Genomic DNA, 288,358 nt, shown 5'->3' with positions numbered 1-288,358 from the left:
TTTGGTGGAAAAGCCGAGTTAAGATCGAGTAACAGCTTTTGCTGATACTCCTGCATACGTGCGTCCCTTTCTATGGCTGGAATTATGTCACAAAATTTGGACTTGTACCGGGGATCTAATAGTGTGGAAAGCCAGTACTCATCATCACTTCTAATTTTGACAATACGAGGGTCATGTTGGAGGTAGTGCAGCAAGAAGGCGCTCATGTGTCTGGCGCAGCCATGCGGACCAAGTCCACGCTGTGTTTGTGGCATTGAGGTGTTAACCATTCTTTCTTCCTCTGACATCCCCCCCCAACCTCTTTCAACTGAAATTTGACCAAGGTCTCCCTCATCCGCTGAGTCTTCCACGTCCATGGACAGTTCGTCCTCCATTTCTTCATGTTCTCCTGCACCTTCCTCAACATTTCGCCTGCTACCATGCGCCCTTGTTGATCCCTGTCCCCCATGGTCCCATGCCTGCCGCCTTGGTGATGATGAACGTCTGGACCTTAGTGATGTTGTTGTCTCTTGCGCATATGAATCCTCCTGTAGTTCCTTCCCTTCCTGTTGTCCCACCCCCTGAGTCCGAATAGTGTTTAGCGTGTGCTCCAGCATGTAAATGACTGGAATTGTCATGCTGATAATGGCATTGTCAGCGCTAAACATATTCGTCGCCATGTCGAAACTGTGCAGAAGGATTCATAGGTCCTTGATCTGAGACCACTCCATCAGGGAGATCTGCCCCACCTCTGCATCTCGTTGGCCCAGGCTATACGTCATGACATATTGCACCAGGGCTCGGCGGTGCTGGCACATTTGCTGTAACATGTGGAGAGTCGAATTCCAGCGTGTCGGCACATCACATTTCAGGCGATGAACAAGCAGGCCGAAAGACTTCTGGAGCGATGCAAGTCGCTCAGCTGCGGCGGTTGAACGACGGAAGTGAGCAGACAGTTTTCGTGCCCTGTTCAGAAGGCCATCTAGGCCGGGATAGTGTGTTAAAAATTGCTGGACAACAAGGTTCAACACGTGAGCCATACAAGGCATGTGTGTCACCTTGCCCAGGCGAAGGGCCGCACCCAGGTTTGCAGCATTGTCGCACACGGCCTTACTAGGCTGCAGGTTGATTGGAGACAACCATTTACCAAACTCAGTCTCCAGAGCTGCCCACAACTCAGCCGCTGTGTGACTCTTATTTCCAAGACATTTCAAGACAAAGACCGCCTGATGCCGTTGCGCTCTGCTGCCAGCATAGTAATGAGGGGTGCGTGATTCCTTATGCGCAGTTACAACGCTGGTGGCCTGACCAGGCAGGCTTGGGGCGGAGGTGGAGGACCCAGACGAGGTTGAGGAGGCAGAAGCAGTGGAGGAACTTGGACAGACAGAGGATTGACACACAAGTCATGGGGACGGCAAGACTTGTGCAGCAGACCCTTCACCATCTATCACCATAGTTACCCAGTGCCCAGTTAGCGACATGTAACGTCCCTGTCCATGCTTACTGGTCGGTGGTGAAATCCACCCGTTCACACACAGAGTTTCTCAAGGAAGCGGTAATGTTGTGTTCGATATGCTGGTGTAGCGTAGGCACACCTTTCTTAGAGATGTGGTGGCGACTGGGCATCTGGTAATGGGGCACAGCGACAGACATAAGGTCTCTAAAATCCTGTGTGTCCACCAGGCGGATAGGCAGCATTTCGGTAGCCAAGAGCTTGCAGAGGGATAAAGTCAATCTCTTAGCTTTGTCATGGGTCGCAGGAAATGGCATTTTATTTGTCCACATCTGAGGGACAGAGATCTGGCTGCTGTGTGTAGATGGTGGTGAGTAGGGTGTCCCTGGAAAAATGCAGGTTTGTGAGGAAAGTGCAGGCATAGACATGATGTTGCCTTCATCCAACGTTGGTGCTATCGATGTCTGAGAGAGCTGTACACACGCACTTGTTTCCCCTTCCAAACCAACTGACGACCTACCAAGCAAACTGCCTGTTGCGGTTGCAGTGGTGGAAGTTGTGCGTGGAAAACCAGGTGTGACAGCTGTCTTCACAGTCCTAGAAGATGAAGAGCGAGCGAATGCACTGGAAGGGGTAGGCGGTGGATGGTCCGCTCTGCTAGGCCGCATTGCAGCACGGTGAGCTTCCCACTGGGACATATGATATTTATTCATGTGACGATTCATGGAAGAAGTTGTCAAACTGCTGAGGTTTTGCGCTCTACTAACAGAATCACGACAAATTTTACATATCACATGATTTAGGCGATCTTTTGCTATGTCAAAAAAGGACCAGGCTAGGCAAGGCTTAGAGGGCATGCGACCTGCTGAGCCACCCCGACTAGTGCACAGAGGCAGAGTGGTGGCTGAGGATGCAGTTGTAGACGTGCTACCAGTACTCCTCCTCTGTCCAGGAAGGCGCAAGGTAACTTCGTCGTCAGTAGCATCCTCCTACACCGCCTCTGTTGACCTCCTCGAGTGCCTGATTGTGGGTTGACAGTAGGTGGGATCTATCTAGAAGTTCCTCATCAAGCGTTGTGTTTGCACTCCCCTCCCCCTCAGACCGCGCCACTTCCTGCCCTGAACGAATATTTAAGTTGTCATCCCAATCTCGTATCTGCGTCTCATCGTCATCACAAAGAAGAGGGGAGCCAGCACTGCTCATGAATGGCATGCAACAATGAAAAATATTTCTTCATTGTTGCATGCCATTCATAAGCAGTGCTGGCTCCCCTCCTTTTCTCATCGTCATCGGTATGTTCCTCATTGTCTATTAAAACAGGTGTTTCAGTTTGTGAATAAGGGTCAATATTATGCTCAGAAACATGGTCATCACGGCCTGAATCTGAGTCACAAAGGTTTTGGGCATCACTGCAGATGATTTCCTGATCTGTACTCACTGTAGCTTGGGAGCAGACTTCTGATTCCCAGGCTATAGTGTGACTGAACAGCTCTGCAGACTCAGCCATCTCTGTTCCACCATACTGTGCAGGGCGGATGGAGACTTGAGAGCTGGGAGAAAGCAAGTGTGATTGGGATGACAACTCAGAGGACTGGTGTTTTTTGGATGTGGTAGTTGAGGTGGCGGAGAGGGCACTTGTTGGACCACTTGAGATCCATTCAAGCATTTTCTTTTTTTGGGCAACATCTACCTTTGTTCCAGTTGTTCGTGTTCGTAAAAAAGGGAGCACATCCGATTGTCCACAGAAAGTAGTAGACATCTTACTTTTGCTGGAAGATGGCCTATCTTCAGCAGATGTTAATGGAGCTTTGCCACCTTCCCCACGGACATAAACTTTTTTTTCCTTTTCCAACACGCCTGTTCCCCTTTCCACCAGCATCTGTCATTTTGCCACTCATTTTGCTAGCGACAAGATTGTTCACTTAAAATGTGGTAGTAAAAATTGAGAGGTGGTGTAGATTGCAGCGGTGGTCTACCTTTATTGACAGCAAAATACACAACAATCACTATCCCGGACAATGAAACTATGGCCCATAAATTGGCAGCACAGTTTCCTTGTATAATAGCTAAGTAAAAATTAGTTTGTGCAATGCAGAGGTGCTGCAAATATCTTTGCACTAGTGGGATAATAATGAAGTCCAACAGCCACTTTTAGGATGCCACTAAGTTTCCTCAGTGTTTGGTATTATAATGGCTTTGTAACAATGAGCTTGAGTGTGCAATGCAGAGGTGCTGCAAATATGTTTGCACTAGTGGGACACTAATGAAGTCCAACAGCCACTTTTAGGATGCCACTAAGTTTCCTCAGTGTTTGCTAGTATAATGGCTTAGTAACAATGAGCCTGAGTGTGCAAAGGGCAGGAGGGTACAGTGGCCGGGTTGTGGGTCAGTGTGGAGGAAAGGAAGCCTCACTTTCTATCCCTCCTAATGGTGAAATGCAGCAAGGAACTCCCTGACCTTAGCTACACAGACGCTCCACTGACCTGACTGTCACCTATGGCTCTGAGTCTGCTGTAATTAGCCCTTACAAGGGCTGAAAGAAACTTCTATCCCTATTCTTTATAGCGCTGTGTGTAGAGCGTACACAGGAGTATCGGTGACAGGAGCTGCGTGACAGGTGATTGACACCCAGACGCAGAAGGCAGATAATGCCATGCTGGAACAAAATGTCCGTTTTTATAATGCAGGGACATGTGACATGGACACCCTATCACACATGCCGTTGCTTCTCTGGCTAAAAGTCCACTTAGCTGTGTGTGTGTCTGGGATTGGCTGACATGCTGGCCCGCCCCACTACTCGCACGCTTAGGGAGGGAAGGAAGAACAGAAAAAAAAAATGGTGATCGCCATTATCCCAGCAGCAGTGATCTGAACGCGCTGTTCCTGCACACTATACGCTGAAATTTCATAATAGAGGGAGTCACAGAGTGACTTACACTATTACAGCGGAAAGCCATCTAGTAATTAGCTTGGCTTTTTGCTGCTAGAACCGTTCTCGAACGTAACTAGAACTATCGAGCTTTTAGCAAAAAGCTCGAGTTCTAGTTCGATCTAGAACAGCCCCCAAAATCACTCGAACTATGAACCGCGCTCAACTCTACTCATTAGGCTGGGTTCACACAAGTGTATTTTCGGCTGAGTGCTGTATGGGATAAAGCAGACCTCACACTGACAGCACACGGAGCAATGTTGTTCAGTGGGTTCCTGCAGAGGAGCATTTTTGTTCTTCACTGACCAAATCTGCATGTAAAAAAAATCCCAGCATGCACTTGTTTCTTCTGTGTGTGAGGTCAGACTCGCCCATTGAAGTCGAAGGCCGGGGTCAGAGGGGCATAGAGCATGGGATGCGATACCCTGATGACACTCGGCTCCGGCTCTGCCGACGACACTCGGCTCCGGCTCTGCCGACGACACTCGGCTCCGGCTCTGCCAATGACACTCGGCTCCGACTCTGCCGATGACAGTCGGCTCCGGCTCTGCTGCCATTATTTTCCTCAGTCAGTTTAGTGCTGAAGAAAATCTTGCAGATCAGAGCTGCAATATGGATTTGATTTTCTCATTGCTTTTGTCGGGGGAGGAGGCCAATCTCCCCGTCGCGGGAGATGCTCGGGGAGATCGCGCTCGGATCCGGTGCCTTCTCCTTAGTGGCTCGAGTGGGCCGGACCCGTGGCTCGAGCAGCGCTCCTCGCCCATGAGTGAAAAGAGGGGGAATTTGGACTTTTTGGGATATATAGAGTTCGTGACGCCACCCACGGGTTGTGGTGATGGTAAGCACCACCGCTGCTAGTGACAAAGTTGCCAGGAGCGATGGCGGGGAGCAGCTAGGTGTTGACCCCTCCGTGGGTAGGGGCTGTTGTCCCGTGGCCCAGTAGGAGGGAGGGTTCCGTAGGATCAGTTTTGGCAGGGTGCAGGGTTGCGGTGCAGGTGTACTCACTCAGACACAGATGGACAGAGTCTCTGGTAAACCAAACGGCTGGATGAACGGGGCTCGCAGCTGGCTGCGGTGTTCTCCCTGGATGGGTTGATGGTGGCTGTTGTTTCCCTACACCTGTGTTTTGTATCTTGACTCCAATGCCTGGGCACCGGTAGTCTGCTCCCCGGCGTATGCGTGCCGAAGGAGCCCGTTTGCCCGCAGACGCTGGCCCTGTGGATCTCTGGCCCTTGGCAGTGGCGCTTATCCAGAACGGTTGGGCTGTTGCCTTCAATCGGGACTTGGGTGGGAATGAACCCCTGAGGTCAAGATCGAAATCAGTAAATTTGACTAAAGGTCAGCTTCAAGCCTAGTCGGGGTCTGAGTACCCTGCCTGGTGCTTGGCTCCAATCGGCTCCCCAGTTCGGTACCGGCGGGCCATCGCCCGACCCCAGTTCTATGGTTCCGCTGACCGTCACCAACTCCTGCAGACGGCCACCACTGTCTGCCTACCTTGCTGGAAGTGCCTGGACTCCCTCCCAGACACCAACAGTTCCACTCGTCACTCTCTACTGCCCACAACTGGACTGACTACTGTGTTTTCCCACCTCCAGACCTGTGAACTCCTCGATGGGCGGGGTCAGCCACCTGGCCCCGCCCCACCTGGTGTGGACATCAACCCTGGAGGGTGGCAACAAGGAATTAATGTGTGACTGGTGTGACCTGTCCAGGGAAGGGGGGGTGTATGATGTTGTGCCTGTGACTACCTGGCTAGGCCAGGGCGTCACATTCCCCCTTGGCTTAATGCAGACCGTCCATGGGCTGCCCATCCACCACCGGTTTTATTTTTCTGTAAAGATATAAAAACAACGGGAAACAAAACATTAAAACATTAAGCATTTTTTCATTTCTTCCCTTACGGGAGGCACATTCTTAAACCGTTACAAACGGAAACCTTTTTATTAATACCAGGGAATGGGTCCATGTCCTTCCGATTTCCCACCCAAGCAACCTAGACCTTGATGCTGCCCCTAAGAAATGGGCAGCACCCCTTTTCCCCAGTCCAGAAACAGGAACCTAGCCCAGGCTACCCAAGCGGGAACGGGTACGGTGTTTCGCACCCGGCAGTCACTCAAGGGCCCCACGTCCAAGGGGACCCCTGACCCGGAGGATGGTCACCTGTTCTGGTGGTGACCGGACCCCAGCCTGCTCTGCTGTGGGTCCTTCATCCAACCAGCCACTCCGGAGACTGGCAGTGGCGGGAAGGGCAATTGAGGCAGAATATTTACAAACCCAATAGTTTTTGGGAGGCCTGCAAGTTCTCGGCCTTGTTCTTTGGAAGTGGGGGCAACAGGGACAACATCAGTCCCAACGGGGACGGGCGCTTCAACAGCCTTTAGCTGCCATAAACAACTGTGGGTCCCAATGGGGACAGTGCTTTAGCAACTGGAATCCGCTGCCTTATTTCAGATCACCCTCTTCGTATTCCTCCTCCAGCTCCACATCTGGGCTGCACGGTGGGGGAGGGGTCCGGGAGCGCTGCGGACCTACTTGCCGTTCCCTTCTCTGTACATTCAGGGCAAACCAGCCCCTCTCTCCACAGTGGCGGGTGTAGGTGACCAACTCACCGGTGATCAGGTCACGGTCCAGATGGCCCAAAGGTAGGTGGGGGTACACGTCCCGACGGGCCACAAATACTTCCTTCTCCAGGCCGGGCTCATACAAGAATCCCCACCACCTGTCGGGGTCAAAGCGCCGGACCTGGCCCTCGTACCTCGGGCCCCACACAAGGAAGGTTGCACACCTCAGATTGTCTTTCTCCTTAATCTTGCGGGCCAGGACCTCGGCCCTCCTCTTTTCCCGGGCCTCGATTTCTCGACCCAGCTGGCTCTGCTGCCACTCCCAATAAGGGATGTCTACCTGCCCCTCGGGCGTGCGGGTTGGGCCCAGCTGGAGTTCCCCCGTGCCAACCACAATCGGCACCTTATTTTGGGAACCCCGCTGTGTCGTGGCCTGAGACGCTGCCCTGCAGCAACAACCCTGCGCCACCTCAGCCGAGGCCTGGGTTTGGGTAGTGGCCAGCTTTGCCCGCCGGGCGGGCCTCTGGGTACCGGGCACCTCCGTCTTGGCCGGGCGAACTGCCGGGGCCTGGACTTCTTTGGGCGTGGTCGCTTCCGGGAGCAGGGGGGCCTCCTTGGGAGCGGGCTTCTTCCGGGAACTCTCCTTCCACGGAAGCGTAATGGGAGCGGGCCCTGCATGTGGTCGCCCGCGGGCTGCTTCCCAGGCGGGTCCTTCAGGGCATCTGGGGCGGACTCCGCCGCCGGTGTTGGGGGTGGCGGACCAAGCGGGAGAGTAACCGGGGCCGACACGGGGAGCGGAGGGGGTGACAGGAGAATCGGGAGCAGACCGGGTCCCTCAGCCGCAGCGGCCGGTCCCTCCTGGACACAGGGGCGTGGGTCGCTCGCTCTCTCCTCCAAAACCATTCCCGTCTCGCGCGCCCGCATGGCCGCGGCGATCTCCCCCATCTCGGCCTTCCATTGCTCCATTAGGTACCTCACCTGGACCTGCAGCCGGCAGCACATGAGGGTTGTCTGGGCTTCCACCCACGCCGATGTTCCAGGCGCAGGCTTCGGGAATTCGGGCCTTCCGGACGGGGCAGACATGTTGCACGCACGGGTTCCAGGAACAAGACGGGTGCAGAGTCCAGGCGTCCCTGCTTCTTATCCCCAGGATCACATGGGGCCAAATCTTCGCCCGCCCCCCCTTGGTCTTTTCACAGCACTTCACCTTTTCGGGGGCAGGGCTTCATTTTTCACGCCTTCACTGCTCGGGAAGACGACTCGTGCGGGAAATCTTCGCGCCCAAAATGGCGGATCTTCAGATTTTTCAGCGGGACGCCGCTGACAGGTATCACAAGGCTCACTTCTACTGGTAAGTAGACTGGTTCAATCCTGTTCGTGACGCCAAGCTGTCGGGGCGGGGGCCAGTCTCCCCGTCATGGGGGCTGCTCGGGGAGATCGCGCTCGGATCCGGTGGCTTCACCTCGGTGACTCGAGTGGACTGGACCCGGGGCTCGAGCAGCGCTCCTTGCCCACGAGTAAAAAGGGGGAAATTTGGACTTTTTGGGATATATAGAGTTCGTAACGCCACCCACGGGTTGTGGTGATGGTGGGCACCACCACTACTGGTGACGGGGTTCCCGGGAGCAATGGCAGGGAGCAGCTAGGTGTTGACCCCTCCGTGGGTAGTGGCTGTTGGTCCCGGGGCCCGGTAGGAGGGAGGGTTCTGTAGGATGGGTTTTGGCAGGGTGCAGGGTTGCGGTGTAGCGCGGTGCAGGGCGGTGCCGGATGGCACAGCTGTACTCACTCAGAGACAGATGGATAGAGTCTCTGGTAAACCAAACGGCTGGATGGACAGGGCCCGCAGCCGGCTGCGGTGTTCTCCCTGGATGGGTTGATGGTGGCTGTCGTTTCCCTGCATCTGTGTTTTGTATCTTGACTCCAATGTCTGGGCACCGGTAGTCCGCTCCCCGGCATATACGTGCCGGAGGAGCCCGTTTGCCCGCAGACGCTGGCCCTGTGGATCACTGGCCCTTGGCAGTGGCGCTTATCCGGAACGGTTGGGCTGTTGCCTTCAATCGGGACTTGGGTGGGAATGAACCCCTGAGGTCCAGACCGCAATCAGTAAATTTGACTAAAGGTCGGCTTCAAGCCTAGTTGGGGTCTGAGTACCCTGCCTGGTGCTTGGTAGAGTTGAGCGCGGTTCACGGTTCGAGGTTCTCCAGTTCGAGGCTCAAGTGATTTTGGGGGCTGCTCTAGATCGAACTAGAACTCGAGCTTTTTGCTAAAGCTCGATAGTTCTAGATACGTTCGAGAACGGTTCTAGCAGCAAAAAGACCAGCTAATTCCTAGCTGGCTTTCCGCTGTAATAGTGTAAGTCACTCTGTGACTCACACTATTATGAAATTTCAGCGTATAGTGTGCGGGAACAGCGCATTCAGATCATTGCTGTATGTATAATGGCGATCGCCATTTTTTTTTTTTTCCTTGTCTTCCTTCCCTAAGCGCGCGCGTGTAGTGAGGCGGGCCAGCATGTCAGCCAATCCCAGACACACACACAGCTAAGTGGACTTTTAGCCAGAGAAGCAACGGCATGTGTGATAGGATGTCCATGTCACATGTCCCTGCATTATAAAAATGGACATTTTCCTCCAGCACGCAATTATCTGCCTTCTGCGTCCTTGGTGTCAGTCATCACTGGCGCAGCTCCTATCTCCGATACTGCTGGGTACGCTCCATACACAGCGCTGTACAGAATAGGGATAGAGGTTTCTATCAGTCCTTTTAAGGGCTAATACCGGCAGGGTCAGAGCCATAGGTGACAGGTCCGTGAAAACAGAGTTTAACAGCTACACAAGATGACAGCGTCTGTGTAGCTAAGGTCAGGGATTTCCTCGCTGCATTTCCCCATTAGGAGGGATAGAAAGGCAGGCTTCCTTTCCTCTACCCAGAGACCCACAACCCTGGCACTGTACCCTCCTGCCCTTTGCACACTCAAACTCATTGTTACTAAGCCATTATACTAGCAAACACTGAGTGAACTTAGTGGCATCCTAAACGTGGCTGTTGGACTTCTGTATTGTCCCACTAGTGCAAAGATATTTGCAGCACGTCTGCCTGCATTGCACACTCAAACTCATTGTTACTAAGCCATTATACTAGCAAACACTGAGTGAACTTAGTGGCATCCTAAACGTGGCTGTTGGACTTTTTGTATTGTCCCACTAGTGCAAAGATATTTGCAGCACGTCTGCCTGCATTGCACACTCAAACTCATTGTTACTAAGCCATTATACTAGCAAACACTGAGTGAGCTTAGTGGCATCCTAAACGTGGCTGTTGGACTTTTTGTATTGTCCCACTACTGCAAAGATATTTGCAGCACGTCTGCCTGCATTGCACACTCAAACTCATTATAACTAAGCCATTATACTAGCAATTTATGCTGCCAGTTTAAGGGAAGTAGTTGCATTGTCAGGGATATTTATTCTTTATTATTCTGCTGTTAATAAATCTAGACCACCGCTGCAATCTACACCACCTCTCAATTTTTACCTAACATTTTCAGTGCACAATCTTGTTGCAATCAACATGAGTGGCAAAATGACAGATGCTGGTGGAAAGGGGAAGAGGCGTGTTGGAAAAGGAAAAAAAGGGTTTGTCCGTGGGGAAGGTGGCAAAGCTCCATTAACATCTGCTGAAGATAGACTATCTACCAGCAAAAGTAAGATGTCTACTACTTACCGTGGACAATCCGATGTGCTCCCTTTTTTACGGACACGAACAACTGGAACAAAGGTAGATGATGGCCAAAAAAGGAAAATGCTTGAATGGATCTCAAGTGGTCCAACAAGTGCCCTCTCAGCCACCTCAACTACCGCATCCAAAAAACACCAGTCCTCTGAGTTGTCATCCCAATCAAACTTGCTTTCTCCCAGCTCTGAAGTCTCCATCCGCCCTGCACAGTATGGTGGAACTGAGATGGCTGAGTCTGCAGAGCTGTTCAGTCACACTATAGCCTGGGAATCAGAGGTCTGCTCCCAAGCCACAGTGAGTACAGACCAGGAAATGCTCTGCAGTGATGCCCAGAACCTTTGTGACTCTGATTCAGGCCGTGAGGACCAAGTTTCTGAGCATAATGTTGACCCTTTGTCATAAACTGTAACACCTGTGGTTATAGACAATGAGAAAAACCGAGTGAACTTAGTGGCATCCTAAAAGTGTCTGATGGACTTCAGTATTGTCCCACTAGTGCAAAGATATTTGCAGCACGTCTGCCTGCATTGCACACTGAAACTCATTGTTACTAAGCCATTATACTAGCAAACACTGAGTGAACTTAGTGGCATCCTAAACATGGCTGTTGGACTTCTGTATTGTCCCACTAGTGCAAAGATATTTGCAGCACGTCTGCCTGCACTGCACACTCAAACTCATTGTTGCTAAGCCATTATACTAGCAAACACTGAGTGAACTTAGTGGCATCCTAAACGTGGCTGTTGGACTTCTGTATTGTCCCACTAGTGCAAAGATATTTGCAGCACGTCTGCCTGCATTGCACACTCAAACTCATTGTTACTAAGCCATTATACTAGCAAACACTGAGTGAACTTAGTGGCATCCTAAACGTGGCTGTTGGACTTCTGTATTGTCCCACTACTGCAAAGATATTTGCAGCACGTCTCCCTGCATTGCACACTCAAACTCATTGTTACTAAGCCATTATACTAGCAAACACTGAGTGAACTTAGTGGCATCCTAAAAGTGGCTGTTGGACTTTTTGTATTGTCCCACTAGTGCAAAGATATTTGCAGCACGTCTGCCTGCATTGCACACTCAAACTCATTGTTACTAAGCCATTATACTAGCAAACACTGAGTGAGCTTAGTGGAATCATAAAAGTGGCTGTTGGACTTCTGTATTGTCCCACTAGTGCAAAGATATTTGAAGCACGTCTGCCTGCATTGCACACTCAAACTCATTGTTACTAAGCCATTATACTAGCAAACACTGAGTGAACTTAGTGGCATCCTAAACGTGGCTGTTGGACTTCTGTATTGTCCCACTAGTGCAAAGATATTTGCAGCACGTCTGCCTGCATTGCACACTCAAACTCATTGTTACTAAGCCATTATACTAGCAAACACTGAGTGAACTTAGTGGCATCCTAAACGTGGCTGTTGGACTTCTGTATTGTCCCACTAGTGCAAAGATATTTGCAGCACGTCTGCCTTGAACACCCAAGCTCATTGGTACAAAGCTATTATACTAGCAATTTATGCTGCCAGTTTAAGGGCCGTAGTTGCATTGTCAGGGATAATTATTGTTGTTTATTCTTCTGTTAATAAAGCTAGACCACCGCTGCAATCTACACCACCTCTGAATTTTTACTACCACATTTTAAGTGCACAATCTTGTCGCAATCAACATGAGTGGCAAAATGACAGATGCTGGTGGAAAGGGGAAGAGGCGTGTTGGAAAAGGAAAAAAAGGGTTTGTCCGTGGGGAAGGTGGCAAAGCTCCATTAACATCTGCTGAAGATAGACTATCTACCAGCAAAAGTAAGATGTCTACTACTTACCGTGGACAATCCGATGTGCTCCCTTTTTTACGGACACGAACAACTGGAACAAAGGTAGATGATGGCCAAAAAGGAAAATGCTTGAATGGATCTCAAGTGGTCCAACAAGTGCCCTCTCAACCACCTCAACTACCGCATCCAAAAAACACCAGTCCTCTGAGTTGTCCTCCCAATCAAACTTGCTTTCTCCCAGCTCTGAAGTCTCCATCCGCCCTGCACAGTATGGTGGAACTGAGATGGCTGAGTCTGCAGAGCTGTTCAGTCACACTATAGCCTGGGAATCAGAGGTCTGCTCCCAAGCCACAGTGAGTACAGACCAGGAAATGGTCTGCAGTGATGCCCAGAACCTTTGTGACTCTGATTCAGGCCGTGAGGACCAAGTTTCTGAGCATAATGTTGACCCTTTGTCACAAACTGTAACACCTGTGGTTATAGACAATGAAGAACATACTGATGACGATGAGACACAGATACCAGATTGGGATGACAACTTAAATATTCTGTCAGGGCAAGAAGAGGCTCGGTCTGAGGGTGAGGGGAGTGCAAACACAACAATTGATGAGGAAGTTCTAGATCCCACCTACTGTCAACCCACAGTCAGGCACTCGAGGAGATCAACAGAGGCGGTGGAGGATGATGCAACCGACGACGAAGTTACCTTGCGCCTTCCTGGACAGAGTCGGAGCACTGGTAGCACGTCTACAACTGCATCATCAGCCACCACTCTGCCTCTGAGCACTAGTCGGGGGGGCTCAGCAGGTTGCATGCCCTCTAAGCCTTGCCTAGCCTGGTCCTTTTTTGACATAGAAAAAGATCGCCCAAATTATGTGATCTGTAAAATTTGTCGTGATTCTGTTAGTAGAGGGCAAAACCTCAGCAGTTTGACAACTTCTTCCATGAATCGTCACATGAATAAATATCATATGTCCCAGTGGGAAGCTCACCGTGCTACAATGCGGCCTAGCGGAGCGAACCATCCACCGCCTGCCCCTTCTAGTGCATCCGCGCGCTCTTCATCTTCTAGGACTGTGGGGACAGCTGTCACACCTAATTTTCCACGCACAACTTCCACCACTGTAACCGCAACAGGCAGTTTGCTTGGTAGGTCGTCAGTTGGTTTGGAAGGGGAAACAAGTGCGTGTGTACAGCTCTCTCAGACATCGATAGCACCAACGTTGGATGAAGGCAACATCATGTCTACACCTGCACTTTCCTCACAAACCTGCATTTTTCCAGGGACACCCTACTCAACACCGTCTACACACAGCAGCCAGATCTCTGTCCCTCAGATGTGGACAAATAAAAGGCCATTTCCTGCGACCCATGACAAAGCTAAGAGGTTGACTTTATCTCTCTGTAAGCTCTTGGCTACCGAAATGCTGCCTTTCCGCCTGGTGGACACACAGGATTTTAGAGACCTTATGTCTGTCGCTGTGCCCCAGTACCAGATGCCCAGTCGCCACTACTTCTCTAAGAATGGTGTGCCCGCGCTACACCAGCATGTCACTCACAACATCACCGCTTCCTTGAGAAACTCTGTGTGTGAACGGGTGCATTTCACCACCGATACTTGGACCAGTAAGCATGGACAGGGACATTACATGTCGCTGACTGGGCACTGGGTAACTATGGTGATAGATGGTGAAGGGTCTGCTGCACAAGTCTTGCCGTCCCCACGACTTGTGTGTCAATCCTCTGTCTGTCCAAGTTCCGCCACTGCTTCTGCCTCCTCCACCTCATCTGTGTCCTCCACCTCCGCCCCAAGCCTGCCTGGTCAGGACACCAGCGTTTTCACTGCGCAGAAGGACTCACGCACCCCTCATTACTATGCTGGCAGCAGAGCGCAACGGCATCAGGCGGTCTTTAGCTTGACATGTCTTGGGAATAAGAGTCACACAGCTGAGGAGTTGTGGTCAGCTCTGCGGTCCGAGTTTAATAAATGGTTGTCTCCACTCAACCTGCAGCCTGGTAAGGCCGTGTGCGACAATGCTGCAAACCTGGGTGCGGCCCTTCGCCTGGGCAAGGTGACACACGTGCCTTGTATGGCTCACGTGTTGAACCTTGTTGTCCAGCAATTTTTAACACACTATCCCGGCCTAGATGGCCTTCTGACCAGGGCACGAAAACTGTCTGCTCACTTCCGCCGTTCAACCGCCGCAGCTGAGCGACTTGCATCGCTCCAGAAGTCTTTCAGCCTGCCGGTTCATCGCCTGAAATGCGATGTGGCGACACGCTGGAATTCGACTCTCCACATGTTACAGCGACTGGCAGCACCGCCGAGCCCTGGTGCAATACGTCATGATGTACAGCCTGGGCCAACGAGATGCAGAGGTGGGGCAGATCACCCTGATGGAGTGGTCTCAGATCAAGGACCTATGCACCCTTCTGCACAGTTTCGACATGGCGACGAATATGTTTATCGCTTACAATGCCATTATCAGCATGACAATTACAGTCATTTACATGCTGGAGCACACGCTAAACACTATTTGGAGTCAGGGGGTGGGACAACAGGAAGGGAAGGAACTACAGGAGGATTCATATGCGCAAGGGACAACAACATCACCAAGGTCCAGACGTTCATCATCACCAACGCGGCAGGCATGGGACCATGGGGGACAGGGATCAAAAAAGGCCGCATGGTAGCAGGCGAAATGTTGAGGAAGGTGCAGGAGAACATGAAGAAATGGAGGACGAACTGTCCATGGACATGGAAGACTCAGCGGATGAGGGAGACCTTGGTCAAATTTCAGTTGAAAGAGGTTGGGGGGAGATGTCAGAGGAAGAAAGAACGGTTAGCACCTCTATGCCACAAACACAGCGTAGACTTGGTCCGCATGGCTGCGCAAGACACATGAGTGCTTTCTTGCTGCACTACCTCCAACATGACCCTCGTATTGTCAAAATTAGAAGTGATGATGACTACTGGCTTGCCACACTATTAGATCCCCGGTACAAGTCCAAATTTTGTGACATAATTCCAGCCATAGAAAGGGACACACGTATGCAGGAGTATCAGCAGAAGCTGTTACTCGATCTTAGCTCGGCTTTTTCCACCAAACAACCGTTCAGGTGCAGGGAGTGAATCTCCCAGTTGTAACTTGACAAACATGGGACGGTCTCGTCATCTTCAACAGTCTACCCGTACCAGTAGCACCGTATCTGGTGCTGGTAACAGCAATTTTATTGAATCTTTTCATAATTTTTTTAGACCCTCCTTTGCAAGGCCAACAGAGACAACAAGTCTGACACATAGTCAACGGCTGGAGAGGATGATACAGGAGTATCTCCAAATGAACATCGATGCCATGACTTTGCAAATGGAGCCTTGCTCATTTTGGGCTTCAAATCTTGAAAAATGGCCAGAGCTCTCCACTTACGCCTTGGAGATTTTGTCGTGTCCAGCTGCCAGCGTTGTCTCTGAACGTGTCTTCAGTGCTGCTGGGTGTGTGCTGACAGATAAGCGCACGCGTCTGTCCAGTGACAATGTGGACAGACTAACGTTCATCAAAATGAACAAGTCATGGATCTACAAGGAATTTACTACCCCTGTGTCATCCTGGGGTGAGTAAATGCTTGTGGATTTGGAATGTGCTTGATGCAAATCAAAACACCCTGTTTGCAACTAGGGCACAAGTGCTGCCACTGATGGGGTGTCTGTGTGGCCCAATTTTTGGAAAAAAGGGAGACTCCGCTTGGAGTAACCCTTGCTTACATTGTTTTTAAAAATGATCCAAGATGCACAGCGCTGGGATCAGGAAAGACTTTGCTACCTACCCCGGTGTCATGCTGGGGACGGTTAATTATGGCGTATATTTGAATGTGCTTGATGCAAATCAAAACATCCTGTTTGCAACTAGGGCACAAGTGCTGCCACTGATGGGGTGTCTGTGGGGCCCAATTTTTGGAAAAAAGGGAGACTCTGCTTGGAGTAACCCTTGCTTGCTGTGTTTTTTAAAAGGAGCCAAGATGAACAAGTCATGGTTCAGCAAAGACTTTGCTACCTACCCCGGTGTCATCCTGGGGACGGTTAAGAATGGTGTATTTTTGAATGTGCTTGATGCAAATCTAGCTGTGAAGTGTACAACTGGGGCACAACTGCTGCCACTGAAGGGGTGTGTGTGGGGCCCAATTTTTGGAAAAAAAGGGAGACTCCGCTTGGAGTAATCCTTGCTTGATGTGTTTTTTAAAAGGAGTCAAGATGAACAAGTCATGGTTCAGCAAAGACTTTGCTACCTACCCCGGTGTCATCCTGGGGACGGTTAAGAATGGCGTATTTTTGAATGTGCTTGATGCAAATCTAGCTGTGAAGTGTACAAATGGGGCACAACTGCTGCCACTGAAGGGGTGGGTGTGTGCGGGGCTCAATTTTTGGAAAAAAGGGAGACTCCGCTTGGAGTAACCCTTGCTTGCTGTGTTTTTTAAAAGGAGCCAAGATGAACAAGTCATGGTTCAGCAAAGACTTTGCTACCTATCCCGGTGTCATCCTGGGGACGGTTAAGAATGGCGTATTTTTGAATGTGCTTGATGCAAATCTAGCTGTGAAGTGTACAACTGGGGCACAACTGCTGCCACTGAAGGGGTGTGTGTGGGGCCCAATTTTTGGAAAAAAAGGGAGACTCCGCTTGGAGTAATCCTTGCTTGATGTGTTTTTTAAAAGGAGCCAAGATGAACAAGTCATGGTTCAGCAAAGACTTTGCTACCTACCCCGGTGTCATCCTGGGGACGGTTAAGAATGGCGTATTTTTGAATGTGCTTGATGCAAATCTAGCTGTGAAGTGTACAAATGGGGCACAACTGCTGCCACTGAAGGGGTGTGTGTGGGGCCCAATTTTTGGAAAAAAAGGGAGACTCCGCTTGGAGTAATCCTTGCTTGATGTGTTTTTTAAAAGGAGCCAAGATGAACAAGTCATGGTTCAGCAAAGACTTTGCTACCTACCCCGGTGTCATCCTGGGGACGGTTAAGAATGGCATATTTTTGAATGTGCTTGATGCAAATCTAGCTGTGAAGTGTACAAATGGGGCACAACTGCTGCCACTGAAGGGGTGGGTGTGTGCGGGGCTCAATTTTTGGAAAAAAGGGAGACTCCGCTTGGAGTAACCCTTGCTTGCTGTGTTTTTTAAAAGGAGCCAAGATGAACAAGTCATGGTTCAGCAAAGACTTTGCTACCTATCCCGGTGTCATCCTGGGGACGGTTAAGAATGGCGTATTTTTGAATGTGCTTGATGCAAATCTAGCTGTGAAGTGTACAACTGGGGCACAACTGCTGCCACTGAAGGGGTGGGTGTGTGTGTGGCCCAATTTTTGGAAAAAAAGGAGATTCCGCTTGGAGTCACCTTGCGGTGTTTAACATGATTTTAGAAGGGCGTGCCATGCCTATATCTGTGTCTCCTCCTCTTTTTCCTTGTCCAGCTCTTTTGTTTTCGCATGAGTATATGTCCTTGTCACTTTCCCATGTGTTTGTGTTGTGTTGGGAGTTGTTTGTCACCTTTTGGACACCTTTGAGTGTGTTTTCTAGGTGTTTTTATGTGTTTGTGAATGCCTGCCATTGTTTCCTATGTGGTTCGAGTTCGGTTCGTCGAACGTTCGACGAACCGAACTCGAACGGGACCTCCGTTTGGCGAACCGAACTCGAGCAGAACCATGACCGGTTCGCTCATCTCTAGTGCTTGGCTCCAATCGGCTCCCCGGTTAGGTACCGGCGGTCCACCGCCCGACCCCGGTCCTACGATTCTGCTGACCGTCACCAACTCCTGCAGATGGCCACCACTGTCTGCCTACCTTGCTGGAAGTGCCTGGGCTCCAACCCAGACACCAACAGTTTCACTCCTCACTCTCTACTGCCCACAACTGGACTGACTATTGTGTTTTCCCGCCTCCTGACCTGTGAACTCCTCAGTGGGTGGGGTCAATCACCTGGCCCCGCCCCAAATGGTGTGGACATCAACCCTGGAGGGTGGCAACAAGGATTTAATGTGTGACTGGTGTGACCTGTCCAGGGAAGGGGGGGTGTTTGATGTTGTTCCTGTGACTACCTGGCTAGGCCAGGGCGTCACATTTTCATCCAGTTTACACTCTAATGTAAGTGAGCCCTAAGGCTCTGTAGAAAAAGTGGATCCTGTACAGAACATACTTATAGCATGTGGTTTTTTACAGATTCACTGCAACTCTTTAAATGGCCTTGTAAATTATTATATCAGTGTTGGTCTTTGTGTAGAGATTTATTGTCAATAACAGCACAGATATCTGCTGAGGGTCCCTATACCCATAATTAGGGTGCGGCACCGTAGTTGTAATCAGGATTACTAGTTGGGGGCCCCCCCCTGATCTGAACCCCTAGCTACGCCTCTGGATGAGAGATACGTTTTCAACCAAAAATAAGCAAATGAAGTGCTGAGCAATGAGACTGGGAATCATCTAAAAAAATCTAAAATGGTATGGATCATCATGAACCGAAGTAATGTATTAGAAAAACACTCCAAAGAGCACAACGTAATTGTGTGTGGGGATAATGTAGTAAAAATCCCCACAATTGGCACAAACTCAATAGCATGGTAGATAAGCAAGAGGACCAAGAGTTGTTAAGTGCAAAAATAGACAAATTTTATTAGGTACAGCAGGTGATTAATCATTAAAATCACATAAAATCCAAATGTTTATAGGACCAAAGGCTGAGGTCCATACCATATCAGGGCTAAGTTTTAGACAATAATTATATAGTAATGCACCCATTCCGGTGCATGTATTAAATGCATTTGAGCAATGTCAACCTGTCAAAAACATTAACCCCTCAAGATCCCCACCAAATCGCAACATATGCCATAATATCTCTGGTATATCTACCAATTGATGGTGGGGTGGTATGGCCCAGCCTGGTCACAGGAGCAACCTCAGGAAAAACGGCGTACGTTTCGAAAACGGTATAGTAAAATCTTCATCAGGGTAGAGGTGTTCTGACCATCAACCCCAAAGCTCCGGTTTTAAATAATCGCGCTGATCAAATGAGTCCGGAAGTTCACAGACGGCGCATGTGCCGGCTCACAGGCAAGTCCCGCGAGACCGCCGCCGTCACGTCATGATCGCGCATGCACGGGAGCGTGGATGCGTCTCCATAGCTTCTGCACAGGCGCGAGACGGCCAGACGGCAGCGATCAGGCAGGAACGAGCATGTAAGCCGGTGCACGCGCACAGGGACCACCGGAACTCACTAGAATCATAACAGAATATAAAGGCGTTATATTACAGGTACATAAAATCCACAGTTGCAGAGAGTGACAGGCATCATGACAATATTTATGTTATATTCCACAGGAAACATCCTTTTCATCTTTATTCCTCCATATGGATATCCTGTCACACTTCCACCAATGATAGTTTTTACCACATTAACCTGCAATCACAAAAAGTATGAATGAGTCTTTCTGGTACTTGGGATAGATGGACAGAGAGGAGTGCAAGTTAAAAAGATTAAAAATGATAAGATTATAGGTGGTTAGGAAGAAAAAGGTGGTATCACAATCAAAGAGTGAGACAGAGGAGATATATGCAAATTATCTATCCCTGCAGGATTCATCCACAGGGCTGCATATGCCCTTATATGTGTATAAACGTATATACTCATGTATGTTTCCTAGATGGTGTTACAAGAAGGGTGAATAACTAATGGCCTCATTGAGACCTCTAGGGACCAGAGTGTCCAAGGTAACGATCCATTTCGTCTCACATTGTGCTTCGCGCTTTCTGAGGTCACCACCCCTAATTCCTCCCACTATGGCATCAATGCCTCTGATTTTAAGTTTGGAGGGGTCACAGGAGTGGTGAGATCTGAAATGTCTAGGGAGTGTTTTCAGGATACTTGGATCAACCTCTGATTTGGTCGCAGCAATGTCCCTGACATGCTCCCTGACCCTAATGCGGAGCTCACGGGAAGTGAGCCCCACATAGGTCAGGGGGTATGTACACGTAGCAAAATATATCACGTGTGTGGTACCACACGTGATATATTGTTTGATGTGTAAGTTCTTTGATCCATGTAATGAATGGAAAGTTGAGCTATGAAGGACATTGCTGCAGGCCAAACAGTGCCCACAAGGGAAACATCCCTGTATCAACCCGCGTGATCCAAATGGATTAGCCCTAGGCGGGACATATTGGCTCTGTACCAGAATGTCCTTCAGACTTCTGGCCCTCCTCGAGGTTATCATTGGATTCTGGGTCAGTACCTCCGCAAGTACCGGGTCAGTGAAAAGTACCGGCCAATGTCTCTTCATAATATGGCGCATAGTCTCCCATTCCTGGTTGTAGGTCCCAATGAACCTCACTGTGCCATCCTGTTGTTTTGGTTTTTTTGGGGTATTAATCAGCAATTGTGCTCTAGAAGTTTTTTTCGCACGGTTGTAGCCAGATTTTATGCTCCTCATGCTGTACCCCCTATCACGAAAGCGATCTCTGAGGTCCACAGACTGTGCCTCAAACATGGTGTCAGATGAGTATATCCGTCTCATCCTCAGGTACTGCCCGGTCGGGATGGCGCGAATTGTGGATGGATTATGGGCTGAGGACGCATGCAGCAGTGCATTTACAGACGTCTCCTTGCGGAAGACGTCCGTTTGGATCGATCCTCTATCGTCAACCGTTATTAATATGTCTAGGAAATTGATCCTGCATCTGCTGCTCTTATAGATCAATTTGATATTAAATTTGTTGATGTTCAGCTGTCCCATAAACTGATTGAGCTGCTCCGGACTACCCTGCCACACAAAAAAGATGTCATCTATGCATCACAGCCAACACTGCACATGGGTGCAAAGCTCGGGGCCTTCGTCACCAAAAACCAGCCTCTCCCAGTACCCCAGGAAAAGGCCGGCGTACGAAGGCGCACAAGCCGCGCCCATGGCAGTGCCATGCTGCTGCAGGTAAAAAATGTCCTTAAATACAAAGAAATTGTGTGACAGGGCAAACCGGAGCAGTTCGATAATCAGTTCGCCCATATCGTCATCCCGACCTGACATCCCGAGGAAGAACCGGACCGCTCTGAGACCGTCTTCATGAGAAATGCAAATATAGAGGCTTTTGATGTCGGCGGTAACCAAAATCATGTCATCTTCCACAAAGACACCGTCAATGCGACGCAGGACGTCCGTAGTGTCACGTACATAAGAGGGCAGTGCTTCCACCAAAGGTTTCAGATGATGGTCTATAAATTTACAAATAGGGTCACACAAGCCCTCTATGCCGGACACTATCGGGCACCCAGGTGGGTTGACGGCGTCTTTGTGGATTTTAGGAAGGATAAAAAATGTGGGTATCCTCGGATGCTTGTTGCAGAGTCCCTCAAACATTTTCTTGGTAATCAAGCCTTTCTCGAAAGCCTCATTCAGGATGGCAGTAAGCTCACTGGAAGATGCAACCAACGGACTGGAGGGGAGTTTCCTATATGTCTCCCTATTTCGTAACTGCCTCAGTACCTCCCGTTCATACTTTTCTATTGGTAACACAACAACATTCCCCCCCTTGTCTGCTGATTTTATTATTATATTATGATATCCCTGTAGTTCAACCAGTGCTGACCTTTGTGCCCGTGTCAAATTGTCACGTCTGCATCTGGTTGATATTTGTCTGAAGTCATCACAAACCATCTTGGTAAAGATGTCTACAGCGGGGCTCAGAGACAGGGGGGGGGGAATTTTGTAGACCTTGGTAGCAAAGCATGTGGGAACGTACCTGTAGATGGTGCCTCCTGTTCCTGGAGTAGATCCTCTAGATTCTGGATGGCATCCCTTTCCACCTGACTGTCAGACACCGTGTTCCGCTTGTGAAAAAGTTTTTTTAAAATTAGTTTACGAGAGAATAGGTTGAGGTCCTTCAAGGCTGTAAATAAATGGAAGGGATTAGCGGGGGAGAATGTGAGACCCCGTGATAAGACCTCCAACTGAGCACCAGTGAGCACCCGTGTTGATAGATTAATTACCTGCAGCCTGTTACCCTGCCGCTTGTTCCTTCCTTGGGCAGCAGGTGGACGGGCCCGTTGCTTAACGCGCGCTTCAACTGTTTCGGCCGCGGTTGGGGAGCTCACCGATGCCTCGGAGGAGGAGTCACTACAAGAGGTCTCCGACACCAGTGATGAGGATCGGGGTTTCTGATTCTTGGAGGAATAATCTCCCTGTGTCCATTCTCCATTTATAAGCCCTTCTTGTTGAATAGTCAACAATATCCATGTTTAATTTTTTAAGTTTAAATGCCTTGATCTCCCGTTCCCATCTCTCCAGCTCCTGATTCATTTCGGAGTTAAATTGGGTCATGACTTCAGGTGTACAGGTGTCATTCAGATTTTTTTCTATGGCTTCTAATTCTGTCTCCATTAAGGTCAGGGCGGATGAATTATGGTCCCATAATAGGCCCAAAAAGCAGCGGGAACACGTCTGAGCGAATTCCTCCCTTTTTGTCTTAAACCCTTCATCTTCTAGAGTGCCTGATCGCTGCCGTCTGGCCGTCTCGCACCTGCGCGGGAGCTATGGCGACGCGTCCACGCTCCCGTGCATGCGCGATCATGACGTGACGGCAGCGGTCTCGCGGGACTTGCCTGTGAGTCGGCGCATGTGCCGTCTGTGAACTTCCGGACTCATTTGATCAGTGCGATTATTTAAAACCAGAGCTTTGGGGTTGATGGTCAGAACACCTCTACCCTGATGAAGATTTTAAAATACCGTTTTAAAAACGTACGTCGTTTTTCCTGAGGTTGTTCCTGTGACCAGGCTGGGCCATACCACCTCACCATCAATTGGTAGATATACCAGAGATATTATGGCATATGTTGCGATTTGGTGGGGATCTTGAGGGGTTAATGTTTTTGACAGGCTGACATTGCTCAAATGCATTTAATACATGCACCGGAATGGGTGCATTACTATATAATTATTGTCTAAAACTTAGCCCTGATATGGTATGGACCTCAGCCTTTAGTCCAGTAAACATTTGGATTTTATGTGATTTTAATGATTAATCACCTGCGGTACCTAATAAAATTTGTCTATTTTTGCACTTAACAACTCTTGGTCCTCTTGCTTATGTACCATGAACCGAAGTAAGTACAAGTAACGTTCTGTATGTGGAATTGGAAAACTACCAGATATTGGCTGGGAACCAGAAGCACTGGACACCTGATCAGTGTGTCACTCAAAATGCTGTGTCAAAGAAAGTGCTAATAATGCTGATAAATTAGTATTTAAAGCATATTTCATTGCATATTTTAACAGCTTTAGCACTGTTTGCCATATTTATCAACTGTCATTTCAGATCACTATATCCTATATATCACTTATCACCAGCGATGTCTGCCGCCTATGCACTGTGATGCTGAAGAATGACGTCAGCAGTGTAATCAGCTGACCTGATCATAGTACAGACATCGCTCTGAACTGGAAGTGCTGGCGGTCACCGCTCCAATTGTCCACGCGTTTGAAAGATACGGGGAACTGCACGCGGCACTTCCTGAGTCTCGGCTGTCAGCTTGACAGCCGGGACTCAGAATAGCTGGCTCCCACTACAGGGGTGACAAGCCGCCGATGAGACTCAGACAGCCGCATCAGGTGAGCTGATAGTGCCCCCCTGACAGCTGCGTCCGGGGCACATGCCCCCCCCCAACCCACCCTAGATATGCTTCTGTGCTACAAAAAGGGTCACGCCCAGTAACAAATATTTGGCAAACAAGGCAATATGGCTGTGGGATATCTAGAGTAAATAATTAAAACAGGAATTCCAAACATAAAGAGACCTTTTATATTAAAGTTGAAGCAAAATAAAGACCAAATGCCTCTGTGAAACAGGCTGAAATTAGGAAATTTTGGTAGAATTGTGTCCTAATAGCAAGCTCGTTTAACTGCAAGCAATATTATTGTGACGCCTACGACTGTTAAATTCGACTAGTCATACAGTTTCAGAACCTTCATTTCTATTGTTATTTTTTTGTGGGGCTTTATCTTATTTATTTTTAAAAATAATGGCATTCAACCAAGATGAAAAATTAATGAAACATAATATGTTAGGTTATGAAGTTGTTACACATAGGTTCACGACTGGTAAAAAATATGTGGCAACAACGGCAGTATGGCCGTGGTGTGTACAGTATAATAAGTAATAATATTAACTTTATTCATTTATATAGTGCTATTAATTCCACAGCGCTTTACATACATTGGCAATACTGTCCCCATTGGTGCTCACAATCTAGAGTCCCTGTCTGTATGTCTTTCAAGTGTGGGAGGAAACCGGAGTACTCGGAGGAAACCCCACAACACAGGGAGAACATACAAACGCCTTTCAGATGGTGTCCTTGGTGGGATTTGAACCCAGGACCCCAGCACTGCAAGATTGTAGTGCTAACCACTGAGCCACCGTGCCGCCCACATCTAGAGTAGACAATAAACAACAGGTGTTCCAAAAATAAAAAGACCTCTGATATTAAAGTTGAAGAAAAACAAAAATATGTGCTTTTATCAAATAGTGTGGGACCAGGAGATCTAGGTCGAATCATGTCCCAATAGCAAGCACATGCAATTTACCACTGTATTCAGTGGTGGTGTATGTCAGGATTTAGGAGATTTACCTTTAAAATAAAAAAAGGATTTCAAAAGCCAGGGATCACTCATTTATTTAAAAACACCAGCAACCCCTGAATTTAGATTTAGTTTTCAAAATTTGCAATGTGTCGTTTAATACTACCCTTGTTTGCTGGAGCTGTGTGAATAAAGCAGCTATCAAGGTCCTGTTGCACCTTGTATTACAGATGTACTAATTCACCGTCCCACTGTGAGTAGTGATGATGAGTCTACTACAACAGTTCACTGTATATCATCTGATTCTTGGATTTCTATTCACAGAATGAAGCGCAAAACGCCATTATTACAGTCACTGAGTGTGCGGCATGTGTGATATGGTGATGGGTATTTTTTTTCTTAACTGCAAACCACAAATCTTATCACTGGTTTTTCAAATTCACATGAAACAGTAGATTTCAAGAAATTTGACTCAATCATGATACTCTGAGGATCAATCCACTCATCTCCAATTACAGCATGAAACCTTATACCATTAATAAAACATGATAGTGAGCGCTGGGACAGAATGACTTACTAATAAAGATGGGCAGGAGCCCATTTCATCCGCCAGGTAGGTAGTCTCTGGCCAATAGATAGGAGGCTCAAGAATCTCTTACATTCCAGGATCCTCCCTTTAATTTATTAACATATAATGATATACTCCTATTCAGTGGAATAAATAGAGTCTTATGGGCCCCTGTGCAAAATTTGGACCTGTGCCTCCAGATGTATTGGCCCCTCTAATAATCCCCTCTATCCTGGTCAATAATCTGTAATAAGATCCTCTATTCTGCAACAATGTCACCATTTTGTCATGTCTCCAGTCCTCTAATAATTCCCCTGTCCTTTAACAATATCTCTTATCCTGTCATAATGTCACCTAACCTGGCCCCATCCTTTAAAAATATCCTGTATCCTATGTCCCCCATTCTTTCTCCCATCCTGTAATATTATCTCCTGTCCTATAAAATGTCTACCATTCTGTATTACTTTACCCCATCCTGGCCCCTTCCTGTAATAAAGACCTCCAGCGTGGGGCATATCCTGAAATAATGTCCCTCAGCCAGTAATACTGTCCTTCATCCTATAATAATGTCCTCCATCTTTCTGAACAACTCGTTAAAAAAAAATAAAAATAAACTGCCAATGCTCCCTTATCACACATACTCCAAAGCTTGCGAATAAGGCCAGGCAGCACATGGTAGTGACATCACGCACTGCCTGTGAATGGCACGCCAATGTCTTCTGCCAGCCTCTAATTGACCGGCCAGGAAAAATGAAGCACAGTCTAATGGAGCGCTATGGAGGCTACAGGCTACAGGGATGTAAAAGTTCAATGTTTTTTATTAATTTACATAAACCACGGTGGTTTATGTGAATTAATAAAAACCATTGAACTTTTACATCCCTGTAGCCTCCATAGTGCTCCATTAGACTGTGCTTCCTTTTTCCTGGCAATTTTCTTCCCCTTTGGGGACTCACGGCAGGAGCTGCTTGGATGGAGGCTTTACTCGCAACCAGAAATACTGACACCCAGTGACTCCTCCGGACCAGCCGCACGGGTGGCTTTCCTCTTGGAAGGCTCTTTTGGAGAAATTCCACGGCTGTAGAAGACCTCGTCCCTGCCTGACACGGCAGCATAAGTGGCTTATCTCTTTGAAGGATCTCCTGGATTCAGTCTCCAACAGCGCAAGTATAATAACACTCACGTCTTTTACCGGGGTTTTGCGAGGACTGCACAACCTTATCAGGTGAGCAAATATTAACTATTTGTTCTCACCACTTACATTGCGAACCCACACATGCCCTCCTTGTTTTCATTCTTATCTAATTGACCGGCGTCCTCTACAGCAATGGTGTGGTATCCTAGTAGTCATTCTACTGCTGCTGAATTAAACAGTTGTTATGTGGCAGTAGATGTGTTCCAGTCTGTACACTGTGATTTAGGATGTAATGCATTGTGTTATGCTGTGCGTACACTGAGAATTGTTACATATACTTTGCTGTCATCTACTGGTTAATATATGCATATGCAAGTTAAATGTTCATTTTCCTCACAGCATGCTGCCATAGAAATGGCTGGGATGAGCCTCACCCCTCAGTGCTGATACATCCAGTAAATTGGAGCAGTCCGATCTAGTCAGGAAAGAGAGAAGAATCTTCCGGAATCTTTATCCCAGTCATGCTGAGGGGACATCTTTTGCTTCATATAGTCACCTCCACAAAGGAGTGAAGCCTCCTACAGCCAGGAGAGATAAGGTTCAATATCTGCTCTCCTGCATACTGGATTTCTATGTGCTTTAAGCCAGAACCAGTGCAATGTGACTTCTATGCCACAAAGTCTGTCTGCCCTACCCCCTGCAATAGGGAACAGTAGTGCCAAATTCGTGAGTAGCTATACCACTAAATGCCACAAGTGTGTCACCATGGGGAGGTGACCCGTGAAGCAAAGCATTACCTGGACTTGGCCGAATATTACCTCTAACAGCAAGTGAGGAGAACTGTACTCCAGCCTCCCTGAGAGGCCCGAACTTGCTTGTTGCATAAGGAGAAAACACTTTTTTTTTATACCAAAGTACTAAGCGCAGTGTCGGACTGGCTACTGGAGAAACCGCCAGTAATACCAGGCCTGCTACAGTTATCTGCATTGAACTCCGGAGCTCTCACCTGAGCTCCTGAGTGCAGCCTGGACTGAACTCATGGTTTGCAGGACTGAACCGCGAGCGTCAACTGATTCCCCGGCGATTGAGGTTCAGTTCATGAGACCTGCAGACAGACCGGGCTGCACTCCGGAGCTCAGGTGAGAGCTCAAGTGAGAGCTTCGGAGTTCAGCCCGGCCTGTCCGCAGCTGTCATGAACTGAACCGCAATCACCGGGGAATCAGTCGGCGCTCATGGTTCAGTCCTGCAAACCCTGAGTTCAGTCGAGGCAGGTAATGTTCAGTTCAATGCAGGTAACCGCAGCCAGGCCTGGTATTACTGGTAGTTTCTCCGGTAGCCAATCTGACACTGACTAAGGCTATGTGCGCACTTTGCGTTGAGTTTCTTGCAGTTCTAAACGCATCCTGTGGCAGAAATTGTCTTTGTCAAATTTGGTTTTGACCACAAAAACGCTAAAAATACGCTTGCGTTTTTACTGCGTTTTAGCTGCATTTTTACCGCGATTTACATGCTTTTTCATTGCTTAAAGTCAGATGCGTTTTGAATACAAATACACTACTAAATAGAGTTTAAACATTCAAACACTATGAACAAAAACAGGAAAAAATGATAACAAATATCATGATTAAAATCATGCACAAAATAGCTAATTTTAATAAAATTATAACATTTTTATAATATTTATGCATAAAATAGCGTTAAATTATGTTTTTTCAGTAATTTAATTGTCAGACTATGTGTGTGTGTAAAGGGACATATCATGCCCATATAAAGTCAAAAAGGCATGCGTTTATTTTGTCAAAAAAGCATGTTTTCTGCAACAAAAAAAGCATGTTAAACACTGGGATTTTGATTTAGGTTGCGTTCACATTGACTCTAATGTTAGCAAAAAGGCTGCCAAAATGGCAAAAACAATTGACATGTTGCTTCTTTAAATGCTGAGTTTTTTGACAAATTTTCTGCAACTGAAACACTGCATTTTTAACAGCATTGTGCGCACAAGAAATCACAATTTCCCATAGACTTTGCTTGAAAATCAAAACGCATGCATTTTGGCATTAAAACGCTGAAGTTCAAAACGCTGCGGAAACGCAAAGTGCGCACATAGCCTTAGTGTATCCTATATGCTAAACTACCGCCACTTTACCTTTAAGAGACAGACTGTATCCTATTTTTCCCTTCACTAAAGTGTTATTTTTGCAAGTTCACCAGTGTATAATTACAGTCTCTTATATATGACTATTCCAAATATTTTTTTAAAATTAATAGTAGGAGGCACCATATGAATATTTGAATTCAATATCCCCAGGATAAGAAAAAAAGAGCACAATTGACCCAATATAAAATAATATATTTTATTAATTTAAAATCAATCATAAAATTGGATTTATTTATGACAAACAATGGATCCAGAATAAGCAGCACATTTTACTGCAGGTGTGAATAGTTAATAAATTAATACAGCACTGCAATTAGATAGATCAATATATAGGTTGCAAATTAGCAGTGGAAAAAAAAATATTTTTTTTAATACAATGATAAAAAATAATTACATATTACCAACTTCCCTACAATTTAACTAATTACATTAGGTAAACAAAATAATTATTGAATATTGGATTTATTATAATTAATAATTTATGTACATAATTTTTAATGAACATTCAATAAAGTGCCACCTGCTCCTGTGCAATTAATTCAAGTAATAAATAATCAAATAGCTTTAGTTTTATGTGCATATAATTAAATAGCTCATTTAAATGTCACCAATTCAAGTGCAATAAATATATTAATAAATAAATGTTAAAGTGCTACTAGTTCTGTATATATATATATATATATATATATATATATATATAAAAGAGAGAATATAAATGCTGCTATTCACATTGGACGTGCTCGGTCACAGAAGAAGGTGGAAACGCCATTGGGATGCGGCCCTCAGCACTCCAGGCTTAGTGAATTGCCATTGTTCATGGGTAAGCATTTATTAACTATCAATTGATACATATATATGCAGTAATTAATGTTAGCATAACTGATTTATCCCACAGCATTTACTATTGATGATAGTGTGCTAACCTATGTATTAACCTACCTGTTAAATCCATAGTCTCTCTTATATATACAGAACTAGTAGCACTTTAACGTTTATTTATTAATATATTTATTGCCCTTAAATTAGTGACATTCAAATGAGCTTTTTAACTATGTGCATATAAAACGATAGCTATTTTATTATTTATTACTTGAATTAATTGCACAGAAGCAGGTCGCACTTTATTGAATGTCCATTAAAAATTATGTACATCAATTATTAAATATTATAAATCCAAGGTTCAATAATTATTTATTTACCTAATTATTTAAATTGTAGGGAAGTTGGTAATATGTAATTAATTATTTTTGATCATTTTATTTAAAAAAAAATTGCTGCTAATTTACAACCTGTATATTGATCTATCTAATTGCGATGCTGTATTAATTTATTAACTATTCATACCTGCAGTAAAACAAGGTCCTTATTCTGGATCCCTTGTTTATTGCAAATAATTCCAATTTGATGTTTGGTTTTAAATGAATTAATAAAATATTTTATTTTATATTGAAGCAATCGGGCACTTTTTTCCTTATCCTGTTGATATTAAATTTAAAAGTTCACCCATGTGTCTGGCTGCTTGTAATTGCACAACGTCACGGGCGCTCCAACATCTGCACCCAGACACCACCTCCATAGGAGTTGTGAGGATTATGCTGAGATATATGATGAGAATTATGACATTATTATGTCAGTCAGCTGCGCTGTAGATACACCCAGCTACTACCTCACAGGCAGAAGAAATCCTACCTTGCCCCAGGGCCAAATGTTGGTGGAGGTGAGAATTTTCAATTAAAGTCCAAGGAAGCCCCTGCTCAGTGGAGCCCTCAGCAATATATAGGGGCGGGCAAGTCCTGTGCTTACAAATTGTATAACCTATCTTCAATCAGTCTCCCCCCAGACCCTTTGGTGCCGTTAGAAGAGTTATGATATTGGGGAGTGTGTAGCCCAAACGAATTAGACAGGCATATTTTCATATTCCTGAGGGCCAGACACATGTAACACATATTTCGGAAACATTGTGTGATGTACGTGGCCCTCAATAATTAATAACTGGCCAGAGGAAGCCCGCAGGACTCTCATTTTTCCTATCAAAATGGGGATCAATTCACAACAATAAAAATGATGGTCATATTGTCCATGTAAGATGCTCAGGGCAGAGCTATGAACAAAAACTGAAAATCCCAACTTTCCCTGAATAAGTAGAAGACCTGTCCAGCGAGGTCACCAGATGGGAGAAGACATGGATTGTAGCCAGTTTGATAATCACAGTACAGACTTTTTTTTGGGTGTTCTTCTTCGGGTGGTCTCATGTGGCACACATTGGGAAAGATCCAGGAACCGTGTGGCCACACAGCGCCCCTGTGTCCGCTAGGGAAGAAGGTTATTGATACAAGTGATATCTGCCTGTAATCCATAACTTACCTGTAAATGTATTCTGAATATATATATATATATATATATATATATATATATTCAGAATACATTTACAGGTAAGTTATGGATTACAGGCAGATATATATATATCGGCATGGTGGCTCAGTGGTTAGCACTGCAGTCTTGCAGCACTGGGGTCCTGGGTTCAATTCCCACCAAGGACAACATCTGCAAGGAGTTTGTATGTTCTCCCTGTGTTTGCATGGGTTTCCTCCGGGGTCTCCAGTTTCCTCCCACACTCCAAAAAACATACAGATAGGGACTCTAGATTGTGAGCCCCAATGGGGACAGTATGACCAATGTATGTAAAGTGCTGTGGAATTAATATAATAATTCATATAATTATTCATAATAAATGAATAAATTATTATATATATATATAGATATATTTCTGTAAATTCCATCTTGTATATATAGTAGTTTCTAGTGTGCCCTTGAAACGATTAAAAATATAATTTAAACTTGGGCTGTTTCTTTTATATCAATCAACGACATACCCGTGTGCTCGGCTTAATAGGTTTATATAATAATATATACCTTACTCTCCCCGGGAGCCCTACAATAATCGGCATAGTAGTAGAATAGCGGCCTCATTGGATATCGTCTGGCAATTCCACAATTGGCCTGACTATAAGAGGGGAGCTAGAGAGCGAGTCACGTGCTCAGGTGGAAAGGGGGGTGGTCCTCCCTTTTTCTGACAGGAGTGCTAGGGTGGACACTATAGGAGTCCTTGAGTTGCCTGCTCCTGGCCTAATTGATATGGATCAAGTGCATGCTTGGAAGAATGACACCAGACACAGTCAGATGTAAACCTTTCCTTGATCAGTGAAGGGAGCAGCTCCTACTGCTTTATTTAGAAATGCATCAGTTTATATAGACAGAAAAAGGGAGGCATTGTCAGCTTTCAGCAAGCATGCGTAGATGTGTCCTCTGGTAATTGGTAGTTCCTGGATTTTCTCCTTACATGGTGAGCTTCTTTCACCTGAACATTCCTTGCATACCAGGGTAGGGTGTAGTCAGCAGGATGCAGGTGCCATCTTAGATATGTGTCACGTGCATATATCTGAGCAAGTTTATGTAAGGTAAATAATGCGTTTCATATAAAGTAAATAATGCATTTCATCAGTTATCTCCCACAATCCCCTACATTTCAAGGTTAATCAAGTCTTTCATCAGAAATTATCTATAGCCCCCCCTTCACAGGAGCACCCACGTGGGGTCCTATACCATCTCAGTAAGTGCCACCTCTCACTATTGACAATTCTTGACACAAGAGCAGCGTTTAGGGGACCCACTTCAGCTACCGTGACAGTACCATATGCTGCCAGTGGAACCACATATCCCAGCTGGCCCCTCTGCAAGAACTGGCACCTTCCCCGTGGATCATCGCAATTGCAGTACTGCAATATATTTCAGTTGAATGTTCATCCAAGGATGCACATTTAGCTGAAAAAGGGAGCTGGCGACGTTGTAAACCCTAACTCCAAGGGCCTGGTAACTGTCACATATTTTACTACCCCCTGCAAGTATTTTTGCAGGATTCAACTAAGGTTTTTTTTTCTATTCTAGCAGTGTATAACATAACATTTTCCGGTTTCCAGGTGTCTAGACTGAACTGGGATAGAAAGCAGAGATAATAGTTGCCACTCGGGAATGTATGAGTCACTGTGTAATAAAAACTATACAACTTAGTTGTGCATTAAGGGTGAGAAATGACATAGAAACAAAAACCTCAGCTGAACACATTAGATGGACACACATTGGTTAGGTTGACAGTAAGTGATCTAGTGGCTAGTTTACCAAGAGAAGGGCAGACATTCTTTACTCACTTTGTTTTTACAGCTGAAGGTAAAAAAGCAATTTATCACATAAGTGGTTGAAGTCATAAGGATGAATTTCCTTCCATACTCTCCATAGACCTTCATCCTTAAAGACTTAGTGGAGCAAGAGTCAATCAATATTCACCATGCAGGGAAATAATTTAAATTGATTTTGGTCCATCACTCCCAAGTGTTAGAATGTTAGTGCTTAATCTAGCTTCACATATTGATCTTTACTATAATAAAAAACCAGACTATTAAAATAAAGCTTATTATTTTAACAATTCATATTTTTTTCTTCTAACTAATCGAGATTTGAAAGTTTTCTTTTCACATAACATACAGCATGGAGGTCCAGCTCTCTCTAGAATTAGGGAGATTCTGTTATTTTTCACAATCGATAATTGGATTTGATCCTAGAAAAAAAACAATAGAAAATGTTTTAATTCTTTCTTCTGAGAATGTTTTTTCATTATTCTCTTCTGGGATCTGTTCTCTTTTTTGGCTAGGAAAGTAATACTATAAATCCACGAAGGCTAACTAAACCTGGGCCATTCAAAGTTATAGAGAATTAGAACATCTTCAGAGCTACATTTTTAACTATTTAGGATTGTGATCTTCTGCATTATGAAAATTCATCTGGACTCATGAGGGTGCTTTACACGCTGTGACATCGCTAGCGATTGCTAGCGATGTCGTGCATGATGGCATTCGCCCCCATCGCTCGTGTGACATTTGGTGATCGCTGCTCTAGTGAACGTTATCGCTACGGCAGCGTCACATGCACATGCCTTGTCAGCGACGTCACTGTGACCGCCGAACAATCCCTCCCTCAAGGGGGAGGTGCGTTCGGCGTAATAGCGATGTCACTGTGGCGTCACACAGCGGCCAACCAATAGTAGAGGAGGGGCGGAGATGAGCGGGACGTAACATCCCGCCTACCTCCTTCCTTCCGCATTGCTAGTGGACGCAGGCAAGGAGATGTTCGTCGTTCCTGAGGTGTCACACATAGCGATGTGTGATGCCGCAGGAATGAGGAACAACATCGCTACTCTCTAGACAACGATATTTGGTGTTTGGACGACCTCTTCAACACCAACGATTTGTACCACTTTTGTGATCATTGAAGGTCACTCATACGTGCTACACGCTGCGATGTCGCTAACGACGCCGGATGTGCGTCACAAACACCGTGACCCTGACGATAAATCGTTAGCGATATCGCAGTGTGTAAAGCACCCTTTAGTCTAGCTAAGGTATATTGTTATTTGTGTGCACTTCATTTTCTTCCTATACCACCTAGTTATGTTCAAAAGACATCATTGTCTAGTGGAATAGTCTTGTCATCAGTTTTACATATTGCACTAAGCTGGTATGGATGTGCAATCTATAGGCAGAAAGCTACTTACAGCCTTGCTCAGTGTGGACCTTTTGATTCATCAAGTCTACCACTTCCGACACCACAAAGCATAGATAAGTAGTATCTCACATAGATGCTTCTTTCATTTAGATTATAGATGAAAAATCTCTTTAAAGGATATACAGTATGTTCCTCACATTGTATTCGAGTTTGGAAAATATTTTTAGTATAATAGCAATTTTTATCAGCTAAGCAACTATCATTATTCACAGAGTGTCACAGACTTCTTAGAAATATGAAATATAAAAATACAAAATGCAGGAAGACAAAAGCTCTGGCTATATTACTTCTACTTCCTATCTGTCTCTTACAATTTTTTTCAGATTTTGTTGCAGTACTAGTTATATGGTTATCTGGAAGTGTAAAGCTGAAAAATTAAACCATGTTGCTTTTCTAAGTGTCTTAAAAGGGCTGTCTAAAGGCTAAAGAAACTTCAATCTAAACCCTTATCTATTTATTGCCCCAATCTAAATTAATTTCTAACATGACTGTATTAAAAATGTCCTACCCTTTCCTGACTACATTAACTACTATTGTTTTTTTCTCCACTTCCTGTTATGACGCTTAGTTTCAGATTTCCAGTGCATGCTGGGATACTTAAAGCATCATCAGAGCAGGTCTCAGAGGCTGTGATCACTGTCACAACCTCTGCCTGCTCCCAGAAACAAAGCATCATCAGGGATCTGTACAGTGAAAGTACCTGCTCTGTTGCCGTCTCAGATCAGGGATGACAGTGTGGGGGTGGTGCTGGTCTCTGAAAGCTGCTGGGTACTCTAAGTGCACTAACAGTGTGCGTTGCTCTGTATTGTAAGCTTTACTGATCTGAGCTAGCAATAGAGCGGGCGCTTTCACTGTGCAGACTGCACAATGGCGAACTAGAGCATTTTTACACTAGACCCCTTCCCTCAGGGAGGTCTGGGGGGCCTAGAAATCACTGAAAAGGATGGAAATACTACTGAAATGGAATGGAAGCAGCATAAGCAAGACACTTGGACACATCTGACTCCCAGGTCGCTGCTTGGAACAATGTTGTCAGAGCATTACGCTACTTTTACGGAATTACAAGAGAACATTACAAACCAAAAATAACATGGATTTAACAGGAAAAAAAATGTGAGGAAACAATGACTTGTAAGTTAGGCAAATTTAACTAGAGGAAAAAAAACACCTTTTCCATCTAATTAGGCTGTGTTCACCCATAGCGTTTTTAGTGCGCTTTTTGGCACTCTCATTGCTTTCCATGGAGAAAAAATGCTGCAAAAATGCTGAAAGTATTGACATGGTCCTTTTTTTTTTTTACTAAAATAGAGCATTTTTCCATTTCAGTCAGGAAAAGAAAAGGAATTTTTGCATAAGAGTTCTCAATTTTTTTTCCCATTTGTTAAATGAGGGACTCCTAGACTGGTAAAGCCTATGCAAGTTCAAGTCTTATCAAAAATTGAAATGAGGAATTGCAATACACCCTGGAATACAAGTAGAGGATGGACGGAGAAAACATTTTTTCCCCATTTGGAAGGAGTGGGACTCCTAGACTGGTAAAGCATATGCACTATGTGCAAGCACTGCCAAAAATTCTCAGACACCCTGGAACACACATAGAGTAGTGCCTTAGAAAACATTTACATTTATAAGGAGAGGGACTTTGGCTAACAACAAAGAGTCCCGAAGGCCATTACTCAGAGTACAAGTGGCACAACAAGGATGTTCAGACATCCGACTTGATTTTGCTCCAGATAAGTTGGGCGGCAGTTCCTCCTGTGCCAGCTCAGGGCATAAGGCAGCCCTGAGGCTTCAACTGAATGGAAGCAGGGGCTTCATAACTTTTTTTTATCTCCTTAAAGACCTTTGCCAAAGAAAATACATGAACCATGTGGGGGAACAGCTCCAATCTATTCTGTAGGATAGAACACCACAAGTTCGTTGTTCATTTAATCACACAAGAGGTGCATTTGGGCCTTTCTCCCATAGTATGAATGCATCTTTATTTATTTATCTTTTTACACAGAGTTGAGGCAATTTTGAGGCAGCAGTCACTGCTCCCTCCCTGCTTCCATGGGTTTTTAGTGCCACCATGGGCATAATAGCTAATAGGCGCATCTCCCTGTCAAATGAAATTGCTGACAAGCTGACTGTTCTCAAAATAAACAAGGCCTGGATTGGTCCTGATTTCTCAACCCCAGGGGATGATATTAGTGCAACATAAAGCCAATTCATAATTTTTGAGGGACAGCAACTGGCCCTCACACATAATTTTTAGCGGGCCGGTAGCCGGTAAAATTTTAATGAGCCAGCAGTCCGACTTCACTCATAATTTTTGGAGGGAAAAAAGCAATATACCCTTACTCTATGCCTCTAATCCAAAACTAGCTTTCCTCCAGCAGCTATACCTACACTGAATACATCTAATGGCAGTTTTAATAGAGAAAAGAATATATCTTTTAGGCAGCAGCAGCAGCAAGGTCTGTCAGGCTAGAATTCCTGTCTAGAGGCTTCTAATACACTATGACTCCTCCATCAGCTTGCCCTACACTAAATGTGTTCTAAAAAAGTAAGAAAACATATGGGGCAGGGACCCAAGCATGGATACCAAGTACTTAATCTATTATCGAGCATGTCAAACACCCTCATGCTCGATCAAGTATGGAGCAGTGCCAAGCATTCTTGCCCATCACTATAAGGCCTCATTCAGAAGTCCAGTTTTTTCACGTATGAGAAAAACAAGCAGAATTTTCAGTCATAGTTTCCTCGTATGTTAAAAAAAAAATCTCTATTATTTTTCCAAAGAGCAGTCTGTGAAAATCTTACCACATTTTTATGCATCTGAGTGCTGTTAGATTTTTTCACAGACCTATACACTTGAATTGCCAAACTTGATCCATCAAATATTTTCAATGGCACTGGTTAACAAAAAAATCTTCTCAAGAATATTCTTTCAACGAAAGATCTTTAATGTATGTTTTATCCATCCAGGGGAGACTGCAAACATGCCTGTGCCAGAGGACGGTCCGCAGGGGCCAGTGGGTATTTTAGTTGGATGTGCGTCCGAAGTTGCACTTTCAGCTGATTTGTATTGTGGTGCAGAGACCTACCAGGTCCCCGCACTGCAATACACACCGCTGGCCAATCAGACTGAAGTCATGTGCCAGTGCCACACTCGGAATAGGGGATGTGCAATCACACAGCATGACAGATGTGCATGGACCAACTAATGTCCAGCACATAATGAAATACACAGGGGACACAGAAAGAGGGGAGTTGGGACACCTCCTGCACTCACCAGAGGCTGTACCTTAAACTCTCTAATGTCCCTATACAGGTTCTTTCACCACGTCACTGATCATTTGCCTAGGCACTCGCTTACTCTAAACTTATCCTGACTAATGAGATGGCCGGTGAGAGAACTAGTCCCATCACTACACTAATAATACACGAGGAAAGGAAGACAGACAGGGGAATCAACAAAAAAGATATACACTAACTTAACGACTGCAGCCAGACACCAGGGCTGCGACCAGCACTGCTGTCACTAGAAGGACTACGAGAACTGCAAGGCCCCAGCAGCAGCAAGACTCCAGTGGCTACAAGTGCTTCTTTTCTCCAAAGTGGCTTATATCATAATGAGGATTCTATTATCAGCGTCATGTGATGGTAGATGTGACCATATTAAGGGAATGAGTGTGGTCAGAAATCAGTTGAATAAAGGAGAATAAGCCAGGAGCTGCTATCAGAGATACTGACATTAAACCTGGCTGCATCAAAGGAAAGGAAAACACATTTCAAATCAAGTCTCCCAGGGCCAAGGGACATTGCGGCCCCTAACCTGTCACAAGTCTCCTAATGACTGAAAATGAAATAAACTGTGGGAAAAAAGGCGCAAAATAGGGTCTTATCCGGTATAACAAATGGAATAAGGAATGTGCAATGGAAGCACTCACCTGGTGGGGTTGTGTGAGTCACAACACCCTTAATCGCATAAAACAAACGTGGAAGGCAGCAGTCCTGCAATAGTAGAGTAGTTTCGGATGATAGGAGAAAAGCAGGTTAAATACCGCGCCAAACCACAGGAATCAAGATGAAGAAGTAATTCTCTTTTCTTTATTTTCACAGGTCTACGCGTTTCAAGGACATATCCGTCCTCTTCCTCAGGACAAATGCAGAGAACACCATAGCGAGCAGGAAGGCTGCAGGCTCCCATATATACATTGAAAAAAAGCCACGTATGCAGTGATTACGTCATCAACCTCCTCATGGTTCAAAAGCACGTGGAGGAGTGAATAAAGCTCAGATTGTTGTCAAGAGGGGGGAAAAAAAGAGAAAAAAAGAGAGAGAAAAAAAAGGGGAAAAAAGGAAAAAAAGAAAAAAAGAAAAAAAGGGAGAAAAAAGAGAAGGAAAGGACAGGGGGAATAAAAGCCGAAAAAATCAAAAAGGGGAGAAAAAATGGAGATGTGAATAACCATTGATGTGAATATATAAATTGAATTAAAGTGAATACAAAAAAAGTGTGTGCAGATGTTTTGCTGTTATCCATATGGTTAGTGTCTAAATGTGCATAAAATGTAAATGTATGAGGCAAAATTATATATGAAAAAGTTCATAAAAATGGGGAAGGGCGTGGGAAACTCAAAAGATGGTAAAAATGTGTGTTGCAACAAAAGGAGCATTGAAAAACCAGGGCGGGAGCGGTAACACCCGCTGTGGAGACATAAAGGATTTGACAGCGTGGGAAAATGTGATATGCGCCTGCGCAAGGGGTGAAATGAGGTGAACGCGTGTAAGAAGACTTGACAGCGTGGGAAAATATGATATGCGCCTGCGCGAAGGGTGAAATAATGTGAAAGCGTATAAACCAGAAAAAAAACATTGAGCACTTGCGCAAAGGGGTGACTGCAGGTCAATAAGGGGGATGGGTTTGCACGAAATGGGGAAAAAAAAAAGGGGCCGTATAGTTAATAATCTGCAGGAATGTGTGTTCGCAAAGAAAAAAAGGGTTACATTAAAAAAGGGGGGGCAAAACTAACGATCGGGGAAAAGGATGTATGTATTAGCCTAGTGGTGTATCTTACAACAATATATGTATTTATGAAAAAAATATTAGTTTGGGGTGGCAACTAAGAGGCCGGAAACACGTAGAAAATTAGAATGATATAAAAAAGAAAATGAATGCACATACATATATGCGCACAAATATATCTACACAAACACATAATGCTATATTTATTACAAAAACGTATTTAAAAAGGAATTAATATAAAAGTGATTAGTATAAAAATAAGGTTTGTTGGGAAAAAGGATAATGAAAAAGTATAATGATTGGTAGAAAAAGGAGTGTATATGAGTGCATGGAATGAAGTTGCAAGAAGTGTTCAACATGGTCACAAATGGACCATGGGGAATTCCCGAGCAGGGGTAAAAGTATAGGCAAGATGATTACCAAAGAAAAAAAAGGGATAAATTAATGGTTGTAGGGAAATAAAAACGGGGATATAAAAAAATGGATATATATATAAAAATATATATATATATGAAATATATAAAATATATAAAAAATATGTAAAAAATGTATATATAAAATGTGTGGGTGTAAGGAACCACGCAAAAATCAGTGTATATATATAGATAAGCTGATAAAAGAGTGGACAGATATAGAAAAAGAAAAATAAGTGCATGAAATAGTACAAAATACTTGAACCAATAAAATCCACATAAAAGATATTAAATATATATATATAAAAAATTACTTAGCGTAAAAGAATAAAAGTAAAATCACATGGTAAAAAAAGAGGTGTGTATGATTATATAAAAACTAAAATGACAAGTCCGTAATCAGATTCAGGCCCATTGGCTTCAAGGTGCCCAGTTTGTGTATCCAGAAGGATTCTTTTTTGCTCAGAACATCCATTCTATTGGGGTTATTAGAGGGGATTTGTTCAATGGGCGTAATGGAAAAGGCAAGAGTCTTGTTATGGGACAAAGTGCAGTGTCTGGAAAGTCCATGAAGCATGTAACCGATCCTGATGTTATATCTGTGTGAATTCAGGCGATTGTGGAGAGCTTGACAAGTCCTACCTATGTATTGTTTGCCACAATTACAATCAATGAGGTATACCACGAAATTGGATTGGCAGGTAAGATGGGCTTTGATGGGGAACTCTTCTGTGCCATTAGAAGATTTGAAGCTTGTACGCTTGTGACAAATTGTTTTGCAACAGAGGCAATTCTTTAAACCGCATCGGTAAGACCCTGAGGGAACAATGGGGTTAATCACTCTCGGAAAGGAAGTTCTGAGGCGGCTGGGGGCTAAAACATTCTTTATACTAGGGGCTCTTCTGAATGTAATACCAGGGATGGGGGGAAGGATGGTTTTTAGGAAAGGATCATTCAATAAAATATTCCAATGCTTGGAGAAAATATTCCTGATTTTAAGGTTATCACTGCTATAAGTGGTCAAAAAATTGAGGTGGAAAGAACCCTCATTATTACCAGAAACAGGGGTGATGGAGGTTTTAGGGGTGATCAAGTCCTTTTGCTCCAAAGTGGCGGCATTGTGGTATGCTCTTTGGATGAGAGTTTTGGGGTATTCTTTTTCCAAAAAACGATCCCTAAGTATTTTTACCTGATGGTTAAAGTCCTCCAGACGGGAACAGTTCTTTCTAATACGTTTATATTGGTTCCCTGGAATGTTTTCAAGCCATTTGGAGTAGTGCTCACTGTTAAAGTGGATGTATCCGTTAGTGTCCACTTGTTTAAAAAATGTTTTCGTCAATATTTTATTATCAGAATGAAATATGGTGAGATCCAAAAAATTGATTTCAGATTTGTGGTAGGTGGAAGTGAAAGTGAGACCCCAATCATTCCGATCCAGATGCTGCAGAAAAAATTCGATATTGCAGTGCTTATTGTCCCAAATGAAGATCAAATCGTCTATATAGCGTTTATACAGAATTATCTCACCCATAAACATGTCATTCTGGATAAATAATTGTTCAAAAATCCCCATAAAAAGATTAGCGTAAGCGCATGCTGCTCTAGAGCCCATTGCTGTGCCGAGCTTCTGATGATAGAGCTTATCCTCAAATGTGAAGAAATTGTTATCCAGCACAAATTCCATTGCTTCCAAAATAAAATTTTTTTGGGCAAACGGGATATTAATGTCATTCTCAAGAAATATAGACAAACATAGTAGGCCAAGATGATGTGCTATGTTGGAGTATAACGCAGACACATCTATGGTGAGAAATAAGAAGGATTCTTCCCACTCGATGCTACACAAGGAATTGATAAGGTGAGTGGAATCTCTCAGATGGCTATCCAAATTGAGTACATATGGTTGCATAAGTTGATCCAAATAAGCGGCCAGATTGGCACTGAGGGAATTAATGCCAGATATTATCGGTCTCCCGGGAGGATTAGAAAGACTCTTATGGATTTTTGGTAAATGATAAAAGAAGGCCATGCTGGGGTTTTTTATTGAAAGGAATTTTTCTTCTTGGGAATTAAAAATTTTTTGTGCTATTCCTTTCTGGATCAAGGCATGATAGGCTTGAACCGCGGTATCATATTTGCTGCTAGTGACCACCTCATAATAAATGGGATCTGATAAAATTCTATGTGCTTCTGCCAAATAGTCAGTTCTATCTTGAATGACAATACCCCCTCCCTTGTCAGCTGCTCGGATGATGATATCTCGGTTATCTCTGAGATTGGCTAGAGCTGATTTTTCATCACCGGTAAGATTATTTTGTGAATGTCTTTTGGCACTCATAGCTGTTTTTAGGTCCGTTAAAACTAGATCGCTGAAAGTTTTAATGTGGTGACCTTTATTTTCAAAGGGATAGAATTTAGATTTGGCTTTGCAGGTAGTATGGAGAAAAGGACTCGGTTCGGCAGTGGGCTGGAAATCATTACCCTTTATTAGAAAATGCCTCTTAAGTGTCAGCTTGCGAATGTAGCTCTGGACATCTAGAAAAACGTCAAACTCATTTGATCTTTTCGAGGGGCAGAAGGAAAGACCTTTGTTTAATAAGCTTATTTCATTTTTTAGGAGCGGGTAGCTGGAAAGGTTAAATATATTATTAGTGGGGGTTAGGCCCGAAGGGGTTAAATTAGCACTTTTTCTTTTTTGCTTGTGTTTGTTTCCTGCTCTGGTCCCTCTGTGAGGTTTTTTCTTTTTCTTACTGTAGAGTTTGGTGTCAGAAAATTTGTAATGAGATTGCGGTTTTTGGCTGGGGGCAAAAAAGGAACCAAGGGAGTGACAATATTGGAATTGTCCAAAGTGATAATCTCTCCAGCAGAAGGAAGGACTGAAGGGATGACTGAATTGGAGCAACTTGGTTGGGGGTCATCATGGATAGAGAGATCCATCAAATCTAAGATATCGTTATTGTGAGTACCTGAATCATTAATATGGAGGGTAGCTTCAGGAGCTGCATCTAACAGTGCTCTTTTCTTTTTGATCTCCTCGATCTGGGATCTGATAGAAGCTAGTTGCTGGCGGGTACTTACAGCACTGGTTGGGCAGGGGGAGGTGTTGGAATTCGTGTTCAGGGAGACAGCTGGATTGGGTGGTTGATGTGAAATAGTTTCTTTAGTTTTGGAAACAGTTACTGTCTGGGCCTGAGAAAAAACTTCATCAGCCAGAAGATCGATTTTGTCGGGTATACGATCAAGTGGACATGAAGCCCCTGCATTAAGGGGCCTGACAGGAGGTATGGGGGGTGGATAATTTTCTTTGTCATTGGTGGGTACAAGGGTTTTGTCAAGATTGTTTCTGTTGTTCCGATATTTACTATTGGAGAAATATCTATAGGAAGTGGAGCTAGAATTCCTATTGCCCCTGGTTGGGGCAGTTGACAAGTTACTGGTAAGAACGACATTTGGTTTGTGGAGTTTGTCAAGTCTATCTCTTTGCAGCTTCTTGGATTTCCTGATGATAGTGTCGTGTTCAAGTTGAGCAAGACGTGTGCTGATGCTAGAGTTCAGATTCCTATATTCTGGGTGCCATTTGAAACGAGAAAGCTCCTCATAAAGGTCATTAATAAGACGGGTTGAAACATCTGAAATGTGTGTCCTTTTCGTGTGCAAACATTTGAGCATACCTTGCATGCAGGTGGAGAATAGTCCATCCCATTCTGCGGAGAAAGAGGTATCCTGGGGGTAGGGAGAAATACGGTGGATGTTGAGTCCTCTGGGGCACAAGTTTTCATCCATGTAAATGGACAGAAACCTGGCATCCAGATTGAAATGTAGTTCCTCTTTTAGTGCATCCTCCAGACGGTGGAAAAACTTCCTCATGGATGAGGAATCCTCTTCGGAAAAGGTGAGCGGTGTAACGGAATCCGATCCAGGGTCACGGCTTTCCAGGGACCCGACAGTCTGCTGTATCAATCTTTCTCTGGAGGAAAGCCGATTCTCGAAGTAATCCATGGTAATGTGCTTGGATGTGCTTAGTGCTGGGTGCGGAGCCCTCTGTTGCCCAAGACCCACAAGGAGATAGGTGTGGAGATCCAATCCCGAGATCCAGAAAATGAAATAAACTGTGGGAAAAAAGGCGCAAAATAGGGTCTTATCCGGTATAACAAATGGAATAAGGAATGTGCAATGGAAGCACTCACCTGGTGGGGTTGTGTGAGTCACAACACCCTTAATCGCATAAAACAAACGTGGAAGGCAGCAGTCCTGCAATAGTAGAGTAGTTTCGGATGATAGGAGAAAAGCAGGTTAAATACCGCGCCAAACCACAGGAATCAAGATGAAGAAGTAATTCTCTTTTCTTTATTTTCACAGGTCTACGCGTTTCAAGGACATATCCGTCCTCTTCCTCAGGACAAATGCAGAGAACACCATAGCGAGCAGGAAGGCTGCAGGCTCCCATATATACATTGAAAAAAAGCCACGTATGCAGTGATTACGTCATCAACCTCCTCATGGTTCAAAAGCACGTGGAGGAGTGAATAAAGCTCAGATTGTTGTCAAGAGGGGGGAAAAAAAGAGAAAAAAAGAGAGAGAAAAAAAAGGGGAAAAAAGGAAAAAAAGAAAAAAAGAAAAAAAGGGAGAAAAAAGAGAAGGAAAGGAAAGGGGGAATAAAAGCCGAAAAAATCAAAAAGGGGAGAAAAAATGGAGATGTGAATAACCATTGATGTGAATATATAAATTGAATTAAAGTGAATACAAAAAAAGTGTGTGCAGATGTTTTGCTGTTATCCATATGGTTAGTGTCTAAATGTGCATAAAATGTAAATGTATGAGGCAAAATTATATATGAAAAAGTTCATAAAAATGGGGAAGGGCGTGGGAAACTCAAAAGATGCATCCCCATCCCCCTTATTGACCTGCAGTCACCCCTTTGCGCAAGTGCTCAATGTTTTTTTTCTGGTTTATACGCTTTCACATTATTTCACCCTTCGCGCAGGCGCATATCATATTTTCCCACGCTGTCAAGTCTTCTTACACGCGTTCACCTCATTTCACCCCTTGCGCAGGCGCATATCACATTTTCCCACGCTGTTAAATCCTTTATGTCTCCACAGCGGGTGTTACCGCTCCCGCCCTGGTTTTTCAATGCTCCTTTTGTTGCAACACACATTTTTACCATCTTTTGAGTTTCCCACGCCCTTCCCCATTTTTATGAACTTTTTCATATATAATTTTGCCTCATACATTTACATTTTATGCACATTTAGACACTAACCATATGGATAACAGCAAAACATCTGCACACACTTTTTTTGTATTCACTTTAATTCAATTTATATATTCACATCAATGGTTATTCACATCTCCATTTTTTCTCCCCTTTTTGATTTTTTCGGCTTTTATTCCCCCTTTCCTTTCCTTATCTTTTTTCTCCCTTTTTTTCTTTTTTTCTTTTTTTCCTTTTTTCCCCTTTTTTTTCTCTCTCTTTTTTTCTCTTTTTTTCCCCCCTCTTGACAACAATCTGAGCTTTATTCACTCCTCCACGTGCTTTTGAACCATGAGGAGGTTGATGACGTAATCACTGCATACGTGGCTTTTTTTCAATGTATATATGGGAGCCTGCAGCCTTCCTGCTCGCTATGGTGTTCTCTGCATTTGTCCTGAGGAAGAGGACGGATATGTCCTTGAAACGCGTAGACCTGTGAAAATAAAGAAAAGAGAATTACTTCTTCATCTTGATTCCTGTGGTTTGGCGCGGTATTTAACCTGCTTTTCTCCTATCATCCGAAACTACTCTACTATTGCAGGACTGCTGCCTTCCACGTTTGTTTTATGCGATTAAGGGTGTTGTGACTCACACAACCCCACCAGGTGAGTGCTTCCATTGCACATTCCTTATTCCATTTGTTATACCGGATAAGACCCTATTTTGCGCCTTTTTTCCCACAGTTTATTTCATTTTCTGGATCTCGGGATTGGATCTCCACACCTATCTCCTTGTGGGTCTTGGGCAGCAGAGGGCTCCGCACCCAGCACTAAGCACATCCAAGCACATTACCATGGATTACTTCGAGAATCGGCTTTCCTCCAGAGAAAGATTGATACAGCAGACTGTCGGGTCCCTGGAAAGCCGTGACCCTGGATCGGATTCCGTTACACCGCTCACCTTTTCCGAAGAGGATTCCTCATCCATGAGGAAGTTTTTCCACCGTCTGGAGGATGCACTAAAAGAGGAACTACATTTCAATCTGGATGCCAGGTTTCTGTCCATTTACATGGATGAAAACTTGTGCCCCAGAGGACTCAACATCCACCGTATTTCTCCCTACCCCCAGGATACCTCTTTCTCCGCAGAATGGGATGGACTATTCTCCACCTGCATGCAAGGTATGCTCAAATGTTTGCACACGAAAAGGACACACATTTCAGATGTTTCAACCCGTCTTATTAATGACCTTTATGAGGAGCTTTCTCGTTTCAAATGGCACCCAGAATATAGGAATCTGAACTCTAGCATCAGCACACGTCTTGCTCAACTTGAACACGACACTATCATCAGGAAATCCAAGAAGCTGCAAAGAGATAGACTTGGCAAACTCCACAAACCAAATGTCGTTCTTACCAGTAACTTGTCAACTGCCCCAACCAGGGGCAATAGGAATTCTAGCTCCACTTCCTATAGATATTTCTCCAATAGTAAATATCGGAACAACAGAAACAATCTTGACAAAACCCTTGTACCCACCAATGACAAAGAAAATTATCCACCCCCCATACCTCCTGTCAGGCCCCTTAATGCAGGGGCTTCATGTCCACTTGATCGTATACCCGACAAAATCGATCTTCTGGCTGATGAAGTTTTTTCTCAGGCCCAGACAGTAACTGTTTCCAAAACTAAAGAAACTATTTCACATCAACCACCCAATCCAGCTGTCTCCCTGAACACGAATTCCAACACCTCCCCCTGCCCAACCAGTGCTGTAAGTACCCGCCAGCAACTAGCTTCTATCAGATCCCAGATCGAGGAGATCAAAAAGAAAAGAGCACTGTTAGATGCAGCTCCTGAAGCTACCCTCCATATTAATGATTCAGGTACTCACAATAACGATATCTTAGATTTGATGGATCTCTCTATCCATGATGACCCCCAACCAAGTTGCTCCAATTCAGTCATCCCTTCAGTCCTTCCTTCTGCTGGAGAGATTATCACTTTGGACAATTCCAATATTGTCACTCCCTTGGTTCCTTTTTTGCCCCCAGCCAAAAACCGCAATCTCATTACAAATTTTCTGACACCAAACTCTACAGTAAGAAAAAGAAAAAACCTCACAGAGGGACCAGAGCAGGAAACAAACACAAGCAAAAAAGAAAAAGTGCTAATTTAACCCCTTCGGGCCTAACCCCCACTAATAATATATTTAACCTTTCCAGCTACCCGCTCCTAAAAAATGAAATAAGCTTATTAAACAAAGGTCTTTCCTTCTGCCCCTCGAAAAGATCAAATGAGTTTGACGTTTTTCTAGATGTCCAGAGCTACATTCGCAAGCTGACACTTAAGAGGCATTTTCTAATAAAGGGTAATGATTTCCAGCCCACTGCCGAACCGAGTCCTTTTCTCCATACTACCTGCAAAGCCAAATCTAAATTCTATCCCTTTGAAAATAAAGGTCACCACATTAAAACTTTCAGCGATCTAGTTTTAACGGACCTAAAAACAGCTATGAGTGCCAAAAGACATTCACAAAATAATCTTACCGGTGATGAAAAATCAGCTCTAGCCAATCTCAGAGATAACCGAGATATCATCATCCGAGCAGCTGACAAGGGAGGGGGTATTGTCATTCAAGATAGAACTGACTATTTGGCAGAAGCACATAGAATTTTATCAGATCCCATTTATTATGAGGTGGTCACTAGCAGCAAATATGATACCGCGGTTCAAGCCTATCATGCCTTGATCCAGAAAGGAATAGCACAAAAAATTTTTAATTCCCAAGAAGAAAAATTCCTTTCAATAAAAAACCCCAGCATGGCCTTCTTTTATCATTTACCAAAAATCCATAAGAGTCTTTCTAATCCTCCCGGGAGACCGATAATATCTGGCATTAATTCCCTCAGTGCCAATCTGGCCGCTTATTTGGATCAACTTATGCAACCATATGTACTCAATTTGGATAGCCATCTGAGAGATTCCACTCACCTTATCAATTCCTTGTGTAGCATCGAGTGGGAAGAATCCTTCTTATTTCTCACCATAGATGTGTCTGCGTTATACTCCAACATAGCACATCATCTTGGCCTACTATGTTTGTCTATATTTCTTGAGAATGACATTAATATCCCGTTTGCCCAAAAAAATTTTATTTTGGAAGCAATGGAATTTGTGCTGGATAACAATTTCTTCACATTTGAGGATAAGCTCTATCATCAGAAGCTCGGCACAGCAATGGGCTCTAGAGCAGCATGCGCTTACGCTAATCTTTTTATGGGGATTTTTGAACAATTATTTATCCAGAATGACATGTTTATGGGTGAGATAATTCTGTATAAACGCTATATAGACGATTTGATCTTCATTTGGGACAATAAGCACTGCAATATCGAATTTTTTCTGCAGCATCTGGATCGGAATGATTGGGGTCTCACTTTCACTTCCACCTACCACAAATCTGAAATCAATTTTTTGGATCTCACCATATTTCATTCTGATAATAAAATATTGACGAAAACATTTTTTAAACAAGTGGACACTAACGGATACATCCACTTTAACAGTGAGCACTACTCCAAATGGCTTGAAAACATTCCAGGGAACCAATATAAACGTATTAGAAAGAACTGTTCCCGTCTGGAGGACTTTAACCATCAGGTAAAAATACTTAGGGATCGTTTTTTGGAAAAAGAATACCCCAAAACTCTCATCCAAAGAGCATACCACAATGCCGCCACTTTGGAGCAAAAGGACTTGATCACCCCTAAAACCTCCATCACCCCTGTTTCTGGTAATAATGAGGGTTCTTTCCACCTCAATTTTTTGACCACTTATAGCAGTGATAACCTTAAAATCAGGAATATTTTCTCCAAGCATTGGAATATTTTATTGAATGATCCTTTCCTAAAAACCATCCTTCCCCCCATCCCTGGTATTACATTCAGAAGAGCCCCTAGTATAAAGAATGTTTTAGCCCCCAGCCGCCTCAGAACTTCCTTTCCGAGAGTGATTAACCCCATTGTTCCCTCAGGGTCTTACCGATGCGGTTTAAAGAATTGCCTCTGTTGCAAAACAATTTGTCACAAGCGTACAAGCTTCAAATCTTCTAATGGCACAGAAGAGTTCCCCATCAAAGCCCATCTTACCTGCCAATCCAATTTCGTGGTATACCTCATTGATTGTAATTGTGGCAAACAATACATAGGTAGGACTTGTCAAGCTCTCCACAATCGCCTGAATTCACACAGATATAACATCAGGATCGGTTACATGCTTCATGGACTTTCCAGACACTGCACTTTGTCCCATAACAAGACTCTTGCCTTTTCCATTACGCCCATTGAACAAATCCCCTCTAATAACCCCAATAGAATGGATGTTCTGAGCAAAAAAGAATCCTTCTGGATACACAAACTGGGCACCTTGAAGCCAATGGGCCTGAATCTGATTACGGACTTGTCATTTTAGTTTTTATATAATCATACACATCTCTTTTTTTACCATGTGATTTTACTTTTATTCTTTTACGCTAAGTAATTTTTTATATATATATATTTAATATCTTTTATGTGGATTTTATTGGTTCAAGTATTTTGTACTATTTCATGCACTTATTTTTCTTTTTCTGTATCTGTCCACTCTTTTATCAGCTTATCTATATATATACACTGATTTTTGCGTGGTTCCTTACACCCACACATTTTATATATACATTTTTTACATATTTTTTATATATTTTATATATTTCATATATATATATATTTTTATATATATCCATTTTTTTATATCCCCGTTTTTATTTCCCTACAACCATTAATTTATCCCTTTTTTTTCTTTGGTAATCATCTTGCCTATACTTTTACCCCTGCTCGGAAAATCCCCATGGTCCATTTGTGACCATGTTGAACACTTCTTGCAACTTCATTCCATGCACTCATATACACTCCTTTTTCTACCAATCATTATACTTTTTCATTATCCTTTTTCCCAACAAACCTTATTTTTATACTAATCACTTTTATATTAATTCCTTTTTAAATACGTTTTTGTAATAAATATAGCATTATGTGTTTGTGTAGATATATTTGTGCGCATATATGTATGTGCATTCATTTTCTTTTTTATATCATTCTAATTTTCTACGTGTTTCCGGCCTCTTAGTTGCCACCCCAAACTAATATTTTTTTCATAAATACATATATTGTTGTAAGATACACCACTAGGCTAATACATACATCCTTTTCCCCGATCGTTAGTTTTGCCCCCCCTTTTTTAATGTAACCCTTTTTTTCTTTGCGAACACACATTCCTGCAGATTATTAACTATACGGCCCCTTTTTTTTTTCCCCATTTCGTGCAAACCCATCCCCCTTATTGACCTGCAGTCACCCCTTTGCGCAAGTGCTCAATGTTTTTTTTCTGGTTTATACGCTTTCACATTATTTCACCCTTCGCGCAGGCGCATATCATATTTTCCCACGCTGTCAAGTCTTCTTACACGCGTTCACCTCATTTCACCCCTTGCGCAGGCGCATATCACATTTTCCCACGCTGTCAAATCCTTTATGTCTCCACAGCGGGTGTTACCGCTCCCGCCCTGGTTTTTCAATGCTCCTTTTGTTGCAACACACATTTTTACCATCTTTTGAGTTTCCCACGCCCTTCCCCATTTTTATGAACTTTTTCATATATAATTTTGCCTCATACATTTACATTTTATGCACATTTAGACACTAACCATATGGATAACAGCAAAACATCTGCACACACTTTTTTTGTATTCACTTTAATTCAATTTATATATTCACATCAATGGTTATTCACATCTCCATTTTTTCTCCCCTTTTTGATTTTTTCGGCTTTTATTCCCCCTTTCCTTTCCTTCTCTTTTTTCTCCCTTTTTTTCTTTTTTTCTTTTTTTCCTTTTTTCCCCTTTTTTTTCTCTCTCTTTTTTTCTCTTTTTTTCCCCCCTCTTGACAACAATCTGAGCTTTATTCACTCCTCCACGTGCTTTTGAACCATGAGGAGGTTGATGACGTAATCACTGCATACGTGGCTTTTTTTCAATGTATATATGGGAGCCTGCAGCCTTCCTGCTCGCTATGGTGTTCTCTGCATTTGTCCTGAGGAAGAGGACGGATATGTCCTTGAAACGCGTAGACCTGTGAAAATAAAGAAAAGAGAATTACTTCTTCATCTTGATTCCTGTGGTTTGGCGCGGTATTTAACCTGCTTTTCTCCTATCATCCGAAACTAAGTCTCCTAATGACGGAATACCATCATGACAGCCAGCTTCTTTGCCAGCTAAACAAGAGGATGCTAACTAGGAGTAGGGGGAGGTGTGAAAAATATGTTTTTTTTAAATTTAGTTTTTTACATTTCTTGGAGAAGCACTGCAGAACAAGGACATTATCACTGAAAGGGGCTAATATTAAAGCAAATTGTGCCAGAATGGGGAACATTATACCAGGATAGGAAGATATTGTACCATTAAAAGGCCCAAGATACAAGACATTATACCAGGGAAGGGAGACATTATAACAGGAAGGGGCCCAGGATGGTGGACTTTATACCAGGGAAGGGAAACATTTTACCAGGAAGGGGCTCAGGATAGAGAACATTATACTAGGATGGTGAACATTGTACCAGGAAAGGGATTCAGTATACTAGGAGGGGCCCAGGATGGAAAACATTATTTCAGAATGGGGCCAGGATAGGGGGATATTATTGCAGGATGAGGGACAATATTACATGGGGGAGGGGGAAACAAATATATCTTCATAGGATCTGGAAAGCTACAAGGGCCATACATCTGATGAACATGCAGGTGGGGACCCAGGTCCAAAATTTGCACCGAGGCACATCGGACACTAGTTATAACACTGTATCCAACCTTCGTCAAGAAAAATCAAACTTGGCAAACTTAATTTCAAACAATGATGGTCTGTGACCAGTTGGCTCAAATGATCATTCATTCTGAAAGGAAACCTGTCAGTAGGAATTTCTACTTAAAACTAAAGTATGGCTGTATTGGCTCTGTGACTGAGTAAATCAATACCTTCCTTATAGAGATCTGACCTGCTATTGTTGAGAAATCTGTTATTGAAATTTTATGCAAATTATCAATCCATTGTCCGTCATCTACTGCTCCTCACCGGAAAGGGGCCGCAAATGACAGAAGCTAAACTAACCAATTAACTTGTAGCTAATTTGCATACAAATTTAAAAGTAAATTTCACGACAATGGCAAGGTTTCAGAAAGGACGAAGAGGAGAGAGAGAGAAGTCAGATATAAAGAATGTCAGCTATGAGTCACTATATATAACAGTAATGTAATCTCTCATGGTGGGCAGAGATTGTATCTATTGCAATAACGTCGTGTGACGGTAATATTGGCCATACAGGGTTTTTTTTTACCTATTATTCTTACCTGACTGCCCTTACAAATATACATTTATTTATTTATTTTTGAACTGATATCACTGTTATGGCCTTCATGCGTGTCATTCATTTTGCGTGAGTCTCCTTGTTTCTGATTACATATTACTTGTATTTTAATATTTAATTTATTTTATATATTTTATACATTTTATTGGGACATTGTAGTATCACTCATTCACTTACTAAGTAAAAAGTAAGTTCTGTTTTTATAAACAAATAATTTATCGCTATTTTTGATAACCTGTGACACCCCTGACTCTATCAGGGTGTCACAGGGAACTACACCCCTGTCTCTTGGTGCAGAACTCACCCTCCATGGTTCTGGGTTCCTACACACTGGTATTGCTTCCATCAGCACTCAAATCCTAACCACACCTCACACCACACCCTGTCAGGCACACCAGTGGGTGGTCTAGCTGGAAAAGGGCCACCCGCCTACGGGTCAGGCAGACTGGTGGGAGGGAGAAAGTCAGTTTAGTAGTAGCCCTCAGAGAGTGAGGAGCTGGGGGAGTTGGAGCTCCCTGTGTGACCTTGGTTGGGTCGCAGATGGTGGTCTGGGACCAGAGGAGTCGGAGACCCGGTCACAGGGTATTGGAAAAGGGTGTACTGACTTAGTTTTGGAGAACGGTCGGCACCAGAAAGTCCAGTGACCAAATTGGTACAGAGAACGGTGGGGTACAGGACCCTAGATCAGGGAGTAGCTTCACGCAACCTGATAATTCACCTGTGGAGGATTGTCTCTTTATGAACTTTCTCCAAGAGCTCAGAGATCGAAGGCATCAACACATCAAGAGGGATAGGGCCTTCAAGCTTATGCAGCCCACTGAAACCCCAAGTGTCAGCCATCGAGAGCACAGCTCCACTATATCACTATAGGGAGCGGGACCGTGACAGCTTCAGGCCGAAGGGCCTCTCAGGAACATCTACACAATTGTGCATGGAGGCAGGCTCCGGACCACTAAGCAATACCAACGGGGATGGACACCCGGACTGGCTCCCCAGAGTGGAAGTGGCACCCAGAGACTTGGTTTACTTCTGTGTCAGAGTCTGCTTATTGGCCGCACTAACAACTGCACCGCCTGAGTGAGTACACTTACCTCCCCGGGTCCTGACCTGCCCAAATCACCTACACCATACCGTTTCACTTCCCTCTGGAGCCCCGGGGCCTTCTCTACCCATGGAGGGAACACCATCTAGCTGCCCCGCTCCATCAGCCCCCGAGTACACCCATCGACAGCGACGGTACTCACTTACCACACACGACGGGTAGCGTCACGAACTGTCCCTTGTAAATGTGCCGCCCTCACGTCAGCAGCCAGGCTGCTTGGATCCAGATCCGCGGTGGCTGGCGGGATCTCCAGACCCAGGGGTCGGGGTCGCGCGGTTACTCGGATAAAAAGGGGGAGTATTTTCAGGAGATGATGTGGAAAGTTCGTGACGCCACCCGTGGTGCGTGGTAAGATGGAGTACCACCGCTGTGATGGAGAGTACCCGGTGGCGATGGTGTGGGCAGCCAGGTGTTTAAACCCTCCATGGGTAGGGGGAATGCCCCGGGACTTGATGAGGGCGACGGGGAGGTGCCGTTGGGACGGTAAGGGTCAGTCGTGTACTCACTCAGTCCAATAATGCTGACACCGACAACTGTGGTAAACCAAAGTTCTGGACACCGCTGCCGCTGAGAGGGAGCACACCTGGATCCCGTGCCCATTGGTGTTGTCTGTTAATCTGTGACCTTTGCCTTGGCACCTAGTTTTCTGGTTGGTCCCTTGAGTATAAAACTGATCGGGTCCCGCTCCCTAGTATGGCTAACTAGGTGAGCTTGCTCTCAGGGTTCACGCTTGGGATTTTCTGGACCGTGTAGTGGGAAAGTCCTATCCCCTTCGTTGCGCTAGTACCCCGATTTTGGAGCGGGTGAGAACGGATCATGAAGGCTCCGTCCTCGTCGGGTTATATTGTCAGGACGGACGCCTGAAGCGCCTTCCTGACCTAGGGTACACGTACCCCGTCGTGACCTGGCCCCTGCCCTGTTATGGCACAAGGCCGCCGGCTGTCCTCCTCGACAGTCCGTGCCCCTTGTCACAATCCCCTGCACCTGGGGTCCAGCTTCTACCAGGCCCAGATCAACGTCTGCCACCTAGTAGTTCACGTAGCCTAGCTCCTGACCTCTCCACTCAACTGACTGTCTCCTAACACTCCTGACCTCCCCTTAACCAACTCCCCAAGTGGGTGACCCTATTCCACTCAGGCCGTCCACTGGTGTGTCTAGTGGGTGTGGTGCAGAGTGTTCCTAGGATTTTGATTAGCTTGTTCTTGGCAACACCAAAGTTCAGGGACCCGTAACCAAGGAGGAGGTGGATATTTTACAGGAAGGCAGATTGCACAATTCCCTGTGACAACCTGACAGGCCAGGGGTTTTTATTCGAGTGCCTTTGAGCCCGGACCCTCGAGCAACAGCAAAACCCCCGGATCCAAGCAGTCTGACTGCTGCAGAGGCGGCACAACCAGCCAAAGTAAAGCAAGTAAAGCAGTCTGCCTTATCTTGGCTGGTTATCAAAAAATGGAGGGACCCAATGTTTTTTTTTAATTATTTTATTTTTAATTTCACAGCAGAAACCTAGAAGTCGTAGATGCCTCCAGGCACCTTCTCCATGTTGTTCCCATTTATTTTGAGTACTGTTTCTGTCCTTTTCAGCTTTCCGGCCCCCCAGACCTCTTAGGGGGGTCTGCTGGAAAAATGCTCAAGTAGACTTCCATTATACTCGTTACTGGAATCAGGTTCGGACCAGCTAGATTCGAGTAACGAGCACTTTATTGCTCGCTCATCACTATTGTCTATCTATCTATCTATCTATCTATCTATCTATCTGTCTGTTTATCTGTCTGTCTATATCTACATGGTGACTCAGCTGATCTGCAGGATTCAGGTCTGGAGAAAGTGCAGGTCACTCCATTTGAGATACCCCAGTCTCCAGCAGCCATTCCCTGATGATGCGACCTTGATGAGCTGAAGCATTGTTGTCCATGAAGATGAAATCAGGCCTGTGTTGTTCGTACAGCAGCACAATGATTGAATTAATAATGTTATTTAAGTAGTAGGGGCTTGTCACTGTACCATTCACAAAGTCTACGCTCTGGAAGAAACTGGAAAAAACACGCGTCGGCATGGAGGGACATTCGGCCTGGGATCCCATTCACTGTGCGTCACCTATTCAGGTAATTTACTTAATCCTAGACTATACTTGGTACTGTAATGGGTGACTAGGAACCTTGATGTGTACGCTGAGCAATCTGTGGTGTGGATATTTATTGGTTAGTTGATGGATACATGCACTCTACCTATTGCAACATATGGTGACTGCAGGTTAACCCTATCTTTTCCCTGGTTCTCCAGGCAGAGCCACCTCATTTGACTCATGGAACGTCGTAGACTATGTTTTGAGGGTAAATTTTAACCCTGCGCTTTACCGTTATTCACTCCAAAAAATGCTTACTTACTGTTTGTATTGTGTGAGTTAATATATTGTCTGTTTTGACCATTAGCCTGGATATTTATCAGGTGGCCTATAGCAACCAATCACAGCTCTGCTTCTATTTTGCTACAGGTCACTAATAGGAGCTCTGATTGGTTGCTATAGGTAACGAAGGACATTCTTAGTATAAGACAACTTATGTGTCAGTTAATATGTTTTCGGTGGAGAGAGAGACAGAGAAAGACAGACAGAGAGAGACAGACAGAGACAGACAGAGAGAAACAGAGAAACAGAGAAAGAGAGACAGAGAGAAAGACAGAGAAACAGAAAGAGAGAAAGAGAGACTGACAGCGACATAGAAAAAGACTGACAGAGACTAAAAGAGACAAACAGAGAGACAGGGAGAGACAGACAGAGAGCGAGACAGGGAGAGAAAGAGAGACAGAAAGAGACAGAAAGACAGAGACAGAAAGACAGAGAGACAGACACAGAGACAAAGAGAGAGACAGACAAAGAGAGACAGAGAGAGACAGACACAGAGACAAAGAGAGTGACAGACAAAGAGAGACAGAGAGAGACAGACACAGAGACAGACAAAGAGAGACAGAGACAGACAAACAGGACAGAGAAAGAGCGACAGAGACAGATAGAGAGAAATCATTCTATATGGAATTGAAGTCTGCAGCCCCGTCTCATACTCAAACTGCTCAAAGTGGGACTCTGGGCCAACAGAAATATTCCATCTAGGCACACTAAACAGTGTCTGCTGAGCAGAGCTGGGCAGATTCCCACTACACCTTGTGATCCAAAAGAAGGTGCTGTCACTCCAGGATCATCTACAAAGCAGTAGTCCCAGCTCCTACCATCACAAAGCCTGGCAACACCAGGAAAACATAGGGGGAGAACAAAGCATTCCATCACAAAGCACCCAAAGTCAGCCTAACCAAGCCACCAACCTACATGGCCTGACAAGAGGGGAAATCCAAAAGATGGCACACAAAGGCAAGGAGGAATATCTCAGCATCTGGAAGAATGACATAAACAGATCACAGAAACTGACACCGACAGAATTTCAAGAGAGCAGATTGTGCCAACAGTGCCCTCAGGAGGCCGTGGAGGATGAGGCCCACTTCTAGCTGAGGTAGCCCAAATACTCTGAAAGTGAGGGACACTCACTTCAGGAGTCTGTCTGATCTCTTCCCAGACTCCAACTCCATGAAGGAGGAAGAGAAACTGCCCATATTACTGGAGAAGAGGAAAGTGCATGAAAGTGCATGATATGTCATGGACTTCCATACCACACCCTGAATGAGCCTTTATTCCCCACTCTGGAGGAGCCTCCTTCCTCCAGAATGGATGAGCCTCTATAACAACCGTGGATGAGCCTCTATACCCCACCCTGGATGGGCCTCTATAGCCCACACTGTATGGGCCTCTATTCCCCACCCTGGATGAGCCTTTATACCCCATCCCACCCTGGATGAGCCCCTATCCCCATCCGCATTTTTACCACTTGCTTTGGCAATGCCAACATGTACTTGGTCCTGTCAATAAAGCGATTTTGAATTAATTTGACAGAAAAGACAGAGAGCAACAGACAGAGAGAGAGAGAAAGAGAGAGACAGAAAGAGAACAGAACAACAAATAGAGAAACAGAGAGAGAATCAGAGAGAGAGACACACAGACATAGAGACACAAACAGAAAGACAGTGAGAGAGACAGACAGAAAGAGAGATGGAGAGAGGGAGAGAATGGGAGTGGAATAGAGATGTGACACCCCAGCACTAGTCAGGGTGTCATAGGGAACTGCACTCCTGTGCTTATAGTACAAAATGTGTGCAACACACAATGGAGTTTATTTAAATATACGGTTTTTATTTAACATAATAAAAGGGACAATACATCACAAACACCATGTCTATCCCAGATGTAACATTAAGTATAGGCATACAAGGAAGTAACCTCACAATGTGGGGATCAGGATTAGAGTAACAATATATGCACTCAATATTGGCAGGAAATACGGTCATTAATATATAAAGGGAAAACTTTCCCACGTTCATACCTGCAGGGTGCAACGCAAAGTTGGAAAAGAGTCCCCAGTATTCTGATACCTCAAGGGCAACCACACTCAGTCATTCAACAAATTCATGAATAATCCTATTGCTGTTAAACAGCGTAAAGGCAGTCAAGTGCGATCATACATACCAATTGGCATTCAGAATAAGGGGGAGTTAGTCCTGGTCCACGCCCGACGCGCGTTTCGGCTGCCTTTCTTAAGGGCCACCACACGTTGTGTGTACCCCGTGGCACATTCCCTTAAATACCCACATGGCCCAAATCATCCATCCGTCAAACCACCCTAATTGCGCTCCCGTACGGCGTGCTCCGGGAGTCAAAAGAGCACACAAACCGGCGGCAGGTAGCGGGATCCCGCGCATGCGTCGGAGAGAATCATCGTGACGTCATTTGCGCATGCGCGGCGCCGCTCAGAAAGCTGCCGGGTGTGTGCACCCAGAAGACACGTTCGCACAGCGCGCATGGCAGGTAATAGGCGGATGGATAAGGTAGACGAGTGAATAGGTTTTATGTCATATGACAGATCATATGTCAATAAGTAGGTGAAAGATACCGCCCGAATAATAGTTGTAACAGACATCCAAAGTACATCTGCATTCATCAAGAAATCTGGCATTTTATATACATATTTCATATTCATAGAAAAATAGACTGACATTCCCAGCGGGTGTATACAATTATACATAAAACCCAGCATAACATGGAGTCTGATGGCCACAAGGTCCATTATCCCATAGTTCAACACCAAATAAAGGGAAAGTACTGTGGTGGTCGCGATCCATTGTACACAGATCCCGTCCTCATGTATACATGCATGAAGGAATTTAACCTTAATAATACATCATAAAAAATATGTGACTGGGGTCCCTCCATCTGGACCACAATACAACCAAACGCCAAGGGTGACCCCTCTTAGTCAGAATAAATTACATAGTAGAGATGAAATTGCTTCCAGATACACAATGGCTAAAGTTGCGCACAAGTGATGTAAATTCAATTCATACCCAGTCTCCTGGGTGGACAAATGAGCATCCTCCCAGTATATAATACGGCAGGGACCTTATATAACAAAAAACCGCCCCCCAGAAAAAGCCATTGTGTATCCGAAGTCGCACCATCATAATGCATCAAAGGCCAGTAGTAAATAATACAGCCAGTGCAAATAAATGCACCGAATTTTCCAATTGGATTGTCTTCTTCCATCCTAAGAACGGCTGACACCGTCAGTCTTCCCACTCATCAAAGGTGTGTGGATCAAGGGCACATCAGGTAGAGGGAATGATACCAACCGGATCTTCAATTACAGTAACGTTACTAAAACACAAACAACATGTAAATTAAAAAGAAGCATAGTGAACAGTACAATGAAAAGCAGACAATAGTATACAAAAGATCTACCCCAGAAAACCAGTAATACACTGTAGATCATCCACTAAGAAAAGGGGCGAAGCTCAACTGTTCGTTTAGACCCATAGGGGATAGCGTCCCAAGGGAAAAGATCCATCTAGATTCCAGCCTTGATAGAGCCGTTTTCAGATTACCCCCTCTTATGCCCCCTTTAATCAGGTCGATCCCCAACACCTTCAGTCCAGAGGGGTCACAATTGTGATGGACTTTAAAATGTCTGGGGATTAGAGATGAGCGAACCGGTCCCGGTTCGGCTCGAGGTCGGTTCGCCGAACGGAGGTCCCGTTCGAGTTCGGCTCGTCGAACGTTCGACGAACCGAACTCGAACTGCATAGGAAACAATGGCAGGCAATCACAAACACAGAAAAACACCTAGAAAACACCCTCAAAGGTGTCCAAAAGGTGACAAACAACTCAAACACATGGGAAAGTGACAAGGACATATACTCATGCGAAAACAAAACAGCTGGACAAGGAAAAAGAGGAGGACACACAGATATATGAGTATATGCAAGGAAACATCGATTCCATTATTGTGCAACTTGAGCCCTGCTCATTTTAGGCTTCCAATCTTGATAAATTGCCTGAGCTCGCCACGTACACCTTGGGGATCTTGTCGTGTCCTGCAGCCAGCGTTCTCTCGGAACCTGTCTTCAGTGCTGCTGGGGGTCTGCTGGCAGATAAGCACATGTGTCTGTCCACTGACAATGTGGACATGGCTCTCAGAGGACTTTTCTTCCCCTGGGTCAGCCAGGGGACGGGAAAGGCACGCGTATTTTTGAGAGTGCTTCATGCAAAGCATCTTTTTCATCTTGAAAATGGGGGTCAACTGATGCCAGTCAAGTGGGGTGTGTGTGGCCCAGTTAGTGGAAACGAGGGAGACTGTGGCTGGAGTCCCCTCGCTGTGTTTCTAAAAGAACCAAGATGAACAAGTCATGGCTCTCAGAGGACTTTTCTTCCCCTGGGTCAGCCAGGGGACTGCAAAGGCACGCGTATTTTTGAGAGTGCTTCATGCAAAGCATCTTTTTCATCTTGAAAATGGGGGTCAACTGATGCCAGTCAAGTGGGGTGTGTGTGGCCCAGTTAGTGGAAACGAGGGAGACTGTGGTTGGAGTCCCCTCGCTGTGTTTCTAAAAGAACCAAGATGAACAAGTCATGGCTCTCAGAGGACTTTTCTTCCCCTGGGTCAGCCAGGGGACGGCAAAGGCACGCGTATTTTTGAGAGTGCTTCATGCAAAGCATCTTTTTCATCTTGAAAATGGGGGTCAACTGATGCCAGTCAAGTGGGGTGTGTGTGGCCCAGTTAGTGGAAACGAGGGAGACTGTGGTTGGAGTCCCCTCGCTGTGTTTCTAAAAGAACCAAGATGAACAAGTCATGGCTCTCAGAGGACTTTTCTTCCCCTGGGTCAGCCAGGGGACGGCAAAGGCACGCGTATTTTTGAGAGTGCTTCATGCAAAGCATCTTTTTATCTTGAAAATGGGGGTCAACTGATGCCAGTCAAGTGGGGTGTGTGTGGCCCAGTTAGTGGAAACGAGGGAGACTGTGGTTGGAGTCCCCTCGCTGTGTTTCTAAAAGAACCAAGATGAACAAGTCATGGCTCTCAGAGGACTTTTCTTCCCCTGGGTCAGCCAGGGGACGGCAAAGGCACGCGTATTTTTGAGAGTGCTTCATGCAAAGCATCTTTTTCATCTTGAAAATGGGGGTCAACTGATGCCAGTCAAGTGGGGTGTGTGTGGCCCAGTTAGTGGAAACGAGGGAGACTGTGGTTGGAGTCCCCTCGCTGTGTTTCTAAAAGAACCAAGATGAACAAGTCATGGCTCTCAGAGGACTTTTCTTCCCCTGGGTCAGCCAGGGGACGGCAAAGGCACGCGTATTTTTGAGAGTGCTTCATGCAAAGCATCTTTTTCATCTTGAAAATGGGGGTCAACTGATGCCAGTCAAGTGGGGTGTGTGTGGCCCAGTTAGTGGAAACGAGGGAGACTGTGGTTGGAGTCCCCTCACTGTGTTTTACATGCTTTTAGAAGGGCATGACATGGCTTGGAGGTTGACTTTCAGCATCTGCAAACTGTTGGCTACCAAAATGCTGCCTTTCCAACACGTGTGGTTATAGACAATGAGGAACATACTGATGAAGATGAGACGCAGATACCCGATTGGGATGACAACTTAAATATTCGGTCAGGGCAAGAAGAGGCTCGGTCTGAGGGGGAGGGGAGTGCAAACACAACAATTGATGATGAAGTTCTAGATCCCACCTACTGTCAACCCACAGTCAGACACTCGAGGAGGTCAACAGAGGCGGTGGAGGAGGATGCAACCGACGACGAAGTTACCTTGCGCCTTCCTGGACAGAGTCGGAGCACTGGTAGCACGTCTACAACTGCATCCTCAGCCACCACTCTGCCTCTGAGCATTATTCGGGGTGGATCAACAGGTCGCATGGCCTCTAAGCCTTGCCTAGCCTGGTCCTTTTTTGACATAGAAAAAGATCGCCCAAATTATGTGATCTGTAAAATTTGTCATGGTTCTCTTAGTAGAGGTCAAAACCTCAGCAGTTTGACAACTTCTTCCATGAATCGTCACATGAATAAATATCATATGGCCCGGTGGGAAGCTCACCGTGCTGCAATGCGGCCTAGCGGAGCGAACCATCCACCGCCTGCCCCTTCCAGTGCATCCGCGCGCTCGTCATCTTCTAGGACTGTGGGGACAGCTGTCACACCTGTTTTTCCACCCACAACTTCCACCACTGTAACCGCAACAGGCAGTTTGCTTGGTAGGTCGTCAGTTGGTTTGGAAGGGGAAACAAGTGAGTGTGTACAGCTCTCTCAGACATCGATAGCACCAACGTTGGATGAAGGCAACATCATGTCTCCGCCTGCACTTTCCTCACAAACCTGCATTTTTCCAGGGACACCCTACTCAACACCGTCTACACACAGCAGCCAGATCTCTGTCCCTCAGATGTGGTCAAATAAAAGGCCACTTCCTGCGACCCATGACAAAGCTAAGAGGTTGACTCTATCCCTCTGTAAGCTGTTGGCTACCAAAATGCTGCCTTTCCGCCTAGTGGACACACAGGATTTTACAGACCTTATGTCTGTCGCTGTGATCCAGTACAAGATGCCCAATCACCACTGCTTCTCCAAGAAAAGCATGCCCGCGCTACACCAGCATGTCGCACACAACATCACCACTTCCTTGAGAAACTCTGTGTGCGACAGGGTGCATTTCAACACAGATACTTGGACCAGTAAGCATAGACAGGGTCATTACATGTCACTGACTGGGCACTGGCAAACTATGGTGAGAGATGGATAAGGGTCTGCTGTACAAGTCTTGCCGTCCCCACGAGTTGTTTCAATCCTTCTTCTGTATGTAGAAGTTAATACACTGCTTCTGCCTCTTCAACCTCGTGTGGGTCCTCCACCTTGGCGCAAACCCTGTGTGGTCAGGCCACCCTTCCTTGTAACTGCGCACAAGGACTACCACACACCTCCTTACTATGCTGGCAGCAGAGCTCAATGCCATCAGGCGGTCAAAGGTTTACTTTGAAATGTATGGGAAATGTGAGTCACACCGCTGAGAAGTTGTGGACGGTTAGCTCTGGAGACCGAGTTTCATCAATGGTTGTCTCCACTCAACCAGCAGCCAGGGAAGGCCGGGTGCGACAATGATGCAAACATGGGTGCGGCCCTTCGCTGTGACAATGTGACACACATGGCTTGTGTGGTTCACGTGTTGAACCTGGTTGTCCAGCAATTTTTAAAGCACTATCCTGGCCCACATGGCCTTCTGCAGAGAGCACGGTGTAACGCCTTCCTTGATCCACACACTCAGATGGGCTGTAAATGATAGGCTAGAGGGAAGCCACTCACCAAGCAGGACCCCTAGAACCCTGAAACCCTTTAACCCCTATACAGGGATTAGGAATTACACAGGGCCCAAGGTGATTAATACCTGTGGAAGGCTGCAGTTCCAGAGAATAGTAGTCAGGCAGGGTCAAAACATTAATTGAGGAACAGGAACAGAATGGGATGGCCAGGACTTAATCAGAAAACAAGCAGAGGTGAAATGCGGATCGGCCAACAAGGTACATAAACAGCAAGCAGGAAAAGTAGTCAGGTAACAAGCACACAAAATCATAAAACTGAACTGGGGGTAAAATTAACCAGAGGTTCATAGCTATGTCTGGCAGTGGTCTGCAGACAGGATGGGCATAAAAAAGGGTGTTGTGTCTTCCCATTGGTTGTAGCTGAATGATGGTATTTCATCTGTGAGATACCCACCAGCTACATTCAGCCAGAGATTCTGCATCTGTCAAGGTAATGCAGCCCAGTGGGTGAGCATAACCTGCGTCCACCTGCGCCGCTGGCATCGACTCCTTTCCCATCATCAGCACTATGCATGAAAGGAACACGTTGTCACCTGGCGACCGGAGTACAAATTGACGGAGCGTACTCCGTTGGTGACTTAACAGCCGTGTGCGGCAATGATGCAAACCTGGCTGCGGGCCATCGTCAGGGCAATGTGACACACGTGCCTTGTATGGCTCACGTGTTGAACCTAATTCTCCAGCAATTTTTAAAACACCATCCCGGCCTACATGGCCTTGTGCAGCGGGCACGCTCGCTATGTGCTCACTTCCATCATGCGCACACAGCAGCTCAACAACTTTCATCACTCCGGAAGTCTTAGAGTCTGGCAGTTAAACGCCGGAAATGCGATGTTCCGACACGCAGGAATTGGAATCTGCACATGTTGCAGCGTGTGTGGCAGCACCGCAGAGCCCTGCTGAAATACGGTATGACATATAGCCTGGGATTACTTGATCCAGAGGTGGTGCAGATCACGCTGCTGGAGTGGTGTCAGATCAAGGACCTATGCACCCTGCTACACAGTTTACAAATGTCGACGAAGATGTTTAGCACTGGCAATGTCATTCTCAGCGTGACAATTCTGGTCATCTACATGATGGAGCGCACTGTAATTATTATTCGGAGTCAGGTGTTGGGACAAGAGGAAGGGGAGGAAGTACAGGAGGAGTCATATGCGGAAGGGATAACAAGATCTACGAGGTCCAGATGGTCAGCGGCACCTATGCGGCAGTCATGGTGAGGGAGAGGGATTAACAAGGGCGCATAGTATCAACAAAAAGTGTTGAGGAAGGTGCAGGAGCCCATGAAGAAATGGAGGACGAACTGGCGATGGGCATGGAAGACTCAGCAGATGAGTGAGAGCTTGCTCACATTTCGGTTGTGCGAGGTTGTGGTGAGAGGGCAGAGGAAGGAGGCACGATTCTCACCTCTCTGCCACCAACACACCAAGGACTTGGTCCTCCTGGATGCACAAGACACATGAGCGGCTTCTTGCTGCACTACCTACAACATGACCCTCGGATTGTACGAATTCAAAGTAATCCAGAATACTGGGTTGCCACACTGTTACATCCCCGGTACAAGACAAAATTTGGCAAAATAATTCCTGCCATAGAAATGGACGCACGTATACAGGAGTATCTGCAGAATGTGGTACGCAATCTTAGATCTACTTTTCCACTAAACACCAGTGCTGCACAGAGTGAATCTCAACGCTTTGTCATGGATATGAGGAAATGGTCTTTTACTTGTCCACATCTGAGGGACTGAGGGCTGGCTGCTGTGCTGAGATGGCATTGAGTACGGTGTCCCTGCAGAGTTGCACTTTTGGTCATATACCAAAATGAGTTGAAAAAGGACAGATGCTGGTGGAAAGGGGAACAGGTGTGTTTGAAAGGGGAAAAAAGTTTTGGTCCGTGGATTTGGTGGTTAAGCAACAGTAACATTTGCTGAAGAAACACCATCTGTTACAGTGGGACTGGCCGATTTGGATAAAGTGGTATATACTATGTTACCGCTATATAACGAAAATTAATAAGAAAAGAAAGAGAAAGGTATATATCCCCATCAGCAGTCAGTGTCCACCGTGCTCCCAGTTGGAAAAGGAGAGGTTGGCAACTGGAAGGTTTGGTGGAGGATACAGAGCTGTGTGGCTATGAAACTAATAGTAGCCTGAACCGAGTTAGACGCCATTCGGATCTGGAGACTGTGAGCCCTGTTAGCGTCACAGGGTCCACATGCCCACCCAGCCCAGGAACTCCCTGTTAACAACACAGGGGCCATTGAGTACGCTGACCGTGTGCGTAGGGGCACACCTGTGGACAGCAGGCGCATCAGCAGCAGCAGGCCTGTTAATGCCACTGGGCTGCACAAGCAGGACTGGTAGGACAGGAGCTGGTCTTAACCATTCTGCGTTACCAACTGTGGTGGTGGCCTGCATCGACACCCTATCCCTGCCTATCTCTGGCCTAAAGCCGCAATGGGTTCAACACATGGAGGTGTGCTCTTTCGGAGCATAATAGAAGACTGCGCACCTCCTTGTTGGCTCCAGCCCCTTTTATAACCTGGGTCCGCCCCAAACCAGGGTGAACCACAATGCACCTCCTGGAGACAAAAGTAGAGGGACACGTCATGAGTGGCATAACTAGCGTCCTATTTGGAACCGCAACTTTAATGATGACCTCATGGCTGCCATGACCCAAACACCTCACCAGTCATCGTCTGACCATCAATAATGCGGTGAAAAGTCATAGGGGTGGGCCTCTGCAAGCCATTTGGGAGGACACCTGATGCCCTGTGGTCTATATGTGCCCCCCCACATCAGGGGCAGGGCCAAAGAGTTCATTACCGGACCTAGTCTCTGATGCAGTAAGTGCCTGAGCATGCTCAGTAGCATGAAATACAGTCTCTGAAAAAAGACTATCAGCTTTAGCATGGTGTCTAGGCACAAAACAGGACTTAGACCCGGCACGGAATGCAAGCACCTGTGCAAAGAGGCTTTTCACACTTAGTGTGGGAGCATGCGCTGTATCCCGAAATGAAGACTTAGCGTCAGGAATAACACAGTCAGGCTGAGCATACTCACTAGGCAAAACACTGTAATTAGGCTGCAGCTGGGGTAAATCGGCACACGCATGCGCACTAGCTGCCTCTCCACACTTAGACGTGGAGGGGAAATTGCTCTTGGAGATGCTGTCTATGAACAGAAGGAAAAGCTAAAGGAAGCCTGACTTTCTATCCCTCCGAATTATCAAATGCAGCAATGAATTCCATGAGTTTGCTATAACATTAGCGTAGCAAAATGTGCATGAGGGTGTCATGTAGAGGTGCTATAAATAGCTTGTCACCAGTGGGGCACTAATGGAATACAACAGCCAGTTCTATGATGCCACTAAATGGCAGTATTTTTTGCTATCATTATAGCTTATTAAAAACAGAGCAGGAGGTTGTCATGCAGAGGTGCTGCACATAGATTTGCACTAGTGTGACTAGACAAAAGTCCAATAGCCACGTTTAGGATGCCACTAGGTACACTGACTGTTTGCTAGTATAATGGCTTAGTTAAAAAGAGTTGGAGTGTGCAATGCAGGCAGACATGCTGCAAATATCTTTACAATAGTGTGAATAGACAAAAGTACAATAGCCACGTTTAGGATGCCACTAGGTACACTGACTGTTTGCTAGTATAATGGCTTAGTTAAAAAGAGTTGGAGTGTGCAATGCAGGCAGACGTGCTGCAAATATCTTTACAATAGTGTGAATAGACAAAAGTACAATAGCCACGTTTAGGATGCCACTAGGTACACTGACTGTTTGCTAGTATAATGGCTTAGTTAAAAAGAGTTGGAGTGTGCAATGCAGGCAGACGCGCTCTGCAAATGTCTTTGCACTAGTGTGACTATAGCAAAGTCCAATAGCCACGTTTAGGATGCCACTAGGTACACTGAGTGTTTGCTAGTATAATGGCTTAGTTATAATGAGTTGGAGTGTGCAGAGGACAGGAGGGTACAGTGCCAGGATTGTGGGGCTCTGGGTAGAGGAATGGAAGCCTGCCTTTCTATTCCCTCCTAATGGTGAAATGCAGCGACGAAATCCCTGACCTTGGCTACACAGACGCTGTCTCTGTTTTCAGGACCTGTCACCTATGGCTCTCTGACCCTGCCGGTTTGAGCCCTTAAAAGGACTGGTAGAAAGTGCTCTCCCTAAGCTGTCTAACGCTGTGTATGGAGCGCATACAGCTGTATCGGCGATAGGACTCAGGAGGACGGAGCTGCGACAGTGATGTCTGACACCAAAGACGCAGAAGAGATAATGGCGTCCTGGAGGAAAATGTCCGGTTTTATAATGCAGGGACATGTGACATGGACATCCTATCACACATGCCGTTGCTTCTCTGGCTAAAAGTCCACTTAGCTGTGTGTGTGTCTGGGATTGGCTGACATGCTGGCCCGCCCCACTACACGCGCGCGCTTTGGGAAGGAAGACAAGGAAAAAAAAAAAAAATGGCGATCGCCATTATAGAAACAGCAGTGATCTGAAGGCGCTGTTCACGCACACTATACACTGAAATGTCATAATAGTGTGATTCACAGAGTGACTTACACTATTACAGCGGAAACCAAGCTAGGAATTAGCTGGTTTTTTGCTGCTAGAACCGTTCTCGAACGTTTCTAGAACTATCGAGCTTTTGCAAAAAGCTCGAGTTCTAGTTCGATCTAGAACAGGCCCCAAAATCACTCGAGCCTAGAACTGGAGAACCTCGAACCACGAACCGCGCTCAACTCTACTGGGGAGGGTCCTGAGAAGCGTGAGGTCCATCACAGATGGGGCCTTTAGAATATCACGAACGTGTTCGCGTATGCGAACCCGTAGTTGTCTCGATGTCAGTCCCACATAGATTAGATCACAGGGACATTTGGCGTAATAAATTACATATACGCTACTGCATGAGATGTAATTTTTAATCTGGAACCGTTGTCTTTTGTCAGCTGAAAAGAATTCTTTGCCTCTCACAATGTTCCCAGACTCACATGTCACACACTCCCCACATGTGAAGCATCCCACTCTAGGGGTATTGTGGGATCGGTAAATGCGTTACTGCATGCATCGTCAGCTCACCAAAGATCCACAATAAGAGCAATTCCCACTGGCCAATTCCTGAGGGCAAGGAGAATCTGTTCTACCACCCAGAGGTTTGAGGACCAGGCTAAGGACCTACGTGCGAGATTCAGAGACAGGGGATACGGCGCCCGCGGGATCAGATATGGCTATAAGAGAGCAAAGCATATCCCTAGAGAACAACTGTTATATGGTCCTCGGGGTATGAAAGGGGACAAAAAGGACAACCAGACCAGGTTCATCTCCACCTTCAGTGGACAATGGGGGCGCGTGAGGGACGCTCTTACGAAACACTGGTCCGTCTTACAGACGGATCCAGTGTTGGTGGGTGATCTACCGGGTGCCCCCCTATTAACATCTAGGAGGGGCAGAAGTTTGCGTGACCTTTTGGTTGATAGCCACTATGTGGCGGGAACATCAGGCGGACTTTTTGGACACAATACCCCTAGAGTGGGATGCTTCACATGTGGGGAGTGTGTGACATGTGAATCTGGGAACATTGTGAGAGGCAAAGAATTCTTCTCAGCTGACAAAAGACAACGGTTCCAGATTAAAAATTACATCTCATGCAGTAGCATATATGTAATTTATTTCGCCAAATGTCCCTGTGATCTAATCTATGTGGGACTGACATCGAGACAACTACGGATTCGCATACGCGAACACGTTCGTGATATTCTAAAGGTCCCATCTGTGATGGACCTCACGCTTCTCAGGACCCTCCCCAGACATTTTAAAGTCCATCACAATTGTGACCCCTCTGGACTGAAGGTGTTGGGGATCGACCTGATTAAAGGGGGCATAAGAGGGGGTAATCTGAAAACAGCTCTATCAAGGCTGGAATCTAGATGGATCTTTTCCCTTGGGACGCTATCCCCTATGGGTCTAAACGAACAGTTGAGCTTCGCCCCTTTCCTTAGTGGATGATCTACAGTGTATTACTGGTTTTCTGGGGTAGATCTTTTGTATACTATTGTCTGCTTTTCATTGTGCTGTTCACTATGCTTCTTTTTAATTTACATGTTGTTTGTGTTTTAGTAACGTTACTGTAATTGAAGATCCGGTTGGTATCATTCCCTCTACCTGATGTGCCCTTGATCCACACACCTTTGATGAGTGGGAAGACTGATGGTGTCAGCCGTTCTTAGGATGGAAGAAGACAATCCAATTGGAAAATTCGGTGCATTTATTTGCACTGGCTGTATTATTTACTACTGGCCTTTGATGCATTATGATGGTGCGACTTCGGATACACAATGGCTTTTTCTGGGGGGGCGTTTTTTTGTTATATGAGGTCCCTGCCATGTTATATACTGGGAGGATGCTCATTTGTCCACCCAGGAGACTGGGTATGAATTGAATTTACAACACTTGTGCGCAACTTTAGCCATTGTGTATCTGGAAGCAATTTCATCTCTACTATGTAACTTATTCTAAGAGGGGTCACCCTTGGCATTTGGTTGTATTGTGGTCCATATGGAGGGACCCCAGTCACATATTTTTTATGATGTATTATTAAGGTTAAATTCCTTCATGCATGTATACATGAGGACGGGATCTGTGTACAATGGATCGCGACTCATGTATACCACAGTACTTTCCCTATTTTTGGTGTTGAACTATGGGATAATGGACCTTGTGGCCATCGGACTCCATGTTATGCTGGGTTTTATGTATAATTGTATACACCCGCTGGGAATGTCAGTCTATTTTTCTATGAATATGAAATATGTATATAAAATGCCAGATTTCTTGATGAATGCAGATGTACTTTGGATGTCTGTTACAACTATTATTCGGGCGGTATCTTTCACCTACTTATTGACATATGATCTGTCATATGACATAAAACCTATTCACTCGTCTACCTTATCCATCCGCCTATTACCTGCCATGCGCGCTGTGCGAACGTGTCTTCCGGGTGCACACACCCGGCAGCTTTCTGAGCGGCGCCGCGCATGCGCAAATGACGTCACGATGATTCTCTCCGACGCATGTGCGGGATCCCGCTACCTGCCGCCGGTTTGTGTGCTCTTTTGACTCCCGGAGCACGCCGTACGGGAGCGCAATTAGGGCGGTTTGACGGATGGATGATTTGGGCCATGTGGGTATTTAAGGGGACCGTATTTCCTGCCAATATTGAGTGCATATATTGTTACTCTAATCCTGATCCCCACATTGTGAGGTTACTTCCTTGTATGCCTATACTTAATGTTACATCTGGGATAGACATGGTGTTTGTGATGTATTGTCCCTTTTATTATGTTAAATAAAAACCGTATATTTAAATAAACTCCATTGTGTGTTGCACACATTTTGTAATATTGATTCAGGAGTTCTACAATGATGGATTTACAGGGGGTCACTATTTATTGATTGTTTTGATTATATATCCCTGTTCTCTATGAAAACTATATCAATCCTGTCCTTATAGTGCAGAGCCCACCCTCCTTGGTTCCAGGTGCCACCTAATGATATTGCTAACATCAGCATGCAAATCCCAGTCACACACACACCAGTGAGTAGGTCTAGTGGAGAAAGGGCCGCCCACCTAAGAGTCAGGCAAACTGGTGGGAGGTGACAGGGCAGTCGACTTCAGGGGAGCAAGGAGAGAGGAAGAAAGTAGTAGCTCTCAGGGGGAGAGAAAGCTGGGGAGTTGGAGCTCCCAGGACAGCGAAGCAGCAGCCCTCATGGTGTGAGGGGCTGAGTTGTAGAAGCTCCCAGAAGGTCAGACTAGACTGGAACACAGCAAAGCAATATCATTGGGAGTGAATACCTGGACAGGCTCCCCTCCTGAGCGGCAGCGGTACTCTAGGACTTTTGGTTTAACTACAGTCTGTGTGTGTAATGGCCTTCCAAAACAGCACCAACCTCATCCAGCACCACGACGACCAACCGTGAGTTCCCTGCTCCCTGCCTTCCAACCTCCCAAACCTACATCCCACACCGAGTCCCGGGGCATTCCCCTCTAGCCGTGGAGGGTCACAACACCTGGCTGCCCCATCATCACCTCAGGTACTCCGCAACGGCAGCGGCGGTATTCACCCCAGTTACTGCGCACCACAAACTCTATAATCCCCTGTAAATGACCCCCTTCATTTGAGTGGCCGCATCACCCACGGGTTCGGAAACCCTTGAGCCACTGAGAACCCGGATCCGAGCAGCTCGGCTGCTGACACGGGGGCGGCACAGAGGGATAGTGGGGGAGAGAGGGGGAGTGAAAGAGTGAGTGGGAGGGAGAGATGGAGAGAGACAGAGAGACACTTAGTTACTATCCTGGCAACACATATACTGTGTGTGTGAGTGCGTGCGTGTGTGCGTGCGTGCGTGTGTGTGTGTGTAGAGATATGTACGTTTGCATGTAGGTAGATACATAGACTAGATAGGTATATGCCAAACATAAAGTCTTATAGAGATAATAAAATTAAAAAAAAACAAAAAATATAATATAGTATACATATATTATGTATATATATATATATATATATATATATATATATATATATATATATATATATATATATATATATATATATATATCCAGTACAGACCAAAAGTGTGGACACACCTTCTCATTCAATGAGTTTTCTTTATTTTCATGACTGAAAATTGTAGATTCCCATTGAAGGCATCAAAATTATGAATTAAAACATGTGTAATGAAATACTTAACAAAAGTGTGAAACAACTGAAAATATGTCTTATATTCTAGGTTCTTCAAAGTAGCCACCTTTTGCTTTCATTACTACTTTGCACACTCTTGGCATTCTCTTGATGAGCTTCAAGAGGTAGTCACCAGAAATTGTTTTCCAACAGTCTTGAAGGAGTTCCCAGAGATGCTTAGCACTTGTTGGCCCTTTTGCCTTCACTCTGTGGTCCAGCTCACCCCAAACCATCTCGAATGAGTTCAGGTCTGGTGACTGTGGAGACCAAGTCATCTGGCGTAGCACCCCATCACTCTCCTTCTTAGTCAAATAGCCCTTACACAGCCTGGAGGTGTGTTTGGGGTCATTGTCCTGTTGAAAAATAAATGGTCCAACTAAATGCAAACCGGATGGACTAGCACACCGCTGCAAGATACTGTGGTAGGCATGCTGGTTCTGTATGCCTTCAATTTTGAATAAATCCCCAACAGTGTCAGCAGCAAAGCCCCCCCATACCATCACACCTCCTCCTCCATGCTTCACAGTGGGAACGAGCCATGTAGAGTCCATCCGTTCACTTTTTTTTACAAAGACACGGTGGTTGGATCCAAAGATCTCAAATTTAGCCTCATAAGACCAAAGCACAGATTTCCACTGGTCTAATGTCCATTCCTTTTGTTCTTTAGCCTCTTCTGCTTGTTGCCTTTCCTTAGCAGTGGTTTCCTAGCAGCTATTTTACCATGAAGGCCTGCTGCACACAGTCTCCTCTTAACAGTTGCTCTAGAGATGAGAAGGTGTGTCCAAACTTTTGGTCTGTACTGTATGTGTATATATATGTATATATATATATATATATATATATATATATATATATATATTAGAGTTATGCACGTGATTTTTCAATATCATTTTTCCTTGAATTTTCGCTCAGGGATAATGTCAGGCTATTGTTTCTTATCTATTGTATAAAACTTGTATATGTGAGGATATATTTCTACAGAGCTGGTGTATTGGGAGTGAAGCTGAAGGCTCAGTGGCGGCCCCTGTTGGCAGGAGACGAGTACAGCAGGGAACAGACATTCTGCCAGAGCTCATCCAGGCACTAAGCAGCCGACAGAAGGAGGGAAGGAGGCTCCAGCATCAGCCCAGCCGGCACTGCCACAAGCATGTGAGCCGGATCGATAGTGCCAGGAGGCGCTCAATGGAGGAACATGATGAACATCCGATTCCAGGAACGTCTCAGGATTTAGTGCCTGTGCTGTCACCGGGCATTCATTCACTGCACAGCAGACTGGTGAGTGCAATAATGGATTTCTCTCTCATCAGCTAAAACAAGCTGTTGTCTCCTTCATCAGCTGCTGCAAAAATCTCTCATTTGCAAAGTCAAAATGTTACTTGCTGAGTAGTGTAAGGAAAACCCACATAGATGGCCAGTAAATGTGCTGCTATTATAGATCACTCTCTGCAGTATTGATCCCAGTGTGTGATTGATGAGAACTGGCATTTTCTACAGATTCTGGTCTATTGAGCCTGATCACAGTGCTTGGAGTTTGCTTTCTATGTAAAATGGATAAAGTAATAGCTAGTGGTGTCATAATCATATATTTATTGCCCTACTTGACCCATTTGTGCCAAGGATGGTCCATATACAGGGCACGAGGGGCTTTTGTTATTGCATTCTGTTTAACGGTGCAGTAAAATAAAGTGTAAGGAGCATAGAAGTGCAAAGCTACTAATATGTATACACCTATGTATATACTGGTTTACCGATATTCTCTGGATGGGAGATAAGGCAGAGATCACGGAAGCAGACATTTTTCTGGACATCTTGTCAATAATCCCATTGGAAATAATATAGTCAGCCTCTCCCCAACCTAAAATGGTTGCTACTGACTAGGTTAGTAGGGGGGTCTATGATTTCAATGTATAGGTAAAATAGATTGCAAGCCTCTGGGGTACACAGTTTGGAGCAACATTATCGATATTGTGGCAAGTTGTGGTTGCCTATAAGATGAGTGACTGACGACAGATGTTCACAAAACCGGTGCGTGACTGATGACACCACAAATCACAGGTTTCCTGACGTATTCCATTTGCTTTTATTAGATTGTAAGCTCTTGCGAGCAGGGCTGCGCTCTTATTCTTAGACTGGTTGATCTGATTTTGTTGCACATGCATACCCTGAATTGGAAGAATGACTCTATATAAATATTATTATTTATTTTGGTTCCTTTTTTGGAGGTCGCTCCACTTTCTTGGGCATATAACCCCCCCCCCACCTTCTGTATGGGGGCATTTCAAGAATGACTTAATATAAATATTATTTATTTTGGTTCTTTTTTTTGTGGGTCGCTCAATTTGGGCATATAACCCCACCTGCAGGGGGGAATTATAAGAGTGACTCTATATAAATATTTTTACATATTTTAGTTCTATTTTTTGTGAGTCGCTCCATTTGGGCATATAACCCCTCCTGCAACGGGACATTATAGGAAAGACTCTATATAACTATTATTACATATTTTAGTTCTTTTTTTTGTGGGTCGCTCCATTTGGGGATATAACCCCCACCTGCACTGGGGCATTGTAAGAACAAGTCTATATAAATATTATTACTTATTTTAATTCTTTTTTGTGGGTCGCTCCATTTGGGCATATAACCCCACCTTCAGGGGGACATTATAAGAATGACTCTATATAAATATTATTACATATTTTAGTTTTGTTTTTGTGAGTCGCTCCATTTCGGCATATAACCCCACTTGCAGGGGGAAATTATAAGAATGACTCTATATAACTATTATTACATATTTTTGGTTCTATTTTTTGTGGGTTGATCCATTTGGACATATAACTTTACCTTCCGGTGGGCATTGTAAGAATGACTCTATATATTGTTATTTTTTTTGGTTCTTTTTTATGTGTCACTCTCCATTTGCAGGGGGGCATTGTATGAATGACTGTATATAAATATTATTACTTATTTTACGTCTTTTTTTTTTTGTGGGTCGATCCATTTGGACATATCACTTCACCTTCCAGTGGGATTGTAAGGGTATGTGCGCACGTTGCTTTTTACCTGCTTTTTACCTGCTTTTTTGCTGCTTTTTCTTCTGCGCTGTTTAATGCCAAAATGGATGTGTTCTTCTATTCAAGCAAAGTCTATGGGAATTTGGGTTTCTTGTTCACACTATGTTGTTCAAAATGCTGCCTTTTTGTGGCAGAACTTTGGTCAAAAACTCAGCTTTTCAAAGAAGCAGCATGTCAATTGTTTTTGCCATTTGGGTTTTGCACTGCAAAGCTGAGTTTTTGACCAAAGTTCTGCCACAAAAAGGCAGCATTTTGAACAACATAGTGTGAACAAGAAACCCAAATTCCCATAGACTTTGCTTGAATAGAAGAACACATCCATTTTGGCATTAAACAGCGCAGAAGAAAAAGCAGCAAAAAAGCAGGTAAAAAGCAACGTGCGCACATACCCTAAGAATGACTCTATATAAATATTGTTATTTTTTGGTTCTTTTTTGTGTGTCGCGCCCCACCTGCAGTTGGGGCATAGTAAGAATGACTGTATATAAATATTATTACTTATTTTAGTTCTTTTTGTGGGTCGCTCCATTTGGGCACTTAACCCCACGTGAAGGAGGTCAGCGAGAGGCTCTACGGAGCGATGTGCTGCAAGTCGTCCTTTTCCTCCATGCATTGTCTCAGTGACATCCGAGTGCTCTCATTGAACCCAGGCTCTCTTGCTGCATGAATACATTTGTGTCTATGTTGAATTTCTATGGCAACGTGTAGACGGGCACACGTGACATATACACAGAGGCTTGCAGCTGGGAGCAGTTCTGCAGGTTCCAGAGTATCTGATGTGCTCCTGCGAGTTTCAAGGACTGGAAGATCATGTCATCAGGGGTGAGTAGGCACAGCTGGCACAGCGGCAGGGTGGGCAGTGCTGCCATCCAGAGAGAACATTGCCTTTTAGCCATAGGTCATTCATCCATGCATTCTTTGGGTTTGCATTGGAGTTTTTATCGTGGCAGAAACATGGAAATGTAATAGTAATCAGATATTATTATTATTATTATTATTTATTATTATAGCGCCATCAATTCCATGGAGCTTTACATGTGAAAGGGGTATACATAATAGGGACAATATAGCGTTCTCCTCTCCTTTTGTTTTGCAGTTGATTTATATTAAAGCACGGGACAGACATACTCATCACAATGACGTATTGGCGTTCACATTCCGCTCGCATTAAGAGTCATGTTTTATAAAGGCGAGAAGTGCTGCGGTAATTGCTCCTATGTAGCTGTTTCCCATAGGCAGTGTCATTGTAATGGGCTTTACTATATAAACACCATTCCTCACCATACTGCTGTATTGTACTAATGTAAGCAGTCAATGCTCTAGTGACTGGCTCCATTGATTATCTCTGGACTTCTGACTGTAATTTTCATTTAACACCGATAATTAAATCCATAAATGCAATAAGGCAAATGTAATAAATAGGCAATATTACGTGTGGAGCAACAGACGTTAGCCTTTAGATTAAATATTGTACACCTATAGAACTGTGGCTGCTTCTAATATCGGAGTGGTCTGTTACATTTGTATCCTTTACTCTACACATGTACTCCAATGTGCACACGAGCATCACGGGGCCCGGGAGTTTCTTTAGTGCTCAATTGGATCTGTAAGTTTTATGCAATAAATGATAGGAGTCATCGTTAAATAAGATATTTGTTAAAGGATTATATGAATTTATGTCATATTTCAATAGATCATTTTTATTATACAATGAGATCTGTTACATATTGGAGATTGGCCTCACTTGGATGAAGAGGTTAAAAAATGGGACATTATACTGACCGACAATATTGTACTTCTTCATATATAGATTTTTTTAATGTCTACATTTATTCGATATTTAGTCCATTTTTTCTTTTTCTTTCCGTTTTTATTTAATTGAGGAAGTTACTTAATAATTATGTAACAGTTCACGCTGTGTATAAAAAAATTGAAAAATCTGAGTATTTAATGGGAATCTGTCACCAGGTTTTTGCCACCTAATCTGAGAGCAGCATAATGTAGGGGCAGAGATCCAGATTCCAGTGATGTGTCACTTACTGGGCTGCTCGGTATAGTTTTGATAAAATCACTGTTTAAGTAGCATGAGATTATCATTAGAGGACTACTTGGCATGCTGCCAGCTAGCCCAGTATATTCATGAGCTCTGTATAACTGCTAGATCAGTAGCAAAGAAAACATTGACTTTATCACAATGACAGCAAACAGCTCAGTAAGTGACACATCGCTGGTATCAGGGTTTCTGTCTATACATTATATTGCTCTCAGATGAGGTAGCAAAATCCTGCTGACAGATAATAATGGACAATTATGATTGTCTAATTCAGCCATGTAACCTGTTTTTATGAAACATGAATGACTGTTTCAATGTAGTTATGAGGTGATTTACTAAAAGAATTAATAGACGGTGCAGCTGTCGTTTTAGGTAGTTTAAAAAATATTGTTTACTTTAGGAATAACTTTATTGTTGGTTGTTATATGACTTGTATTCTGCAGTTTTCATCAGAAGTCCATTTATAGGCTCTGATTCTAATTTACAGTTGTCTCTGAGCTGGTGGGAGGAGACTAGCTGCTGTGATGTCTCCTCTGCAGAATGTATAAGGGGTTCCTGCTTTCCTGTCTCTATGTCAGATACCTGCATAAGCAGCAGCAGCAAAAAGCGCAGCATACAGCTATGCTGAACAATGTATTTGTCAATCTAGCTCTTTGGTGAGATAAAACACTTACTAGAAAGCAGCTCACTCCTCCTCCTTTCCCACACACTTCCCCATAGGCTTCAATAGGCTGCTGTAATCTGTCACCTCATATTTGAGAGTGAAGGATGAGTTCATGGGGTTAAGGGGGAGGAAATGTGCTTATAAGTGGAAGAAGAATGAGATTTATCTTAGGCCTCTTTTACACGTCCGTGAAAATCACGCACGTGTTTCACGGACATGTCAAAAGTGCGTATTGCCCTCGGTGTGCTGTGTGTATGGCCTACGTATGTTCTCCGTGTGTTATCCGTGATAACACACGGAGAACGGAAACTTTCTACTCACCTGTCCCTGGCGTCGCTGTCCGTGGTGCTGATCTTCGGTCTCCGGTCCTGCCGACTCCCCGCTGCTACAGCTTCCGGCTGCAGTGAAGTGAATATTCAATTAGCATATTGAGCGGTGGTCAGAAGCAAGTGACAGCAGCGGCAGAGACAGCAGGGCAGGAGAAGGTGAGTAATGTTTTGGGTTTTTTTCACACAGACACGTCTTTTCTCCGGTGAGTGTCAAACGGAACACATCCGTGTGGTCCGTGTGTTTTACGTGTGACCCGATTGCATTCTGTGTGACACCCGTGATGCCGGAGATAAAACGGACATGTCGGCGTGAGAAACACACGGACACACGTAAGTATGAAACGGACACACGGTCCGTGCGAAAATACGTGTGTCCGACACCATAGGAAGTCATAGGTCTACGTGTGTACGTGTCTCTGGTATGTGAGAAAACTGCCAAACACGTACCGGAGGCACGTACGTGTGAAAGAGGCCTTACATAGTTTATATATATTCACCTGTGCTATTGATTTATGCAAATCTTGTTGAAACAATAGTCACTATTTGATGTACCAGGCTGGATTTTGTCTTATAGCGCATCAAAATAACGTTCCCGGTTACCATGATTGGGAGATTGCTCATTTGTTGTTGATTGAATCATTTATGATGGCCTGAAAACTATCATTTGTCAGTGTTAAATCCCCTGGTGTAACCAAGCATCTGCTCGTCTGTACCGAGTGGAAACAGGATGAAAGGAGCTGAAAAGCATCGAGATTACAGAAAAACACCAAATATCTTTATGATGCTACAACTCGGTTTCGTCATTCACTGCTTATTTTCACCACTGTCTTCACATGTAAACAGCCATTACTGGTGTCCAATGTGTCTGTGTTCCAATTATTACACAGACTAGTAGGAAAACATTTTTCAGTTCCTCGAAAACAGGTGTCTGTGGAGTCGCATGATTCTGGCCTAAGCTGAGGAAATCTCTTCTGTCACTTTGTACACGTCGCAGAGCTACGTCTGACATTTACCTCAAGAATCGTACTGTTTATTTTAAGGAAATACTTCAGTAGGTTTACCTGCTGTTATTATTAAGGCCATAAATCACAAAACGTGAGTCGTACATTAGTGGTGTCATATTTATCTGTTCAGCCCTGTTTTAGCTTTCAGGTATGTCCCCGGTATAGGCCTCTTTCACTGTACTGTAGCTGCTAAATAATGATGGGCACATGGTGCTCACTGCCCCTTTAAACAGTTAACTTGTAGGGGGGCTTATTGAGAACTGTACCACTGATGATTGAAAGAGGTTGTTCACCCGTTTTCATTATTGGCCACATCGATATTATATTGAGAAACAAGGTTTCTCTCAAATACCTTGTGTTGCCATAGTGCCTGTGAGCGGCGCTATTGCGGGCCACTCTTCCCCATCGTGTGACCTTCAAGCTCCATGACCTCTGATGTCCGGTGATGTTATGTCAACTTCTTGTTCACCTAATATCACCACGGCCGGCCCCAGTCTTCATGAGTCACTGGAAGAATAGGCTGTGGAAATCAAGCGCAAATAGGGTCTTACCCCAATATGTGCGGGGTGGGGAGGGGGGTGTAATAATACTCACCAATTGTAGTTGTGAAAGTCACAACTACTATAATCGCATGTACAGATCGATCCACGGCTGCAGCCACCCAAACGGCAGATAACAGAAAGAGATGGAGAGAGGTGTTCAAATGCCGCGCCAAAAGATCACTTGTTCAGACGTTCAGATCAATGTCACTTTATTTTCATACAGGTCTACGCGTTTCAGGAGCACCTGCCCCCTTCCTCAAGACCGTCAGGTATAGATAGGGATTTTGATGTTATTTCTATACCTGACGGTCCTGAGGAAGGGGGCAGGTGCTCCTGAAACGCGTAGACCTGTATGAAAATAAAGTGACATTGATCTGAACGTCTGAACAAGTGATCTTTTGGCGCGGCATTTGAACACCTCTCTCCATCTCTTTCTTTCATGAGTCACTGGGCGGTGGGTGGCATTTCGCCGCTCATCACAGCCCAGCTTGTCTCCTGCTTGCACGCTCTGCAGTGAAGGAGGAGGGAGCAGGAAGGTGCTGGGTTGTGATGCTGGGCTGTCACTCAGGAAGACTGGGGCCGCCTCAGTTGATGTGACATCACCGGATCCCCGAGGTCACAGAGCCCGAGGGTCACGCAAACGGGGTGAGTGGACCGCAATAGCTCCGCTCACAGGCACTATTAGCAACACAAGGTATTTAAGAGAAACATTGTTTCTCAACATAATATCGATGTGGCCAGTAATGAAAAGGGTGAACCACCCCTTTAATATCATAATTTTGGTCAAGTATTACCATGTTTTTTTGGGACAATAGCTAACTTCTCTTTTGATAGAATATACATGTGAGAATGATAGCGGTTTGACTTTCACCAACCCTAAATTGGCTGATTGAATGGTGCTATGTTGCGTGCTGTGATCACTTAATTGTTTACCTGCTTGCAGACAACCCAATGTATTAAATTGGCAATTCAATGACTGTGAGAGGACAGTCCATATATAGCTCTGCAAACACATATTAGAACATCATTGCAAAGCCAGCAGTTGATTGGAGATCATACAGTGACAGGAGCTGGGATCTGGCTGATGGAACATATAGAAGGCAGATAGGGTTTATTACCATTTCTGCCTTCTTAATCATTGTATTCATAGGTGCTCAGCTAGTGATGTCAATATAGTATAAGAAACACTAACAGAGCTTCTTCTTCTGGTCCTAGCGATTATGGGTGCTCGGAGGGAGAAAGAGCTACTCAATCCTATCAGGCTCATATCAACCCCAGCTGATTTTGCCTTTTTGCTCAGGCTAAAATTTCAGCACCAGTTACAAGGAAAACCAACGATATAAGTCATCATTCACATGATCGTGTAAAAATGGTACAGGTGTCTTCAATGTTTTGGATAATTGGGTCATCAGTGTTTTATCCATGTGCCCATTTTTACCATTAGTGTATCATCAGTGTATTAATTTACTCATTTGCCTGCCCAATCACCTTTTAGGTACGGCTTTAAATACTTTCTTTCTGCTGCTATTTGCTGCTGGTGAAATTCTCATTTTGAAGCCCAGCCATATTTTTGCAAGTTTCTGCCAGTTAGTGGAAGACCAGCTATGATACCTCTCTACGTTGAGTGCTGTGACCACAAAATTGCTTACCTGCTTGCAGACAAACCAATGGTTTAAATTGGCAACCCAATGACTGTCAAAGGACAGTCCATATGTAGCTCTGCAAAGACATATTAGAACACCACTGCAGAGCCAGCAGCTGATTGGAGATCATGCAGCAGCAGGAGCTGGGATCCAGCTGATGACAGGTTTCCCAGTATAGAAGGCAGATATGGTTTATTACCATTTCTGCCTTTCTAATCCTTGTATTCATAGGTACTCAGCTATTGCTGTCTATATAGTAAAGGAAACACTAACAGAGCTTCTTCTTCTTCTGGTCCTAGCAATTATGGATGCTGGGAGGAATAAGAAGCTCCTCAGTTCTAACAGGCCCATATTAGCCCAGCTGGTTTTGGCTTTTTGCTGGGACTAAAATGCAAGCACCAGTTACAAGGAAAACCAATGATCTAAGTCATCATTCGCATGTCAATGAAAAATGATACAGGTGTCTTCAATGTTTTGGATCATTATGTCATCAGTGTTTCATCCATGTGCCCATTTTACCATCAGTGTATCAGCAGTGTTTTTCATGGATGGATAAGTAAATAACTTATAAAGCTGCTCCTATACTTTGCAAAGTTGAATACGTACAGCACACAGATGGCACACAGATGCAATGCGTGTACTTTATGTGTTTTTCATGGACTCACAGACTTATAATAGTTCTCTTCATCCATAATACCAGAAAAAACGGGCATGTCTTTGTGACTTTTGTACGTACCCAGTGCTTGCGAAAAACACAAACATAGATTATAATGGGAGCGTGTTGTACTAGTGAAAAAATGGTACAACACATACGTGCAACATGGACATGTAAATTCAAAATTCGTTTAAATCTGTTTTTATACAACATTTTAAAATATCCATGAGCAAATACAGTTTCCAAGGCTAATGCAGTAATAGCAATGCATCTGTAAAAATCGGATGCTACATAGATGATCCATATGAAAACCGATTATATATTTGCTCACCCCTACACTTGTATAGTTGATTCTCATCCGATACGCAGAAAAGAAGAGTGCATGTTGTGATTTTCTTTACATGGTCACTTGGTCTGTCTGGAAAAACTGTCATCTGAATAGCCCTATTGATTTACATTGGTCAGCGTGCTGTCAGATTTTTACTTGGACAGCACACTTGTTTAATGTGTGCCTCCAAATAAGCCCTTAACCCCTTCCTGACCTTTATGTAAATTTACATCATGGTTAAAAAGGGGTTCCTGCAAAATTACGTAAATGAACATCGTGGCAATCGCGTGGCCACAGGGGTGTAAGGGATAGCCAAGCTCCGGCTGTCACAGCCACTGACGGTCCCCGCACCGCCCCTGGCTGTTTAACCCCCAAATGCCGTCATCATGGCGATTGCAGCATTTAGGAGGCTGGGAGAGGGAGTGCCTTTAACAAGTTTATCTAATGAAAAACAAGGGAGCTGCTTAAATATATGTGATCAATAACTGGTGTTGTGTGAAGCAAGCCCAGCGTATAACAGTTATAACCAACTTGTCACCTTTGGGCCAAGAAAACGTTGCAAGATCATAATGCAGATAGCTCATTAAGTGTAAAAAGTGCCAAAGGAAATATTCCTAAGTAAAGCAAAATATTTATACCAGAGTCTCCCCAATAATCAGTCCTAAGAATATATGCAGCCCCAGCCATGAGATTGGTGTGCTAACGTGGTGCACAGATTGGCAACAAGGTTTTAATGTGTGTTTTTTCTATTACAATCAAATTGTGTCCACCATTTTTTGTGGTGTGCTTTTCATCATGGTCAGTCTCCTTTGCTTGTAGGGCTCTGAAAATGCAACATGGTGTCCCCATTGATTCCACAAATGTTTGTGTTCCAAAAGACAAATGGTGCTCCTTCCCTTCCAAGCCATGCCATACTCCCAAATAGTAGTTTTCACCACAATTGGGGTATCAGTGTACTTTTTTCATGTTTTCCTTCCATATTGCTTTAGTTCCTGTGAAGCACCTGAAGGGTTAATAAACTTCTTGGATGTGGTTTTGAGCACTGCGTGGTGCAGTTTTTAGAATGTGTCACTTTTGGGTATTTTGTGTCACCTAGGCATCTCAAAGTCACTTCAAATATGATGTGGTCCCTAAAATTTTTGGGAAATTTTGTTGGAAAAACGAATAGTTGCGATAAACTTTTTATCCTTCTAAATTTCTAACAAAAAAAAATAATGTTTCAAAAAATGGTGCTGATGTAAAGTAGCCATGTGTTAATTGTTTTTTATTACGGTAACTACTTTGTATGACATAACTCTCTGGTTTAAAGGCATACAAATAAAATGTTTCAACATTTTCAAAATTTTCACCAAATTTCTAAAACTTTTATAAATAAATGCAAAACGTATCGTCCTAAGTTTACTACTGCCATGAAGTAGAATATGTCATGAAAAAACAATCTCAGAATCACCGGGATCCATTGAAGCGTTCCAGACTTCTAACCTCATAAAGTGGTCAGAATTGAAAAAATTGGCCTGGTCATGAAGGTGAAAACATGCACGGGAGTGAAGTGGTTAACCCTAGAACGCATACCTGGGGCCTTGCAGGCCTACTAGGTTACTTGTTTTCTATAGTTGATTTCTATGGTTGCACGTTCTAAGGTTAAAGGACATGATTTTGGCAAGTTTCAGTAACACAAGGTTGCTGTTGCTACCATAACATATTTAGAGCTGACACTAGCTGGAGAAGGGGAAAAGTGCAGGGATCACGTGAGCCATTTGTGACTTCCAAACTGCTAGTTGGAGAACATTTTCCTAACCTGGTATAATTTTGGCACAAAAGCTGGTGAAAATAGATGGCTATACACATGACCACTGAGGAAGGATTTTCCGGTCGTGATGGTTACTATCCCCCTAAAACTTAACCTAAAAATAACACACCGACTGCATGCGACTTGGTTAAACAAATTGGCCACAGCAGCCTTTATTACCTATTATTAACATACTACCACAAAAGGGGGCGCCGTCCAACGGGCGACCCCAAACACACAATAATAGGTAACACATAATAATAAACGGTACATGAAACCCTATGTAGGCCCGGTCCAGAAACCCTTTCCTACACCAATATCCCTGGCCGCAACACTCCGACCCAGAGATGAGGTATTAATCACCCCACGGATTAATACCCCCCAAACTTTGCAGAACCCCGTGCCTGCAATTTCCCAGAACCCAGAGACACCATACCAAGACAGTGCCTCTCGGTCCAGCTACCAATCCCTTCCAACCGCTTCTGGACCAGACCTACCCCCACTGCTGCGACAAAACAGACATCCCTTTTATAATAATTCCTTGTTTGTTTGTTTTTTTTTTTTTACTTTCCCTTTTTTTTTTGAACATAGTTAAACAAACTCACAAACACAAAAAGGGAGGGTGGGCGGGAATCTGTCGCCGTCCGGAGTCCAAAAGGGGAGGTAAGACCCTCCCTCATCACTTTTATACTCCCCCCCCTCCCCTACAGGGATCCTTTTCTCCACCAATCCCCTATACCTTCCCATAATGCCCTTCATTATAACTTTATTAACCCCTCATTCCCTCCCTTCCCTCTGGTCATGTCGCCCCTCCCCCCTATGGGGTCCATGGCTTTCTTGACCACTGAGGAAGGATTTTCCGGTCGTGATGGTTACTATCCCCCTAAAACTTAACCTAAAAGTAACACACCGACTGCATGCGACTTGGTTAAACAAATTGGCCACAGCAGCCTTTATTACCTATTATTAACATACTACCACAAAAGGGGGCGCCGTCCAACGGGCGACCCCAAACACACAATAATAGGTAACACATAATAATAAACGGTACATGAAACCCTATGTAGGCCCGGTCCAGAAACCCTTTCCTACACCAATATCCCTGGCCGCAACACTCCGACCCAGAGATGAGGTATTAATCACCCCACGGATTAATACCCCCCAAACTTTGCAGAACCCCGTGCCTGCAATTTCCCGGAACCCAGAGACACCATACCAAGACAGTGCCTCTCGGTCCAGCTACCAATCCCTTCCAACCGCTTCTGGACCAGACCTACCCCCGCCACAGGACAGGACACGTGACACCTTACGTGGCCTGGACCCGCCACACGCCCAAGGCTTGCTCCACACCATCCCGCAAACCCAGGGCCCATAAATCAGAACCAATATCATTAAGATGAACCCCATCACCTCTCCGAAACTGCCACTTTGCCGATTCCAGGTCCACATGCCTCACCACCACGCCGCCGTTTCTCCGCACGAAACGCGCAACCACCCTGTTCACTTGCGCCCGGGCGCGATTAATCTTCTCAACTGACCGAGCCCCCCTCCACCATAATCTGGCCACAATATCCGACCACACCACTATCAGGCCCGGATACCTTGCCCATAACCGCAGTAGGTCGATCTTAATGTCCCGAATCAGATCGCGGGATGCCCGCGAACCCAGGTCATTCCCCCCCACATGCAAAACCAACACGTTCGGGGGTCTGTCCATCCTGCAATAGTATTCAAATTCCGGCACGACCCTGCTCCATTCCATGCCCCGCACTCCAATCCACTTGACCGATGCCAGCGATCTGTCCACACCCAACTGCCGACCATTCGGGTGAGCGTCGGCCCGACGGGCCCCCCAAAAAACGAACGAGTGCCCCAGGATCCAGATCAGACACACTCCTACAATAAAGGAAACAATTTTAACAACAACACCAGCATTACAGATTGCCACAAAGAACAACAAAACCTAACGGCAGAACCAACAAACTCCCCACCAGAGCCCTCAACGAGATAATAACTGCGGGCGCACATAACCACGAAAACGAGAGGACTCCCACCGACCAATCCGTCTCACCATGTCATCTCCAAGACCCCAACGAGAAGCCTCGGTAGCCGCCCCAATCCTGAACGAATGGGACCCGTAATCCTCTGGGCGCTCACCCGCCCAGTGCAGGCAAGTCCTCAGCACTGCCACAAACTGATAACGAGACAACCAAGCCCCGTCCTCGTGACGTAGCAGCGGGCCCGGAAGACCGCCCCGCAGACCACAAAACTTACTCACCACCTGCACCGGGCACAAGCCATCCCCTTGCACCGCATACAACACTACCAACCTGCCCCGACCCATCTGGTCCGTCTTGGACCGCCGAAGCCGACACTCCACTCTCTGTCCCACTACCGACACATCCTCGAATAGCAAGAGAATGTATGTCAGCTCACCCCTCCTCACTCCCGGACTCCACACCGATGCAAGGAACGCCCTGGCCCGGGCGGAAGGCAACATCAAAGAAGGCAGGAATCCAGCATCAAGGAGAATGTAGAAGAGTAAAAAATGTTTTTCTTTTATTGGAATTTTCTTAAAAGTGGATATTCAATCCAGTAAGCACAGAGGCACAAGTATGTTAGCGGATTTACCAACGCGTTTCGACCAGAAGGTCTTACTCATGGCATGTATTTTACCCCAAAGTGATCACATATAAAGGGTGCACATAAACGTCATTGGCGAAGCTGGGTGCTTAATTACAACTAAAAACAGACAGGTGCAAATTCTCATGCAGTAAAGAAATGCATGGGATGGGAATAAAAACATATATATAGGGCGTTCCTTGCATCGGTGTGGAGTCCGGGAGTGAGGAGGGGTGAGCTGACATACATTCTCTTGTTTATTCGGCTGGCTTATTTTGTCGTGCTCCCCCTAACCATTATACAACTATAATATTTACCACATTTCACGTGTGAACTTAAAACCACTCCATATGGATTCCTCAACTAACAGGAGAACTCGATTTAATGCTATATTCAACATCCAGACTGCCCAGTCTACAACTGAATTTACAGAGGGTAATGCACATGCACAAGTAAATGAAGATTTTGAACAACTTCACAGATCTTTGGAAAAATTCAAAATTAAAGAGACAAAGTTGTGGTGGGACTCGACTTCACTACACTCATATGTGGAAAAAAATATGATACCACGCGGTCTCAGACTTTTTAAAAATCCTACTTTTTCAAATCACACAGAGGATTTCATGTGCAAGTGGAATTCTATACTGTCGGACTGCTCTATCAAACTCATGGAGCTTATCATCAAGCATGAAGCTTCTGAATTAGACAGTATCAAAAACTCCATACTAGAGACTGAAAAATCATTAGAGTCTTTCAAAAATCATAAAGATTTCAGCAGTATGCAAAATGGGATGAACAAAAGACTCAATGACTTGGAAAATATTATTGCTGATAGAAAAAAGAAAAAATTTGATAGAGATGTCCAGGACTACAAACTAAACAAAGTCTACACCTGGCGTCTTCCGTCCCATTCCTCCCGCAGACAATTTAAATACCAAAATAAAACACCCCACACTAGCCGCACTAGAAGGGTTAGTTTTGGTGATGTCAGCACTGCATCAGCTTCTACCAACTATACCATGGATGACTCCTCAGATTCTACGAGTGAGCCTGAGACTTATCGTAGGAATATCACCACCAACATTCCTAAAAAAATGTCAAAAAACTACACCGAAGAGGGGGCAGAAAGCACAGGAGGAAACAGGTATCCAGACCGCCGCAAGAAAAGGAAGAGATATTAACATGTCCTATTTGGAATCTTTCCGCTCAAATCCTTTCTTGCGACCAACTATCAGTTTTGTCAAAGGGCTTGAAGTTTTGCCCAACAAAGAAATTTGACATTTTTTCCACCTTGTTGGACATCAATAAATTCGCTAGAAACCTAACACTCAAGTGCCATTTTGCCCCTGCGTCTGATACCAATGTGAATGTGCCCCAAGACTCCTACATCACAGAAGACAATGTGATTCCCTGTTTCAAGGAACTAGCCAGACTCACAGATTTAAGAGCATTGGAATCGGAATCTAGGTCACTCAATCAGCTACCTGAAACAACTTTTAAAACATCCAATCCCTATTTCTACCCCTTACATTCTCGTCCTAGTATTTTGGATGTTTTTCAGGAGAGAATAGAGCATGATCTGGTACTTTTGGATCAGGCTCATAGATTCACTCCCTATAATCTTACATCAGCTGAAAAAACTGCATTGGATTCTCTGAGAGACAATAACACACTGATTTTCAGAGAAGCTGATAAGGGGGGGGGGGTTGTTGTGTTAGACTTATCTCTGTATATCAAACTGAACACTGAGATATTACAAGACACTAATACCTATATCCATCTTAAGGGAGACCCCACTATTTTGTTCAAAAACAAGATTGACAAATTATTAGAGGATGGGTTTACATGTGGGATTTTTTCACAAAAGGTTTTTGAATTTTTAAAGGTGGATTTTCCAGTGATCCCCATCTACCATGCCCTTCCCAAGATCCACAAGGGGGTTCCCCCCCCCCCCCTTCAGACCCATCATTTCGGGCATTGGATCGTTAGGGGAGAAACTTGGTTCCTGGGTTGATCACTTTCTACAACCGCTTGTGAAAGAAATTACCTGGTTTTTTGAGAGACACCAAAGCCCTCCTGTTCAATCTTGACTCACACACCTGGCAGTCTGACTACAATTGGATCACTTGTGACATAGCGAGTCTATACCCTTCGATTCCCCACCATGTGGCACTAGAATGTCTAGAATATTTTCTTTCCAAACATAGCTCTTATCCTTCCAAAATACAGGATTATATTGTAACAGCAGTCAATTTCCTTTTAACACACAACTATTTTTCTTTTAATAAAGAATTTTATCTACAGAAGTGTGGAGTCAGTATGGGGGGGAAATTTTCCCCCTCTTTAGCAAATATAGTTGTGGCAGTTTTTGAGGAAATGTATATCTTTGACTTTTCTCATAATCATTTTTCAGACCAGATTATCTTCTATACTAGATATATAGACGATCTACTGTTAATTTGGAAGGGTGACATTCAAAAAATCCCAGAATTTATTGATTACATTAACAGCAATCCTTTTAATTTGAAATTCACGTATAATACTGATCCACAAAGAATACATTATCTTGATGTCACGTTGGTGGGGAATCGAAGCCGTATTGACGTTATTCCATACTGTAAGGACACTGACTGCAATTCAGTGCTGCTGGCTAAATCTTGCCATCCGGCACATATAATAAAAAACATCCCTGTGGGAGAATTAATCAGAACCAAAAGGAATTGTTCGGTTGCTGATGTCTTCCCACAGGAAAGCAAAATAACTATAAACAAATTAAAAAATCGGGGCTATCCCAATTGGTGTCTCAAAAGAGCCTGTAATATAGTACAAAACATTGATAGAGCTGATTTGTTGAAAAATAAAAAAAACAAAAAAAAAAAAAACAAAAAAAAGCTAGCAAGAAGTGGTGAGTCTGATACAATCACTTTCAGTACCATCTATTCTCCTCAATATAATGATATAATTAAAATCATCAAAAAACATATACCTTTACTCCACCAGGATAAAACTCTTTTTAACATCTTAGAGCAACATAATATCAACTTCGTTGCTAAACGTGCGGCCAGCTTAGCAAATATCCTCTCTCCCAGTGTGGTTATGGGCTCTACGGTGCAACAAAAAAATTGGCTTTCTTGCAAAGGATTTTTTCGCTGCGGCCATAACCAGTGCACCGCCTGCAAACATGCCAAAATCAGCAAAACCTTCATGTCTACACATACAGGTCATTCTTATGATATTAACAATTATATTAATTGTAATACATCTTTTGTAGTTTATCTAATCGAATGTACCCTTTGCAGGATCCAATACATAGGTTGCACAGGGAGCCCATTAAAAGTAAGAATTAGGCGCCATCTCTCGGATACCTTAAATGTTAATGCCTCCAATATTTCTGCGGTCTCACGTCATTTTGTCAATGTCCACGACAGGTGTATGGATTCTCTGACCTTCATGGGTATTGAAAGGGTTACCAAGCCGACCAGAGGAGGTAACCACAGGAGAAAACTCCTTAACAGAGAGTCCTTTTGGATTTTCAGACTTGGTACCAGGGTACCGCATGGTCTGAACACCCGACAGGACTTGATCCTACAATACTCTTAAAATAATGTTTTCCCTCCTATAATTATAATAGCTCTTGAATTTATTCTATATATTTCCAAAAAAATGTTTTTTTATATTGGCTCCTAGTCTTTGTCCTTAATATCACAGCCGTTTTTGGCTCTTCTATAACATACAGGGACCCTTTGACATATATATATATACCTTATATTGGATCATTAAAACGGCTAGAGAAGTAACCAATGGGAACAAAAATAACAACAAGGAAATAAAAAATAATAGAAAAAAGAATCTTTTAATAGTGAGTCCCATTTACAATTATTTTTCTTTAAGATGGGATACTTAGATATTGCAGAGCTGGTATATTTACTGTGACAAGATGTCAATATTATTTGCAAACAACTATATTCCCATTTCATCAATTCAATAGCTATTGTTACACTTGCACATCTCTATAAATATACATTTTTCCAGAATGAATTTATTCCTATATAGTGCTGTATGATCTGTGTGTATATGTATATATTCATACACTTTCTCTCAAATTGCGGTTTCTTTTATATATGTTTTTATTCCCATCCCATGCATTTCTTTACTGCATGAGAATTTGCACCTGTCTGTTTTTAATTGTAATTAAGCACCCAGCTTCGCCAATGACGTTTATGTGCACCCTTTATATGTGATCACTTTGGGGTAAAATACATGCCATGAGTAAGACCTTCTGGTCGAAACGCGTTGGATAATCCGCTAACATACTTGTGCCTCTGTGCTTACTGGATTGAATATCCACTTTTAAGAAAATTCCAATAAAAGAAAAAATTTTTTTACTCTTCTACATTCTCCTTGATGCTGGATTCCTGCCTTCTTTGATCCTCGAATAGCAAACCACCCCCACTCACCCTTGACGGGCTCACCAATTCTCCTATCCAAAAAGCCCCGAAAAAAGCTAACACAAAAGCAGTTTTAAACAACACCGTCTCATACGCTGAGACACAAATGCCCTGCAAACCATCCACCAAACGCCGTAACAAGTCCAACGAAATGGGCCGCCTAGTGTCCCGCACCTTCACCCCTTTACGAAAACCTTTCAATGCTTGCCGTACCCGGAAGTCCCGTGAAACGTCCTGCTCACCCCTAACCTTTAACCAAAAGGCCACGGCCGCCACCCTAATCGCCACTGCCGACGCTGACCTCCCAGCCCTAAAATCCTCACTCACCAATGCCAAGAGCGTCAGTAAATAATCCACTCGCCCGTTACCAAACATCTCACCCAGCACTGACTGCCACTCAACCCACACCTTAGCATAACGGCACCAAGTCACCTCGGTCACCAAATTCCTAATCAAACCCGCAATCACTGCCTCACCAGGCTCCACAATTCCTCTGGGCACACCGCTCCGACCTCGTCCGCCCCCGGCAGTAACTCCCGAAACCTGTGGAACTGAAAACGAGATAAAGCGTCAGCCACCCCGTTATCCACCCCCGACACATGTTTTGCAACCACATGAATATTCCACAGCAAACACTTGAGCACCAAATGCCGCAAATATGCCACTACAGGTCCAGATTTCGCTGACAAGCTGTTTATTGCATGTACAACTGCCTGATTATCGCAATGGAAGCACACCTTACGTCCCGAAAATTGCGACCCCCACAACTCCACCGCCACCACTATTGGAAACAACTCGAGCAGGGCCAGATTTTTTACAAGGCCACCCTGTCGCCAATCCTCGGGCCACCTTCCCACACACCAATGACCCTGAAAAATGGCGCCGAAACCCGCCGACCCGGCCGCATCCGTATACAGTTCCAGAGCATCATTGGGCACCACCTTCTTCAACCACAAAGTGCGGCCGTTAAAATGTCGCAAGAAGATGTCCCAAACCAACAAGTCTGCCTTGATCTCCCGCGTGACCCGCACGAAATGCGCCGATGACCGTACGCCTGCCGTAGCTGTCGCCAACCTCCTGGCGAAAACACGCCCCATCGGCATAATCCTGCATGCAAAATTCAGCTTTCCAAGCAAAGACTGTACCACCTTAAGCCGCACTTTTTTTGCTGCCAGCATTGCAGCAACCGCACTCCGCAAATCCACAATCTTGTCCTCTGGCAACCTACATTCCATGGCCAGCGAGTCGATTTCAATCCCCAGGAACCGCATAACCGGCGCCGGCCCCTCCGTTTTTTCCTGCGCCAAAGGGATCCCGAAACGATCCGCCACTCTCTGCAAGGCGAATAACAAACCAGCACAAACCACGGAACCCGCCGGACCAACACACAGAAAATCATCCAAATAATGAATAATGGATGACAAACCGGACACGTCCCGCACCACCCACTCCACAAAGGAGCTAAAAGCCTCAAAATATGAACAAGAAATCGAACAGCCCATAGGCAAACACCGATCAACATAAAACTTCCCGTTCCACGAGCAACCCAGAAGGTGCTGACTCTCCGGATGCACCGGCAACAAACGAAACGCCGATTCTACATCCGCCTTTGCCATCAATGCACCGCGTCCTGCCGCCCGTACCAAGTCCAGCGCTTTGTCGAACGAGACGTAGTACACCGCCGACAATTCCGTAGCAATGCCGTCATTCACAGACGACCCCTCCGGAAATGAAAGATGATGAATGAGCCGGAATTTATTCGGCTCCTTCTTTGGCACCACCCCCAGCGGGGACACCACCAAATTACTGCACGGAGGGCTCTCAAATGGGCCCCCCATCCTGCCCAGCTCAACCTCTTTACCCAACTTCTTACCCACAACCATAGGGTGGTCCCTTGCCGACCGCAAGTTACGACAAACCGGAGGCAATGCCTCAACCGCCAACGGAATCCGAAAACCGTACAAAAAACCAAACCGCAAGAGCGACGCCGCTGCCCCGTCCGGATACCTACTTAAAAACGGCGCCATCGCCTCTATTTTCACCGGCATCCTCCCTTTTTCCAGACCCGTCCCCAGCCTTGCCTCTCCCTTTCTTAAAGCATTTGGACAAACTATGCCCCCCCCCCGCAGCCTGAGCACTCATGCTTGAACCTACACGCTGCGCCAAATTTGCACTGGCCCTCATTAAATTGCCAGCACAATCCCTTTTTCTGAATCCCAGGGGGCCCGGATCCCGTTCCCCCGGCACCGCCACGAAAGGGCTGGCTCGGGGCCGCCATTAAGCGCATCCATAAGGAAATGTCCTTATGATCCCACCGCATGCCGGGCCACAACGCCTTCCGCTGCCTAAACTGCTCATCATACCGCAGCCATGCCAAACCCCCGTACGTGCGATACGCCTCCCCGATTGCATCCATATAGCCGAATAGAGCCGAGCAGTGCTCCGGCTCCTTTTCCCCTACCACGCCGGCCAAAATTGCGAACGCCTGCAACCAATTGGAAAAGGAACGAGGAATGAGCCTATAACGGCGTTTTTCTTCCTCCTCTCTTTCCTTCTTGGAATCGCTCGGCTTCACCTTGTCTAGGTTAAATTTTTCCAGGGGTAGTAAGGAAAATATCTCCACATACTCCCCTTTCCAAATTTTTTCCCTCACCTCCTTTTTGAGGTGCGCCCCCAGCGGTCCCTCAAAGCACACATACACCTCGCTCTTAGCCCTGTCATCCAGCCGCACCACCTCATCCTCCTTTTCCTTCTCCTTTTCTCCCGCTTTATCGCCTGCAGGCTCCACTACTCCGCTACCTACACCCGCCCCCACCGGCACCGTCTCGCCGCTAGCCGCCGCTGCGCCATCCGCCGCCGACCCCGTCCAGGCCGTCGCCGCCGCCGGCGCTCGCGCTAAACCCTGCAAAAACCCCAGCAACTGGCTAAGCAAAGCTGACCCCTCTGGCGCTGCCGTGCCCGCAGCCACCTCCCCAGCACCAGCACCCCGCGCCGCAAGCAATGCCGAATCCACGGCTAGCTCACCCGACCGTGACGCAGAGATGGAATTCGATTCAGCGATGTCGTCCGCCATCGGCTCCTCAAATTCATCCCCCGACCTGAGGGCTCCTTCTTCCTCTTCACTGTAGCCGTCCTCCACCGTCCCAGCTCCAGAGGACGCAGCCGATGCGTCCCCTCCACCACAGCCACCCTCCTGGGCAGCCGCGTGGGCGCTGGCGGTGGGCGTCCGTTGCTTTCTGAGCGGCGACAGCCCACCAGACCGTCCTGTCCCCTGGGCCGCCGCCGACCGAGTCCTCTTCCTGGAGGAGCCTCTCCCCGAGCTCAGGGGGCTCCCCACCGCCGGTTCCCGCCCTCCCGGGCCTCCGACCGAGACCTCCCGCTGGTTCCTCCCCCCCCCGAGGGAGACCGCGGCCGCCGGGCGCAGAGCTGATGACCTGAGGGACCTGGCGCGCCCTGCGGGGGTCCCACCGTCCCTCCTCTCCTCCGCAGCCGTGCAGGTATCCGGGTGGCGCCTGCCCACACCGGTCCCCCTGCCGGCTGCCTGCGCCCGGCCCCCCCAACGTCCCCGGGGGGTATTGCTGGCCTCCATCACAAGCCGGGCACGCTCCTGGTCAGAAGCAGCCGCCGGGACGTGCCCCACCGCCGGGGACCCGGCGTCCAGAGCAGGCCACAGGCTGGACACGCCCCCCCTCCGTGCCTCCGGTTCATGCTGGGCACGGCCCGGTCCCCGGGCTGCCGCCGGCCTGTTCAATCGAGCCCGAGGCCTGGGACCGGAAGTAGGCCCCAGGCCGGGCCCGCCTCCATCCAGGCCACCGCTGGCCTCAATCCATCGCCGGGCTCGCTCCCGGCTGGGAGACGCCGCTGGGCTCTGCACTCCAGCCCGAGGCCTGAGACCGGAAGAAGGCCCCGGGCTGGCCACGCCCCCTTCTCGGCCGTCGCGGCCGCGTCGGAGATTCCTCCCAGCGGCCGGAGCGGACGCAGGGAGCTGCCGCTGCCCGCCCCGCCGCGGAGGGTCCCGAGGGGGGCTCTCACTTGGCCTCCTTGCTCCCCCCGCGCCCGGAGAGTACCTGACAGGGGGCCTGGAACGCCGCCCACGGCGAGGGGGGGAACAAGGGGCAGGTGCCGACGGGGAAACCCAGGCAGCCCTGAAGTGAGACTGCACTGCCTGGGCCCCGTGCACCGCCATCGCCGCTCGGATCATCCGATCCAGTTCCTGGAGATCCGCCATCAGTCCTGGTCGTGGTCCAATCTGTCGCCGTCCGGAGTCCAAAAGGGGAGGTAAGACCCTCCCTCATCACTTTTATACTCCCCCCCTCCCCTACAGGGATCCTTTTCTCCACCAATCCCCTATACCTTCCCATAATGCCCCTCATTATAACTTTATTAACCCCTCACTCCCTCCCTTCCCTCTGGTCATGTCGCCCCTCCCCCCTATGGGGTCCATGGCTTTCTTATCTGCATATTGCAATAGCTAAACCCTGCTTGTATTGAGGAATACATGTGTTATCACCATGTATTGTGCAGATAACAAATTCAACCCCTGTTTATTTGCAGCCCGCCTGTGAATGCTTTTGACATGTCTTGTCATGGAGATCATTTTCATAGGGTAGAAATGATTGTTTTCTTACCATAGACATCCAGTATAGCAGTTAATGACCTTCATTTTCTATCGGATCATTGCCCATTATCATTGCATTTTTGAGACAAATTATACACAACTGAATCCATTCACTCCTCATTTATTTGCAATTTCAAGCCAATAGAGTTGATATTGTCCCTGATCATATTGTATATTTTTTCCTTTCGCTGATGATCATCTTGAAAGTTCACGTTTACTGTTTACCAGTAACAACAAATGATTTCCAAATACAGCACAGATATAAACTAAGATAATGAAGGCTGACACAAGATATGTGTCATGCTTCTGTATATAAACCCCTCAGTCTGTGCTCTGTGGTTGGCTTTTCTTTCCACTGGACCACAGCAAATACACCTTTTCTCCGTATGTTTAGTTTCTGTTATCCTTGCTTTAGTTCTGTTAGGGTAACAGGTATATTCATTTACTCACTTCCCTGCCCAATCATCTTTTGGGTGTGGCTTTAAATACTTTCCTCCTGCTGGTATTTTCTACTGGTGATATTCTCTTTTTGAAGTCCAGGCATATTGCTGTTAGTTTCTGACAGTGGAAGACCAGCCAGGATACCTCTCTCTGCTGTTTATTTTCTCCACCCTGCACCTATTTAATGTTTGTTGTCAGTAAGTAGGCGGCATATTCTTTAGCCATATATTGGCTGTCTGGTATTTTGTATTTATTGTTTGCCTTACTCCCTCTGGAATCACTTTCTACTTCAGCACACCTCCCCTTCTGTAGGTAATTTGGATTCTACTCTGCCCTCCGTTGCCTTTCTTCTCCAGATGAGGCAGGACAGAAACAAAAATACAACTTACAGAAAGAAAGATTTAAAACTTACTTTGTTCCTCGTTGAAACACTTCGGAAAAATTTACCTTAGGCTCAGAAAATAGTTTTGGGAGAAGTAAAACCTCTGTAGAGGTGGATGACACATGCTGTTGTTGACCCTTAATGTTTGCCACCTCCAGGACAAGTACCATAATCGCATTAAAAGGGCGTTAACAGGATCATGATGGCTGCTCAGCATACAAAAATGGAGTGGGTTGGTGATAATGTTATGTTCATATACATACCTCCCAACTTTTGAAGAAAGCAAAGTGGGACAAACTCTGCGCACCGCGGCAAATTTTGACCACACCCCTAGCTACACCCATTTGGCAGTAACGGTCATTCAGCAGATGCCCCGGACTGTTCATTCATAGTCATAGCAGCCAGAATTTTCTTATATTTATATGTCACTATATGACATATTTATGCCTATACTGTAAAGCCGTGTTCACACTTTGCATAAATTCTGTGTTTTTTTTTGTTTCTGCCACTGTCTGCACCAAACTACACAATCCATTTTTGCTGCATTGTAAAATGCCTTTTCTCCAATATTTAATACATTTTTGGTTCAGATGTGAATCTGTGTTTTTAAGTGTTTTTATTGTACAGAGCTTTTTCCTGCATTTTTTAAGCTCCACATAAAAACCTCTAGAGAAATAAAAGCACCAAAACTGAGTTCAATGGCGTCTTTTCATGGAATCACATCCACTTTGCTTGGACAATTAAACACAGCAGAATATATGCGCAAAAAAACAGCAGAAAAAAATGCAGCATTTACACTACATGTGAACATGGACTAATTGTCCAAACAAAGTGGAGGAGATGTCATGAAATCTCCACCCTCTGTGAGTCTAAAGGTGGTGTCACACATAGCAACAACGACAACGACGTCGCTGCTAAGTCACTATTTTCTGTGACATAGCAGCGACGTCCCGTCGCTGTCGCTGTGTGTGACATTTAGCAACGACTTGGCCCCTGCTGTGAGGTCGCCGGTCGTTGCTGAATGTCCTGCTTCATTTTTTGGACGTTGCTCTCCCGCTGTGAAGCACACATCGCTGTGTGTGACAGCGAGAGAGCGACGAACTGAAGCGAGCAGGGTGCAGGGAGCTGGCGTCTGGCAGCCTGCAGTAAGCTGTAACCACGGTAAACATTGGGTAACCAAGAAGCCCTTTCCTTGGTTACCCGATATTTACCTTAGTTACTAGCGTCCGCCACTCTCACGCTGCCAGTGCCGGCTCCCTGCTCCCTGCATACGTAGCTGGAGTACACATCGGGTAATTATCCCGATGTGTACTCTGGCTAGGAGTGCAGGGAGCCAGCGCTAAGCGGTGTGCTCTCACACTGCCAGTGCCGACTCCCTGCTCCCTGCATACGTAGCTGGAGTACACATCGGGTAGTTAACACGATGTGTATTCTGGCTAGGAGTGCAGGGAACAGGGAGCCGGCACTGGCAGCGTGAGAGAGACGGACGCTATTAACTAAGGTAAATATCGGGTAACCAAGAGAAGTGCTTTCCTTGGTTACCCGATATTTACCTTAGTTACGCTTCCACGCGTCGCTGCTGGCTGGGGGCTGGTCACTGGTTGCTGGTGAGATCTGCCTGTTTGACAGCTCACCAGCGACCATGTAACGACACAGCAGCGATCCTGATAAGGTCAGATCGCTGGTCGTGATCGCTGCTGCGTCGCTATGTGTGACACCACCTTAAAGACGTTGCTGAACTGTGTGGTTTAGGTGTTTTCTTCTTTATAAGCTTCAGGATTCACATTTGCAACAAACGTGTCAAATAAACGGGACAATGTATAAAAAATACCGCAGACACGCAATAATCAGAGAAGAATGTTATTGCGCTCGTGGTGTGGACACCTGCAGAAAAAACAGCATTTACGCTGCGTGTGAACACGGCCTCAACAATACATTTTTATTATATTTTTTATTGGTTTTAATAAACAAAAATAATAAATTGCGCCTTTTTTTACGCCATTTACCGACCTGCATAAATAATCTGATTACTGTGTTGTTCGGGTCATTACGATTACAGGGACACCAAATATGTCCATGTTATTTGCTGATTTGTGATGTTTATTATTTTATAAAAGCGGGTAATAAAATGACATTATTCTATTTATTTTTATTATTTTTAGCAATTTTATTGGAAGAAAAAAAATCTTTTCCTCTCCCTCTAGAACACAGAACATAGAGATGCTTCTTCTGTACAATCGAGCTCTATATCCTGTGTAATCTGCTGTGTAATCAGAGGCTGCATTGTAGGGATAAAATCCTCCCTCTGAGATCACCATTCCTAGTGGCTCAACAGCTAGGAAAGCTGCTTGACATGTGTTTGTAAATTGCTCGTTTGAATCCAAGCCCATGGAAATAAAGAATTTTTTTATATGTATATTGTATTTTTTTCTCATTTCTTTATAGTAGTTTTATGGGAACAAATGAATCTGACTCTTTCCTTCACCAACAAAGAGATGCAGTATCTATCTATCTATCTATCTATCTATCTATCTATATATATATATATATATATATATATATATATATATTTATATATATATATATACGGTATATATATATATATATATCATCTTTCTATCATGTATCTATCTGTATAAAAATAAATATAGCTAATTTGATTTATATATCCCTCTATCTATCTATTATTCTCTTTCATGTAGCTATCTATCCATCTATCTTTGTAGCTGCATAATCTGCTTCTAGTTTCTCTACTGCAATACAGAGGTCAAGATTACCAAATCTTCCTATGTCTTTCAATAGAGGCAGTAACTCAATGGTAGAGCAGCTGCCTATGGACAATGAATTCATGAGTTTGTGTCCCAGTAACCCAGAGCAGATGAGAATTTAATTTATGAACCGAACTGAGTTAATTTATTCACTGCAGTGAAGGGTGGAGCCAGGACAAAAGCTGTGAGCAGCAGGACTGTGGAGACAGCTCTCAAATCGGGACAGTCTCGCAGAATTCGGGATGGTTGGGGGGTATGCCTATAGCAACTTGCAAAGGATAAATGTAACACTCTAAGAAATTGCCATTGACCCTGCTAGTTTCTGTATAGACTAGAGATCCCAACCCTTCCAGTCTCTAGTTGTTCCTGTGGGAGTTGGAATAGCCCTGACCATAGACTAAATTAGAGCAACCCAGGCCTACTCTGCCTGATCAGCTGTTGAGCACTTCACGTTCTTCTTAAGGAACCGTATGGGTATTATTCTGTTGTTGCTCTATGGTGCCCCCTAGGCCGGGGCATTTCCCCTGCCTGAGGATTCTCCCTTTTTTTTCCTCAGTTGATGGCTTTTTCTCTGCTTTGAGGCTCAACTATGATGATTATGATAAAGTTGCAGTCACTGAATCACTGAGTCGCAGATTTATTCAGGGAAATCATAAAGTGGTGTCACATGGAGTTTAACACAAACTTTGCCAACTGTCATTGTGGTGTTGGGCGCTGTTCAGATTGCAGATTCTGACACTCTGCCATATGATTTCTCTGGTGTCAGGGATCAAAACAGGCAGACTCGGACATCGACCTGCTGTGTGCTGGCTAGCAAGAGTTAATCTCTGCTGGTCTGCTTGTTTGGTCATGTTTTGTGGGGAGGCCTACTGTTATGATCCGGAACCATAGAACAGAGGTTCCCAACTCCAGTCCTCAAGGCACACCAACAGTGCATGTTTTCAGGATTTCTTTAGCATTGCATGGGTGTTGGATTCAGCACCTTTGCAGGTGATTAAATTATCACCTGTGCAATACTAAGGAAATCCTGAAAACATGCACTGTTGGTGTGCCTTGAAGACTGGAGTTGGGAGCCTCTGCCATAAAAGACCACCATAAATCATTGGTAAAAGGTGACAAGAGCATTGGCAACTAATCTGGCCGCCATCCCCTTACTAACCATCACAACTAGAAGTAGCCGAGGGGTGAACTAACATCCTGTGCATCGCGAACTCCGCCGGAGAACTAGCTATCCTAAAGGAAGGAAAGATTAATAACTCTCTGCCTCAGAAAATAGATAAAGAATAGCAAGCCCCCCACATTCAAAGACGGCGGTGATATGGGAAAACACAATACACAGATGATAGGATTAGCAAAAGGTGAGGCCCTACTGACTAAATAAGACAGGACAGGAAAGGGACTGATGGTGGCCAGAGAAAAACCCTGCAAAAATCCAACAACCTGATAGTACCAAAAAAAACCCTCAGATCGCTAGATCTGAACTCCGTCCTATACCAGGCACTCTTGTCATACCAATGAACAGAAAGCAGGAACCATTACAAATTCAAGAAGCAACAAACACATGGACTTATAGGAGCAATACTCCAAACATAGCTGCAGGGAGCTTTCCAGCTAAGCAACTGAGAGGGAAGATCCCTGCATGCAAATAAACTGAAAACAACCACAGCAAATGACAAACTCAGATAAGAACAAAAAGAACCAAACAAAAATAAAGAGCTAAGCACTTATCTGGGGTAGATGTTGTCTGGACCAGGATGAAGCAGGCTGGTGAACAAAGAACAACTGACATCCGGCATAGCCTGCTATCAGACCAGGGTGTAAATAAGTAGAGAGTTAGCAATGGAAATGCCCATTGCTCAACACACCTGGTCTCTGTCCAAACCATTCCTGGCCATAAGAGGGAGCCTCACAGCAGCCAAAGCATAACTGACATTCACAACAGCCTACCAAATCTGCTCCCCTCCTATTTATGTTGTTGGAAACCTTCCATCCATGCCAACTATGGTTAATTCTATGTTGGTCTCTGAGGTGTCCCAGACTTACTGGAAAGTTGTGCTCATTGCTTGGTGCGATTGTGGAGTTTATGCCTCCTGTTTTGTAGCTTCATTCCTGATCTTGGTTTTCCTTTTGAACTTCTTATTGTCTTTACTTTTGAGTGTGCAACCCCTCATGGGGCAGTTTAGGTGAATATGACTTGTAATTGTGGTGCCCCTAACCTAGTCAGGCGCCACTGAGTACTGCACCTATTCTGGGGCAGTACTTCCAGGTAATTCCAAAGGCCGGAAAGGGATGTGTACGCACAGACACATAGCAACCAGGTCTTCCACACTTTAGAGGGGACCCTTGGGCAGACCCAAGAGGGGGTTTTCCTCCACATCTCATCTAGGGGTGTAGGGGAGGGGCTGGAAGCTAAGGTGGCAGCGGCTGTAAGGAAAGGAGGAGGAGGAGTTAGTCAGTCTGAGAGCGGGAGGCCAAGAAGGAGGTTGCTGAAGGAGAGATGCGCGCTGACATGCTGGTCAGACCCTGCACATGTAGTAGCCGTTAGTGGGGGAGAACGGTTACCAGCAAGTCGGTCAGAAAGATGCTGAGGAAGTCAGCTGGTCGAGTACGGAGACTCCTGGTGTCTATGCACGCACGGGGAACAGGTCCCTAGAGTAGACGTCCATTTATTGATCTGTTAAACCTGTCGGTGGGGGGAACCACAAGTCCCACACCAACCAACTAGAGTCTGAGCCTCAGCAGCAACGAGGGGGCCCATAAGGGGGATCGAGCCTGGAGCCATCTCCCTTGGTCCACGCTGCCGGCAGACGGTCCAAAAAGGGGAGAAAAGGCAGTAGCGACTTCCCTGGATGAATCCCACGGTACTTCAAGTCAGGGGTTATCCGAAACAAGAAGTGCTAGGAAGGCGAGTTAACGGTTACCCTTATACCGGCCTAAAGGATACCTGGTTCCTCCTGGTTTATCTCAGCATCGCCCGAGTTACTCACAAAAACATCTGAAAGTGAGTAAACAAGTTGAAAGACATCTTGGACTGAGACTGAGTTATTCTGGGACCTGTTGTTCTACACACCCGAGCCCCTGGGGCCAGCCTCACTCACGGGAGGCCACACCACCTGACTGCAGACTCCATCAGCCCCAGACGCTCGTTAAACCTGCAGTGGCAATCACCCATAACCCTGACCGCAAACCGTGAGTGGCGTCACGACTTCCATGAAAATTAACCTGACATACCTGGGACCAGAGATTCCAAGAAGTGGAGACCCTGCGGCGTCCCCGAAGGTGGAGTGGTGGCCCTGGGGTGACCGCTGCGGGTGGGCGACACATAATCACTACCACTGAGTGCTGTTGTGTTCAGGTCAACATATTCTACTTTACTCTCAGGACTGAATGCCATGCTTACCATGCAAGGTTTACAGGGAATGTGTTAGCAGGTTTTTGATATTTAATAAGAGAGCAGAATAGTAAATGGGTAAAGACCCTGATTCCAGTGATGTGCCACTTATTGGTCGGTATGTTGTTTCTATAAAGTCAATAAAAGGAAGAGATTATTATTAGAGGACTAGACATGTTGTGTCAAGTAGTCATCCTGCTTTGTGAAACCCCACCACTGATTGCGAGCTTTCTACTAATTTAAAGTGTACATTGCTGTCAATCAGTGGTGTAGGTGAGGGTTATACAGCGCTCAGCATTCAGGGAACTGCTATATCTACAGCAGAAAAATCTGTGATTTAATTAATACAATAGCATGCAGACTAGTAAATGACATATCGCTGGTATTAGGGTCTGTATCCCTTTTCAAGTGGGTATTAGACTACAAAGCAAAAACCTTTCTTCAGAGTCCTTTTAAATAGACTTTTCTTGTATTTACATAATTTTATCTATAATGGTAGCACCCCCCCTTAAAGTGTAACCATTGTTTTAATTTTTATTTCATAAATCAATAGTACACATAGCAATAAGCAATTTTGTAATATATCTTATCAAACAAATCTGCTTCTTTCTCTGCTAAAATTGATCAGTAATTATTAAAATTCTCAATTCTGTGGTAAAATCTTTGTTCAGTGAAGACTTTCCCATTACTAAGATAGATGACAGCTGTTACTGATTAGATTCTATGAATATGGGAGTAGGGAGGAGCTAGATGCAGAGGAAGGATCTAGGGGAAGAGGGAGGAGTTAGATGCAGAGGAAGCAGCTAGGGGGCAGAGGGAGGAGCTAGGGGCAGAGGGAGGAGCTAGATACAGAGGAAGGAGCTAGGGGAAGAGGGAGGAGCTAGGGGAAGAGGGAAGAACTAGGACAGAGCTCCTTCCCTCTTCTATTTTCATAGAATCTCATCAGTAACAGTTGCCATCTCCTATCTCAGTAATGGGAAAGTCTTCACTGAATACAAATTTTACCTCAGAATTGAGAATTTTGATAATGACTGATCTGTCAGAGAAAGAAGCAGGTTTGACTGATAAGAAATATTAGAGTTGTTTATTTTCATGTGTAGTATTGATTTATGAAATAAAAAAAAATAAAACAATGGTTACGCTTTAAATTACACATAGAGCACCAATATGCTTAAAGAAAACCAATCACCAGGATTTTCGTATATCACCTAAAGTCATGAGGGAGATTTTATATATACCTTTAGTGGTCAGCTTGGATGTTTACTTGCTTGTGTTTCAAAACCGAAAGTTTATAAAATCAGCAGCTTCTTAAGTGACAGCAGCTGAGGATCAGATAATATCTGGGGGGTATTCATAGTTATCCCCTCCCCCTATTAGAATTAGCATAAGTATTATACAATCGACCTAGCAAGACCTGCGTGAGGTCATACCCATGTGACCAGAAGGGGCGAGGCCTCAGCCAACAAAGCTGCTATCAAGAAACAACATTTTTCTGTTGGCTGAGGCCCCGCCCCTTCTGGTCACATGGGTGGATATGACCTCCCCACATGTCCTCCTAGGTCGATTGTATAATACTTATGCTAATTCTAACAGGGGCAGGGGATAACTATTAATTCCCTCCCTGATATTATCTGATCCTCAGCTGGTGTCACTCAAGAAGCTGATGATTTTATAAACTTTACTCTCTTGGATTTCAAAACCTAAACATCCAAGCTGACCACTAAATGTATGTATAGAATCAGCCTGATAGTGCTAGTATAGCCCTGTCTTTAGGTTATATACGAAAATCCTGGTGATTGGTTCCCTTTAGGCCTGAAACACACTTCCGAATAAAAAACATACCGTATATACTGGCGTATAAGACGACTTTTTACCCCCTTAAAATAATGGCTACAGTGGGGGGTCGTCTTATACGCCGGATATACGGGGGGGGGGGGGGCAGCAGCTCTGGAGCACAGGGGAACGCTGCGGCCTGCATCCTTTGATCTCCTGCACCCGCTCATATAATATGCACAGCCGCTGTCCATCTCCAATGGTGCTGAAATCGCACGCAGTGAGGGGCTGGGGCAGCGGTGCATATTATATGAGCCTGCGTCCCAGTGTGATCGCACATGCACCCCCCTGTGTTAGATTTGGCCCCCAGGCTGCTGCTCATTCTAAAATAAAAAAGCTTTACTTACCCCCTCCAGCATGTCTCCCCGTGTTCCTGCTTCCACTGTGATCAGGCAGAGATCTCAGCCTGCTGTGCCGATCACATGACCGCACTGACAACCAGGAAGTGGAAGAACAGAAGCAGGAGCCAGACAGGAGGGAGATAAACGCTGGAGGAGGTAAGGAAAGAGGGTTTTATTTTACTATGGGCAGCAGCCTAGTGGCCATATCTGACACAGGGGGACTTGTGCGATCTATAGGGGCCATGGGCAGCACTATGGGGGCGATATCTGACACAGGGGGACTTGTGCGATCTATATAGGGGCCATGGGCAGCACTATGGGGGCGATATCTGACACAGGGGGACTTGTGCGATCTATATAGGGGCCATGGGCAGCACTATGGGGGAGATATCTAACACAGGGGGACTTGTGCCCATTATGGGCCCCGGTGAGCTGCTTCTAACCCCCCAGATGTATGCCCTGCCAACCCCCCCCCCCGCCGATGCCGCGGGTGCTGTACCCGCCGAGCCGCGGGTGCAGGCCCCACAGAGCAGCAGAGTTGTGTGTATTTGTCTGTATGTAGCAGAGTTGTATGTGTTTGTCTGTATGTAGCAGAGTTGTATGTGTTTGTCTGTATGTAGCAGAGTTGTACGTGTTTGTCTGTATGTAGCAGAGTTTTATGTGTTTGTCTGTATGTAGCAGAGTTGTATGTGTTTGTCTGTATGTAGCAGAGTTGTATGTGTTTGTCTGTATGTAGCAGAGTTGTATGTGTTTGTCTGCATGTAGCAGAGTTGTGTGTGTTTGTCTGTTTGTAGCAGAGTTGTGTGTGTTTGTCTGTTTGTAGCAGAGTTGTGTGTGTTTGTCTGTTTGTAGCAGAGTTGTGTGTGTTTGTCTGTTTGTAGCAGAGTTGTGTGTGTCTGTTTGTAGCAGAGTGTAGTACCATTGTTTCAGTCCAGTTGTGGCTTTATACAGCAGGGAGGAGCATTCCTTGCTGTACTAAGTGAACATTGGAGCGATTGATCTGTCAATGGCCCTTTAAAAACATATTGTACGGCTCTCGCGGAATTAAAATTAACATGTTGCAATCAAAGCAGACTTTTTTTCATTTGGGAGCGGGGTAGTCTTATACAGTGAGTATATCCCAAATTCTATATTTTTAGGGCAGAAGTTGGGGGTCGTCTTATACGCCCAGTCGTCTTATACGCCGGCATATACGGTACGTGTCTCACGTTCCGTTTTTCGGGTCCATGTTCCGTTTTTATGGGCATTTCACCGGTACGTGTGACATCCATCTGATGGCGTATGCTTGCCGTGTGTGCGTGTGGAATGTCCGTGTATGCGTACGTGTAATGTCCGTGTGGTGTCCGTATGTGTTGATCTGTGTGTGTTGTAAATTGTCATTGCTACATACCCGCTGACAGCCAACACAGACAGAGACGAGCGATGAGAATGCACTCGGGTGAACCTCACCCAACTTCATTGTCATACCACGGCTCTGTCTGTGTGTGGTGTCCTGATTAGTAGACATCCGTGATGGAATCACCGGTGACCGCTAATCCCCTGAGTAACTGAAGTTAGTGGCGACATTTGCGCTGCCGTCACTCAGGCTACCCGCGGTTAGCTGGAGTCACCCACATGACACCACAACTCACCTGTGACTTCTTCGCTGATCGCGCAGCTCACTTCAGTCACTCGGGCGACTCGCTATCACAGGTGGAGGATCCAGTGGTGGCCGCAAGTAACCTGACTGACGTCATCAGTGATCGCTCGGCTCACTTCAGTTGCTGCTTGGAGGTGATAGAGAGCAGTCATTGTGTGTGGCCGCTCCTGTCACCTTCATGTAGCAGAGCTGAGAGAGTCGTGGGACATCCATGGATTACGGCAGACCTGGATGGGTTTTTTTGGTTTTATTAAATTGGTGAACGAGGGTGTTTATTTGTTTTAATTATTCTAAATAAAGGATTTTTTGAATGTGTGTGTTTATTTAATTTTATTAACAGGTTAAACATGGAAGTTATCTTGGGGAGACGGCTGCCATGTTTAACCTAGGAGTTAGTGGCAGCTATGGGCTGCTGCCATTAATTCCTTATTACCTCAATTGCCACCGCACCAGGGCAATTCGGGAAGAGTCGGGTAGAGTCCCGGGACTGGCGCATCTAATGGATGCGGCTTTTCTGGGTGGCTGCTGGCTGATATTGTTAGGGTGTTGGGCTCTTCATAACGTGGGGCTCAGCATCCTGAAAATAGCCTTCAGCCGTGTGACCTTACCATGGCTGGTATCAAAATTGGGGGGGACCGCACGCCATTTTTTAAAATTATTTATTTATTTTACTACACAATATAGACCCGCCCACCGGCTGCTGTGATTGCTTGCAGTGAGACAGCTGTCACTCATCGTGGGGGCGTGTCTGACTGCAACCAATCATAGGCGCCTGTGGGCGGGGGAAGCAGTGAATAATAGATTGAATAATGAACGGCCGGCATTTTCAAAATAGTTAAAGCCGCCGTAGCTTTTGCACAGCTGTTCATCGCCGCGCTGGTGATCGGGGATCGGTAAGTATGAGACAGGGGGAGATACAGACCGACCAACAAAGGAATATTCACTGACAACCACAGAAAAAAAGGGATATTGACTGACAGCCACATAAAAAATAGATTGACTGACATCGCTCACAAAAAAACGCACACGGACGGTATGTGTAGCACACAGACATCCTACGTGTGCCATCCGTGCAGGCACAGACCCATTGACTTTAGCGGGTCCGTGCCTGCGTGATGCCGGCAAAAAACGGACATGTCAGGCGTGTTGGAAAACGCACAAACGTACAAACGACACAGACACACGTTCCGTGTGTTTTTACGTGTGTGTGCCTGCTACCATAGGGTAGCATTGGTGTACGTGTCTCCGTGCCGCCGGTACATGCAAAAACATACCAAACACGTATCGGCGGCACGGATGTGTGTCGGAGGCCTTAAGCAGTGTACAACTTCATTAGAGACAGGGTCTGAAATAAATGTATAAATGTATGTACTCCCCTGAAGTAGTACTACCTTACTCTGTCAGATCTGAGAGAAGCATCTCTGCATGTGGAAGAACATATAATCCTGTCTTGGGAGCGTGGATAAAAAGTATTAAGGGGTAAGCTATTTTTCCACTGGCTTGTTCTGACAAAAGAGTTATAAGAAAACACTCAATCAAAGATTTCCCTGTCACTTTCCATAGTTGTTGGCACTTCATACTTGCATACCACTTCTGACTTCAGTTTCTTGGTTGTTTTAAGGTTTGCTTCAGCCATTGGTTAGGCCTCAATCCAACCTGAAAAGAGATCAATATATACAAGGACAAGTAGATATTCATAGAGACCCACCTTTGGTAGATGAATATAGTCCACCTGTCTCTGAAATGGGTAAGAAGGGATTGGAAAATGTCATCATGCCATCCTGGTAGCTTTACTGTTTTCCAGGGTTGTGACTGGCGCACATCATACACCCTCTTATCCAATATATCACACATATTCACCACTTTACATAGATGTTCCTAAACATTAATCATTCACGTCCATGGACAAGATGAGTCATCATAGGTATGGAGCTCTTGGGAAGCACAGTTTACCATTTCTTCAAATGCCATTCACACACTATACCACTTTTTTTTTCCTTTTGGCTTGGAGAACTTGCTTGTGAAAGAGACTCAAATCAGTCAGGGTTTACCCCGTTCACCAGGCGGACTGACGTCTCAATAAATGGCAAGAGGGCTACAGTCTTGGCAATCTCATCTGTCATTTGATTCTACCTTGCCTCTGTGGCGCCCCTGACCTGAAAGCAGTCGCGCGGGCACTCGAGTCAGACCCTGCACGTGAAGTAGCTGTTAGCCGGGGAGAACGGTCACCAGCAAGGCAGTCAGAAAGATTCCTGAAGAGAGGCAGTCGAGTACGGGGACTGCTGGTGGCTAGGCATGCACAGGGAACAGGTCCCTAGAGTAGACGTCCATTTATTGATCTGCTAAACCTGTCGGTGAGGGGACTGGAGGTACCTCGCCAACGATCCAGAGTCTGAGCCTCAGCAGCAACAGGGGGACCCATAAGGAGACAGAGCCAGAAGCCATCTCACCTGGTCCACGCTGCCGGCAAACGGGCCAAAAACGTGAGAAAAGGCAGTAGCGACTTCCCTGGATGAATCCGACAGTACTCCAAGTCAGGGGTTATCCGAAACAAGAAGTGCTAGGAAGGCGAGTTAACTGTTACCCTTAGACCGGCCTAAAGGATACCTGGTTTCTCCTGGTTTAATCTCAGGATCGCCCGGGTACCTCACAAAACATCCAAAAGTGAGTAAACAAGTTAACACTAGAAGTCCCAGGAATTTCGAGCTCCATAGGGTTTCAATGGTAGAAATGTTAAATGACCCCTCTCTGGGACTTCTAGTGTTAAAAGACTTTCCGGACTGAGACTGAGTTATTCTGGGACCTGTTGACACCCGAACCCCTGGGGCCAGCCTCACTCACGGGGGAGCTATACCACCAGACTGCAGACTCCATCAGCCCCAGACGCTCGTTAAACCTGCAGTGGCGGTCACCCATACCCCTGACCGCAAACCGTGAGTGGCGTCACGACTCCTATATAAATAGACCTGACATACCTGTAGCCAGATATACCCAAAGTGAAGACCCTGTGGCATCCCTGGAGGTGGAGTGGTGTCTCCGGGCGACCGCTGCAGGTGGGCGACACACCTCAAGAGTGGTCAACTTAGTACGGTATGTGCTTGGACCTTTATGTTTCCTATCAGAGTTGGCTGTATTAACCCCTTCCCACGGCAGACAATTTTTATTTTTTCACTTGCAATTCTTCCAGAAACCCTATTTTGTTTTCTGTCAATATAGCTATGTGAGGGCTTGTTTTTTTTTTTTTTTCTGGTTGAGTTGTATTATTGAATGACTGGTCATATTACCATGCAATGTGCTTAGGGAAAACAAATTCAAGATTGATGAAATTGCAAAAATAATGTAATTCCACCATTGTTTTTAGAGTTTTGTTTTTAGGGAATTCATTGTGTAAGAATAATATGGCAACATGATTCTTAAAAGGAATCTGTCAGCAGGTGTTTGCTATGTATGCTGAGGACAAGATTCTGCAGGGGTTAAAAAACAAAAAACAACTATGCCTCTTATGTGTGAGAGCTATTGTTTATTTAAACTAATAGCGTTATTACCCTGTGATTAACATTGCTAGATGTAGCTGGCACCTGCACAAGAGTCCAACACACCTCCTGTTGTGATTGATACTTCACTGTAAGGGCTCAGGCGCACGTTGCGTACTGACATGCATTTACGCTGCGTATTGCACTGCAGTGTAAATGCATGCGTCCTGCGTCCCCTGCACAATCTATGTAGATTGTGGATGAGACGTGCGGACGTTGCTTTTTTGAACGCAGCGATTTGGGTGCTAAAATTTTGACGCAAATCTGTGCGTTCATAAAAGTAGTGTCATGTCCCTACTGGAGTCCGCTCCTGTGACTTCTGCTCTGATCGCCAGGCGGTGCAGTGTTCCCACCATGGATAGTGCTGGTGATTGGAGAGGAGTCGGTGCCCATGGCTCTGCGCAGCACAGGCTCCACTCATCCACTAGGCTGGGTTTCCCTAGAACCTGCAGTACCACTGGCTGACTGTAGGTGGCATGTGTCTTCCAGCTGAAGTTGACAACATTCACCTGCAGCCAATGGGAAGACACCACACCCTTCTTGTTCCCCCTCCTGTCATGTGACCACTGCCAGAGATAATTCTATTCCTGGTTCCTGTGTTGTTTGTATTTTGATTCCTGTGCGCTGACCTTTGCTTGTTTTTTGACTACCCTCCTGCCTGTCGTTTTTGTACCTTGCTGCCAGTTCCGGATTTGACCTCTGCTTTGTCTCCTCACTACGCTCTTGCCTGCCTATTCTGTTCCTGTTTAGCATTCCCTGGTTTTTTACCCTGCCTGACTACCACGGACTACAGCCTACCATAGGTAGTGATCTCTGGGGCTCTGTGTAATTCCAAATCCCTGTATAGGGGTTAAAGGGTTGAGGAATTCTCGGAGTCTTGCTTTGTGAGTGGCTTTTCTCTAGACTCCCCTTACAGCCAGTCTGAGTCTGTGGCTCCAGGCAGGCGTTACAAGTAGCATGTCAATTATTCTGTGCGCTATGGATGCAGCTCCCACTCGGTCTATGGTGGGGGCAGCATCCAGAGCACATGAAATCGGCTTTTTTTAACAAAAATACTGCATTCATTATGTAGTGTTTCTGCAGCGATTTGAAGCGCACATGTGCTGTCAAATCGCTGCAGAATATTCAGCAGTTACGTGCGCATGTGCCCTTAATGTATAATCTCTTTTGAGCGTCTGGTGTGGGCAAGACAGTTTCCTGGGCTCAGCTACATGCTTAAAACTCAATTCTCTCATTCTGTGAGAAAGGCTGCACCCAATAATCTATGTGATACACAGTTGGATTCAGAATCTCCTTGCCTACATTATGTTGCTGTCAAATGAGGTAGCTAAAACCTGCTGACGGATCCCCACTAAGGTCAGTACAACTATAGTAATACCAAACATATAAAGATTTTTATTTTATTATCTTATTGATGAAAAATAATTCAGACATTTGTAGAAAAAAATGTTTTGTTTTGGCATTTTCTGCGAGATGTTACTTTTTTATTTTTCTGTCAAAGGGAACCTGTCACCAAATTTGGTGACTAGAAGCTGTGGCCACCACCACCGGGCTCTTAAATACAGCATTCTAGAATACTCTATATAAGTGCCCAGTCGCTGGTCTCCGGCCCGACACCTCCTCTCTGCGGCAATCACCATTCTTCTTCTTCTGAGGCCTGTGTGCATGACGTGTCCTACGTCATCCACACAGACTGGAATTGCGGTCCTGCGCAGGTGCATTTTGATCTGCTCTGCCCAGGGCAGATCAAAGTATTGTAGTGCGCATGTGCAGGCGGTCTTTAACCTTTCCTCGTGCCTGTGCATTACAGTACTTTTATCTGCTCTCAGCAGGGCAGATCAAAGTGCGCAAGACCACAATGTCAGCCTGTGTGAATGACACATCATGTATACTGGGCTGGGTAGAAGGAGGACAAAGATTGCAGCATAGAGGAGGTGCCAATGTGTTGGGGAGCGCAGATGTGTTGGGAGGCACAGGATCAGGATGTGTTGGGGAGGCACAGATGTGTTGGGAGGAGCAGGATCAGGATCAGAGGCGCAGATGTGTTGCACTACGTGAGGCAAATGGTGGTCACACCAGATACTGAATGGTTTACCGACCCCTCCTTTTCCTACAGATACTGTAAAACTGCACATTTTAAAGTGGCCTTTTATTATGGCCAACCTAAGGCACACCTGTGCAATCATCATGCTGTCTAATTAGCATCATGATATGCCACAACTGTGAGGTGGATGGATTATTTCGACAAAGGTGAAATGCTCACTATCACTAATTTTGGCAAATGTGTGAACAATATTTAAGAGAAAAAGTCCTTTTGTGTATATAGACATGTTTTACAGCTTTGAGTTCAGCTCATGAAAAATGTAAGTAAAGACAAAAGTGTTGAGTTTATATTTTTGTTTATTGTATTTGTGAAGTGTAAAGGAAATGATGCATGGTTTTCTAAATATATGTTAACCTTGTAAAGTAGAGTATCTGTGCTGATGGGTTGCACTTACATAATGCTGGGTAACCCACATAATCTAATAGTAAGGGCTTCACTAACAGGTTATAAGCTGTGCACTACATGTGTGTGACCAGCGCCCTATACCAAACCCTGTTTGTGTGCAATTTCAATACTAAGCAATAACCCCTCCATGAATTGGCAGGTTGTGAATGGTTATCTCATCAATATTTTGCACTTGTGTTGCCTCCGCCTTTATCAAAGGGGGCTGCTACATCCACCCAGTGCATTTTTTTACTGTGACCTGGGTAGATAAATTCAGTTGCCCGTTTTTCTGTATTTTATTGAAAACATTTTTTAATTTTAAATCCTTTCTTCCGTGGACTCGGCAGTAATTATGTACAGACACAATGTTCATAATTTAGCCTCTGTACATAAGTACAATACATCTGAAACCCATGAATATTAGATTTAAGTGTAGACTTTCAGCGACTTAGGAATTACAAACATTTTTACATGGGCCCTGCATTACCAAACACTCAATAGTCATTGGAGTTGACTGATAAGCCATTTAATAATCCAGTGTGAGCTGTTACTTCATTACTTCCTGACAAATTAAGGTAATAATGGTTCTTGAATTGACTGCAAGTGTTGAATCTGTATCTGCACTAATGATGTTGGGGGAAAGAAGGATTGTGCAGTTTATATGTAAACTCCGGATCCATTTATTATCTGCGAGATAAGACACCAGAGGAGTCTGACAGCTGCTTTCTCCTCATTTATGTTTATAAGGGAGTGTGGAAAGATAGCTGTTGACCAAAGAATGTTAAGCTGACAGCTTTATAATGTGTATAGTACAGTGTATTGAAAAAGTATTCATACCACGTGAACTTTTCCACATTTTTTCACGTGGCTGTTTTTAATTCTATATATACAGTACTGGTATCTTCTAAGCAGATACCACCTTAGGCTGGTTTCAGACGTCCGTGTTTCAGGTACCTGTGACATTGTTTTTAAAACGCATGTTACACGTACCCATGTTATTGTTTGCTGTTAATCACACGTCCATGTTTTCACACAGACCGTGTGACCTCTCATGACCCCGCACGCACACACGCAGGCATGTCCGTTTTTTCGGCAGCACGGGTGTCACACAGATCGCACACTGATGGGATCCGTGTGACATCAGTGTGACACATACCGGAGAAAACAAGGGTCTTTTTAATCAAAAGATTTTCTATATTTACCACGCTCCAGCGGTGCTGTCTCCGGCTCTGCTGCTTCCGGCTCCTGACCCCCGCTCATTATACTCACTGAATATTCAGTGCCCTTTGGAGCTGGAAGCCGGAGCATCTCGGGGACTTCAGTGCCGGGGACCGCATCGCTGGGTGAGTATACAGCACAGTGTGTGTGTGTGTGTTCAGTGTATACATGTATGTGCACTATGTGTGTGTATGTGCTCGGTGTTTCTGTGACGCCCTGGCCTATCAGGTCGTCATAGGGTATTGTGCAATCTGCCCTTCTGCATGATATCCATCTCCTCCTTGGTTAACTTACAGGTCCCTGACCTTTGGTGTTGCTAAGAAGAAGCTAATCAAAACCCTAGGAACACTCTGCACCACACCCACCAGACCCCCCAGTTGCTGACCTAAAGGGAATAGGGTCGCCCACTTGGGGGGTTGGTTTAGGGGAGGTCAGGAGTGTCAGGAGACAGTCAGTTGAGGAGTGACTCTCAAGAGGAGAGGTCAGGAGCTGGGCTCCTTGCTATACTAGATGACAGACATTGGTCTGGGCCTGGTAGTAGCTGGACCCCGGTCGCAGGGGATCATGACAAGGGGCACAGACTGTCGAGCAGGACAGCCGGCGGCATTGTGCCATCACCGGGCAGGGTCCAGGGCACGACGGGTTACATGGACGCTAGGCTTCACGCATCCTGGTAATTTACCCGACGAGGACGGAGCCTTCAAGATCCGTTCTCCACCCGCTCCAAAATCAGGGTAGTAGCGCAACAAAGGGTATAGGACTTTCCCACTGCATAGTCCAGAAAATCCCAAGCGTGAACCCTGCGAGCAAGTGTGACGCCCTGGACTAGCCAGGTAGTCACAAACACAACATCTCACACACCCCCTCCCCTGGTTAAGCAACAACAGTCAAACAAAATCCTTGTTGCATCCTCCAAGCTTGATGTCCACACCAGGTGGGGCGGAGCCAGGTGGTTGGCCCCGCCCACCGAGAAGTTCACAGGCTTGGAGGCGGGAAAAGTCAGGGAATTGAGTTGAGGAGTTGGAGTTGGAGGTTGAGAGCGACAGGAGAAAACTGTTGGTGTCTGGGTTGGAGCCCAGGCACGTACAGCAAGGTTGGCAGACGGTGGTGGCCGTCTGCAGGAGTTGGCGCAGGTCAGCAGACCCGTAGGACCGGGGACGGGCGGTGGCCCGCTGGTACCGAGCCGGGGAGCAGATCTGTACCAAGCACAAAGGCAGGGCCATCAGACCCCGACCAGGCTAGAAGCCGCCAAAAAGATCAAATCCGATGGTGACCGTGACTCCAGGGGTTCACTCACACCCAAGACCCGACAGAAGGCAACAGTCCACACAGTGAGGATAAAAAGCCACCGCCATAGGCTAGAGATCCAAGGGCCAGCGCCTGTGGGCAAAACGGGCTCCTTCGGTACATACACGCCGGGGAGCGGACTACCAGTGGGAAACCATCGGAGTCAATACATTCACAGCGGTGCAGGGAAAGACAGCCACCATCAACCTGTCTGGGGAGAGCAAAGACACTGCAGCCGGCTGCGGGACCCGTCCATCCAGCCGTTTGCTTTACCAGAGACTCTGTGAATCTGTACCTGAGTGAGTACAACAGTGCCATCCGGCACCGCGCCGCGCTGCCCCGCAACCCTACACCCCGGCCTTCCTGCCTCCCCGTACCACCACCGGGCCCCCGGGATCACCAACCCCTACCCATGGAGGGGGAGCCAACACCTAGCTGCTCCCCACCATCGTTCCCTGGAATCCCGTCACGAGCAGCGGTGGTGCCCACCATCACCACGACCCGTGGGTGGCGTCACGAACTAACTCCCCAAAAACCACGCAACACCCCTTTTCACTCGGGGGCGAGGAGCGCTGCTCAAGTCCCCGGGTCCGGCCCACCGCTCGAGCCACTGAGCAGCAGCAGCCCCGGACCCGAGCGTAGCGAGCGCGGCCCCTCCGCCCACGAAACAAGCTCACTCAGTTAGCCATACTGGTGAGCGGGACCCATTTAGTTCCATGCTAAAAGGGAACAACTACAGAAAAGAGGTGCCAAGGTTAAGGTCACAGGATAACAAGCAACACCAACCGGCATGGGATCCAGGCGTGCTCCCTCCCTGCTGCAGTGCATCAAGAACTTTGGTTTACCACGGTTGTCAGCGTCAGCGTTATTGGACTCAGTGAGTATGCAATTAACCCTTACCGGCCTGACGGCACCTACCCAACGCCATCACTGAGTCCCGAGGCATCCCCCCTAAATGTGGAGGGGTTAAACATCTGGCTGCCCACACTATCGCCACCGGGTACTCCCAATCGCAGCGGTGGTACTCCAATCTTACCATGCACCACGGGTGGCGTCACGAACCTTCCACACCTTCCCCTGTAAATACCCCCCTTTATTCCGGGTGGCCACGCAACCCCGACCCCTTGGGTCCGGAGACCTCCCGAGCCACAGCGGATCCGGATCCGAGCGTCAGCGGCAGGATGCCGGCAAGAGGGTGACACATATCCATGTGTGTCTGCTATGTGTGTATACATATGTGTGTATATGTGCTCAATGTATACGTGTGTGTGTGTGTGTGCAGTGAGAACCTGGAATCCGGAACATCACGGGAACAGCATTGGGGACTCATCACAGTTCCCAATGAACTCTGATGAACCCATGAAGCTGTAGCACGGGTGTCGTGGGGGTCATCAGGATGTCATCAGAGTTCATTGGGAACTCTTGTGCTTGCAGAATACTCACCTGTCCCCGCGATGCTGTCTTTGGCGCTGCTGTATTCCAGCTCTGTCCCCGCGATGCTCCGGCTTCAAGGTCCTGAATGCAGTGAATAATCGATTAATATAATGAGCGGCAGTCAGGAGCGGGAGGCAGCAGAGCCAGAGACAGCAAGTAAATATGGAAAATCTTTTTATTTCACAGACACGTGTTTTCTCCGATACTTGTCACACATATGCAAACACGCATGTCACACGTGTGACACACGTAGGACACATGTGTGACTATAACCATGCGTGTGACTCGTACTTGATTAAACATGGACGTCTGAAACTGGCCTTACGACTGGTAAGGTCACTTCTAGCTTCTCAAGCCTGAAGAAGTTAAAAGATACTCAAAAAGACAAAATATTTGCACAGCAAGTTGTTTTGACATTACTGTGCACATGTTAATTATTTTTATGTTTACTGAGTGTTTTTTTTAGTGTAGGGGCTCTCTTTAATCAATAGATGCTTTCATAAATATAAATCCAGGTGGTTTATGTCAAGATGTTTAAATCATTCATAACATTCAAGAGCAGAAAGGACAAATGAGCGTGTCCAGTTCTGCACCAATGGAGGATAGACAAATGAAACCAGGTTTAAAAAGGTATCAGAATGATATGAAGAGAACAGCATGAAAATTCAAGAAAAGGCTGATGATATAAACCAGTGTATCCCCAACGCCAGTCCTCAGGACTTCCAATAGATCGGGTTTTCAGGATTTCCTTAGCATTGCACAAGTGATGGAATCATTATCAAGATATCAGAGATTGCCACAATTTCTCTCACCTGGGCAATACTAAGTAAATCCTGATAACATAATTTATTGGATGTCCTGAGTGTGATGATGAGCACCCAGGTGTAATGAGATGCTGGATTACTAGGAGTCACTAGATACCCTAGTGGAGGAGATCTGCGGGAAGTCGAACAAGCCAGGGGTCAAGAGCCGGGAGATAAAGTCAGTGACCGAGGGAGAAACAGAAGTCAAAGTCAGTGTGCAAGTAGAGAATCAGTAAACCAGGAAGTCACGTAAAGTACCAGGAAGAGAGCGGAGCTGAGGTCAGAATACAAGTCGAAGTCAGTAGCCAGGAGCACATGTCAGGTACATGGGAGAAAGCGGAGGCGGGGGTCAGAAACAAGCCAAAGGTCTGGGAGGCAGGGAGTCAAGACGGAGTAAGGGAGGAGAGAGGACAGGGATGAGGAACTAGGAAGTGGGATAAGATCAGGTCAGTCACTTATGTCAACCAGAGATGTGCACTGCTAAACAGGATTTATCACTGGCAGCTTTCCGGGTGGACTGACTCCCAGATAATGCAGAGCCATAGCCCGAAACAAGGGTTCAAAGAACAGAGCACTCCGACATCACACAGGACTTAGACCAGGAACAACAAATTCACTGGAGGAAAATATTAGGCCCAGTACAGGCTCTGCAGGAGAGCAGAGCACTACTCATCAGAATCATGACACTGAGGACTGGAGTTGGGGATACACTGATCTAAATCAAACCAATTTGTTAAACATGATGGATTATTGCATTTGCAGTTATGGGTATCATCGAACTGGGTCACTTGTATTAATGATGATTTAACTTTAAATTAATCTGAATTTAGGATAAACCAGCCCACACTCTTCAAGGCTTCTAAGAATCCCCTGGACCGAAAAATGTTTTTTGAAACATTTATTTCAACAGCTAAATAGCACAGGTACATTTGGAAGTATGATAGAATCATCGCACCTGTTTCACAAGTAGCAATTTCTTTATTCATGACCTTAGTCCTTAACTATGACTAAGGGCAATGTTATGACTGTTCACATAGCAAGATGATTTCACACTTTTCCAAATATACCTGGACTATTAGGCTGTTGAAATAAAGTGAATACATTTTTATCTTACATGGCTTGAGATCTACATTTTTGATGTTTACAGACAAAAATAGCAGGATATATTCTGGAGTGTATACCGATATACATTCAGCTTAGATTCAGTCAAATGCTACAAAAGTAAAGGACAGTGCTTTAAAGTAATAGTGAATGCTGACTAGTGATGGGCGACCACTAAAAGGCTCACTACTCAAATCAAGCAAATTGCACTGTTCAGGTGCTCGTCTCAAGTAATGAGCATAATGGAAGTCAATGGTAAACTTGAGCATTTTTCTAGTAGACCCTAATAAGAGATCTGGGAGGGCATGAAAATCACTGAAATGGATGATAACACCAGTGAAAGGGAATGGAAACAGCGAGGGGAAGACGTCTGGACTAGTGATGAGCGAGCATGCTTGTTACTACTCGGTACTCGCACGAGTATCAATGTACTCGGGCTACTCGGCGTGGACCGAGTAATCTCGCGATACTCGTGCTGTACTCGTGGTCTTCATGTTGGCGCTCTTTTTACAGCCATCCCTTATGCAGGGATTGGCTGGCAGACCACTGCAATGCCACAGCCCTGTTGTGGAATTGCAGTGATTGGCCAGCCCGCACAGCGTGACCGTGCCTTTAGCCCGACACTTCCCCGCTCGGCTACGGCCCCTCCCGCACTGCACTCCGCGTGTATATATATATGCACGCTTACACACACACGCACGTTTTTTTTTTTAATTTACAGTTTTATGGTTTCTACATGCTGCCGGGGGTCATTTCAGAATAATACTCGGGTCGGGTCTCCCATAGGATAACATTGGGCTCGGTGCTCGGGCCGAGTACACGAGTATTTTGAGATGCTCGGCCCGAGCCTCGAGCTCCCGAGCATTTTAGTACTAGTCTGGACACATCTCTTACTCCCAGGTCACTGCTAAAAACAGAGTATTAGGCTGTGTTGACACACACTGCGTTTTTTACCTGCATTTTTAGTGCGTTTTTGCTGCAGAAATTTCTTGAGAAATTCTTGTAACCTTTCTGCAGACATTCCAAAGCCAAACCTATGGCAAAAAAAATTAGCTGTGCGCACACTGCGTTTTTTTCTTAAGAAAATTCTTTCTGTAGATTTTCTTAAGAAAAAGAATGAGCATGTCACTTCTTTTCTGCAGCTAACTGCGTTAGTTACCATAGATAATGGCACAATAACACAGGGAGCAACTAGCGGTAAAAACGCACCAAAAACGCACCAAAACCGCACCAAGTCGCGGTAAAACCGCAGGTGCGTTTTTGGTGCGTTTTTTAACGCAGGTGCGCTAATCCTTCACTCTCAAGACATTTTCTTAAGAAATTTCTTAAGAAAAATCCTTTTTCTAGTGTGCACATAGCCTTACACTACTTATACAAAGTGACAATAAGACATACAAAGTGGAAGCTTAAATGGATTTTACTGGAAAAATATGTTACAAAACATTCTTTCCTGGATAATGACTTGTATATAAGGCAAAAAGAAAAAAACAAAAACACCTCCTCCACTCACACGTAGTGTTTTTGCTGCTTTCTCATTGCTTTCAATGTTGAAATAAATGTGGCAAAATGGTGAGAGAGTTGACATGCTGCTTATTTTAAAAACACAGCAGTTTTCCATACCAGTCATGAAAAAAAACCAATTGTGTGCATTAAATTTATGAAATCTCATTACGTTTACTGTTAAGCTGGTGTCACACTAAGCGACAGCGACAACGACGTCGCTGTTACGTCACCATTTTCGGTGACGTAACAGCGACCTTGTAAGTCGCTGTTATGATCGCTGCTTAGCTGTCAAACACAGCAGAAGCAGCGATCATAACGTCGCTACATGTTCAGAGAGCAGGGAGCCGTGCTTAGCGCTGGCTCCTTGCTCTCCTAGGTACAGTACACATCGGGTTAATTAACCCGATGTGTGCTGCAGCTACATGTCACAGTGCAGAGAGCAGGGAGCCGCGCGCACTGCTTAGCGCTGGCTCCTTGCTCTCCTTGCTACAGTATACATCGGGTTAATTACCCGATGCATACTGCAGCCACATGTCACAGTGCAGGAGCCGGCACTGGCAGCAAGAGCGGAGGCTGGTAACCAGCGTAAACATCGGGTAACCAGGGAGAGGTCTTCCCTTGGTTACCCGATGTTTACGCTGTTTACAGCTTACCGCAGCTGCCAGTGCCGGCTCCTGATCGCTTCATTTCGTCGCTCTCTCGCTGTCACACACAGCGATGTGTGTGTCACAGCGGGAGAGTGACGACCAAAAAATGAAGCTGGACATTCAGCAACGACCGGCGACCTCACAGCAGGGGCCAGGTCGTTGCTGGATGTCACACACAGCGACAGCGACGGGACGTCGCTGCAACGTCACAGAAAATGGTGACGTAGCAGCGACGTCGTTGTCGTCGTCGTTATGTGTGACACCAGCTTTACTATAAAATCAGCTTTTAATTTGCGTAAAACTCATTAAAAATGCTGCAGAAAAAAAGCAGTAGACATGCAAGTGTGAACATAGCTTTAATAGCCAGGCCATCTCTCACTGTATTTCCCTATCACCTATGACTACAGTAGAGTACATAGTTTAGGTTTAAATAAAACTGCACCCACATTTAGTCACCGGAAAATGTAACTTTAACATTTTCTCACCTTATCAGGGCATGTGGTGTGTGTGACACAGTACGCCGCAGAGGTTGGTTTCCCTCCACTCTATCACCAGTTACACTCTCTACCTCCGTCAGTTCCCTAGAGGGAGAGCCAGTCTGAGCAGGCGGGTAATCAGTCCAGGAGTCAACAAGGTCACTATGCTGAGTAATATCAATGGTGTCAGTCATGTCAGCAGTATCATCCTCACCGGGTACTGTGGTCAGGGGGTCAGGCTGGGATCGGCAGCGGCGCAACATATTCCGATGGAAGGTGCGAGAGTTGCCGCTATCTTCACCCCGGACTCTGTACACATGACCATCGGGGTAGGGGCGCTCAACTACCCGATAGACTTCAGCTTCCCACTTAGCTCGGAGTTTTCCTTGAGGCTTCATAATACGAACCAGGACTAGCTGTCCTACTTCTAAGGGTTCTTCCTGTACGGGGAGCGGGTCAGCATGTCTTTGGCCCCGGATTTGTTGGCCTACCAGTGGGTATACAGTTTCCATCTTCTGACGGTGAGTGTGTGAGCCCAGGATGGATAGGTACCGCCGGTATCTTTTTCAGGACTGGTCAGGTTTAGGTCATGGACCCCTTTTCCTGGGCGGCCAAAGAGAAGGGTGTGTGGGGTAAAGCCCGTCACGGAGTGGACTTGATTGTTGTAGGCCCACACTAGATCTGGGAGGAATTGGGGCCATTGGTCTTTCTTCTCATCGGCTAAGGTGCGGATCAACTGGAGTAGAGTCCGGTTAAAGAGCTCACACGCACCATTCCCCTGTGGGTGGTAAGGGGTGGTTCTGGACTTCTGGATCCCATACATCCGATGCAGCTTCTCGATAATTTGACCTTCAAAACAAGCCCCCTGATCAGAGTGCAACCTCTCCGGACACCCATAGACCTGGATGAACTGTCGACAGATGGCCCGCGCAGCTGACTCGGCAGTCTGATCTTTGGTAGCAACAACAACTGCGAATTTTGTGAAATGGTCTATCATAACCAGACAGTAGTGGTAGCCACCACTCGCCATCCCAATCGACAGGTAGTCCACCATCAACAGCTCAAGGGGCCGGGATGTCTCAACTGTTTGTCAGCGGACTTGTAAAGCTCACAGGTGCGACAGGCTTGGCAGACATCTTTAACCAGCTTGCGGAGTCCCGGACAGTAGATGGAATACATGGAATAGCAGAAACTGCTGTGTGAATACTGACTTGAAAAATCCAATAGCTATATGTAAGAGTGAAAATGTGAAAAATAGAATATGCATTACTGCCATGAACATATGAATCAAGAGAAATTTAGCTACTGAATTGATCAATGCAATAGAGCCCCAACACTACGCCGAAGTATTTCTCTACGTTGGGGTCCCTAGCTTGTGTGTGTCCTCTCATGCAGTTAAAAAACTTACCGTGTATGGGAAGCTGAGACCCAGGCTATTTATGCGTATGATATGGATTGGCAATAGGTGTAGTTGGGGAGGGTTCACAAACGAAATAAGGAATAACGTTTGGAACACCTAAAGGTTTTTGCAACCAGTTCAGACTTAGAATGGTGTTCCAAACGTTATTCCTTATTTGTTAGTTGTTTTTCGTTTGTGAACCCTCCCCAACCACACCTATTGCCAATCCATATCATACGGATATGATATAGCTATTGGATTTTTTAAGTCAGTATTCACACAGCAGTTTCTGCTATTCCATGTATTCCCCTTACATAGTCACTGGTGTGCATACCTTATCTCCCCATAGTGATGTTTTTTTAGGTTTTTGCACCCAGTTCAGACTTAGAATGGTGTTCCAAACGTTATTCCTTACCGGACAGTAGATGGACTGTTGGATCCACCGGAAGGTCTTGTCTATCCCAAAGTGGCTGTTCCTCTTGTGTGCTTCTCCCACCATCTCACGGGCCATTTGGGCTGGTACTACAACCTGTAGGCACTCCTCCAGCATGTGGGATAGGAAAATCCTCCGGTATAGCACTCCTTCTCTCAGAATCAGATTATCCCATTGGCTGAGCAGGGTCAGGGTACTGGTGGACAGTCGTGACTGCGTGTCAGAGGACGGCTTCTGCTGCTGCTTCACCCATTGTTTGAGTAGGGCACATTCAGCATTCCAGTCCGGGATTCTGCACCATTCCTGTGGGGACAATGGGAACCCTACTGGAGTGCCAGCCTCATCCACAGCATACTGGCGAAAATCCATCATCTGCCGGGCTAGTCTTGCGAAGTCAGGCATCTCGTCTCCTTCCAGCTCCTCGTCCCGGTCCTTAGTGGGCGAGGGGGATGTTCTTCTGGATAGGCTGTCCGCATTCTGATTTTCAGCCCCAGCTCTATATTTAATCTTGTAGTTAAACTTGGAGAGCCGAGCCATCCATCGCTGCTCCATAGCCCCAAGTTTCGCATTTTCTAAGTGGGCCAAAGGGTTGTTATCTGTCAGAACTAGTACTTCTGTCCCTGTCAGATATCCGGCAAATTTCTCAGTCATTGCCCACATCAAGGCCAACAGCTCCAGCCGGAATGAACTGTAATTGGTGTGATTCTTTTCACCTTCATGTAGGGACCTACTGGTATAGGCTACAACACATTCCTTGCCTTCTTGTACCTGTGAGAGTACTGCCCCCAGACCCTGTAGGCTGGCGTCAGTATGTAATTGAAAGGGCAGGGTGTAATCTGCATATGCCAGGATGGGGGGCGACGTCAAGGCACCCTTTAGAGCTTGGAAGGACTCTTCTTGGGTAGGTCCCCAATTGATGAGTCGTCCCCTGGGACTGTTGGTGGTTCCTCGAAGCAGGTCGTGCAGTGGTGCGGCAAGCCAGGCGAAGTTCTTGACCAACCGGCGGTAGTAGCCTGCCAGTTCCAGGAAAGCCCTGACCTCCTTGACAGTTGTGGGCTGTGGCCAGTCCCGCACAGCGGCTATTTTCTCCGGCGATGGTTGTACACCTTCGGCCGAGATCCTGTGGCCCAGGTAATCGATCTCCTGCTGTAGAAGACGGCACTTGCTGGGTTTCAACTTCAAGCCATGTTCCCTTAGCCTCTGGAAGACGCGGCCCAGCTTCTGTAGATGTTCTTCGAACGTGGCTGAATAGACCACAATGTCATCAAGGTAGATGAGGGTGAAGTCGAAATTGAAGTCTCCCAAGCAGCGCTCCATCAGCCTCTGGAAAGTTCCCGGCGCGTTGTTCAGGCCGAAGGGCATCCTGTCAAACTCGTACAGACCCTTGGGTAGGATGAAAGCGGTCTTTTCTCTGTCCTTTTCGCTCATGGGTACCTGCCAATAGCCGCTGGCTAGATCCACGGAGGAAAAGTACTTGGCTTTCTTCAGAGCCGTCAGGGATTCTTCGATCCTCGGCAAAGGGTATGAGTCCCGGATGGTGCAAGCATTCAGGCGGCGGTAGTCCACACAGAACCTCAGGGATCCATCTTTCTTTTTAACTATTACCACCGGTGCAGCCCAGGCTGTCTCGTACCACTCCGGCATGGAGCATGGAGTTCAGGAGGTTTTTCACTTCTTGGTATTGCTGGGGTGGTATCTGCCGGTATCTCTCACGGGTAGGAGAAGCGTTACCTGTAGGGATCTTGTGTTGGATACTGGTGGTGCATCCAAAGTCGGTGTCATGCTGGGCAAAGGACGCCTGGTGTTCCTGCAGTAGTTTTTCAATCTGGGACACTTCCTGTTTAGAGTATTGGAATGTATCCAGCTGACACTTCTCTAGCAGCTCCTTTCCAGCTTCAGTGTCATCTGTGGTGGTGGCCATGGTGGAGACAGTCACTGTCCAGTCTCCCTCTGCCGATGGGGCAAACTGGAGGGGGCCCCTGGGATTCACCTCTGTAGGTAGGGCGTAGACTCTGGCGAGCTGTGTCCCCGCTCTAGGTCGACGCCTACACTAGCCGTATTGCTCAGACGGACAGTGATCCTTCCCCTCCTTCTGACAGCCAGAGTGCGAGCGACTAATGGGTTCAGTTTTCCCTCCCTCGGGGTTTGCAGCTCAATCAGTACCTCCACGCCTAAAAGCGGTCTTGTGGTGCTAAGGGGTAGCGAGATAATTGTCTCCTTTTCAGCCGGTAAGGTGATCCTAGTGTGGCGAGGCACGGTGATAGTGGCTATGGGCCGTTGTTCCTCTGCCATGTGCTGTAGGCTGCAGGCCCAAACCACTCTTTGGAATGCTCGGCGGGTGGCCCCGTGTGTGGTAACTTCCTGCCAGTACTTGGGTCCCCGCTTGGTAAACAATACCAGGTCTAGGTCTTTCAGGATGTTCATCCCAATAATCATGGGCGTTTCCGATCCGAAGCCTTCTTTGACCACGATTAGCCCCCTCTTCCCGAGGTCCTGTCCACACATTTTGGTGCTCATCCAAGCTACTCCCGTTACTGGAATGGGTAGATTATTGGCCGCTTTGATCTTGATGACGGTATTCGGATCATAAGCAGCCCGTGGTTGTAGATATTTCTCGTAAAACTGCTCTGAGATGGTGGACACCTGGGATCCAGTATCCATTAGTCCTTGCACGGCAACCCCCTCTAGCATTACTTTCAGTGTAGGGCTGTTTGATGCAAGCTGGTTCCTTTGTTGGTTCCTTTTCTCTTTGGCCTTCCCGGTCAAGTGAGCCTCCTCAGCCGGGATGTCTAGTTTAAAGGTGCCCGCTGTTGAGAGGCACGGCTTGGTGGTTCTAGTGAATAGGCCTGGGGCTCCATCTGCTGTTTCGAGTGAAACTCCGCTTGCTGGGGTATTTGAGAGTCCATTCGATGGAACGGCTGCGGTTCGGGTTGGAAGGAGTTCTGGGGGCAACGGTTTGCTCTGTGACGGGGGTCACCACATGTCCAGCACTTTCCCATAGGCTGGCTAGGTTGCCGTCTCACTTGCCTATCCGCCTGTCGGTTTAATATGAGCTGCAGCACCTGCTTCTGTAAATCCGACCACCATCTGCTTCAGTTTTTCTGTGTCGCTGTTCGGAGTATTTGCACTGTACATGGATCTGTAAGTAGCGGTATAAATCTCTGTTCCCATAACAGGTCCCCTAGAACGTTCTATGGTTTCTTGTTTAACCTTAGCAAATGTAAGGGCTGGATTTATCCAGAGTAAGTCCTGCAATGAGCGGTTGAGATACGGATCTCTCAGTCCTATTACGAATTGGTCCCTCAGCACCAGGTCACGGGAGGATGTACCAGCTAGATTTTCTCCATTTTTGCAGGCTTGTTCCAGCAGTACTTGGAGGGCGTTCGTATATCGGGGAATGTCCTCCCACTCGAGCTGTGTACGCTGGAAGAACATATAGCGCAGTGTTCCCAGGTATCTGGTCGGCCCATAGGTGTTCTCTAGCACCCGCACCAAGTCATCTAATGTACGCTGGCCCCTAACCATCTCCAGTCTGACCGTCGTCCATGCCTCCCCCTCTAACGTCAGCATTCCGCTAAGGTCTTAGGATCAACATTATAAATTTCCCCCACTATCCTAAGTTGTTCCGCTCATTCAGGTACAGGATAATTCCGTCCGTTAAACTTTCTCACTTGATTTACAATAGATGCCAAAGGAGCTGTCTGACTATAAGCTACCACTGGGAGGGGATTTTGCTGGTTACAGATCCTGCCGACTACGCCAGATGAAGTGACCTCGGGTAAGGCCGCGGCTGAGTTCCCATAATCTGCGCCAACAAAATCCCCACGCTCGGACTTTATGTAAGGGTACATTTCTTTACTGGTAAACATCTCAATGACACACACCGCTGGCTTAGCAGCACACATAACCAGGGTTTGCTATCTGGGTCTTTAACTTCAGACGCGCGGCGCAGCGCAGAACACAAAAAAAACAGCAATGATAAACAAGAATTCTGTCCCTGACTTGCCCTATAGGTTATATTACCAGTCCAAAACACAAGGAGGGAGGGCTCTTACGTAGCAGGCCTGGACTCCGGGTAAACGGCGGCAACTCCAAGGGAGAGAAGTGGGAAGATCTTCAGCCCTCTCAACAGAGGACTAGCTTACAGTCTCTTGGTACGGAGGAAGGAGACGGCCCAGAGGTCCCTTGAGTCCAGTATCCCGTCTGCAGCAGTTCTGGCAATCCCTCACACTTCAGCGATGAGGGCAGTCCGAGGCAGGTCTGCTCAGGTCCAGCTCCAGTAGCTCAGTGTCCTTTTCCCGCACTTTTACCTCTTGTACAACAAGTGCCTGAGGGAGGGGATCAGATTTTACAGCGTCCACCTCTCGAGCAGTTTCTGCACTTGTCCACAAGGTGGCAGCACCATCCTGTGTAATGTCAGTCTCCATGTCCATTTTAATCACAAAACAGTCAGAGCTGCTCGCCCCGTTACACTCTGATTCAATTCAAGTCTGTAAGAATATTAAAAGAATGACTTTGAAACTTGAAAAGGCTATGAATTCAGTGCGAGGATATGCAATACAGCAAGCAAGAGACATAGATGGGGTACTCTGATTCAATTCTGGTACAATTTTAAAACATTCTGACTCCCAAACTGGGAAAACCTTTGCACTAAGAGAAGGGCCTTTACAAAGCAGGGAGCACCCGAAAGAGGCACACCTACACCCTTAGGAGTGGCCATTTACTCATAGACTCATGGTCAGAGAAAGAATTTTAAAACCAGTGGGACTCCTACACTGTTAAAGACTATGCACTTAGTGCAAGGCCTAGGAAGAATTTAAAGGAGGGATTGCACTACACCCTGGAAGAGACGTAAAGGAGAGCCTCAGAAAACCTTTTTTTTATGATTTCAAAGAAATGGTTCTTCTAGACTGGTAATGTGTATGCACTGTATTCAACAGCTGACAACAATGATAAAGAGGCACTCAGATTTACCCTGGAAGAGTTGTAGAGGAGGGCATCTAAAACATTTTATTACCAGTGTAAGTAGTAAAAACTGAAATAACAAAGAAGGAAGATGAAAATGGTGTCTTACCCAGTGGTGCCAGAAATAATTTAAATAGGTAAACTAACCTAGTGTGTTAGAGACACAACCACTAAAACAACGTGATAAGGATGGCTGCTGCAGAACCTAGGAAGATAGTTTTGAAGGAGATGGAAGAAAAGGGTTAATGCACAGTGCCAGATGAAGATCATTGAAGATCGATGGGGATTAAAACATCTGATTTTATTGTTCTACGCGTTTCGGAGCTCTATAACCCCTTCTGCAGGATCAAATCAATAATGTACATTACACAGTCCATAGAGATGATCTCTTTAAATAGAATGCTGCCATCCAAAAAGAGGCGCTCGGGTGATGTGTAATAACCTGACATTTGTCATCAAGATGCTGAACTTCTTAATGAAAGGAAGAATTCTTACATTTTATTCATATATAGCAGAGTAAATGAAAAGGAAAAAAGTATATTTAAATATTAATAAGAAAAAAGTGAAAAGTCATATGTCAGGTGATGACATGTCACCCAAGCACCTTTTTTTGGATGTCAGCATTCAATTTAAAGAGATCATCTCTATAGATTGTGTAATGTACATTATTGATTTTGTTCCTGAAGAAGGGGATATACAGCTCTGAAACATGTAGAACAATAAAATCAGATGTTTTAATCCCCATCGATCTTCAGTGATCTTCTTCTGACAACGCAATTTAACCCTTTTCTTCCATCACCTCCAATATTAGCAGTGTAATGCAGTGATAGCACATTGGGAGAAATAGTGGCAGCTGGAAACCAAGTAGCAAGAGATGGCCACCGCCATCAGGGTGTGTAAAGCTTCAGTGTCCACAGGCATAAAAGGCAACATTTCTAGGGCAACCAGTCTCAAAATTTGGCCGTTTAGTCTTTGGGCCTATGAATGGGTAGATGAGTATTTCCCCTTGCTTGCCAAGACCTGAGGGAGAGACAGCTAAACGCTGCACTGGGACAAGAAAGTGGACGTGGTTGCTGATGGTGGTTGCAAATGTGCATCTCCGCCTGAATCCTAGAGAGGGGATCATCCAGCATGTAGCTCAGGGGAAAAGGCAGTAGTGTCCCCTGCAGACACTAATTGTGGATCCAGGCATTCAGCCAACCTAGTTGAGTTTGCTTGAATCCTACCTAAATGCCTCTAATACACTATCACGACTCCAGAAACTACACTTTACACGCTACGATATATCTAATGAGATGTCAGCGGGCTCACATCGTAAGTGATGCACATCTGGCATCGTTAGTGATATCGTAGCACACATCGCTCCGTGTGACACCCCAAGAACGATGAACTGCAGCTTACCTGTGGCCGCTGGCAATGCTGAAGGAAGGAGGTGGGCGGGATGTTTACGTCCCGATCATCTCTGCCCCTCCGCTTCTATTGGCCGGCCGATGTGTGACGTCGCTGTGACGCCAAACGTCCCTCCCCCTTCAGGAAGTGGATGTTCACCGCCCACAGATAGGTCCTTTGGAAGGTAAGTATGTGTGACGGGGGGTTACAACATTGTGCGACACGGGCAAGAAATTGCCCGTGCCGCACAAACGATGGGGGCGGGTGCGATCGAAAATGCGATCGCACGAGAAATCGACACATGTAAAGCAGCCTTAACTCTACACTAATTACATCTAAGAGCTTTATTATTATTATCCAATACAATTTATGTAAAATAGCCCTGAAAAGGACTTTTGGGTGTACGTGGCAGCACCAACAGTTACTCTAAGGCAATGAACCTTGCCTAAATACCTGCATTACAATATCCATTCTCCAGAAACTAACCCTACACTAATTGCAGCTAAGAGTGCTATTAGTATAGAATAGAAATTATTTGAATTAGCCTTAAAATGGACTGTTAGTTTAATGTTGCACCAGTAGGTACTGTGATTATATTATACATTCTCCCATCTCCAGAAGAAACTCTGCCTATACTATTTACCTTTGGTCCTTTGCGCTGAGCCTGGTGTCACAGGGTCTAATATAGACGCATTCACGCTATGCGGCAAGCCAATCACAGTAATGCCAGTAGCAAACATGGCTACAGCATTACAATGATTGGAAGGCAATGCCGCATTTTTAGTGGCTGAAAATCAGCCACAAATGTAGGGTGGGACTTGAGCATGGTGCCCAAGTTCCAGAATACTCAATTGAGTAGCGAGTGTCTCAAGCACCGCAGTTCTCCATCAAGTGCCTAGAACGCTCGCCATTCACTAATGCTTGCCAAAAGTTATGGCAAAAGTAACTTGACTTTTCAAAGTGATGGTGTGTTGTTAAAGTGAATCTGTCACATTATTCATGCTTCTCAAAAGATGTTCTAGGTGATTGACAGGTTTCTTACTATGAGAGAGAACTGTCAATCACCTGCAATGACACTGAGATCCTTAAAGTTCAACCCTGTAATATTTTAGAGAAAAATATACATTGCTGCAGATGTGTAGCCAGGTTCTGGTTCATGTTGTCCACAATTTTGGAAGCCGGAATCAGGTGACAGGTGCCCTTCAAATTGCTTAATCAATTACCTGACCTCAACCTGCATGTTTTTGTTTACTAAGACAAAATTTGAAGGCAGAAACACCCACAAACAAGCAGCAATATGACGACAATCAAAAGAGATTTTTCCCTACTGGACAACCTCTTATTAGTTCAGTAAATAATAAAATAAACACTAGTACAGTATTATCCCCCAGATTGGCTCTGTTCCTCCCATCTCAGCACCTTGTACCATGTCAATTTTTCCACCATCAGTGAATAAAAAAACATATTAGACCACATCTGCCATATTGAATTTTTTCAGCTCATAACACTGCTAGGGCTTATGATTGACAGAAAAAATCCAATATGCCCGGTTAGTCTTTTGAATGATAATGAATTCTCGTCTATCAACCAGTGTTTGAGACAAAGAAATGTTCATTTTGCCTAGGCAGTCAACAATCATTTGTCATGATCCATATTGATGTTTTTTGCCAATTTTTAGTAGATGCGTAAGTGGGCCTTTACTATCCATTTTTGCACCAAGACCACCATTGCTAAAGGTGTACTTTGCATCAAATTTCTGTTTTGGCTATTTGGGAACTTAAAGGGTTTGTGAGGGACTTTAACATTGATAACCTCTCCTTAAAATGGGTCATCAGTTTTTGATTGGTAAGGGTGTGACACTCGAATACCCACTGATCAGCTGTTACTGGTGTAGATGCTGGCTGGGTGTGCTCTTTTGCAGAGCTGCACAGCACAGCTCTGTCAACTGTATTATGGCTGAGACTGGGTACTGTTTATTCAGCCATTATTTTAATTGATAAAGGGCAGATGTATAGTAACTGGCCAAAAGCCCTCTTCTATCAATGGAGCTGTGCTGTGTAGCTTCATAACTGGGTATTGGTAGCTGTTGGCAGCATCAAAAATAGCTGATTGTTAGGGGTGCCAGGTGTTGTGCCCCCATCGATCAGACATTGATGACCTAGCCTAAGCATAGGTCATAAGTGTAAAGGACACTGATCAAAGCACCCGCCCCCGTCGGTTGTGCGTCATGGGCAAATTGCTGCCCTTGGCGCACAACATCACTAAGAACGGTCACACGTACTTACCTGCCTAGCGACGTCACTGTGGCCGGCGAACCACCTCCTTTCTAAGGGGGCGATTCACATGGCATCACAGCAGCGTCACTAAGAGGCCGCCCAATAGAAGAAGAGGTGCGGAGATGAGCGGGCGGAACATCCCACCCACCTCCTTCCTTCCTTATTGCCAGCGGCCACAGGTACGGTGATGTTCCTCGTTCCTGCGGTGTCACACATAGCGATGTGTGTTGCCGCAGGAACAACGAACAACCTGCGTCCTGCAACAGCAATGATAATTGGGTTTAGAACGACGCATCAACGATCAACGATAACGTAAGTAATTTTGATCGTTAGCGGTCGTTCGTGCATTTCACACACAATGACGTCATTAACGAGGCCGGATGGGCGTCACGAATTCCGTGACCCCAACGACATCTTGTTAGTGATGTCGTTGTGTGTAAAGCCTGCTTTAGGGTATGTGCACATGCTGACATTTTGGTGCAGAAATTTGGTGCAAAATCTGCACCTTGTGGCAGAAAAATGCAGCAAAAAGTGCATGTGTTTTTTGGTGCGTTTTTCTGCCATGCACTTTTTTACTGAAATCAATTGCTGGAAGGGCTACAAAACACAGGAAAAATGCCCCAACAAATGACAATTTTTCAGCACCCGAAACTGCAAGGAAAAAAGAAGCAACATGTGCACTGCACTTTAGAAGTCTCATTGACTTTGCTGACATAAGGATAGATATGCAGATTTACGCAACAAACTGCACCACGAAATGCATAAAAAAAGCACTGTGCACACAAGGCCTTAGGCCCTGTGCGCATGCTGCAGATTTACCATTTCTGCAGTGAATCCCCAGCAAAACCTATGGGTATAAAAAGTGTTGTGCGCACCCTGCTTTTTTTTATACTTGCGGATTTACTCGCGGATTTTCCGCTGCGTAATTAATGTGCATGTCACTTTTTTCCGCTGGTACCTGCGGTTTTTGCCATAGACCAACCTGTGGAAAAACCGCGGCAAAACTGCATGTGGATTTCATTGCGGTTTTGGTGTGTTTTTTTACTACAGGTGCTGGATTCTTTAAGAGGGTCCGGATTTTCCTTAAGAAAAAGTCACTTTCTAGTGCACACATAGCCTAAAGGGTGCTTTACACGCTGCTACATCGCTAATGATATATTGTCGGGGTCACGGTGTTTGTGACACACATCTGGCGCCGTTAGCGACATCGCAGTGTGTGACAGCTAGGAGTGACGATCAACGATCTCAAAAAACGTCAAAAATCGTTGATCGTTGACACGTCGCTCCTTTTCATAATATCGTTGGTGGTGCATGCCACTGGTTGTTCGTCGTTCCTGCGGCATCGCTATGTGTGACACCGCAGGAATGACGAACATCTCCTTACCTGCGTCCACCGGCAATAAGGAAGGAAGCAGGTGGGCGGCATGTTCCGGCTGCTCATCTCTGCCCCTCCTCTGCTATTGGGCGGCCACTTAGTGACGCCGCTGTGACGCCGAACGAACCACCCCCTTAAAGGAGAGATTGTTCGGTGTCTCCAGCAACGTCGCTAAGCAGGTATGTGCGTGTGACGCTGCCGTAGTGATATTGTTCGCTACGGCAGCGATCACCCCCATGACGAAACAGCGACTAAAAAGCTAGCTATCACTAGCGATGTTGCAGCGTGTAAAGCACCCTTTAAATTCCAGGACAATTCATTTATTAAGCATTATTGCAATAGATGGGACAAATTAAGTAACAAACAAAGCACTTGTAAACCTGTAGACACATGCAAAATATTTGCTCATGGTGTGGATGACATCTATAGCTAGCATATATTCACTAGGGAACAGAACATGTGTCCAATCTGTCTAGGATAGATATAGAAAAATCCTAAAAGCTTCAGAAAATTGTTATAGAGTAGATGCCACAAATTTTGTTATAAATATTAGCATTCTTTTTGGAGAGCCACCTTCATGGGCGTCGTCAAACTAGCAATGTTGTATTTTCTCTCAATCTCGTCTCTCATCTATTATGTATGCTGAGATGATTACTGTTAAAGTTGTGCATAAGAACACACTGTTCTAGTTCTTCTTTGTATAGAAGTATGGGATATGCTTTAAGTAATGCGAAAGACTGGAGGTTTTTTGCAATTTTGGGCATCATTTTAAAAACTGTAAGTTTCCTTATTTTTTTCAAATGCCACATCTATTTTTTTCTCTCCTTGAAAAGTTGTTAAAAGAAAGATCAGTTCAGTACACATTGTATAATTACTCAACTGTAGCAGGTTTTTTTTTACACCTTTTTTGTGTCTTCTAGAAGCCATTCTTCTAGATGCAGCTGACTCATGCCTTATCTTGTGGAAATCATTGAGACCTGTACAATAAAGGGATGACCTACCTGTACAAAAACAAGTCTGGCAACAAAGGGAAATTAATGAGGCATAGAACAACCAGCCTGTTCACAGCTTTTGAATTTTTAACTTGCTCTAGAAAAACAATATTTTGTACTTGAAGGGAATGGTTTACATTTAATAGTTTGTAGTTTTAAAATATATGGAGAGCTTTGTTTTTACTATAAATATCCCAAAAAATATTACCAAGTTTTGATCCCAGCATTTGTGCTTCTGACCCGGGAAAACAGGAGAGAGCTTGGTGTTTCCTTGAAACAGGAGAGAACTTGGTGTCCCACCTTGTGACCAATGTTGTTTGTGAAAAGGGGCTGGCTCAGTGCTATTTTCCATATTCAGAGGCATTTATAGAAATCGTGGTGCCCCATAACAGAAGTCCTAATTAGTAATTAGGCCCTCCAACACCTTTAAAAAAAAATATTTATTTTCAGAGTAGGTGGGATCATGTTGCATATTCATAGTCACTGGAGGGTGTATCTCCCAATTTTAAAAGACAGCGAAAGGGACATGTATTACACCACTTACTCAGTAATTTTGCCTTTTTAAAGCCCTTAGTGTTCTCACTCACTACTATACTCCTGTTAAAGTATCTATACCACCCCGGAGGCCTCTGATGTCTGAGCGGTGATTTAGCCATACTGGGCGCGAGCAACGGACTTTTTGTAATGGGGAATAAAAATAATATTTAAAAAAAAGGAGAAAGAAAAATAAAATAAATAAAGAGTTTGTGACGCCAGTTGGGATGTTTGGCTGTGGTATGGCCGGACACTGCTGGTGGGCCCCAGGAGCTATTTGGTGATGCGCAGTGCCAGAGGGTTGTCCTCTTACCCCCAACTAGGGCTGGGTCCTGGGGAATGTGTTGAGGTAGGGATGGTGTAGCAGGGAATAATTCAGTCTGAGACATGACAGGGAGCTTTTACCTTTTTACCGGATCTAAGGCTAAGACCGCACTTTGCGTTCTCCTACTTGCAGTTCTAAAAGCACGTTTTGGGCTTAATTGATTTGACCAAAATTGCCTTTTTCAGAACTTTAGCGCTGAAAACGCATGCGTATTTACTGCGTTTAAGATTAGTTTTCAGCGCTTTTTACATGCTTTTCCCCTTGCGTTTTGACAGATGCGTTTTGAACATCTACACACTGCTAAATAAAGATTAAATAGTCAAACAGAATGAAAAAAGAGAAAAAAATAAGAAAGAGATATAATTTTTAAATTAACAATGAAATTTGTTACATTTCTTGAAAATATAGCGGATTAATAAAATTTATTGCAAAAATTTCACTAATTTAATTGTCGGACTATGTGTGTGTGTAAAGGGACATATTATTCCATTATTTTAATGTGTGAAAAGCATGCATTTTTGAAGTCAAAAACACAGTGTTTCTGCACCTAAAAAGCATGTAAAATGCTGGAATTTTGATGTTTGCTGCTTTTTGACACTTCTCATTGACTACAATATTAGCAAAACGCTGCAGAAATGGCAAAAACAATTGACATGCTGCTTCTTTGAACCCATGGTTTTTGCTACAAAATATGCAAATAAACGCAGCGTTTTGAAACGCAAAGTGCGGTCTGAAAATCAACATTTACCATTGACTTTGCTGTAAAATCAAAACGCATGCCTTTTGGCATGAAAAATGTGCAGTTCAAAACGAACCTAAAAAGCAGCTGAAACGCAGGTGGAAACGCAAAGTGCGGTCTTAGCCTAAGCAGTATATTAACACAGCAACCAATGATTGGGGTCCTTCCTGCCCTGATGGGAGTTTGACTTCTCTGCTGTATTGTCGTAGTGTAGTCATCCTCTGCTGCTGTTTCCCTATATGGGACTAGGTATCTTGGTATCCTTGTATTTCCAAGACAAGAACAATCTAGATTTGTAATCCCTTCTGGTGAGCAGGTGACTGGAATCCTGAGGAGAGACTCACTAGTTGTTCTAGAAGTTTCCAGACTCTCAAGTGTGACTGTGCTCCAAGGCAAATGTCACTGCCCCATATAAAAAGGCTGCAGTCTCTCAGTTTTGTCACCGACCTTGAAGGCACCGATGACCTAGGGACTGATAACCTGAAAAGTGTAGCTGGTCGCTCCAGAGGTTTCTAGTAATCATCTCAGGACAGGACCTCTCCTCAATACACTCCTCACTTCACCTCACATGTCGACCAACTGCCCTTGACTGAAATTTTACCTCACAACTAAGCTCCTCCTCTTTTTCCTTTAAGGGCTCATTACTAAAGAGTTGGTTTTCTCTTAAGTGACAGCCTTACTAAGGAAGTGTATGAAAATCCTCATTAAGGCTTACAAGACATGTTATACAGATGGCAATATACATGTAGTTATCTGTGGCATTTAGGCACAGGGCACCACATATGATGCGAACATGAATGCCCCCAAAACTTAGTCAGTAAATTCTTCCACTGTATCTTCTACACACAGTATGATGTACTCAGAATTCCTCAACACCGTATAATGTTCCCATTGAGCTTCCAATACAGTGATATCCCCACAGTTCTCACACTCACATTATGAAGCACTTAGTGACCTAAACATGATATGATGGTCAAAACAGTTTGATGGCCCCCACAGTCTTAAAACACAATATGAGGCTCTCAAAGCCCACACATTCCTCTACACAGTGTAATGCCACCCACAGCCCTTCATGGCACCCACAGCCCTTTACACAATATCCTGGCCCCCACAGCCATTCACACAGTATAATGGCCCCCACACAGCATAATGGAACCCCACAGCTATCCACATAGTATAATGGTCACCACCACACACCTCACATACACACAGTGCCATCCCCACAGCCTTACACACGGTTTGATGACCCACACAGTATAATGGCTTCTACACATTATAATGGCCCCCACAGCCCTTCACATAGTGTAATAGCCACCACATCCTTTGCATAGTATTCTGGCCCCCATGTCCCTCCACATAGTATAATAGCCCCTACACAGTATAATGGCCTCCTCAGACCTCCATATATTGTAAATGCCCCCATAGAGCATAATGGCCTTTCACAGCTTTCCACTCTGTATATTGGTCACCCCCCCACACACAAGGTATTGTTGGTACAATTCACACACAGTTTGATCACCCACACAACCCCTCATAAACAGTTGATGGTGCTCAAAGCTTCAAACATTTTTCATTTTTTGAAGACCCCACAAGCCCCTATACACAGTATGATTGTGTGGCGCCCCTGAGGCTTCAGTCACCACAGAGGTAGGGCACCTCAGCCAGAGTTGTGGTATCCCATCCTGGTATGGAGGAGGTCATTCACCGCTTCACACAAAACACAACACTCTCACTCAGCAACACCTCTTCAGACATGGCAAGGGCGTGTTATACCCGAAGCCAGGCCGGGGGGTGGAGTCTTAAGAGTGTGTACATACTGTAGTGGAGTGTGGAGAAAGAAAGGGAGAAGAGGGTAGGGAGCTGTAGAGGAATGAAGACCTGATGGAGCTGGTACTGTGTGGCCCAGGCACAAGACAGAAGGGGTCCTAGAGACCACGGGAAGTGCAACAAACTCCCGTAGCCTTGTTCTACATACAATCTTCAGGTGGAAGTACTTGTTCGCAAATTGGGGACTGGTCCATAGGCTAGAGGAGAAGAACCTACGTACTTGGCTAGTAAAACCAGCGGCCGAGGTGACTGCAAGCACCGAGGCCACATCTGCACACAAATTCGCTGGAAGGTGACCCCAAAAGGGCCAAGGGATAGAGCTTCACGCCACCCATACCACAGGTGGCGTCACGAATAAACTGTGATCATCCCCTTCCTTTTTACTAAACGATACTCCCGGGGACATGGAACTGGGCCTCATCACCGCGGCGTCCCAGGAGCAGAACCGTGGCCCAATAACGAGTCACCCCACAGCCCCGGCGCAGGTGTATGAATTGCTCCACCATATCACACATCATACACAGTGAGGTTAGCGCTACTGAAGGGCACACCACATACTCCTATTACAATGGTTACAGGTATGATATGAGCTGATTTAGTTCTATATTGATGCCTTATACACCTATTAACCAGGCTAAGTCTGTTAGTAATAATACTGGGTATTATACCATTGGCAGCCACTCTATTTAGAGTTACTATGGGTATATTATTTACTGTGTTATAATGGCTACAGGTAAGATATAAGGTGACTATGTTCCATATAGATACCATGCACATTTTTTGAGCCAGGTTAAGTCTGTTATTTTTCAGACAGATGTTTTTTCTAAATTTGGGCCATGTACAATATTATTAGGTATGATATCACCAATAGCCATTTTATTTATTAGGTGATGCGATCATAAACGTGTAGTCTCTGTATTCTGGACTCTGTATTCCTCAGGAAGGGGTATGTGACATATATAATGAATGTATTTGGTTCTAATGTAAATTGTTACTAATAAAAATTTGAGAATCTTTAATAAGTTTTGGTCACAGTATCTTTTGTAGGTTTATATATTTTACAAAAGTGGTAGAGGCATGTGTGGGGCCGGGCATACTATCACTTGCCGAATTCATCAAAACTTACACCAGTTTTGGTGGCATAACTTACTCCAGATGTTACTCCAATCTAGAGATGAGCAAACCTGAACTTTAAAGGGAACCTGTTAGGTGCAATATGGACCCAGAGCCACGAGCAGTTCTGGGTGCATATTGCTAATCCATGCCTAACTGGAGTTTAGGTCATGCGCACTACTTCAGTTTGAAGACAAGACACGTATACCCGGCTTCATAGTGCGCATGACCCAAACTCCAGGGTCATGCGCACTGAGCCAAAATCCCTTGTCGGACGCGAGAGGTGGAGCGGTGAGTGAGATCATCCTGTGATACTACATATTCATGCTAATAGAGCCAACTGGCAAGGGAAACAAATGCCCAGGGGACTAGTCCCCTCGCTCATTAGCATACAGTAAAAGATTTTTAGAAACACTTTTTCTAAATATCTCTTTATCTATGCTAATGTATACAGGGACGGTTAGGCAGGGATTAGCAATATACACTCAGAACTGCTCGTGGTTCTGGGTGCATATTACACTTGACAGGTTCCCTTTAAAGTTCGGTGTTCATACCAAACAGCCTTAACAAAAAAATGAGTGTTCGAGTTTGGAGTTGAGATGCTTTACATATGCCAACTACTTGAACGAGCATCACTGTGCTCAAGTACGCTCGGTGCTTGAACCAGTACAAGCCACTTGCAGTGTTTTAATGGCTCGCAATGTGGGTAAAATCAGAGTTATGAAATATAATGTTTAAAAAAAAAAAACATTGAAAAACCCTGCCCTCTCTCCTGGAATTGTTCTGTTTATGGCTGGCTGTATGTGGAGACCCAAACTGCCCAATTAGTGACTACCAATGAGGTTCAGGTCGCGTTCGGGTCCAGAACAGAACTTTAGATAAAGTCTGGCTAAACCTGCAGAACGTCCGCGGGCCCACTCATCTCTACTCTACTCCATAAAAGGAGTAGCATTTCTGGTCAGGTGTTTGGAAGCTACTGAGAAAATGTACAAAACTAATTCAATAGTGTGTTCTGCTTAAAGTATTTAGCACATCTTATCCCACTAGGAGCCTTCATTATTATTGGCATAAAAAAAAACATCTTATACTCACCTTACCACTCACCTCTTTGGCCTGAATCTTGCATTATGTCATTATGCACGCATGCACAGAAACATGGGACTCATCAGAGCCAGAGGTCCTGGCCTAGCTTGTACAGTTCAGGGGATTTTGCACTCGGCGGCGATAATGAGAAGATGTTCTGAGGACTAGACAGATGACCTTGAGAAGCTAACTTTTTTCTTTTTCTTTTTGATATCTTGCATTTATTATATTCTTGAGTCTGCTGACAACTCAGAGCATAATATACTACATTCAATTCATGAAAGTAATTTGGCAAATTCGAATTTTGTCAGATCCGTTTATCTATATTATTGACAAAATAGCTAATGGATTTATATGTTTATAAACTAGAATATTTTTTCAACTTTTCTTCAGTTTGTTTATTCTGGTTGCAGTCCTTTCTTTATTATTTTTCTTATGTTCTTGTTGAGAGGATGGTTGATCTTTTATAAAATACATGATGTAGCCATTTCTAAGGAGAACAACTTAGAAATACAGGAAGACAAAACAAAAGCCAGAAATAGCAATGTAACCTACAGTCCAGTATTCAGCCAGTGATTCAGCTACTCCACATCAAAAGAGCAGCCCTTCTTCTGGGCTGCTCTCTCAGACTGCTAGTGTTATGCTGATTGACAGTCAGTTTCCCACCATTAGATAGTGGGGAGCCAGTTGTGAATCAACATGATGTTGGCAGTCACGCCCCATGTACAAAGCAGAGCGAAAAAGAAGCCGCTTATCTGTTGACATGATGTCAGCGTAAGGGCTCATGCGCACGTTGCTGAATTTCATGCATTTACGCTGCGTATTGCACCGCAGCATAAATGCATGCAACCTGTGTCCCCTACACAATCTATGCCGGTAGTTTATCATTATAATGAGTGGGCGTGTGTACCTTGTCCCTCCTTTTCTGCAGTACGGTAGAATCACTTACTCAGCACAGATGTGCCACTGTCATGCGCTGTCCGCTTCCCCTCGCGGCTTGGACTCATGCACGCTCCTGGGCTGAACGTGGGGATGAGGTTACCTCCTCCTCGCATTCATGTCTCATGGGCTTGGCATGTCCTGCCGCGGAGGGGCGTGTGTAGCTTGTCCCTCCTTCTCTGCAGTACAATAGCATCACTTACTCAGCACAGACGTGCCACTGTCATGCGCTGTCTGCTCCCTCCCGCGGCTTGGACTCGTGCGCGCTCCTGGGCTGAACGTGGGGATGAGGTCACCTCCTCCTCACGTTCATGTCTCATGGGCTCGGTGTGTCCTGCTGCGGGGGGGCATGGCAACATGACGTTGTGTGCGCCGATTTGCTCAAAGGCTCCCTCACTCCCATATATAACTCCTTCACTTTTCACCTTAAACCACGCCTGATGACGAAGCCTTCCGGTGAAACGCGCGTTGAGGCCCCGCCCCCACGACTGGTCTGCCTGACTTTTCCTGCTTTTGACATGACGCAAGGTAATATACCTTAGGCCATTTTTGCTGCCTTCCATTGAGGGTACTATTTATGAGATCTTACAGATCTTGTTATTATCAGCTCCTTACTTCTCCCTCTGTGGCGGTTTTTGGGCTATTGTATTTTTGAACATTCACTTCATATTTACATAATAGCTTGCTAGCAGGCTTTACTGCCATCTTGTGGCTAGTCCAGGTATCTTTGTGGGTTGTTTTCTGTGCATGTGTTTTTCCATCTTCTCCTGCCACCACTGTGCACTCCTGTATCCCTTTGTATTTAATAAATTTATTTTGTATTTAACTTGATATTTCCTGTGGTCCTTTTTTCATGTACCCCTTTCTTCACACTCTTCTACACCCTTATTGGGGTTACATTTTTTTAGGTTTCATTGCTTTTGGACCGTTCCATTTCTGGAAAGTTTTTTTAGGTTATGTAATTCAGCAATATGTCTGTCAATTGTGGTCGCTATTTTGCTAAACCATTGTGAGTCGTCAAAAGGTTAAAAAATAATTGTAATAAAACGTCACCTCTCACCTGTAGCCTGTCATTTAGTCCTGTGCACCTTCTATTTTCATCTTCCCCAGTCTCATGTTTCTTCACTTGCTTCATTTTGTGCTTGGACATTCAGATCAAAGAGGCCTCTGACATCCCTGGCCGCCATGTCATCACAGCACACGTTGTGACCAACATGCATCTCCAGGGGAGCTGACTAGGCTTCAGGCAGTGTATGTGATAACATCATGAGATGCGTCACAACAGCACAGCGCACAGTAACATCAGGGGCCTGATTGAAGGCCTGATTGAACTGAAAGTCCAAGCCCAGAATGAAGCAGGCTGAAGAAGATGACTTGACCAGGGAAGGTGAAAAGAAAAGGACTGTAAATCAGGGTGGATCAGGTGAGCAGTGGGGGTAATAGTAATTTTCTTCATGTTAGGCCCCTTTCACACATCAGTTTTTTGCCATCAGTCACAATCCGTTTTCTCGATGGATCGACGGATTCGTCGCAGATTGTGACTAAACTGATGCGACAGATCTGTTTTTCGACGGATCCGGCTAGCTGAGGACTAAATAATAATTTAGAGCATGCTCAGTTAAAAAAATCGGAATCCGTCGCCGGATTCCATCATTTAACGGATGACAACGAATCCTGCTCCCATAGGCTTCCATTCTACCAAAAGACAGACGGCGACTGAATCTACTTCCACCTGGTAAGACAAACATTTAAAACCACATAGAACTGCCCACATAGGAAAACAATTAATGATGAATCTGTTACACATGATTATTTACAAAGAAAAATCACTGCATTGAAAATCTTTTCTTTTTTTCTACATGAATTTCTGGAATTTATTTGTGAAAAATATTATGAATTTGGGGAAAATTTTGAAAAATTTGCAATTTTTAAACTTTTATGCCCTTAAAGAGAACCTGTCAGGTCCCCCTATGCCCTCCAACCACCCAACAGCATTCACATCTGTATGAGTAAATTCCGTGCCTAACCACCCTGTACAGTGTTATTCACTTAACTCAATGTTTTCAAAAAAGTAATTATTAGCTCCTCCTTTCCTATGCTAGTTATGGCTTTGACTAGTCAATGCTCTGTGGGCATGATAACATGATTTCCACAAGCCACCATCATTGCCAGCTCCTGGAAATCTCCCGCATATGTTTCTATGAAGCCTGGTGTAGTAATCCTGGCTTCAGACAGGCGCACTGAACATGATCAGAGGAACAGCTTCTGCACCACCACTTGGAAGGAACACTATTTGAATTTTGAAGCTCCATTTTGTCTGGAAAACCTTGTCACATTTGAAGAGCCTCTGACATAGCAAAACAGAAAAAAAACCACAAATGACCCCATTTCACACATTGCACACGTCAATGAATTCATCTAGTGCTTCATTGAGTATATTGACACCACAGGTGTGCGACAAACTTTGATAATATTGGGTGATGAAGAAAAAAATAATTGGTGATGTAAGTATAAGGATTTTTCCTGGTCCTGTTCCAACTTACATATGTGTTTGAGTTACAAATAGTGATGGGCAAGCAATTTTTAATTCTGCAACATTCATTACATTTGACTCCATGGGTGTTTTCCAGAGACTAAATCATCCCAACACCCATAGATGAATTCTCAGACAGGTGTGGTTTTCAAAATGTGTTCATTTGAGGGGGTTTCAGCTGTTCTGGCACTTAGGGGCTCTGCATATTGAGTGTGCAAACTATTCTAGGAAAATCTGTGCTTCAAAAAATAAATGCCGCAGTCACATGTGGGGTATTGCCATGTTCAGGAGAAATTGTGTAATACATTATGGGGCTTATTTTTACTTATTCCCCTTGTGAATATGGGAAATCTGGGTGGTAAAAATATAATGACCGCTCCAGCCACTTCGCCATCCACCCTACGGTCCTCTTCTTTCCACCCTTGCTGCATTTCCGGCTTCATTACTATGAGCCAGGACTTCTGGTGGCATCCAGGCCAAAGCCCACTGTGCATCATAAGGTTGCAATCATGACGCCACCTAATGAATCACAGTGGGATCTGGCCTGGACGCAGTCGGAAATCCTGGCCTATAATGAAGTGGGCAGAAATGCAGAAAGAAGAGGACTAGATGACAGCAGACAGTTCAGTGCAATGTTTATAATTAGGGGTTATACACAAGTCTGGTTCCTAAGTCGGGAACTGCTTGAAAAGCCATTAAAAACCTCACTCATAGAAAGGCTATGATTTCTTTAGAATAACCAATTCAACCAATGTGATTAAAGTTTATTTTTTATTAGAAAAGTAACAGTGCTTACAAAATGTAGATAAAGAAGCAAAATAGTGTAACATGGAAAAGTAAGTAGAACAGTTATAAAATGACATGGAGAACTAACAGAAACACCTAACACAATACTTATAATTGCAAACATGGAAATAGACCACAAACCAGAGCCTGGATGCAAACCCTGTGACTCAAATCTTTAATTGCCTAAATCACATATTTAAATCTGTCATTTTAGTGCATGTTTCTAGTACTGGCTATATATTGAGAAAATGTGTTTGTGAATTGAGAGTGAGAGGATGCAAGATAAGGAGTAGAGATGAATGAACCTTTGGAAGTGTCAAACTTTAGATAAGGTTCGATTTGTGACCCAGACTTGACCTGAACCTCAATGGAAGTCAGTAATTGGGTAGTTCATGTCTCCACTCACATGCAGCCAGCCATAAACAGAGCACTTCCTGGGGAGGGAGGGTGGCTGGATTTTATTTTTCAGTATGCACATTACATCCAGTGTGAGCCGTTCTAACAGTGCACGCGGCTCGCACAGGGCTGAACATCAATCATACCCAAACACAGCACTACTCACATGAGTGGTTTGCACTTGTAACTCACTCAAAGTTCAATCCAAAACTCTGTTTTTTGTAGTTTGTTTTCAAACCTGAACTTCGATCCTCGAACTTTAGGTTCACTTATCTCCAATAAAGATCAAAAATGCTAAAGGGGTTTCCTACTTTTAAAAAGTGGTCTCAACATCACAGATTTCATGTAAAAAAAAAATAAACTCAGATAACACTCATCTTCCATGGCTACAATACTGGCTCTCTGCTGCTTCTGTCTCAGTGTTTTCAATGTATGGTTGCTGTCACATCAACAGCTCACATCACCACTGCAGTCAATCAATGAACTCAAGAGCTCTGCCAATACAGATGACATGAGCTGCTGAAATGCACTGCCAATGATACATCACCTTTGTAATCAAAACTCTGAGGCAGAAAAAGCAACAGAGAACCTGGGCACAGGGAGAGTGAGTGTTATCGGAGTCTTTTACTCTACATGAGTTCTATCATTTGGGGACTCCTTTAGTTTTTAAAAGTGGAAAAAAACCTTAAAAAGTCAATTGCCATTTAATTCACCTGAAATAAAATGTCTATTTGTTCATCCAATGAAGTTGAAAAATACAGGTTTGGGTGTCTAATGTTGCAATCTCTTGTACTTGTCTCTTAGTTGTTCGGCAAAAATATATTGTGGTAACGTTAATAATAATAACCAATTGATAACCACTGGCCATGGCCTAGTACAATACCATCCTGCCATAAAATCTCTGACCAGTTAGGCTAAATTCACATGTCCAGTAATCATCTACTAGGCATCGCGCCCACTTGCTTTTAGTATGGATGAATACAAGCAGATAAAACATTGGATTATACTCGCACCAGTGTTAAACAATTAAGCAGTGTTCATCTGCGATTTTTTTGCTCTCATGCCAAATCTGCATCAGGAGCAAATGGCAGTATGTTACATTTGTCAGTGTATATCGGATCACACGCATCCATTCAAGTCTATGGGTGCATGTGAAACATTAGACTGCACTCTGATGGCATCCCAGTGCAGTGCGGTATATGCAGAAACAGGCAGTGGAGAAGTTGGAAAGATTAATCTCTCCCTCCTCTCCGCACCTGTTATCCGACTCTCACATGTGAGAGAATTGGATCACAATATAATGACTTATGCCGAGTGTCATTAGCTTGTCACATTCAATGCTCTTGCATCGGATGCCATACGCTAATGAGAACGAGGTCTTAAAACGGATCCAGGAGCAATCTTTTGGCAAAAACATTGTGGATACACAACTATTTTATTTTTTTTTACATACTGTAACTGATTTCAATTGATTTTGTTTTTTTAACATTGGAGTCTATGGAAAACAGATCCGTTAACTGATTGCTATTTATCTTCCATTTGAAATTGATTTAGTAAGCAAAAAATGGATCCTTTACAAATGAAATAAAATCAAATTATTAATTCAAGGATCCATTTCCTATAGACTGCAATGTTACAAAAAAGTATCCAGCTGAAAACAGATATTTAAAAATGGACAAAAAAAGATGTGTCTGCACTAGAGGTGAGTGAACCCTAACTGTAAATTTCAGTATTCGTACCAAACACTAACTTTAAAAAAAAAAAATCATTATCGGAGTTTGGGTGCTATCTGTATGTGAACCACACGAACAAGCATCGTTGTACTCGGGTACATTTGGCAGTCGACCCAGTGCGAGCCCCTTGCAGTTTCTGAATGGCTCTTACAGAGTTGGTAAAAACAACAATTTCAGATGTAGTGTGTCCAGAAAATAAAAAACCCTACTCCAGAAGCGCTCAGTTTATATCTGGCTGTATATGGGCAGAGAACCAAACTGCACAATCAGTAAATTCCAATGGGGTTCAGGTTTTGGGATCAAGTGCAGGTCAAGTTCAGGTCCCAAACTGAACTTTATCTATAGTCCGTCTGAACCTGCCAAACCCCAAACTCCCATGAGTCTGTTCATCTCTACTAGTCCGCAGAACCTTTTTGCCAACAGTTTGCTGCTGGATCCATTCTAATGGACATGTGAACTTAGCTTTAAAAGCATTTATGGTCTTTATAAAGTTAACCATGCCATTCCAAGTTACATATATCATAGTATCCATTTATCACATTTTTCATGAAATATTTCTGATATTTTGAATAGTTTCTTGATTATGCCAAACCTTATTTGTATTCATTGCATAGTTAATCCTGCTTTTTGGATCTGTTTTTATCTGTTTAAATAATAATCATAATAACTTTCTATTTTGAAAATAAATATTGATGAATTGTGAATAGTGATGGGTGTACCCGGACATTAAATGTCTGGACCTGCTCTGGTTTAAAAGTATCCAAGTGCCGAACCCTGGCCTGGAATTCTCCAGGAATTCTGGGTATTGATCTGAGTTTACCTGACCTGAGGTCAGGTTACCTGCGGTCACAGGTGGAGGACCATGGAAACCTTCAGCTGTGCTCACAACTAACTTGAATGATGTAACGCTCATCACTGCTCAGTCTCTGCCTGAATTCCACAGTGGGCAGTCATGTTCAATGATCGCACTCTGTGACTTCAGATGTTGCAGAGTTGGAATTGTCGTGTTACCTCGTGTGTACTACGCTGGACCTGCAGGGGTGTCTTGGGGGTTAACAAAGTGTTGAAAAAAAGTGCTTTTCTGTATTTTATTTCATTTCAAACAAAAGATTTTTTCAGTGTTTGTGTTTATTTCTTTTCACATACTGATTAGTAATGAGGGGTCTCATAGATGCCTCCCATTAAAAATCTAGTGCTTAGTGGCAGCTGTGAGCCACAATTAACCCCTTAGTACATCAATTGCCACCACACCAGGGCAATCGGGATGCATCAGGTAAAGTTCCAGTATTGTTACATCTAATGGATGTGGCAATCCTGAGCAGCTGCAGGCTGCTATTTTTAGGCTGGGGTGCCCAATAACCATGGGTCTCCCCTGCCTGAGAACACCAGACTCCAGCTGTCTGGCTTTATCTTGGCTGAGTGTGAAAATTGGGGTAACCACACGCGTTTTTTTTAAATTATTTGTTATTTACGGTTCCTTTTATTTTGATACACAGCCAAGATAAGTGCATAGCTGGGGGCTGCAACTTGTAGGCATATGTTTTATCTCTGCTGGAGATCATAATATGGGGGAACCAACTCAAATTTTTTTATTTATTTCTTTTTATACCACGATAGATGCAAACAGCATCTGTGATTGGAAATCAGTCAGCTGACACGCTGACATTCAGGGTGGGGGCGCGTCTGACTGCAACTAATCACAGACCCCAGTGGGCACGAAAACAGTGCATTTGCAATGAAGGTAATGAGTTGATCTGGAAAAGAATGAGCAGCCATGGGAGCAGTTTCAGCTGTGCTGGAGTCTTGGTAAATATAGCCCGCTTGTTCCTATGCCCCTACCCCTTCTACCACCATTGTTAATTGCTGAGTTCTGGTTCCAATAGACTCATATTTGGACCGGTGTCTGGCCAGATACCTGGAATCAATTCCAGGCCGGAATCGTTTTTTTTTAACCCAGTTAAACCCCCCCGGCCCCAGGAATTTGCGAGTCCGCCCATCACTGATTGTGAACTAAAATCTACTCATCCATCATAATAAGCAACGTCACATGCATTAAAAGCAGGAATATTTTTTTCCGTTTGTACTGAGATTGTTTTGATTTACTTTATTTTGTTTCTGATAACTTCTAATCCTATAATTCTGAAATGAAGGCTTTGAATGAGATTTGTCATCTAAATAAAAATTATTCTGTAAATTTCATGCAAGAAATATTTCCTATTTTAAGTACCATAAATTAAGAAGCTTATAAAAGGGCAGCTTGTCAAAAGGGCTTCTAATATCACCATCTTATGTATGTTATTGACAATGTAGATTCTCAAAGATTAGAAATTAAATAATGGATCTGCATTATACATACATTCCATTTCTCTCTTCTTAAAAACTGAAAATTCAAATCTTAACAGAGCAGAAGACCAGTATTCTATATGGTGAACTATAAAACACTGAGTATTGTTAGTGCTGTATCAATAGAAAATTTTAACTAATGTTTACGGAACACAGTGCTGCCAAATATTCATTCTGGAAGCTAGCAAAGCCTGAATAATTCACAGAAACATATGATGGAATAATTTTAAGTTAAACAGAGACAAAAACCAAGGACCATTCATTTACAAAAAGAAATCTACAGGGTCAAGAAAAAAGTCTTTTACAGCCCTGGAAACACATGTATGCAGTCCATCATAGATTTTAAAGGGAATCTGACAGCGGGTTTTTGCTACCTCATCTGAAAGCAGCATAATGTAGGCAAAGAGACTGTGAATCCAATGGTATATCACACAGATTACTGGGTGCAGCCATTCTGAAACAATCAAATAGTTTAGATTTAGGAACACAGCAGGGCTTCCCCCGCCCACATCAAACTCTCACTAGAGATTGTGCATTGACTGTGAGATGTCAATCACAACAGGGGGCATGTCCCACTGGCCTGCATATGAGCTTTTAGTCCTGTAATGAACCCTTTAATTTACATAAACAATTGCACACACACTGATAAGAGAAGCACAGTTGCTTTTTGTTTTTTAACTATTACAACATGCTGTCCTCAACTTACATAGCAAAAACCTGTTGACAAATTCCCTTTAAGTATGGCTGAATGCTATAATGACCAGAACCATTACAGAATTTGTGTCCATGCAGGTAGCAGGAGCTGGTAATGCTCCATGCTGATTGTGACCTCTTACATCCACAGTGACTGCAGTGAAGGAAGCTTATGTGTGCCTGTGCAGATGTGAAATAAGTGCTTGAACAGCATACTCGTGTATTATAACAAAAGATCCTTGCAACATTTATGAAATTCGGCTTTTCTGTTTAGAATAAAACATTGGGATTTCTTTTTAACTAGAAAATAACTGTGTAGCAGTAAGTAATAAATCATAGCAGGGTGTTTGGGATAATGACTACATAGGATAAGTGTCTTTTCTAGTACATGGCATAATATCAAGAAATATAATTATTAAAGACAGTAATATATGCTGTGTCAGTATTTCGTTATTGCATATTAAAGATCTAATTAATTAATTTTCATCATACTGTGAAAAAGCACCAAGTCTGGTATCAACAGACTTAATGTTATCTTGCTAGTCACTTGTAGTAAGTGAAATCTTTTGAGAGAGTGTTTTCCCATATCACTAAAGACTGTAAAAATAAAGGAGCCAATATATTATATAATACCATATTTTTAATTTTATAAGACACACCGAATTATTAGAAGCACCCCAAATTTAGAGATGAAAAAAGATAAAATAAAAAAGTATGGGCTCAGTTTTATAATAAGGTGGTGTATTACCGTGGAGGTGGGGTGGCAGCGGGGGTCACAAGAGGCAGGGGTGGTACAAGAGTATGGCAATGCTGCGGGGGCGGTGCAGAGGGGGGCCCAGATACTCACTGCGGGGATTGGAGCTGTGCTGGGGCAGCCGGCACTGCTCTGTCCTGTGGCAGTCGGCGCAGCTCTGTCCTGGGGCAGCTGGCGTGGCTCTGTCCTGGGGCAGCCAGCGCTGCTGTGTCCTGGGGCAGCCGGCGCTGCTCTGTGCTGGTGCTCGCTGCGGACGGTGAGGCACTGGCCATTCTGAAGATATCGACAGTGTGGACGTCTAACAAATGGCTGCCAGAGTCGGCGCATGTTAAGATGAGAGCTTGAGCCAAGAGCTCCATCTGCGCAAGCGCCGACTCTGGGCGCCATTGTTTGAAACCACTGACTGCCGACATCTTCAGAATGGCTGCACGTCACACAGAGCAGCACTGCTCGCCACACAGAGTCACATAGAGCAGGGCTGCCCGCCTGCCGCACAGAGCAGGGTCATCTGCCGCAGAGAGCAGGGCCGCCCGCCACAAAGAACCGCACAGAGCAGTGCCACAGAGAGCAGAACAGCGCACAGAATTGCCCTGCCTCCTGTGACCTTTCTCCACCACCCCCAGGTAAACTGTTTTGGATTTTAAGACACCCCTCATTTTCCTCCCAAATGTTTTGGGAGAAAAAATGCATTTTATAATCCGAAAAATGGTGTTTCTTTTTGGTACAATAAAATAGCAGATTATTCCATTGTGTTTATGGAATCACAAAAGAAACATTATCCTCTTTGGTTATGTTGTAAAAATAAATCTAATTTTGGGTTATTCATGTTTCTAAGAAAAAACGTGTGATTATGAGTATAACTACTGGTAAATCTACCACAAAAGCCTTCATTCACCAAGCAATCCCAGAGTCCTGAATGGAAGCTTGTCACCAAGTGGTCAAAAGTGGCCATTTTCTGTTCATAATTTATTTTTGCTACTCTCATTTCTTTTGTTTAATTATTTAATTTTTTATTTTTTTAAATCATTATAATGTTTCTGAGATATAGGCTTTTTTATGTGGTGCTAATTTTTATGGTATTTACTAAGGCTGGGGTCAGACAGCCAAGTATTCTCTCATGCAAGAGAATAGGCCCATTTATGCTAATGACACTTGGCTCAAATTCTGATTAGGCCGGAGTCACACTTGCGATTGGAAAATGGGACCGATTCTCATGCTAGAAAGTAGCATGAGCTCTGTCCGAGTGTTGATCCGTGTGCAATGCAACTGCAATGCGATTCTGTGATTTTTCTCTAGATTGTAGTCCATGTGCAATCCGTATGTGATCATGTGATCCGTTTTTATTCTCAGCAGCTATGTCATCTGTCATTCAGCTTTGCTACATGACCGCTGACAGCAGACACAGACAGAGCCACGCGATCAGAATGAACTCGGATGAACTTCACCCGACTTCATTGTCATCCCGCGCTCTGTCTGTGTGTCGTGGCCTGATTTTTGGTCACAGGTGAAGGTCTCACCGGTAACCACAAATCCCCTGAGTGACTGAAGTGATCTGCGTGATCAGCGGTGCCGTCACTCAGGTTACCCACGGCCACAGCTGAAGTCCTCCAGCTGAGTTCTGTGGCTGCGGGTAACCTGAGTGACGTCATCGCTGATAGCGCGACTCACTTCAGTTGCTCTGTGGAGCTCACAGAGAGTGGTGGTGGTCTGTGGCCTCTCTCTGTCAGCTTCTGAAGTAGCAGAGCTGAAAGCGTTGTGGGACCTCTGTGGATTACGTCGGACCTGGAGGGGTATTTGAGGACTTGAATAAAGTGGTGAAAGAGGGTGGGTTTTTTTGTCATTTATTTCAAATAAAGGATTTTTGGGTGTCTGTGTTTTTTTTTTATTTAACTTACAGGTTAATCATGGAAGGTATCTCGGGGAGACACCTGCTATGATTAACCTAGGGCTTAGTGGCAGCTATGGGCTGCTGCCATTAACTCCTTATTACCTTGATTGCCACCGCACCAGGGCAATTCGGGATGAGCCGGGTACAGTCCCGGGACTGTCGCATCTAATGGATGCGGAAATTCCGGGCGGCTGCTAGCTGATATTGTTAGGCTGGGGGGCTCCCTATAACGTGGGGCTCCCCATCCTCACAATACCAGCTTCCAGCCATATGGCTTTACCCTGGCTGGTATGAAAATTGGGGGGGACCGCATGCCAGGTTTTTTTAATTATTTATTTATTTAATTTACTGCACGATATAGACCCACCCCCTGGCAGCTGTGATTGGTTGCAGTGAGACAGCTGTCATTCAACGTGGGGGTGTGTCTGACTGCAACCAATCATAGGTGCCAGTGGGCGGGGAAAGCAGTGAATACGTGATGGAATAATGAGCGGCCGGCTTTTTCAAAAGAGGAAAAGCCGCCGGAGCTTTGTGACAGCTGTGCAGCGCCGCGCCGGTGATCGGGGATTGGTGAGTATAAAACCCGTTTTACACGCCACAATATATCTTACGATGTGTCGGCGGGGCCACGTCGTAAGTGACGCACATCCGGCATTGTAAGGTACATTGTAGCGTGTGACAGGTACGTGCGATTGCGATTGAACGTTAAAACGTTCAACGCATACACGTTGTTTAATCCTGACGAATTGCACGTCAGATTGTTCAATGTTCCCGAGGCTGCACACATCGCAGTGTGTGACACCCCGGGAACATTGAACAGATCTTACCTGCATCCTGCGGCTCCTGGCCAGCAATGCGGAAGGAAGGAGGTGGGTGGGATATTTATGTCCCGCTCATCTCTGCCCCTCCGCTTCTATTGGCCGGCTGCCGCGTGACGTCGATGTGACGCCGAACATCCCTCCCACTCCAGGAAGTGGACGTTCGCCACCCACATCGAGGTCGTATGGACGGGTAAGTACGTGTGACGGGGGTTAATTGTTTGTGCGGCATGTTCAACAAATTGAACATACCACACATACGATGGGGGTGTTGCAAATCACATACGATATCGTATGCGAAATTGCAACATGAAAAGCAGGCTTAAGAGAGGGGGTGGGAGAGACCGACAGAGAGAGAATAGAGACCGAGAAGGAGAGACCGACTGACAAAGATAGAGATTGACTGACATCGACAGACCTCACTCATTTCCAGTGTTTTCTACAACATGCGATAAATGTATTTAGAAAAACGCATGTCACTAGGATTGTGTGTGTGCTGTCCGTGTGACATCCGTTATTTTTCACACACCCATAGACTTGCATTGGAGTGACTTGCGCGAGAAACTCTGCAAATTGCAGCATGCTGCAATTTTTTTCTCAGTCTGATTTGAGCTCAGAAAAAAATAGCAGATCGGAGCTGCCTCATTGATTAACATTTGTCCGAATGCAATGTGAGATTTTCTCGCATTGCACTCTTGCGAGTTAATCGCAAGTGTGACGCCGGCCTTAGAGTTTAAGCTGAGTGTGATTTACTGTGATTCAATTCTCTCTCATACGAGAATTGGAGCACAGGTGAGGAGAGGATGGGGAACTTAATTTCTCCATCTTCTCCATTGTCTGTGTCAGCTTAAATCAAACTGCACTTGGATGTCATCTGAGTGCAGTTCGATGTATTATACGCACCCATAGGCTCCAATGGGTGCATGCCATTCGACATACACTGCCACTTACAGCGTGCTGGGTTTTTTGGGTCCGGCAAAACCGGCATGAGAAAGAAATCACTGGCCTGCACTGCCCAAAGAATAACATTGTACTGAGTGTTGTCTGTTAAAAAAACCCTTGGTAAAAACCATAAAAATTAGCACTAAATAAAATCTGAATGCTCAGGGGAGCAGTAGGTATAAACCAAAAGTAAGAACTGTTAACATTTGACCTACTGACAAGTCCTCTTTAACTATTAAGGTATTAGGCTACATGCGCACACTGCTTATTTTGTTGCGTTTTTGGTGCGTTTTTGGCTGCAGTTTATTTGTCAGAACTTTCTGACATCTGACATTCCACCAAAGTCAATGAGAAGTCAGATTTTCTATGCGCACATTGCAGTTTATTTGTCAGCGTTTTATTTCTCAAAAGTCTGTGACAAAAAAAATGCAGCATGTTCATTGTTCCTGCGTTTTTGTCAACATTTGTCACAAAAACGCAGCAAAAACGCAGGTTGTGAAAAATGCACCAAAAACGCACCGAAAACGCAGCAAAAACGCACCTATAATTACAAACATTTTTTGTGACATTTCCAGGCTCTCTGACAAGGTGCAGTTTTGGCTGTAGTTTGTGAACACAAAAAGATGCAGCGTGCGCATGTAGCCTTAGGAGGATCTTGGCTCTACCAGAGGGGAGGAGAAAGCTCAGAAATTTTAATAATACCCTCCTTGTTTGTAGTGTGTGAAGAATGATAAAAATAACAGGTTGTTATTATGGTGCTTTTACTGCAGCATATCTGGGTTCAATCAATTCAGCAACACTGAGTGACTGTACAGGCACAACTCTTCACTATATATCACATGAACCTTGGATTTCTATTCACAGACTGAGACTATCGCTCCCATTTTCAGTCTGCTTCATCAGCACTGCAGTAGTACACCACAATAACATTAGGCCTTTTTCTATTCTCTATGTTGTGCGCTCTGACCGCCTATCTCTACTCTGTACAACCATTTTATACTGTCTGTGATATCCCCTCTCCCTGATTGGCTGCACTAGACTATGTGATGTGATAGCTGTAGGGCATTATGGTAAAGGTCACTTCTGATGCCATTAAACTGATATTGCTTAGTCTTCGGTGTGTTTGTGTGCGTGTGCGCGTGTGTTTGTGTGCGTGTGCGTGTGTGCGTGTGCGTGCGCGCGTGTGCGTGTGTGCGTGTGTTAAATGTTCGATTTCACCTGTGAATTTGGAAATTCAACTCAAAGTCAATCCTCTGTATCAATCTATTTAATCTCCATCTATCAAAAGCAATTACATATACAATAGTTATTGTTATCTTTTAATACATATTTCTGTAGATGCTATAGATATGTAACTCCAAAAATCATCAGCAAGTAACCCAAAACTGGGTAATTCTTTTCTGAACCACACAGATCCTTTTATGACTGGTTATCATTATGGTGCTTGGAATTGGGTTCCACCTTGGAATACTCTAATTGTCTGCAAGAACAGCACGCCCTTTAATTTAACTAATGTGTGAAATGTATTTTCATCGTAGGTCGAGTGATACTGTATGGAGCTGTTTTTTCATCCATGTGGTGGGTGCCAGTTGTTTTATACAGCAAACACCTGCTTTTATAAGCAGAGACCAGAGTTGGTTCCGAATTGTGCAGTTTAACTATTTAGCTGCAACTGTTATTAACTAACGGTGCCATTTAAAGAGTTTTGGAGTAGAAGCATACCTGTTTGTTCACCAGTCACCCCTCCAACTTCACAAACTGCAATCACTTGGTGCAGTATGTCTAAAAATTGCAGGTTCAATTCCCTTAAAGTAAACAAAAAATAAGTCAAATGTAATAAAAAAAGTAAAAACGTTTCTAAAAATTTTAATTCCTCCCCCCACTTATCTTCATCTAAAGATATAATCAATTTATAAACATATTTAACATCCATAAAATACTGATCCATGAAACTATACAATTAATCAATCTGTAATCAACTGGTAAATCACAGGAAGAAATAACTCAAAATGCTAGAATGTATGTCTTTTAATTACTTAACCTCCTAGGCAAAATTCAATAAAAGGTAAAATTTCCTATGTACCCCAAAATGGTACCAATGAAAAATACTCATCTTGCAAATAAATAAATAAACCCTCATGCAGATTAAAAAATAAAATTTACCATAAAGCACGCATATGGCTATGTAGATGGCAAAATAAAAAAAAGGAGGAAAAAATTGAAAGAGCAAAGTAAAAAAAATAGCTGTGCTTTAAAGGGGTTAATATATGGGATTGATTATTGTAAGGTTAATTGATGATTGTCACCAAGCTGCCCTAAAACAGATGATCACAACTGTTTTTTATTATTATTTTAATTATATATGTTTTTATTGAGATAAATGTTATGAATTTTCCCCGTGCAAAGATATGGAAGAATTGTATTGTAAGATTGTGGCAGGTTATTAAATAAATTATATTTGTATATTTTCTTTTATTAAGTCTGTTCTGATAACTGACCAGCCACTTGTGTTTTTGATATTGATTGCAAAACACTTGGGAGAATAGGTACCATCTGCTTCTGTTTCAGCTATGGACTACTGGTGTTGGTACTGTGCCCAGAACTAGATTTGTGGCGCTGTTCATTAAGCATCGATTTGGATGGCAGAACAATGTAAACTCTTCCTATTCATGCTAATTATGCAGCACTCAATGGCATTCTAAAAGCAAGCAGACTTCCTACTTCATTTTTTGTAATATCTGTCTTAATCTTAAATACCACCCTAGAGCTAATCTTTATAACCTATTGCTTGTAATACAACAGTGTTTATTTCTGCATGAATTATGAATATTTTTGATGTGGGAATGTATTTCAACTTGTATTCTAACTGGAGGTGAACACAAATTAATTCAAGTGGGATTCAGTTCTACCTCAAGTTTACAAATGTCTGTATTTGCCAAAAGCGTTCTTTTTTTTTTTTGTAATTCCTTCCTCATGGTCTCTCTGCATCACCCGTATGGTCATTGCCACTTCTTCAGATTGCCATCGCTCACGCTGAAATCTCCGGGCCTCTCACACTGAGCCAGTACTTAGGCTTTGTGCGCACTAGAAATGTGAAGTTTCTCAAGAAAATTTCTTGAGAAACTTCTGGGAGTGGAAGATTTCTGGACCTCCGGAAATAATCCGCACCAAATCCGCGCTAAATCCACATGCGGATTTGCCGCAGATTAGCCGCGAATTTGCCACGATTTTCCCGCAGGTTGTTCCCTGCGGATTTTGCAGGCTGTACTGCAGAAATCCGCAGGTACCTGCGGAAAAGAATTGACATGCTCATTTTCTCAAGAAATGTTGTCAAGAAAATCTTCTCAAGGAAATTTCTTGAGAAAAATCCGCAGCGTGCGCACTAGCTATATTTTTTTTCTCATAGGATTTGCTGGGAGATGTCTGCACAAAGATTGCAGACATTTCTCAAGAAATTTCCGCAGCAAATCCACGGGTAAATCCGCAGGAAAAACGGCCTAGTGCGCACATAGCCTGACACCTTTGTTGAGTCATGGAAGGATACTGTGGAAGTGTGCAAAAGGTCACAGCATCATACAGTTATGCTCAAAAGTTTACATACCCCAGCAGATTTTTTGCTTTCTTGGCCTTTTTTCAGAGAATATGAATTATAACACAAAATTGTTTTTCCCACTCATGGTTAGTGGTTGGGTGAAGCCATTTATTGTCAAACTACTGTGTTTTCTCTTTCTAAGTAATAATGTCAAGATATAACATCCAAACGATCCTGATAAAAGGTTTACATACCCCAGTTTATAAAACCGTGTATTGCCCCCTCTAACATCAATGACAGCTTGAAGTCTTTGTAGTAGTTGTGGATGAGGCTTTTTACTTTCTCAGATGGTAAAGCTGCCCTTTCTTCTTGGCAAAAAGCCTCCAGTTCCTGTAAATTTCTGGGCTTTCTTGCATGAACTGTGCACTTGAGTTCCCCCAGAGTGTCTCAATGATATTGAGGTCAGGAGACTGAGATGGCCACTCCAGAACCTTCACTTTGTTCTGCTGTAGCCAATGACAGGTCGACTCTCCCTTGTGTTTTGGTTCGTTGTCATGTTTGAACATCCAAGTATGTCCCATGCGCAGCTTCCGGGCTGATGAGTGCAAATTTGCCTCCAGTATTTGCTGATAACGTTCTGCATTCATCTTTCCTTCAACTATGACCAAGTTTCCTGTGCTTTTGTAGCTCACACATCCCCACGTCATTAACGATTCACCTCCATGCTTTATAGTAGGAATGGTGTTCCTTTCATCATAGGCCTTGTTGACACCTCTCCAAATGTAACATTTATGGTTGTGGCCAAAAAGTTTGATTTTGGTCTCATCACTCCAAATTGCTTTGTTCCAGAAAGAAGTATGGAGGCTTGTCTCTGTGCTGTTTGGCATATGGTAGATGAAATACTTTGAGGCATTTGCACAGTAATGGCTTTCTTCTGGTGACTCGACCATGCAGCCCATTTTTCTTCAAGTGCTTCCTTACTGTGCATCTTGAAATAGCCACACCGCTAGTTTTAAGGGAGTCCTGTATTTCAGCTGATGTTATTTGTGGATTTTTCTTAGCATCCCAAACAATTTTCCTGGCAGTTGAGGCCAAAATTTGTTAGTCTACCTGATCGTGGTTTGGTTTTTACAGACATAAACATAGTAATTTGACAATAAATGACTTCACCCAACCACTAACCATGAGTGGAGAAAAATATTTTCATCATTAATATTCTCTGAAAAAAAGGCCAAGAAAGAAAAAAATCTGCCGGGGTATGTAAACTTTTGAGCACAACTTTAATTTCATGGTGTGCACTATGACTTTGCCTGCACATGCACAAAACCCCCTCAGGCCACTCATACTGGGTTAGGACTTCCAATTTTTAATGAGGGATTTCAGCCTGAGCAACGATTAGAAGATGCAACAAAAACTAGATGGGTGATGGTAAGGAGCAGAGGGGACAGAGAAATGAGCGGTAAGGTGAATTCGTTTTTTTAGATTATTTTTTACAACTTACTAGAGTTGAGCGGATCGGTAATAATCCGGGTCCGGCGGATCTGGATCGGGTTGCCGACGAAGTCCGGATCCGATCCGGAATCCACGGCCATATAAATCAATGGGGAACGGGATCTGGGACGAGAGAGAGAGAGAGGGAGAGAGAGCAAAAAAAAAAAAAACTGGATCCGGATCGTGCACCCCGGATCCCGGGTACTGGTCGGACTCGGATCGGAACCTCGAACCATGCGGATCCGGATTTTTCAGATCCGGGTCCGCTCAACACTACATCTTACGTTTTCAAGCTCTGCAGTCTGGAAAGATCCCAGAGCATAATATAAGACAATGGTCCCCAACCTTTAAAAATTGACAGCCACATTCAGCTCTGTGACAGTGTCGCAAGCCACATTCCCTCCCCTCACAGTAGTGACACCCAGAGCCCCCATTTTCCGGTATAATGACAGCAACAGCTTTTCCACAGAAATCACAGTGAGGTGGTATACAGAGATCCAGAGGATCCTGCCTTACCCCAGGTTTTGACTGGGGCTACTCGCAAAAGTCACCATCTGAAGACCTGCATAGTTATCTGCTAGACATGGTATTAAGGCACCAATCTGGCAGACATTCATGAGCCACACATCATGGGTCCACGAGCCACATGTGGCTCCCAAGCTACAGGTTAGGGACCCCTCATATAGGACATTGAATTTGCAGAAAATACATACTTTGTAAAACACATTTCCTCAGAATATCTGCGCGAACAGGAGAATCTGAATGTTGCCTTGTCTCTAATTCTAACTCAAAAGCATTGCTGCCACCAAGTTTGCTGAAGAGAATATTAAGACATCTCTTGAATCTATAGACCATTCTTTAAGGGTTAAAGAGCTACAATAACAATAGTTACCTATTTGTTCTCCTGGGTGAGTTAATATTTTAGTCTACACTGATAAAAAAATATGAAAGGAAGCAATCACCAGCAAAGTGGTTTTTTAGACCTACTGCTTATGTTTCTTATAGATTCAACATCAGATAATTGAAATGTATTGTGAGGTACGGTGATGTCTTTTATTGATTTTCTTGCTTTCCCATTTCCTTGTTCATGTAGAGTTTTGTTCCAGATAGTATAGAAAATAAAAACTGTTGATTATTTATTGCAACCATCCGGCTTTATGATTCATTGTATTTTATAGATCTGCACATCTGGGGAAAAAGAAAAGAATTGCTTAGGGCAAAATAAAGATATGTGCCAAATTTATATCAACAGTAGCCCAATAAGTTAGCAAAAAACAACAATTTAATATAATGTACATATTTATAGGCTATAAAGACTTTTCTGCAGTCTTGTAGATATGTGTCAAAGAAAATAAGAGTAACATCCTAATGTTCCTCATTGCTCACCTAAATCCCCATGTTTCTCCACAAAGGTATTGCAAATATGAAGCTCCACTGGAGAGGTTGTTCTGATAATAATGATTTAACTCTAGACGATATAGTTGGAAGCCTGGAATTCTGCCTTTCTAGAAACAGCATAGCGGATCAACTGCAAAGACATCCCAAAATGATGTGCTTCTTAAAGGAATAGTAGCTTCTGCAAAAAATAGGCAAGACTTGACATAGTGTGGTACTGCAACACTGCTGTGTGTCTTATACTGCACTTGTCATTTGAGGTGACCATTCAAAAAAACCTGTGATGCATGTGAACATGAGAGATTACACTATTGTTAGCCTTTATATGACTTGTACCCTGCATGTTTCACCAGTTGTCCAATCTGCAGATTCTGTGAGCTAGTGGATAAAGGCTGATTGTTATGCCATGCACCCACAGTACACATTTGAGGTATGCCTGCAAAATCTGTTTCTCTTACTTTACTCGACCTTACTCCTCTCTCCCCTCTCCTTTGACTTCAATAGGCAGCTGTAAACTGTTATTTCAGTGACCTACCAGTTCTTCTTGTGACCAAGATTTATTATAGCTAGAGATGAGCAGACCTGTTAAAGTCCAGTTTGGCGGATTCAGCCGGACTTTAGATAAAGTTAGGTTTGGGATTTGGACTTGACCTTGACCCCAATTGAAGTCACTAATTGGTCAGTTCAGGTCTCCGCCAACATGAAGCCAGCCATAAACAGAACATTTCTAGGGGCATGTGGGCGATATCTTTCAATTTTTTTCTTTTGGTGCACTCTACATCCGATCATGCTGTTGTTACCCCCAGTGTGAGCCGTTCAAACACTGTAAGCAGCTTACAAAGTGAGGACCAAGCATGCCCTAGCACAGCAATGCTTGCTTGAGTGGTTTACATATGTAAAGCACCCAAGCTCCAAATCTGAACTCTGATTTTGTTTTTTAAAGTCTGTGTTTGGTACGAGCACCGAACTCCAAATCTCAGATTTGCTAATCTCTAATTATAATTATTTTTTAGAGTAAATGATTAATTCATGAGACAGAGGAGAGAAACAGAGGTGGCTCATAAATACAGGAATAAGCGTATTTCTCTTATAGGAAATATTGAAAAGTTCCATGTTTCCAAAGTTTACAATATTTATTAGTTCTATTGCTTTATGCAAAGTTTCTTGAATTTAAAGTGACTAATTAAGATTTAAGTAATTAGGAATTCATTATTAGGATTATATTGTACATCTTATGTCTTCCTTTTGTGGGGAGGTTATTTACTATAATGAATGTTAGGTTGCAGAGCCGACCTCTAGCTGGATGTTGTCAACTATAATAATGAAAAGTCTTCTATGAGTTAAAGATACTGATTACTCGCTGGCCAAAACCTGTCGTGTGGCATGGATAAATTCAAAATTGTATATTGTTGTAATTGGTAATAGAATTCCCCACGTGTTTGATTGAGTTTAGATCAGGAGACATACTTGGTCACTGAATCACTTTCACCCTGTTCTTCTTCAGAAATGCAGCAATGTCCTTAGATGTGTGTTTTGGATCATTGCTTTGTTGGAAACTGCACGTCTACCAAGGGCACAGAGTGATGGTAGCATCTTCTCTTTCAATATAGAGCAACACATCTGTGAATTCCTGATACCATTAATGATATGTAGCTCCCTGATACCAAGAGCTGTCATGCAGCCCCACAAAAAAACACATGCATTATTCTTTGTGCTCCACACCTTTGTGACTCCATACAGTTTTGAAGCCATCTTTCTAAAAACATTTATCTTGATCTCATCACTCCACAATATAGAATCCCAATTGTCTTCATCTTTTTCAATATGGGCCCTTGAAAATTGTAGGCTTGCACTTTTGTGCATGGGTTTTAGGAGAGGCTTCATTTAAGGGCGACACCCATGCAAGCAATTACTCAGCAGTGTACTCGGTTTGGCTTTCTACTTCTTTTGCTAACTGCACTGAACTTGTATGTCAATTTCCTTCAACCCTTCTGATGAGAATACGCTCCTGTTTAGGTGATAACATCCATGGTTGGTCTAGTTGTCAATGTGAGAAGGTTGCAGGTCCATCTATGTTAAATTTTCTTTCACTTTTACTACAATATTCTCACTGATAGATAAAGCTTTGCTAATTCTTTTTTAAGCTTTACCTTTCTTGTGTAAAGAAATTATTTTTTCTGGCATTTCTCTTCGATGTGGTGCCATTGCTGACATAATGAAATGAGAAGGTGATTTTTGAATTAAGTAACACATTTGATAGTGAATTGTTTGTTGGACACCTGTTTAATTAATAATTAGACTTACCTGTGGTTGAATTCTTTTTAATTAGAATTTTGTATCCTAAACTTTAGGTTTGCTCTTAAGACTTCTATTTTAATGCACTAATTTTTGCAACATGGTCTTGAATAAATGTTAGGAAAATTACTTTTTAGGGTCTGAAAAATAACAAATCTTGTTTATAATTAATAGTGTGTGGGAGTATTTTTTAACAAATCTATTGGAGGTAACTCATTTATGCTGGACACTATATATATTTTGTTTATTATTTTCAGACATGTATAGATATGGGGTATGTTGTCATAATTTTTTTTTGTTTAATAATTTCATAAAAGATGTGAGAGTTTACAAAGAGTGGCTATTTGTACAATCCTAGCCCACCATGAAGAAAACAGGGTTCAGGCTAATCTTAAGTGAAGTTTTTTTTTTTTATCTTATTTTAACCAAAATATTGTTATTGCAATGAAACTATCTTTGAACAAATTAGTACTGCAATTTTACATTACCGTATATCAGGTCCTGATCCTTGCTGTTAGTAAAGAAGGTTTATAGACCCACTTTTTATTATCTTAAGAAGCACTATGAGAACCTGCCTAGCTTTTGAGATATCTATCAAGTCTCTTTTTCACAGTGTTGGATATTTGCGAATCCACCCATGTCACCTTGTGGAGAAATATAAATCATCAGATTAAAATTTGCAGTAATTGTGTTAATTTTATCATATCTTGACATATTTCATTTGGGTATTTAAAGGAAATAAGAGACCATTTCATTCTAAAACCTCATATTATAAGAAAAGGCTAACTTTATCAAGAGATTTAGCTTAAGATATAGTTTAAAGGGAATTTGTCAACTTTTCTATGCTATTTAGTTTGATGGCAGCTTAACGTAGGGGCAGAGATCCTAATTTCAGCAATGTAATTCCAGTCAATGCACAGTCATTTGCTCTGTATAATCCTGTCCCCACCATGATCGGCAGCTTTCTGTGTACTCTGTACATGGGCAGAAACCTGCCAATCATTGGTGTGGGCAGAGTTATGCAGGACTCAGTATTCAGAAAACTGGTTGATCTTCAGCAGAGAAAACACATTTTATCAAAATGACAGCAACCTAGGAAAGTAATACATTGCTGGAATCAGGGTTTCTGTCCCTACATCATGTTGCTTTCAGATGGGGTGGCAAGAGTTTGAAAAGTCATGTACAGTGCTGTGAACAGCATTAAACCAGCTAATCAAGAGCCCAGAAAGCCTCTGAACTTACTATAGAGACATACTGTAACCAGCGTTCTCATTTCTTTAGCTTTGGCTTTTTGTTGAGTTGTGAAACTTTCTATTCTTACTGATTTTATCAACATAATGGTAATTAGGTTAGTTCCAATAGATTGCAGTCTATATGTCATGCTGGACTTCTCTATAATTACTCTACATGGTTAGGATGTTTAAATGCTTGTTCTCATGATTTATTGTCAGGAGCGTACTACTCCATAGCCTTCCGTTTTCCTGTTTGCTGGGAGACTGTCATGCCGGGACGTGACCGGATGGGAGAGCGACTGGACGGAAGACGCCTGCTGCTTACCCTCAAGCTAAGAGGGCCCTAGGCAGAACCTCATCCCACAATTACACTTAAGGGTAGTGACGTCTGAGCCTCCAGCCTCTCTCTATCTTCTGTCCTGGCCCTGATGGTAGTTTCCCCCCCACACCCACCACCCAAGGAGACAGATCCGGACAGAGATCCCCAAAATTCCAACCAAGAATGAACAACAGACAAGGGGTAAGAGGGTACAACAACACACAGTTCAGGTGAAGCAGAACCGACATCAGCAGGGGGAAAGTAACTACATCAGGGAACTTTCACACAACCCATCACAAGACACCAGCAGCTGATGCAGCAGCAACAGGAATATGTCTGTCTACCTCCGGGCTAAGCACCAGAATGATGCGAATAACCGGCGACTCCATGCTGGAAGTGAGCGGAGGGTACTTATCAAGGCCGGTAGTGGCCATCAACAGGAACAGCTGAGCAGAATTCTGGAGTCTGCTGCAGCAACGGAAACTGGCATTAAGCCCTAGAGTACCTTAAGAAAGAAACACGTGTAAACAACAAAATCAAAAGGCACAAAGACAGCGGCTCTGAGCTCGTCACAAGTCACACAGCACATAGTGACTAATGTGACAGAGACATTGTACTCTTGATTACTTGACAGTTCATTGCCATGCTGTTGGCCAGAACTTTTTACTTTTTTATGTTGCAAGCAGAGGCAGATTGACGTCTACAGCATTGGAGAAGCCAGTGTCATTCAATCTGGCTGAATCCAGTTAGCTTCAGTGCAGCGCTTGCAAGCTATATAGCAAAGAGTTTACAACACACTCCTCACCTAAGAAACTGGACACCTCTGGTGCGCCGCAGAGGCGACCCGTAAACTCGGCAATTAACAGTACATAATAGAATTAAAAAAAACTCTATTCTGAAGAATGGGGAAGCTTTTTAATAGATTATACCTATTTCTAAAATCACGCTTTATTGAGATATCTAGTAGAACAATATTTCAACCTTTTGTAGGAGGGTTTCAATACAAAACTCTCATTTTTGGTGAGTGTAACCAATGCCTGCATTTCCTCTTTGCTGAGGTTTGCTGAATGGATATGCTCCTGAGTCCGAAGTTGGGAGAGTTCTTCATTCATTACCTTCATAAAAATATCAATACTATCCAAGTCGCCTCTTGGTGGCAATTTAGTACTCTTATTTTTTAAGGCCGTGAATGGGCCTACTCCCATTTCTCTACTTCCTTCCTCTTGTAGGTCGCAGAGTAGATCAAATGTTTCTCTGTCCTCCAGGGTTATTCCCAGAGTTTCAAATTTCTTACTGTCAGTATCATGAAAGCACTTCTTCCACTTGAGTTTCCTCCCAAATAAATCCACATCCTTAGTCCAGGAGAAAGCATCATATCTCTCAGTGGGGACAAATGACAACCCTCTACTAAGTACACTCACATCAGTTTCAGTCAATTTATAACTAGAGAGATTTATAATCTGGTTCGTTATCTCTTTCCCCCTCTCCTTCTCGACCCACTGGGTATAAATCGTGACCTTAGGTCGTACCGAGGGGTCCCCTGTTCTAAAAAAGATAAAGAAGAGGATGATGATGTTCCTGAGGATGAAGGCCCGTCTAGATCTTGTTGACATCCCTGCCATTGTCCTCTATATTGTCTATTTCTCCTCCTTTGAGGTGGACCTCTATTCCTATTCCTTTCTGTGTCAGATGACTCTAAATCAGACGACGATACGTCTGTGGGGGGGTATTCTCTCTTAGAAAGTCGTAAGCTGTTTTATCTTTAAATTCCGACAGGTCTCTAATAAATTTCTGATGCTTTCTTTCTTTTAGTGTGTTTTGGAATCTCTCAACTGAACTTTGTAACAGTAATTCCTTCTTTGAAAACTCCGGATCGTTCTTATGTTTCAAGGACAGATTTATCTGTTCCGCTAATTTAGTTGATGTTATATTTAATTAAATTTTCTCCTCTGCTAGTAATAGTTGCAAAAATCTAATTGAGGAGGCTCTGGACTCTTTCTCCCACTGTTCTAATAGGGCGGGGCTTCTAGACCTCGCTGCAGGTACCAGAGGTATTCTTAATCCTCTCGGTATTATGCCTTGCTTAATGTAGTTCTCTAGTGACTGAACTTCCCAATATGATTTTAAATTTTCTTTATAGCAGCTGTAAAGATCGTTAAAGACTTTTTTAATAGTAATCGTTGTTTCAGTATGGTATGGTGCTTGGTCAGAGAAAACACTGGTCGCCTCCAGAAGCCACTGGTTTGTATTTATAGGCTCGGATAAAAAAACCTGCCATCAGTGCTAATAAATCAGGGTATTCAGAAGGAATTAATGTTTTTACAGGTATATAGGGAACCCTAAGATATATGTATCTAAAACATAGATTGGTCTCCTTGGGGTTAAAAATTAAAATAAAAATAATATTGATAAAGATAAAGAGAAAAATAAAAATAAAATATTATATCAAAGAACTGCCTTTTGGGGGGAGATACATGGAAATTTATTTAATATACATTTTTCTGAAATCTAAATTAAGGGGTCCATTGGTAGGATCCCGATAAGAATAAATTTTAACTCTGATAAAAACTTATTTCTAGAAGGCTATTATGCCCAGCTTTTGAATCTCCTGAGGAACTCTGTCTATGATGGAGATGGAGGGAAATGCGTCGAGTTTCAAATGAGTTTACTGATTGATATGGGAGACAACCTAAGACCCCGGAAAATATCAGATAAGTCAGCTGATCATAATCGTATTGGTCCCGTACCTCTGGTTTATGTTGCACCATTATTTAAGGCAGTAAATTATTAAGGGGCAGCCGCCGAGGAATGGGGGCATTGTGTAAATTAGAATGTACTCCATTGATAAGAAGGGTACAGATCTAGGGACAGTTGAGAAATGAATTGCGATAAGTAATTGATCCTGACTATATGATTATTCTGGGGTATAATTGATTACACTAAAGATGTTTAATTAGTGGACTGTCACTACCCAGAAAACAGGAGGAAGAGGACTAACCTTTATCAAAAAATTTTCTCAATAATTTTTCTAACTGTATACCCACAAAGGGACAGAAAAGGGAAAGCCGCCGAGGAATGGGGGCACCGTAAAAATAAGGGTGTACTCCATTGACAGGCAGACAAACAGCCTTAGGGATAAGGAACAGAGTATACCCATATACCCCTATATTCATCTGGGGATACCCCGCCTACTCTGTAAGGTCGCCTGAAGGTCTCCTCTTCCCCCTGTGAGATATATATTTTTTGATATATTTTTTGATATTATTATTTTTCATATTTTCTGGGAATATTGATATATGACAACCACTATATGGTGTTTATGTATTTTATATGTATTTTGTAGTTTTTTTGTTGAGTTTGTGATTTTAAATAGATATCTCAATAAAGCGTGATTTTAGAAATAGGTATAATCTGTCACCAAAAAAAAAAAAAGTTTTTCTATATACCTGTAAAAACATTAATTCCTTCTGAATACCCTACGAAGCTTTTTAATAAGAGATGAATTGCAAAAGTGCTTATTTTTGCAAGCACTTTGCAATTTTACCCATTCATGATGAGGACCCCTTTAAGGTTTTGTGACACTTTTCTATTTTTATTGAGTTGTTTTTAGTTACCTACTCACATATTATTTTTAAAATATTGGCTGAATCTTAGAGATATCTGTTTACTTCACTTGATTTTTCTTTTGTTCTCCAGAGTTAAATATATCCAGGTAGTTCTTCATTTTTACGTGGCTGTAAATGTATGGAATTTATTTCTATCTGATAACGTGTAACCTTTCATCTGTGTTATTTGTGTGACAGGTTATGTATTGTGAGGCAATACAGATCTAACACTTTATGCATTGTGTATGTCCCACTAGCTGCGGGCTGTGCAGAGCAGCATTACTGGCCACCTACGGTACCGGTAACATTTAATGACTCATTGCCAGTGAAGTATATTCACTGAAATATTGAGCCTGTCTTCTGATAGATCAGTCCTTGCAGCAAGAAGAATAAACTTCTCTCTGATTTACTGTTGCATGGCACAGAGAAGCAAATGCTGGATTACCAATGTAAGCAGAAGGGCATGGGCTTATTAAGCGAAATGGTGCAGGCTACTGACTACCTTGACAGCTTGTACCTGTCATAGTTGACTGCTTGTTTTCTAAACAAAAAAGATTGGTCACAACTGCACAACATACAACCTAAAAGCCCACACTTATTTTATTGAGATCTAAAACTAATGTCACCAGAAATAGTGTTATTGCGGCCCTTTGAAATAGTCAATTTAATGTGAGTATTGATCAAAAAATGGGTTTGCCTTTTTGTAGCAGGTTTTTTCCATTAAAAAGTTACTAAACCTATGATATTTTTTTTTATTCTTTTGTCTTCCATTTGCAAGCAGAACAGTGGAGATTCTAACTTAAAGGGAATCTGTCAGCAGGTTTTTGCTATGTAAGCTGAGGACAGTATGCTGTAAGGGTTACAAAACAAAAGCAACTATGCCTCTCATATCTGTGTGTGAGCTATTGTTTACTTAAACTAAAGGCTTTATTACCTTGCTATGACCAATGTTAGGTCTAGCTGGCACATATAGAGGAGTCTGACACACCCCCTGCTGTGATTGACACCTCACAGTTAATGTACAATTACAATAAAGAGCCTGGTGTGGGTGGGGCAGCTCCCTGGGCTCAGCTACATGCTTAAAACTCAATTCTTTGATTATGTGAGAATGGCTTCAACCAGTAATTTATGTAATACATCGCTGGATTTTGAATCTCTTTACCTACATTATATTGCTGTCAGATGAGGTAACAAAAACCTGCTGACAGATTCCCTTTAATCTGCTTGCAACTAAGAGGATGAAAAAAATGTAAAAAATTGTATGAAGAAGAGTATGAAAATTTCGAATAATTGTATTCTAATGAAGTTTAAGATAGCAATTATTCATATAAAAGATCAAGCACTAAATGGACAGATTTAGGGTCAAACAGAATACGTGATGTCTTTATTGACACCACTTCTAAGATAGGGTATAAGAAGGGGTTGTTAATATAAAACAAGAGGAACTTTCATTTGCTCAAAAGTATAAATGAATTTAATATTTATCCCTGAGCTTTCCTGTTTCTGTTACTTTTTACCAATTTACACTGCAGCGATATTTACATTTGTTGCTTTTGCAGGGCAATATGTGAAATCTCTGCTTGTAGTTCAACTGAACATTTCTGCTCTGGACACATATGATTTCAGGCCACCCTCATCGAGGTTGCCAAACACAGCTCAATATTTTTAAGCAAGCGACAGATCCATTTTAAATTCCATATTTTTATAATGAATGACATTCATTAATGTGTGCAGCAAAATGTTAGAAATGTTCTACCAGTCCATAGTTGCAAGTGCCATCTTTCTTGCAATCATATGCTGGTGAAGTAGTGTGCTGGTGTTTGATTCTAATAAGCTCAGTAAGCTTATGAAGAAGGCAAGCTCAGCAGTGAGTTACCATGTTGACATTTTTTGATCTTTGACATTATGTGAACTGTTCATGAGACAGAGGAGCACCTTCAGTAATCGTCTAATGCTACTAAGGTGTAAGGAGGAAAGATACAGGAAATCATTTGTGCCAACTGCTATGGGAATGTAAAACAATTACCTAACGGGTACTTTACACACTGCGACATCGCTAATGATCTCGTTAGCGATGTAAAATTCTAGATCACAAGTGCGATCTTTTGAGATCGCGCATGCGTAAAATGACCTATGTGCGATCTCTAAAGATCGCACTTGCGATCTAGAATTTCACATCGCTAACGAGATCTCTAGCAATGTCGCAGTGTGTAAAGTACCCTTAAGTGTGAAAGCCTCAAAGTGAAAGTTGTTTTATTGTTTTATAATTTTGGTGGTAGAAATACCCTTTATGTAAAATTTAATGTGTTAGCTCCTTTTTTGGATGGTGAACATTTATAGCTACATAGCGTTAATTAATGAAAAAAAGTGGTGCAGGGAACATTTTAGATTTTTTTGTTTCCTGAATTGTCATGATCTTTATTGGCCTCTTCCTTGGGTATGTCCTCTTTAAAAAAAAAAAAAAAAAGAAACTACCATGGATAGAGATGAGTGAACCCAAGGTTTGGTGTTTTGTGTTCATACCAAACACAGACTTTACAAAAAAATAGAGTTTTGGATTTTGGGTGCTTCACACATGAACATGGCTGTGCGTGGGTACGCTCGGGGCTCAGCAAAGTGTGAGGTGCTTTCAATGTTTGATCGGCTAGCATTGGTGGTAAAAACATTGTGATCAGATATGAACACGAAAATAAGAAAAGTAAAAACCCCCTTCCTCCCTCCCCTGAAAGTACTCTGTTTATGGCTGGCTGCATGTGGGCGGAAACCCAAACTGTACAATTAGTGACTTCCATTAGGGTTCAGATCAAGTCCGGCTGAACCATCCAAATCGAACTTCCACGGGTCAGCTCATCTCTACTCTCAAGGGCTCACTTACACAGGTTTATATTCTCTTATGTGAGACAATTGGCCCAATTATGGTAATAACACTCTGATCAGAGTTGGAGACGAATGTCAGGTTACTGTGATGCGATTTTCTTGCATGCGAGAATCAGTGCACAGATTAGGAGAAGGTGGTGAACTTAATACCTCCATTTTCTCCATTATCTATGTCAGCGTAAATCGGACTGCACTTGGATGACATTTGAGTGCAGTTGGATGATTTCCATGTAGTCAAAGACTTTATCTAAAGTCCAGTTGCACCCGCTGAACTGAACCTCCATGGTTTTGCTCATCTCTAACCATGGAAAAACTTAGTGCAGGCAACTCTGTTTACCAGATATCAGGGGTTCCTTTTGCATTCACCTATTAACCACTGTACAGTGACCTGTCCTTACACAAAGGCCCCTGGTTTGGGGCCACAGAGTCAGTTGCTTGCCTTTGCTTAAGACTGGCAGAAAGAAATGTCCAGTATTTGGGTCAGAATCAGGAGGTAGGGGTAGGGACAAAATTAGAACGAATGAGAAAGATCTATGAATAAATGAACAAGCTAATGCAGGTGTCACACGATACGATCTATCGTGCAATTGCACGAGCGATCGTACCCGTCCCCGTCGTTTGTGCGTCACAGGCAATTAGTTGCCTGTGGCGCACAAAGTCATTGAACCGCCGTCACACGTACTTACCTGCTGAGCGACATCGCTGTGGGTGATGAACATCCACTTCCTGAAGGGGGTGGGACGTTCGGCGTCACAGCAACATCACACAGCGGCCGGCCAATGGAAGCGGAGGGGCGGAGATGAGCGGGATGTAAACATCCCGCCCACCTCCATAGCCAGCGGGAGCCGCGGGACGCAGTTAAGCTGTATTCATTGTTCTCGGGGTTATCACACGGAGCGATGTGTGCTGCCCTGGGTACGATGAACAACCGGCGCAAAGAAAAATAAACGACTTTTTAAAAATAATAGGTGTCACACAAGACGATGTCGTAAACGATGCCGGATGTGCGTCACAAAAACCGTGACCCTGACGACATATCGCACGATAGATCGTCTCGTGTGACGCCCGCATTAGTCCAAAATCAGGAAAGTCCACTAGGAAAGCTAGCAAGGCACATAGGTATTAATTAAAGCTACTGAAATTAAAACTGGCAGCTTAAATAGCTTGCAGCCCCACCCATGCTAAATAGTAGGGAGCAAATGCTAACAAAAGTTAATTTTCAAGCTCCCAGCCTGGATGAAGACACAAATCTCGGAGCATACAGAGCTAGAGTTGTTGCCTTGCGTTGCTCTCATACAGATGTCAGATAGCTTTTTTTTCCTTTGAGCAATTATGTAAAAAAAATCATAGCAAGAAAAGTTTTTCAATCTTTATCCAGTTTATAAATTTGCAGTGATCTAATGATCATCAAGAATTTATTGTTGTTGATTGAATATTATATAATGACAGGGAAACAGAAGAAACTAGAAGAGCAATCCCAAAAGAGATTAAGTAACAAATGTGCAATTATGATTATTATTATTATTATTATTAATACAAATATAAATAAATTTCTTATTTAAATGTACATTTTTCACATTCTATACTTATTTTTCATTGCTAAAATACTTGCCCATAGTCTATAGGGTTTTTCACATGCCCATGTTTATTTGCGTAATGACTACAAAAGCAGAGAAATGTCCATTTTTGATCCAAGTTTAATCAAGTTGTGCAGCAAACTCACCCATTGAAAACAATGGGTCTATGAAAGATATAGCTTAGCCATCAGTTTGTCATCCTAGTGCTATCCATATTTTACTGTATCATTGGTTGGCGAAGCTTGTAATAATTATTTTATTACGAAGCTTTTTAAAAAGAGATGAATTGCAAAAGTGCTTATTATGCTTATGGCATATTAACAATATAATAATATGCAAAAAAAGCAAATGTCAGAATGAAACATTTAAAACTTTAAAACCCGCTATGTTATTGAATACCGCTCATTTTGTAGATATATCTTTACATATAAAGATTTTTAACATTTTCACCACCAAGGAATTTTCCATTTTTCGTTTTCATTTTTTCCTTCCCTTCTTCCAAGAGCCATTACTTATTAATTTTCCATCAACACAGCCATATGAGGGCTTGTTGTTTTGCAGGATAAGTTGTACTTTTGAATGACATCATTCATTCTGCCACATAGGGTACCAGAAAAAGTTCCAAATGCGGTGAAATTGCAGAAAAAAGTGCAATCCCACCATAGTTTTTGGGGGGTTTTATTTACCATGTTAAATCTATGGTAAAACTGACCTGGTGAGTTTCAAAAAAAGATACCAAAACTGTATAATTTTTTTATTTAATTAGTGGAAAAAAATGTTGCTTTTGTCACTTTCCAAGACCTGTAACATTCTCATTTTTCGAGATCTGTGGCTGTGTGAGGGCTTATGTTTTGCACCCTGAGATGATGTTTTTAATGATGCCTCTTTGGGGTAGATACAATATTTTAATCGCTTCTTATTGCAATTTTGTGGTGACCAAAGTAACGTAATTCTGGCATATGACACTTGAAGTGGTGATTGTTCAGTCGCTTGCGTTATGCAGAGTGGGGCATCAGCACCAATTTAAACAGCAGAAACAATGATCTCCTTTGATCGCCGAGAGTCGGCGTTCACAGGAGGATTATGATGACAGACACGGAGGTCTTCAGCAGATCCCCGGCTGTCATGACAACTCATGGGTGCCCCAAAATCACATGATGGGCACACCGATATGCAGGATCAATGACACGTTTCCTATCTACTTATGTTATATGTCGCTGTCAGTCACTTACAGTGGCATTTAACTGGTTAAAAGCTTCAAGTGGATCTCAGATCCACCCGCAGCTTTTAGTGGTACTTGATGGCTGATTAAATCAGTTATTAAGTGTGGGGAAAGATGTGGTCTCAGCGTGTAAGCGCGCATCATGACATGGTTGTGAAGGGGTTAAGCAATGTATGTATGTGGCATAAAATTTCTGCTACAGATTTGCTTGCAAATCCACAACATAATTTTTTAGCAGATTTATTTTTTCCACAACGTAAGGATAGGTTTTGAAAATCCCATGTAATTGCACTGTAAATTGCTGCAATGTTGCATCAAAAATTGCAAATATGCAGCAAATCTTAAGGCTTTTTCCATCAAAGGAGTCAATTTTAAAGTCCCTTATGATTAGTGGAGTCATTCTATTGTTCTCTAGTTCAAGAATTAGATTAATGGTATATCTCTCTTTAGCCAGATAGATAGGAGGAAATATTAAAAGGAATTTGTCAGCATATTTTTTACAAATGCGAGATGTGGCATAGGCACTTGTCCTTAATAAATGCTATACTTCTGTTGAGATCCAATGTGCCATTCTAGCTACAAGCCATATGCAAATCAGTCTGAAAGTGGACCAGTATTATGTCATTGCTTTTGGAAGAAGCAGAGCAAATGCTTTGATACCTCCTCGTGCACCTCCAGCCTAATTATCATATGGCTTCTTCTCTAGATTTCTCATGATTGGCACTTCATATGGTTACATAAAATTCTTCATTATATTGAGGGGACAAGTGTCTAACAGCCATACTACAACTTGGCTATACAAAATCTTGCTAACAACTTCCCTTTAGGCTGACACAAGATAAGCCTCATGAAGACTAGTATGGCTGCCAGGAAGATGCTTATTCATTTACTAGAAAACAGGACCACAAATGACTGATTTGATAAGAAAAACACTGCAAGCATTTACCATTCACAAGGATTCAGAAGTTTTCATTTTTGGCAGAAGCTAAGCATTAAAGAGTTATTGCCAAGATAGTAAGTTATCTTCTATCCACAGGATAGGGAATAATTACTGATTGCATGGGATCGCACCAGTCAGTCCCCCAGCGATCAGTTATGTATACCTTCATCTATGAATAGAAAGCCAAGTACAGCGCTTGGCTATTTCCAGCAGTCCCTTAGACAATGAATGTTGTTGTCTGGCATGTACAAATCTGCTTCATTCAAGACAAGCTGATTCCCAAGTTACAGAGCCCCATTCTTAAGATTGCTATTGTGCCAGTGGCCAGACCCCTGCAATAAGTAAGTTTTCCCCTTTCCCATAGCAATACCAAGCTATGAAACTCAGAAACTGGCCATCTCGAATGGAGCAAAAGTGTGCATGCTTGACCTCCACTCCATTCATTTTCTACTGGACAGACAGCCATGGATCCCCTGGGGAGGAGGGGCGACATGACCAAGGGGGAGTTAGGGAGTGATGGGGTTAATAGGGACAGTTTGCTTGGCAGGCCTAATATGGCATTAAGGGGTGGTTTAGCTTGGGAGGAAGAGGAGGAGTAGGGAAAGGATTAGTCTGGGAGAGGAGGGGGTTACCTCCTCTTCTTCTTCCGGACGCCAAGAGATCCCCGCCCACCCTCCCTTTTTTGTGTTGTCATCTGGGGGACGTGGTTTGGGATGTTGGGATGCTATTTGTCACAGCGGCGGGGGGGTAGGTCTGGTCCAGAGGTTGGAAGTGACTGGTAACTGGACCGGGAGTCATTGTCTCGGTATGGTGGCTCTCGGTTCCGGGATGTGGCAGGCACGGGGTTCTGCCAAAGTGTGGGGGTGTCAATCCGTGGGTGATTGGCACCTCGTCTCTGGGTCGGTGTGTTGCGGCCAGGGGCAGGGGGAGTAGTAGTTATGGACTGGGCCTGCCCCCGGGAGGGTCATGTAATTGGCATTGTCTATTGTTATATGTGTGTTGTTTTGGGTCGCCCGTTGGACGGCGTCCCTAAGGTGCTTAGTTTGTGAACAATAGGCAATAAAAGGCTGCTGTGGCCATTTGAACCAAGTCGCATGCAGTCCGCGTGTTTATTTATAGTATAAGGGGTTTGGTAACACAGACATCACGACCGGAGAATACTCCCTCAGCTGGTCATGCTGGAAATAGCCGAATGCTGCACGCTGCTTTCTATCCATAGACTTGGAGACCCACGCAATCAGTAAGAATCAGTGAGAATAACTCTTCAACAACAGCTGATCCAAAGGACAGAGTGGTTTTCTATCTAACATGCATTAATAGAAAGAGTATTAGTGTTGGAAGATTTCCTTCTATCATTACTGGAGTTAATCATTTTATTTATGGCTACCCTGTAGATGTTTTATCACTGCACGGTGTACGGACGGGAATCTGTTTCTTGCCAGTTTACTGTATGCCATATTTCTTAAATCTGCAGATCTATTGTGTAGCGCTCCTCCTCTTTAATACACTGTAATATAATTTACAATATCTGGTAGCAAAATGAGGTTTGATTGTCCAGAGAAACACATTAGTCAAGAAGCCATATGGAAACAGTTCAATATTGTAATTACAGTCATAATAGCAAGAGACTTGTGATGTTACGTTCTTATGTGTTCTGTGGTTATTTAGACTGGGGCAAAACTAAAACTTTGGCTGATCAAGGGAGTTCATATGTGTGAGTCGCCCAACTATCTAACATTGATGGTTCAGACCTCCCTAATATCCTGCAGAACCTCTAATTTCAGATTTAACTTACACTGAGTGCTGATTGCGCTGATTTACTACTTCTTATGTCTTGGTATATGTAGTAAACACTTTGATGCCTATTATTTTGTAGATTCTATACTCTATACTTTTTGCATTTAGCTAATATGCAATTCATTACATATAATGATACTTTTTTGGGTCATGTGTAGTGTGTTCTGTACAGTATGACATCCAACCCTCTGTTTTTTGTGTGTGAGTTTTTTAACCTTTATAATGTGGTTTTTGTTATACATTTGTTTTTTATTATGGCAAATTTAATAAAATTGCTAACTTACCCTGACGTAGTGTACGGCATCTGTTCTTCAGTGCATATTTACATTGCCGTATTATAACAAACCATAAGATCAGGAGACAATCCTAGACTCTGATCTCTCTTTCAAGCCACACATCCAAGCCCTCTTCACCTCCTGCCGCCTCCAACTCAAAAATATTTCCCAGATCCGTACATTCCTTTCCCAAGAAGCTGCAAAAACCCTAGTACATGCCCTTATTATCTCCCGCCTGGATTATTGCAACCTCCTGCTCTGTGGCCAGTCTCACACCCCTACAATCTATTGTAAGCTATGCTGCCCGGCTCATCCACCTGTCCCCCCGCTACTCCCCGACCTCTCCTCTCTGCCAATCCCTTCACTGGCTTCCCATTGCCCAATGACTCCAGTTCAAAACACGAACCATGACATACAAAGCCATCCACAACCTGTCTCCTCCCTGCATCTCTGACTTAGTCTCCCGTTACTTACCTGCACGTAACCTTCGATCCTCACAAGACCTCCTTCTCTACTCCCCTCTCATCTCCTCTTCTCACGATCGCATCCAAGATTTCTCCCGTGTCTCCCACATACTCTGGAATGCTCTACCTCAACACATCAGACTCTCGCCTACCTTGACAAGCTTCAATAGAAACCTGAAGACCCACCTCTTCTGACAAGCCTACAACCTGCCGTAACCCTCAGTCTGATACAGCGCTGCACAATCAACTCTACTCTAACCTACTGTATCCTCACCTATCCCTTGTAGACTGTGAGCCCTCGCGGGCAGGGACCTCTATCCTCCTGTACCTGTCTGTGTCTTGTATTGTTTATGATTATTGTACTTGTCCCTATTATGTACACCCCTTTCACATGTAAAGCGCCATGGAATTGATGGCGCTATAATAATAAATAATAATAATTTAGTATATAGCTGATGCATTTTGTTATTCTCTGTCAGCAATAGAGATCTTAAAAGTGTGAAAAATATAAATACAAAGTACTTTGGTAAGGTAAAAGACAATTCACTATACAATCATTAAAGGGAACCTGTCAGATCCTGTATGCACCCAAAACCAAGAGCGGTTCTGGGTGCATATTTCTAATCCCTGCCTAACTGTCCCAGCCTATAGTAGAATAGATAAAGGGATCCTTTATGATATGCTAATGAGGCCAGCGACTAGTCGCAAGGGCGTTAGTTCCCTTGACCAGTCGGTCCCCTTAGCATGTAAGCACACCCCTGTCAGAGGCATAGTCTATCTCACCTCTCTGCTGAAATCGCGCCCAGCACTGGATTTCAGCTAAACGCGCATGATCCCCGGACTTCTGGTTAGCGTGGTGCCACATTGATTTGTTTTTAAAAAGGTGCTGTCCTCATAAGACAACTATTTAAAATATTAGATTTATTATGAAATTAAAAAACCCTTAAAGATTATATGGAAAATTTCCTGCATTAAAGAACATAATGTGATATCACAACCAGTAATCAGTGAGCATTAAAAAGCTTGAGTGCTCGAGCAGGTCCAATGCTCGTAAGGGCTCAACTCAAGTAATGAGTATAATGGAAGTTAATGGGAAATGCAATCAGTTTCCCGGAAGATCCCCCAGGAGTGCTGGGAAGGCCCAAAAATCACTTTAATGTATGGAAACAGCACAAAAATGGATGGGAACAACATGGGGAAGATTCCTGGATGCATATCTGACTGCCAAGTCGCTTTTTACGGACTAACAAAACATACAAAATTGAAGAGAAAATAGATTTAACAGGAGAAAAAAATGGTAGGAAAGATTCTTTACCGTATAAAGATTTGTATATAAGGCAAAATAAAAAAAGAGAAACAAAAAACACCTCTTCTTCCTGTTAGGCTATGTTTATGTGACGCCCTGGACTAGCCAGGTAGTCACAGACATAACAACATACACACCCCCTTCCCTAGACAGTTACAACAGTCAGACAAAAACCCTTGTTGCCTCCCTCCAGAGTCTGATGTCCACACCAGGTGGGGTGGAGCCAGGCGGTTGGCCCCACCGACCGAGGAGTTCACAGGCCTGGAGGCGGGAAAACAGACAGATGAGTTTAGGAGTTGAAAGTGAGAGGAGTAAAATGTCTGCGTATGCCTGGGTAGGAACCCAGGCACTGACAGCAAGTTTGGCAGACTGTGGTGGCCGTCTGCAGGAGTTAGTGGAACTCTACAGAGCCGTAGGACCGGGATCGGGCGTTGGCCCACCGGTACCGAACCGGGGAGCGGAGTGAAGCTAAGAACACAGGCAGGGCCATCGGACCCCGACCAGGCTTGGAGCTGCCGACAATAGTCAAATCCGAGTGTGACAGGAACCCCAGGGGTTTCCCAACAACCAAGACCCGACAGAAGGCAACAGTCCACACCAAGAGGATATACAGCCACCACCACAGGCTAGAGATCCAAGGGCCAGCGCCTGCGGGCAAAACGGGCTCCTACGGCACCTATACGCTGGGGAGCGGGCTACCGGTGGGCAACCACAGGAGTCAGAACATTCTAACAGGTGCAGGGAAAGACAGCCACCATCAGCCGTCCGGGGAGAGCACAGCAACACTGCAGCTGGCTGCGGGACCCGTCCATCCGGCCGTTTGGTTTACCAGAGACTCTGTCATTGATTGCCTGAGTGAGTACACCAGTGCCGTCCGGCACCGCGCCGCGCTGTCCCTGCAACCCTGCACCCCAGCCATCCAGCCTCCCCGTTACATCACCGGGCCCTGGGATCACCAACCCCTACCCACGGAGGGGACAACATCCTAGCTGCTCCCTACCATCTCTCCCGGGATCCCCGTCACCAGCAGCGGTGGTGCCCTCATCACCACGTCCCGTGGGTGGCGTCACGAACTCTCTCCCCAAACAAACCATCCCTTTTCACTCACGGGTGAGGAGCGCTGCTCGAGTCCCCGGGTCCGGCCCGCTGCTTGAGCCACCGAGCAGCAGCAGCAGAAGCCCCGGACCCGAGCGTGGCGAGCGCGTCCCCTCCGCCCGCGACATTTACACAAAGCGTTTTTGCTGCGTTTTTTCACTCTCTAATTGCTTTCAATATTGAAAAAATGCTGCAAAAAAATGCAATAACACTGAAAAAATTGACACACTGCTTCTTTAAAAAACGCAGCAGTTTTCCATTTCAGTCAAGAAAAAAAAATAATCGTATGCATTAGATCTATGAACTCTCCTAGCTTTTTAATAGCTGGGCCATCTCTCACCGTATTTCCCTGTCACTATATCTACAGTAGATGATCTAGTTGAGGGAGAAATAAATCTACACCCACTGGTAGTCACTGGTAAATATAATTTTAACATTTTACTAAAATATCTGGGCATGTAGTGTGTGTGTCATTTTTAGACACATCCTGTTTAATTTATGAAAGAGACACTTATGGAAAAATTACCACAGGAATGAAAGTATAAATAGTACCAGTGTGCAATCTCATGACCATATATATTACAGATAACATAAGGTAATTGTACACAATTCAAATGGAGAGCATTAACTTTAACAAATAAAGAATATATTGTATGCTATCAGAGTAAAGCCCTTAAAGAGAACCAATCCTCACGATATTCATATATAAAGTAAAGCCAGTGCTATATTGGCACTAGGATGCTGAATGCAACCATGCCTTCAGTTCTGAGATTGGAGGTTTTATTTCAGAAATATGTGCAAGTAAAGTTCTAGCAATGCACTGTTATTTGATTGACAAGTGCAACAGAGGCGGGAATATGTGGGTCAGGTTTTGCTATCTATTCCCACCCCTGTCTGCCTGTCTGGTCTTGGCAGATGCTAGACTGTATGGGCACCTTCCAGGTATGAGTCATTTCTGTCACATGATAGGGGCATGTTCGAAATGCAGCCCAAACAGTCTAACATCTACCAAGGCCAGGCAGCAGTCAGGGGCGGGAATAGATAACAAAATAAATCCACATATTCCCACACATTTGCATCTGTCAATCAAATAGCAGTGCATTGCTGTAACTTTACTTGCACATATTTCTGAAACAAAATCTCAAATCTCAGAACAAACGCTATAGTTACATTCAGCATCCTAGAGCTAGTATAGCACTGGCTTTACTTTATATATGAAAATATATATATATGCTGGTTGGTTCTCTAAGGCAGAGCTCCCCAAATGGTAGCTACTCCAAAAGTCAGTGCAGTGGGGAGATTACGATATAAATTCAGCAGCATAGCAAATATTAAAATGCCTAGTGCTAATCCAATTAGTATATGAGTAACACCCTATACTTAAAGTGCCATATGCATAAATAGTTGCTAAACTAACAGCCAATAGAAAAGTGCAAAATAGGCGGTATTAGGCAGACAGGGTAGTATTCATATCATAACAGTGTCCTGTGCTGCAAGATTCAACAAAAAATGCTTATGATAATATATAGCATACTAGCTATTGAGTGTCGATGATTTGGCATTGGGGCAGGACTTTGTGAGTGGGTTCTTTTTTATCTGTTCCTCCCTTTGGCTGCTTTCCTCCCCTTTGTTTAAATATTGTGCCACAGCCACCACCATCATCCCTATGACCGGCGTGTGCGCAGTGCTATGTTCGTATTGTATTTGAATTCACTAAAAAGGGTCCGGAGTCAGTGCGTCTGCATACCACCAGGTTCGGCGCCATTTTATTGAAGACACTGTGTCTGTAAATATCATCTGGAAGAAACTGGTGACTGGTGATATTTACACAGACGGTGTCTTCAATAAAATGGCGGTATATGCATGTGCTGACTCCACGCTATTTTATTGAAGAATTCAATTACAACATGAACATAGCACTGTGCATGCCCCAGCAAATGGTTTGATCCTGGCTTGGGACAGAAGGGTTGGCGCAGGTGACGTCTGTGAATTGGCCGCGTGAATAAGTGTGTGTGTATTGGCAGATAATAGAGAGCAGGAGCGCGCACCCTTGTGGTTGGTGCTGTGATGTCAGTGACCTCGGCCAGTCCCCGCAGTGCTGTACCTGCCTCAGCAGATCCTCCACCTACTGCACGGTCATCCTGCTCTGAGACACCACTGCCATCCTCTTTAAACACACAGATCTGTGCAACCTCCACGGACACCCTGCGCTCCCTGGTGCAGAAACCAAAACCCCTGCATCCCACAACCTCGGCCTACACAGCCTGTGCCCTGCTCCACAACATGCTGGTCAGCAGCCACCATACAAGCGCAGCCATCTTCAGGTCACATGCTGTCCGTAGACTGCTGACCTCCCTCACCATGATGCATGTGGTATGGTCAGGTGGCTCCTCGCCTCTCCCCTCCCTCACTATCGGAGAGAAGGATGCGTTTATCATTATATAGTGCTTAGCAGATTATTGGTTACACTAGATAAAGGTCTAGTGTCCATAGCAACCAATCAGAGCTCATATTTCACATTACATAAGCAGCTTCAGTGCTGAAAAATGCACTCTGGTTGCTATAGGCAACCAAAATGATCTTACTGGGAGGCAATACTCATAAATGAGGCCCCAGTTACTTCTGCAGTGGCTATAAGCAGCCAGAATGATCTTTCTTTGGGTTTTAGTTCTGCAGTAGTACAGAGGCATGGCCTGTGACTGACCGGTGCAGGTCTCTCGTGCACTGCTGAAACAGTAGCTGGGGCCGTTAACCTTATGGGTGAACCTACATTTAATTGGAATTTGTATATGATCAAAAAGACCCAGCTCTCTTTGGCGAGTGGAGCCAAATGATCATGAGCACACCACAGAGAGCTGGACTTGCCATCAATTAGTTTATTTTTAGGGATGATCGAATACCTCAAATATTCGGCTTCGCAACTATTTTCTGAATAAGTTGCTGCTATTCGAATATTCGATGAGCAATGTAAGTCTATGGGAAACCCGAATAACAACTATTCCGAACTATTCGGGCTTCCCATAGACTTACATTGCACATCGAATATTCGCATAGCGGCGACCTATTCGTCGGATATTCGCAAAGCCGAATATTTGAGGTATTCGATCATCCCTATTTATTTTTCCTCCTCCAAGTCCAGTATATGTGCAGCCAGATCTTCTCTTTTGTGCAGGATGGCTTTCAAAATTCACCATCTGGAGGCCTGCTCTTCATAGCTGTTTGCTAGACCTAATCCTCCAAGATAGCAGACAGTCAGGCACTACACATCATAGCAGGTAAGTAACTTGTGGCTCCCAAGCCACAGGATGGAGACCCTTGCTTTTGCCCATGAGGGTCTAAAGTCTGAACCCCCTGTAATCATTAGGCAATTACACATCGCCTACCCCCTTATAAGGGTTGCCCTACAAAGAAAGTTAATTTTCATCACTAGATCTTTGATTAAAAATAAGTTTCACACTTGGAAGTGCTAAAAAAATGTCCCTGTGTTGAGATAATCTTATAACTGTACCCCTGCTATGTACTGTACAATAACTGTGTCTGACTATGCAGGGACATGGTTTGAAAATAGCACAGCTCTTGGCCAGGGGAGGACGCAAAAGAAGTAGATAGACAAGACAGCTTGGGATCACAACTGATATTTTCTGTGAGGTAAAACATTGTTTAAAAACAGGCAGTGAAATGTTTTACCACCCAGAAAGAATCAGCTGCAATTACATGCTGTCAAGTCTGTAAATTCCTTTGTTTCCTCCCCTGGTCAGGAGCTGTGGTATGTTAAGACAATGCCCATGGACATTCAGACATGGGCATTACACAGTACATAGCAAGGGTGCACTTGTAAGCATACCTCAGCACAGGAACATTTCTTTTTAGTACATTAAAATGTGGAACTTAATTTTATTCCAAGATCTATTGATTAATAATTACGATTGATTACTTTGTTCATAGGACAACCCATTTAAGGTTTATTGTTGCACTGATGTTCACAATGAGAAACAGTAACATAATTACAATATCCTATATGTGAATTAAACTAGTTAACAATTATTGATGTTTTTATACTATGGTAGAAATTATTTCCTTACTTTCCATTACAGAGATTGTATATAGTGCTCACAACAAATCCTTCAAAATGTCTCAATGTCAGAAGTCATCTGTATGAAGAAAGGAGGCTATAGGGCAGATACATTCTTGTTTCCTTGCTATCCCTTCCTCAGGAACATGACATTTTAATCTATAAGTGTACAATTAATAAAATTGTTTAGATATAAACTTTAAATTTATGCTCAGTTTGGTCCAATCATGTTCTTTATAGGAAATATAAATGCAGTAATTGTGCATTCTATTTACAGATAAACCCAACAACACAGCCTATTAGCCTCTCCACATGTCCTAGGCTTTGTCATAACAACCATTTATTGCTTCAAAACAGATTCTGTTTTAAGTTTTTGTCATGGCAATAGATCATTAACCATAATGCTTATGTCTTCTTGACTGGGGCACAACCTGCCGCAGACTGAAAGGGCATTTTCCTGCATGGGGTATTTCAGTTTCATGTGAATAAAGCTCAATCCTTCACAAGATCTGTTTGCTATTTCTAAAAGGGATCCTTCACTATTTACTTCCACAGTCTAAAAATCTGTTTTGGCCATTTGATCATCCCACAGGGGCACCACTTGTTACAAGAAATGTCTGATGAGACCTCATATGCTCTGCAGCGATGCGTGGCAAAATAGCACCCGGTCTTCCAGGCAACTTGCAGTGGTTTTGTACTGCAGTTTTAAGTCGTGTGTATTAGTCTTTGTTCACATGTTGCATTTTTGCATCTTTTTTTGTACTGGTTTTATTTCGTGCAAATTAAAAGCTGCTTTTTAGATTGTCTGCACACATTGAGTTTTTGTCACGTTTTTTGATTTTGAGAGCAGATTTGTCACAAAACCTGAAATGAATCGTAATGCCAGCAAAATCAAAGAGAATCTTGAATTTTTATCCACACTGTTTATTTGTGACTTGTAGATTTGGTGCAGAAAATAATCTGCAGCATGTCAATTCTTTCAGTGTTTTTGCAGCGCTTTTTCATCCATTGACTTCAATGAAGTCAGTTAAAATGCTATAAAAAGACAGGTATAAAAATGATTGCAGATGTCCTGTGTTTTTGCTTGCTCTTCTACATATTTTTTTTAGACAGCAGTGAATAATAATGAAAACCTATTTAGTCTTAAGGCCGCTTTACACGCTGCGATATCGTGACTGATATCGCTAGCGTGGGTACCCGCCCCCATCGGTTGTGCGAATAGGCAAATTGCTGCCCGTGGCATACAGCATTGCCCAGACCCGTCACACTACTTACCTGCTCTGCGACATCGCTGTGACCGGCGAAACGCCTCCTTTCTAAGGGGGCGGTTCATTCAGCGTCACAGCGACGTCACAGCAGCGTCACTGAACCGCCGCCCAATAGAAGCGGAGGGTCAGAGATGAGCGGGACGTAACATCCCGCCCACCTCCTTCCTTCCGCATAGAGGCCGGGAGGCAGGTAAGGAGAGGTTCCTCGTTCCTGCGGTGTCACACGTACCGATGTGTGCTGCCGCAGGAACGAGGAACAACTTCGTTACTGCTGCAGCAACGATATTCGAGAATCACTGATAAGTGATTTTGCACGTTTTTGCAACGATGCAAAATCGCTCAAAGGTGTCACATGCAACGGCATCGCTAAAGCGACCGGATGTGCGTCACAAATTCCGTGACCCCAACGAGATCGCTTGAGCGATGTCGCAGCGTGTAAAGCGGCCTTTAGTGTCAATTTGAGTGTCAAATGCCCCCTGGGCATCACTGATGCAAATTCATATGGCAGCTTTTCTCTTGCATTGTTAAAACATGTATTAATCATATTCTAATGGGTATGTGTGGTTGTTATTTGATTTTGCACGCTGCTCTGGTAATTTGTTTATACTGGCTTATTTCTCCCTTTGTGAGGCTCCCATACTTCCACACCTTGTAGCAATAACAAACTCACTCTGCTTACTTTTTTTGTCTTTATATATACATGTTTACCTAGTGACCCTATGCATCACACTACCATCGATTTATATGCTATATGTGTATTGCCTTTCCATCTTACATTTACAGCCATTGTGGTGGTTTGATTCAGACAACAATGTTTTTATAATGTGCCCATGGTCTGTTTTTTGCATCCTATTTTTTTTTTAAATGGTTTTAATATGTATATCCCTTTGAATTGATTTACCAATAAAGGATTTTTACATTAATAATTGGAAAACAGAGTCTCTTTTTTGTCTGTCAGATCTATAGAGATAGATTATAGATAGAAATAGACAGAGCTACAAACAGTGTGAGAGACATATACTAAAACACAATGTAGAGCTTATTGGAAAGCTTTTTATGTGTAAATAAATAAATGAAAGAAATGGTGCGGAGTCCCCCTATTTTTTAACCAACAAAGGTTAAGCAGACAGCTCTGAGCGGATATGATCAGGCTGGGATGATCCAAGGTTATTGGGCCCTTCCCAGCCAAATAAAACCAGCCTGCAACCACCCCAGAAGTGGTGCATTGCATCAGATGTGCCAATTAGATGTGCTTTGCCTTGGCTCTTCTCGGATGCCCTGGTACATTGGCAATCGGGTTAATGGTAGTTGGGGTTGATGTCAGCTTTGTAGTGTCAGCTGGTATCAAGTTCTAGTGTTAGTAATGGAAAAGTGTCTATCAGACACCCCCATTAATAACCCAGCAACTAAAAAGAAAAGACACAAAAATACTTTTTTTCTTCATAAATATGCACTGCCTCACACTTTCACTGGTTCACCATTTTATAAAAAAATAAAAATAAAAAAAAAACATGCAGGTCTGATGTCATCCAGGGATTCCAATGTAGTCCAGGGAATCCAATGTAGTCCAAAAATGGAAACCTGAAAGACATAAAAATAAGGAAGTAAAAATAAGATACTGTTCCTCATTCACTAATATATTAGAAAGCAAAATTCTCAGGTCTGATGTATGTAGTCCTGCGATTTCCACGATGTCCTCTATTACGTAGTTAAAAGGCTAAAAAGCATCAGAATGAGGCTCCATAGATTTTGTGCAGCATCCACTCCAGGCTCATGCTCTGCTCCACAAGACCCAGCGACTCTAATAAGCCGTGCCTTCAGGAATGTCAGCACTCATCACCAGGCAAGTATAGAGTTAAAGAAAACACACACAAAACTATAATTGACTAAACACTCCCCACACACTCCCTTGTTCACGAATTTATTAATGAAAAATACATCCTGGAAATTCTGACGTTATAGAAAGAGTAATATCCCACGATGTGCATTGAATCCTATGGAGATGCTTTCTGAGAAAGTTATCAGAACGAGGTTGCGTAGGGGTTACTGCCGGTAAGCGGAGAGTCCCGAATTTCTCGTGCTCGTCTACACTGATAAGAGAGATGCAGCCAAAAGAAGTAGGTTTATGGAAGCATGACAGACTTCTGACATTGTGCTTTGACACACGACAACTTCCAATAAAGTTAAAGTGCTAGACGTACCTGTCCACAAGCATGAGGAAGGCCCTTAGAGACATTAGAGACAAACAGAGAAGCCTCATCATTGCCAGTGAGTTTTGATTAGCCAGACAAATAGTGACCACCGCAGTGCTCATCAAATTTATGTTAAAGGGGTATTCTCATTTCCAAGATCCTATCCCGACTTGTAGTAGGTGTAGTAATAATATTAGCAAATCCTTCCAATTAGAAATGTAGTATAGTTCTTCTGATACAGCCATGTCTCTTACCACTACTACTCATGTGCAGGGCATGTTAGCTTAGGTAACCATGGTTACAACCACAAGCAACTAACTGAGTAACTCTCACTATATGAGTGGATGTAACCATGGATACCTGAACTAAAATGCCCTGCACATAAGGAAAGATACATGGCTGTATCAGGAGAACTATACTACATTTTGAAGTGGAGGTATGTGCTAATATTATTATTAACATATTGGTATGGGATCTTGAAGGTGGGAACAACCCTTTAAATGGTTGGGAGAACTGAGACTGTCTATGCCAGAAAGGTTGTGCAGCCTCTAGGAAGATTCAAGGCAAAGTATAGGGGATTGTCTTTGGCTAATCGAACTGGTAGAGTTCCCTTTCTATAATCTATAACTACTACCAACATTGGGTATTTTTGGTATGTCACAGAAGATACACCATGGGTTTGATTCACTAAAGCTTTTACACCAGAATTCTGGCATAAAAAGCTTTCAAGAGTTGCAAAATTGTGGCACACCATTTTTGTTGAGTTTCGGGAAAGGTGAGGACATGGCAACCCCCTTTTGTCAAATTCATAATACACCAGTGCCCTACTGAAGCAAGATAATGAAGCGTTCATAGAGGTGAGCATCACTCGTCAGACACTTCTGATTCATGAAAAGGTATGTGACTCTTAACGAATTAGGGGAGTCAGACTTAGTAAGCTCCGTCATCAACACCGTAGTGAAAATTGCCGATCATGTTGAATCAGAGCGTATATAAACAAACGTATTGTGACACCTACACATTACCTATACTGGAGCAAGAGACATCCCATTCTAGATCTTTTACACTGTGAAAGGAATAAAGGACTTTTTACTTATGTTGAGTGCCATCTTTTCACTTCTCTTTGATGGAGTGGAGTTAATTCTTTCATGTGCTGACTTATTGTAACTTTTGTATCCTATTACAGTACAACACTGGAATCAGTGAATTCTTTAGAACGGCCCATTCTTTCACAAATATTGGTAATGGCACACTTTGTTACTGTTGCTAGATTTTAAGTGGGGTCAAGTGGGAATGAAAACCACAAATTCAATGAATTAGGTGTGTCTCAATACTTATGTCCATGAAGTGTATATTTTTTCTGAAAAAAACAAGATCAATGTAAATACTTTCATGCCCAAAAATGACAAACGTATTTTAGGAATGATACCTATTTTGACTAAGCAGAAAAATTATATTTGCAAGCTTTCAGAGTACAAAGGTTCCTTTGTCAAGCAAGTTTGCAAATGAATTACTGAAGCAAACACACAACATTTCAGAGCTATTACAACAGGACATTTGTGCTTATACGAAAGATGGAAGGTGATGTCTCCTAAGAATAAGCCGAGGAAATCAAAATAAGGTTTTTGTTAAAAGGGGAGATGTGGTGGAAGTAATGGCTTAGCGATCTGGAGTCAGTCTGGTGGAGGTGAAAAGTGTCCATGTTGGGAGTCTTAAATCCAGGTTATATGCAGTACTTTTGTCAAAAACTTGAACATCGTAATCAGTTTGAATTTTCAGATTTTTCTCTTTCTGTCACCCTTACTGCAGTTCCTTTCCTGATAAAGAAGCTTGTAGTGGTTTTGAAATGCATTGAATAAAAGCCACTTACCTCCACTGGTGTACCGTAGATCTTCCTTTGGAAAGTCTTCAGCAGCAGTGTGGAGTGAACACATTTTCTGTCCTTTTTCTACACCAAGCATGAACAGAAAGGAGCAGAGAAGTATCTGGGGACTTGGGAACCAAAACTGTTGAAAAATATCAACAATCTGAAGGTTATAAGTCCATCTCCAGAAATCTTGATATATTTTTGTTCACGGTGAACTAAAGAACTGCAGCTAATGTCCCAAGACATGGACGGCAGGATTGTCTGTATGGTGGATAAGAAAACTTAATCAAGTTACAAAAGAAATTCAGGTTGTCCTGCAGGCTCATGGTGCATCAGTGTCAGCACAACTTATCTGTTGACATTTGAATGAAATGTAACTCTGTGGCAGGAGACCCAGGAGGACCCCACTGCTACACAAAAAATATAAAAGTTAGACTGCAGTTTGCCAAAATGTCTGGGAGTAACCAAAATCCTTCTGGGAAAGTGTCTTGTGGACAGATGAGACTAAGGTAGAGCTTTTTGGTAAAGCAAATGATTTTACTGTTTGCCAAAAATGGAATGAGACTCACAAAGAAAAGAACACAGTAGTTACAGTGAAATATAGTAGAAGCTCAAAGATGTATTGGGGTTGTTTTGCTGCCTCTGACACTGGCTGCCTTGACTGTGTGCAAGAGATCATGAAATCTCAAGATTACAAAAGGATTTTGGGTGTCAATATAGTGCCTAGTGTCAGAAAGCTGGGTTTGTATCCTAGGTTATGGCTCTTCCAGCAGGACAAAGACCTCAAACATACTTCAAGAAGCAGCCAGAAAAAGATGGAAACAAAGCGCTGGAGAGTTCTAAAGTGGCCAGTAAATCCTGTTAAAAATCTGTGGAGAGATCTTAAAATTGCTGTTGGGAGAAGACACCTTCAGATATGAGAGACGTGGAGCAGTCCGCAAAAAAAGAGTGGTTCAAAATTCCAGTTTAGAGGTGTGAGATGCTTGTTGATGGTTATAAGAACCAATTAATTTCAGTTCTTTATTTCAAAGGGTGTGCAACCAAATATTCAATCAAGGGTGCCAACAATTTTGTCTGACCCATTTTTGGAGTTTTGTGTGTAATTACAGTATGTCCAATTTGCCTTTTTGTTCTCTGTTTCATTTTGTGTTCAAAAATACACACAAAGGAAATAAACATGTGTATGACCAAATGTGTAATTGCAACAATTTTTTGGGAGAAATTTTTCATGTTCTGGAAAAATTTCAAGGGTGCCAACACTTTTGGTCATGACTGTAAGTATTTGAAAGCTTGACAGCGTACTACAAAATATTTTGGTTCACAAGTGAATTGAAGTTTTCTTTTTTTATTTTTGCTCATTTTAGTGTTGAAATGTATAATGAATTAAAAACTGTAACCTTGTAAGAATTGTAACAGTAAATGTGTTACAAGCGCCATATGTTCAATGCTCTCGTAAACTGTCAAGAAGCCTCAGCTACTGATAACCAGTTTGGGAGAGCGCTGAAAGCAGATGTAGAGAGAGAACAGGATTACATTGTATCTTGGAAGCGTCTGACAGTGCGTACAGGCCAATGCTGGTCGTCATAGTAACTAAAGGAAGAGCCGCAGACCGAGAATACGAGTACAATGTTTCATCTGTATCAAGAATAAGCGCCCTATCGAAAACAGATTACGAGAATATACAGCCCTAATCAGAGGATCAGAAATTATTTAGTTGAATTTCAAAATATTACGTATCAGCGTATGTGCTTATGAGGATGGGAATTTGCCAATATTCACTGTATAACTCACAGCATATTTTGCACATCTGTACATAAATCGTTATCCCTCGGCTCTCGTTCCTTGTGCTGCTAAATCTAATTTCAGATTCACTGAATTGGTTCTAGGGAAGATAATGTCCCAGATACATTACCCAATAGAGTACGATATGGCAGACTCCATATGCCACAGTGTTCCCCCCATGGTTTCATTTTGTAACAGGATTAGAAAAAGGGTTATGAAGTTTTACTGTATCTTGTATGAGTCTGGTTTTTTTTAATTTTTTTTTACTGTACCTTGTAAACTGCTGATTTTTTTTTTTTTTTGTTTTTTATACTCTACCTTCTATGCATCCACTTTTTACCTGGTCCAGTAGATATTGTACAATATAGCAAGACTAATGTAGCACCTGACCCATTATGATATGGCGGCAATACATGAAATCCCTTCAAATTTATAGTACATAGTCGGTAATACAGTGACTGCACAGAGAAGCCGGGGAGTCCTATAGGGCATACAGGCACTTTGCCAATTCACAGGGTGGGAGTGAAGGGGTTAAAGGGTTTGAAGTTTTTGAGGGGATACATGTGGGGAAGGTGATTGGTGGAAAGTTTGGGGGTTGCTCAATGGGGAAGGGATAAAAAGTGGTGAAGGGGACAAATACCTTCTCTTTGCTTCCTGGAATCGAGCTGCCCTCATGCCCTAAGTTTATGGACTTGTATGTACAATAAATAAGTAAATAAAATACATAAGAGGTGTTTTACTTGTCACATTGGCGGTATTTGGTCTGGTTCAGAGGCTGGTTGATTGGTAAGTGTGCTTGTGGTGGGAAGTCACCAGGGGGCACTGCTAACGGGTACAGGCCATGGTAACTTGCGGGCATTGGTCCTACAAGGTTAGGAGGTATTATTGATGGGATGTTAATACTTCACCCCAGGGCTGGTGTGTTGCGGTCAGGGGTATGTGCAGGATTGTGGGTTTTGCCTCCGGATCAGACTTATCAGCTGTTAGTTGTATGTTATGTTTATATTCTTTATAATGTTTATAATGTTATTGGAGGCACAATTGCTGTGAATGCCTGGTTTTGTGTTTGTAATATTAAATTAAAAAGACTGCTGAGGCCATTTTGACATAAATCACTAGCAGTGGTGTTTTTATTACTTACTATGGGTATAGCAAGGGAGGTGTAAGAGGAAAGGGGGAAGGGAACGTAATGGCAGTCCGGGACCACAGGCACAAAATAGTTAACCCGAACCGACTAGGGCAAGCCACCCACTAAGCAGAGTCCAGTGGTACCCTGAAACACTTTAACCCCTATACAGTGATCTGGATTTACTGCAAGGTCCAGGAGCTCACTATGGAAAGGCTGCAGTCCAGAGACGAGGTTAGTTGCCAGGCAGGGTCAAAACCAGGAAGTCAGTAAGGTACAAAATCAGAAGGCAGGAGGAATGCCCAGAACACAGGCTGAGGTCAAAACCAAGATGTCAGGCGAGGTAGAAAATCAGCAGGCAGGAGGAACGTCAAGAAAACAGACTAAGGTCAAACAGGGGACAAAACAGCAAGGTGTGCACAGTACTAGTAAAGGGCGTAGTACTCGTGAAACACAGGGCTATATCTGGCAAAGAACAGCAGACCACTGAAGATGTAAAAAGGGTGTGGTGCCTTCCAATTGGTTGGAGTGGGAGTTCATAACTTCAGCTGGAAGGCACACACTCCTACAGTCAGCCAGTGGTACTGCAAGTGTCAGCCAGACCAAGCTGGGTGGATGGGTGGTGACTGCACCCACCAGAGCTACTGGTACTGACTCCTTCCTTATCACTGGCACCGCCTGCAGTGGGAATATGGCAGTGCCTAGAGACTGGGACAGAAGTTGCAGGAGCAGACTCTGGTGGAGATGTGACAGAGAATGACAAGTCCCTCTTAGATTGTCAAGGCTCCTGCAAACTTTTTTGTTATGGTCTCAATGTATTATACATTTTATTAGTCTTTTCTTTATGGAAATTACCATATGTATGATTTTTAGGGAAATCTAAATGCCTATAATTGTAATATTCCAGAGAATTAGCAAGAAACTCAGTCTGTGAGTGACATTTGTTAAAAATAGAAAAATGACTGAAGTCTATAATTGAATGTCAATTCTGAATGTGTGGTCCAGAATTGTCTTACAAAGCCAAATAATTTAACCTCTGTATGTTAAACTTTTGCGGACTGTAGGAGAACGTGAAAATCTACCTTGGTGTCACAAAAAATATTTAGCAGACATTTTTAATACATTTTATTAATGCTAATAAATATTTACCAGATAGCAATAGAGATTGTAAGTAGGACTGGGAGACTTATACCTCAACTGACTGCCCATAGTAGGTTTTGCCACCAAAATCAATATAGACAATGGATTGATCTTATTTGTAAAATATAGTGCAAAAACCTCTGTGTGAACCCATTTATAAAACTGTGCAGATGTACATGGAGTTGGCCAGGAGTCTATAAAGCTCATATAGCTCCCCGGCCAGGCTGCCTCTGTGCACTGCTGTCCACTGTACATTGAATTATACTTCTGCACATATAGAACCTATGGGATCATGCCACAACTTTCTATTGTTTGAAAACTACAGTGCCTTATAATAATAAAAATCATAATAATAATTTTTATTTCTGTAGCACGAGAGATTTAACTTTTCAGGGCATACCACACCCCTATTTAGACCACACCTACTTCCATAATCTGATCTGACCAATAAAGTAAAAGTAGTAGTAGCCAAATGGCACATTTCCCTGTCATTTTCAATCTTATAGGAGTGCAGATTACACAGTCATAGCTGAATACAGATTATATAGTGGATGATACCTGCAGTCCCATGTAAAACCACAGATAAAATAGCAGCCACTGTATGAGTGCGGAATATACTAGGTGTTCTCTGTAGTCCTATGTAACACTAATGCTTCTATCATTTCACCTTACATTCATACTTTTGATCTCTGTTGTACATAGGCACTCTGCAGATCATATACAGTATTGTAAAAAAGTTTTAGGCAGATGTGGAAATGATCTAGGGTCTTTGCACACGTTGCGTTTTTTTCATGCGTTTACGCAGCGTTTTAAACTGCAGCATAAACGCATGCGTTCTGCACCCCCAACAAAGTCTATGACAATTAAGCAAATTCCATGTGCATGTTGCATTTTAACCCCTTAACGACCGCCGATACGCCTTTTAACGGCGACAAATTAGGGTACTTCTTCCAAACCGCCGCTTTTTAACGGCGGTCGGAAAAAAGGGTCTAGCGCCCCCCAGAGTCAGAAAATTTCCGGGGTCTCAGCTGCTGGGGGTAGCTGAGACCCTGGAGATCATGATTCTGGCCGGTTTTTCCGGTCCCCGCTCACCTGATGACCGGTATACACCGTATACCGATGATCAGGTTACAGTAAATGACCGCGCCGGTAAAACATCATTTATCTCCCATCTGGCATAAGCAAACATGTCAGAAGGGAGATAAATCTTTTTCCCGGTTCCCTCCGGTCCCCTCGGTATCCCCAAAGTGCCCCCTCCGACCCCCAACCCCCTCCCGAAAATCCAAGATGGCCGCGCGCACCGGCGAGCACAGCAGCGCGCTGGCCGCATTTACACTGTTCCTATGGTTTCTGTCGTATGTGCCATAACACATGCAACAGAAACCTGCTCCCTAGGCCCTGCCGGGTCCCTCCCTATCCCCCCCGGTATTCCCCGGTGTCCCCCGGTGTCATACATACCTGTCGGAGCGCTGATCCCCGCGGCCCCCTCCTCCGGCTCCTTCTCAGCAGACGCTGGTCACACGTGCAGAGCAGCTGACAGCTTCCTGTGTTCAGGACTCTGGCTGCTGCTGCTGCTCGGCACACTGCAGCTGTGACCGAGGGAGGGTGGGTGCAGATTCTTTGCACCCACTCTCCTCAAATGGAGGGTCTGCCCTCCTAGAAAATGGGGGATACGTTCCCTGAACGTGTCCCCCATATTCTAGAAGGTCCAGAGTCGACGTGGGACGTCCAAATGGATTACAGTGGATTTTTTTTTTTTTTCTTTTCAATAAACTGGTGAATCAGGGAATGTTTTGGGGAGTGTTTTTTCAAATAAATTTTTTTTGTTGTCAATTTTTTTTTTTATTACTGTCAATTAGTTATGTCGGGTATCTGATAGACGCCGTGACATAACTAATTGCTGGGCTTGATGCCAGGTGACATTACACACCTGGTATCAACCCCATTTATTACCCCGTTTGCCAACGCACCAGGGCGCGGGATGAGCTGGGGCGAAGCGCCAGAATTGGCGCATCTAATGGATGCGCCACTTCTGGGGTGGCTGCGGCCTGCTATTTTTAGGCTGGGAAGAGTCCAATAACCATGGCTCTTCCCACCCTGAGAATACCAGACCCCAGCTGTCAGCTTCACCTTGGCTGGTGATCTAATTTGGGGGGACCCTATGTTTGTTTGTTTTTTTTAATTATTTATTTATAAATAATTTAAAAAAAAAAACAGCTTGGGGAGCCCTCCAAATTGATCACCAGACAAGATGAAGCTGTCAGCTGTGGTTTGCAGGCTACAGCTGTCTGCTTTACCCTAGCTGGCTATCAAAAATAGGGGGGACCCCACGTCATTTATTTTAATTATTTTTTTCTTTTTGGGCTAAATACAAGGCTAGGCACCCTTTAGTGCCACATGAAAGGCACTAAAGGGCGCCAGCTTAGAATATGCAGGGGGGTGGGACGTTATATATGTTTGACATCTATCCATTCATCCATTGTAGCATTTTAGGCTATGTGCCCACAATCAGGGTTTGGAGCGTTTTGGGCGCAGAGTGTTTTCCCTGCTTCCATAACGCTGCGTTGTGCAGTAGAAGCACAGTTGAAGGATTTTTAGAAATCCCGTGCCCACTGTGCTTCTTTTCTCCGCAGCATAAACCGACCTGTGGCGCAGCTTCCCGAGCCTCAGCGTGTCAATTTATGCTGCGGAGATGAGTGTGCTCTGCAGGTAGCATAGAGCTCCACAGCAGCCTGAACCCAAATCGTGGGCATGGGCAGCTGCGTTCTCCCGTGGACAACACTCACATCTCTGCAGGAAGGCTGACACTGTATACTAGACGCCGTGTCGCTGGATCATGGCCACATAGCCTAAAAGAGAGAAATTTGTTGCTACAGCAACATTTTTGTAAAGTACCTGTGGATTCAAAATGCTTACTATACTCCTTAATAAAATCCTTGAGGGGTCCAGTTTCCAAAATGGAGTCACTTGTGGGGGGTTTCTAATGTATAGGTACCCAACAGGCCCTGCTAATGTGACATGGTGCGCGCAATTTATTTCATAGTATCATAGTATCATAGTTTTAAGGTTGAAGGGAGACTCTAAGTCCATCTAGTTCAACCCGTAGCCTAACATGTTGATCCAGAGGAAGGCAAAAAACCCCAATGTGGCAAACAAGTTCCAATGGGGAAAAAATTTCCTTCCTGACTCCACATCCGGCAATCAGACTAGTTCCCTGGATCAATACCCTGTCATAAAATCTAATATACATAACTGGTTATATTAAATTTTTCAAGAAAGGCGTCCAGGCTCTGCTTAAATGTTAGTAGTGAATCACTCATTACAACATCATGCGGCAGAGAGTTCCATAGTCTCACTGCTCGTACAGTAAAGAATCCTCGTCTGTGATTATGATTAAACCTTCTTTCCTCAAGACGTAGCGGATGCCCCCGTGTTCCAGTCGCAGGCCTAGGTGTAAAAAGATCTTTGGAAAGGTCTCTGTACTGTCCCCTCATATATTTATACATTCTGATTAGATCCCCCCTAAGCCTTCGTTTTTCCAGACTAAATAACCCCAAGTTTAATAACCTGTCTTGGTATTGCAGCCCACCCATTCCTCTAATAATCTTGGTGGCTCTTCTCTGCACCCTCTCCAGTTCAGCTATGTCCTTCTTATATATCGGTGACCAGAATTGTACACAGTATTCTACGTGCGGTCGCACTAGTGACTTGTACAGAGGTAGAACTATATTTTTTCCAAAATTCAAATGGTGCTCCTTCCATTCCAAGCCCTGCCATATATCCAAACAGAGGTTTTTGGCCACATATGGTGTATCCCTGCGATCACAAGAAATTGGATAACAACCTGTGGGGTCCACATTTTGTTGTTGCCTCTTGAAAAAGTGAGAAATGTGATGCTAAAGAAACATTTTTGTGAAAAAAATGAAAATTTTCAATATGGCAACCTAAGCTTATCAAATTCTGTGAAGTATTCGTGGATTCAAAATGTTCAATATACACCTAGATAAAAGCCTTGAGGTTTCTTGATTCCAGAATGGGGTCACTTGTGGGGGGCCTCCACTGTTTAGGCACTTTAGGGGCTTTCCAAATGCGACATAGCGTCCACTAATTATTCCAGCCAAATGTTCAGTCAAATTGCACTCCTTCCCTTCCAAGACCTGCCGTGTGCCCAAACAGTTGATTTCCACCACATATAAGATATCACCAAACTCAGGAGAAATTGCAGAATACATTTCATGGTGATTTTTTCCTGTTACCCTTGTGAAAAAAAAAGCTACCTGGTTGAAGTAACAATTTTGTGGTAAAATTTTATTTTTTTATTTTCATGGCTCAACGTTATAAACTTCTGTGAAGCACCTGGGGGTTCAGGGTACTCACCAAACATCTAGATAAATTCCTTGAGAGGCCTAGTTTCCAATATGGGGTCACTTGTGGTGGTTTTTTTGCTGTTTACGTACCTTAGGGGTCCTCCAAATGCAACATGGTGCCCGCAATCTTTTTCAGCCAAATTTCCTTTCCAAAATTCAAATATTGCTCCTTTCGTTCCAAGCCCTCCCATTTGTCCAAACAAAGGTTTCAGACCACATGTGAGGTATCACCGCACTCATAAAAAAGTGGGTAACAAACATTTGGGTCAAATTTTTGGAATTACCTCTTGAAAAAGTGAGAGAATTGATGCGAAAGCAACATTTTTGAGAAAAAAATTACAATTTTCAATATGACAAAGTAACGTTATCAAAATCTGTGAAGTACCTGTGGATCCAAAATGCTCAGTATACCCCTCGATAGAAGCCTTAAGGGGTCTAGTTTCCAAAATGGGGTCACTTGAGGGGGGTTCCTGCTGTTTAGGTACCTTAGGGGATCTGTAAAAGCAACATGGTGCCCGCAATCTGTTTCAGCCAACTTTGCTTTCCAAAATTCAAATATTGCTCCTTTCATTCCAAGCTCTCCCATTTACCCAAACAAAGGTTTCTGACCACATGTGGGGTATCGGCGCACTCATAAGAAAGTGGGTAACAAAGTGTGAGGTCCAATTTTTGGTGTTACATCTTGAAAAAGTAAGAAAATTAGTGCTAAAGTAACATTTTTAGGTAAAATGTTAATTTTTATTTTTTTTCATTCCATATTACTTTAGTTCCTGTGAAGCACCTGAAGGGTTAATAAACTTCTTGAATGTGGTTTTGAGTACCTTGAGGGGTGCAGGTTTTAGAATGGTGTCACGTTTGGGTATTTTCTGTCACCCAGGCCTCTCAAAGTCACATCAAATGGGAAGTGGTCCCTAAAAAATTGGTTTTGTAAATTTTGTTGAAAAAATGGGAAATTGCTGATGAACTTTGAACCCTTCTAACTTCCTAACCCCAAAAAATTTTGTTTCAAAAATTGCGCTGATCTAAAGTAGACAAGTGGGAAATGTTATTTATTAACTATTTTGTGTGACATAACTCTCCGGTTTATGGGCATAAAAATTAAAAGTTTGAAACTTGCAAAATTTTTAATTTTTTTGTCAAATTTCAGATTTTTTCACAAATAAAATAAAAAAATATCATCCTAAATTTACCTCTAACATGAAGCCCAATATGTCACGAAAAAACAATCTTAGAATCACCGGGATCCATTGAAGCGTTCCAGAGTTATAACCTTATAAAGTGACACTGGTCAAAATTGCAAAAAATGGCCTGGGCATTAAGTACAAATCTGGCTTCGTCCTTAAGGGGTTAAAACGCAGCGTTTTGGATGCCAAATTTTTGACACAATTGATACGTTCTAAAAAGCAACATGTCACTTATTTTGTGCGTTTTGAATGCGTTTCTCTCTTTGTCTGTGGGAGAGCAAGTATCCAGAACGCTTCCATTCTGCATTCACAATGCATCCAAAATGCAGCATTTTGCATGCATTTTGAAACACACATGCAGTGACAAAACGCTGCGTTTTATTTGTCACACCAGAACGCAACGTACGCACATACCCTTAGTTAGGAATTCTGATATCTGTTAAATGCATACTAATATTATTATTATTATTTATTATTATAGCGCGATCAATTCCATGGCGCTTTACATGTGAAAGGGTGTACATAATAGGGACAAGTACAATAATCATAAACAATCCAAGACACAGACAGGTACAGGAGCATAGAGGTCCCTGCAGGCGCGGGCTCACAGTCTACAAGGGATAGGTGAGGATACAGTAAGTTAGTGTACATACAATGCCTACACTTATGTAGCCTATATATATATATATATATATATATATATATATATATATATATGTGTGTGTGTATACTGTATATACCGGAAAAGCACTGGAGATTGGCCAATATCACATGCTTGTTTATTTCTCCTACTTTTATCGACTCGAACTCATAAGCTGAATCCCAGAAACTTTTAAGTTGGGGTGGTTTCTAGTCTAACACATACCCATTTGTGAAATGAGCAAGGAACATTGTGACTCAAGGGAGAGATGCACATTTTTCCATATTCAATGGCACTGCTCTGCTCTCCCATCAGAATTAGGGGAGGTTAGTAGTGGCAGAGATAGGGCGCTTTCACACTTGCGTTGAACAGCATCCGTTGCTATCCACTGCCTTGAGGAATTACGATAACCATTGCAGGAAACCGTTTTATTCCTCATAGACTTCTATTAGCTACGGAGAGCAACGGATGGCCTTGCGTTGCATCCGTCAGCCGACGTTGTGTTGCATCCGCCTGGCGGATGGAATGCTGCATGTAGCGTTTTTCTGCGCTTGGTGGAAAAAATGCAACCTGTCAAAAAAAAGCAACCTGCAGGATTCCATCGCCGTCCGTTGTTTTTATGATGGATGCCTATGGTGGCGGATTCCGTTAGAATCCGTCATTTGATGGATTCCGTTAACGCAACCGTCTTTACTTAACTGTGCATGCCAAGATGTGTAAAGTCAAGGAAAAAAAACTATAACGGATTGCGTTATTTTGTACGATCCGTTGCATCCGTCACACAACGCAATGCAACGGATGCTGTTCAACACAAGTGTGAAAGCGCCCATAGAATGCTATGTTATAAAGAGATCAAGTTACGGTACTGTGCAAATGTTTAACTCCTTCAGCCCTTGACAATTTTTCATTTTTCTTAGTTTTTTTACTCTCTTCTTCACAGAACCAGATCTTTTTTTATTTTTTTATCAATATAACCATAAAAGAGCTTTTTGACGAATGAGTTGTACTTTTGAATGACATTGTTCATTTTACTATATAGTGTACTGGAAAACAGGAAGAAAAAAAACAACTGTGGTGACATTGAAAAAAGTTCATTGTTTGGGCTTTTGTTTATTTACCATTTTGACTGTATGGTAAAACTGAACTGACAGTATAATTCCCCAGGTCAGTATGAGTTTGTAGATTTGTAGATACCAAGTATGTATAGCTCTTTTATTATTTATGTTCTAAAAAAATTCATAAACTTGTCAAACAAAAGAATTGCGCCTTTGTCGCCATGTTCCGAGACCCGCAGCGGTCTCATTTTTCGGAATCTGGGGTTAAGTGATGGCTAATTGCTTGTGTCCTGAGCTGACATTTTTAACTATACCATTTTTGGGTGGATGTGATTTTTGACTGACTGTTATTCTATTTTATTGTAATGTTGTGGTGAACAAAAAGATGTAATTTTATATATATATGTATATATATATATATATATATGTTTTGGTTTTTTTTTGGTACAATTGCCCACACACACATATATTTATTTGTTTCATTTTTCTGTATTTATCGAATTTCACTGATGTCTGAAGACCCAAATATCAAATGGGTCAAAACGTAAATTTTTTTTTGAGATTGCCTGTACAATGATGTCCTTATATTCATTTTGGTGTGCCAAGTACTTTTGTATCTAATGATGGGTTTTAGGGCTCGTGCGCACATTGCAATTTTTCATTGCATTTCCGCAGCGTTTTAAGCAGCAGCGTCTCATTGTCAAAGAGCATGAGTTTTGGTTTTCAAGGCAAATCTATGGGAATCCCACAAAATTTGTGCGCATGATGCTTTTTAAAAGGCAGAGTTTTTAGTGTCAAAAATTTGCCAAAATCCCTGCGTTTAAAAAAGCAACATGTCAATTCTTTTGTCCGTTTTGGCAGCATTTAGCTATCATTGAAGTCTATGAGATTTTAGAAAACGCATCCAAAATCATAAATTTGCGTTTTACATGTATTTTTGTTCCAATCCGCATGCTTTTTTGACTTAAAAAAAAAGCACGCGTTTGGGCCTAACAGTGAGGTCAAGAGGTTTACTGTTCACATAACATCCAGCCCTAAATAAAATCAGAGTCGTAATATATTTATTAATAATTTTAATTAATAGGTATTATTATTTTATATAATTTTTCAGAATATTCACATTATAGTGCATGACTAGAAGCAGGAAATGTAATCTTTTTTTTTTCTTCTCATGGTGTTTGTGTGAAGAAACTTTATTTTACATTGACAAAGTTTTGTAAGCGTATCAAAATTTAAGCATGGAAAATGCATGGAAAAAGCGCTTAAAATGCACAGAAAATGCACTCAAAACGCATGCGTATTTATTGCGGGTTTTTTTACAAAAACAAAAATGTCAAAATCAGAAACTGCCAGAGGATGCATTTATTTCTGCAATGGACAGGACACAATGTGCGCACGAGCCCTTAAATGCTTTAAAATCTTTTTCTACTTTAATTTTTTTCTGTTACACAGTGTCCCAACCGTTAATTTATTTTAGCTTTTGATAGATCGGCCATTTCTGAACAAAGAGATATCAAATATGCTTTGTTGTGTTTTTAAGTGTTTGATTTTCAATGGTACAAAAGGGAGGTTATTTGGACTTTTTTGGGGTTTTTATTTTTTACATATTTTTTTTTCTTTTTACTTTTTATTGTTTTAACTAGTCCCCTTAGGGTACCTGAAGTCCCCACTGTCCCATCGCTTGAGCTGTTCAGAGCAATATTTCAGCATCCCTCTAAACAGCAGAAATGCTGATCTCCTTTGAATGCTGGTGTTCAGCTGGCATTCACAGGAACTTTGTCATGATATCAAGAAGGGTCATCAGCTGACCCCCCAGCTGTCATGACAACCCATCTGCACCTCGTGATTAAATTATGGGCCATCGATTAGAGTGGGGAATGGTGCGCTCACCACTGGCGGGTGTTAGATCTCAGTGTCAGAGTTTGTTAGCTGCACATGTTGGCTGTTCAGATCAGCCAACATGTGCAGGTAAAGATGTTATCATGTGAGCTTGCATCAAAGTCAGGGATATGACCAAGAACATACATGCACATCCTTGGTTTTGAAGAGGTTAAAGCAGGTTTGGAAAACATGCCTGAAAGTAATAATGCTTTCAAAAACACAAGAAAACAGACGTGTTAATAATGTATTGTTATCTTTTCTTCTCAGTTAACAAAATTCAAAGTGAATGAACAAATGACAAACCTATTTTGAATCAATATTTTGTGTGAACACCCTTTGCTTTCAAGCTGCATCAAAACCATCAATTATAGGTACACATACACATAGTTTTTGAAGGAACTTCTCAGGGAGGTTTGTTCCAAACACCTTGGAGGAGTAACCACAGATCTTCTTTGGATGTAGGCTTGCAGAAATGCAGCTGACTCTTCATGTAATTCCATACAGAGTTGATGATATTGAGTTCAGAGCTCTGTAGGGACCATATCACTGCCAGGACTGCTTGTTGTGCTTTATGCTGATCATAATTCCTAATTACATTGGCTGTAGGGATGAACAAACCCAAACTGTAAAGTTTGGGGTTTGTAACAGACACCAAGTGTCTGAATCACAGACTCGAATATAGACTTTTAAAAAAAAAAGTGTCAGAGTGTCAGAGTTCGGATACTGTATGTACGTTAATAAAGTTTGTTGAAATGCTGCAGAGTATCCAATCAACAAGCTTTATTGCATTTTTTTAAAATGTTATAGTCCAAATTTTTTTACAATTTAAAACTCACAGTAATTTAACAATTGTTAAATTATTTATTATCAGGCCCTTCACTACATGTCTTCTAGGGAGTATTGCATAACATCCTTTTAATTTATAGCAGCTTTCGCACTTAGTGCTTAAGCTTTATTAGTAAACATTATAACTGCAATCAACTCAATATGCAGAGGATAAGGAAAACATGCTCAGATATTTCAAATATATTAATATTTTAGATTTTATTAAATTAATTTAAAATGGAACACATGTAAACTAAGCAAAGGTCTTAAAATGAGATGGACCTTCCCAACACCACATATGAGTACATAATTAATACTAATGGTGAATTGATTGAGAACTTAACTTAAAAACAGTATAAAAATTAATTGTATAACCATAGCCAATATTCCAAGTATGAATTACAGAGTTAAAATGGTTAATGCAGAGTACAAAAATTATAAAATTGCATCCAAAGGAATAGTAAATATGGTATTACAAATGATGAATGTGCAAAATGACACTAGCTACAGTGAAAATAAATAAAGAAATAAATAATCAAATAAATAACAATAAATTATAAAAAAATTATCCATTAAATAGTAAACTCATTAGTAAGCACTCATTATTGCTGAATAAATGCTAACATGTACATTAATAAATATATCCTACCATTTAAGGCCTGCCATATTGATAGTTGATAGTGGTAAGGCCTGAGTAATGTGTAGTTTAATCAGACCACTGCTGATGGCGATTAACTAATTTGTTGAAAAGATATATGCAACTAGTATCAGAATGTTAAAATGAGTGCTTACCTAGTAAATTACAAGCAAATGACCTGGTGGTGTGGAAGCCTATGCCCGACACGCATTTCTACCAGTCTTCTTTAGAGAGATATTATTTTAGGGCTAGCTGTTGAAGAAGGGATAGTTTATCATTAGAGGCAAATAGCCAAGGTTTATATCTTTACAGTTCCTGCTGCTGAAACATAAAACCAAAAGACCTTCTCCAAGTTACATGTATTAGATTGTATTCTATATTCATAATGCTGTTAGCTGCATACGTAATATAATATAATATGTGCAAGGCACAAGGTAAGGGATGGGGAAGCAGATGTGATGCTGATGGTGCATGCACTAGTCGAGGTCTTGGGCCAAGTGCTGCGTGCTGCATGAGTACAACAAACATTCTCATGTACTAGACCTAGCTTCCTGTACCACTTTGCAGGGGAAGGGAGACTCCACTCCTAAAGGCCGAAAAGTTCAAACAGGTTGTTGGTTGGATGGCAGATAATACTCAGTGTTAAAATTGCAATCTTTAAAATAGTCCTAATATTTTTCTGAGTCTCTCTCTGCATTTCTTGCTGGCTGAATTGCAATGCCTCCTTGTAATTTTAGCTAGGCCTCGCACTTCAAAGTCAGAATGTTTTTTAAAATTATACCAGAATTGCATTACAGTCCCCCCTTTATTTCTCTTCCAGATTGTACTGCAATTCCTCCTTTTCATTTTAGTTAGGCCTCACACTGAGTGCATAAGCTTTTTCAGTTTGGGTGTCATTATGCTTTTAAAATTGTACCAGAATTGATTCAGAGTCTCTCCTCAAGGTCTCTTTCAGGATATACTTCAATGCCTCCTTGTAATTTTATCTAGACCTTGCATTAAGTTCTTAGGCTTTCCCAGTTTTGGAATCAGAATCTTTTATTATTGTACTAGAATTAAATGATTCCCTCCTCTTCATTTCTTGATGGCTGAATTGCAATACCTCCTGGTAATTTTAGCTAGGCCTTGCACTAGCATAGGCTTTGTCAGTTTCGGAGTCAGAATGTTTTTAAAATTATATTCGAATTGAATCACAGTCCCTCCTATGTCTCTTCCAGGGTTTACTGCAGTGCCTCCTTGTAATTTTAGCTAACTTTTGATTCTCCTGCCCTTTCTAAGTGTAGTGCAACCCTTTATGTTTGTCACTGAGTCATGTCTCCCATTCTTCCAGGTTTACTTAATGCCCACCACATCGTAATCCATGACCTACATAAGAGACTGCCATTCATTCATTTTGTTTCCAAGACTTCTTGCATTTTCCAGCAAACATTTAATACTATTAACACATTACTCCTTGCTTCCCTACTTTCCTTGCATGTTCCAGCCCCCATAAATCCTCATTGACCCATACTGTCTGACTCTCTGTGTACTCTATTTATTTTGCACAACTACCTCCCTCCTCCCAGACCCTAGTTTAAAAGCTTTTCCATTCGTCTGTCCATTTTTACCCACAACACAGCTGCACCCTTTTCATTGAGGTGAAACCCCACCCTACTGACAGAAAAGTTAGCCCAGTTCTCTATGAACCAAACTCTTCCATTCTACACAAACATCTAAGCCATGTATTTTTCTCCCTAATTTCTCACTGTCTTTCTAGAGACACTAGTGGCATATTAGTAGTAGTAGTATTTCTTAAAACATCGCCTTGAAGATCCTGGACTTAAGCTTCTCTCCTAGTTCCCTGTACTAGTTTTTAAGGGCCTTCCACCTCCCTCTAACTTTGTCATTGGTACCAATGTGTATTATGGCTGCTGGGTTTTCCCCTGCCCCACCCTACACATGACCCTGTCTGTCCACCTAATTATAGAGTCCCAAGCCACCAACATCTTCGGTGCCTTTGCTGCACTCTTATTTACCTCCCTCCTACAACATTTGTTTTTCTGATTGCTAGGAGCAACATCCTGCTATCTTGATCCCTTTTATCTGATCCTGGCTTGCATCCCTAACATCAGTCAGTCATATTTACTAGGCTGAGCGAGATCACGACTAGGCTCTCTGACACTTGTCCCCCTAGCCCTTCTTTTGTTACGCAGCTACCTACTTCTTGGTCCTACTTTACCACATCTCTACCCTCCTCTATATCAGTGGCCCCAGCCAGAGCATGCTCAGTGACCTCTAAACTCTTCAGGTTTTCAATGATTTTGAGTGTTGCAAGCTGCATTTTTAGATCCATTACCTGGGCTTTCAAATATATAACACACTGACATTGGGTTCACAAATATTACCCCTCGAACAGCTGTACAAGGCATGAATACATCTCACAAAATGCACACCTGCTTGTTTTGTCCTTAGAGCAGATAATAAATGGGGATAAAAAGTATAGATAAAAGCAGAAAAATAGTAGAAAACTAGTAAGGCAAACACCAAACTATTCTCTTGTGTTAAACTATGATATTGTGTTTAACTATGCACTTATCTGCAACTTGCACTTAAATAGCAGCCTCGCCCACTCAGCAGGCCTCACTTAGTATACTTGTAGTTCTCCAGTTCCCCAGTTTCAGAAGTACAAGAATTTCATCAGGGTCATCTCCTCCTCATCTTTTGCTATTCTAATTCCCCCTTGTCATTTTAGCTAGGCGTCACACTGAGTGAATAGGCTTTCGCAGTTTAGTAGTCATAATCTTTTTAACATTGTATCAGAATTTAATAATTCTTTCCTCTGTGTGTCATCCAGGGGATATTACAGTCCCCATATAAAATATAACCTTTAATATTAATATAAGGTAAAAGCAAAAAATTCACCAACGTAGAACAATTTCTCCTCAATCTATAAAACTGTCCCTTTGGGATACCACGTTTCAAAGGAGTGGGGTGGAAACTTTCCCACCTAAGCAGGTTATTAGATTAGGTAGGTTTTCTAAAGATCGTACTCTCGAGCTTGCTATCTGAAAGTTTGCGGATGGTAATATCCAAAAAGTTAACACAGTCGCCCCCTATTTTGTGGGTAAACCTAAGTCCCATACCATTAACATTTAGGGACTCCACAAAGTTTTCAAAAAGACACTGTCCACCTGACCATAGAACGGGGATGTTGTCAATATATTGCACCCAAAAACCCATGTGGGGGGTGTTGAAGACATCCTCGTCCTTAAAAACAGCTTTGTCTGGCTTTTATCTGTACATAGAATTCTAGCCTTGTACTGTATCAATCTTGTTTGATCCCAGTTTGTATATTATGGTTCCACTTGGTATCTTTGTTTATTGTCTGTTACCTTATTAGTATCTGTATACACCTCAGTCAGTCTTTCCTGCCTTCCCATCTGGCCCTATATATAAGTTTTATTAGGGGGCATTAATTATTTTGTACATTTATTGACTGCCTTTATATATATGCTAATTATGTGTTTTGAATGTGACAGGGATATTATGGCTGGCACCAACTTAGTACTTAATGTATGAAAACCTATATGAGACCCAGAACACAAAAATGAAGGCTCTACTCAGAGTAATCATAACCTATAACGCAAAATGAGTATAGGGAGCCAGATGAATCATACAATAAAAAAGAAAATCTTTATTTGAACATTTGTTTGTTAAAAATCATTAAAATTTAGAAAAAAATGAAGAGGACACTAACAGAAAGTCTGAGGTTGTCAAGTTAAAAATACTTGTTCCAATGATAAGTAATATATGACTATTTTGCAATATCTAGGCGCACAAGAAAATGAGAAAAACAAAAAATTCAGAAAAGAAAAAAATCCAGAATGTATACATGGAAAAATAGTGATGCCAATCCAAGCATGGTGCATGTAATAAATTCAAAAATTCTGCATAATGTATGCTAGAGCACAGAATATAAATGATAAATAGGACACAGACAAGATTATTATTTTTGTGCCACTAAACATGCACCAATCCGAGGACAGACACTTCTTATAGTCAGAGGCAAGATAGATATTGCCCACAAGAGGCAGAGAAATAACATTGCCCTAAAAACGACAGATAATACCAGAGTCAATATATAAGGTAATATATGAATATTTTACTCTGGCACCTGATTCTGCCTTCACTGGCAAATGGATTCACTAGTTCACTCTAACTCTGCCTGAGATCTGCTGTTTGCCGTGATGTGCGCTCCATTGTCCCGCCCACGGAGTGGTTGCTGTGGCGACGCATCTCGTGCACCTTGCCGCCCCCCACCCATGTCATGACGCGTCTGACGTGGGCGGATTGCGTTGACATCCGATGCCGAACCCAGTGATTGCGGAAGTGGAGCGGGAGGAAGGAGCGCTATCATGGCGATTAGTGAGTATATTTATAAATATTCTGAGTATACACCATCTTAGCACCCCCTGGAAGAAGCTAGATGTGAAACTCACATAGGGGTACTTCTTTTGGCTCCCTGGATGCCATTCTTATCTGGGGTCATGTATATCTTCCATAGGTACAATTCTTGCTGTTTCCCTCTTCCTAAAGTTAGTCTTTTGCATCTATTTCACTTGTTAAAACGCCATTTTGGTGTACCATTTGGGAAAGACTATCTCTAGTCAGTATTTACTCTTTCATTAATACTTTGACCGCTATCTTGATATCTTATAAAGATAAGATATTATATCTATATATCTTTATATTTACCTGAGAACAATTTAACCCTTTAAGTGTTTTTCCTGTCCTCACTTTCTTGTGGGTGTCTATCTGTTATTTTTTCAGATAGGACTAATCAATTTGAGCATTGTAACTTTTCTTTTTTACCCATGACTGTGAAAGATTTGATTTTCTATCTTCCTTGTGGAATATATTACCTTATATATTGAGTCAGGTATTTTCTGTCGTTTTTAGGGCAATGTTATTTCTCTGCCTCTTGTGGGCAATATCTATCTAGCCCCTGACTATAAGAAGTGTCTGTCCTCGGATTGGTGCATGTTTAGTCTGTGTCCAATTTATCATTTATATTCCACTGGGTGGTGCAATAGGTGGTTTCATTGGATAGCGCATGGCTACTTTACTATATCTAGACACCACTTCTATGCCTATAGCTGCCACTGTTCTCAAGTTAATGGCGGTGGACAGGATATGGGTGGACACACTGTCTAACCTATTAATATGAACATACAGGTTGTAGAATGCTGAAAAAAGTCCTACCTGTATGACTCATATCAGATGTATTGTTGTGGATAGTTCATATTTGATTACTTTATGTGATCCGCTATGGGGAGGACCCTGCCCAGATGATGATGATGCCTCTGCTGTTCATTATCTTATCTAGTGCCTCCCACATCATCACTGTGTGCCTGTGATGTCGGGTTTTCATCTTATAATCTATGTATTTCTTTAATTAACAATTCCAATCATTACATTATTGTAGCATTTTGTAACTATCAGGCAATATATATTTTCTGGTTAATATACGGTACATTTCCACAAAACTTTAAATTTCTTTAAAATCAGCAAAATGTATTCCTTTTACATTAGACAATGTGAATAAGGATATCTTGAACTTAGGCGTTTCAATATGTTTAGTGTGAATGAAAAGCTAAAACATGGAGGTGGTGTAATAAAACAAAAGAGAAGTCAAAGGCTTTACAGACAATACATTAAGCGTTAGCGTAGTTACGATGATGTTGAACTTATATACAGGTTGATTCCAGTTGCTATGGCAGCGAGAGGAAGAATAACTGCAAAAAGTATGAGAATGAGACTGAAAGCTAACCACAAATATTAAGATCTACTGAGTAATTCACTATATAGCTTGAAAACATAAAGTTCCCAAAAATGATGCTGCTCTTGAAAGGTTTATCATCAGGCATTTTTATAATAACTAAAACAGGACTGACTGCACTAATAACATCATCAGGACAACATAGGAAAAACTGTCCTTCAGTTGGGCTTTTTACTACATCTGCCATAAACTGGAATAAATGTGACAGTCCCATACAAAAAGAACTGAACTGTCTACTATAATATAGAGTTAACTAGTCTAGAGTGGAGCAAACCCGAACTTTAACGTTCGGTGTTCATAGCGAACACAGACTTTACAAAAAAATCAGCGTTCAAGTACGGAGTTTGGATGCTTTAGATATGCTGATCAATCATCACTGTGCTCAGGTTCGGTCGGTGCTCGGTCCAGTGCGAGCCGTTTGCAGTGCTTGATTGGCTCACACTGGGGGTAAAATCAGCGTAATCAGATGTAGTGTGCACACAAAAAAAAAGAAAGAAAAACCCTCACCCTCCCTCTTCCAGAAGTGATCTGTTTATAGCTGGCTACATGTGAGCAGATAGTCTAGCTGCCTAATCAGTGACTTCCAATGAGGTTTGGGTCAAGTTCAGATCCAGAACAGAACTTTATCTAAAGTCTGGCTGAACCCACAGAACCCAAACTAACATGGGTCCGCTCATCTATAGAGTTAACCACAAGGTATATGGAATGGGACTACTACTGTCACGGGTGAGAAAGTCATTTGGTTTCTGGCCATAAAAGGCCACAGCAGAATGCTCCCTGACTTTCCATTGTTCCTGCTATCAGTATTCATTAGTATAGGTAGGTTTCCTTCTGGATTCATCTCTCCCCTTTTGGACCCAGCAGGAGCTCAACTTCCACCCAGCTGCTGATTATCAGTATTCTCTTGGAGCTTAAATACGCCTTCCTTCCTCGGACTGGTGCTGGTGATATTTTTCAGTTCATTCAAGCCATGGTTTCAAGCAGGTGGCTTGTACTCCTGTGGAATCATTACCGAAAACTTTACTGAACTTCTACCTGTGTCATTTGTATATAAGTAGTTCCCACATTTTCCCCGTGTGTCATCTTTAGTGTTTAGTGGGGTTGACGAATAGATTATCTCATCCGCTTCCTACTTATGGCACAGCAGTAGGGATACCTAGGGTAAGATATCCGGCTCAGCGCATAGGTGCGGAACCTATCTAGAGTGATAAGAGACCCCAGAGACCAGCAGTAGGCTTGGTCAAGGGCCACCATCTTCCCCTTCCATATACACAGGGTTTCCCTTCCCTTTCGCCGTTCGCTTGGTACTTCCACTAACCTAACATGACAACCACTTTCTAGCCTACAAAGTAATTGACAGTGGCATAACAGCTGATGCTTTCCTTCTTGCTATTTGACTCAAGAAGTACAGATTTTTCAACATTGTTGCAGAGACAAGTTCTGTCACTGTATAATAACTGTCAATTTGAGTGATGTTTTTGCCTTACTTATTAAAGTGTCACAGGAACCATGATAAATGTTTACAGGACTAAACAGAATTGTACACTAGGCACAAGCTCCGCAGCAGCAGGTCTTGTCGTATATATGTACTTCTTTTTTAGAAGATAATGTTATATCTTCAGATACTCATAAAAATGTCTGACAGTTCATATTAACAAGCCACACAGCTATCTACCTCTATAACTTCATGAAACCTGTCCTTTTGAAAAAAAGAAAAAAAAGTCTTTAAGTTCACATCAGGTTTAAATTTTCTATTTACTTGTGATTTCATGCTGACACACTGAAACATACTTTATTTTGTATATCTTTAAAAGGTAACATATTAATATATTATTATATATTATAGCAATTGTTCTACGCAAGTCAAATACTAAAACTTCTGATCACTCAAAAGAATGGAGAGAAGCAATTAACTTATCCTAGAGCTCAAGCTGAACAGTGTATAGACCTTGTCTTGGGGTCCTTCTCCCATATCACACAATCAACAGAGCGAGAAATGGCGGTACAATCCAAAGAGCATTTATTCCAAGCAAATCAAAACAGTCCATAAGATAATCCACAAAACAGAGGGTAAAATTAATCCTGTAACACAAATATAGTCCGGTAAGCGATAAATGTCCAGGTCTCTCTCTGAGAAGTCTCAGCTTCTACCAGAGGATCAATCTTCCTGCTTTATTCTTGAAGTTCTCCAACAGACTGCCATATCCAAGTAAAAGAGAGAGTTTATTTGAATCCCTGGACCCCTCCCCCAGACCCAGGGACAGAAACACTGTAGGGGGTGATTATCTACAGACAATAGAATGTACACATAAGCAGTACAAATAATGGATAGTGAACCACGCCTAAACATGAACCCACACAAAATGGTACATGACCCACAATATCCCACCATCACAGACCTATAGACTATAGCGGGCTTTACACGCTGCGACATCGCTAGCATTTGCTGGCAATTTTGAGCGCGATATAAAAAAGCAAAAAAGAAAATATCATTACTTACAGCAAGATGGAATTGCAGCTGTATATTGCTCAGGCCAAAAGACTACTACTACTCCAGCAGGATACAGCTAAACCCCCACTAGGTGGAGGCAACACAGGTGCAGGTGGAGCCATTCACACTCACTTCCAAATATGGAGGAGGTGATGGCTGGATGGTAAAACTGCACACTGGTGGCTTGCATAGAGCACTGTTCACACTAGCAGACGCACAGTCACAAACCCGCAGCCTATTAGGTGACGCCCATACTATTAGATCAGGCGGGCTGCCAAGCCGTACCCCCACTGTGCGCTACATAGGGACAGAAACTCTGATAGCAAGGCCTAACAAAAAGGGGCCTGGCTGTATCCTGTACAAAAAAGTTTAGCTGTATCCTGCTGGAGTAGTAGTAGTCTTTTGGCCTGAGCAATATACAGCTGCAATTCCATCTTGCTGTAAGTAGCAATTTCGAGCGCGATAGCACCCGCCCCCGTCGTACGGCCGATATGTGGTGATCACTGCCGTAGCGAACATTATCGCTATGGCAGCGTCACATGCACATACCTGCTATGCGACGTCGCTCTGACCAGAACCACCTCCTTTCTAAGGGGGCGGTTTGTGCGCCGTCACAGCGACGTCACACGGCAGGCATCCAATAGAAGCGGAGGGGCAGAGATGAGCGGGACATAACATCCCGCCCACCTCCTTCCTTCCTCATTGCCGGTGGAGGCAGGTAAGGAGATGTTCGTCGCTCTTGCGGTGTCACACATAGCGATGTGTGCTGCCGCAGGAACGAGGAACAACATCGCTAATAAGCAGAAAACTATTGTTTGTTTCAGGACGACCTCTCCGCGGCAAACGGTTTTGACCGCTTTTGCGATCGTTTAAGGTCGCTCATAAGTGTCACACACTGCGATCTCGTTAATGAAGCCAGATGTGCGTCACAAACACCGTGACCCCGACGATAATTCATTAACGATATCGTAGCGTTTAAAGCCCGCTTAACTGTTGTACTGGTACATCTTTCTGCATGTACTCAGGAATAACCTCAATGCCCTTTCCTTGAACGATCAGTAAGGAAAGCCCAATATTCAAGACTGCTGACAATGCCTATTTAATATCTACATGTTTCATAAAGTTTAGGTACCCTTTAAATTATGTTTATCGATGTCTAAAAAACAGAATATTGGTTTCCAAGAGTAAAGCACATAAGTAGCTCAGACCCTAGCCTTCTTGCTCTTTTCAAACAGTATGCAATACTATGTAGGTGGCCTGAATGACTTTCTAATTTTTGATGTATATGCAATGTGATGGACTGTCATACAGTGTGCACAATTATTAGGCAAATGGTATTTTAGATTATTTATTTAATTATTGTACAACTACAGTGCTGTCCATCAATCCAAAAGGTTAATAAACCTGATACCTAAATATTTAAAAAGTAAAAGTTAGGATTTGTCTTTCTTAGGATAATACCTATTTTCATCTGTTAAAGTGAGAATAAGAACCAAACAACGCAAAACGTACAAAAATACATTTTTTATATTTTAAAGTAAGTATTAGTGACTAATATAGCTACCGTATTTTTCGGACTATAAGACACACTGGACCATAAGACGCACCCTGGTGTTAGAGGAGGAAAATAAAATTTTAAGCCAAAATTGTGGTCATGACACAGTGTTATGGGGCGAGGATCTGCTGCTGACACTGTTATGGGAGTAATTTCCCCAAATTCTCTACTAAGGTACCCCATCCTGGTAATGATCCTCCTGCCTTGTATATGATCCCCATCCTTGTATATATCTCCCTCATCCTGGTATAGCCCCCATCCTGCTATATACCCCCATCCTGATAAATACCCCCATCCTGATAAATACTCCCTTCCTGATAAGTACCCCCATACTGATAAATACCCCCATCCTGCTATATACCTGAATCCTTATAAATACCCCCATCCTGATAAATACCCCCATCCTGATGCCCTCATCCTGATAAATACCCCCATCCTGCTTTATACCCCCATCCTGCTATATACCCCCATCCTGATAAATACCTCATCATGATAAATACCCCCAATCCTGCTATATATCCCCATCCTGCTATATAGCCCCATAGCCCCATCCTGGTATATGGCCTGTATTCTGTGGCACACAAAAAAAACCCGTTTATACTCACCTTTCCTCACTCCAGCAGCATTGCTCGTCCTCCTGTCAGTGCCAGCAGCAGCGCCGCTGACCTTTGTGGAGCCGGTCACCGATCCCTGCAGCATCGCGATGTCCTCCTGTCTGTTGGCCCGCTGATCTGTGTAGAGAGTGGTGTGCACAGCGATGATGTCATCTCTGTGCTCACTGCTGTCTACACAGATCAGCAGGCCGGAGGACAGGAGGACATTGTGATGCTGCTGGGATCAGTGACCGGTAAGTATAGTGAACTTATTCACTGCCCCCTGCGCTGATGATGATGCACGGGGGGCAGTGAATATAGCCGCACATGATCACTCCAGGCTGTAGTTGCCAGGGGTGATCACATGGGTCGGCTCCCCCGCACATCAACGCGCCCACCTCTCAGCGCCGGCTTCAGCACTAAGATATGATGGGTGAGAGGATGCATGCATATGAAATGAGCGGGCCCACGTGGTCTCGGCAGGTGCTGCTACAGCCTGAGCATGCCACCGATGGCCCGCTCCACCGCAGCACCCTCATTCCCCGCAGCCATGCATGCCCTACATTCAGACTATAAGACACACCCCCCACTTTCCCCCAACATTTGGGGGGAAAAAAGTGCGTCTTAAAGTCCAAAAAATACGGTAACCTTCTTTTCAATAAGCTTAAGCCTTCTATCCATGGAGTCTTTTAGTTTCTTAATCTGTTGACCATCAACTTTTTCGACAGCACCAACAACATTTTCTCAAATACTGTTCAGACAGGTGACTGTTTCCTTTCACTATAAATCTCCTGTTTAAGAAAGGCCCACAAGTTCATAATAGGGTTTAGATCAGTTGAGGAAGTGGCCATGACATTATTTTTTCAACTTTAAGGCCCTTAGCGACAGCCAAGCTGTGTAGTACTTTGATGTATATGATGGAGCATTGTCCAGCACAAAAATTTTGGTTTTCTTGAAAAATGCACACTCTTTCCTTTGCTAATGCTTAAAGAAAGACGCCTTGCAGGTGTCTGAGTCGAAGTGGAGGTCTGTGCCTTTTACTGATCCAGCCAGGGGCCATCAATCTTATCCCTCATCTCATCACTCCATAAAGCCTTTGAAATGTCTATCTTCAGATATTTCTTGGCACAGTCTTGACATTTCAACTTCTATGTCTTGTTCAGTCTTGACTGAATTTCAGCCTTTCTCACCTTGGCCATGTCTCTTAGTTCCGAACACCTTGTACTTCTGGTAACTCCAGGGAAGTTGCTGTTTTGGAATATGACAGCACTGGAGGATAATGGCTTCCTGGTCACTTCACGTTTGATTCCTCTCAAATCGTTAGCACCTAATGTAATGGGGTCAACAAGTCCGACTGTATCCCTTCTGTAGAAATGGCTTTGAATACTGTTCCAACAATTGCCCACAAGGGGGCAGCGTCGTACTGTACAACGACAAACACAGAGCTGGGAAATTCCCCACAGGAGCTGGTGTGTGAAAAACCAGAAGAGAAGACAAGGGAAAGTGTTGTTCAGCTCCGGAGCTCAGTGAGGAGAGTCCTGCGTGTGGTCTCCCTGAAGAGAGGGCTCGTTTTGCCGCAAAAGTCAGGAAGAAATCACCCGGTGAAAGCAGTTTCTGTCACTCCCAGTCTGCAGAACTTTGTTTTCCTCAGGGAGTTAACCGGACTACCGAGCACCGCCATCTGAGTGTAATTGCAAGGACTGTGACCTGCCTTCTTCTGCCCGGCGTGTTCCGGGACCAAAAGACTACTTATAATCCGTCACCAGCTGGGGAAGATAAAAGAAAAGAAAAGACCGAGGAGCTTCATATCTCCAGCGCTGCACCGGGACCCATCACCGCGAGACCCCAGGCCTGCGACGTGGGAGCGACATCTTCTTTCGGGATAGACTGGTACGTGTTTGTAGGGAAAGTTAGGGAAAGTTGCCGCCATTTTTTTGTTGTTGTTTTTTTCTTGCTGCATACCCGGAAGGAGTGAAAGTCCAGGGGCTTCCTATACCCATGTGTGCAGATAGCTCAGTTGATTGTATTATAAACATGTTTCCTAGTAAAGAAATGTTACTACCGGTAAAATCTGAGTATGGGGATTTTGTTGGAATAGAGCATACACACACACCCGCGGCCCTACCACCGGTCGCTTCATGTGGCGTAGTCGGCAGGATGTGTGACCAACAAAATCATCCCCCGGTAGTAACTTATAACCGGACAGCTCCCCCGCCGTCTATTGTCAATCAGGTGAGGAAGTTTGACGGACGGAACTATCCTGTAACGGAATGGACTGAACAACTTAAGATAGTGGGGGAAATGTATAACACTGACCCTAAGACCTTAGCAGAAATGGCCATGCTAACACTAGAAGGGGAAGCGTGGACGACAGTCAGGCTGGAGACGATTAGGGGCCAGCGTACGTTGGATGACTTAGTGCGGGTGCTGGAGAACACCTATGGACCGACCACATATGCGGGAACATTGCGCTATATGTTTTTCCGGCGGACGCAACTCGAGTCGGAGGACATCCCTCAATATGCCAATGCCCTTCAAGTGCTACTAGAACAAGCCTGTAGAAAAGAAGAACAGATAGCTAGTACGGGTACCCGTGACCTGGTGTTGAGAGATCAGTTTGTGACCGGATTGAGAGACCCGTACCTTAACCGCTCATTGCAAGATCTACTCCGGATAAATCCGGCCTTTACGTTCGCTGAGGCCAAACAAGAAGCTATAGAACGTTCAAGGGGGCCTGTCGTGGAGACACAGACATATACCGCGGCTTGCAGGTCCATATCTGATATCGGGACGCCGCACAGCAACACGGAGGAACTGAAACAGATGGTGGCAGAGTTGCAGAAACAGGTGTTACAGCTCACCTTAGATCAACAGGCGGGCCGGCAAGCGAGACAACAACCCAGCCGGCCGATGGGAAGATGCTGGACATGCGGCGATCCCCGCCATAGAGCCAACCGTTGCCCCCAGAACTTTCAAGCTCCTCCACAGTCCGATCTACCAGAACCAGCAAGTCAGGTCCCACAACAGAGGCCGCCTTTAAACTAGACGCCCCTGTCAAAGAGGCTCACTCGACAGGGGATGCCAAAGAGAGGGGTGTAGGAAAACAGAGCCAGCCACGGAACAAACTTGCATCAAATAGCCCCACCCTGGAAGTATTACTGGAAGGGATCGCCGTACAAGGGTTAATGGATACTGGGTCTCAGGTATCCACTATCTCCGAGCAGTTCTACGAAGAATGTCTAAAACCGCGAGTTGCCTATGACCCTGATACCGCCATCAAGATCAAAGCAGCCAATAATCTACCCATTCCGGTGTCGGGAGTTGCCTGGATGAACACCGAAATCTGTGGCCAAGATCTCGGGAAGAGAGGGATAATTGTGGTCAGGGAAGGCTTTGAACCAGAAACGCCCATGATTATTGGGATGAACATCTTGAAGGACCTGAATCTGGTGCTGTTTACCAAGAAGGGGCCCAAGTACTGGCAAGGAGTGACCGCACATAAGGCCACCCGCCGTGCCTTTCAACAAGTGGTCCGGACCTGAAACCTCCAGCGAATGACCGAAGAACAGCTGCCGCTGGCCACGGTCACCGTACCCCGCCATACTAGGATCACCTTACCAGCTGGAAAAGAGACAGTTATCTCACTACCCCTTGGCACCATGAGACAGTTTGAAGGCGTGGAGGTGCTGATTGAGCCGCGCTCCCCGAGGGAGGGGAAGCTGAACCCACTAGTCGCTCGAACTCTAGCAGTAGTGAGAAAGGGAAGAATTCCTGTCAGGCTGGGCAACACGGCTAATGTGAGCGTTGACCTAGAAGCCGGGACACAGCTCGGCCGAGTCTACGCTCTAACCGAAGAGGTGAACCCTATGAGCCCCCTCCAGTTTGTGCCGTCTACAGAGGGAGATTGGACAGTGACGGTCTCTACCATGGCCGCTGTCGCGGGTGACACCAACGTGGGACGAGAACTCCGAGAGAAGTGTCAGTTGGACGTATCCCAATACTCCAAACGGGAGGTGTCTCAGGTGGAAGAGCTACTCCAAGAGCATCAGGCGTCCTTTGCCCGGCACGACACCGATTTTGGGTGCACCACCAGTATCAAACATGAGATCCCCACCGGTGACACTGCTCCTATCCGTGAAAGGTACCGCCAAATTCCTCCCCAGCAATACCAAGAAGTGAAAAATCTCCTGAATTCCATGCTACACGCGGGAGTGGTACGGGAAAGCCAGAGCCCCTGGGCGGCGCCGGTAGTGTTAGTCAAGAAGAAGGACGGATCCCTGAGATTCTGTGTGGACTACCGCCGTTTGAATGCTTGCACCATCCGGGACTCGTACCCTCTGCCAAGGATCGAAGAATCCCTGACAGCCCTGAAGAAAGCCAAATACTTCTCCTCGTTGGATCTGGCCAGCGGATATTGGCAGGTACCTATGCATGAGAAAGATAGAGAGAAGACTGCTTTCATCTTACCCATGGGCCTGTACGAGTTTGACCGGATGCCCTTTGGTCTGAACAACGCGCCGGGGACTTTCCAGTGGCTGATGGAGCGCTGCTTGGGAGACTTCAACTTCGACTTCACCCTCATCTATCTGGACGACATTGTAGTCTATTCGGCCACATTTGAAGAACACCTGCAGCAGCTGGGCCGTGTGTTCAGTAGGTTGAGGGAACATGGCCTGAAGTTGAAACCCAACAAGTGCCGTCTTCTGCAGCCCGAGATCAATTACCTGGGCCACCGGATCTCAGCCGAAGGCGTCCAGCCATCTTCAGAGAAGATAGCCGCCGTACGGGATTGGCCGCAGCCCACAAACGTCAAGGAGGTCAGGGCTTTCCTGGGGTTGGCCGGCTACTACCGCCGGTTCGTCAAAAACTTCGCCCGGCTTGCTGCACCCTTGCAGGATCTGCTTCGAGGGACCACCAACAGCCCCAGAGGACGACTCATCCGCTGGGGACCCAGCCAGGAAGACTCCTTCCAAGCCCTAAAGGGTGCCTTAACGTCTCCCCCCATCCTGGCATATGCGGACTACAACCTGCCCTTCCAACTACACACCGATGCCAGTTTACAGGGTCTAGGGGCAGTACTTTCACAGGTCCAAGACGGCAAGGAACGGGTCATAGCCTATGCCAGTCGGTCCCTACATGAGGGCGAGAAGAACCCCACCAATTATAGCTCGTTCCGGCTGGAGCTGTTGGCCCTAACGTGGGCTATGGCGGAGAAATTTGCAGGGTATCTCACGGGGACCGAAGTACTAGTCCTGACCGATAACAACCCGTTGGCCCATCTAGAAAATGCGAAGCTCGGAGTCATGGAGCAGCGTTGGATGGCTCGGCTCTCCAAGTTCAATTACAAGATCAAGTATCGGGCTGGCGCTGAGAACCAAAATGCGGACAGCCTGTCTAGAGTGTCATACCCCTTACTCAACCGAGACCGGGATGAAGAATTAGAAGGGGACGAGACACCTGACTTTGCAAAGCTCGCCCAACAGATGGTGGATCACCGCCAGCTCGTTGTGGGCGAAGCTGGAACTCCGGTGGGAGTCGCCTTGCCACCCCAGGAGTGGTGCAGGATTCAGGACCAGAACCCCGATTGGGCTCTACTCAAACAATGGGTGAAACGGCAGCAGAAGCCTCCCGCCGATATACGGGCGCGACTGTCTACCGGGACCTTGACCCTGCTCAGCCAGTGGGACCGGCTGATTCTGAGAGAAGGAGTGCTATACCGGAAGGTTCTCTTGTCACACATGCTGGAAGAATGCGCACAAGTTGTAGTGCCTGAACAATTGGCCCGTGAGATGGTGGTCCAGGCCCACAAAAGGAATGGACACTTCGGAATGGACAAGACTTTTCGGTGGGTTCAACAGTCCATCTATTGTCCGGGGCTCCGCAAGCTGGTTGAAGACGTCTGCCAGACCTGTCGCACCTGTGAACTACACAAGTCCTCTGAGCAGCGTGCACCTGTTCAGACAATTAAAACATCCAGACCCCTTGAGCTGTTGATGGTGGATTATCTGCTGGTTGGGACGGCGAGCAGTGGCTATCAGTATTGTTTAGTCATGGTGGATCACTTCACAAAATTCGCTGTCGCTGTCGCTACCAAAGACCAGACGGCTGAATCGGCTGCTCGGGCCATCTGTCGACAGTTCATCCATGTCTACGGGTGCCCGGAGAGGTTGCACTCCGACCAGGGGGCTTGTTTCGAGGGCCGAGTCATCGAAGAGCTGCACCAGATGTATGGGATCCAGAAGTCGAGGACCACTCCTTATCACCCACAAGGGAACGGTGCATGTGAACGCTTCAACCGGACCCTACTCCAGCTGATCCGCACCTTGGCCGATGATAAGAAAGACCAATGGCCTCAATTCCTTCCTGATTTAGTATGGGCCTATAACAACCATGTCCACTCTGTGACTGGCTACACCCCACACACCCTTCTCTTTGGTCGCCCCGGAAAAGGGGTCCATGACCTGAACCTATTTCGCCCTGGAGTTGACGTCTGCCATAACTACCCCTCCTGGCTAAATGCTCACCGACAGAAGATGGAGACGGTACACCGACTGGTGAGCAAACAAATCCGGGGCCAGATACATGCTGATCCACTCCCCGTGCAAGAGCAACCCTTGAAGTTGGGACAGCCAGTCCTGCTCCGTATCAAGAAGCCCCAAGGGAAACTTCGAGCCAAGTGGGAGACTGAGGTTTACCGGGTAATCGAACGCCCCTACCCCAACGGGCATGTATACCGAGTGCGGGGTGAAGACAATCACAGCATCCGCACTGTGCACCGAAATATGTTGCGGCCCTGCCGATCCCAGCCTGACTCCCCTACCACAGTACCCGGAGGGGATGACACTACCAACACGACTGACGACACGGACGTTTCCCGGCACAGTGATCACCTTGACTCTGAGATCAGTGACCCCCCTACACAACCCAGTTCTTTCCCCGGGGTGCTGACTGGAGTGGGGCGTAGAGACAGTGACAGGGAGGGGAACAACCGACCCTTGAGGCGCACTGACCGCACCACTGCTGGGATCCCGCCCGGGCGGTCTTACAGGGACCAGTACGTATGGCCCACTTCTCAACCAACCCCTGTAACGTCTGCAGTCATCGCTGCCTGGGAACCGACGGTAGTTGACAGGGACTGCCAACCTTTAAGTGGGGGGGTATGTAATGGGGTCAACAAGTCCGACTGTATCCCTTCTGTAGAAATGGCTTTGAATACTGTTCCAACAATTGCCCACAAGGGGGCAGCGTCGTACTGTACAACGACAAACACAGAGCTGGGAAATTCCCCACAGGAACTGGTGTGTGAAAAACCAGAAGAGAAGACGCGGGAAAGTGTTGTTCAGCTCCGGAGCTCAGTGAGGAGAGTCCTGCGTGTGGTCTCCCTGAAGAGAGGGCTCGTTTTGCCGCAAAAGTCAGGAAGAAATCACCCGGTGAAAGCAGTTTCTGTCACTCCCAGTCTGCAGAACTTTGTTTTCCTCAGGGAGTTAACCGGACTACCGAGCACCGCCATCTGAGTGTAATTGCAAGGACTGTGACCTGCCTTCTTCTGCCCGGCGTGTTCCGGGACCAAAAGACTACTTATAATCCGTCACCAGCTGGGGAAGATAAAAGAAAAGAAAAGACCGAGGAGCTTCATATCTCCAGCGCTGCACCGGGACCCATCACCGCGAGACCCCAGGCCTGCGACGTGGGAGCGACATCTTCTTTCAGGATAGACTGGTACGTGTTTGTAGGGAAAGTTAGGGAAAGTTGCCGCCATTTTTTTGTTGTTGTTTTTTTCTTGCTGCATACCCGGAAGGAGTGAAAGTCCAGGGGCTTCCTATACCCATGTGTGCAGATAGCTCAGTTGATTGTATTATAAACATGTTTCCTAGTAAAGAAATGTTACTACCGGTAAAATCTGAGTATGGGGATTTTGTTGGAATAGAGCATACACACACACCCGCGGCCCTACCACCGGTCGCTTCACCTAATGTGCATCTTTTTTTCCTTTTTAATGACACTTTTGACTATTTGCAACAAATCTTTTCATGGTTCTGTCATCACGCCCCATCTTAACATTTTCAAGATTATTGCATCCTCCTGTAAGACTTTTGATAATTTTTGACTTTTCAAAATCAGTTACATTTCTTTTTTTTTACTCATTTGCCTAAGGAGGAAAACAAGCTGCCTAATAATTCTGCACACTTTGATAAAGAGTCTTGTATCCTTAGGTCACTCCCTACTGCATTACACAAATACACATCACCTGATCTGCTTCATATCAATAAGAATTCAAGTTTATACAGCTTGGAGTAAGAAAATATGCATCAAAATGAAATGATGATATGATCAAAATACAAACTTCACTAATAATTGTGCACACAGTGTAGAATATTTGTGATTGCAGTGTATTATATTTTAATTAATAAATATATCTTTTTAATCCACAGGAGCGGGTGTAGCTTATCTGGAGATTTGAGGCCGGCATGATCGCCACTGGAGGTCTGTTGAGGATCTCTGCACGGAAACAGGATCCACTTAGAACAAAAAATCAACCTCCAAAACGCAAACGGAAAGCAAAAAAGAAGCGCAAGAATGATGTGGTGGTAGTAAAAGGAAAACTTAAACTCTGTTCTATTTCTGGGTTAATTGCGCTATGTGGAATATTAGTACTTCTTGTTGGAATTGCCATGGCTGTTATGGGATATTGGCCAAAAAGTCATACAGTATATCATGGAGGTCAAGGGATGAATAAAGCCAAATTTTCATCAGGGGATACAAATACAAGCGCTGCTAACAGAAACCTATCCTGGAGCCATCACAACAGTCAAGGAGCTAATACCTTCAAAGAAAATAACACAAACTTAAAAAGCCGCCAGCAAAAAACATCTTCTGGGTCTTCTGGTTTTCTTGCAGGTCTGTTTTCTGGATACTTACACTCGGATAATCTTAAAGTTTTTGGCCCTCTAATAATGGGTATTGGAATTTTTCTATTTATTTGTGCAAATGCAGTTCTCCATGAAAATAGAGACAAGAAAACTAAGATTATTAACCTGAGGGATCTGTACTCTACAGTGATTGATGTTCATGGCATGAAATGTAAGGATGGGGCTCCACTAAATGGCTTTGTAAATTATGTGCAATCACGGAGCATGGATGGGAAAGCTGGTGGAGACTCTTTTGGAGCTGCAATGTTAGCCAAGAGCTCTTGGCATTCTGCTCTTGGTGGTGCAATTACATTTTCCCCTCCAAATCCTAGGGAAGCAAGGACGTCTTCTCCAAAGGTACATCGTCATGCTGCAGAGAACTCCAACATGGATGAGGCCGTATACAGTATTTACAGGGAGAGGTCAAACTCTGCCTTACTGTTTGACAGGATTTCTGGGATAGAACATGAAAATTATTCTCTTTCTGGATCACCTGATTTAAGGTGGGATAGAAGCAGCACAAGTTCCATTGTTGGCCATTCTCTTAGTGCATTTACATTGCCCATTGTGAAGTTGGATAACTGTCTTTTGGATAAGAAAGAAAAACATGGGGAAAGTAATCTTGCCAAAGAAGTACACAAGGGAGAAATCGAATTGAGTTTGAAAAATTTTAGCCATGCAGACTTAAATTGGGAAATTCCCAAAGCCCATAGAAAACTACCCTTAAGGCGTCAGAGCACAAGCTGTCTGCCAGACTTCAGGAGGCCTATGTCACCTGGTCTACTGTCAGACTTAGGTAGCCAGTCTCTAAGTAGCACAGATTTAGACTGTAGCCTTTTGGTGAGATCCTCCCCATTTGGCAAAACGAAACCTGCAGTTCTTGTGGATTCTCTTACAACAGCACCATTAATAAGAAGAGGTTCACAGAGCTCAGGGTCTGACCAATCAAGCAATAAGGGCTATGTTCATCTGGAGGAGGCAGGAACCTCCTTTGAATCTATAGACACCTCAGCCAATAAAACCCAGGAGGAATGTGAGGATTCCGAGACTATAGACATAGACATTCCCTTGGAAGATACCAGCACAGATCATATAGTACATCTTAAGAGGCAGTACACTAATAAAGAAAAACTGTTGATGCTCTCCAGGTCACATGCTAAGTCCGAAGAAGATGATCTAGATAACTCAACTATTTAAGGCACAAATGCAATTATAGTAAAATTACTCTGAGATTTATTCACACAAAGTTCCGGAATATGCTGTTTTACAAGGAGCTTGCCAATATCCAAAGATCTGCAGTGTCAACAGTTGTCATACTTATTGATAACGTCACAAACATCTGATTGTAACTGTATGTATGATTGAAACCAAACTGTATTAATAAACTTTGATATAGCCCGTCTTAAACTCTTAATATGAAATGAGATAGATTATTTTGACGATAGCTGTGCACTTCATTTTCGGCTATGGTAGATCTTTATCCGTGCTGATGGCATGTCAGTACTGTAATTGCTTTGTTATGGCAATTTAGTTTGGCTTACTCAAGCGCTTAGGCAGCAAGTCTGTCTACTTACTGGATTAACTGAATTTTATTTTTGAAGAAGATATTTTAGAAGTTTTATCGTTGCTTTGTTGAGAAAATATTCAAATACATTTTAAAGATGGACAAAGAACAGATTTCAGCTGATTTTGTCGGACTGTTAGATTTATTCAGATTTTTATTTTCAAATATTTAAAAACCCTGCTGTAAAATGTTATATTGGGTGTTATGGCTAGAAAATTACTGACAGCATTAATAATAATGAAAAAATATTTTAAGAAATGTTTACATTTAACTATATCACATGCACCAAAATGTATTTTTGTTAATTTTTTTTGTTTTATTTTTCTTAACCTATTGCAGTATTTTAATAATGGCATGCAAACAATTGTGCTTCAAAAAAGCAGACTTGAAATGCAGAGTATACAATAAAATATAAATCTCTTTGCTAGCTACCATAGACTTTAATTTCTCTAAATGGAAATTAAGTGAACTGCATGATAAAATGTATTTTTGCTACATTTCATATCTATTCAATGTAGATTTGCATCACTGGCCCATTTGTCAGAATGTCAGCCTTTGGATGTTTTCTATTATCAAGATTCTTTATAATAACAATAAATAAAATAAAACATTTTACTACTAAAATGTACAAAAGCGTTATTAGCACATTTTGCTTTGCAAATAATTTTCTTAAAGTTGCATTTTCTGGGAGATATATTTATATGACCTTTTTAGATTAAGATTGTCCATTTATGGAAATAGATCATTTTCGTTTGTTTGTTTGGTAATACCGGTAAGAAACCAATCAGGTTTGTAAAGTGGTTACCATGTGACAACTTTATGTTTTGTTTTGTAAAATCTGTTTTTAAGCTGAAAGATTTCTGATGTTTTATAGCAAAATAGCACAGTCATTAGTGTTACTATCAAGAGCAGCAAGAAAATTAAAGGGAACCTGTCAGGTCCAATGCACCCAGAACCAAGAGCGGTTCTGAGTGCATATTGCGAATTCCTGCCTAGCAGTCCCAGCTTATAGTAACATAGATAAAGAGATCTTTAGAAAAAGCATTTCTAAAGATCTTTTATAATATTCTAATGAAGCTAGAAACTAGTCACAAGGGCGTTAATTCCCTTGGCTAGTCGGCCCCCTCAGCATGTAAGCATGTCCCTGTGGGCAAGCTAACATGCTAATGAATGCGCAGTGTTAAAGGCATGGTCGCTCTCACCTCTGCTACCACCGCTGGTTTTCAGCTCAGTGTATATAATCAGAATGTCTCCGAACTTCTGGTCATGCGCACTTCACCAGTTTGAAGCTGGGACGCGTACACCTGGCTTCATAGTGTGCATGACGGGAAGTCCGGTACTTCTGATCATTCGCACTGAAACGAAATCCAGCGTTGGAAGCGGTGGCAGCACAGAGGTTAGATCGACCATGCCTCTGACACTGCGCATTCATTACCATGTTAGCATGTCCACAGGGACATGCTAAGAGGACCGACTATACAAGGGAACTAATGCCCTTGCAACTAGTTGCTGGCCTCAATAACATGTCATAAAGGATCTTTAGAAATACTTTTTCTAAATATCTCTTTATTTAAGCTACTGGATGCTGGGACTGATAGCCTGTGATTAGCAATATGCACCCAGAGCCCCTCTTGGTTCTGAGTGCATACAGGACCTCACAGGTTCCCTTTAAAGAACACTAATGTAAGTCAATAAGTTCCACCAACATTTGTTAGTATCCATTTGAAAACACATCTGCAACACCAATCCATGGTCTTTTAAAGAATATCTTTATGTTTCCCAGTCTGAGGGCAGCATAAAATTGGGACAGAGACCCTGATTACATCAATGTGTCACTGGGCTTCTTCCTGTAATGTCAATAGTGTTTTATTTGCTACAGCTCTAGGCCAGTTTCACACATCCGGCTTTTCGCCATTTTGCCGGATTTGGCGCACGCCAGTACAGTGTATACAGTACAATGGCAGCGCCGCAAGTTTCGGGTCACATACTCCGATTACATGACAGCATGTGACCGGCGCTTGTTCCGCTGCCATTGAAAAGCTGGATGTGTGAAACTAGCCTTAGTCTTTTCAATAATAGGCTCCTTCTAACCTGTCCAGATCATTGCTTGCACCTTTCTTCATCATTGTGTATAGGAAGAAGGCTGCCAGTCAATGGTTGGCTACGGGGAAGGTAGATGGAAAGCTAATGAATGTTGATGATGACATAGCAGGAGTTCATCAGTGAGAAGGCTAGCAGATCTGCAGCAAATAAAACAGTGTTTCATCAAAAATTACAGCAAGCCCATTAAGTGAAACAAGGTAAAATTAGGATTCCTGCACCTAATTTATGTTGCTCTTAGATCGGGCAGCATAAACATTGTGACAGACACTCTGTAAGAAAGAAAGCCATGGCAGTAATATAAACCAATATCCAAAATAGCAGTTGCACTAAAGTAAAAAGAAGGAAAAACAAAACATGAATGTACATGGTGAACATTGGAATATGAATACGCATTGCTGCCAAGAAAACATTAAAACATTTTTTTGAAAAATATGAGTTAATAGCAAATAAAGGTGGCCAAATTTACTTGTGCCCAGATACCTATGTCAAGGTGTAACTCTCTTCTGGGTCCTACTCTAATTGCTATGCCTCTCTTGTCCAAGCTGAATGTTTATCTGGGCTAGAATAGAACCTGCAAAAGAAAAATTAAAGCACCTGAAATAACTGGGAGGAGTGCAGACAAAGGACATGACTCCATAATATAAACTAGAAAAATTGCCACCACTTCCTAATCTGATAGTCTGAACTGGTGCATAGTGAACATGACATACAATATGCAAAATAGCAGTTGCACTGCTATGCTAAACGTTCAGTGTGGACAAGAGAGGCATAGCAATTAGAGTAGGACCCAGATGAGAGTTGCACCTTGATGTGGTATCTTTGCTAAGTAACTCATAGTTTTCACACTTTTTTTTCATGTTCTCTTACCTGTAATTGCATATTCACATTCCAAAGTTCACCATCTACATTCTTGTTTTTTTTCCTTCCCTTTACATGAGTGCAACTGATATTTTGGATATTTTATGCCTTGCTCAGTATGCACCAGTTCAGATTATGAGATTAGGAAGTGGCGGCAATTTTTCTAGTTTGTATTATGGAGTAATCTTAACTGAGCCATAAAAGATTAGAAAAGTAATTTTATACATAATGTAATGTTAAATGTAATTATGAGAACTCCCCCTATTGCTATTTATTATGCATGTGTTTTATGTCAGAGATATAAGTAGACTCTAGTCCCTAAAATAAATACTGGACACAGTAAGCACAATTAAATAGAGACTGTGCATAAAAGTATATCTTTAGCCTCTTTTAGTTGTGAAATAAATACCCTATTCTTTAAATTTCTATGTGAGAAGCAAGGTAAGTTTATTTGCAATGTAGATAATTGAGGTACTAGAAGGTGGCCCGATTCTACGCATCGGGTATTCTAGAATTTACGTATTGTGTAGTTCATGTATGATTTTTGTTATATATATATATATATATATATATATATATATATGGATGTTGTTGTGTGTAGTTACCAAGTGTTTGTGTAGGGCGCTGTACATGTTCTGGGTGTTGTCTGGGTGTGACGGGGGGGTGAGAGCGGTGTTGTATGTGTGTTGCGTGTGTTGCGTTGTTTGTGGAGCGCTGTGTGTCTGTAGCGTTGTGTGTGTGTGTTGCGCGGTTTGTGTGTGTGTGGTGTGTTTTGGGGGAGGTATGTTTTGTGCAATGTGTGTGTTGTGCGGTATGTGCGTATATTTGTGTGTGCCGCGGTGTTTGTGTGTTGGGTGATGTGTGTGTGCAGCGTTGTCTGTGTTTGTGGGTGTCTGGGTAGGGCAGTTGTTTGTGGTTCCCAGTGTGTGTGTGTGGTGTGTTGTGCAGTGCGCGCGCATGTGTGTGTGTGTGTTGGGGGGAGGTGTGCACTTCCCATCGTGCTCCATCCCCCATGCAGCGCACTCCCCATCGTGCTCCATCCCCCATGCAGCGCACTCCCCATTGTGCTCCATCCCCTATGCTGCGCACCCCCCATCGTGCTCCATCTCCCATGCTGCGCACTCCCAAACGTGCTCCATCCGCCATGCTGCGCACTCCCAAACGTGCTCCATCCACCATGCTGCGCACTCCCAAACGTGCTCCATCCGCCATGCTGCGCACTCCCAAACGTGCTCCATCCGCCATGCTGCGCACTCCCAAACGTGCTCCATCCGCCATACTCCGCACTCCCCATCGTGCTCCATCCCCCATGCAGCGCACTCCCCATCGTGCTCCATCCCCTATGCTGCGCACCCCCCATCGTGCTCCATCTCCCATGCTGCGCACTCCCAAACGTGCTCCATCTGCCATGCTGTGCACTCCCAAACGTGCTTCATCCGCCATGCTGCGCACTCCCAAACGTGGTCCATCCACCATGCTGCGCACTCCCAAACGTGCTCCATCTGCGATGCTGCGCAGTCCCAAATGTGCTCCATCCGCCATGCTGCGCACTCCCAAACGTGCTCCATCCGCCATGCTGCGCACTCCCAAATGTGGTCCATCCGCCATGCTGCGCACTCCCAAACGTGCTCCATCCGCCATGCTGCGCACTCCCAAACGTGCTCCATCCGCCATGCTGCGCACTCCCAAACGTGCTCCATCCGCCATGCTGCGCACTCCCAAACGTGCTCCATCCGCTATGCTGCGCACTCCCAAACGTGCTCCATCCGCCATGCTGCGCACTCCCAAACGTGCTCCATCCGCCATGCTGCGCACTCCCAAACGTGCTCCATCCCCCATGCTGCGCACCCCCCATTGTGCTCCATCCCCCATGCTGCACCAGCATCAGCCTCTCTGCCCGCAGCATCAGCCTCTCTCCTCCCAGCATCAGCCTCTCTATCCGCAGCATCAGCCTCTCTACCCGCAGCATCAGCCTCTCTCCTCCCAGCATCAGCCTCTCTGTCCCCAGCATCAGCCTCTCTCATCCCAGCATCAGCTTCTCTCCTACCAACATCAGCCTTTTCTGTCCCCAGCATCAGCCTCTCTCCTCCCAGCATCAGCCTTTTCTGTCCCTAGCATCAGCCTCTCTCCTCCCAGCATCAGCCTCTCTCCTCCCAGCATCAGCCTCTGTCCTCCCAGCCTACCCCAGCCTCAGCCTCCCCCAGCATCAGCCTCTCTTCTCCCAGCATCAGCGTCTCTCCTCCTAGCATCAACCTCTCTCCTCCCAGCATCAGCCTTTTCTGTCCCCAGCATCAGCCTCTCTCCTCCCAGCCTACCCCAGCCTCAGCCCCCCCGAGCATCAGCCTCTCTCCTCCCAGCATCAGCCTCTCTCTTCCCAGCATCAGCCTCTCTCCTCCCAGCCTACCTCAGCCTCAGCCTCCCCCAGCATCAGCCTCTCTCCTCCCAGCATCAGCCTCTCTCCTCCCAGCATCAGCCTCTCTCCTCCCAGCCTACCCCAGCCTCAGCCTCCCCCAGCATCAGCCTCTCTCCTCCCAGCATCAGCCTTTTCGGTCCCCAGCATCAGCCTCTCTCCTCCCAGCCTACCCCAGCCTCAGCCTTCCCCAGCATCAGCCTCTTTTCTCTCAGCCTCCCCATCCCAGCCTTCCCCAGGATCAGCCTCTCTCCTCCCAGCCTCCCCCAGCACGCCGTGCTCCTCTGCCGACACTCACAGATCCGATCGCATACACTCACACACACACACGATCGCATACACTCACGCACACCCGATCGCATACACTTACACACACCCGATCGCATACACTCACGCACACACACATTGACGATATTGCACATACGCGCTCACACTCACAACATCCTGAGATACCACATGCTTCTGGCCATGTGATCCTCCGGCAGGTCCTGGAAGCTCACAGCACAGTATCGCCGCCGAGAAGCAAGCGAAATCCCAGGATGTTGTGAGTGTGTGGATGCGATGTGATGTGTGTGTGAGGTGTGTGTGAGAGTGAGTGTGATCTGATGTGTGTATGTGTGTGTGTGTGCTGTTATGTGCGTGCGTGTGTGTATGTTCCGCCGCTGCAGGACCTTGATGCACTGGTAACTATGCTAGCATGGTTACCAGCGTATCTCGTCCCCCGCTCGCACGGGAGCCCACACCAGCATACGCCGGCCAGCCCCAGCAATGCGAGGGTATGTGTCAGCTGGTTTGGCGGCGTACGCTGATGTGGGCTCCCGGGGATACAGTACTCACCTGGGAGTCGTGGCTCCGTGACCGTGTCGGTTCGGGGAATGCGTGGGGGGGCGGGGCCAGAGCTAGCGTGCATTGCGTGAGGGGGACGGGGCGTGGCCGAGTTGTCAATGCCTGCAGGGTGCCGGGGCGAGAGGCCAATCTGTGGGGGGGGCGGAGCCTGGGCGAGCAGCCGGCCAATCCGTGTGGGGGCGCAGCCTGGGCGAGCGGCCAATCCGTGCAGGGGGGCGGGGCCATGGTGAGCCCAGCGGCCAATCAGCTTTGTGTCACCGTAAGGACACAATTCTGGAGCAAGACAGACAGACAGACAGACAGACAGACAGAATAAGGCAATTATATATATAGAAGATAATAGACTAGAAAGAAAACGCATTGGGTGTAAATTTAGAATTTTGGATTATGCCATAAATTTTCTAGGACTGCCAAAGATTTTTTTGTCACATTTTTAAAAATTTATAATAACATATAATAGGTAAAAAGCTAAAATTTACCACTGCTGTCAGTTACCACTAGTCTGACTTTTTTTTAACCTTGATGTATTATCATAGGAAGCTTTATGTTTCTTAAATGAAGTGTTAATATTTGACCCTTAAAATATGCAATTGACTGTGTCTCTTTGCTTGCTTCATTATATATTTTCATTGGACAACACTGAAGATATGACACTTTGATACAATGTAAAGTAGTCAGTGTACAGCTTAGGCTGCTTTCATACATCCGTTTTTTGCCGTCAGGCACAATCCGGCGATAACACATAAAACGGATCTGGCGCTGGATCCGTTTTATATCCCATTGACTTGTATTAGCGTCGGATTGTGACGGATGGCCTTGCACTGCATGCGGCATCCGCCGTATCCGTCGAAAAATCATTGTCCGGCGGCCGGAAAGGACGCTGCATGCAGCATATTTTGGCTGCAGTGAAAAAACGGACCCCACCGAATCTGACGCCATACGGTATATTGCATAATGGAAGCCTATGGGCGCCGGATTTGGCGTCATCCGGAATATGCCAGAAACCAACAATGGATCCGGTTTTTGTTTCTGGGCATGCCCAGATGTTGTGTAAATAGTCTCTCTCTCTCACTCTCTCTCTGTCGATGTGTCGGTCGGTCTCTCCCTCCCTCCTTTATACTCACCGATCACGGGTGCGGTGCTGCACAGCTGTCACACTGCTCTGGCGGCTTCTCCCGCTTTTGAAAATGCCGGACGCTTATTATTCCATCTAGTATTCACTGCTTCCCCCGCCCACCGGCGCCTATGATTGGTTGCAGTTAGACACACCCCCATGCTGGGTGACAGCTGTCTCACTGCAACCAATCACAGCTACCGGTGGGCGGGTCTATTTAGTGCAGTAAAATAAATAATTAAAAAAAAATGACGTGCAGTCCCCCCCAATTTTGATATAGCCAAGGTAAAGCCACACGGCTGAAGGCTGGTATTCTCAGGATGGGGAGCCCCCACACTGGGTCTCCCCAGCCTAAAAATATCAGCCAGCAGCCGTCCGAATTGCCGCATCCATTAGATGCGACAGCCCAGGGACAGGCTCATCCTGAATTGCCCTGGTGCGGTGGCAATCGAGGTAATAAGGAGTTAATGGAAGCCCATAGCTGCCACTAAGTCCTAGGTTAATCATGGCAGGCATCTATGAGACACCCCCCATGATTATTCTATAGTGAAATTAAATAAACACAAACACCAAAATATCTTTTATTTAAAATAAAAGACAAAAAAAACCACCCTCTTTCACCACTTTATTAATCCCCAAAAATACCCCTCCAGGTCCGGCGTAATCCACACGAGGTCCCACGATGCTTTCAGCTCTGCTATATCGGAAGCTGACAGGAGCAGCCGTAGAACACTACCACTCTCTGTGAGCTCCACAGAGCAACTGAAGTGAGTCGCGTAGTCAGCGGTGACGTCACTCAGGTCATGCCGGTGTGTGTGCGGTGATGATGTGTGCGGTAGTGCCTGCGTGTGTGCGGTGATGATGGGGGCGGTAGTGCCTGCGTGTGTGCGGTGATAATGGCGGCTTTAGTGCCTGCGTGTGTGCAGTGATGATGGGGAGGTAGTGTTGGTGTGTGCAGTGATGATTGGGTCTCTCTCTCTCCCTTTGGCATGAAAAGGAAAAAAAAAACGGATCCATTTTTTACCGGATCCATCACATCAGTTTTTATTCAATCTGCGACGGATCTGTTGCATCAGGTACAAACCGGATTGTGCCTGATGGCAAAAAACGAATGTGTGAAAGCAGCCTTACATTCCCTGACAGAAGTTATGTCGCTTATCCATGTTATGTAAATAAAAGCTTATAACCTGACTTTAAATTCATCCATTGGTTTTATAAATTACTCTTTTGAAAGCTGAAACCCTCCCAAATTTGGTTTAGGTTATGAAAATAAAGTTGCTGCAAAGCTGAAATATTGATCATTTAATGAACACAGAAAAGTCAGATTTTGGCAAGACAAAAGTTTTGTTGCCTTGTCATATAATGCACCCAATCCTAGTTTACATCCTCACCTGTGCTCACCAAATGATCGGTTAATTAGTGGGTGTGTATAAAAAGAAACCCAGCATGCCAGACCTTCACTTGAACTGTAACTTGATCTCTGACAACATGCCAAAAATCCACCCTGAGAACAAAGCCTTGATTATCAAGAGGCTGAAGACCAGATCCACTGCAGATGTGGCTGGCAACTTTAATGTACCTCAGCGTCAAGTACAAAGAATTAAAAAAAAGATTTGAAGAGACTGGAGATGTTTTTGACAAGCCTAGGTCCGGCAGACCCCGCAAGACAACTGCTCAGGAGGAACGTTTGTTGGTTAGAAAATCCAAAAGCAGCCCCTTTTCTATTGCAGCAGAGCTCCAACAGGCCTGGTCACCTGAAGTTCCTATGGCAACTAGAAAGGTTTGTAGGATTCTGTCTCGAATTGGCTTTCATGGTCGAATCAGTGCCCAGAAGCCAGCACTAAACAAAAGGCAATTAAAAAACCATGTGGCATTTGCCAAGTCCCACAGCCTGCTAAACAGATGGATGCTGGAAAAGTGGCAGAAGATGGATTTCTCTGATGAATCATCAGTTGAATTATACCACAGTCGCCACAAATACTGCAGGAGAGTTACTGGAGCCCATATGGATCCAAAATACACACAGAAAACTGTTAAGTTTGGTGGTGGAAAGATCATGGTCTGGGGTTACATTCAGTATGGGGGTGTGCGAAACATTTGCAAGGTGGAAGGCAATATCAATAGCCTAAAATATCAAGAAGTATTAGCTACCTCTTACATTCCCAATCATAAAAGGGGTCAAATTCTGCACCAGGATGGTGTTCCATCTCATACATCCATCTCTACAACAAAGTTCCTCATGGTAAAGAAGATCAAGGTGCTCAAGGACTGGCCAGCCCAGTCACCAGAGATGAAGATCATTGAGCATGTTTGGGGTAGGATGAAAGAGGAAGCTTGGAAGACAATACCAAAGAATCTAGGTGAACTCTGGGAGGCATGTAAGAATGCATTCTTTGCTATTCCTGATGACTTCATCAATAAATTGTATTAATCATTGTTGAACCGCATGGATGCAGTCCTTCAAGCTCATGGAAGTGACACAAAGTATTAAATATGGCTCTAATAGCACCACAACTTCATTCACCAATGTTATGCAACATATCTTTGTATTAGAAATTAATTATTTGGTTGAATTTCACATTACTTTCTGTGAGCGACAAAACTTTTGTCTTGACAAAATCTGACCTTTCTGTGTTCATTAAATGATCAATATTTCAGCTTTGCAGCAACTTTATATAACCTAAACCAAATTTGGGAGGGTTTCAGCTTTCAAAAGAGTAATTTATAAAACCAATAGATGAATTTAAAGTCAGGTTATAAGCTTTTATTTACATAACATGGATAACAGACAGAACTTCTGTCAGGGAGTGTATATAGCAGCATAAATTTGGTCTGCTCGCTAAATAACTCAACACACAGCCATTAATGTCTAAACCACTAGTAACAAAAGTGAGTACACCCCTAACTGAAAATGGTCAAATTATACCCAATTAGCAATTTTCCCTCCCCGGTATCATGTGACTCATTAGTGTTACAAGATCTCAGGTGTAAATGTGGAGCAGGTGTGTTAAAATTGGTGTTATTGCTCACACACTCTCTCATATTGGTCACTGGAGGTTCAGCATGGCACCTCATGACCAAGGATCTGTTGCTCTACATAAAGAGGGCCTAGGCTATAAGAAGATTGCCAACAACCTGAAACTGAGCTGCAGCATGAGCTCGCCAGTCACACCTTGGAGGTTTGAGCTCTAGATACTACTGCACCATCCTCTCTAGTCGTTCACTATGTGTCCGACTTGTTCTTTGTTCTACTGGTGCATGAGATGGTCTAAGAAATATTTGACATAAGTCATAGAAATTGCTTCTGCCACTTAAACTGCTGCTGCTAATGTTTCTGCGATGACAACTCGATGTTTCGGAGGCTGGAAGTCAAGAACAGTGATGCACACTGTGTGTCTCATTACTATATTGGAGAAAACCACTCCTAGGATTGTGTACAAGTTGTTTTTGATATTCCAATATGCATACATTCCTTTCCAGGGCAAAATTTTCTCTTGTACCATGACTCTAATAGAGTGGCAACCCAGTAGTCAGCACTATTTCTAATCCTAACAATTCAGGAATCATGTTGCAGATAGTGCAGCAAGTAGGCGCTCATGTGTAATGCGCTTATGTGAAGTCCAAGTCCATGGTGTGTTGGTGGCGGGATAACACTCAAGTTTGCTTCCTCCGTCCCCTCCCACCAACCATGCACAACAGAGAAGTGATCAATGGTTTCTTCATCTGCTTACTGTTGTGTGCCCTTTACCGCTTCGTCCTCTTCCATTTGTTCCTCAGCTCCTGCACCTTTACTAACAGTTTATATGGTATCATGAACCCTCTCGATCTCTGTACTTCACCCTCCCATGCCACCTGTCTGTACGATGACAGTCCAGACAGTACAGATATTAGTCTCCCTTTTGTATCTTCCTCTGCTTCCTCCTCTTCCTCAGGGACCACCACCTTCTCCTGCAGACTTTTTACAGTCTGCTCCAGCATGTAGATGACCGGAATAGTATTGCTGATAATGGTATCGTCAGTGTAAAACATCCTAGTAGCTATTTCAAAACTCTGCAGAAGGGTGCAGAGGTCCTTCATCTGTGCCACTCCACAAGTGTGATTTGCCACACAACTGGACTATGTTGGCTCAGGCTATGCATCGTGACATAGTGCACCAGGGCTCCTTACTGCTGCCATTGTCACTGCAACATGTGCAGATTGGAATTCCACCGTGTTGGCACATCTTATTATATCAGCCTCTGAAGCACTGCAAATCAATTAGGCACAGTGTTCGAACAGTGGAACTGAGCACACAGCAACAATGCCTTCTGCAACAGCACATCCATGTCTATATAATGGCCTAGAAATTGCTGTACAACCAGGTTGAAGACGTGTGCAATGCAAATCACGTGTGTGAGGATGACCCAGCATAGAGCCACCACCAGGTTCACACCATTATCGCACATGGCCTTTTCTGGCTCCAGGTTCAGTGGAGACAGCAATTGCTGAAACTTGGCCTGATTAACTGTCCACAACTATGTGACTGCGTTCTCCAATGCATTTTAATATCAACACTGCCTGATTGCGTTAAGCCCTGGCTCTGCTGTAAAGAGGTGCGGGGATTATCTCTGCACTGTTGGATCATGTGTTACATTTAGGGAGAGGTTGAGGGTGCAGGTATTAGTCCTAGAGGAGGTAGAACATGCAGAAGCTGTGGTGGAAGTGGTAGATACAGAGGTTTGTCCCGCAAGAATTGGGACTTTCAAAAATTATGGAGCAGCCCTTTCCCTGCCTGCCCCTTCAGCCATCATACAGCAAGATGTACCACTGCTGGCAATGTTTGCTTGTCCAGCTGTCAGTGGTTAAATGTAAGGGTAATTTGGGTGCCACTTCTGTGTCAGGGGGTGCTACGCTGGCCCTGCGTCTGTAGGCCCTTGATAGTAGGGAGGTCAGGCCACCACCCTAAGCCCTGTCTCCTGTCTGGCCCTGCTCTTATAACACCAAGCCTGGGATGGGGAGGACTCCAGATAACAACCTCCCAAAGGCACAGACAAGGGGATAAAACTGAAACACACACACCGCAAATGACCACAGATGAGAGACAAAACAACACCAGAGGGAATAAACCAAAAGGGGTAGAAGTAATTCACACCAGGGAACTCTCAAACCGAGCAGAAAACGATTGTCTGGTCACCAAATAGAGATATGCCATTGACTCCGGGATTTCACCACTGCAAACAGAGACTATCTTCGGCTGTCTCCTACTACACACCTCAGTCTTAAATAGGAGGAAACCAGTTGTGGAAAGATATTAGTAACCTGGCTCTCAGCATGCTGCTCCACAAGGATTAACTCCTGCATGACTGGGAACAGTGAAACAACTGAGCCGACGCCCAGCCAAGCTGAGCAATTAAGAGAGACCAGGTTGTTTGTCGAACTCTGCAATATGAACAGAGTCCAACACCATAGAAGGAATCTGTGTGCGCTGATACCGATGGTGTATGACACTCTGAGGACTGTACTGTGTGTGATATTGAGGTGGAGGAAGAGGAGGAGAGACCACTTGATGCAGTGCTTGCATCCACTGTAGCACATGCTTTTTCTGGTCATCCCAGGTAGTCACACACAACACCACACCCCCTCCCGGTTAGGTGACATCAGTCAAACTAAAAGCCTTGTCACCACCCTCTAGGTTTGATGTCCACACCAAGGGGGCAGAGACAGGTAGTTGGCTCCGCCCACCGAGGAGTTCACAGGCCTGGAGGCGGGAAAACACAGTAGTCGGAGTATAGTTCTAGAGGAGGTAGAGAGCAGTCAAGTTCACGGGCAGTCCTGTGTCCAGGTCTGCCAATAGACTACCGGGTGGCTGGGTAGGAGCCCAGTCGCCATTGGCAAGGAGGCAGACGGTCGTGGCCACCTGCAGGAGACCGGGAAGACGACCGGTGGAACCGTAAGGGACCGGGACAGGGTAGTGGCCCGCCGTAACCGAACCGGGGAGCCAACTGGATACCGGAGCACCAGGCAGGGTACTCAGACCCAGTTCAAAGCCCTGAACCGACAGGGCCGAGTCGAATCAACTGATTGCGGACTGGACTTAAGGATCTATCCCACACAAGCCCCGTTAGAAGACAACAGCCCAACCATACAGGGTAAAGCCACCACCAAGGCATAGAGACCCAAAGGGTCAGCGTCTGCGGGCAAACGGGCTCCTACGGCATATACAAGTCGGGGAGCGGACTACCGGTTTCTAGGCATAGGAGTCAAACATTTACACACAGAGGTGCAGGAGAAAGGCGGAAACCACCAACCTATTCTGGGAGAAGCTGCAGCCGGCTGCAGGCCCCGTTCATCACTCCGTTTGGTTTACCAGAGACTCCAGTGTATTGTGTCAGAGTGAGTACACCAGTGCCATTAGTCACCGCGGGGCACCGCAACACTGCACCCTGCACCCTGGCCCTCGCCAACCGGGCCCCGGGACCAACACCCCCTACCCACGGAGGGGTCAACACCTAGCTGCGCCATTACACCGCTCCTGGGAGCCCCCATACCTTCACCGCAGCGGTGGTGTCGATAATCACCACAACCCGTGGGTGGCGTCGAAAACTTACATCCCAAACCAAACCACCGTGGCCCTGGCCGTGGAACTCTTCACCCAAATCCCCGCGTGTAGCGCCAACCCCCTTGCAGAGCGACAAGACCCCAGGGTCCGTGAGAGGCTCGAGCCACCACCTGCAATATGAGCACGGATCCGAGCGGCTCGGCGGTCGCAGCCGAGCCCGCGGGGCGGTACATCTTCATGTACACATCATACTGCTATGCGACTGTTGAAAAAAGGGAGTCAAGTAACAGAAGTTGTCAGTTGTCTTTGGATAGGATGAGCATGGTGGATATTCTCTTTTTATATAAAGAGGGAATTGTGACTTAGGCAGCCAATGACACAAGCCCTTCTATCTGAACGTTGTGGATGTTTTCTGCTCTTTATTTGGCTGCTAGAACATCCACACATATAGTTAAGAAAAAAAAAGTTACCCGCTCCTCTGACCTCGCCCCTCTCCCCACTCCCTCTCATACAGCACCACTATCCTAGCCAAATTGATAATAATAAGGTAGAAGAAAAGCATTAGTGCAACCATGAACAATTATTGAACAAAGCCGATCTTTACGGATTTTTGAGAAAAGTGCTCGTACATGAATTCGAATGCGCAAGGCTCATGACAAATTTTAAACAAGTTCACTCATCTCTAGTGATCATCTATTTAGAGGGACTCTGTCAGTAGGATTAACCTTCTAAGCAGTCTATATGGGCTTGTAGGTCATAGGAAGCTGAATAAAATATCTTGATATCAACAATCCATATTTTTCCTATATGTAAATGAGCAGTTCCAGGCTATGGTGAAGATGTTCCCTGGAACATAAATCTGCCTCCAGAGCTTATAGTAAATAAAAGGAGTTACCAGTGTGATGACCACACTCTGCTCGACTGATATCACTCAGAACAGAATAATTGACACACCTGCTGGTTTCTCTCGGTGTTTAAGCTTCCTTCTCATAGGGAGCAAAATTTGTAATATTGGTAAAAAAAATTATAGGAGAACAGAAGTGCACAAGACCATTGGGTGAAACTCTTTTGGATAAAATGAAAGTAAAATGAGTGGGTTGTGTGCAGGCACAACTCCTATGAATGCCTGAAAATAGCTGAGGCTGACTTCTGGCTGGGGAATGATCTCCTCCAGGATATTGACTAATTTGGATGATATCATGTTATTAGGCTGAATTGCTGTAATGAAGAATCCTTAGGAGCAAGATGAGCTGAATACTTTTTATTTCACTAAAAAGCATTTTTTTAACTTATAAAGTGAAAAAAAAACAATTGCATGAAATATTGTTGCAATAAAGCAAATCTCAGAGAGATGCAGAAAATGTGTTTACAAGATGACAAAGTTCAGTTCTACTGCTCTGTGTTAGTTATAACACTGGTAATGACCCCTTTTATTAAAAATAAACCCTGGAGGCAGATTCTCATGCAGATCAGTGTCCACCCTGTAGCCTGGAACATATAAGAAAAACATGCATCAGATTGCAGATATCAGGTATCATTTTATTCAGCTTCCTATGTTCTAAGTGTCTATATAGACGGCTTAGGAGGATTTATCCTATTTACAGATCCCTTTAAAGTTTATCTGTCTGTTTTCAATGTACAGAGATGTTGCATGCCATAATTGCTGCTAAAACTCTTCTCCCCTTAGCTGTAACCAGAGTTAAAGATGTTGTCCACTACTTTTACATTGATGGCCTAGCCTAAGGCGGGCTTTACATGCTGCGAAATCGCTAGCAATTGCTAGCGATGTCGAGCGCAATAGCACCCTCCCCCGTCGCACATGCGATATGTGGTGATTGCTGCCGTAGTGAACATTATCGCTACGGCAGCTTCACACGCACATACCTGGTCGGCGACGTCGTTGTGACCGCCGAACAATATCTCCTTCAAGGGAGAGGTGCGTTCGGCATCACAGTGACGTCATCGCGACGTCACTAAGCGGCCAGCCAATAGAAGCGGAGGGGCGGAGATGAGCGGGACATGGCATCCTGCCCACCTCCTTCCTTCCTCATTGTCAGTGGAGGCAGGTAAGGAGATGTTTGTCGTTTCTGCGGTGTCACACACAGCTATGTGTGGTGCTGTAGGAATAACAAACAACATTGTACCAGCAGCAGCAGCGATATTATGAAAAGGAGCGACGTGTCACCGATCAACGATTTTTGACGTTTTTGTGATCGGTGATCGTCGCTCCTAGGGTTTACACGCTGCGATGTCCGTAACGGCACCGGATGTGCGTCACTAACGACGTGACCCCGACGATATATCGTTACCGATGTCGCAACGTGTAAAGCCCGCCTTAGAATAGGTCATCAACAGTGTCAGACTGGCTACCAGAGGAACTGCAGTAATACCAATCCTGGCCGCGGTCACCTGCACTGAACTCCGGAGCTCTCACCTGAGCTCCGGAGAGGAGCCTGGACTGAGCCGCGGGTCTGCAGGACTGAACTGTGAGCGCCGACTGATTCCCCGGCTATCACAGTTCAGTCCATGACAGCTGCGGACAGGCCAGGCTGCACTCCACAGCTCAGGTGAGAACTCTGGAATTCAATGCAGGTAACTGCAGCCAGGACTGGTATTAACAGCGGTTTCCGGTAATACCAGTCCTGTCTGCGGTAACCTGCATTCAGCTGTGAACAGGCTGGGTTGTACTCCGGAGCTCAGCTGAGAGCTCCGGAGTTCAGTGCAGGTAACCGCGGCTAGGACTAGTATTACTGCAGTTCCTCCGGTAGCCAGTCCGACGCTGGTCATCAATGTCTGATCAGCTGGGGTTTGACATCCACCTCTCCCGCTGATTAGCTGCTCCCAATGCCTACAGCAGGCGGCCGAAAATGTTCGGTTCCGTAGCTTCCGCGTCAGCTGATAGCGGCCGCAGCCGGGTACTGCACATTGATTTCCTATTGATTTGAATGGGAGGTGTATGTAAAGTACCAAGCCTCGGCTGCTATCGGGAGACGGGGCAGCACCAGAACTGAGCATTATCGGCTGCCTACTACCCTTGCCGGCACGGAGAACAGCTGATCGGTGGAATGGGTGGTGTTGGACCACAACCGATCAGAGATTGATGACCTATCCTAAGGAAAGTCCATTAATGTTAAAGTAGTGGATATCATGTTTGACAGTCTGGTTGCTATCATCTGCAATATGGAATGGCATGATAAGACTGCCAAAGTAAGTTTTACCTGTGCTTTAGATTCAATTTAATTAGGATGAACATCTTAGTCACATCTGACAGTTTGGGTGTTGTTAAATCAGTATTGAATCCAAAGACCATTAAATTGTGTGTGCCACCTCTTAAAAGATTTGGTTTAACTTTGGTTTGTCCATGCGCCATAAAACAAAATCTACAGTATTAAAGCGGCATTGAACAACTTACACCACTTTTCTAGCATACACAATTCTTACTTTGTTTTACAATAATTGGCCGTGCTCCTTTTGTTAATTTGTCCAAATTTTAAAGCGTTATATTTTTGAGAACAAATACACCTTGCATAGAGGGAATGATAAATTCACTCCTTTGACTTTTGTCAGGCAGCAGGTTTATGAAATCAAAGAACAGTATGCTTTCCAGGACACACACAGTAACTACTGTATGTTGTACTGCTGATTTAAATATTTGTTAAAAATAATGGGAGGAGACAACACTTGTAGGAAAATGACTTATAGAAAAATAGGAAGGGAGGAGCAGAAGAGGGTCCCTGAACAATATATGGGGTCTTGGGGTCTCTGTAGACCAAGAACTCATTCAAATGCACAATTCCACCTGATTAGGAGGTAGAATTGGGCCCCCCAACCCCTTGGGCCCCTGTGCGGCTACTCAGCATACACCAAGGGTATGTCCGCCCTTGGGAAGGAGAAAACCACTCTATAGCTAGAGCACATGTTATTAAGACATTTTTGGTTTCTCTGAACTGTACCTAGAAAAAAACAATTTTATTGAACACAATTTGATGCACCACATAATCTATCATGCAGTGTCTAATGTTCCCATAAATGTGCTTTTTATAGATGATTTGTTATAGAAGTTTAATGACTGTTAATTTATAAAGTTTACTTGGAGTTGGGATTAAGTTCCCTATCTGCAGGTGAAATTAATTATAGTTTCCATTTCTTATTATGTAGCTACATTTACAGAATCCAAACCATATATTCCACCCCAACTACCTGCTGGAGTAAGTATATGCTTTAGATTAATTCCTTACCTAAGTCCTCGGCCCTTAGCTGCAGACTTGAAAATAAACTGCTTACAAGAAAACATTTTACAATGTTAATCTAAAATACTTACTAAATATTAAAAAGCTCAGCGGGTTGAAACACTTAGCTTTACTTATTCCGATTTTCTTAAAGTAGTTTTCTGGGACTTTATTTTGATTGCATATCCTTATAATAGGCCTTTAGTATTTCTGGAGTTCAAACCCCCCATCAATCAGTTCAATGAAGGGTTTCCTTTTTTAATTAGACACAGTGGCTCAGCTATGCTGTACGCTGTTATATAATGCAATTTCCTTTTGGAATATTCATACACTTCATTCTTTGAAGAAAAAAAAAGTGTTTTTTTTCATGCCAAAAATGGAATCATCTTGAAGGGAGGAATCCAACACTTATTTAAGCACAAAGTAAAAGTTTGCTTTACAATAATTTGGGGGAATAGTAAAAGAAAATCTGAAAAATTCAAAACTGGAGCAAATGAAAAATGTTTTATGTTTAGTTTAAGAGGTGTAATGTTGGAAAAAGTCGGCATATGCTTTAGGCCTCTTTCTCACGTCATAATACTAAATAGGATAACTGAAGTGAGCACTAATATATATTATGAGTGCAAGCCAAAAAAATACATAGTACATAAGGATAAGGCTGCACATCAAAGTTAGATAATAGTATAATGCTATAAGCATACCGAAAAACATTGAAGCATACAATGAAAAGTGCCACTTGCTAACTTGAAAGTGTGAATAATGAAATGCATACCTGCCATGAATATTAGGAAAAAGGAGATATTAGATTAGTGCTCACTTCAGTTATCCTATTTAGTATTATGAAGTTTTTTTCTGAATGTGAACACAGCTCCGCCCCTTTCGGCCATGGTTTTAACATCTCCTATATAAGAAAGTCCTTGGTTACCCCTCTCCACACATAGCAGTTTTTAATTGCAATGAGATGACACACAGTTAGGGTCATAGAGCTAGGGACCCCAATATAGATATACCTTGAGGAGGTTTTGGGGCTCAGTTACATTGATCAATGCGATTGATAAATATCTCCTTTTTCCTAATATTCATGGCAGGTATGCATTTCATTATTCACACTTTCAAGTTAGCAAGTGGCATTTTTCATTGTATGCTTCAATGTTTTTCGGTATGCTTATAGCATTATACTATTATCACTATAGTGATTTTGGTACTTATGTGCTAGTTTTTATACGTACCACAATCACTGACATACGTAGACCCATTATAATCAATGGGTCTGCGCAGACATCAATGATTTTTCACTGATCGTGTCTCCGTGCAGCGTACATGCTTGTCCGTGTGCTCTGCACGGAGACATGTCTGTTTTTTTCTGGCATCATTGATGTCCCACGGACCACACTTTGGTGTGATCCGTGAAACACGTACCAGAGAAACACGGACTTTGAAAATAAAAAGCATTTTAAACTCACCTTCTCCAGCGATGCTGTGTTCTGCCTCTGCAGCTTCCTGGAAGCAGCTGCAGAGGTCAGACAGCGGCGGCCGGATGTTGCATCGCGGGACTCTTCAACAACACAGACAGCAGGAGCGGGGACAAGTGAGTTTATTGCCATGTGCAATCCCATATCACGGACCATGGAGCCCAGATTGCACATGGACAACCCATGTGTGCCGTGAAACATCTGTGTTTTTCACTGACATGTGAAACAGGCCTTACAGGGGTATTCTCAAGTTGTCTCTTGTGCTGTTCAAAGGTATGCATTCTCCTTAAGGACCCGTCACACACAGAGATAAATCTTTGGCAGATCTGTGGTTGCAGTGAAATCATGGACATATTGTTCAATTTGTACACAGCCGCAAACCTGGCACTGATTGTCCACAATTTCACTGCAACCACAGATCTGCCGCAGATTTATCTCTGTGTGTGAAAGGGCCTTTAGTCTCCTCACTTTCTGGGCCTAGAAGGGTGGTCCCTCCTCTCTGAGTGACAGTTCTGTTGAACTGCTTCTGCTTTAACACATTAATCTATCAGTGGTTTGATCTAAATTTCATTGGTATCACTATATTTTATATAGAAATAACAGGGAATTTGAACAAGCACACAACTCTGGACAGTAAGAGCCATGCTTACAAGAACTGCTTTGGGAGAATATGATGCAGTGGGCTAGTAATTTTTCAAGTTTTATAATAGCAACTAGTGATGGGTGGACCCACAATGTAAAAGTGTTCAAAAGTATCCAAGCACCGACCCCGCAGTTCTCAAGCAACTTGGCAACTCAGGTAATTAAAAAAAAAGGTAAAAACGAGTCTCTAGCATGGCTATTCACTGCTTCCGGGCCTCTCATACTACTTTTGGGGGCGCTCATTATTTTTCATGCATAGACACTGCTTCCCCCACCCACAGGCAGTCCCTGATTGGTTGCAGTCAGATGCACCCCCACCCTGTGTGACAGCATGTCTGACTGCTTTCTATCATAGCCGCTGTCTGTGTGCCTATATTGGTGTAAAAAATAAATAAGTAAAAAAATTGGTGTAGGATTCCACCATATTTGATACCCAGTTCAGTGGTAACTCTCGAGCTGAGTGGAGCTCTTAGGAAGCTGGGAGTAGGAGCTCCCAGGGGAGAAGTAAACTAGGTCACAGATGGTGGTCTGGATCTAGAGGAGTCAGACCCCTGGTCGCAGGGCCTTTATGGACTGTTCCCACCAGCTCAGAGATCGGGGGCACTAGCGCAATGAGGGGGATAGGGCTTTCCTTGCTAGCAGCCCACTGAAATCCCAAGCGTGAGCTCCTAAGAGCAGGCTCCTCCACTTAGCCATAGTGGGGAGTGGGGCCCGGACAGCTCCAAGCTACTGGGCCACAACGGACAATCTAAAACTTTTGTGCCAAGGGGCAGGTTACGGACCACTGGCAGTACTGCAGGGGATGGTACCCGGACGAGCTCCCCTCAAGAGTCAACAGCGTTCATAGACTTGGTTTACCCTGTTGTCAGCGTCTGCTTCATTGCTGAGTGAGTACCCAACTGACCACTGCACTGCATCCTCGTATCACCATCCAGAGTCCCTGGGCCTACCTCTACCCGTGGAGTGTAACGTTATCAGGTTGCCCCACTCCATCACCCCGGGTACTCCCAACGGCAGCGGCAGTACTCCCAAATACCACACACCACGGGTGGCATCAGGAACTATACCAATTCCCCTGTAAATACCACCTTTACATTTGAGTGTGGCCCCTAAGCCCCCGGGTTTGGAGACCCACGAGCCATGAGCAACTACCACCCCCGGATCCGAGCAGTTTGATCCACTGCAGGGGCAGCACACTTTCTCTCTGTTTTTAGATTTTTTGATCACAGCTTGCCCTGGATCTGTATTATGGTGTCACATGAACTCTGCTAGACATGACCATAGATTTTTGTGAACATGCTTCTGTTTATTAATTCACACATCATCTGTTAGCCATTAGCGGGAACTGTTAAAGACTACTCTCAAGAGTATACCTTGCTCATGCTATACACCTGTGGGGAACTTTTTATGTGACATCAGAAAATTCTTTACACTGTGCCCATAGTTCAACCACAATGAAGTTGACCTTTACGCCTGCACTGACTGTGACGCCAGAAAGTCATTCAATGTAGGATTATATTTATAGTTACTTTTTAACAACTGTATTTGATAAAAATATATACCGGTAACTGAGAAATATTCTTGTAATTTTCAATATATAAATTGCAACCAACTGCATTTTAAAAAAATGTGTAAGATATGAAATCTGATGGTTTAGATTAGTGTATCTCATGGAATTGTGTCCAAAAGAATTACAGGTGTACATTTGTGTAAATAATGGATTTGTGTCCAAAGGAATGACAAGAGGACACAAGACACAAAAAAGTATTTTCCAGGTATTTACTCATTGTATGGATACTGACTGTACTTGATTGCATTGACTATACAGCATTTTTTATCCATATGACAGTGTTTATTAAAATTTTAACTATGAACAGCAATGATAACACAAAGAATCCTTATAGACACACAATGAGGAAAATGTGTCTAAACTTTTCGAAAGAAAGTGTAATTGCAAGTGATATAGAATCATATTCCAGCTAATAAAGTCATGGCCTAAAGTGTTGGCTCCCTTGAAATTGTTCAAGAAAAGGAGAAATTACACATTTTGTTATACACATTTATTTCCTTTGTGTGTATTGGAACTACACATAAAAAAAAAAAAACAGAAGAAAAGACAAATTGGACATAACTTCACACAAGACCCCCAAAATTTGCCGGATGTAATTGATGGCGCTTTTCCACACTTGTGGGTATACAACATTGTTTCAAGTATGTGATGCTCGTTCAAACTCACCTGTGGCAAGTAACAGGTGTGCACAATATAGAAATCACACCTGAAACCAGATAAAAAAGGAAGCAGGAAGCCTCTCTGAAACCGGGACGCATACACCAGGCATCAGAAAAGCTCAATGCTGAGGGATACATAGCCATGAGCACGTACAGCTTTGTATCATGCTACCGATCATGCTGGCTGTAGTAAAGCATGTTATCAGGCCCACAGGGGCTTGATAACAAGCTTAGTGAGCTGACTAGTCGGGGAACTAATAGCCCTGCGCTGCGAATAGTCAGAAGACTAATCAGCATCTCATAAATGATCTTTAGGAATACGTTTTCTAAAGATCTGCTTATGTAAGTTACCACATAAAGGGACTATTTTAGATATGTGAACAGAACTACCGTATTTTTTGGACTATAAGATGCCCCGGACCATAAGACGCACCCTGGTTTTAGAGGAGGAAAATAGGAAAATAAAATTTTAACCAAAAAATGTGGTCATGACACACTGTGATGGGGCGAGGATCTAATGCTGACACTGTTATGGTGGTAATGTCCCCAAATTCTCTACTAAGGTACCCCATCCTGGTAATGATCCTCCTGCCTTGTATATGACCCTGCTAATATAGCCCCATCCATCCTGCTCATATACCCCCATCCATCCTGCTCATAAAATACCCCCATTCATCTTGCTCAAATACCCCCATCCTGCTCATATACCCCCATCCTGCTCATATAACCCCTTCCATCCTGCTCATATACCCCCAACCATCCTGCTCATATACCCCCATCCATCCTGCTCATATACACCCATCCATCCTTCTCATAAAATACCCCATCCATCTTGCTCAAATACCCCCATCCTGCTCATATACCCCCATCCTGCTCATATAACCCCATCCATCCTGCTCATATACCCCCATCCATCCTGTTCATATACCCCATCCATCCTGCTCATATACCCCCATCCATCCCGCTCATATACCCCCATCCATCCTGCTCATATACCCCCATCCATCCTGCTCATATACCCCATCCATCCTGCTCAAAAACCCCCATCCATCCTGCTCATATACCCCGATCCATCCTGCTCATATACCCCCACCCATCCCGCTCATATACCCCCACCCATCCCGCTCATATACCCCCACCTATCCCGCTCATATACCCCACATCCATCCCGCTCATATACCCCCATCTATCCCGCTCATATACCCCCATCCATCCCGCTCATATACCCCCATCCATCCCTCTCATATACCCCCATTCATCCTGCTCATAATATACCCTTATCCATCCTGCTCATAATATACACCCATCCATCCTGCTCATATAACCCCATCCTGCTCATAAAATACCCCCATTCTGGTATATGGCCTGTATCCTATGGCAGAGAAAAAAAAAATAAACGTTTTTGCTCACCTTTCCTCATTCCCTGCAGCACCGATCATCTTCCTCTCTGTCTCAGCAGCAGTGCCACTGAGTGGAGCCGTCATAGTGTGTGGAGCCGTCCCCCTGCAGCTTCGTGATGTCTTCCTGTGTGTGCCGGTCAGCTGATCTGTAGCAGCGCGCACAGCGATGACGTCATCGCTGTGCTCACTGCTCTCTACATAGATCAACTGACCAGCACAGACAGGAAGACATCGCGATGCTGCAGAGGGACGGCTCCACACATGGTGACGGTTGAGTACACTGATTCCCTGCATCCTGCGCTGATGATGATGCACGGGGGGCAGTGAATACAGCCGCACATGATCACTCCATGCTGTAGTTGCCAGGGGTGATCATGGCCGGCTGTTAATTATGCGCGCACCCCCCACTCATGCCCCCGTCCATCATCCCGCCCACCTGTCAGTGCTGGCTCTAGCGCTGAGGGATGGTGGGCGGGAGGATGGGAGTGCATATGAAATGAGCGGGCCCACGTGGTCACGGCTGGCTGCTACAGCCTGCCCGTGCCCCCGATGACCCGCTCCACCACAGCACCCTCATTCCCCGCAGCCACATTCAGACTGTAAGATGCACCCCCCACTTTCCCCCAACATTTGGGGGGGAAAGTGTGTCTTATAGTTCGAAAAATACGGTACTAGTGCTTCTGGGTGCAGAGGGGACCTGAAAATGAAAAGGATAGTATCTATAAAGAGACCACTAAACCAAACCATTCTCAATAATTTATAGTCATTGCTCATCTGCCACTTCCTTAAACAGTGACAGCTACATAGATTACAGAAAACTCCTATAAAAGTCGGTAAACATCTCCAATCTGTGGTTTCCTATAGTTCCTGTGGCTGCTGTAAGGCATATATCCAAATGCTGTAACTGCAACTAAGGCAGGATGGCTGCCCTCATAATTACTTACAGAAAATAGAATAAGCAAATCTACAAACAGGAAATTAAAACGTATTACAATAAAAGTATCTTGCGATGTTGTCAGGTTGGTTAGGTAAAGACTTACGGTAACTCAAACTGTGTATTCAACCACAAAACTAAAGCACAGTGGTTGTCCACCCATGGGAGCTGCATTGATCAGCAGATCGGGAAATGTTTATCTCTGAGGGGAACTTTTAGCACCATACATTCTTTATTGGCAGGGCCGGCTCCAGGTTTTTGTGGGCACCGGGCGGAAGAGTCCCAGTGGGCCCCATCCACACGCAGACACACACATACGTACACATACATATACATATTTAAAGACAAACTCACAAAAATACATATAGAACTGACACATCTATACAGTCATATACACTGACATACATAGATACACATCATACATGCATACAGACACACACAGCTCTGCTGCATACATACACACATAGCTCTGCTGCACACATACACACATAGCTCTGCTGCATACATACACACATAGCTCTGCTACATACATACACACATAGCTCTGCTACATACATACACACATAGCTCTGCTGCATACATACACACATAGCTGTGCTACATACATACACACATAGCTCTGCTACATACATAGCTCTGCTACATACATAGCTCTGCTACATACATACACACATAGCTCTGCTACATACATAAATCTGCTACATACATACACATACCTCTGCTACATACATACACACATAGCTCTGCTACATACACGCATAGCTCTGCTACATACATGCATAGCTCTGCTACATACATACACACATAGCTCTGCTACATACATAGCTCTGCTACATACATACATAAATCTGCTACATACATACACATAGCTCTGCTACATACATACACACATAGCTCTGCTACATACACGCATAGCTCTGCTACATACATGCACACATAGCTCTGTTACATACATAGCTCTGCTACATACATGCACACATAGCTCTGTTACATACATAGCTCTGCTACATACATACACACATAGCTCTGCTACATACACGCATAGCTCTTCTACATACATGCACACATAGCTCTGTTACATACATAGCTCTGCTACATACATACACACATAGCTCTGCTACATACATACATGAATCTGCTACATACATACATATAGCTCTGCTACATACATACACAAATAGCTCTGCTACATACAGACACACACGTGGCTCTGAGGGGCCCACACACGCGGCTCTCGGGGGCCCACACACAGCTCCAGGGGCCAGCACATACAACACCTAAGGGGGGAGAAGCCCATACAGCTCACAAGGGCACATAAATCGGGGGGCGGGGAGGGCACATACCGCTCAGGTCACGGTGGAGAGGGGGCCCACACAGCGCCGGAGAGAAGAGCTGTGCTGGGGGTCGCTGGCTGGCACTGCAACTCCTTCATCTGTGGGACTGAGCAGGCCGGTCGGTAGCTCCGCCCACAGATGAAGTTCAAACCAGGAAGTCTGCGCGCCTTAAAGGGACGGCGCTGCAGATTCCTGGCGAGGACTGCGGACCCCCGGAACTCGGCCCGGGGGCAGCAGAACTAAGGCGAGGGGGCCCCGGCCAAGGGGCACCAGAACTGATGAGGCCGAGTGGGCCCCCCCGGCTCTCCAGGGCCCCGGCATTTGCCCAGGTATGCCGCGTCCTGACGCCGGCCCTGTTTATTGGGCTGCTGTAAAAAGGCCAACAGTAGAACATAGCACCACCATAGGGAATGAATGAAGCACAGGTCTCAAATGGGCACTTCTGCTTCACATTCTTAAGAGAGAAGTTGACTCAATCTTTGCATTGTGTCTGTGTGTGCCACATTAGGCATGGAGACCAGAACGAGGAGATGAGACCTGTATGAGGGCTTGAAAACCAAAATTGTAAAAAAAAATATCAACAATCTCAAGGTTACAAGTCAATCTACAGATTTCTTGAGTTTCCTTTGTCCATGGTTTGCAAGATAATCAAGAAGTTTACAGCTCATGGAACTGTAGCTAATCTCCCTGGATGTGAACCTCTGGGAAAAATGGATGAAAGGTTGCAATACAAGATAGCCCAGATGGTGGATAAGCAGCTTTGATCAAGTTCCAAAAAATTCAAGCTGTCCTGCAGGCTTAACATGCATCAGTGTCAGTGAGAACTATGTGTCGACATTTGAATGATATGAACTGTTATGGCAGGAGACCCAGGAGGACCCCACTGCTGACAAGGAGATATAAAAAAAGCTAGTCTGCAGTATGCCAAGTATACTGGAGTAAGCAAAAATCTTTCTGGCAAAGTGTCTTATTGACTGATGAGACCAAGATAAAGCTTTTTGATAAAGCACATCATTCTACTGTTTTGCCAAAAACAGAAGGAGGTCTACAAAGAAAAGAACACATTACCTATAGTCAAATATGGTGGAGGTTCAAAGATGTTTTAGGGTTGTATTGCTGCCTCTGGCATTGGGTGCCTTGACTGTGTGCAAGGGATCATGAAATCTGAAGATTACCCAAAACAATATCTTAAAACATATGTTTACTTTTAAAAAAACTTATTTAACCTCATAACGACGGCCGTACGACTTAAAGCGGCGGCAAAACAGGGTACTTATTCTGTTCCGCCGCTTTAAAGCGGCGGCCTGAAAAAACCCTGTAGCGCCCCCCAGCGACCGAAAATCTCAGGGGTTTCAGCTACCGGGGGTAGCTGAAACCCCCCAGATTATGAATCGGGGTGTTTTTTTTGGACCCCGATAATGTGATCGGCGGTATACACCGTATACAGACGGTCACATAAAAAAAAGAAATGGCCAGTAAAACTGATTTCTTTTTCATCTGACATGATCAAACATGTCAGATGAGAAAGAAATCTAAACCCCTAGTGCCCCCAAAGCCCCCAATACCGGAAAGTCTAACCCCCCCCCCACCCCTACCCCCCCTCCGGAGCAGTGAAAATAGCGCCGAAGCGCACAGAAAACTGCCGCCGGCGCCGGCTCTGCATTAATTTCCCTCCGATCTGAAATGATCAAACATTTCAGATCGGAGGGAAATGTTCTCCCCCTGACCTCTCCTCCGGTCCACCGGAGCTCTCTGGTCACCGGAGCCCCCTCCGGTTCTCCAGAGCCGCCCCCCCCCTCCTCCCTCCGGAGCGTGGAAGATGGCGGCGCGCAGCGCACAGTAGCGCGCGGCCGCATTCATCCTGCTCTTTCTGCCGCATGTGACACGTCACATGCGACAAAGTTGTCCCCAGGTCCCACTTGAAGCGTTCCAGAGTTATAACCTCATGAAGTGACACTGGTCAGAATTGCAAAATTTGGTCTGGTCATTAAGGTGAAAATTAGCTCCGTCACTAAGGGGTTAAACAATATGTCATTTTTGATTTATAATTCCTTTTAGACATGTTACAAAAAGTGATCTGTAACCTTTCCTTGGCCTAACAGTGGGACATCTATAGTACATAAGTGCTGCCCATTTTGCACTCACACACATGGCACTTTGGCAAGGAGGATGCCAACAAACCATAGATCATATTCAGCTTTTATTACAAATTTTATATTGGGGCCTATGAGTTTAATAAAGCTTTGCTTCAGCTCATTGTTATGTTATCCTTTAAATTATAGGAAGAGTTATTACTTTTTTAGATGTATTGTATGGTTAGAACACAGAACAAGCAATTTTAAAGTAGGCTCACATAAGCATATAAAAAATTGTCAGTTTCATCTAGAAAACTCAGATCTTTTTCTTCTCATTTGTGTACAATCCATATGCAGTCCATTTTTTTACAGTTAATGTAAAAGACCATTTACAGTTTTCTATTTTAAAGAGTTTCAATGTATCCACAAAAATGGAATACTATACTGTAGCTCCTTATGGCACCCAATTTGTTTTGCGCATTAATAAGCTTAAATGAGCATCTCTCATCTGATCCACCTGCTGCATTTTTCTTTTTCACACGCAGATTCAGTCAGTGAAAAGTATTGCTCATCTGCACTGTCCCATTGAATAACATTGGTCCGTGTGCTGTCTCAGGCCAAAAATACTCGCCTGTAAGGCCATGTGCGCATGTTGCATTTTTTCATGCGTTTCCGCAGCGTTTTGAGCTGCAGCATTTTAATGCAAAATTGCATGCATTTTGATTTCCAGGCAAAGTCTATGGGAAATATGGCTTTCTTGTGCAAACGATGCTTTTAAAAACGCAGCGTTTTTGGTGTTTGAAGAAGCAGCATGTCAATTGTTTTTACCATTTTGGCAGCGTTTTGCTAACATTGAAGTCAATGAGAATCATCAAAACGCATCCTTAAAGAAATTTCTAGCGTTTTACATGCTTTTTGATGCTAAACGCATGCTTTTTTGTCATTATAGTGAGGTGAAGAGGTTTCCATTTGCCCTCACATCCATTCCTACTTTAAAAAATGAGTCAATCAATACTTTTACTTTATTTTGAACATAATTATTAAATCTCATTAATCATTTAAGGTAAATTATCATTATAGTGTATGATTTAAAGGTTATTTTTTTTTTAAAAAAATTGTCGACTGTTTGAATGTTAAAACTTTATTTAGTTCTGTATTTGTATTGAAAACGCATCTCAATTTAAGCACTGAAAATGCATGTAAAACGTGGTCAAAACGCCGCAAAAACGCTATAAAAACACATGCGTATTTCCTGCGTTTATGTGGTCAAAACCAATTTTGACAATGACAAATTCTGCCAGAGGATGCGTTTATTTCTGCAAGTAACTGAACGCAATGTGCGCACATGGCCTTAATGTATCCTAATCCTGAATTAAAAAATGTTATTGATTCAGAACCAAAAGATTTGCATTGAACTGTAAAACACAAATATTTTAATATGTAATAATAATGTTCATACTTAATGGCAGAAAAATAGTGTAATGTATAAATAATAATGTCATCAGGTATAAACCCTGGATCCAAATGCTAAGGATATATACAATCTGCTTGGTTGAAGTAGTCCCTTACAGAAAGCACATAATTCATTTAACACCTAACTAACTTTCCATTTTTGTAACCTTGAAGCCTGAACAATGTTTATGTCTCTTCTCCTCCTTCTTCAGACTTACTGACTCTGGTACTGTCAACATTATTATTCTGTCATACTTTGAGTTCACTAGATCTTAGAGGAATATTCTCCATATATAAATAGTCTATGACGGGAATTAATCAACTTATTATATTATTTAATACTTTTTAATTTATTAAAAGGAATCTGTCACCAGGTTTTTGCCACCTAATCTGGGAGCAGCATAAGGTAGGAGCAGATATCCTGATTCCAGTGATGTGTCACTTACTGGGCTGCTTAGTGTAGTTTTGATCAAATCACTGTTTAATCAGCAGTAAATTATCATTAGAGCACTACTTGACGTGCTACAGGTTGTCCAGCATATTCATGAGCTCTGTATGCATATAAAACATTTATTTTATCAAAATAGCGGCAAACAGCTCAGTAGGTGACACATCTCTGGAATCAAGGTCTCTGTCTCTGTTATGCTGCTCTCAGATGGCATAGAAAAAAACCTAGTGACAAGTTTCCTTTATTTAGTCCACAAATGTACTTTTAACCCCCTAGGAGCTCAGAATTTTTTAGTTTTTGATCTTTCCCTTTTTCTACTATTGCTTTTTGATATTTGTTTTCATAATGTTCATTGTGTGGTAAATATAACCTGGCAACATGATTCTCCAGGTGAGAACAATTAGCCCCTTAAAGACTGCCAATAAGCATAAAAACAGTGGTCGTTAAGGGGCCTTTTTCCCTCACTGCCGTTTAGGGCTCTTTTCCACTTGCATACCACTTCCGATGCGAGAGCATAGGAAGCGATATGCTATTGACCCTCTGATCCGGGTGTCAGCCGAGGGTCATGAGACTGTGATGTGATCTTGCAATCACATCACAGGATCGGAGAAGAGGGAGGGAACACTTTCTCCCCATCTCTTTTGCTGTCTGACTCTGCATGCACCGCACTGCAGTCGTATAACATGTGAGTGCAGTGCGATTTTACACATGCGTGAGCCGAAACTCGGTGCAAAACACAGAGTGCTGCGATTGCACCGAGAGCCCGATTCATGTGGAGAAAAAACAGGACAGAGGAAACTGGTTTTACGAGTCCTGCTTCTGATACATCGCGTTCTCCTTTGCCTTCTTCTGGTGCTCTGTTGCAGCGTCCTGTCGGTCCCAGATCACAGTAGCACTCTTGACTGAGATCTGAAAGTGGGACGCTGTTGCGATCGTGGGTGACGTCGCGCTACATGGAGAACGCTGATTGATTGCAGATGATATCACGCCACGTGGAGAACGGTAATTGGTCGTGGGTGACGTCGTCGCTGATGCGGTGTCACATGTCTGTGACGCTCTGGTAGCTGATTGGCTGTGTGATCCTCCATCTTGGAGGAGGCACAGAGTCTATAAAAAGCCCTGATACACGTTGCTCAACGTCCAGTCCTCTTGATGCTTGCATGAGAGTAGACGCTCCATGCATGTCCCTTGCCTGCACTACTACAGTCACAAGTAGGTGAGTGCTATCGGTAGGATAGAGTTCCTACACCCTGCAGCATAGCGTTCTTACACCCTGCAGCATAGCTGCTGTCCGTATCCTCGCACATTAGAGGAGCGGACTTAGGCAGGTGCTTGCTGCATATGGTAGCGCTGGGACTTGTAGTTCCACCCCAGCTCTTAGGTTGGAGAGCTTTGCCCTTGGTTGCTAGCGATTAGCTAGTAAACATTAAGTACTTTCCTGTGCTCTTGCACAAGTGATCTTTGTCTCCGTGACCATTAACGGAGACATTACTTTGCACTCTCTGTATGAGTGCGTTGTTACCTGTGTATCACACATATATTCCTCTGTGAATTAACAGAGGTACAAGTCACTGTGAGCGGTTACGGTCAGTAATCGTACGATTATGTAGAGCTCTGTGCACCTAACAGACTCTACTACATCCCTTTTGGTTACTTTTGTAGTCTCCATTAGTTGTTTAGCATATCCCTCATTTGCGTTTATGGTAATTCGGTAGTCGCTGTGAATTAAACAGTGTACGCCGTCTTTGGCCTTAGTTTCACTGTGACGTAACAGTGTCAGTACTGATTCTGTGGTACAAGTTCCCCCTATCCACTGCCATTATCAGCAGCAGGTTCCTTGCACAGTGGACCCTGACTGTCAGATAGTCTGAGGTTATATACTATCTGACAGCCCCCGTAACAACTGGCTCATTGATTAACACTGCTGCGAGTGCAGTCCGATTTTTTATTGGATCGCACTCGTACAAGAAAATCGCAAGTGGACATGAGCCCTTAAAACGACAATCGCGAATAAGTGAATATCCCCATGCTACGACTGAAAATTCCACAGTTAACAGCTGTACATGACAGCTGACATCCATGGACATCAAATCTTCAACTCAACATGCAAAAAATAAGCCCTCATACAGCTCTGTTTGCCAAAAAATAAAAATGTTACAGCTCTCAGAATAAGGCAAAAAAAATATTATAAAAACTAATTTTAACTCTGTGATTGTAGCAAAACATATGAAAAAACTATATAAATCTGGTATGACTGTAATCACACTGACCCAAAGAATAAAGCCATCTTATCAATTATACTGCATGGTAAACAGTGCAAAAATAAAAATATGAGCTATTGTTGTGCGGCTGTTTATTTGGTCATTCTATCATTAAAAAAGGCTCAGTTCACATTTATACTGCGCTCTCTGCATGGTTTCTGTGTAAATCCAAAAAACTGCAATTCAGACAAAACGCCAACAGAACCACTCATTATAAAGCTGAGGTCACACTGGGATTTGAGCGAGTTCTGGCATGACACTCGGCTCACGCTCGCAGCACAGCAAGAGTCGAGTGTCATGCGACTGTGGTCCAATCCTGTGATCAGACCCCAGCTGCAGAGGGGAGGGCCGGCGCTGTGGAGGGGAGGGCCAGCGCTGTGGAGGAGAGGGAGGGATTTATCTCCCCATCTCCTCCATTGTCGGCTGATGCGAGAATCGCATTACAATCTGCTGTAATGCGAGTGCAATGTGATGTTTCTCTCGCCCCCATAGACTTGAATGGGTGCAAGTGAAACAGGATCGCATTTCACCCACAGCATAATGTGATTGTTTTCTCAGTCTGATTAGGGCTGAAAAGAAAATCTCTCATGGGAGCGGCCCGATAAAGTAATATTTAGTAAACCAAAGTTCTGGACACCACTGCTGCTGAGGGGAGCACGTTTGGGTCCCGTTTCTGCTGGTGTTGCCTGTTGATCTGTGACCTTTCCCTTGGCACCTTGTTCTCTTCTTAGTTGGCCCCTATAGCTTGAAACTAGTCGGGTCCCGCTCCCCAGTGTGGCTAACTGAGGGAGCTTGCTCTCAGGGTTCACGCTTGGGATTTCCCGGACCGTATGTGTGGAAAGTCCTATCCCCCTCGTTGCGCTAGTACCCCGATTTTGGAGCAGGTGGAGAGCAGATCTTGAAGGCTCCATTCTCGTCTGGTAAATTGTCAGGTTGCCTGAAGCTACTCCCTGACCTAGGGTCCATGTACCCCGTCGTGCCCTGCTCCCAGCTTAGTAATGGTACAAGGCCACCGGCTGTCCTCCTCCACAGTTCCGTGCCCCTTGTCTTGATCCCCTGCGACCAGCTCCTACCAGGCCCAGACCAACGTCTGCTACCTACTCCTGACACTCCTGACCAACCCCCCAAGTGGGCGACCCTATTCCACTCAGGCAGTCCACTGGTGTGTCTGGTGGGTGTGGTGCAGAGTGTTCCTAGGATTTTGATTAGCTGGTTTTGGCAACACCATAGGTTAGGGACCCGTAACTAAGAAGGAGGTGGATTTTGCACAGAAGGGCAGATTGCACAATACCATACCTGATAGGCCAGGGCGTCACATATATATATATATATATATATGTATATACATATATATATATATATATATATCTGTATATACAGTGCCTACAAGTAGTATTCAACCCCGTGCAGATTTAGCTGGTTTGATAAGATGCAAATAAGTTAGAGCCTGCAAACTTCAAACAAGAGCAGGATTTATTAACAGATGCATAAATCTTACAAACCAACAAGTTATGTTGCTCAGTTAAATTTTAATACATTTTCAACATAAAAGTGTGGGTCAATTATTATTCAACCCCTAGGTTTAATATTTTGTGGAATAACCCTTGTTTGCAATTACAGCTAATAATCGTCTTTTATCAGGCCGGCACAGGTCTCTGAAGTTATCTTGGCCCACTCCTCCATGCAGATCTTCTCCAAGTTATCTAGGTTCTTTGGGTGTCTCATGTGGACTTTAATCTTGAGCTCCTTCCACAAGTTTTCAATTGGGTTAAGGTCAGGAGACTGACTAGGCCACTGCAACACCTTGATTTTTTTCCCTCTTGAACCAGGCCTTGGTTTTCTTGGCTGTGTGTTTTGGGTCGTTGTCTTGTTGGAAGATGAAATGACAACCCATCTTAAGATCCTTGATGGAGGAGCGCAGGTTCTTGACCAAAATCTCCAGGTAGGCCGTGCTAGGCCGTGCTATCCATCTTCCCATGGATGCGGACCAGATGGCCAGGCCCCTTGGCTGAGAAACAGCCCCACAGCATGATGCTGCCACCACCATGCTTGACTGTAGGGATGGTATTCTTGGGGTTGTATGCAGTGCCATCCAGTCTCCAAACGTCACGTGTGTGGTTGGCACCAAAGATCTCGATCTTGGTCTCATCAGACCAGAGAACCTTGAACCAGTCTGTCTCAGAGTCCTCCAAGTGATCATGAGCAAACTGTAGACGAGCCTTGACATGACGCTTTGAAAGTAAAGGTACCTTACGAGCTCGTCTGGAACGGAGACCATTGCGGTGGAGTATGTTACTTATGGTATTGACTGAAACCAATGTCCCCACTGCCATGAGATCTTCCCGGAGCTCCTTCCTTGTTGTCCTTGGGTTAGCCTTGACTCTTCGGACAAGCCTGGCATCGGCACGGGTGGAAACTTTCAAAGGCTGTCCAGGCCGTGGAAGGCTAACAGTAGTTCCATAAGCCTTCCACTTCCGGATGATGCTCCCAACAGTGGAGACAGGTAGGCCCAACTCCTTGGAAAGGGTTTTGTACCCCTTGCCAGCCTTGTGACCCTCCACGATCTTGTCTCTGATGGCCTTGGAATGCTCCTTTGTCTTTCCCATGTTGACCAAGTATGAGTGCTGTTCACAAGTTTGGGGAGGGTCTTAATTAGTCAGAAAAGGCTGGAAAAAGAGCTAATTAATCTAAACATGTGAAGCTCATTGTTCTTTGTGCCTGAAATACTTCTTAATACTTTAGGGGAACCAAACAGAATTCTTGTGGTTTGAGGGGTTGAATAATAAATGACCCTTTTCACAATTTAAAAAAAAAAAAATAAAAAAAGAAATAACATTCTTTTTTGCTGCAGTGCATTTCACACTTCCAGGCTGATCTACAGTCCAAATGTCACAATGCCAAGTTAATTCCGAATGTGTAAACCTGCTAAATCTGCAGGGGGTTGAATACTACTTGTAGGCACTGTATATATATATATATATATATATATATATATATATGTATATACTGTATATATAGAGATACATCAGAGGATCACCACTTGCTGTATTTCAAATACTGGCAGGCCAATCGACTGAACCACTAACGGCACTGACAAGATCCATTCCCATCCAGGCTACTGACTCAGCTCCACTCAGCCTGAGAAAGTTCACCCACATCGTGCCAAATATTAACTATCGAGTGGGTTCGGTGCATAGTGAACATCTGTCCTGCTATGTTTTAGAGGGTCTGCCTAACCCCATCGTGCTGGGACATCCGTGGTTGAAAAGGCATAACCCGGTGATTGATTGGCAGTCAGGGGAAGCAGTCAGTTGGGGCAGTTTTTGTGAGTATAAGTGCTTGGGTGCAACCATTTCTGCTGTTCTAATTAAAAAAAACTGCCACCTGTGCACCAGCCAGTAGTATCTACCAATGTATCCAGGAAAAGAGACAGTGTGCTACCCCCACCTCAAGGAAAGATTAGGCCTCAAGGTGGCCCCTCTAGAGGTGATCAGGGGAGGGTAGTTGTTCCCACTAACTGTGCAGTACTGGAGTGTAAGGTGTGGAATGGACGGAGAGACTCCTCTGTTGTTGGTTCAGTCCGGAGTGTTTCCGCTATCACCAGGTGCACGTGTGGCGCCCCTGCAGCTTCAGTCACCACAGGGTACTGCACCTCACTTAAGGTGCAGAATTCATCTTGGGTAAGGAGGAGGTTAACCACCAGTGTTTTCACATTTCACCTTACATACAGCTTACGCGCCTTCTCACTGGGGATTGGCCTAGGGTAGACAGGGGGTGGCCATCACGAGACATGGGACTTTCCCGGTCACTAGGACAACCACCTGGGCAGCGGGCACAAAATGGGGTAGAAGTAGGAGCAACCTGTACACAATCTTCAGTCAAGTCAGGACTTCAGTTCTGGCAGCACGACACCACTCTTCTTCTTTTTCTTCATGGAGCCTGAGGCTTGGAGCGGGAAACTGAGCCCGGGTTCCTCACTTCTGGAGGGACATCCCTTGGGAGAGGACACTTTAAAATACTGGTGGCTACCTCTATTTTATCCGGGATTGGCTCGAGCCCATCACGGCAGAGATCGGTATCCCCGGGCGACCGAAGGACAGTGACTAAAAAGACCTGGAACCTCAGTTGCTGACTCTGCCTCTTATTGCCTGCGCCCTGCGCTTTGGCGCCAGCCATCACTACAACCCTCATCATCTTCCCTGGGGCCCGCTCCACCTGTGGGGAGCAGAACCATCCTTGCTGCGACACCATCAGCCCTGGAGGACATCACCCGCAGCGGTGGCTAATCCCTTTCCGCATACCACAGGTGGCATCATGAGACAAAATTTCATTCCCTCATCCGATTCCAATCCCCCTTTTATTGTACGCCTCGGGGCCATGGAGCTGTGTAGGGCCAACGGTGACATCCCCAGAGCAGACGTCACCAGCGGGCACAAATTGGGGTAGAAGTAGGACCAACCTGTACACAATCTTCAGTCAAGTTAGGACTTCAGTTCTGGCAGCACGACACCGCTCTTCTTCTTTTTCTTCATGGAGCCTGAGGCTTGGAGCGGGAAACTGAGCCCAGGTTCCTCACTTCTGGAGGGACATCCCTTGGGAGAGAAACACTTTCAAATACTGGTGGCTACCTTTAACTTATCCGGGATTGGCTGGAGCCCATCAAGGCAGAGATCGGTATCCCCGGGCGACCGAAGGACAGTGAGTAAAAAGACCTGGAACCTCAGTCGCTGACTCTGCCTCTTATTGCCGGTGCCCTGCGCTTTGGCGTCAGCCATCACTACAACCCTCATCATCTTCCCTGGGGCCCGCTCCACCTGTGGGGAGCAGAACCATCCTTGCTGCGACACCATCAGCCCTGGAGGACACCCCCCGCAGGAGGACATCACCCGCAGCGGTGGCTAATCCCTTTCCGTATACCACAGGTGGCATCACGAGACAAAATTTAATTCCATCATCCGATTCCAATCCGCCTTTTATTGTACACCTCGGGGCCATGGAGCTGAGTAGGGCCAACGGTGACATCCCCAGAGCAGACGTCACCGGCCCAGCCACGAGTAAGGTTAACCCCTTGCTCCATGGGTGCTACACATGCGTGCTAATAAATGTTCAGGTCCAGACCTGGCTGAAAATGATTATGTGTGTGTGTCCACTAAAAACACCAAGTGGAAGTGTGCGTCTGGGGCTTTAGATTTAAGGTTTGTCGGTCCCTTTAGGGTAACATTCTTAATCATACGGCCAAATGGCTGGAGCTTCCCCCAGCATTTAAAAAACATGATGTAGTCCACAGGTCCTTGTTCTGGAAATTTGTGTTGCCTCCTACTGGTAAACAGATGGACCTGTTTACATTTGGGGTGGAGGATGTTACTAGTAATGAGAGTCTGGAGGCCTCTCGGTAAAAGGGGCGTACTGTCACGATTGTCTCCTTGTTTTTGGAGACAAGTGGCAGCTTAAGTGCTGGAGACCCTTATCTCTATCTAGGGCTCTGCATTTAAATGTCATTTTGTTTCCTTTGGCACTGAAGTAAGTAATGCCAGTTTTTCTGTTAGCATCTCTGCTGCAGTTAAAGAAGTTGTCCAGTTACCAAAACTGGTTTTTTTTCTCATAAATCTAGCTAATATGTGTCTCTCCACACGTCTATTTGTTATTTTAGCAATATTACCTTTTATCGTGCTCTAGCAGCACATCCTCATTGCTGGCTCCAGCTCTGATGAAGTTAATCGCTCTCCTGACTTCCTGGGTTCAGTTACTACAACTTCTACAATCCACCAAAACTGCTCCCTCCCCTCCTTCCTGTGTGCACTGCCTAATCCTGGTAATAGGGCTTTTATGATTTGGTCTTTCTGATCTATTTCATAGTATATATATATATATATATATATATATATATATATATATAATAATTTTATTCATTTATATAGCGCTATTAATTCCATAGCACTTTACATACACATTTCTTTACAAACACTCCACATTTTAGGAGGTCAAAAGTAATTGGACAAATAAACCAAACCCAAACAAAATATTTTTATTTTCAATATTTTGTTGCGAATCCTTTGGAGGCAATCACTGCCTTAAGTCTGGAACCCATGGACATCACCAAACGCTGGGTTTCCTCCTTCTTAATGCTTTGCCAGGCCTTTACAGCCGCAGCCTTCAGGTCTTGTTTGTTTGTGAGTCTTTCCGTCTTAAGTCTGGATTTGAGCAAGTGAAATGCATACTCAATTGGGTTAAGATCTGGTGATTGACTTGGCCATTGCAGAATGTTCCACTTTTTTGCACTCATGAACTCCTGGGTAGCTTTGGCTGTATGCTTGGGGTCATTGTCCATCTGTACTATGAAGCGCCGTCCGATCAACTTTGCGGCATTTGGCTGAATCTGGGCTGAAAGTATATCCCGGTACACTTCAGAATTCATCCGGCTACTCTTGTCTGCTGTTATGTCATCAATAAACACAAGTGACCCAGTGCCATTGAAAGCCATGCATGCCCATGCCATCACGTTGCCTCCACCATGTTTTATAGAGGATGTGGTGTGCCTTGGATCATGTGCCGTTCCCTTTCTTCTCCAAACTTTTTTCTTCCCATCATTCTGGTACAGGTTGATCTTTATCTCATCTGTCCATAGAATACTTTTCCAGAACTGAGCTGGCTTCATGAGGTGTTTTTCAGCAAATTTAACTCTGGCCTGTCTATTTTTGGAATTGATGAATGGTTTGCATCTAGATGTGAACCCTTTGTATTTACTTTCATGGAGTCTTCTCTTTACTGTTGACTTAGAGACAGATACATCTACTTCACTGAGAGTGTTCTGGACTTCAGTTGAGGTTGTGAACGGGTTCTTCTTCACCAAAGAAAGTATGCGGCGATCATCCACCACTGTTGTCATCCGTGGATGCCCAGGCCTTTTTGAGTTCCCAAGCTCACCAGTCAATTCCTTTTTTTTCAGAATGTACCCGACTGTTGATTTTGCTACTCCAAGCATGTCTGCTATCTCTCTGATGGATTTTTTCTTTTTTTTCAGCCTCAGGATGTTCTGCTTCACCTCAATTGAGAGTTCCTTAGACCGCATGTTGTCTGGTCACAGCAACAGCTTCCAAATGCAAAACCACACACCTGTAATCAACCCCAGACCTTTTAAATACTTCATTGATTACAGGTTAACGAGGGAGACGCCTTCAGAGTTAATTGCAGCCCTTAGAGTCCCTTATCCTATTACTTTTGGTCCCTTGAAAAAGAGGAGGCTATGCATTACAGAGCTATGATTCCTAAACCCTTTCTCCGATTTGGATGTGAAAACTCTCATATTGCAGCTGGGAGTGTGCACTTTCAGCCCATATTATATATATAATTGGATTTCTGAACATGTTTTTGTAAACAGCTAAAATAACAAAACTTGTGTCACTGTCCAAATATTTCTGGCCCTGACTGTATATATATATATATATAGTCTCCACTCCAGGACTTGTTGTGCAGGTGAGAGTGGAGAAAGTTGGTACTATGCAGCAGAAGTCACAGAGTGGAGACAGTTAGTCACATGTAGCATCCGGTCACCTGCACAACAAGTCACAGAGTGGAGTAAGTTAGTGACATATAGCACACTATGTGTCAGAGCAGAGCATGTCACCAACTGTCTCCACTCTGGGACTTGTTGTGCAGGTGACCGGATGCTACTTGTCACTAACTGTCTCCACTCTGGAACTTGTTGTGCAGGTGACCGGATGCTACATATCACTAACTGTCTCCACTCTGGGACTTCTTGTGCAGGTGACAGAGTGGAGCAAATTGGTCCCATGCAGTGTCCGGTCACCGGTGCTGCTGGTAGTAGCACATGATCACACTGCCATCACCGCAGGCTCTCCTGACAGCTGAGCACAGCAGGCGGATAGTGTGATCACATACTTGCGTGACGGGGGATTTCAGCTGAAGAAACCCCGCCCTGTACTCTACACTGGCGCCCCGTACCTCCCACATCTGACGGATGCTAAGCGGCGTGCTCTTCACCCATCCACACTGGAGCCCTCCGGATCCTCCCCTCGATGCTGGGCTGTGACGTGCGGTATTCACTGCCCACAGCCTTGTCAATCACTGTGAGTGGCGCCAGGATCCTCTAACGTAACCGTGCAGTTTGAAAGCCCGGAACTTGACGGGACGTAAGAGGATACTAGCGGCCACAACACCAGGGGGTCATGTGACAGGCACTGAGCGTGCAGGATAGTGCCGCTCAGTGCCAGAACTGCAAATAGAGGTTAATGAAGAAAACACCTAAAATGGTAGGTTACACTCATATAGAAAATAAAAAAAATGGGTGAACCACCCCTTTACGGTCATCTGCACCTGCTCTGTAGACACACCCTTTGTGCTTAAATAGCCAGATATCCCAGCAAGCTTTGCAGACTGCACAAACCAGTTGTGTGAAAGCCACCTTGGTGGAAGGAATCTGCTATGGATTGTACTTAAAATATATAACTACGGCACTCAAATAGGACAAATGAAAAAAATTCAAGTCCAGATGCAGATGTGCTCCATCATATATTGTATTGAAATTAAATGTTTTTAACGTTCGTAGACAGTATTCAACATTTCAACAATATTTATCTTTATCAAGTACTGTCTGAATGAAAAACAAAAAAAAACAGGGATTTCTATCAATAAACAAGGATATTTTATAGTAATTTACACATATTATGCATCAAAAAAGTGTACAAAATGCATTCAATACAGAAAAATTATATGTCATGTACTTACATGTATCTTGGATGACAATCTATCAGAAAAAATCGATATCATGTGAAGGTGAAATGAGTGAAATCCATGTCCTAAGGTGAATGAGACTAATGAGAATGTAGTATACCGTCTGACATATAGAAATAACTAATGTAAAAGGGAATATGAGGTATAAATAGCTTAAGTACCCGTATCAACTGTAGTTGTATAGATGTTTATTTATATGTGCAGAAAGAACAACCAGGTGAACACGCACTCACCGGTGGAAAGTGATGAGGAAGGGAGGCTCAATTAAATAATTGAACACGTCTGTAACTCGTAGAAAATGTATAATCAGACTGAGGAAATTGAAGAAAAAAATAAAAACCAATAAAAAGGGGGTAAAAAACAGGCATAGACGTGAAGAAATGTTGAATCCATTAATTATCCCATAAGATATCTTCCTATGAAAACGACATATTCTACCTGATTGACCCTCATGAACCACCAGATAACAGGAAACACTTTATATGAGAATATTCTAGTCTACACTTCAAAGAAGTCTGCAAAGCAAGGGAACACTATGCAAACACCGATATTTTAAATGAGGAATCACAAAAAATACCTAATATAAGAATATATATTTACAGAATAGTATCCATATCAATGTACAGTTACCTGACAACAAAATGAATAAAAATTAATACAAATTATGTGTTTGTCACAGGATAAGAAACCTGTCAAGACTTGACAATATGGATGAACAGACTCAATGTCTAAATATGTAAGGGCAAAAACAAAAAATAATACATAATAAAACAGTACCTTGTCTGTATATGTGCTGGAGGGAATTGACGTGAACTATAGGCGCAAATCTGCCTGGATTAAGGTAAACATTGAAAAGATACTGGAGATAAACTCCAATGGAGATACGGTACAAACCACTGTAAGCATATCTATGCATATATAGATATGCTAAGGGGTACTTCACACACAGCGAGATCGCTACTGAGATCGCTGCTGAGTCACGTTTTTTGTGACCTCATTAGCGATCTCGCTGTGTGTGACACTGAGCAGCGATCTGGCCCCTGCTGTGAGATCGCTGCTCGTTACACACAGTGCTGGTTCGTTTTTTTATTGTTGCTCTCCCGCTGATAAGCACACATCGCTGTGTGTGACAGCGAGAGAGCAACAATCCTGAATGTGAAGGGAGCAGGAGCCGGCATCTGACAGCCTGCGGTAAGCTGTAACCAAGGTAAGCATCGGGTAACCAAGGTGGTTACCCGATATTTACCTTTGTTACCAGCCTCCGCAGCTCTCACGCTGCCAGTGCCGGCTCCTGCTCCCTGCACACGCTAAGTTAAGCGGTGTGAGCTGGTAACTAAGGTAAACATCGGGTAACCATACCCGATGTTTACCTTAGTTACCAGTGTCCGCAGCTTCCAGACGCCGGCTCCGTGCAAGCGCAGCGTCGCTTGCACGTCGCTGCTGGCTGGGGGCTGGTCACTGGTCGCTGGTGAGATCTGCCTGTTTGACAGCTCACCAGCGACCATGTAGCGATGCAGCAGCGATCCTGACCAAGTCAGATCGCTGGTCGGATCGCTGTTGCATCGCTAAAGTGTGAAGGTACCCTTACAGTGGTTTGTAGCATATTTCTATAGGAGTTTATCTCCAGTATCTTTTCAATGTGTGTCTTAATCCAGGCGGATTTACACCTATAGTAAATGTAAGAACTGGTTAGGAAAGCAGGGACAGCTCAGGTGAGATTATAAGGTATCTATCTGCCCTCTCATTTTTTCCAGGGCCTACCATTGTTATTGTGTCCCCGATGTTCCCCCTTGTTTGTGGTGTTGTTTAGGTGTTTTTTCAATGCGCCTCAGATCTTGGTTGCTCTGAATGCGCTCGCCACGCACGTGTGAAATTGAGGCAGCGTGCAGTTTCCATGCTGACTGCAGGAATGTTTACCAGAGCTGTTGCCCATGAATTTTAATGTTCATTTCTCTACCATAAGCTATCTCCAAAGGTGTTCCAAAGAATTTGGCATTACATCTAACTGGCCTCACAATCACAGACCACAAGTAACCACACCAGTCCAGGATCTCAACATTCAGCATCTTCCCTTCCAAGATCGTCTAAGACCAGCCATCCAGACAGCTGCTGCAACAATAGGTTTACTTGACCAAAGACTTTCTGCACAAACTTTCAGAAAAAACATCTGAGGGAATCTCATCTGCATTTCCATCATCCTTTTTGACGTCATACAGTTTGAAGTAACAGACTTGACTAGGCAAATGCTCACAGTCAATGGCGTCTGGCATGTTGGAGAGGTGTTCTCTTTCTTCATGGATATATCCCGTTTTCACTGTATAGGGCAGATGGCCAACTGTATGTATGGGATCGTGTAGGTGAGTGGTTTGCTGATGTTAACATTCCATGGACGAATGCGAAGGAGGTGCATTGTACTGCGTGAGGCAAGTGGTGGTCACACCTGATACTGACTGGTTTTCTGCCCTCTCCCAATACTTTAAAACTGTACATTTTAGAGTAGCCTTTTACTGTGGCCAGCCTAAGGCACCCCCTGTGCAGTAATCATGCTGTCTAATCAAAATCTTGATATGCTACACCTGTAACATAGATGAATTATCTCAGCAAATGATAAGTGCTCATTAACGCAGACATAGACAAATTTGTGAAGAATAATAATGAGAGAAAAAGGTCTTTTGTATATGTAGAAAAAGTCTTAGATCTTAAGAGTTCAGCTCATGCAAAATGGAAGCAAAAACAAGTGTCAAATTTACAGAAGATTTTTTGTACTGTGTCGAAATGGGAACATAACCAAATTTACTACATTGGTACGAGAGCAGAACCGAGCTTACTACATAGATACGGGAACATAACCAAGCCTACTACATAAATACAGGACCAGAACTGAGTTTATTACATAAATATGTTAACAGATCTGAACTTACTACATTATTACGGGAACAGAACCAAGCTTACTGTATAGATACGGGAACAAAACCATGCTTATTACATAAATATAAAAACTGAACTGAGGTTACTACATAACTATGGGAACAGAACCGAGCTTACTAGATGAACACAGCACCAGAACTGAGCTTACTAGATAAATATATGAAGAGAACCAATCTTACTACATTAATACAGCAACAGAACCAAGCTTATTGCATAGATATGGGAACAGAACCGAGCTTACTACATGAATACAGTACCAGAAATGAGCTTACTAGATAGATATATGAAGAGAACCAATCTTACTACATTACTACGGGAACAAAACCAAGCTTACTGCATAGATACTGGAACAGAACCGAGTTTACTGCAAAGATACGGGAACAGAACCAAGCTTTCTACATAGATATGGAACAGGAACAGGACTGAGCTTTCTACATAGATATGGCAACAAAACCAAGCTAACTACATAAACAGTACCAAAACTGAACCTACTACAAAGATATAGAAACAGAACTGAGCTTACTATATAAATATTACAGTCCTAGGATTTGATCTTAACATAGCTACAGGAGAAAAACTAAGTTTACTACAGAGATGTGGGAACAACCTCCTGATAGCAGAATACAAACCACACATACAGTATGGGAAGAAAAATCCAAGTCTAGCTTCACTAACTGTAGGCTGGCTTCTTTATTATTAAAATCACTAAAATACAGCACACACTATATCCTCTATGATGCCTCTACTAGTTCCTGGTGTCAAGCAACCTTAGTCTTGAACACATATACACATACACACATACAGTACACAGCATGCACACATATAATACACAAAAATGCACAGAAATATTTATATAATACTCAGACATGCCTACATACAATATGCACACATGCATACAGTATGTAGACATACACGCATACAATACACATACATACACACATATAGAGAGGGGAGCCAGCACGATCTGAAAATGGCATGCATCATATAAAAAGTGCAAATTCACAGATTTCTTCCAACTGTACTGTAATATAAATGAGATTTTTAGCAAATAATTGATCAATTCTTTGAGCCACCCCTGCCAACGTCACGGCAAATCTCAATAGGGGGGTCCTACTCTATATTCTGTATTTCATGTGCCATGCGGCCTCCTAGATAAAGTTAAAAGCAGAACCATAATGGAGCACACATACCTGTAACCTGTATATATAACCGCTTCTATGTTGCAAAAGAGGCAATTGTGGATAGAAGCCAGCCCAGGTCCCAGCATGTGGAGCAAGCTCTACACATACCAGGACTATATCAGAACTGACCCTCCCAGTGCCAGGCAGCAACCATTGATAAAGGCGGACCAGATCCAAGTATGGTGCTTAATTAGCAATGCCTGTGGAAAGGGTGAGGCAACTGAATGTGTACAGCTACCAACAGGAGGAATATATTGCAAACCAAGATCAGGCGTGCATAGCATGGTGGTGACCAGCCATCAGACATTTGTAGCATAACTACAACCAAACATAGAGAGAGGGGAGCCAGCACGATCTGAAAATGGCATGCATCATATAAAAAGTGCAAATTCACAGATTTATTCCAACTGTACTGTAATATAAATGAGATTTTTAGAAAATAATTGATCAATTCTTTGAGCCACCCCTGCCAACGTCACGGCAAATCTCAATAGGGGGGTCCTACTCTATATTCTGTATTTCATGTGCCATGCGGCCTCCTAGATAAAGTTAAAAGCAGAACCATAATGGAGCACACATACCTGTAACCTGTATATATAACCGCTTCTATGTTGCAAAAGAGGCAATTGTGGATAGAGGCCAGCCCAGGTCCCAGCATGTGGAGCAAGCTCTATACATACCAGGACTATATCAGAACTGACCCTCCCAGTGCCAGGCAGCAACCATTGATAAAGGCGGACCAGATCCAAGTATGGTGCTTAATTAGCAATGCCTGTGGAAAGGGTGAGGCAACTGAATGTGTACAGCTACCAACAGGAGGAATATATTGCAAACCAAGATCAGGCGTGCATAGCATGGTGGTGACCAGCCACCAGACATTTGTAGCATAACTACAACCAAACAGAGAGAGGGGAGCCAGCACGATCTGAAAATGGCATGCATCATATAAAAAGTGCAAAATCACAGATTTATTCCAACTGTACTGTAATATAAATGAGATCTCTGTTATGACTGTAGTTATGCTACAATTCTGGTGACTGACCATCACCATACCATGCACGCCTGATTTTGGTTTGCAATGTATTCCTCCTGTTGGTAGCTGTTCAGATTCAGTTACCTCACCCCTTTCCACAGGCAATGCTAATTAAGCACCATTCTTGGATCTGGTCCGCCTTTATCAATGGTTGCTGTTTGGCACTGGGAGGATCAGTTCTGATATAATCCTGGTATGTGTAGAGCTTGCTCCACATGCTGGGACCTGGGCTGGCCTCTATCCACAATTGCCTTTTTTGCAACATAGAAGCGGTTATATATACAGGTTACAGGTATGTGTGCTCCATTATGGTTCTGCTTTTAACTTTATCTAGGAGGCCGCATGGCACATGAAATACAGAATATAGAGTAGGACCCCCCTATTGAGATTTGCCGTGACGTTGGCAGGGGTGGCTCAAAAACTTGATCAATTATTTGCTAAAAATCTCATTTTTTTTATTATAGTACAGTTGGAATAAATCTGTGAATTTTCACTTTTTATATGATGCATGCCAATTTCAGATCATGCTGGTTCCTTTTTTTCTATGCACACACATATGCAGACATGCACACATACAGTAAACAGTCATGCACATGTGACGCCCTGGACTAGCCAGGTAGTCACAAACATAACATCACACACCCCCTCACCTGGTTAGGCAACAACAGTCAAACAAAATCCTTGTTGCCGTCCTCCAAGCTTGATGTCCACACCAGGTGGGGCGGAGCCAGGCGGTTGGTCCTGCCCACCAAGGAGTTCACAGGCCTGGAGGCGGAAAAAGTAGTTTAGTTTCCAGTTTGGAGTTGAAAGTGAAAGGAGAGAAACTGTTGGTGTCTGCGTAGGAGCCCAGGCACGTACAGGAAGGTCGGCAGACGGTGGTGGCCGTCTGCAGGAGTGGTGCAGGTCAGCGGAACCGTAGGACCGGGGACGAATGGTGGCCCGCCGGTACCGAGCCAGGGAGCACATCTGTACCAAGCACAAAGGCAGGGCCATCGGACCCCAACCAGGCTAGGAGCCGCCAAAAAGGTCAAATTCTCTAATTGCGGTCTGGTCCTCAGGGGTTCATTGCCAACCAAGTCCCGTTAGAAGGCAACAGCCCAACCCGTCCGGATAAGAGCCACCGCCAAGGGCCAGAGATCCAAGGGCCAGCGCCTGCGGGCAAAACGGGCTCCCTCAGTACATACACGCCGGGGAGCGGACTACCAGTGGGAAACCATCGGAGTCAATACATTCACAGCGGTGTAGGGAAAGACAGCCACCATCAACCTGTCCGGGGAGAGCAAAGACACTGCAGCCGGCTGCGGGACCCGTCCATCTAGCCGTTTGGTTTACCAGAGACTCTGTGAATCTGTGCCTGAGTGAGTACAACAGTGCCATCCGGCACTGCGCCGCGCTGCCCCCGCAACCCTACACCCCGGCCTTCCTGCCTCCCCGTCCACTACCGGGCCCCGGGATCACCGACCCCTACCCATGGAGGGGTTAACACCTAACTGCTCCCCGCCATTGCTCCCGGGAGACCCGTCACCAGCAGCGGTGGTGCCCACCATCACCACGACCCGTGGGTGGCGTCACGAACTATCTCCCCAAAAACCACCCAACACCCCGTTTCACTCGGGGACGAGGAGCGCTGCTCGAGTCCCCAGGTCCGGCCCACTGCGCGAGCCACCGAGCAGCAGCAGCCCTGGACCCGAGCGTAGCGAGCGAGGCCCCTCCACCCGCGACACACACACATGCATATAGTTCACAGGCATGCACACATACAATATGCAGACATGCACGTACATACGCTGACATGCACACATACAGTGGGCAGACAAGCACAGTATACACACATGCACACATACAATATAGACATGCACACATACTATACACAGACATGCACACACACAGTAAGCAGACACACACATGGTACATAGACATGTACACGCATGCAGACATGCACATATACAGCATTCAGATATGCACACATACAGTACGCGAACATGAACACACAAAGAATGCAGACATGCACACATGGCATGAAGACATGCTCATATACTGTACACAAACATGCATACATGGTACACAGACATGTACACACAGAGTACATAGACATGTGCACATAGAGTACACATACATGCAGACATTTTAAGAAGACAGTCAGACACAGTTTGCAGATATGCACACATACAGTATCCATACATGCAAACATGGTGTGCAGACAAGCACACACAGCAGACATGTAGACATACAGTACACAGACATGCACACGATCGCAGACATGTATACACCGTACACTGACAGGCACACACAAAGACATTCACATACATTATGCAGACACACACGCATGAAATACACAGACATAAACACACGTTTGCAGACATGGACATATACAGTATGCAGATGTGCACATACAGGCAAAAAACGGAGAAAAGGGGTGGACTTAGGAAAATAAAAATGATACATTTTATTGGTAACAAGTTTAAAAGGTAAACATGATTATGACACGATAAAAAGCATACGGAAATGGACCGGCTATGCAAACATATAGAACAGACAAGCATCAAAATAACAAAGTAATGGCAAAATCCTATTAGGTTACACATATGTGTAAGGGTAATGGCAAAATCCTATTGGATTACAATAAACATGTAAAGGAAATTACAGAATAATGGCAAAAACCTAATAAATCACACATATATATGTAAAGGCTAAGTTGCCTGTTTAAGGTTGTCAGTTTAGGAGCCATATATGGAGAGCAAGAGTCAGGCCCCTGCAGGGCAAAGTAGAGTTGAGCTGGCTAGTACATAAATGTAAAGACAATTAAATCGTTCCGTTATGAAATTAGGTATCATACAAACCGGCTCAAAGAAGTAAACCTGCAGGGGGGAACTGGCGGAGGCCACCCAACGCGCGTTTCACGTGTTTGCATGATACCTAATTTCATAACGGAACGATTTAATTGTCTTTACATTTATGTACTAGCCAGTTCAACTCTACTTTGCCCTGCGGGGGGGGAGCGACTGTTGCTCTCCATATATGGTTCCTAAGCTGACAACCTTAAACAGGCAACTTAGCCTTTACATATATATGTGATTTATTAGGTTTTTGCCATTATTCTGTAATTTCCTTTACATGTATATTGTAATACAATAGGATTTTGCCATTACCCTTACACATATACTGTATGTAACCTAATAGGATTTTGCCATTACTTTGTTGTTTTGATGTTTGTCTGTTCTATATGTTTGCATAGCCGGTCCATTTCCGTATGCTTTTTATCATGTCATAATCATGTTTACCTTTTAAATTTGTTAGTAATAAAATTTATCATTTTTATTTTCCTAAGTCCACCCCTTTTCTCCGTTTTTTACATGTTGTTATGGTGGACATTTGCATATCATATGGGTTTTTCCCTTGACTTTGTTAAATAGGACTGATGGATTTCTTGATTGTAACATACAGGCATACAGTATGCAGACATGCACACATGCAATACATACTGTATATATGCACACACATTTGGATATATACAAACATGATACGCAGGCAGGCACACACTTTATTAACCTATAAACAGTACCCAAGCACAGATACTGACTTTTTTTAATTGTCTATGTTGGAGTCCGAGCCTCGGACACTCGTTGTCCAGTACAAACCCTGAACTTTATAGTTTCGGTTCACTCATCCCTACTGAATAGGCCAGAGCATTATGTATACTGTAGATTAGAAAATAAAGTGTATTGTAGAGTAATGTATGTTATATCTAACAGGAATTATTGGTCCAATTTATGGAGGTGTATTGCTGTTTAACTTGACAGAATTATACAATGTCCTGAATTTGAACGCTGTAGATTTGGGTTTCACAATGATGTATTTACTTGGTTGGTTATTCTGTGAAGGTTCATTTTTTATGGATAAACATTGGGAATGTTTGTACAGTAACTACAGACTGGAATTGTTTCACTGTCAAATCTGCATGTACTGACTGTCTTATTAACAAAGTGCAGAACACATTCCAGTTTTGTCTGATCAGCCTGATGATCCATTCTAGTTACCATCACACTGTCACTTTTTTCAGCTGATTAATTTAAATTAGATAATACTTTTTTCTTAGGCAGTCCCATTAATGTCACATAAGGCAAAATATCCAAACATACTGTAATATATTATCATCAATCTTTCCTCACTTACTAGGCTGTTGTGATTATAGAAATGCCAGGTAGAGATAGTTACAATTGATCTAAAATATGTACATTTATGTCTGCTGCGGCTTCCAGTTCCCTGGGCCTGCGCATGTTGCTCAGTTCTTCTGGCTACTTAAAGAGGCAGTGTGCACACTCTGGATGTGTCCACAGCCTATGGTTGGGAGGCACTATATATTTAAGGCACTCTCCCCTGTAGGGAGGTGCCTGAGCAATGTTAGTTTCTAGTCTGCCTGTTCGTACTTGTAACTTTGTCAGGTCCCTGTTCTATGTCTCAGTACCTATGACCCTGCCTTTACCAGAACCTGAACTTGTCTTGTGCACCAGTACCTGTCCTGTGACCCATACTCCTGCCTGTACCTATCCTGTCAGAGTTCTTCCTGTGGCTCTAATTCCATCTTTCCTGTTGCCAGTTCAGAATCCAGCCTGTGTCTCCAACTCTGCCTTGCCTGTTGCCATTCCAGTCTCTAGCCTGTGGCTCTGACTCTGTCATGGCTGCTGAAAATCCTGGCTCCAGCCTGTGGCTCCAACCCCATTTTGCCTGCTGCCATTCCTGACTCAAACCTGTGGCTTCAACCGCATCTTGCCTGTTTCCAGTTCAGACTTCAACCTGTAGTTTTGACTCCGTCTTGCCTGTTGCCAGTCCAGACTCTGACCCAGGGCTTTGACTCCATCCCGCCAGGTGCCAGTCCTTTTTCTAGCCAATAGTCTTGACTTAGCTCTGTCTGCCATTGTTCGGGTCAGCTGCTGCAGACTTGGGGACTGCCGTGGAGTAGTACCTGGCAGCTACCTCCAGCACAAGCCTAACCTCACTGCCAAAGGCTCTAGAGAAGACCAGGTAGCTGCATAGTCATGCCCCTCCAGTGTAAGCCCAGGCTCTGCGGTCCAGTGGATCCACTCACCTGTTTCATTACACGCCCACCTCTCTGGCTGTAATAACTATACTTATCTACTTTTTTGCCAAATTGCAGTATAAATCTCAGTTTTCTTGAGTTAGACTTGTGTTGGAATTTGTTATGTATGAACTCAAACCAGAATAGTGAAAACTCATGAAAAGAAGGCTGGAGCTGGAGGCATGGAGGAAGGAGCGGACTTGGTGAAGAACTGGATGGTGGGACATTTTAGAGCCAATGTGAGTATACAATGATGAGCAAAAGGCTAACAATGTTTTGAACTTTTGATTTTCAGGCTCCATATCTTACCAAAACTGAAGGAGGAAAATAGGAAAAAAATAATTTTTACTGTAAATATCAGGGTCCATCTTATAATCCCTGTGCCTCGTATATTTGCTCACTAGGGGGGAGCAGCAGTGGTAGAGTGGCTTAGGAAGGTCACAGGAAGCAGGGTAGGCAATGCTGAGGGTCCGGGGGAGGGAATGTCGTGGCTCAGGAGGGTTGATGATTCTGCGGGCTTGGAGGAGGGGGTGTCGTGGTGCAAGAGGGTCAATGTGCAGAGGGTCTGTGATATTACAGGCTCGCGGGGTGTCATGGCGGCAGGTGCCATTGATCTGCCAGTGAGCTCGGAGAAAGGTGTGTCGCGGCTCAGGAGGATCAGTGCGCGGCAGCAGAGGGTCGGAGATACTGCAGGCTCATGAGGTGTCGCGGTGGTGAATGCCATTCATCTCCCGGTGGACTGCAGACTCCATTGAATTGCCCGCCGTTGACGAGTTGGACTTCAAGAAAATGGTAGTGGAGGCGGTACGTGCACAGATTGGCCTCTGTGGCCATTTTCTTGAAGTCAATTGCCCCAACTGCCGGCGAAAGCAGCCCGCAAATCAATGGCAACTATCATCGTGACACCCCACGAGCCCGCAGTATTGCCGAGCCTCTACTGCTGCACACTGGCCCTCTTGAGCCACGACACCCCCTCTTTTGAGCCTGCTGGCAGATTAATGGCACCCGCCGCTGTGACACCCCATGAGCTTGCAGTAACGCCAGCCTTGCACCACCACTGCCGCCCCAGTAAGCCATATGCGGTTTGTAAGATGCACCCTCATTTCTCCACCAGTTTTGGAGGAAAAAAGTGTATCTTACAAACTGGAAAATACAGTATGTTTTTTGGTCGCCCAAACATACCATTAACCCCTTAACGACCGCCGATACGCCTTTTAACGGCGACAAATTAGGGTACTTCTTCCGATCCGCCGCTTTTTAACGGCGGTCGGAAAAAAGGGTCTAGCGCCCCCCAGAGTCAGAAAATTTCTGGGGTCTCAGCTGCCGGGGGTAGCTGAGACCCTGGAGATCATGATTCTGGCCGGTTTTTCCAGTCCCCGCTCACCTGATGACCGGTATACACCGTATACCGATGATCAGGTTACAGTAAATGACCGCGCCGGTAAAAAATCATTTATCTCTCATCTGGCATAAACAAACATGTCAGATGGGAGATAAATCTCATCCCCCGGTCCTCTCCGGTTCCCCAGTGTCGCCAAAGTGTCCCCCCACCCCCCCTTCCTCCCGAAAATCCAACATGGCGCCGCACATACCGGCGCGCACAGCAGCGCACCGGACGCATTTCCCCCTTTCCTATGGTTTCTGTCGCATGTGCTATGACACATATGACAGAAACCTTCTCCCCAGGCCCTGCCAGGTCACCCCCTATCCCCACCCCGGTGTTCCCCGGTGTCCTACATACCTGTCGGAGCGCTGATCCCCCGCGGCCCCCTCCTCCGGCTCTTTCTCAGCAGACGCCGGTCACATGTGCAGAGCGCAGCTGTCAGCTTCCTGTGTTCAGAGACGCTGGCTGCTGCTGCTGCACGGAGTCTGCAGCTGTGACCCGGGGAGGGTGGGTGCAAATTCTTTGCACCCACTCTCCTCAAATGGAGGGTCTGCACTCCTAGAAAATGGGGGATACGTTCCCTGAACGTGCCCCCCATATTCTAGAAGGTCAAGAATCGCCGCGGGACTTTCACAATGGATTACAGCAGGGACCCGATTTTTTTTTTTTTTCAATAAATTGGTCAAAGAGGTAATGTTTTTGGGGAGTGTTTTTTCAAATAAATTTTTTTTTGTTGCCAATTTTTTTTTTATTACTGTCAATTAGTTATGTCTGGTATCAAATAGACGCCGTGACATCACTAATTGCTGGGCTTGATGCCAGGTGACATTACACATCTGGTATCAACCCCATTTATTACCCCGTTTGCCAGCGCACCAGGGCGCGGAATGAGCTGGGGCGAAGCGCCAGGATTGGCGCATCTAATGGATGCGCCACTTCTGCGGCAGTTGCGGCCTGCTATTTTTAGGCTGGGAAGAGTCCAATAACCATGGCTCTTCCCACCCTGAGAATACCAGACCCCAGCTGTCAGCTTCACCTTGGCTGGTGATCTAATTTGGGGGGACCCTATGTTTTTTTTTTTTTTTAATTATTTATTTATTTATAAATAATTAAAAAAAAACAGCTTGGGGAGCCCTCCATATTGATTACCAGCCAAGGTGAAGCTGTCAGCTGTGGTTTGCAGGCTACAGCTGTCTGCTTTACCCTAGCTGGCTATCACAAATAGGGGGGACCCCACGTCATTTATTTTAATTATTTTTTTTCTTTTTGGGCTAAATACAAGGCTAGGCACCCTTTAGTGCCTGAAAGGCACTGAAAGGCACTAAAGGGCGCCAGCTTAGAATATGCAGGGTGTGGGACGTTATATATGTTTGACATCTATCCATTCATCCATTGTAGCATTTTAGGCTGTGTGCCCACAATCAGGGTTTGCAGCGTTTTGGGCGCAGAGTGTTTTCCCTGCGTCCATAACGCTGTGTTGTGCAGTAGAAGCACAGTGGAAGGATTTTTAGAAATCCCGTGCCCACTGTGCTTCTTTTCTCCGCAGCATAAACCGACCTGTGGCGCAGCTTCCCGAGCCTCAGCATGTCAATTTATGCTGCGGAGACAAGAGTGCTCTCTGCAGGTAGAATAGAGCTAAAGTCCACAGCAGCCTGAACCCAAATCGTGGGCATGGGCAGCTGCGTTCTCCCATGGACAACACTCACATCTCTGCAGGAAGGCTGGCACTGTGTACTAGACGCCGTGTCGCTGGATCATGGCCACATAGCCAAAGGCTATGTGCGCACATTGCATACTAGCCCTGCAGAAATTTCTGCAGTGATCTGAAGAGCACACGTGCGCTTCAAATCGCTGCAGAGAATGTCCGTAGAGAAAAAAAAAAGCCGATTCCATGCGCTCTGCCTGCAGCTCCTGCCATAGACAGAGCAGGAGCTGCCAGCAAAGCGCACGGAAGAAGTGACATGTCACTTCTTAGAACGCAGCGCTTCGGGCAGCAGCCAAAGCGCTGCGCTCCAAGACGCCACGTGTGCACGGCCCCTGCACAATCTCCATAGACTGTGCAGGGGATGCAGGACGCATGCAGTTATGCTGCGCTACAAAGCGCAGCGTAACTGCATGTATTTACGCAACGTGCGCATATAGCCTAACAGTGAGAAATTTGTTGCACAGCAACATTTTTGTGAAGTACCTGTGGATTCAAAATGCTTACTATATTCCTGAATAAAATCCTTGAGGGGTCCAGTTTCCAAAATGGAGTCACTTGTGGGGGGTTTCTAATGTATAGGTACCCAAGAGGCCCTGCTAATGTGACAGGGTGCACGCAATTTATTTCAACTTTTCCAAAATTCAAATGGTGCTCCTTCCATTCCAAGCCCTCCCATTAATCCAAACAGAGGTTTTTGGCCACATGTGGGGTATCCCTGCGCTTACAAGAAATTGGATAACAACCTGTGGGGTCCACAATTTGTTGTTGCCTCTTGAAAAAGTGAGGAATGTGATGCTAAAGAAACATTTTTGTGAAAAAAATGAAAATTTTCAAAAAGGCAACCTAAGCTTATCAAATTCTGTGAAGTATTCGTGGATTCAAAATGCTCAATATACACCTAGATAAAAGCCTTGAGGTGTCTTGTTTCCAGAATGGGGTCACTTGTGGGTGACCTCCACTGTTTAGGCAGTAGGCACTTTAGGGGCTTTCCAAATGCGACATAGCGTCCACTAATTATTCTAGCCAAATGTTCAGTCAAATGGCACTTTTTCCCTTCCGAGCCCTGCTGTGCACCCAAACAGTTGATTTCCACCACACATAAGGTATCAGCATACTCAGGAGAAATTGCACAATAAATTTAATGCTCCTTTTTTTCCTTTTACTCTTGTTAAAAAAAAGCTATGTGGTTGAAGTAACAATTTTGTGATAAAAATGTATTTTTTTTATTTTCACAGCTCAACATTATAAACTTCTGTGAAGCACCTGGGGGTTCAGGGCACTCACCAAACATCTAGATAAATTCCTTGAGGGGTCTATTTTCCAGAATGGGGTCACTTGTGGGGGACCTCCACTGCTTAGGCACCTCAGGGGCTCTCCTAATGCAACATGGTGTCCGCTATTGATTCCAGCCAATTTTGCAGTCAAATTGCACTCCTTCCCTTCCAAGACCTGCCGTGTGCCCAAACAGTTGATTTCCACCACATATAAGATATCACCAAACTCAGGAGAAATTGCACAATAAATTTCATGGTGATTTTTTTCCTGTTACCCTTGTGAAAAAAAAGCTACCTGGTTGAAGTAACAATTTTGTGGTAAAATTTTATTTTTTTATTTTCATGGCTCAACATTATACACTTCTGTGAAGCACCTGGGGGTTCAGGGTACTCACCAAACATCTAGATAAATTCCTTGAGAGGCCTAGTTTCCAATATTGGGTCACTTGTGGTGTTTTTTTGCTGTTTACGTACCTTAGGGGTCCTCCAAATGCGACATGGTGCCCGCAATCTTTTTCAGCCAAATTTCCTTTCTAAAATTCAAATATTGCTCCTTTCGTTCCAAGCCCTCCCATTTGTCCATACAAAGGTTTCAGACCACATGTGAGGTATCACCGCGCTCATAAAAAAGTGGGTAACAAACATTTGGGTCACATTTTTGGAATTACCTCTTGAAAAAGTGAGAGAATTGATGCTAAAGCAACATTTTTGAGAAAAAAATGACAATTTTCAATATGACAACGTAACGTTATCAAAATCTGTGAAGTACCTGTGGGTCCAAAATGCTCACTATACCTCTCGATAGAAGCCTTAAGGGGTCTAGTTTCCAAAATGGGGTCACTTGAGGGGGGTTCCTGCTGTTTAGGTACCTTAGGGGATCTGTAAATGCAACATGGTGCCCACAATCTGTTTCAGCCAACTTTGCTTTCCAAAATTCAAATATTGCTCCTTTCATTCCAAACCCTCCCATTTACCCAAACAGAGGTTTTTGACCACATGTGGGGTATCGGCGCGCTCATAAGAAAGTGGGTAACAAAGTGTGAGGTCCAATTTTTGGTGTTACCTCTTGAAAAAGTAAGAAAATTAGTGCTAAAGCAACATTTTTAGGTAAAATGTTAATTTTTATTTTTTTTCATTCCACATTACTTTAGTTCCTGTGAAGCACCTGAAGGGTTAACAAACTTCTTGGATGTGGTTTTGAGTACCTTGAGGGGTGCAGGTTTTAGAATTGTGTCACTTTTGGGTATTTTCTGTCACCTAGGCCTCTCAAAGTCACTTCAAATGGGATGTGGTCCCTAAAAAAATGGTTTTGTAAATTTTGTTGAAAAAATGGGAAATCGCTGATGAACTTTGAACCCTTCTAACTTCCTAACCCCAAAAAATGTTGTTTCAAAAATTGCACTGATCTAAAGTAGACAAGTGGTAAATGTTATTTATTAACTATTTTGTGTGACATAACTCTCTGGTTTATTGGCATAAAAATTAAAAGTTTGAAAATTGCAAAATTTTTTATTTTTTTGTCAAATTTCAGATTTTTTCACAAATAAAATAAAAAAATATCATCCTAAATTTACCTCTAACACGAAGCCCAATATGTCACGAAAAAACAGTCTCAGAATCACCAGGATCCATTGAAGCGTTCCAGAGTTATAACCTTATAAAGTGACACTGGTCAAAATTGCAAAAAATGGCCTGGGCATTAAGTACAAAACTGGCTTCGTCCTTAAGGGGTTAAAATGCAATAAGAGGTGATCAAAACATCACATCTAGGCAAAAAAAATATAAGTAAAAACTTCAGCTTAAGATGCAAAAAATAAGCTATCACTGAGCTCCAAATCCTGAAAAATGAGAACACTACGGGTCTTGGAATGTGGCGAAAAAAACGCAAATTCTTTTTTTTTTTTTACAAACTTCTGATCTTTTTTTTACCACTTAGATAAAAATAAAACTATACATGTTTGGTATCTACGAACGCGTACTGACCTGAGGAATCATAATGCCAGGTCAGTTTTACCATATAGTGAACATAGTAAATTAAAAACCCAACAAACTGTTGTGCAAATGACATTTATTTCTCATTTTTCAGTACAATATGGCACAGAATAAATGATGTTGTTCAAAAGTACAACGCTTCCTGAAAAAAAAAAGCCCTTATATGGTTATATTGATGGAAAAATAAAAAAAGTTATGGCTCTTGGAAGAAGGTGAGGAAAAAATAAAAAAAAAGCAAAAAGAAGAAAAAAACAGAAAATCGTCAGGCAGTGAAGGGGCTAAAGGAGTTTTCCAGACTAAAACCCCAAGTCTAAAGTCACTCTATTTGACTGCAGACTTATGAATCCTCCCATCTCATGTACTGCTTGCTGTGACAACAATACATAGGTGTCAGCGCTAGTGACAGCGGTCTTATGACCAGAAGTATGCAATATGCACACTCCTGGCCAGAATCCAAGTAGACGGTTTCCGGTGCGCTCAATGCAAGAGTATTTCATGAGGCCAGAAACAGTCTAGTCAAATTCTGTCCGGGAGTATGTATGTCGCATACTTGTGGTCACATGTTCACTGTTCCAGGCTCTGACACCAGAGAATTCTTACTGCGTGCAGTACGCGAAATGGGAGGATTCACAATTCTGCAATCACATAGACTGATTTTAATGTTTTTATTGTATTTAGTTATGACAAACATTTTAAGGACAATAATGAGACTTCTGATTTCATGGGTAGAGCCTTCCTATATGGTTGTCTGTTGCTGTTGAAAAAGTTATCATTTTTATCAGAGGTTCTATATCTTTTAGGAGAATTTTTTTCAATATATCTACATAATATTTATGAATTAAATATAATTTATACGGTTAGCTCATTACAAGTTAGCAGTCTCAATGATGTTATGCTACATTGTTTATATTATTCCATTTTGTATGATTTTATATTTATCTACTACAACATCATTTATCATAGAAGTCTTGTTCACATACAGTACTGATTATAGCTGTGATATTTCACCTCTGAAATATCTAGTCTGTGATATTTCACCTCTGTATGAATGTATATATTACTTCTGCATATGAGTTTTGTTCAGTACCAGCTTCCCTCGTGTTATTTACCTACGTTTACATTGCTGCTGAAAGAAAGTAATAAAATGTAGGATTTATTAGGGAACATTAAAACATTCCCAACATTCCATATTAATCAAATGCAATTTTTTTGTTGCTATATATAAGCTATCCTTAAAGGGAACCTGTCAGGTCCAATATGCACCCAGAGCTATGAGCAGTTCTGGGTGCATATTGCTAATCCCTGCCTAACCGTCCCTGTATACACTAGTATAGATAAAGAGATCTTTAGAAAAAGTATTTCTAAAGATATTTTACCGTATGCTAATGAGCGAGGGGACTAGTCCCCTGGGCATTAGTTCCCCGGCCAGTCAACTCCATTAGCATGTTAGTGCGTCCCTGTGGGTGTGCTAACATGCTAATGAATACGCAGCATCACAGGATGTTCTCACTCACCTCTCCGCCGCCATCGCGTCCGACGCTGGATTTCATCTCAGTGCGCCTGACCCCGGAGTTTGGGTCATGCGCACTACTTCAAATAGAAGCCGTGACACGTACACCCGGCTTCATAGTGCGCATGACCCAAACTCCGGGATCATGCGCATTGAGCCGAAATCCCCCGTCAGACGCGTTGGCGGCAGTTCTGGGTGGTTCTCGTGGTTCTGGGTGATGACATCACGGAACTGGTGAATTTTAGAGATGACTTCTATCTTGCACCTGCTCAATAGGGTTTAGATCTGGAGATATGATTGGCCAGTCCAGCACCTTTACCCTCATTTTCTTTAGCAAGGCAGTGGCCATCTTGGAGATGTTGTTGGGCTTGTTATCATGTTGGAATACTACCCTGCAGCATGGCTTCTGAAGCAAGGGGTTCATTCTCTGCTTCAGTAGGTCACAGTACATGTTAACATTTTTGGTTCCCTCAATAAATGGTGCCTCCTGCAGCCGACAGCAGTCATGCAGCCTTAAACCATGACACTCCCACCACCAAGTTTGCATGTACATAAGACACACTCATCTTTGTACTCCACACACACATGCTTGACACCATCACAACCAAATAAGTTTATTTTAGTCTTATCAGACCACAAAACATGGTTGCAATATTACATGTCCTTAGGCCGGCGTCACACGGTTCAATCTATCGTGCGATTGCACGAACGATCGCACCCGCCCCGGTCGTTTGTGCATCACGGAAATTTGTTGCCCATGGTGCACAAAGTCATTAAACCCCTGTCACACGCACTTACCACCCGAATGATGTCGCTGTGGGTGGCGAACATCCACTTCCTGAAGGGGATGGGACGTTTGGCGTCACAGCGACGTCACACAGCGGCCAGCCAATAAAAGCGGAGGGGCGGAGATGAGCGGGATGTAACATCCCGCCCACCTCCTTCCTTCCGCATTGCCAGCGAGACGCAGGTAAGCTGTGTTCGTGGTACCCGGGGTGTCACACGGAGCGACGTGTGCTGCCTCGGGAACGTTGAACAACCGTCACGCAGAAGGAGGAATGATTTTATGAAAATGAGTGACGTGTCAACGAGCAACGATAAGGTGAGTATTTTTGCTCGTTAACAGTCGCTCGTAGCTGTCACATGCTACGATATGTCAAACAATGCCGGATGTGTGTTAGTAACGACGTGACCCCGCCGACATATCGCTCGATATATCGTAGCGTGTGACGCCGGCATAAGTCTTCAGCAAACTGTTTGTGGGCTTTCTTGTTCATCATCTTTAAAAGAGACTTATTTCTGGAATGACAGCCTTGCAAATTAGTTTGATGCAATGTGCGGCATATGGTCTGCCCAATAACAGGCTAACCCCTCACCCCTGTAACCTCTGCAGCAATGCTGGCAGCACTCATTCCTTTATTTTGAAAACAAAACCTCTGCATAGGTCACTGAGCATGTGCACTCAACTTCTTTAGTCAATCATGGAAAGGCCTGTTCTGAGTGGAATCTGTTTTGTTAAGCTGCTGTGTGGTCTTGGCTACTGTGTTGCACCTCAATTTCAGGGTCTTCTTATAGCCTAGGCCATTTTTATGCAGAGAAACAATTCTTTTTTTCAGATCCTCAGAGAATTCTTTGCCATGAGGTCGGTGCCATGTAGAACTTCCAGTGACCAGTATGAGAGAGTGTGTGAGAGAGAACACCAAATTTAACACACCTGCTCCCCATTCACACCTGAAACTTTGGAACAGTAATTAGTCATGGGACAACATGGAGAGAAAATGGCAAATTATACTTAGGGGTGTACTCACTTTTTTGTCAGTGGTTTAGACATTACTGGCTGTGTGTTGAATTATTTAGAAGCCACACTAAATATACACTGGTGTAAAAGCTGTAAACTGACTACTTTACATTAGTATGAAAGTGTCCCATGAAAAGATATAATAAAATGATTGCAAAATGTGAGGGGTGTACTCACTTTTTTATATACTGTATAAACATGTATAGAAATGTACACTATTAAAATACTAAATTTCTACAAAAGTACCATGAGCAGGTAATTGAAACCAATAGCCCACAAAAGGTCATCTAAACAGTAATCTTCATGTTAATAGCAATAACTTATTAAAATATATGTCAAATAGTAACAAACACAAAATGGGCATGCTCAATAAAGAAGTCTATATATGGGCTAATGCAAGATCTATACGTTAGCACAGTAGTAAAAATAGCAAGGAATAAAATGCATAACACTACATTCCGAACAGTATCTGTGTCCTCCTGCTGGAGTCCTGCCAGATGTAATGTATACATTAAAGGGGTTGGATTCTCCAGTTTATTTTAACATATGTTTTGGTGACTTGATTTTGTGCCACTTATTAATATAAACTATATGGTCTAAATCATTGGGACACCAACACATTACACCTACAGGAGATTTTGTGATATCCCATACTAAAATCATAGGCTAATTAATATAAAGTCCCTCCATTTCCTCCCTACTCCCTTGTGCAGTTATAATAGCTTTCACACCTTTGAGAAAGCTTTTGACAAGATTTTGAAGTGTGTTTGTGGATTTTTTTTCCATTTCATCCAGAAGAACATTTTTGTTGAATGAATTGCAATCACTTTTCTAGTCCATCGTAAAATAATTCAATGAGGTGGATTGAGGCGAGTGCACTATGAGGATCAGGCAAGGATTTCTACATTACAGTAACCCAAACATTATATCAACCTTGCTTTTTTTCTGGGGTACTGTCATCCTGCATCAGAAAAAAGCCTTCTACAAATTTGGAAGCTATGATTGTCCAAAATGTTTTAGTGTGCTGAATTTTTAAAATTTACCTTCACTGGTATTAAGGGGCCTAGGTCAACCCCTAAAAAACAACCTATAGTATTATTCCTTGTCCACCAAACCTTACAATTGTCAAAATACATACAATAGATTTTCTATGATCCTTAGTTTAGTGGCGTCATGCTTCATACCACTCTTTTCAATGATTGGCATTATGCTTAGAAATGTAAGGTTTGCATACAGCTGCTCAACCATACCATGAAGCTTCTGGTGCACTATCATTTGAGGTCCTGTGCAGCTGCACTACAATACTTTGACCTGCTCTACTCAGGGCAGATCAAAGTGCACCTGCACAGGACCACAATGTCGGCTAGTGTAGATGATGTAGAACGCGTCATCCACACTAGCTTCAGAAGAACAAAGAGGACAAAGATGGCTGAAAGAGGAGGCGCGGACCCAGAGAACAGAGACGCCCTTCCGACCAGTCTGCTCTGCACCGACCATTAGGTGAGTATTATAAACATCTGGTGACATGTTCCCTTTAAAAGATGTGTTCCAATGCTTTTATTTATGCATTTGCAAGGTTCTTCTCCATTGTAAAGTGTCATCTTCTAGTTCGTGCAGCCTTCCTCACACCCTGCACAGCTCTCCCCTTCTCACAGTTGGGGGTAGATGGCTATGGGATAAGACTTGTCTATTGCACTCCTCCAATTGAAATCCAACTTTCCCATGCGCAGTGTATTTAATTGAAGTAGGCTGATGGACATATGTGGTGAAATGTTTCTCAATCGCAGCCATTGTGAGAAGAAGAGGTCTGTATAGTCTGTGAGGAAGGCTGCACTAATAAGCAAAGGATGAGAACCTGTAACACTTATAAATTACTAAGTACCATAAAATCATTTTTCCAATACATTTGATAAAAGTGGGCAACTTCTTTGAAAACAACATTAGTGTCCTATTACATATGGATGCATTCAGAGACTTAGATATAGCAGATGTAGAAGTAATAGTAGTACTTGCGCCAAAGTGTGTGAATGGCCCAAAGGCCCATCAAGAGGTTAGCAGTATTGTAAGTGGCACATGATAGGTGTAGGCCCTGTGACAGGTTTTACATGAAAGCCGAGGATAGAAAAAGATGCAGTATTGCCTGTGTGCAAATGTGGATAAATTGGCACAGGGACAGTATTATTACATACATTTCAGGGACGATCCATCTCTTTCCTCAATGGCCAACCTCAATATGTGATTGGTGGGAGTGCAAAAACTAGCAACCCTGCTGATCAGGTGCTACCGGCGCAGGCCGAAAGTTCTTGGATGCTGTTGGAACATCGCAGCTTCGTCATTTCTATAGTGGCTGTGCACAGGTATTGCAGATCCACCCTGTATTTATGTGATTAGTGGGTAGATTTGCAGTTCCCTATTGTGGCCACTGCAGCCTCTGAGAACTTTTTGCTGTCGCTTGTGATGCTGACAGCTGGCAGGGGTGCCAAGTGTTGCACTCTTACTCTTATAAACCAGATAATGATGGCCTATCATAAGTATCAATAAAAACGTAGAGGCCAAGCTAAGTTAGGTCTTTAGATTTATTTTGTTATTAGTGAAAATAGAATGTGACCTGTTTTCCATGTATTTCTAATGTCAATATTTCACAGACCAGTCAAGATGTGTAACTATCTTTATATACTTTGAAAAATAATGCTATCTGAAAGTACTGTAAAAGCCTTGCAGGCTGGAGTGACCTGGTTTTGTTCATACCACTAAACATGGGTACTGTATGCGCAGATCATGCAGCTTATACTTTCCAGCTCACTATGACATTTCCAATTATAAAAGATTTCTAAATTATTTAGGTTTTTAATCTTGGCTAGAAATCCATTTTCAATCATATGTAAACATTGCATTGTAATGGATTGCTTTCAGAAAAAAAGGAAAAGGTTTCAGTGCACCATTTAGAAAAGGAGTGAAGAAAGAAATTGTGGTTTTAAAGTGGACCTTTCACCAGTGTGAGCATGTTACACTGGCCCCATCATGCAATAGTGGCTGCAGAGCTGGAAAAAGAATGTGTTTCTTATTTTTTATTTTTCTTCTCCATTGCGGAGATATTAGCTTGTAAAGTTTAGGCTATAATTTATGATAAATCCAACTGGGCATATCAAGAGATTCTTCTTTGGAGACTTGTACTTCCTCCCTTTCATGATGCTGACCAATCATACACAGACAGCAACATGCAGTGGAAGAAAGAACACTCCCCACAATAGGTTAGACATGTTTTTCGACATTAGACATGTAATGACAAACAGTCTGCCCTCCTCACTTGTCTTACTACTGAGTCATGCCTAATCATAAAGTGCCAGATATATAATATATAGATCAGGTAAAGAGAAAACCGGTTTAAATGCTGTGCTAAAAGCCACTGATGCTGTAGATGAAAAAGATTTCCTTTATTTCATAATTCTACACGTTTCAGAGACATCTCCGTC

The 288,358-nt window shown here is 44.1% G+C and overlaps 1 protein-coding gene across 2 annotated transcripts; it reads left to right on the top strand.

Moving 5' to 3' along the window:
* Positions 1-73,248: 73,248 nt before the first annotated feature.
* Positions 73,249-224,540, top strand: TMEM200C (transmembrane protein 200C). 2 transcript variants are annotated; one of them, XM_075316390.1, is made up of 2 exons: positions 73,249-73,468; positions 221,867-224,540. In XM_075316390.1, the coding sequence occupies exon 2, from the start codon at positions 221,903-221,905 to the stop codon at positions 223,538-223,540; it is 1,638 nt and encodes a 545-aa protein (XP_075172505.1). In that variant the 5' UTR covers positions 73,249-73,468; positions 221,867-221,902; the 3' UTR covers positions 223,541-224,540. The 2 variants fall into 2 exon arrangements, with proteins under 2 accessions (XP_075172505.1, XP_075172507.1); XM_075316392.1 differs by lacking the exon at positions 73,249-73,468 and adding an exon at positions 75,944-76,086.
* The last annotated feature ends 63,818 nt before the right edge of the window (positions 224,541-288,358 follow it).

The sequence above is a fragment of the Anomaloglossus baeobatrachus genome, chromosome 6, assembly GCF_048569485.1.
Source record: "Anomaloglossus baeobatrachus isolate aAnoBae1 chromosome 6, aAnoBae1.hap1, whole genome shotgun sequence".
Lineage (NCBI taxonomy): Eukaryota > Metazoa > Chordata > Amphibia > Anura > Aromobatidae > Anomaloglossus > Anomaloglossus baeobatrachus.
Note: the sequence above shows the minus strand (reverse complement) of the source record. Positions and strands in the feature narration are given on the sequence as shown.

Excerpts from the sequence above, each read along its gene's own strand:
- TMEM200C (XM_075316390.1), top strand. The coding sequence starts at position 221,903 with ATGATCGCCACTGGAGGTCTGTTGAGGATCTCTGCACGGAAACAGGAT.